Source organism: Phyllobates terribilis, unplaced genomic scaffold (genome assembly GCF_046119375.1).
Source record: "Phyllobates terribilis strain yellow unplaced genomic scaffold, ASM4611937v1 Scaffold_7__3_contigs__length_470593459, whole genome shotgun sequence".
NCBI classification, from domain to species: Eukaryota; Metazoa; Chordata; class Amphibia; order Anura; family Dendrobatidae; genus Phyllobates; species Phyllobates terribilis.
This window is the reverse complement of record NW_027362767.1, coordinates 243,308,838-243,546,268: the sequence shown is the minus strand read 5'-3', so window position 1 is coordinate 243,546,268 and position 237,431 is coordinate 243,308,838. Positions and strand designations below refer to the sequence as shown.

Below are 237,431 nucleotides of genomic sequence, written 5' to 3'. Positions count from 1 at the left end.
TACATTAGGAGTGAGGTCCATTCCCATCTCCAAGATCTTATCTTAATATATAGTAGATGTAATAATAATAATATTAGCAAATACCTCCAATCAGAAATGTGGTATAGTTTTTCTGATTTGCAATGTCTTTTTCCTCATTTGCAGGACCTTAGGTATCCATGGTTATGACCCATTTTGTCAGTTAGTTGCTAGTGGTCGTAAGCATGGATATCTAAGGTCCTGCAAATGAAGAAAAGACATTGCAAATCAGAAAAACTATACCACATTTCTAATTGGAGGTATTTGCTAATATTATTATTATTACTACATATTGGGATAGGATCTTGGAGATGGGCGTCCCCTTCAATTATCAGTCAGGGAAGAGAAAGATTTCTCTGATAACTTTGTAATATATCTTATTTATTTTCACATGTACTATTGAGTCATTTAAAAAAAAAAAAAAAAACAATTAAAATAACAGTTACTCTTTAAGTGGTGAATTCCCCTTCATGACCAGGTCATTTTTTGTTTTGGGGTTTTCATTTTTTTCCTCCACAAATAATGAAATTTGTTGAAAAAAAAAGAAAAAAAAAACGTTTTGATTTATATTGCCAATTTCTTGAATCCATAACTTTTTCTTATTCCTCCCAATGGGAGTTTTGAGGGCTTATTTTTTTTTTAATACTATATTGAAGTACATAGACTTTTTTGATAGCTTTTAATTACATTTTTTAGGGGTGGTGCGGTAACCCCCCCAAAAAAGGTAATTGGGTTTTTATAATTTTGCTTTCTTCTTTACAGTGTTTTATCATTTTTAGAATTGTACATCTTCAAATATTGGACTTGAAGCAACAACAAATATGTTTCATTTATGGGGTTTTTTTTTACAATTCCTTTTTTTTTTTTTTTTTTAACACAGAAGTTTGAATCACACTTTTCCTACCTTTAAAAAGAATAGTAAAAAAAAAATACCTTTAAACATTAACTTTATTTTTCAGTGCCTCTAGGGGAGTTGAACCTGCGTTCATTTGATCGTTCGCACTATAAAAGAAATATCGAAGTTCAGCTTGTGTCTGGGCTTCATTGGAGTATGAAGGTGGCGGTGAAGGCCGTGTTCAAAAGGCCCCAGGCTCCATGGCGTGGTGTTGTTGGAGCGATGGACGCAGAAGTCAGTACACGGGTACATTTTAAACAGCAGCAATAGGAGCCAACTCTGGTTGCTGCTGTTAGAGGCAGATGTTGACTGTTTTACACCCCCAGCACCCAACATGTATGGTGCAGGCTCAGCTGCTAATCTCACTCCTTGCCCCACCTAGCCCAAAATACATATATTTACGTTATATGGTCACAGAGGGGTTAACAAATTATATATATTTATATATACATTTTTTGCAGAATTTCATTTGTGGGATCCACACTGATAAAATCCATATTCTCTTTTTTGTTCTTTGCTTTTGTTTCACGCCTTTTGTAAATCCATTTTCCAAATAACAAGCTACAAACAACTTACATCCCTTCATACAATAAAACAATATCATTCTTTCTTCGCCACTAGGTGGCGCTCACTGAAGAAAAGTGTATGAATTAAACTCTACTTTCAACAAGCTCCCTCTAGTGGTGGCTGCATGCAATTGTAAGTTTATTATTGAACCATCTTTGTGACCATTCAGTCCGGCCGCGTAAATAAAACATTTTATGTAGATTCTGAATCCATATTCTTTCTACAAAGAAAAAAAATAAATCCAAAATGACATACCAATGTGATTCTATAGGTGACTGCAGCATCATTCTTTCTATATGGTGCCAGATGTGGACATAGTCTGTATTTTTTCCTCTATATGGGCAGGTAATTCTTATATATGGGCGTTACTAAAGCAGCTGCATGCACACTTGGTATAATGGACAGAAAAAAAAACCTGCAGGTGGCGTACCCCTATAAATATCAAAATAGTCTAAAATAAAAAAAATGGAAACTTTACCCAAGTTTGGGGGATAAAGGAGAGAGGGTTCATTCTTTATTGTGCAGACTATCGTCCTCCAATGCAGAAGGGATGAATAACGCCCGTACATACAGCATATCACAAACACTATTCCTCAGCGCATCGTCAGACAGCGGCCGCATCCATTATTGATGACGCTCCGATCGGGCCGTCCTCTGGTGAGCTGTTCAATTATATACTGTCTGCTGAAGAAGCTGAGTAAGTGCAGATACATTGGCGTCAATCTAATTGTCACCAAAGAGCTGCTTCAGCATCTGCAGCAGGGCTGTCCGCCTCCTTCACAACCCTGTAGGGACCTCCTGTCAGGACCAATTGTTTCCTATGTGCAAATATGATGGAAACAATCCTTCCCGTGAACAATACAGCACACAGGGAACGGCACATGTATATATCATAGCAGCACATGTGCCAGTACCCTAAAGGACATCCCTTGTTGATGGGTTGGGATACTTGAGCCATGGATCATCTCACAATGTCACTTATTTAGAATCCTATGAAGCAGAGAACTCTATGAGCTTCATGTAAAGTAGCTAAGCTCACTAGATTTTACAATAAAAACTGCTTATATTAAACAAAATAGTGCTTTCGTCCTGATGAGGCTAGTGTACTTACTTTGAAAATCTATTTCATAATATCTGCATTATCCATTATGAAAGTTTAAACTCCCTCGCCTATTTATAGCTCCTCAGTGTCCCTCTTCTCTGCTGAACTCTGAGGAGCCGTCAATAAGACGAGGTGGGCAGAGTTCATTCAATATCGACAGGACTGATGGAGTAAGCCGAGCTGTTCTTGGTCATCTCTGTCAGTCCCATAGACTTTGAATGGAGCGGCTGGGTGAACCCTCCATCCAATGGAGCAGAAAGCTTAAGGACCCGCGTTCTAGTGATCGTGGCGGTCCCAGCAATCACCGAGACCTATATACTGATATACTATTCACATGATCAACGGTAAGATTTTTCGTGCAATAGCCCCTTTAACCCCTTAGTGACATTCCAATTTTAATTCTTGCACTTTCATATATTTTTTTCTTACTCTTTTTGGAGAGCCATGACTTTTTTATCTTCCAGTCCACATGGCAGTACGAGGGCTTGTTTTTTTGCGTGCCGAGCTGTAGTTTTTATTGGTATCATTTCAGGGTACATACAAAGTTTTAATTGCTTTGTATTGCAGTTTTCGGGGGAGATGTGTTGTGCGAAAAATAGCAATTTTTTTTTTTTTCGCATGGGTTATTTAATTTGATATTTTCATAGATCTGACTTTTGAAAACATGGTGTTTTTTTTTACTGTATTGTAAATAATAGAGGTGGGGGTGATTCAATATTATGTTAGAGGCTGGTGTGGGCTGTATAACGCAGCTGGCACCAGCCGTGTAAGGTATGGGCTCCGCTCCCGATCCCGCTCCCCTGTGAAACGCATGGTGAAAGATGGGAAGGGAAAAAGGAAGTGACAGAAGTTGAGCTGCAATACCCGACTCAGCCCACTGACAAGAGTGGCGCTAGCGTGAAGCATAAAACAAGTAGAACTTATAATGGAAAATACTTTCAAAACCCTGTAATGCATTAATGAGTTAAAAAAAAAAAAATCCACACAAAAATTGTTAAAATGTCTCCTGATAAATTAAATAGACTGGTAAAAAATGGGCACCTGCTCAGATCGGTCATACATGAGCCCCCCGGGTGCCATGGTGGTGGTGTACAGTAGCCATGGCCATATAACGGTCCATTTTGGTGATCACCGTTACGGGTGTATTTGAGAATGACAAACTCAGTCTGTGCCCGCAGGAAATTCATGATGGGGTCTGTTGTGTCCTGATGGTTCCTCCTGCCCCGAGTCTTTCCAGGATATACAGCAGAGACAAGGTTCATTGTGCTTGGTAATATGCTGCCACCTTGTGTTACAATTATGGAAACGCTGGTGAAACAGTCCAGCTCACTTCTTTTTCCTGTGCACCACTGTCCAGCCATCGGCCTCCGGTTCCTCTTCCTCCGGTTGCTCGCTGGATGCAGTAGAAGTAGTTGCTGTGGGAGTAGTAGTTACACTCGTCTCGCAATCCATTGCCTGTAACAGAGGATATGATTTATCACGGCCTGTTGCCATCAGTCGCACGTGCCTCACCATTGCCCAGAGACAAAGGCATTCATTACTCGAGAAGCGTGTAGCACCAGCCCTGCAGATGTGAGTCGCTGATACGGTAATGATGATGCTACCACGGCAAGGCATTAGTCACAGCCCGAATTAAAAAAGGGGGCGGTCGGGCTTACAAAATTCATTGCCCCTATTAGGGAATTAAAGAGTTAATAAAGAGACACCCTCCCAAGGAAGCTTGAAAAAAAATAAAATAAAGTCTCTGGAGGACCCAGTATTTCCATACATTGCATGGTCAGCCCACTGTTTCAATAGAAAAAGGTGTAATGGTTCACTTCTCCTGTGGGGGCGCTGAAGGGCAACCAACAACTTGTTACTGGGGTCACCCAGAGGGACGTTCAGAGATTAGATTATTGCAAACGTTCGCTGTGCCGTCACCATTGCAGTCTGTGGCCCTCGTCAGCACATACGTCCGGACCCGATTTTGCGGGGGATTTTGGATGTATGCCCCAACGGCTCTGCCGAAGTAGAACGAACGATCCACGGGGCTGATTGATTGGCTGCAGCAATGTCGACATGACGTCACCGCTGCAACCAAACAATGGAAACCAGGGTAGTAGTGGAGACACAGCACTGTACCTGGGGAAGGTAAGTAAAAAAAAGTTTATTTGTTTGTTTTTACAATGAACTGAGCATATGGGGAAATGTAAATCTAAATAAAAAAAAAACATTTTTAGACTGGCCGCCAGGCCTGTGCTACACACCATGCTTCCTGTATTGTACAGAAGAATTTTCAGCTCTCTCATTATCATCACAGACAGGATTACAAAGACTGATAACACCTCTATATACAGCAGATAAGGGATCCATCATTCACAATAGGTGATGTCACAGCTCACCTCCTCCCCCTCCTGTACAATGACTGATAACACCTCTATATACAGCAGATAACACAGGATCCACCACACACAATAAGTGATGTCACAGCTCACCTCCTCCTGTACAATGACTGATAACACCTCTATATACAGCAGATAACAAAGGATCCACCATTCACTATATGTGATGTCACAGCTCACCTCCTCCTGTACAATGACTGATAACACCTCTATATACAGCAGATAACACAGATCCTCCATTCACAGTAGGTGATGTCACAGCTCACCTCCTCCCCCTCCTGCACAATGACTGATAACACCGCTATATACAGTATATTTATACATGATACTGAATTAAAAAAAAACCTCTTGCTTTGTATTTCAGTTCTTCATTAAGAAAAAATAAAAAGATCTCTGCTTGCTGTCAGTAGAGCACAATATATGTTCTCTCTGGGTTGGTACCTCCTCGTCCTGGTCGGTGCCGCTCCCCTCCTCGCCTCTCACTTCTTGCACGTTCACCTTCACGTTATATGTCTTCAGAGCCAGTTGAGCGATTTTCTCCTTCACGCTGACGGTGTCTCCATGCCGGCACTGGGAGTAGAACATGCAGAGCTGCTGGGCAATCTGGGGAATGACACAGGTCTCAACACAAGCAATATACAATGAAAGTCTCTTAATCCGGCAATACCTGATAGTCTGAAATCTACAGTACATGATGAAGCAGAAGTGTTGGATTAGTGGAAGCTATTTAAAAGGAACACCTCAGGCAAAACTGTAAATGTCAAGTGCAAGGCCTTAGGGCTGGGTCATGATACAAGAACTGTGATATTGGGGGCTCTTTAAAACACAAGTGTCCTTTCACAAAGACAAATTAATACTTTTGGTGCCTATATCATTACAATATGTCCAAAAACTAATCATGACTCATGTTCTGTAACTTGTTCCTGTATTTCATCAAATTCAGTGGGTGCTTCCCCTATCAGCATTCTGTTGACACTATATGTGCAGGAACTACCTTTCCCTTACTTCCTAGTATGTATTGCTCCTGCCATTGCCCAAAGTGTTGCCTGCCCTAACCTGGAAGTGGTCTCTGTATGGCATGTGATAAACAGAAGAGCAGGGGTTTAGCGACAAGGACCACTTCTCCTTCACAGACAAATACCCGTCCACCAATTCCTGCAGAAAGACAAAACTACCTGCACTTCCTGTAGAGACAAAGACCCCCCCACACTTCCTGTAGAGACCATGACCCCCCCCCACACTTCCTGTAGAGACAAAGACCACCCCACACTTCCTGTAGAGACCATGACCCCCCCCCCACACTTCCTGTAGAGACCATGACCCCCCCACACTTCCTGTAGAGACCATGACCCCCCCACACACTTCCTGTAGAGACCATGACTCCCCCACACTTCCTGTAGAGACAAAGACCCCCCACACACTTCCTGTAGAGACAAATACCCCCCCACACTTCCTGTAGAGACAAATACCCCCCCCACACTTCCTGTAGGGACAAAGACCCCTCCCCCCACACTTCCTGTAGAGACCATGACCCCCCGCCACACTTCCTGTAGCGACAAAGACCCCCCGCCACACTTCCTGTAGCGACAAAGACCCCCCCCACACTTCCTGTAGCGACAAAGACCCCCCCCCACACTTCCTGTAGCGACAAAGACCCCCCCACACACTTCCTGTAGCGACAAAGACCCCCACACTTCCTGTAGCGACAAAGGACCCCCCCACTTCCTGTAGAGACAAAGACCCCCCCACTTCCTGTAGAGACAAAGACCCCCCCCACTTCCTGTAGAGACAAAGACCCCCCCCCACTTCCTGTAGAGACAAAGACCCCCCCCACTTCCTGTAGAGACAAAGACCCCGCCCCACACTTCCTGTAGAGACAAAGACACCCCACCACACTTCCTGTAGAGACAAAGACTCCCAAAACTTCCTGTAGAGACAAAGACTCCCCCACCACACTTCCTGTAGAGACAAAGACACCCGACACTTCCTGTAGAGACAGACCCCACACACTTCCTGTAGAGACCATGACCCCCCGCCACACTTCCTGTAGCGACAAAGACCCCCCCACACTTCCTGTAGCAACAAAGACCCCCCCACACTTCCTGTAGAGACAAAGACCCCCCCCACACTTCCTGTAGAGACAAAGACCCCCCCCACACTTCCTGTAGAGACAAAGACCCCCCCACACTTCCTGTAGAGACAAAGAGCCCCCCACACACTTCCTGTAAAGACAAAGACCCCCCCACACACTTCCTGTAAAGACAAAGACCCCCCCACACACTTCCTGTAGAGACAAAGACTCACAAAACTTCCTTCCTGTAGAGACAAAGACCCCCCCACACTTCCTGTAGAGACAAAGACCCCCCCACTTCCTGTAGAGACAAAGACCCCCGCACCACACTTCCTGTAGAGACAAAGACTCCCAAAACTTCCTGTAGAGACAAAGACCCGCCCCCCCTTCCTGTAGAGAGAAAAAGACCCGCCCCCCTTCCTGTAGAGAAAAAGACCAGCCCCACTTCCTGTAGAGAGATAAAGACCCGCCCCCCTTCCTGTAGAGCGAAAAAGACCAGCCCCAATTCCTGTAGAAAGATAAAGACCCGCCCCCCTTCCTGTAGAGCGAAAAAGACCAGCCTCACTTCCTGTAGAGATAAAGACCCACCTCACTTCCTGTAGAGAGATAAAGACCAGCCTCACTTCCTGTAGAGAGATAAAGACCCACCTCACTTCCTGTAGAGAGATAAAGACCCGCCCCCACTTCCTGTAGAGAGATAAAGACCCGCCCCCACTTCCTGTAGAGAGATAAAGACCCGCCCCCACTTCCTGTAGAGAGATAAAGACCCGCCCCCACTTCCTGTAGAGAGATAAAGACCCACCCCCACTTCCTGTAGAGAGATAAAGACCCGCCCCCACTTCCTGTAGAGATAAAGACCCACCCCCACTTCCTGTAGAGAGATAAAGACCCGCCCCCACTTCCTGTAGAGAGATAAAGACCCGCCCCCACTTCCTGTAGAGAGATAAAGACCCGCCCCCACTTCCTGTAGAGAGATAAAGACCCGCCCCCACTTCCTGTAGAGAGATAAAGACCCGCCCCCACTTCCTGTAGAGAGATAAAGACCCGCCCCCACTTCCTGTAGAGAGATAAAGACCCGCCCCCACTTCCTGTAGAGAGATAAAGACCCGCCCCCACACTTCCTGTAGAGACCATGACCCCCCCCACACTTCCTGTAGAGACCATGACCCCCCCCACACTTCCTGTAGAGACCATGACTCCCCCACACTTCCTGTAGAGACCATGACTCCCCCACACTTCCTGTAGAGACAAAGACCCCCCACACACTTCCTGTAGAGACAAATACCCCCCCACACTTCCTGTAGAGACAAATACCCCCCCCACACTTCCTGTAGGGACAAAGACCCCCCCCACACTTCCTGTAGAGACCATGACCCCCCGCCACACTTCCTGTAGCGACAAAGACCCCCCGCCACACTTCCTGTAGCGACAAAGACCCCCCCCCACACTTCCTGTAGCGACAAAGACCCCCCCACACTTCCTGTAGCGACAAAGACCCCCACACTTCCTGTAGCGACAAAGGACCCCCCCCCACTTCCTGTAGAGACAAAGACCCCCCCACTTCCTGTAGAGACAAAGACCCCCCCCCACTTCCTGTAGAGACAAAGACCCCACCCCACACTTCCTGTAGAGACAAAGACCCCACCCCACACTTCCTGTAGAGACAAAGACCCCACCCCACACTTCCTGTAGAGACAAAGACCCCCCCACTTCCTGTAGAGACAAAGACACCCCACCACACTTCCTGTAGAGACAAAGACTCCCAAAACTTCCTGTAGAGACAAAGACTCCCCCACCACACTTCATGTAGAGAAAAAGACCCCCCCACACTTCCTGTAGAGACAAAGACACCCGACACTTCCTGTAGAGACAGACCCCACACACTTCCTGTAGAGACCATGACCCCCCGCCACACTTCCTGTAGCGACAAAGACCCCCCCACACTTCCTGTAGCGACAAAGACCCCCCCACACTTCCTGTAGAGACAAAGACCCCCCCCACACTTCCTGTAGAGACAAAGAGCCCCCCACACACTTCCTGTAAAGACAAAGACCCCCCCACACACTTCCTGTAAAGACAAAGACCCCCCCACACACTTCCTGTAAAGACAAAGAGCCACCCACACACTTCCTGTAGAGACAAAGACTCACAAAACTTCCTTCCTGTAGAGACAAAGACCCCCCCACACTTCCTGTAGAGACAAAGACCCCCCCACTTCCTGTAGAGACAAAGACCCCCGCACCACACTTCCTGTAGAGATAAAGACTCCCAAAACTTCCTGTAGAGACAAAGACCCGCCCCCCCTTCCTGTAGAGAGAAAAAGACCCGCCCCCCTTCCTGTAGAGAAAAAGACCCGCCCCCACTTCCTGTAGAGATATAAAGACCCGCCCCCACTTCCTGTAGAGATATAAAGACCCGCCCCCACTTCCTGTAGAGATATACAGACCCGCCCCCACTTCCTGTAGCGATATAAAGACCCGCCCCCACTTCCTGTAGAGATATAAAGACCCGCCCCCACTTCCTGTAGAGATATAAAGACCCGCCCCCACTTCCTGTAGAGAGATAAAGACCCGCCCCCACTTCCTGTAGAGAGATAAAGACCCGCCCCCACTTCCTGTAGAGAGATAAAGACCCGTCCCACTTCCTGTAGAGAGATAAAGACCCGCCCCACTTCCTGTAAAGAGATAAAGACCCGCCCCCACTTCCTGTAGAGAGATAAAGACCCTCCCCCACTTCCTGTAGAGAGATAAAGACCCGTCCCCACTTCCTGTAGAGAGATAAAGACCCGCCCCCACTTCCTGTAGAGAGATAAAGACCCGTCCCACTTCCTGTAGAGAGATAAAGACCCGCCCCCACTTCCTGTAAAGAGATAAAGACCCGCCCCCACTTCCTGTAGAGAGATAAAGACCCTCCCCCACTTCCTGTAGAGAGATAAAGACCCGTCCCCACTTCCTGTAGAGAGATAAAGACCCGCCCCCACTTCCTGTAATCTGTCTGAGTGTCTCTGCTATTAGACACTGATTACACTTGACTATAGGCATTGGACAAGCTGAACAGAAGGGCTCCCTCTGGTGGCCTAACCTGTGAAGCATTTTTTTCAGGCTATTTAGAACGTTATTTTTGCATTCAGGGGCAAAATGAACAATTTGCAAAAAAAAAAAAATCAGTATAAACGTGTCCTCAGGTTCCCAGCCAAGAAAACATATGGTCACCAACAATAGGTGACGGCTCCTGTAGGGAGAGGCCCCAGATGTTAGCCGAATATAGAAACAGAAAGACTCCCACGCGAACCTTCCCATACCAGTCTGACGGGAGCCTTAGGTAACCCCTTCTGTACCCTGGAGGATTCTGGGGAAGCTAAGGTTGATTATTGTGCAATGGAGTTACACAAGCCTTTACCTTCCTGCTGCGGATCCTCACCGATCACAGATGACGCTGGCTGTCAATGAATGGAACAACAAGGGACTTTATATTCTGGGAAAACGAATGCAATCTGGGGTGGTCTCTCGGCCCCTGGGATATAACAAGCACATTGCCATTCACTGACTACAAACTGCTTTAAAATGATTAACCCAAGAGGCATAACTTTATGTTCCCGTCGCCATATGAGGGCCTGATTTTTTGCAGGACAACTTGTAGTTTTCAATGACGCCATTCACTTTACAATATAATGTACTGAAAATTGGGGGGAAAATTTCAAAGAAGTTTATTTTCTGATGAAAAAAAAGTTTTTAATTTACTACATTTTTTAATTCTACTTAAAAAAAAAAAAAAAAAAAAAGATCCTCGCTGGCGCGCAGAGTTTCCAGCTGGTCTTTATAGGTGTACCAAGATGGCAGAGATGGGGGGGTCTTCAGAAGGCCCCAGGGTAACACATCAGCAACAAGAAATTAAATAACCATTTAAATACTATTGTCAATGATTGACAGAGGCATCTAAATGGTTAAATAGCAGCGATCAGAGAAAGCTCTGAGAGTAATTACAGTCAGGTGCCGGCTGTAAAACACAACCATCACCTACCCTGTATAAAGTAGGATCAGCTCCTGAACCTGCTCCATTATACAGGGTAGTGTGGGGAGCGGCTAAAAGGAAACAGTCAGCAGAATTTAGCTCTATAAACCTCTTTCAACAGCATTTGAGCCCCAAAAAGATCTTCCAAAAATTTTATCCAATTATGTAGTAAAGTGAGCAGGGATGGTCCTTGTGCTCTTGTCCATGGGGCATTCTCCGACCCCTCAGCCTGAACCAGACAATACACAATGTATACGCTTTGTCTGCAGTGTTCCTTTAAGGAAGCCTAAAAATTTATATCCAAGATAAATAAACTGTGATCTCTGTTCCTGAGAGTTGTTGAGACCCCTGACCCCCAAATATCCATACCATAGGTAAACTTCCATCCTCCACCATGGTGTCAAACTCATCATTCAATATGCTTTGCAGGGTGTCCTCCACCTCGTACTGCTCCAAGTCCGCTGCAGAAAGACAATGGCATTATATGAAGGATACTCCATCATAAATGTTGCATATATAACCTTTTTATAGCAAGCTGGAAACAGTCAGCAAGCTGCTGCTGATATTTCTTTAGGGCACATACACACAGTTCTGTTTAGCAATAGGCCTTCCATAAAGGCGCTTTAAACTCAGAGTCCCACAGAGCTTACTTAGTACTCTGAGTGCACAAGGGTGAACTGTTCTGAATGAGCCCATTCACAGCTGCAGCCCTGCTCATCATTTAATGGGGCTGTCCAGGATTACAAAACACCAAGGTTACTTACCAGCAGTCGGTTTTTCCAGAACCCATGACAGCACACCAGAGAGAGGATCCGCCCTTCAATAACAGGAAACCATCTGAAATAAAAGGGTGGCACCTCTCCCCCGCTTCAGTTGGTTACAGAGCATTGAGAGGACCTCCATAAAAAAAGAGTTATATACAAAATACCACATCAAACAACACCCAACAAAAGTACACACCCATATGGTGAGAAAGAAGGGGGGATATACAGGTGCTGTTATGGGTTCTGGAAAAACCAGCTACCAGTAAGTAACCTTGGTGTTTTCCTTTCACTCATGACAGCATACCTGAGAGAATTTTGAAGAAAAACACCTTAGGGAGGGACCACCGCTTGCAGCACCCTCCTACCAAAGGTTAACTCAGATAGGCAGGATCGATCCAAACGGTAGTGTTTGAAAAAGGTAGATGGTGATGACCATGTAGCGGCCTTACAGATCTGATCTATCGATACCTCTGCCTTCTCTGCCCAGGAGGTAGCCATGGCCCTGGTGAAGTGAGCCTTGATGCCATCAGAGATCAGGGTGTTACTAGTCGAGTAGGCTAAGCAAATGGCCTCCCTAATCCATCTGGCTATAGTTGCTTTTGTCACCCCATAACCCTTCCTACTCCCCTGGAAGGCTAAGAACAGGGATTGGCTACGTCTCCACTGGCTAGTTACCTTTATGTATTGTAATAGAGCCCTTCTAACGTCAAGGTTATGAAACTTTTGCTCCCCTAGGGTCTTTGGGCTGCTACAAAAGGAGGGCAGAACAATTTCCTGAGATCTATGAAACTTGAGCGCAACCTTAGGAAGGTAGGCTGGATCAGGCCTCAATACTATTCTTTCCTCAAATATTTGTGTATATGGAGGATTTATGGATAGGGCCTGCAAATCACTTACTCTACAGGCTGATGTTAAAGCTACCAAAATAATTGTTTTGAGAGTTATGTATTTTGCAGACAGCTCCTGAACTGGTTCAAAGGGTTCCATAGTTAAGGCGTCAAGTACTAAATTTAGGTTCCATAGAGGAACTTTGGGTATTGAGACTTGCCTAGATCTACCACAAGATTTAATGAACCTTGTAATCCATTTATTGGCTGCGAGGTTATGGTTATATAGCGCACCCAAGGCAGAAACCTGGACCTTAAGTGTACTGGTAGCCAGACCTAACTCAAACCCTTTCTTTAAGAACTCCAAGATGGAATTAATTGGAGGTTTTTGGCTTAATGGCTTTCCTAGGACATCTAAAAATTTTCTCCATGTTCTATCATAGATTTTGGTGGTTATGGGCTTTCTACTTTTTAATAGAGTAGACACTAAACCTGATGAAAAACCTTTGCCCCTCAATATTGCCCTCTCAAATTCCATGCTGCTAGGTGGAAACCCTTCACTTGAAAGTGGAATATTGGTCCCTGAGCTAGAAAGTCTGGGGTCTCTGGTAGGATCCATGGGTCTGATCGTGACATCATCCTCAAAAGGGAGAACCATGGTCTCTTTGGCCAGAAGGGGGCTATGAGAATTACTCGCGCTTGATCCTTCCTGATCTTCCTCACTACCAGAGGTATCATAGTTATTGGAGGGAAGGCATACGCCAACTTGAAGCTCCAAGGAATCTGGAGAGCATCTATTGCCAATGGGTTTCCCCTTGGGTCTAGTGAGCAGAACTTCTCCACTTTCCTGTTAGATTTGTTCACCGACAAAAACACCTCTGGTAGACCCCACAGCTGTACTATCTGATGGAATATTCTGGGATTCAGGACCCATTCCCCTTGTCTCAACTTGTTGCAGCTTAGGAAGTCTGTTCTCGTGTTTTCGGTGCCTCGTATATGTGGGCTGTAAGGGATAGAAGATTTTGCTCCGCTATTTGAAAAAGCCTGCCTACTGCTTCCAGAAGAGAATGAGATCTTGTTCCCCCCTGGTGGTTTATGTAGGCCACAGTGGTTCTGTTGTCCGACATAACCCGAACATGACGACCCAGGAGTAAAAGGGAGGATGCCTTCTAAAGCATTCCTCATTGCCCATAGCTCTTTTAGATTTGACGACCCCTTTTTCTCTAGGAATGACCAAGAGCCTTGAATTATGTGATTTTCTAGGTGTGCGCCCCACCCTGAGTTGCTTGTGTCGGTCGTGATGATGTTTTGTACTGGTGTGTCCCACTGGACCCCCAAAGATAAATTTGACCTGTCTGTCCACCACAAGAGGGCGTTCCTGGTTCGCAAGGAGAGATGTACCTTTCCTTCTAAATACCCTTTTAACAATCTTTGTGCTGACAAGATTTCCCACTGAAGGTTTCTTGTGTGAAATTGGGCCCACTAGACCGCCGGAATGCATGATGTTAGAGTACCTAGCATGGACATAGCCTTCCTTAAGGACATGTCTGGGGTGTGTATGGCAGCTGACACCAAATTTGTGACTTTGTCTATTTTGCTGTCGGGTAGAAGACAAGTCTGACACTCGGAGTTTAGAGTAAACCCCAGAAAGGCCTGGACCCTTGCGGGTTCTAGCCTCGATTTTTCGGTATTGACCATCCAGCCTAAGTTCTGCAAAACAGCCATGACTTGATTCAGTTGTGAAATACAGTGGATCTCTGAATTCCCCACTATAAGGAAGTCGTCCAGATATGGTATTATGACTGTATTCTGAATGCGGAGAAAGGCTGTCATCTCGGCTATCAGCTTGGTGAATACCCTTGGAGCAATTGACAACCCGAAGGGAAGAGCTTGGAACTGGAAGTGTCTGCAACTCCCTTGGATGTAAAGGGCAACCCCTAGATACTTTTGATGACCTGGGTGAATTGGGACGTGATAATACGCGTCTTTGACATCTATCACTGCCATAAAGCAATTGTGAAAAAGAAGCTTTATTGTTGAATTTATTGATTCCATTTTGAATGTATGGTTGTCTACAAATCGGTTGAGGCCTTTTAGATTTATAATAGTTCTGAATGAACCGTCCTTTTCTTTATTAGAAAGAGAGGGGAATAAAATCCCCTTCCTTTTTGACTGACCGGAACTTCGCATAGCACTCGTTTATTCAGCAGGGTCAAGATCTCCGATTCCAGGGCCAGCTGTTCGTCTGGGGATTTTCTTACAGGAGTGATCACAAACGAGCGGTATGGCTGCTGAAGCAATTGAATCCTTATTCCATCTCTTACTATGTTGAGGACCCAGGGACTGGAGGAAATGTTTTCCCAGGCCTGAACAAAATGAGTAAGTCTCCCTCCAACTTGTGCCCTGGCGTCATTGTGGAGGTTTTTGGGAGGCCGCAGAGGGACCCCCAAACATATATCTGGACTCTTTCTTGTTCTTAAAATCCCACTTTTTTCTCCCGGGGGGCAACCTCTACTAAATTTCCCCCTTCGAAAATAGGTCTTCCTGGCGTACGCCGAAAACCCAGGGAACCTTCCTTTTTTGTCGCTCGCTTTCTCAAGGACATCGTCCAATTTTTGCCAAAGAGAAATTGTCCGTCACAGGGGAAAGAACACAATCTAGACTTTGATTGTAAGTCCCCAGGGCAACCCTTGAGCCACAGAGCTCATCTAGCCGAGTTTGATAGACCAGCCGACCTAGCTGCCAGTCAGCAGAGGTATCTGCTAGGAAGGCAGCTGCACCATGTAACAGGGGGAGGTTGGCTAGAATTTTTTCCCTTGAGGTCTTTTTATCTTTCAGCTGATCTTCCAACTGCTGTAACCATATCATAAGGGAAAGAGCGGTACATGGCTGGCTTTAGACCTCCTGCTGCGGATTCCCAAGTATGCTTTAAAAAGGTATCCGCCTTCTTGTCTAAGGGGTCTCTAAGTACCCCTGAGTCTTCAAGAGGGAGTGACGATCTTTTTGATGATCTAGACACTGCAGCGTCAATTTTTGGCACCTAATCGCAGTTTTCAGAGTCATTTAGGTCAAAGGGATACTTCTTCTTTGAGGATGAAGGCAAGGCTCCTACTTTCTCAGGCTTCCTCCATTGTCTATTGATAAGTGCCTGGACCTTAGCGTTCACCGGGAAGGTGCGTTTTTGCTTTTCTTCTAACCCTGCAAACATGATGTCTTGACTTAACAGATTTATCTTCCTTTAACCCCATAGTGGTTCTGACAGCCTTTACCAATCTATCTGTGTCTTCTATAGGGAAGCATGATCTCCCCCCTCTATCTCTGTCTGAAGAGGATGAGGCCCCACTACGACACTGTCCATCCGATAACACAGAGGAGTCAGAGTCAGAAGGAGGATCAGATAGGATTTTTCTTCTTTTTCTAAAAATTGTTTTAAGGGAACCCTCTACCTCCGATCTGATGACAGACCTGAGGCTAGCTGCAAAATCCGGGGTACCCTCACAAATAGTTTTCTGAATGCAGTCTGAGCAGAGCTCTTTCTGCCAGTCTATCACTAGTGGGCATTTGCATATCGCACATTCCCTGTTCCGCTTCTTGGCGGTAACTTTCCTGGGTTTCCCCTGGTGATTTAAACACACAATAGGAGTCCCATTAGCAAATATATCTAGTGACATTCACCCAGTCACTGCGGATACCGGAATTGAAGACTGTTTCAGGATACGCGACGCATCCCTCCTGGAGACCGTGGAGTCCTGAGAATCTTTACCCTTCTGATTGGGACGACTGCTGCTCCTTCCGCTGGACCCTCTAGACTGGCGAGCAGATGGAGGTGATGATGAAGGTGGTAGAGACTGTGGTCGTGGCGACAGCGGCGCTGCTCCATGTCACACATTATGTCAGGACTTTGAGCAGCGTTCTGACCCCAGGTGCTCCTTAATATAGGGAGATGGGCAGGGTCAGCTGTTTTCCCAGCGCAAACGCCGCTAGCGTTTTGCCATGCCGGCCGGCATTATATACAGGGCGCTGCCATCTTTTCTCCGGCGCCGCACCCGACGTCATCGAAGCACGCCCTACCCAGCGTGCCCCGCACCATGACGTCAGAGGCACATGACCGCGGTCACTTGAGGTCACATAGGCGGCAGGGGGAGGGTGGCGCGGCGGTGTACCAAAGCCCAGGACCTCTGCACCGCCTGCGCAACAGGTCCCCGGGGAACCTGCGGACGGCGCTACCAGCACTTGAAGGCCGGCGCCACGGACAAAAGCCCGCTCTTCCAGCGCCGGGGCAGGCCTGGGTAAGATTCTTCAGCATCACAGCAGCCTCATTACTTCATGAGGATTCCCATCTAGGACAGGAAACCAACTGAGGCAGGGGAGAGGTGCCGCCCTTTTATTTCAGATGGTTTCCTGTCCTTGAAGGGCGGATCCTCTCTCAGGTATGCTGTCATGGGTGAAGGGAAAAACATGGCTGCTTTCTATTAGAGGCAGCGCCGTTCCTGTCCATGGGTTTTGTCTCATATTGCAGCTCAGCCCAATTCAAGTGAAAGGAACGGAGTTGCAAAATCACGCACCACCCATGGTCGGGGGTGAAGCAGTTTCTGAAGAAAATGAAGCCATGTTTTTCAAATCCTAGACAACCCCAGTAATCCGTCGGGTGAAGGTGCAGATGGCTCCGCTCCATATACAGCCGGCATTTGCCTTTAACAACAGCGATTAGAGCTAAGCTCCTATTGCTGCTGTGTAACCACTGCAGAAGACAATTTCTGATAGCGATATTTATGTGGCGCACCAATTCAGGTGCCCATTATACCCCCCCGTGTGTCACAATCGTAGGGTGCCGATGGGATGCCACTGAAGCAAGGGACCCAAAAATACCCCTGTAGTTTGGCGGGTGGTGCCCAAAAGGAAGCGAGCGCTCTGTGGCTTTTTGGAACATAATTTTAGCTTGAAAGATTATAGCTGGCAAAATAGAGGAGCACCTCTAGAAAGGACGCCATTTACAAAAAATACAAACGCAAAATTATAATCTCAAGAAATAATGGGATTATTATGTTGAGCCTAATTTAAAAGGGGCAATCTCAGCATGATAAATGAGTAACTCTATGGAACGCTCCTACATTCATGATCTTTTCATCAGTAACAAACTTTCCTTCCTCGGCATCACAGAAACCTGGCTCGCCCCTTCTGACAGCCTCTCCAGCTGCACTTTTTTATGGTGGATTCCATCTTTATCACACCCCCAGCTCCAGCAGCAAGCATGGTGGAGGAGATGGTTTTCTCCTGTCAGATAACTGCTCCTTCTCCCCAATCTCACTGCCACCCTGCGTTACCCTCCCCTCTTTTAAGTTGCACTGTGTGAGCATCTACTCGACCTCTAACTTCCAACTAGCTGTCGTTTACCGCCCCCCAGGACCAGCCACCACCTTCTTAGACAACTTCACCACCTGGCTGCTTCACTTCCTTTCCACTGACATCCTCACTATCATCAAGGGCGACTTCAACATCCCCATTGACACTTCCCACTCATCTGTCTCTAAGCTTCTATCCCTCACTTCCTCCTTCGGTCTTGCTCAATGGTCTGCCGCAGCCACTCACAAAGATGGCCACATACTAGACCTCATCTTCACCTGCCTCTGTTCCCTATCCAACCTCTCTAGCTCACCTCTCCCTCTATCCAACACCAACTTACTCACATTCTCTTTCCTCTCCTCTCCTCGTGCACAATCTCCACTCCACAAACTGTACACCCTCGCAGAAATCTCAAACACCTTGACCTACACTCACTCCTCAATCTCTGAATCCCTCCTCCCTCTTACAGGCATAAGTTCCTTACACGACGCAGATGCTGCTGCCGCTTTATATAGCACCACAACAGCTGCAGATCTCAATTCGGTCGCCCTTTAATATTGTTACAGCGATCCCAGATTTTACATTTGGCCGTTCCATAGACTATAATAAAGTTTTGCAGCAGCTGACACAAGGCCACATACCCTATACTAGTGAGAATCTCACCTGTCAGAAATGTAGGGACTATCCCTTTAAGAAAAGAGATAAATGGCAACTTTAACAGCACATACTATATGTACAAGGTATACACATGAGCAGACTTACAATTGGTGTGAAAATACTCGTGCACCGCTCCCACCATCCACTGCGCCTTCTCCTGCACATGAAGACCTCCGAATCCATTCTCTACCGCGATCTGTCAACATAAAGGACAGTAATTGCTACACAGTGCACTGCCTCTCCGTATGACACTGGCTTGTTTTGAACCCCCCAATGGACAACAGAAAGAATGAACATATCACACAAAAAGTCATGTGTCTTCAGGATGAACGCCACGTGAACGGACAAGTGTTTTTTCAGTTTCAGCAGTTTCCCATGTGTCAGCGGCAGACAGTGTGAAATTATAGGCCGCAACTTTGCAAGAGATAATGGTGATGACTCACACAAAACCTCATGTACCGGTTTCCAGCGCCATCGAGAACAGTCATATGTCACAATACAAGCCTGCCCGGGCTGTGAAAGCTATTGGTTAGAAGGGGGTCTTCAGCTCTTGTCTGAGCAAAGTTGGCCATATAAATATAAATTTTCCAAGCCTTAAAGGGGTTTCCCATAACCAATTCTTATCAAGTATACACAGCATATAATCTCTGAGGACTGCTGGGACCCCCGCCGATGCACAGATAGGGGGAATTAAAGTCCTATATGTGCATGAAGCGGTACTGAGCATGTGTGACCACTAGTCTTACACACAGTGAATGGAGCAGTGGTCGCACATGCTTACTACTGTTTCATTCACACAGCCAAAACTTTGAAAACAAGTTTTTGGGATCAATGGGGGTCATTTAGGTCGCACCCCCCTCCTACCAGCGATCATAAATTTGTCATCTATCCTGTGGAAAGGTGATATAGGTTGTTAAGAGGACAACCCCTTTAAGTATGTTGACATTTACAGTCATGTATACTGCAGAATATGTATGTACAAAATGGAGCTTTTTTGGGGGCGTTACTTGGCACAGTGCCACCCCCACCGATGTACTGTATCCTAGATTTGGCCTTTAATTGGTGGGGGGGATCCTGATTATATGTGAGTGGAGTAGAAGAGCAATGTGCTTACACTCACTAGTAGTAAGGAACTGAGTAAAGCAAGACCGCAATCTGTCATTAGTATTTTTGGAAATTAGAGGAGTTTTCCAGGATTGGGAAAAGTCATTTTTTCTCCAGAAACAGCGCCACACTTAACTATGGTCAGTGTCTGGTATTGCAGCTCAGTCCCATTCACTGATCTTTACCATATGGGCGACAAGTGGCAGCAACTACACATGTTAAGTGTCCCCCGTCACAGCATATAAAGATATAAAGTGCATTTGTAATGAAACAAGTGCAGCTCAAATTAGGGGCATCCACACAATGCTCTCAGAGAGTGAGCCTATATCTGCTCACCGTCCATGCGATGGAAGATAAGGGGCTGCACATTGCATCCAGAGTTTGGTGGTGCAAGTAACAATCACTTAGATATATGACACCCATGTTCGGGAATGTGTCCCACAGAGGGGCTGCCTTTTTTCTTATATGGCAGTAGAACCAACAAATTTTGATGCCTGGAATTAAAGATGCCACCAAAAAAAAACAATCAGGATCTGCTGCCACATACATAATGTCTACAACCATGTTAAAGGTAAGCAAGTCTGACAATTTAATGGTTTGTTGATAGGTAATTTTTTTTTTCATGCAAAATCAATATTTTATCCTCCATGATAAAGACATTTAAGACCTTCCCTCCCGATAGGTGAAAAATGTTAATCTGGTGGGATCTAACCACAGAGGTGCCCACCCAATGCTACAATAAGAGGAACCTCATCTCTTTTCACAACAATAGAAGCTGGAAAGAACAAGATTCGCAGTCAGACATATCCACTACCAAATACATTATAACTCAGAATTGATGTGAATCACCATGTACTGAGCTTCACAATAAGAGTCAACTGTGTAGTAAGTGCTATATAGAGGTCGGATGGACATGGTTCTTCCAGGATTATCGCACTTACAGTACAGGACAATATCTGGATAGAGCAAATTTCCAATATTATAGTATTTCGGCACATCATTCTCAGGTTTAGCTCACTTTTATCTGAATGAATGGAAAATGCACAGAGATAAGGTACCATGTGTCCAATTCCGCTGCTGTAATGTGGAATTAGCTCAGAATTTACTATTGGATCAAATGAGTTGAGGACTTGGGGCTCAATTAGTGATGAGCACAAGTTATTGTTACTCAAGTTTGCACTGACCAAAGGTGTGCGGAAAATTGTGGAGACATGTCCAATTTTGATCCGAGGATTGGATCAAAATTAGCTAAGCAAGTCAATGGGTCCATGAAAAAAAATCAGACTGCACTTGGATGACATCAGAGTGCGGTCTGATTTTCACAAACAACAGAATAGAGAAATACAGGCCTGTTCACATGCCAAACTAAGGCTGGTCTTCAAATTTATGACATTGATTTGCTTTGTGCAACTACTGAGGATCCATACAAAGGTTAGCCTCAAAGGGGCCGATCTTCTGCTTTCCTGTGAATATGAACGAGGTCAATATTTTACATCAGTATTTGTAAACCAAAACCAGGAGTGGAACAATCAGAGGAAAAGTATAATAGAAACACGTCACCACTTCTGTATTTATCACCCACTCCTGGTTTTGACTTACAAATACTGATGGAAAATACTGACCAAATACTGAACGTGGCCTTGTTTGTAAACTTGGGGACAGTGCAGATAATGTGTCTGAATTGTCAAGTGCTGCGGAATATGTTGGTGCTATATAAAATAAAGATATTATTATTATTATGGCATGATTGTTGCAAACAGTTACACATTCTGCAATGGTCTCATTCATCTGAATGAAGCATCCGCTCGCTCCCTGCAGAATCCACCCCATTCAGATCAATGAGCCTGATCTCCGCACTAGTATATAGACCGCGCTGTCCAATGTATGAACAATCCAAAACTTTACAGGACATATGTTCTCCTATAGTAACAATTCACGGGCGCGAGTAAGAGCTGATTTACCACTAACAGGCAAAAAAAAAAGTATCGTAGAGATGATTAGAGCCGATCTTCACAGTCGTGGGCAGATCAGGTGTATGAGGAGCTCTAGATCCATAGTAATTAGGATAATCATTAGCAATCCGGGTCTTTAGTGTGATCATCCCTAATATACCATGTACTGCACCCTCACTGACATCCTGCTTCTGAACCTGACACCATATATGATCACAGTAAGGGGTTAAAGGCCCAGCAGTGAGTAACTGTATCACCTGTAGCACCGGCCAGCTCCCCAGCACCGCCTGCACGGCTTCATAGAACACACCACGTGAATCCACGCTGCGCGCCGCCATGACACCTCGTCTGCAGTGACCGAGGGAGATGGCCGAGCGCAGGCAGAGGCTGCACAGTACGCTCAATCGAAAGCCGGAAGCATCGATGGCAACAGCGCTGAGTGGACGGGGAACTGCACTGTTTCCATGGAGACACAGTCCCAGTACTAAAATCCGTCCGCACAATCCGCTGTAAACAATGCGACTTCTTTTTTATCTTAAATAGTTCCTAGTTTTTTTTAAATAAAAAGATGTGGTTGGAATGAAGGCTCACTCCATCCCTTGTCATATTCATATATATATATATATATATATATATATATATATATATATATATATATATATATATATATATATATATATATATATATATGTGTGTGTGTGTGTATATATATATTCTCTGAAGAGGCAATTTGTGCATATATATATATGTGTGTGTTGAACCATTATACTATATGGAGGACTAGGAAGGGCCATTATACTGCATGGAGGACTATGTGGGGCCATTATACTGTATGGAGAACTATGTGGGGCCATTATACTGTATGGAGCACTATGTGGGGCCCATTATACTGTATGGAGCACTATGTGGGGCCCATTATACTGTATGGAGCACTATGTGGGGCCCATTATACTGTATGGAGGACTGTGTGGGGCCATTACACTGTATGGTGGACTGTGGGGCCCATTATACTGTATAAAGGACTATGTGGGGCCCATTATACTGTATAAAGGACTATGTGGGGCCATTATACTGTATGGAGGACTATGTGGGGCCCATTATACTGTATAAAGGACTATGTGGGGCCATTATACTGTATGGAGGACTATGTGGGGCCCATTATTCTGTATGGAGGACTATGTGGGGCCCATTATACTGTATGGAGGACTATGTGGGGCCCATTATACTGTATGGAGGACTATGTGGGGCCCATTATACTGTATGGAGGACTATGTGGGGCCCATTATTCTGTATGGAGGACTATGTGGGGCCCATTATTCTGTATGAAGGACTATGTGGGGCCATTATACTGTATGGAGGACTATGTGGGGCCCATTATACTGTATAAAGGACTATGTGGGGCCCATTATTCTGTATGGAGGACTATGTGGGGCCCATTATTCTGTATGGAGGACTATGTGGGGCCCATTATTCTGTATGGAGGACTATGTGGGGCCCATTATACTGTATGGAGGACTATGTGGGGCCCATTATTCTGTATTGAGGACTATGTGGGGTCCATTATACTGCATGGAGGACTATGTGGGGCCCATTATACTGCATGGAGGACTATGTGGGGCCCATTATACTGTATGGAGGACTATATGGGGCCATTATACTGTATGGAGCACTATGTGGGGCCCATTATACTGTATGGAGCACTATGTGGGGCCCATTATACTGTATGGAGGACTATATGGGGCCCATTATACTGTATGGAGGACTATGTGGGGTCCATTATACTGTATGGAGGACTATGTGGGGCCCATTATACTGTATGGAGGACTATGTGGGGCCCATTATACTGTATGGAGGACTATGTGGGGCCCATTATACTGTATGGAGGACTATATGGGGCCATTATACTGTATGTCGGATAATGTGGTGGCCATTATACTGTATGGAGGACTATGTCGTGGCCATTATACTGTACGGAGGGGCTATGTGGGGCCCATTATACTGTACGGAGGGGTTATGTGGGGGCCATTATTCTGTATGGAGGACTGTGGGGGCCATTATACTATATGGAGGACTATGTGGGGCCCATTATTTTGTATGAAGAACTATATGGGGCCCATTATTCTGTATGGAGGACTGTGTGGGGCCATTATTCTGTATGGAGTACTGTGTGGGGCCCATTATACTGTATGGAGGACTATATGGGGCCCATTATACTGTATGGAGGACTATATGGGGCCATTATACTGTATGGAGGACTGTGTGGGGCCATTATACTGTTTGGAGGGGCTATGTGGGACCCATTATACTGTATAGAGGGGCTATGTGGGGCCCATTATACTGTATGGAGGGGCTATGTGGGGCCCATTATTCTGTATGGAGGACTGTGTGGGGCCATTATACTGTATGGAGGAATATGTGGGACCCATTATTCTGTATGAAGGACTATATGGGGCCCATTATACTGTAAGGAGGACTATGTGGGGCCCATTATTCTGTATGGAGGACTATATGGGGCTATTATACAGTATGTAGGACTGTGTGGGGCCATTATACTGTTTGGAGGGGCTATGTGGGGCCCTTTATACTGTATGGAGGGGCTATGTGGGGCCCATTATTCTGCATTGAGGACTATGTTGTTGCCATTATACTGTATGGAGGACTATGTGGTGGCCATTATACTGCATGGAGGGGCTATGTGGGGCCCATTATACTGTATGGAGGGGCTATGTGGGGGCCATTATTCTGTATGGAGGACTGTGGGGGCCATTATACTGTATGGAGGACTGTGGGGGCCATTATACTGTATGGAGGACTATGTGGGGCCCATTATTCTGTATGGAGGACTGTGTGGGGCCATTTTTCTGTATGGAGGTGTCACGCTGTCTCTGTATACTGGAGGTAGGGGGCCTAAGCTGACCCTAAGCTGGGGCCCTGACTAATCCCTCAACCTGGAGGTACTGTTAAAGGTACAGAGGTCCAGGCCGCCAGCGTAACCCCTACCTCCTGAGGATCCCTGCACCTAAGTAATCTAGTCCTGAGAAGGACCCCGATCACAACAAAAGGGGACAAGTAATAATATGCCCACACACAGTACTTAGACGAACGAGACAGTACAAGGGAAAAACCAAAACCACCTTGCATACAAAAACTACACAACTACAACAGAGGGAACACCAACGGGAAAGGAGATAAATGATAAAGCGAGGAAGGGAAAAAACACTCCAAATGCACTTATCTCTGAAACTCCAAATACCACGATCCGCTCTGTTAGTCTGCATGAAATGCTTTCACCGACACTTCCCTAACAGACCGGCAGGCATTTGAAGGAGTCTCACTACAGCAGCATTGATTGCAGCTGGGCGAGGCTGGACCTCTCTAGCACAGAGAGAGAGAGAATTAACTCCCTCACTGCCGAAAAACACAAAGCACCAAAAAGTCAGCTGCGAGAAGTCAGGCTGTGTAATCGTGACGATCTTCGTGGCGACACACCCGTGACAGTACCCCCCCTTCTACGAGGGGCCTCCGGACCCTCAGGGCCAGGTTTATCCGGGTGAGTCGTGTGGAAGGCCCGAACTAATCGGTCTGCGTTAATATCCGACGCAGGAACCCACATCCTCTCCTCAGGACCATACCCTTTCCAATGAACCAGGTACTGAAGGGACCGGCGATTAAAGCGTGAATCGATGACCCTCGATACCTGGAACTCCAAGTTACCCTTGACCACCACTGGAGGGGGAGGTAAAGGTGACGGTACCACCGGCGCCACATACCTCTTAAGCAACGATCTGTGGAACACGTTGTGAATTTTAAACGTAGGGCTGAGGTCAAGACAGAATGCCACCGGATTAATAATAGAACTGATTCTGTACGGCCCGAAGAACCTGGGACCCAGTTTCCAGGAGGGAACCTTAAGTTTTATATTCCTGGTAGACAACCATACCCGATCGTTCACACTTAGGTCCGGACCAGACACTCTCCTCCTATCAGCCATACGTTTGTATCGGTTCCCCATAGTATTCAGATTCTTCAGCACCCCTCTCCATACTGAAGCGAGTGATGAGGAAAATCGTTCCTCCTCAGGAACCCCCGAAGAGCCCCCCCTACTGAAAGTACAAAACTGGGGGTGAAAACCATATGCCCCAAAAAACGGGGACTTACCAGTGGACTCGCTCCGCCTATTATTAAGAGCAAACTCTGCCAGAGGTAAGAAAGAAGCCCAGTCCTCCTGGTTCTCTGACACAAAACACCGGAGATATGTCTCCAAGCTCTGGTTCATACGTTCCGTCTGACCATTGGTCTGAGGATGAAAAGCCGATGAGAACGACAAATGCATCCCCCGCCGTGCACAAAACGCCTTCCAGAACTTGGACACAAACTGAGACCCCCGATCAGACACCACCTCGGAGGGTACCCCGTGAAGCCTCACAATCTCCCCAATGAACACCTGCGCAAGAGTTTTAGCATTAGGGAGAGCCGGAAGAGCGATAAAATGTGCCATCTTGCTGAACCTGTCCACTACAACGAGTATGACCGTTTTACCCGAAGACGGAGGGAGGTCCGTAATAAAGTCCATAGACAGATGAGTCCAAGGACGCTCCGGGATCTTCAAAGGTAAGAGGGCCCCAGACGGACGGGTATGTGAGGTCTTAGAGCGCGCACAAACCCCACAGGACGCGACAAAAGTTACCACCTCCTTATGTAAGTTAGGCCACCAAAACCGACGCGAGAGGAGATCCACAGTTGCTCTACTCCCCGGGTGTCCTGCAAAAACTGAGTTATGGTGTGCCTCGATCACCTTTTGTCGCAACTGATCTGGAACAAACAGTCTCCCCGGAGGTCCAACAGGGGCGTCCCCCTGAGCCTCCAATACCTCCTCCTCCAGCTCAGAGCATACTGCCGAAACCACCACCCCCTCCTGAAGGATAGGAATCGGGTCGTCCGTATTCCCGGCCCCAGGGAAACTACGAGATAAGGCATCCGCCTTTACATTTTTTGTCCCAGGACGATATGTAGCGACAAAATTAAACCTGGTAAAAAACAATGACCACCTAGCTTGTCTGGGATTCAGACGTTTCGCGGACTCCAGATATAGCAGGTTCTTGTGATCGGTGATGACGGTGACCGGATGGACTGCCCCCTCCAAAAAATGGCGCCACTCCTCAAAAGCTAACTTAATGGCCAAGAGTTCCCTATTGCCGACATCGTAATTCCTCTCAGCGGACGACAATTTTTTAGAGAAAAAGGCGCACGGATGCCACTTACCAGGGGACGAACCTTGTGACAATACTGCTCCCACCCCTACCTCGGAAGCGTCTACCTCTACAATGAATGGCTGTGACGCATCAGGTTGAATGAGTATGGGTGCCGAGGCAAAACATTTTTTCAAGGAGGAGAATGCTTGACAAGCCTTGTCAGACCACCTAGAAAAATCCGTCCCCTTTTTAGTCATGTCTGTGAGAGGCTTAACCATGAACGAGAAATTACGAATGAACTTCCGGTAATAATTAGCAAACCCCAGGAAACGTTGTAGTGCCTTAAGATTCTCTGGCCGATCCCACTCAAGAACTGCCCGCACTTTCCCAGGGTCCATACGAAAACCGGACGCTGAAACCAGGAAGCCTAAAAACTGGAGTTCCTGTACGGCGAACACACACTTTTCCCATTTGGCATACAGTTTATTATCCCGCAAGATCTGTAACACCTGCCTAACGTGCTCCTGATGAGACACCAGATCCGGCGAGTAAATTAAGATATCATCCAGATATATGACAACAAACTGTCCCACCAGGCGGCGAAAAATGTCATTAACAAAGTGTTGGAACACCGCCGGGGCATTAGTCAGACCGAATGGCATGACAAGGTTCTCATAATGCCCCTCTGGAGTGTTAAACGCCGTCTTCCACTCATCCCCCTCCTTCATCCTAATCAGATTGTACGCCCCCCTGAGATCCAACTTAGAGAACCATTTGGCGCCCACGATCTGATTAAAGAGATCGGGAATAAGTGGGAGCGGATACGGGTCTCGGACCGTAATCCGATTAAGTTCACGGAAATCCAGCAAGGGCGTAGGCCTCCATCTTTCTTCTTCACAAAGAAGAAACCCGCGGCCACCGGTGAAGATGAAGGTCTAATATGCCCCTTAGCCAGACTTTCAGAAATATAATCCTTCATGGCCTGCCTCTCAGGACCAGAAAGGTTATACAACCTAGCTTTAGGTAACTTGGCCTCAGGGAGCAGTTTTACAGAACAGTCATACTCGCGATGAGGAGGTAGTTCCTGACACCCTTTCTCCGAGAATACATCCTCAAAGTCCGCCAGAAATGGAGGTAAGACCCAAAGAGTAACCGCACCGATGACCATGTTCATGCAGTTTTTATTACAGAATTTACTCCATTGGCTTATCTCTCTGGTTTGCCAATTAATAACCGGGTTATGCTTAGTTAACCAAGGAAGGCCCAACACTATAGGAGTGGGAAGACCCTCCAACACGTAGCAAGACAACAGTTCTTTATGTATCGCCCCCACTTGAAGTTTTACGTCATGCACAGCTTGCAAAAAACTTCCCTGACCCAGAGGCCTGGCATCGATCGAGAATATGGGGATGGGTTTAGCCAACTCACTCAATCGCATACCTTGAACCCGGGCAAACCGAGCATCAACCAGATTAGCCCCGGCCCCACTATCCAGAAGAACAGATATCCTCTCAGTTCTCGTACCCACCACCACCTCCGCCGGTACGAGAAACTGAGACGAACCTAGGGACGAAATACCTACTCCCAGATTGCCGTCCACCACACAACCTGGGATCAACAGTTTTCCGACGACTCTTCACTCTGCAAGGGACGGGATGGACACCCTCCAATAAAATGTCCCTTTCTCCCGCAGAAGAAACACCTTCCTGTCTTATGGCGCACCACCGGTCCCCTCCCCCGAAATGATGTCCCTCCTAATTGCATAGGCTCCTCTGGACTGACCAGGGGAACCACCATATGAGGGGACCTTGTAGGAGGTGGAGTCATCACAGGGGGTAGAGTTATCCCGCACCTCTCCCGAAGCCGTCTGTCAACGCGAATAGCAAGGGCCATAGCGGCTTCCAGTGACGCGGGAGAGTCATACTGTGCCAACACATCCTGTAATTTGTCGGATAAACCTTGACAAAACTGGCTCCTAAGAGCCGGGTCATTCCACTGGGTGTCCGTGGCCCACCTACGGAACTCCGAACAGAATTCCTCCGCCGTACGATCTCCCTGCTGAATCCTACGTAACTTAGACTCAGCAAGGGAGATCCGATCTGGGTCATCATATACGAGTCCCAGAGCAGCGAAAAACCTATCCACTGACTGGAGAGCCGGGGAGCCCGGGGGAAGAGAGAACGCCCAAGATTGTGGGTCCCCTTGTAGGAGCGAGATGACAATTCCCACCCTTTGTTCTTTACTCCCCGATGACCGAGGCCGCAGCCGAAAGTACAACTTGCATGCCTCCCGGAAAACAAAAAACTTGTCCCGCCCCCCAATGAACCTGTCAGGGAGAGCTACTTTAGGTTCTGGTCCGGCTTGCTCCTGAGGATACAAAACCTTGGACCTAACGTCCGCCAGCTCCATGGACAAACTCTGCAACTGCCGAGCTAGACCGGCTACTGGATCCATGGTAGCTGGAGAAAAACAAAGTGGTCGGTGAAAATCTCACGCTGTCTCTGTATACTGGAGGTAGGGGGCCTAAGCTGACCCTAAGCTGGGGCCCTGACTAATCCCTCAACCTGGAGGTACTGTTAAAGGTACAGAGGTCCAGGCCGCCAGCGTAACCCCTACCTCCTGAGGATCCCTGCACCTAAGTAATCTAGTCCTGAGAAGGACCCCAATCACAACAAAAGGGGACAAGTAATAATATGCCCACACACAGTACTTAGACGAACAAGACAGTACAAGGGAAAAACCAAAACCACCTTGCATACAAAAACTACACAACTACAACAGAGGGAACACCAACGGGAAAGGAGATAAATGATAAAGCGAGGAAGGGAAAAAACACTCCAAATGCACTTATCTCTGAAACTCCAAATACCACGATCCGCTCTGTTAGTCTGCATGAAATGCTTTCACCGACACTTCCCTAACAGACAAGCAGGCATTTGAAGGAGTCTCACTACAGCATCATTGATTGCAGCTGGGCGAGGCTGGACCTCGTCTAGCACAGAGAGAGAGAGAATTAACTCCCTCACTGCCGAAAAACACAAAGCACCAAAAAGTCAGCTGCGAGAAGTCAGGCTGTGTAATCGTGACGATCTTCGTGGCGACACACCCGTGACAGGAGGACTATGTGGGGCCAATTATTCTGTAGGGAGGACTGTGTGGGGCCATTATACTGTATAAAGGACTATGTGGGGCCCATTATTCCGTATGAAGGACTATATGGTGTAATGCACACGCCCCGGCTGAGCGGCGTGTGCGTGTGATTGTAGTGATTCCACTGGACCGTGCCGGAGAGTGAATGCCTGGAGGGGCATAACTAGGTATTCACCCGATCCGACCAGGGTCGCACGACGGCATACGACGCCAGTGCACCAAGGAGGAACCGAGCAGAGGGACCAGGTGCTACTCCAGGACAGACCCCGGACACGGCTGTTGACCCACACAGGGGAATACAGGAACAGACTGGTAGGCTGGCACACAGACTGGTGGGTATAGGCAGGCACGACTGGTATGCAGGCAGGGGGGTACAGGCAAGCACAGCTAGAGTGCAGACAGGGAGGCACTAGCAGGTAGGAACACAGGCAGGATAGGACCCAGTAAACACTGGGACTCAGGAACAATACAGGCAGAGGGGTACAGGCAAGCACAGCTAGAGTGCAGACAGGGAGGCACTAGCAGGTAGGGACACTGGCGGGATAGGACCCAGTACACACTGGGACTCAGGAACAGAACCACAGATGTGGCGGACAAACACAGCAGAGTGAGGCCGCCCAGAGAGGTGAGCGAGAACAGGGCAGGACAAAGCCGCCTGGAGCGGTGAGCAAGAGTAGAGCAGGACAAGGCCGCCAGGAGCGGTGAGCAAAGGGTCAGAGCTGAGCGAGACTGCCGGAGCAGTGAGCAAGAGTAAAGCAGGACGAGACCGCCTGGAGCGGTGAGCAAGAGTGGAGCAAGACTGCCGGAGCAGTGAGCAAAAGGATAAGAGCGGAGCGAGACTGCCGGAGCAGTGAGCAAAAGGGTCAGAGCGGAGCAAGGCTGCCGGAGCAGCGAGCAAAAGAGTCAGAGCAGGCTAGAACCGCCGGAGCGGTAAGCAAAGGAGTCAGAGCAGGCTAGAACCGCCGGAGCGGTGAGCAAAGGAGACAGAGCAGGCTAGAACCGCCGGAGCAGTGAGCAAAGGAGTCAGAGCAGGCAAGGCTGAGCAGGGGGGACAGGGCTCTGTTCACACGGAACAGACAGGAAGGGAAAGGCAGAGCCAGATACCCACAGGGTACTTGCAGTGAAGTAGCGAGTGGACCACAAACTCACAAACGGGAGTACAGAGACAACAAGCAGGAGTTAGGTACGAGTTCAGACTCTGCAGAAAAAGGAAGGGAACGGACATAGAGGCAAAACAAGTAAAGGATAGGAGAGAGTTCAGACTGGAACTGAGTGTACGGAGGAGACCGACACTGCAGCGGAATACAGGAGCGGGTCTGGGAATACGGCCCCCAGAGAGGCAGGATGAACAGGCAAGGAGCGTGTTCAGACAGGACAGACAAGATACAGGAGCGGGTCTAGGTAATCGGCCCCTAGAAGGCGGGAGGAACAGGCTAGGAGCGTGTTCAGACAGGACAGACAAGATACAGGAACGGATCTAGGTAATCGGCCCCTAGAAGGCGGAAGAAACAGGCTAGGAGCGTGTTCAGACAGGCCCGGAAATACAGCCTCCAGGATAGGCAGACAAGAGAACACAGACAGGACTCAGTTCAGACACGGGAACTGATACCGCAAGGCAGGAGACATAGACAGGACTCAGTTCAGACACGGGAACTGAAACCGCAAGGCAGGAGACATAAACAGGACTCAGTTCAGACACGGGAACTGAAACCGCAAGGCAGGAGAACACCATGCAAGGACGCCGCCAGGTATGTTACAGTACCCCCCCCCCCCTTACGCCCCCTCTTCTTCAGGCCTGCCAGAATCTTCCGCAGGGAATTCGAGGACCAGTCGTTCACTTCAAGGAGATCACTTCCACTGTCCACAGGAAAAACTGATCTCATCTGGTTAGCTAGGATGCTACCTCCTATCCAGCCATCCTCAGCAACAGACGAAACGGGTGGAGTACCAGGAACAGCACACAAGGAAGTCTCTCTCCACATATTTTCAGGTGGCACCCCAGAGGGTACAGGAGACAACTGGAAGTCCTTCACAAGGTTGGAGGGGGACAGAGACTTGGGGGTAATCTCTGCTTCGAGGTACATCTTGTCAAGCTCACAGGAAGAAATAGACGGGTTATCAGGTACATAATGAGGAAAAGTCACTGTCTCTTTGTTATCTGGTGGTACCCCGGAGGATTCAGGAAACAACTGGAGGTCCTCCGCCGGGTCAGAAGAGTGCAGAGGCTCAGAGAAAACATCTGCTTCAGAGTACACTAGGTCGGACTCACTGGACGAAGCAGGCGAGGTATCGGGTACCGAGTATAGGAAAGTCTCTGTCCATTCACCACCAGGTGGCACCCCGAAGGGTTCTGGAGACAACTGGCGGTCCTCCGCCTGGTCAGAGGGGTGTAGAGACTCACGGGTAACCTCTGCTTCAGAGTACACTAGGTCGGACTCACTGGACGAAGCAAGCGAGGTATCAGATCCAGGATATAGGAAAGTCTCTGTCCATTCACCACCAGGTGGCACCCAGAAGGGTTCTGGAGACAACTGGAGGTCCTCCGCCTGGTCGGAGGGGTGTAGAGACTCGGGAGTAACCACTGCTTCGGAGTACACTAGGTTGGACTCAGTGGACGAAGCGAGCGAGGTATCAGGTACAGAGTATAGGAGAGTCTCTGTCCTTTCGCTACCAGGTAGCACTCCGAAGGGTTCTGGAGACAACTGGAGGTCCTCCGCCTGGTCGGAGGGGTGTAGAGACTCGGGGGTAACTACCACTTTGGGGTACCCATTGTCAGGCTCACAGGACGAAGCGGACAAAGTATCGAGTACCGGGTGTAGAGAAGTCTCTCTCCATTTGTCATCGAGTGGTATCCCGGAGGATTCAGGAGGCAACAGGGGGTCCTCCACCAGGTAGTAGAGGTGCACAGACTGTAACGGGTCCGGGAGGCGGACTGTAACGGGTCCGGGAGGCGGAACCTCTGAGCTACTATACAAGGGGGCGGCCCTTGTAAGGGAGCGGGTGGCAGTCTCTGGGTGAACGGACAGGGAGTTACGGCAAGTGATCAGGGCAGTCTCTGGGTAAGGGGTAGGTACGACCTGTGATGGCAGAGCCTCCGGGTAGGCTAGCAGGCAGGTGGTAGATGTGTGCTCCCAGGTGAGCAAGCGAGAGTCTCTGGAATAGCAGGTGGTCACGGCACGTGACGGCGGAACCTCCGGGCTGGCAGGCAGGTAGGTAACGGAGAAGCGCTCCCAGGTGAGCGGGCAAGAGTCTCTGGAATAGCTGATGGTCACCGCACGTGACAACGGGACCTCCGGGCTGGCAAGCAGGCAGGTAACGGAGATGCGCTCCCAGGTGAGCGGGCAAGAGTCTGGAGTAGCTGGTGGTCACAGCACGTGACAACGGAGCCTCCGGGCTGGCAAGCAGGCAGATAACGGAGAAGCGCTCCCAGGTGAGCGGGCAAGCTGGTCCATAGACAGACTGACCGGAGTAGTAAGGCAGACCGTCGGACCTCAGGCAAGCAGGCAGGTAGCTGATATGCGCTCCCAGGTGAGCGGGCAGGCTGGTCCTTTAGACAGACTGACAGGAGTAGTAAGGCAGACCGTCGGACCTCAGACTGGCAGACAAGTAACAAGTATTCAGGCAGGAATCAGGCAGGTAACTGGCAGGTACTGGCAGGTAACTAGCAGGAAACTGGCAGGAAACTGGCAGGTAACTGGCAACGGGACCTGAGGGCTGAAGCACAGGTGAGACACAGGTGCAAACAACATTGCTCGGGCACCTCCATTTTGGAGGAGGTGCCTTATATATGATGAAGTCCTCCGGCCATTGGCCGGGGACTCTTTAGGGCGGCGCGCGCGGCCCCTTTAAGAGGAGGGGAGCGCGCGCGCGCGCGCCCTAAGCACAGGGGCCGGGAAGGAGCGCGCGCTGAGAGCAGAGCAGGAGGAGGACGCCGGGACGGAGCGCGCGCTGACAGCAGAGCGGGGGGAGGAAGCCGGGCACGGAGCAGAGCGGTGAGAGGAGCAGCATCCCTGCCTAGCAGAGGGCAGGGACGCCGGCACTACAGTACCCCCCCCTTTAGGCCCCCCCTTTTTTAGGCCAGACAGAAATTTAGCTAGGATGAGAGGGGCATGGATGTTCTCCCGGGGCTCCCACGTTCTCTCCTCAGGACCAAACCCCTTCCAATCTACCAGGAAAAAGGTCTTTCCTCTTACCCTTTTGGTGGCAAGAATGTTCTCTACCTCAAACTCGTCCTCAGCAGAAACCGGAGCAGGAGGCGTACCTGTAGACTTGGAAAAAGAGTTAAGTACCACAGGTTTGAGGAGAGACACATGGAAGGAGTTGGGGATCCGTAAGTTGGCCGGGAGTTTCAATTTATAGGCCACCGGGTTGATCTGACTGATGACCTCCAGTGGGCCGATGAACCGAGGCCCTAACTTATAGGAAGGGATCTTGAGCCGGACATATTTGGACGAGAGCCAGACTTTATCCCCAGGGCGGAATTGAGGAGGGTCCAGACGTTTTTTGTCAGCGTGTCTTTTCATACGCTCGGATGACAGAAGGAGTGCGGACCGGGTACTCTCCCATATGGAGGAAAATTTGTTAACAAGAGATTCCGCAGCCGGGTTGTCCGCCGAGGTGGAGACGGGAAACGGGATCCGAGGATGCTGACCGTAGACTACAAAAAACGGGGATTTGGAGGAAGACTCGCTCTCGTGATTGTTGTACGAGAATTCGGCCCATGGCAGGAGATCCACCCAGTCAGAATGGTGGGCATTAACGAAGTGCCGAAGGTAACTGGTCAGGTTCTGATTGATCCGCTCCACTTGACCATTAGACTGTGGGTGGTAAGCGGAGGAGAAGTCCAGGGTGACGTCCAGCAATTTACAAGTGGCTCTCCAGAAACGGGAAGTGAACTGTACCCCACGATCCGACACGATGTGACGGGGCAGGCCATGAAGACGGAAGATGTGGCGGATAAAGTCTTTAGCCAGCTCGGGTGCAGACGGAAGACCTGGCAGTGGAATGAAGTGAGCCATCTTGGAGAAGCGGTCAGCGACCACCCAAATGACCGTACAACCGGCAGAGACGGGCAGATCAGTAATGAAGTCCATCGCTATATGCTGCCAGGGGGCAGCAGGTACTGGCAGAGGTAGGAGGCGGCCGGCCGGCAGGTGTCTCGGAACTTTGTTGCGGGCGCAGGACACACAGGCAGAAACAAAGTCTATTACATCCTTGTGCAGGTTAGGCCACCAGTAGTGCCGGGTAATAAGCTGGAGGGTCTTTTTCTGACCGGCGTGGCCAGCTAGTTTAGACGAATGACCCCAGTGTAGAATCTTCTCCCGATCAGGTACTGGTACGAACGTCTTACCAGGAGGAAGACGATTTAGACTCACGGGAGCCACCTGCATTACTCTGGCGGGATCGATGATATGTTTCGGATCCTCCTCGAGATCAGACACCAGAAAGGATCGAGACAAGGCATCCGCCTTGACGTTTTTGTCAGCCGGGCGAAAATGAAGGACAAAATCAAAACGAGCAAAAAACAAGGACCACCGGGCTTGGCGCGGGTTAAGTCTCTGGGCATGCTGGAGGTAAGCCAAGTTCTTGTGGTCAGTGTAAATTATTACCGGGTGAAGAGCCCCCTCGAGCAGGTAACGCCACTCCTCCAATGCCAGTTTGATGGCCAATAACTCTCGGTCTCCTATGGAATAGTTGCGCTCAGAGGAGGAGAAGAGTTTAGAGAAGAAGCCACAAGGTACCATCCTCCCGGAAGATGATTTTTGAGTAAGTACCGCTCCGGCTCCAGAGGAGGAGGCGTCAACTTCCAGGAAGAACTGCTTGTTGCCATCTGGGCGATGCAGCACCGGGGCGGAAGAGAAGGCCTGTTTAAGGGAAAGAAAGGCCTCCTCTGCTTCGGGTGGCCACTCTTTGGGATTAGTACCTTTACGGGTGAGCGCAGAAATTGGGGCCGTCCGGGAAGAGAAGTGTGGTATGAAGAGGCGGTAGTAGTTGGCGAAGCCCAGGAAACGCTGAATGGCCTTCAACCCCTCCGGTCGGGGCCATTTCTCGATGGCAGACAGTTTCTCAGGATCCATTTGAAGGCCGGTCTGAGAGATAATGTAGCCCAGAAACGGAAGCGAGGTCTGCTCAAAGAGGCACTTCTCAAATTTAGCGTAGAGATGGTTCTGCCTTAGCCTGAGCAGGACCTGACGAACGTCCCTCCGGTGAGTCTCGAGATCCGGAGAGAAGACCAAGATGTCGTCCAGGTACACCACTACGCAGGAGTAGAGAAGGTCCCGGAAGATGTCATTGACCAACTCTTGAAAGACGGCAGGAGCGTTACAGAGACCAAAGGGCATTACCAGGTATTCATAGTGGCCGTCCCGGGTGTTGAATGCCGTCTTCCATTCATCCCTCTGACGAATACGAACCAGGTTGTACGCCCCACGAAGGTCCAGTTTGGTGAAGATCCTAGCCCCCCTCAGACGATCAAATAATTCTGGAATGAGCGGAAGGGGGTACTTATTCTTCACCGTGATCAGGTTTAGGCCTCTATAGTCTATACAGGGACGGAGAGAGCCGTCCTTCTTTTTGACGAAAAAGAAGCCTGCTCCCGCCGGGGAGGTAGATTTCCGGATGAATCCTCTGGCCAGATTCTCCTCAATATATTCGGACATTGACCGGGTCTCAGCAGCGGATAAAGGATAGATACGCCCACAGGGAGGAGTAGTACCGGGTAGCAGATCGATGGGACAGTCGTATGGTCTATGTGGTGGTAATGTCTCTGCCTCCTTTTTATTAAAGACATCTGCATAAGACCAATAAGGAATCGGAAGTCCAGGTAGATTAGCTGGGGTAGGAGAGGGACGGACGGGATGGACGGGAACCAGGCAGGTTTTATGACAGTCTTGTCCCCAGCGAAGGACCTCTCCGGTTTGCCAGTCTAGCACGGGTGCATGTCTCTGGAGCCAGGGCAGACCTAGCAAGAGGGCGTGAGAGAGTCCAGGCAGAACATGAAAGGAGATACTTTCAGAATGCAGCATTCCCACCTGCAGGGTAATGGATTCGGTGATGAGTTGAATGGGGCGAGGTAAGAGGCCCCCATCCACGGCAGCGACAGACAAGGGTACAGCCAGAGGTTTGGTGGGGATGCGGTATTTCTCAACCAGGGACTGTGAAATAAGGTTCCCGGCTGCTCCAGAGTCAAGTTGGGCTAGTTCGAAATAACGGTTCTCCCCGTAGATGATCGAAACTGACAACAGCAGGGATGGAGAGGATTTATTCTTGTCTAGGTGGACCTCTCTGAGCGAACCTAGACACAGGCGTTTCCCGACCTCTCCGGGCAGGCACGGATCCGGTGCTCCTTACTGCCACAGTAGAAGCAGCTCCCCTCGGCACGGCGTGAGTCCTGACGGGTTTTGACCATCTTGGTCTGGTCGACCTGCATAGGCTCAGGAGAGTGTACCTGGGGAGAGATGGAGGGAATGACGGGTTTCTGGAAAGTAGGAGCTAAACGTGGAATCCTTCTCTCACGGGTGACCTCTTTGGCACGCTCCTGAAACCGTAGGTCAATTCGGGTGGCAAGAGTTATTAAGTCATCGAGAGTGGTAGGAATGTCCCGACCGGCAAGTTCATCTTTAATACGGCCGGACAGACCCTCCCAGAAGACGGAAACCAGAGCGTCGTTATCCCAGGCCAGCTCCGAGGCAAGGGTACGGAACCGTATGGCATATTGGCCCACGGTGAGACTCCCCTGACGGAGGCGTAGCAACGATGATGCAGATGAGGTCTTCCGTCCGGGTTCGTCGAAGACTTTCCGGAAAGCCGTGAGAAAAGCAGGCAAGTTGGACACCAGGGGGTCTCCTCTCTCCCATAGAGGATTCAGCCAGGCCAGGGCCTCCCCGGTGAGATGGGACATGATGAAGGCAATTTTGGCCCGGTCGGAGTTAAACTGGTAGGACAAAAGTTCAAAATGCAGGGTGCACTGATTCAAGAAGCCCCGAGCCTGGACGGGGTCGCCTCCGAAGCGAGGAGGTGCAGAAAGCCAGGGTCCGGGGTAGGATACCATAGTATTAGTGAGCAGCGGAGCCGCCGGATTGCAAGATATGGCACTGGTGGAGGTTGTTGGTGGATCAGACAGAGTGTTCAGGCGAGTATTAACATTCCGCAGGTGACCCAGGATGGCCTCCTGTTGGGACCTCTGACGGGACAGTTCAAGACCGAGGTCCGAGAGCGAGGGAGCTTGGGTGCCACCGGGTTCCATGGCCCGAGCAAACTGTAACGGGTCCGGGAGGCGGACTGTAACGGGTCCGGGAGGCGGAACCTCTGAGCTACTATACAAGGGGGCGGCCCTTGTAAGGGAGCAGGCGGCAGTCTCTGGGTGAACGGACAGGGAGTTACGGCAAGTGATCAGGGCAGTCTCTGGGTAAGGGGTAGGTACGACCTGTGATGGCAGAGCCTCCGGGTAGGCTAGCAGGCAGGTGGTAGATGTGTGCTCCCAGGTGAGCAAGCGAGAGTCTCTGGAATAGCAGGTGGTCACGGCACGTGACGGCGGAACCTCCGGGCTGGCAGGCAGGTAGGTAACGGAGAAGCGCTCCCAGGTGAGCGGGCAAGAGTCTCTGGAATAGCTGATGGTCACCGCACGTGACAACGGGACCTCCGGGCTGGCAAGCAGGCAGGTAACGGAGATGCGCTCCCAGGTGAGCGGGCAAGAGTCTGGAGTAGCTGGTGGTCACAGCACGTGACAACGGAGCCTCCGGGCTGGCAAGCAGGCAGATAACGGAGAAGCGCTCCCAGGTGAGCGGGCAAGCTGGTCCATAGACAGACTGACCGGAGTAGTAAGGCAGACCGTCGGACCTCAGGCAAGCAGGCAGGTAGCTGATATGCGCTCCCAGGTGAGCGGGCAGGCTGGTCCTTTAGACAGACTGACAGGAGTAGTAAGGCAGACCGTCGGACCTCAGACTGGCAGACAGGTAACAAGTATTCAGGCAGGAATCAGGCAGGTAACTGGCAGGTACTGGCAGGTAACTAGCAGGAAACTGGCAGGAAACTGGCAGGTAACTGGCAACGGGACCTGAGGGCTGAAGCACAGGTGAGACACAGGTGCAAACAACATTGCTCGGGCACCTCCATTTTGGAGGAGGTGCCTTATATATGATGAAGTCCTCCGGCCATTGGCCGGGGACTCTTTAGGGCGGCGCGCGCGGCCCCTTTAAGAGGAGGGGAGCGCGCGCGCGCGCGCCCTAAGCACAGGGGCCGGGAAGGAGCGCGCGCTGAGAGCAGAGCAGGAGGAGGACGCCGGGACGGAGCGCGCGCTGACAGCAGAGCGGGGGGGAGGAAGCCGGGCACGGAGCAGAGCGGTGAGAGGAGCAGCGTCCCTGCCTAGCAGAGGGCAGGGACGCCGGCACTACACAGACTCTGTGGTAACCACAGTTTTGGAGCATCCTTGGACATGCACACCGGTTAAAGTGGGTGAAGCATCTGATGCCGGGTGCAGGAAGTTCTCCTGTGTGGAGTCTGGATGGGCAGAAGTCTCTTCGGGCAGGAGAACTGGTGCACTACCCACGCACATTACCCGTTGGGGCTTCTCCGGGATACAGGGAGATGAAGCTTCAGTAGGGACTTCAAGGTTGGGGTCAGGAGGTCTCAGGGAGGACAGACCCTGGCGTGACGGCTTGCCTCTACGTCTAGCACGTCTGGACTGCCTCTTGAGGTTGGGAGAAGTATTCCGGAAAGCGTAGTCACCCTGTGAGGATTCTGGGTGGGCAGTAGTCTCATTGGGCTGGAGGACTATTGCGCTACCCACACACATTACCCGTCGGGGCTGCTCCGGGATATTGGGAAGTGAAGCTTCAGCAGGGGCTTCAGGGTTAGGGTCCTCGAAGACCATACGAAAGGCCACCAGGAAGGCCTGCAGGTCAAGGACGACAGGATCCCATGCTTCCCATAGGGGGGTGACCCATTTCAAGGCATCACCCGCTAGGTAGTCAATCATAAAGGCCACTTTAGCCCAATCGGAAGGAAAATAGAGAGGGTAGGCCTTAAAGTGTAGCATGCATTGCTCCACAAATGCACGACACTGTCTTGGATCCCCATAGTAACGTGGCGGATCCGCAGGAACGAGAGCTGATAGATCCATCTGGACGGTGCGTAATTCGCCTGGAACTCAGCTAAGGAAAAAAAAAATTATTTATTTATTTTAATGCATGTATTCGCTGGAAAACTTCTCAGAGAGCGAAGGCCGTGGGGCTCAACGGGAACCATGGCCTGAGCATGCTGTAATGCACACGCCCGGGCTGAGCGGCGTGTGCGTGTGATTGTAGTGATTCCACTGGACCGTGCCGGAGAGTGAATGCCTGGAGGGGCATAACTAGGTATTCACCCGATCCGACCAGGGTCGCACGACAGCATACGACGCCAGTGCACCAAGGAGGAACCGAGCAGAGGGACCAGGTGCTACTCCAGGACAGACCCCGGACACGGCTGTTGACCCACACAGGGGAATACAGGAACAGACTGGTAGGCTGGCACACAGACTGGTGGGTATAGGCAGGCACGACTGGTATGCAGGCAGGGGGGTACAGGCAAGCACAGCTAGAGTGCAGACAGGGAGGCACCAGCAGGTAGGAACACAGGCAGGATAGGACCCAGTACACACTGGGACTCAGGAACAATACAGGCAGAGGGGTACAGGCAAGCACAGCTAGAGTGCAGACAGGGAGGCACTAGCAGGTAGGGACACTGGCGGGATAGGACCCAGTACACACTGGGACTCAGGAACAGAACCACAGATGTGGCGGACAAACACAGCAGAGTGAGGCCGCCCAGAGAGGTGAGCGAGAACAGGGCAGGACAAAGCCGCCTGGAGCAGTGAGCAAGAGTAAAGCAGGACGAGACCGCCTGGAGCGGTGAGCAAGAGTGGAGCAAGACTGCCGGAGCAGTGAGCAAAAGGATAAGAGCGGAGCGAGACTGCCGGAGCAGTGAGCAAAAGGGTCAGAGCGGAGCAAGGCTGCCGGAGCAGCGAGCAAAAGAGTCAGAGCAGGCTAGAACCGCCGGAGCGGTAAGCAAAGGAGTCAGAGCAGGATAGAACCGCCGGAGCGGTGAGCAAAGGAGACAGAGCAGGCTAGAACCGCCGGAGCGGTGAGCAAAGGAGTCAGAGCAGGCAAGGCTGAGCAGGGGGGACAGGGCTCTGTTCACACGGAACAGACAGGAAGGGAAAGGCAGAGCCAGATACCCACAGGGTACTTGCAGTGAAGTAGCGAGTGGACCACAAACTCACAAACGGGAGTACAGAGACAACAAGCAGGAGTTAGGTACGAGTTCAGACTCTGCAGCAAAAGGAAGGGAACGGACATAGAGGCAAAACAGGTAAAGGATAGGAGAGAGTTCAGACTGGAACTGAGTGTACGGAGGAGACCGACACTGCAGCGGAATACAGGAGCGGGTCTGGGAATACGGCCCCCAGAGAGGCAGGATGAACAGGCAAGGAGCGTGTTCAGACAGGACAGACAAGATACAGGAGCGGGTCTAGGTAATCGGCCCCTAGAAGGCGGGAGGAACAGGCTAGGAGCGTGTTCAGACAGGACAGACAAGATACAGGAACGGATCTAGGTAATCGGCCCCTAGAAGGCGGAAGGAACAGGCTAGGAGCGTGTTCAGACAGGCCTGGAAATACAGCCTCCAGGATAGGCAGACAAGAGAACACAGACAGGACTCAGTTCAGACACGGGAACTGATACCGCAAGGCAGGAGACATAGACAGGACTCAGTTCAGACACGGGAACTGAAACCGCAAGGCAGGAGACATAGACAGGACTCAGTTCAGACACGGGAACTGAAACCGCAAGGCAGGAGACATAGACAGGACTCAGTTCAGACACAGGAACTGATACCGCAAGGCAGGAGACATAGACAGGACTCAGCTCAGACACGGGAACTGATACCGCAAGGCAGGAGACATAGACAGGACTCAGTTTAGACACGGGAACGGATACCGCAAAGCAGGAGACAAAGAACAGGACCTGGCACCTTCAGAGTGCAAGCACACACTGAATGAAACACTATGCTCAGGCAGGGATAGATGGGAGCAGCTGAGCTATATACCAGGTGACAGACAGCAATAGGCTGAGGACGCACAAGGGGTGTGACCCACAGCAGGTACAAAAAGCAGGAAGTGATCGGGCGGCGCCCTTAAGCAGCAGAAACAGACACAAACAGACAGCATGGAGGGAAGCCAGAGAGACATTCTGGACTGGAGATCAAGTGCGCGCTCTTGCACAGTGGGAGATGGACCACCATGCAAGGACGCTGCCAGGTATGTTACATATAGGTTCATTATACTGTATGGAGGACTATGTGGGCCCATTATACTGTATGGAGTACTGTGTGGGGCCATTATACTGTATGGAGGGGCTATGTGGGGCCCATTATACTGTATGGAGGGGCTATGTGGGGCCCATTATTCTGTATGGAGGACTGTGTGGGGCCATTATACTGTATGGAGGACTATGTGGGACCCATTATTCTGTATGAAGGACTATATGGGGCCCATTATACTGTATGGAGGACTATGTGGGGCCATTATTCTGTATGGAGGACTATATGTGGCCATTATACTGTATGGAGGACTATGTGGGGCCATTATACTGTAAGGAGGACTGTGTGAGGCTCATTATTCTGTATGGAGGACTATATGGGGCCATTATACTGTATGGAGGACTGTGTGGGGCCATTATACTGTATGGAGGACTATGTAGGGCCATTATACTGTATGGAGGACTATGTGGAGCCATTATTCTGTATGGAGGACTATGTGCGGCCCATTATACTGTATGGAGGAATGTGTGGGGCCCATTACACTGTATGGAGGACTATGTGGGGCCATTATTCTGTATGGAGGACTATATGGGGCCATTATACTGTATGGAGGACTATGTGGTGCCATTATACTGTAAGGAGGACTGTGTGGGGCCCATTATTCTGTATGGAGGACTATATGGGGCCATTATACTGTATGGAGTACTGTGTGGGGCCATTATACTGTATGGAGGGGCTATGTGGGGCCCATTATACTGTATGGAGGACTGTGGGGAAATTATACTGTATGGAGGACTATGTGGGACCATTATACTGTATGGAGGACAGTGTGGGGCCATTATACTGTATGGAGGACTATGCAGAGCCACTATACTGTATAGAGGACTATGTGGGGCCACTATACTGTGTGGAGGACTATGTGGGACCCATTATGCTGTATGGAGGGCTATGTGGGGCCCATTATTCTGTATGGAGGACAGTGTGTGGCCATTATACTGTATGGAGCACTATGTGGGGCCCATTATACTGTATGGAGGACTATGTGGGGCCATTATACTGTATGGAGGACTATGTAGGGCCATTATCCTGTATGGAGGACTCTATGGGGCCATTATACTGTATAGAGGACTATGTGGGGCCATTATACTGTATGGAGGACTATGTGGGGCCACTATACTGTGTGGAGGACTATGTGGGACCCATTATGCTGTATGGAGGGCTATGTGGGGCCCATTATTCTGTATGGAGGACAGTGTGTGGCCATTATACTGTATGGAGCACTATGTGGGGCCCGTTATACTGTATGGAGGACTATGTGGGGCCATTATACTGTATGGAGGACTATTGTCACGGGTGTGTCGCCACAAAGATCGTCACGATTACACAGCCTGACTTCTCGCAGCTGACTTTTTGGTGCTTTGTGTTTTTCGGCAGTGAGGGAGTTAATTCTCTCTCTCTCTGTGCTTGACGAGGTCCAGCCTCGCCCAGCTGCAATCAATGCTGCTGTAGTGAGACTCCTTCAAATGCCTGCTGGTCTGTTAGGGAAGTGTCGGTGAAAGCATTTCATGCAGACTAACAGAGCGGATCGTGGTATTTGGAGTTTCAGAGATAAGTGTATTCGGAGAGTTTTTTCCCTTCCTCGCTTTATCATTTATCTCCTTTCCCGTTGGTGTTCCCTCTGTTGTAGTTGTGTAGTTTTTGTATGCAAGGTGGTTTTGGTTTTTCCCTTGTACTGTCTCGTTCGTCTAAGTACTGTGTGTGGGCATATTATTACTTGTCCCCTTTTGTTGTGATCGGGGTCCTTCTCAGGACTAGATTACTTAGGTGCAGGGATCCTCAGGAGGTAGGGGTTATGCTGGCGGCCTGGACCTCTGTACCTTTAACAGTACCTCCAGGTTGGGGGATTAGTCAGGGCCCCAGCTAAGGGTCAGCTTAGGCCCCCTACCTCCAGTATACAGAGACAGCGTGACATTTTCACCGACCACTTAGTTTTTCTCCAGCTACCATGGATCCAGTAGCCGGTCTAGCTCGGCAGTTGCAGAGTTTGTCCATGGAGCTGGCGGACGTTAGGTCCAAGGTTTTGTATCCTCAGGAGCAAGCCGGACCAGAACCTAAAGTGGCTCTCCCTGACAGGTTCACTGGGGGGCGGGACAAGTTTTTTGTTTTCCGGGAGGCATGCAAGTTGTACTTTCGGCTGCGGCCTCGGTCATCGGGGAGTGAAGAACAAAGGGTGGGAATTGTCATCTCGCTCCTACAAGGGGACCCACAATCTTGGGCGTTCTCTCTTCCCCCGGGCTCCCCGGCTCTCCAGTCAGTGGATAGGTTTTTCGCTGCTCTGGGACTCGTATATGATGACCCAGATCGGATCTCCCTTGCTGAGTCTAAGTTACGTAGGATCCAGCAGGGAGATCGTCCGGCAGAGGAATTCTGTTCGGAGTTCCGTAGGTGGGCCACGGACACCCAGTGGAATGACCCGGCTCTTAGGAGCCAGTTTTGTCAAGGTTTATCCGACAAATTACAGGATGTGTTGGCACAGTATGACTCTCCCGCGTCACTGGAAGCCGCGATGGCCCTTGCTATTCGCGTTGACAGACGGCTTCGGGAGAGGTGCGGGATAACTCTACCCCCTGTGATGACTCCACCTCCTACAAGGTCCCCTCATATGGTGGTTCCCCTGGTCAGTCCAGAGGAGCCTATGCAATTAGGAGGGACATCATTTCGGGGGAGGGGACCGGTGGTGCGCCATAAGACAGGAAGGTGTTTCTTCTGCGGGAGAAAGGGACATTTTATTGGAGGGTGTCCATCCCGTCCCTTGCAGAGTGAAGAGTCGTCGGAAAACTGTTGATCCCAGGTTGTGTGGTGGACGGCAATCTGGGAGTAGGTATTTCGTCCCTAGGTTCGTCTCAGTTTCTCGTACCGGCGGAGGTGGTGGTGGGTACGAGAACTGAGAGGATATCTGTTCTTCTGGATAGTGGGGCCGGGGCTAATCTGGTTGATGCTCGGTTTGCCCGGGTTCAAGGTATGCGATTGAGTGAGTTGGCTAAACCCATCCCCATATTCTCGATCGATGCCAGGCCTCTCGGTCAGGGAAGTTTTTTGCAAGCTGTGCATGACGTAAAACTTCAAGTGGGGGCGATACATAAAGAACTGTTGTCTTGCTACGTGTTGGAGGGTCTTCCCACTCCTATAGTGTTGGGCCTTCCTTGGTTAACTAAGCATAACCCGGTTATTAATTGGCAAACCAGAGAGATAAGCCAATGGAGTAAATTCTGTAATAAAAACTGCATGAACACGGTCATCGGTGCGGTTACTCTTTGGGTCTTACCTCCATTTCTGGCGGACTTTGAGGATGTATTCTCGGAGAAAGGGTGTCAGGAACTACCTCCTCATCGCGAGTATGACTGTTCTGTAAAACTGCTCCCTGAGGCCAAGTTACCTAAAGCTAGGTTGTATAACCTTTCTGGTCCTGAGAGGCAGGCCATGAAGGATTATATTTCTGAAAGTCTGGCTAAGGGGCATATTAGACCTTCATCTTCACCGGTGGCCGCGGGTTTCTTCTTTGTGAAGAAGAAGGATGGAGGCCTACGCCCTTGCCTGGATTTCCGTGAACTTAATCGGATTACGGTCCGAGACCCGTATCCGCTCCCACTTATTCCCGATCTCTTTAATCAGATCGTGGGCGCCAAATGGTTCTCTAAGTTGGATCTCAGGGGGGCGTACAATCTGATTAGGATGAAGGAGGGGGATGAGTGGAAGACGGCGTTTAACACTCCGGAGGGGCATTATGAGAACCTTGTCATGCCATTCGGTCTGACTAATGCCCCGGCGGTGTTCCAACACTTTGTTAATGACATTTTTCGCCGCCTGGTGGGACAGTTTGTTGTCATCTATCTGGATGATATCTTAATTTACTCGCCGGATCTGGTGTCTCATCAGGAGCACGTTAGGCAGGTGTTACAGATCTTGCGGGATAATAAACTGTATGCCAAATGGGAAAAGTGTGTGTTCGCCGTACAGGAACTCCAGTTTTTAGGCTTCCTGGTTTCAGCATCCGGTTTTCGTATGGACCCTGGGAAAGTGCGGGCAGTTCTTGAGTGGGATCGGCCAGAGAATCTTAAGGCACTACAACGTTTCCTGGGGTTTGCTAATTATTACCAGAAGTTCATTCGTAATTTCTCGTCCATGGTTAAGCCTCTCACAGACATGACTAAAAAGGGGACGGATTTTTCTAGGTGGTCTGACAAGGCTTGTCAAGCATTCTCCTCCTTGAAAAAATGTTTTGCCTCGGCACCCATACTCATTTAACCGGATGCGTCACAGCCATTCATTGTAGAGGTAGACGCTTCCGAGGTAGGGGTGGGAGCAGTATTGTCACAAGGTTCGTCCCCTGGTAAGTGGCATCCGTGCGCCTTTTTCTCTAAAAAATTGTCGTCCGCTGAGAGGAATTACGATGTCGGCAATAGGGAACTCTTGGCCATTAAGTTAGCTTTTGAGGAGTGGCGCAATTTTTTGGAGGGGGCAGTCCATCCGGTCACCGTCATCACCGATCACAAGAACCTGCTATATCTGGAGTCCGCGAAACGTCTGAATCCCAGACAAGCTAGGTGGTCATTGTTTTTTACCAGGTTTAATTTTGTCGTTACATATCGTCCTGGGTCAAAAAATGTAAAGGCCGATGCCTTATCTCGTAGTTTCCCTGGGGCCGGGAATACGGACGACCCGATTCCTATTCTTCAGGAGGGGGTGGTGGTTTCGGCAGTATGCTCTGAGCTGGAGGAGGAGGTATTGGAGGCTCAGGGGGACGCCCCTGTTGGACCTCCGGGGAGACTGTTTGTTCCAGATCAGTTGCGACAAAAGGTGATCGAGGCACACCATAACTCAGTTTTTGCAGGACACCCGGGGAGTAGAGCAACTGTGGATCTCCTCTCGCGTCGGTTTTGGTGGCCTAACTTACATAAGGAGGTGGTAACTTTTGTCGCGTCCTGTGGGGTTTGTGCGCGCTCTAAGACCTCACATACCCGTCCGTCTGGGGCCCTCTTACCTTTGAAGATCCCGGAGCGTCCTTGGACTCATCTGTCTATGGACTTTATTACGGACCTCCCTCCGTCTTCGGGTAAAACGGTCATACTCGTTGTAGTGGACAGGTTCAGCAAGATGGCACATTTTATCGCTCTTCCGGCTCTCCCTAATGCTAAAACTCTTGCGCAGGTGTTCATTGGGGAGATTGTGAGGCTTCACGGGGTACCCTCCGAGGTGGTGTCTGATCGGGGGTCTCAGTTTGTGTCCAAGTTCTGGAAGGCGTTTTGTGCACGGCGGGGGATGCATTTGTCGTTCTCATCGGCTTTTCATCCTCAGACCAATGGTCAGACGGAACGTATGAACCAGAGCTTGGAGACATATCTCCGGTGTTTTGTGTCAGAGAACCAGGAGGACTGGGCTTCTTTCTTACCTCTGGCAGAGTTTGCTCTTAATAATAGGCGGAGCGAGTCCACTGGTAAGTCCCCGTTTTTTGGGGCATATGGTTTTCACCCCCAGTTTTGTACTTTCAGTAGGGGGGGCTCTTCGGGGGTTCCTGAGGAGGAACGATTTTCCTCATCACTCGCTTCAGTATGGAGAGGGGTGCTGAAGAATCTGAATACTATGGGGAACCGATACAAACGTATGGCTGATAGGAGGAGAGTGTCTGGTCCGGACCTAAGTGTGAACGATCGGGTATGGTTGTCTACCAGGAATATAAAACTTAAGGTTCCCTCCTGGAAACTGGGTCCCAGGTTCATCGGGCCGTACAGAATCAGTTCTATTATTAATCCGGTGGCATTCTGTCTTGACCTCCCCCCTACGTTTAAAATTCACAACGTGTTCCACAGATCGTTGCTTAAGAGGTATGTGGCGCCGGTGGTACCGTCACCTTTACCTCCCCCTCCAGTGGTGGTCAAGGGTAACTTGGAGTTCCAGGTATCGAGGGTCATCGATTCACGCTTTAATCGCCGGTCCCTTCAGTACCTGGTTCATTGGAAAGGGTATGGTCCTGAGGAGAGGATGTGGGTTCCTGCGTCGGATATTAACGCAGACCGATTAGTTCGGGCCTTCCACACGACTCACCCGGATAAACCTGGCCCTGAGGGTCCGGAGGCCCCTCGTAGAAGGGGGGGTACTGTCACGGGTGTGTCGCCACGAAGATCGTCACGATTACACAGCCTGACTTCTCGCAGCTGACTTTTTGGTGCTTTGTGTTTTTCGGCAGTGAGGGAGTTAATTCTCTCTCTGTGCTAGACGAGGTCCAGCGTCGCCCAGCTGCAATCAATGCTGCTGTAGTGAGACTCCTTCAAATGCCTGCTGGTCTGTTAGGGAAGTGTCGGTGAAAGCATTTCATGCAGACTAACAGAGCGGATCGTGGTATTTGGAGTTTCAGAGATAAGTGTATTCGGAGAGTTTTTTCCCTTCCTCGCTTTATCATTTATCTCCTTTCCCGTTGGTGTTCCCTCTGTTGTAGTTGTGTAGTTTTTGTATGCAAGGTGGTTTTGGTTTTTCCCTTGTACTGTCTCGTTCGTCTAAGTACTGTGTGTGGGCATATTATTACTTGTCCCCTTTTGTTGTGATCGGGGTCCTTCTCAGGACTAGATTACTTAGGTGCAGGGATCCTCAGGAGGTAGGGGTTACGCTGGCGGCCTGGACCTCTGTACCTTTAACAGTACCTCCAGGTTGAGGGATTAGTCAGGGCCCCAGCTTAGGGTCAGCTTAGGCCCCCTACCTCCAGTATACAGAAACAGCGTGACAACTATGTAGGGCCATTATCCTGTATGGAGGACTCTATGGGGCCATTATACTGTATAGAGGACTATGTGGGGCCATTATACTGTATGGAGGACTATGTGGGGCAATTATACTGTATGGAGGACTATATGGGACCATTATACTCTATGGAGGACCATGTAGGGCCATTATACTGTATGGAGGACTATGCGGAGCAATTATACTGTATGGAGGACTATATGGGGACATTATACTCTATGGAGGACTATGTAGGGCCATTATCTTTTATGAAGGACAATATGGCGCTCATTATTCTGTATGGAGGACTCTATGGGGGGCTATTATACTGTATGGAGGACTATGTGGGGCAATTATACTGTATGGAGGACTATATGGGGCCATTATACTGTATGGAGGACTATGTAGTGCCATTAAACTGTATGGAGGACTATGTGGGGCCCATTATACTGTATGGAGGACTATGTGGGGCCATTATACTGTATGGAGGACTATGTGGGGCCCATTATACTGTATGGAGGACTATATGGGGCCATTATACTGTATGGAGGACTATGTAGGGCCATTATACTGTATGTATAACTGTGTGGGGCCATTATTCTGTATGGAGGACTGTGTGGGGCCCATTATACTGTATGGAGGACTGTGTGGGGCCTGTTATACTGTATGGAGGACTGTATGGGGCCATTATACTGTATGGAGGACTATGTGGGGCCCATTATACTGTATGTAAGACTATATGGGGCCATTATACTGTATGGTGGACTCTATGGGGCCATCATACTGAATGGAGGACTATGTGGGGCAATTATACTGTATGGAGGACTATATGGGGCCTTAATACTGTATGGAGGACTATGTAGGGCTATTATATTGTATGAAGGACTTTATGGCGCTCATTATTCTGTATAGAGGACTCTATGGGGCCATTATACTGTATGGAGGACTATATGGGGTAATTATACTGTATGGAGGACTATGTGGGGCCCATTATACCGTATGGAGAACTATATGGGGCCATTATACTGTGTGGAGGACTATATGGGGCCATAATACTGTATGAAGGACTATGTGGGGCCATTATACTGTATGGAGGACTATGTGGGGCCCATTATACTGTATGGAGGACTATATGGGGCCATTATACTGTATGGAGAACTATATGGGGCCATTATACTGTATGGAGGACTATGTGGGGCCATTATTCTGTATGGAGGACTATGTGGGGCCATTATACTGTATGGAGGACTATGTAGGGCCGTTATACTTTATGTGGCACTATGTGGGGCCCATTGTTCTGTATGGAGGACTATGTGGGGCCATTATTCTGTATGGAGAACTATGAGGGGCCCATTATTCTGTATGGAGGACTATGTGGGTCCCATTATTCTGCATGGAGGACTATGTGGGGCCCATTATACTGTATGGAGAACTTTGTGGGGCTCATTATACTGTATGGAGGACTATGTGGGGCCATTATACTGTATGGAGGACTATGTGGGGCCGATTTTACTGTATGGAGGACTGTGTGGGGCCATTACACTGTATGGAGGGCTATGTGTGGCCCATTATTCTGTATGGAGGACTGTGTGGGGCCATTATACTGTATTGAGCACTATGTGGGGCCCATTATACTGTATGGAGGACTATGTGGGGCCCAATATTCTGTATGGAGGACTGTGTGGGGCCATTATACTGTATGGAGCACTATGTGGGGCCCATTATACTGTATGGAGGACTATGTGGGGCCATTATACTGTATGGAGGACTATGTAGGGCCATTATATTGTATGGAGGACTATGTGGGGCCGTTATACTGTATGTAGCACTATGTGGGGCCCATTATTCTGTATGGAGGACTATGTGGGGCCCATTATTCCGTATGGAGGACTATGTGGGGCCATCATTCTGTATGGATAACTATGTGGGGCCCATTATTTTGTATGGAGGACTATGTGGGGCCCATTATTCTGCATGGAGGACTATATGGGGCCCATTATACTGTATGGAGGACTATGTGGGGCCATTATACTGTATGGAGGACTATGTAGGCCCATTATACTGTATGGAGGACTACGTGGGGCCATTATACGGTATGTAGCCATATGTGGGGCCCATTATTCTGTATGGAGGACTATGTGGGGCCATTATTCTGTATGGAGAACTATGTGGGGCCCATTATTCTGTATGGAGGACTGTGTGGGGCCATTGTATTGTATGGGGCACTATGTGGGGCCCATTATACTCTATGGAGGACTATGTGGGGCCATTATACTGTATGGAGGACTATGTGGGGCCCATTATACTGTATTGAGGACTATATGGGGCCATTATACTATATGGAGGACTATATGAGGCGATTATACTGTATGGAGGACTATGTGGGGCCATTATACTGTATAGAGGACTATGTGGGGCCCATTATACTGTATGGAGGACTATATGGGGCCATTATACTGTATGGAGGACTCTATGGGGCCATTATACTGTATGGAGGACTATGTGGGGCAATTATACTGTATGGAGGACTATATGGGGCCATAATACTGTATGGAGGACTATTTAGGGCCATTATATTGTATGAAGGACTTTATTGCGCTCATTATTCTGTATGGAGGACTTTATGGGGCCATTATACTGTATGGAGGACTATATGGGGCAATTATACTGTATGGAGGACTATGTGGGGCCCATTATACTGTATGGAGGACTATATGGGGCCATTATACTGTATAGAGGATTATATGGGGCCATAATACTGTATGAAGGACTATGTGGGGCCATTATACTGTATGGAGGACTATGTGGGGCCCATTATACTGTATTGAGGACTATATGGGCCCATTATACTGTATGGAGAACTATATGGGGCCATTATACTGTATGAAGGACTATGTAGGGCCATTATATTGTATGGAGGACTATGTGGGGCCATTATTCTGTATGGAGGACTATATGGGGCCATTATACTGTATGGAGGACTATGTAGGGCCGTTATACTGTATGTAGCACTATGTGGGGCCCATTGTTCTGTATGGAAGACTATGTGGGGCCATTATTCTGTATGGAGAACTATGAGGGGCCCATTATTCTGTATGGAGGACTATGTGGGTCCCATTATTCTGCATGGAGGACTATGTGGGGCCCATTAAACTGTATGGAGTACTATGTGGGGCCCATTATTTAGCATTGAGGACTATGTGGGGCCCATTATACTGTATGGAGAACTATGTGGGGCTCATTATACTGTATGGAGGACTATGTGGGGCCATTATACTGTATGGAGGACTATGTGGTGCCGATTTTACTGTATGGAGGACTGTGTGGGGCCATTACACTGTATGGAGGGCTATGTGTGGCTCATTATTCTGTATGGAGGACTGTGTGGGGCCATTATACTGTATGGAGCACTATGAGGGGCCCATTATACTGTATGGAGGACTATGTGGGGCCCAATATTCTGTATGGAGGACTGTGTGGGGCCATTATACTGTATGGAGCACTATGTGGGGCCCATTATACTGTATGGAGGACTATGTGGGGCCCATTATACTGTATGGAGGACTATGTGAGGCTCATTATACTGTATGAAGTACTATGTGGGGCCCATTTTTCTGTATGGAGGACTATGTGGGGCCCATTGTACTGTATATAGAACTATGTGGGGCCCATTGTACTGTATATAGAACTATGTGGGGCCCATTATACTGTATGGAGGACTATGTGGGGCCATTATTCTGTATGGAGGACTATATGGGTTCATTATTCTGTATGGAGGACTATTTGGGGGCATTATCCTGTATGGAGGAATATGTGGGGCCAATTATACTGTATGGAGGACTATGTGGGGCCCATTATTCTGTATGGAGGACTATGTGGGGCCAATTATAATGTATGGAGGACTATGTGGGGCCCATCATTCTGTATAGAGGACTATGTGGGGCCCAATATACTGTATGTAGGACTATGTGGGGCTCATTATACTGTATGGAGGACTATGTGGGGCCCATTATTCTGTATGGAGGACAATGGGTGACCGATTATACTTTTTGGAGGACTATGTGGGGCCCATTTTACTGTATGGAGGACTATGTGGGGCTCATTATACTGTATGAAGGACTATGTGGGGCCCATTATTCTGTATGGAGGACTATGGGTGACCCATTATACTGTATGGAGAACTATATGGGGGTCATTATACTGTATGCAGGACTATGTGGTGCCCACTATACTGTATAGAGGACTATGTGAAGCCCATTATACTGTATGGAGGACTATGTGGGGCCCACTATACTGTATGGAGGACTATGTGGGGCCCATTATACTGTATGGAGGACTATGTGTGGGGCCCTTTATTCTGCATGGAGTACTATGTGGGGCCCATTATTTTGCATGGAGAACTATGTGGGCCCATTATTCTGTATGGAGGACTATCTGGGGCCCATTATTCTGTATGGAAGACTATGTGGGGCCCATTATACTGTATGGAGAACTATCTGGGGCCCATTATTCTGTATGGAAGACTATCTGGGGCCCATTATTCTATATGGAGGACTATGTGGGGCCCATTATACTGTATGGATAACTATGTGGGGCCCATTATTCTGTATGGAGGACTATGTGGGGCCATTATACTGTATGGACGACTATGTAGGGCCATTATACTGTATGGAGGACTATGTGGAGCCCTTATACCATATGTAGCACTATGTGGGTCCCATTATTCTGTATGGAGGACTATCTGGGGCCGTTATACTGTATGTAGCACTATGTGGAGCCCATTGTTCTGTATGGAGGTCTATGTGGGGCCATTATTCTTTATGGGGAGCTACGTGGGGCCCATTGTTCTGTATGGAGGACTATGTGGGGCCGTTATACTGTATGTAGCACTATGTGGGGCCCATTGTTCTGTATGGAGGACTATTTGGGGTCATTATTCTGTATGGAGAACTATGTGGGGCCCATTATTCTGTATGGAGGACTATGTGGGTCCCATTATTCTGCATGGAGGACTATATGGGGCCCATTAAACTGTATGGAGAACTATGTGGGGCCCATTATTTAGTATTGAGGACTATGTGGGGCCCTTTATACTGTATGGAGGACTATGTGCGGCCATTATACTGTATGGAGGACTATGTGGGGCCGATTTTACTGTATGGAGGACTGTGTGGGGCCATTACACTGTATGGAGGGCTATGTGGGGCCATTATACTGTATGGAGGACTGTGTGTGGCCCATTATTCTGTATGGACGACTGTGTTGGGCCATTATACTGTATGGAGCACTATGTGGGGCCCATTATACTGTATGGAGGACTATGTGTGGCCCATTATACTGTATGGAGAACTATGTGGGGCCCATTATACTGTATGGAGTACTATGCAGGGCCCATTATTCTGTATGGAGGACTATGTGGGGCCCATTATACTGTATGGAGGACTATGTGATGCCCATTATTCTGTATGGAGGACTATGTGGGGCCCATTATACTGTATGGAGGACTATGTGGGGCCCATTATACTGTATGGAGAACTATGTGGGGCCCATTATACTGTATACTGGTTGGCCAGAGACTTTGTCCAAGTTTTTCATTTTGACCCTGTGTGTTTGAGTCTGACATCCCTTCCTTAACCACACCCATTTGACATTTCCTTTTATTCTGGCAGAAGGAGATGTCAGAGGGGACATGGTGGCAGTGAGAGGGACATTCAGCAAACCCCCTGGGACAGCAGGGCGTAGACCTAAACCAAGACTGTCCAGCTGTATCCAGGACTTTGGGACCTATGGATATATGTTTTGTTTATTCATAGTTGCAGCAGCCATGACTTTTTAATTTTTACATAATGCTTCTCTATATGAGGTTATGCTTTCTTGCTAAGCTAGCTGTCGTTTTTTTTAACCGGCCATTTTGCCAAACGCGTCTGTAAGTCCACGTTCGCACTTTCACAAACTCCAACCAGTTTACATCTAAAGATGCTGTTAATCTGTGCAGGCTTTGGAGCGTTTTTCTCAACAAGCTTCTATGGGGAATCTGAAAAAAACATCTGTAAAAAACACAGTTGCATCTTCAAGTACAGAATCAAAGCTTTTTTGTACTATAAAAATGAATTAAAAACTCTGTTTCAATTCTGCACCCAAAACGCATCAAATAAGGGGGAAATCGTAGCAGAAAAAAAAATAATCAAAGAGAACTTTTATTGTGTAGTTTGGTGCAGAAAACGTGCAGATAAAAAGCAGCAAAAAATATATATAGCATTTACGCTATGTGTGAACATTGCTACAGCATTACATTTTTATTACATTTTTTTATTTTTGTATTACACAGGTGTGAGACTTCAGGCATTATATGGATGACAGAGAGACGTCATCCACTTGCATGCAGTTAGAAGATTCAGCGTTTGAAGGGACCGGGGCGGCGCTGATCACTATTTGGAGACACCGATCGGACCGGTCCGCACAATTTACATGCATTGCGGGAAATGTATAAAACACTTTTTCTGAGGTATGAAGGGGCACGTCTGAGGATATAAAGGGGTTGCAGGGGCCTCATTCTTACAATCTTAAAGGTGATGGACAGAGTTCATAAGCAAAAAAAAACAAAAAACTGGTGACCTGTTTCCTTTAATGTATGGAGAGACGCTTAGAATTTTTTTTTTATTTTTGCACATGAGTAAAACTGATGCCCCACTGATGGTAAAAAATAGAGAGATGAACCAAAGATGGATGAAAATTTGATCCAACACACTGATAAAAAAAAATGGATGTCTGAATGAGGCCTAATAGTGTTGTTACCACAAGCTCATTCCTAGGGTCTCTTCTATGGATGCTCCTTTTAGTTCTGCCGCTGCGATTCTCTATAGAGAAGGTTAACAAAACTGTATTGCAGACATGTTTTCATTCCAAAACAATTATTTGATATGGTCACGGTGCATAGGCACAGTCACGTTAGAGCATACCTACCAACTTTTAAAGAAAGCGACGTGGTTTGTAGTATACATACAGAAATAGTTCCTCTACCCATTTAATGGCTCCATTGGTATAATGGCTTCCCATTCAGTATGACACTCCCTCAGTGAATTCCCCCCACTCACAGTATGATGACCCCCACCAAGCCACCAACATAGTATAATGTCCTCTGACACAGTATTATTCCCTACAACGCCCCTAGATATCATGATGCCCCCACAGTCCCATCTTCACAGTGCCCCTCACATATTTGGGTGCCCCCACAGTTCCCCAAAACACATTATTATACAGTCTCCACAGTAAGTATAATGCCCCTACAGTAGGGTGCCCCCCCAAGCAGAATAAAAGACAAAATATACATATAGCCCCACTCCCATGGTGAGCTGCCCCGTTCCGTGATGTGTGTGGCCCTGCACAGTAGGCACAGTTATGATGTCATCGTGCCTGCTGTGCCCGAGACTCAGATGCAAAGGCTGAATGGTGGAGCTGACAGATCCCTGTTCTACCACTGTTGTCAACTTTATCTGAATCCTGAGTGGGGGTGGCCCTAAACAAATGGCCCCATTTGCCACAAGGCCCCCCCTAACACCCCGGCCCTATAGCAAACACGTGGTCGGCTGCCATCGAAGGCACGGCACTGCAGTCAGCCTGAAAATATAATGTTCCTAGACAACTTACCAAAGACTCAGACAGAAAACCATAAAAATAATCATAAAGATTAAGTGATATGTGTCCACGGCCCAGAATGCTGATATGAAGAAATTAGCAGCATTCACTATGAACTGTAAAATGAAAAGGATTTTGTTAGGATAAATACCCGTGGGGATACGAAATCCCAAGCCATCTCTGACGGATCTTGGCGCATGTGCGGTGCACAGTATAATAAGCCAAGGCTTTATTACAAGGTCCTCAATGCTTCTAGTACTGGCTTGTGATGATGTATCTCGGCCAGAGGGACGTTAATCAGACCAGAAAGGAGTCAATCAGTGTGACATTTCAGGAGTGTGTCTCTTATCAGTCTGATATCTATGGTGGTCATACACATAAAATTACACTGAGCTCAGCGGCTCTGCCCACGTAGATGGCACAAGATGCTGCCTCCAGTAATTGGTTGCAGCGGTCATTTGCGCTGTCGGCATGACATCACTGTTACAGCCAATCAACAAAGGTCGGATCAGCAGAGGAGAGGAAATGCTAGAACCCAGGAGGGTGATTAATTGCTCTGTTTATTATTAAAAATATATCCTAGACAACCCCTTTAGTTCCATTTGTCTGTTCCAAATGCAGGTGTGAACGGAGCCTAAGAGGAATGTTGCTTGAACCCTCCAATTTTGTCGGGAACAGCCCATGTAACGAATGGGTTTGTGCTGACCATGATGGCAGATGTTAGGAGGAAGAAGGATCAAGCATGTTGGATATCATCATGCCCAATCCTTTTGTTCTCATGGTAGATAAGTAACTGCTCGGGTGTCTGGCATCTGCATCAAGGCTGGACCTATCATGAGGCCAGTTGCACATCTGGCCTAGTAATGGACATTACGGCTCTTTTTGGGGAACTGAATCAATTTGCTCAGCTCACCAAGAACAGCTGTCTCTTGGTTCCCAAACTTCTGTCACTTCACATTGCCACAGTCCGTCCGTGGGCAAAAACCCTGCAAACCTGCAATTAGCCAAAGGTTGCTGGATTGTGAAGATTATAAACTGGGTTGCTGGGTGGGCAAGCAGGGCTTCCGTCACATCTCTAACTGGACTACGTAATTGCACCCCCAGTCGAAGCCATTTGGCTCCAAGCCAAGAGTCACTCCCATTGTTCATAAAATAACCAAACTGGCCTGGCCACCCTACTGCATCTCTGAGGGGGCAGCACTACAGCTAAGACCCCCACCACATATTAAAGGTTGCAAAATAAGCTGCCACCTCCACCCACTCTGCTCCTCCCGGCATAATTAAGTGGATCCTGTATTCAGGGAGTTTGAGCTTCCTCCTGCTGTTTTCCACTCAGTAGTCAGAGTCGGGAAGGTGGGGGAGGGGAAGTTGGCTATAGGCAGAGTGCAGGCTGTGAGTACCAGAACCTGAGGAAGCTGGTGGCATCACACACCTTCTAAACTCTCCCTTCCGTGATCCTGCATGAAACGTAAGTGTGCCTGTTTCTAATATACCTACAGTATGTGTGATCTAAATCTATTTGTATCTGTGTCTATGATGTGTGTTATGTGTGCTGTGTACATGTACAGTACATGATGTATGTTTATATGCGAGTATATGATGTGTACGTAATGAGTGTTTGTGGTACAGTATGTGTGTAATGTACATGTATATAATGTATGTATGAGTGTGTACATGTACAGTGGGTGAAATAACTATTGAACACGTCATCCATTTTCTAAGTACATATATTTCTAAAGGTGCTATTGACATGAAATTCTCACCAGATGTCGGTAACCACCAATCCAATCCACACAGGCAAAGAAATCAAACCGTAGATGTCCATAAATTAAGTGTAAGATGTGTATATACTGAGCGTTTGGTGTATAGTATGTGTGTATGCTGTGTACATGTATATAATGTGTGTATAAGTTAGAGTTGGGTGGATCTTTTCACGGGACTCCAGTTCATTGGCCAGGTCAGTAGTCTCTCGCCACCGGACGGGAAGCTGGCAAATCTCATAGCTTCTGGGATCCTTGGCGCGGCCTTTGATTAGCCAGGTTGGCGCCACATTATCATTGCGGTATATCTCACAAATGAAGTTGGGCCAATCTGGCTAATAAAAAGACGTGTCTCAGTTCCCGGTAAGAGATTCACGAGCCTCCTGTCCAACGACCAGAGACTACAGACCTGGAAGATGGTCCAGAATCCTGGGACTCGATCTGCCTATCTCTAATAAGTGTGTGTGTGTATATATATATATATATATTAGACAGACAGACAGACAGATAGATAGATAGATAGATAGATAGATAGATAGATAGATAGATAGATAGATGCAAAGTCTGCAAATGATTGTTAATATCTGGTCAGTTTTTGCTGATTAAATTGCTGTCTTCACAGACAGGGCTTGTCCCTTACAATAAAAAATAATGTCAATAGGTCCAGGATGGGGTACTAAATAAATAAAACTTATATTCATCTCCCAAACCAAAACATCCTAGCAGATGCTGATTGGCTGCAGCCATCACATTCTGTTTGAGATGGCTTCTGTTTGGACAGATTGTGAACGCTGCAGCCCATCACATGATGGGATTTGAGTTGGACCTGTGCCGCCTTTTATTTTCTGGATTGAGGTTGTCTAATAATAAATAATACATACTCCATGATATGATATATATTATATGTGGTAAATTCTTAGGTATGAAGTTTATTCACGGTTGATATATATATATATATATATATATATATATATATATATATATATATATATATATATATATAGTTTTTCACTGCTGGCATTTAGATATGTGTGTTTTATCCACTACTAGCATATATTCATATATTTAAGCTAAAGAAAAACTATTTTAGACCTTATTTTTGTTTGGATTTCTGAAGCGACATTTTATATTTTTTGCTTCAGACAGCAGATAAAACATAGAATTGGCCCTGCATTTGATCATATATGAAAATGTGCAGCACAGTGGCTCAGTGGTTAGGACTGTACGGTGGCTCAGTGGTTAGCACTGCAGCCTTGCAGCACTGGGGTCCTGGGTCCAAATCCCACCAAGAACAACATCTGCAAGGAGTTTGTATGTTCTCCCTGTGTTTGCATGGGTTTCCTCCAGGTTCTCTGGTTTCCTCGCACACTCCAAAGACATACTGATAGGGAATGTAGAATTGGATAGGAATATGCCATCCTCTCTGGGCAATAGGCATTGTATTCTTACTGGATCCGACTGATACATTTCTATATTGAGATGATTTATGTGAAATGTTGCAAATTGCCTAAAATATTCAGGAAATGTGCAACAAGCTGGATATTTTTTTTGCGTGACAAAACCTTGAGATATGAGTGTCCAACAGGTGCCTGGGGCTTCCATGAACATCAATCTCTAGATGTTGTCAGGTCTTTAGTAGAGGTTTTGTTATGTTTCGATGACAAGTCTTCACTTTATCAGCGTTGGATCGGTCATCATTTTATATTTTTTTCAATGGCATTGCAGGAAGGCTTCCTCTGACATTTGCAATGTTGGACAAGTTTTAGGCTGACACAATCACTTCTTGTGTGTACAGAGAAGAGAAACCAGTTTTTGTCTGACATAAGGGGAAATCTTACACATATAAGGAACATGTCACATACAGAAATTATTTAGGGACTGACCTTCTCTGGTCCAGTTCTTCCCAATCTTTTCTTGCAGATCTCTGAAGGTCTTTCAATGGTCCTTATCACAATGGGCAGTATACAACAAGCAAACATACACATTCCTTATTACCAGCTGTCATTACAAGGGGTAAATCACTTACAAAGGGTCCTTGAGGTCACATGCATTGTAGGATATACAGATATAGAAGCTAAGAAATATTTGGATTTACCATTTTGTAATTAGTTCAATGAATGAATAACCACATTGAGTTCTCTACAGTTTCTGTAATCAGTATGGCCAGGGTCAATTGGTAATGTCAAAAGTCTTAAGAAATGTTAATCGAGATGCAAATTGCGAGCAAGACAAAGGTTCTTGAGAGCAAAACTGTAGGACAAATATTGGGGGTGATACCAACTGGTCATTGTATCTCCTCTGCTCTGTGTACTAATAAAGAATAATCAGGATGCCATACAAAATGCTAACCAGGCGGAAGATATGATGTTATAATCCTTTGTATGCATATTGGAAGGAAAGAACATAAGGTGAGACTTAGTGTCTCCAGGTCTGAGGGGGAATGCATAGCTGGAGTCCAAAAAAAGGGGTATCAAAGACTAAAGCATGGCTCAGGAAAGGGTTGGAATTCAGGGAGTAGTCCCTGGAGGAAGCAAAGCATTCAGAGGAGTCTGTCACGGGTATACCGCAACAGAGAGGGGCCAGCAGGCCGCGGTGTCTGGTTTCACTGCTTAAAAGCACTTCATCATCATCATATTAAACTGCAGTTTTTTTCCTTGCTAGCAGTACAAGGGTTAATCTGTTCTATTGAAAGCTCCTGGAGCTTTCCTGCTTAGATGGTCTCAGCTGTTCAGTGTTGGCCACTCCCCTCTGCTATATATACTGGCCTCTGGCACTTAAAGATTGTCAGTGTTAGTTCATACTGCCTGGTTCTGGAGTTGGAGGTGGCATTTGGAGATTTGTTCGGAAGACTGTTGCTTGGAGTTTTTGTGTGCATATCCTCATCCTCTCCTATTTGGTTTTTCCTTCCTTTCATTCCCCGGTGTTCCACTCTGTTTTGTGAATGCATTTTCTATGATTGGTATTTTCATTTATCCCTGTCCGTCTTCCCTTGTTTGTCTGGTTAGTGTATTCCTATACACTTCAGCTTCCCATCTCCCTGGGTGGGGGAGGGGACGGATAATGGTTGCTATAGGAGCATACCAAGGCACATGACCCTGGCGTTTTCACCATAAGAAGTAATCCAGGGGCCAGGGATAGACTAGTGCACCTCCTATCTTGAGGGATAGGGAAGGAGCCCTTTTGCCCTAGATATCCTGCAATAGAGCCATGACAGGGTCCTCGGAGAAAAAATGTCTGGGGAAGGACATTTCTTGGCCAAGGAAATCCCTTTAGGAGTGACATGCTAAGGGGGTATACTAAGGGTACCATAACGTGAGGATATCCCTGGGGGTGTGATAAGGGGCTTGGAGGAATTAGCTAACTATCTGGAGATAGAGAACTGATTGTGTGAGAGGTTTCATTTGGTAACTATGACATAATTTAATTAATTGTCAGCTTGATGAATTATTACTTCTCCAAACACTATTAACCTGCAGATATAGAGTTAATTTACAGGTTAATAAGGTTACAATGTGGTACGGCCACCTTAGTGAAAGCGCAGCTACAGGGAGAAAATGAACATTATTCCTCCCGGCAGCTGCCGACTTTCAGTCATAAGGGTGTGTGCATGGAGCAGCTACAGTCACACACAGCATAGTGAGCTGCAGCTGTAAGGACACCTCTGCACTTTGATTCACAGTTTGCTGCAGAACCGCCTGTCAATCAAAGTGTCAGGGCGTGGTTACAGCCGCCACTCACTATGTGCTCAGAGTTGATTGTAGCCGCTCTGGGCATGCCTCTATGACTGAAAGCTGGTGGCTCATGGGAGCAATAAAATTCATTTTTTCCCATGGCCGGGCAGGATTGTCATGCTATTTATCTGCAGTTTAACCCTATACCTGCAAGTTAATAGCATTTGGGAAAATTACAGGTTCCCTTTAATTCCTCTTATTATAATATTTATTATTTGTTTTATCAATTTTATACTATTAATTTGATTTTGGCTATAAAATTATTAATTCTTTACCTTGTGTAAATGCCGCTGTTCTCGTGAATCTGGAGTTGTTTTTCTTTTGTCCCTGCCCCTCTCCGTTCCTGAGATAATGGCCCTCTATTCCCTGTATATAAATTTAGTCCTGTTAGACAAGTGGGCGTGGTCCCAAACTATCTTCAATTTAATTATTTTGAGGGCCATACCCTGTTGTATATACAGAGATGATGTGGCCATATCTCAGGAATTAAAAATGAACAATGACAGGTTCAGGTGAAAAATTACACATTTATGGCAAGTGACAGGTCCTCTTTAAAGTAAAGGAAGATAGTTTGTAGTAAAATAAAGTGTTAAAACAAACAGTATATATTACACTATATAAAAGGTGTCATCCCTGCTGTTATAAAGGAGGGTCCTCTTCTGCATAGAGTTACCTCTATCTCCATCCAGGAGGCAGTCATTCAAGAGCAGAGAGGAGCAATGGGACAACATTCAATGCCGAGTGCCCAGAACATTTCGAGGGAACACCCACTGGACACTCTACCTGCAGCAAGAAGAATTAAAATTTATTTTAGTGGAAATGCAACTAATATGACTATCCACTTGGGTATCTTTTAACTGCTTTTCACTTCATCTACCTAGCAGTTTTGATGGATCTCTTTAAAGGGGTTTTCACATCATCATAAATGGGTAAAATTGCAAAGTATTTGTAAAAACAAGCAAGTTCGCAACTTATCGCTTAGGAAAATATTTGCCTCCCTGTTCTCAAGAATGGAGGGATTAGTTAAGTCTGTAGTTATCGGCCACCGCTGGAGTCTAACAGAGGTGGCAGGTCTCCAAGGAAAGGAGCATGCGCTGCTCTGGGACTGGCCTGCTTCATTGCCCCCCACAGAGATCAAGCCGAAAGCTCCCCCAGTTTGGGCCAGTGGTGCAACATTGCAGCTGGTCCGAACTGTCGAACATTCGGGAGTGCCTGCCCTCCGGCAAGCTGGGGTGCGGTGCGTTCCTGGATATCAGTCAGGACAACTCTTTAAATACTAATAGGAAGAAACGCTCACCAGAGGAGAAAGACAAGTCATAAACTTTCTATTCAGATCTATGTATGCAGGTCCTGGTCTGTTATATTTAGAGGGTCTGTGGTTATATTTTAGGACTTTGCTTTGGAGGGGTGAGGGTGTTATGTATCTATTCAGGAGGCTAATCTGATGAATACTTATTTCTGGGTATTATTTAGGTCTGGTCTGGGGTCCACATTTATTCTGCAATGTTTTATTCTGCGATCTGTTTTATTCTGGAGTCTGTATTATAGGGTTTGTTTTAAGATATGTATTTATTCTGGGGTCAAATGAATAATAATAATCATCTTTATTTTTATATAGCACCAAGATATTCTGCAGCACTTTACATACATTAACATTGCTGTCCCCATTGGGGCTCACAATCTACATTCCCTATCAGTATGTCTTTGGAGTGTGGGAGGAAACCGGAGAACCTGGAGGAAACCCACGCAAACACGGGGAGAGCATGCAAATGCCTTGCAGATATTGTCCTTGGTGGGATTTGAACCCAGGACCCCAACGCTGCAAAGCAACAGTGCTAACCACTGAGCCACCGTGCAAATAAATGTAGGGTTCCGGTGTAGGATCTGAATGTAAGAATCTGCTATAATAATTAAAAGGATCCTCTACTACTAAAAAGCTCATCTTAAAGGGCTCAGGGCTGTATAATAAAACAGAAAAACATTACTCCCCTCTGCATCGGCATCGCTTGTCCAACATTCTGTATTGTGTCCCCCTACATTAACTTCTGGTGGAAGAAGGCGCCTTCAAAAGGAATGTGATGGCTGCGGCTGCTGATTGGCTGCAGCGGTCACGTAATGTCCTTGGCAGTATGTTGATGCCAGGAGGGCAGCGGAGAACACAGAGTAGGGAGTGCTGAGGACCGATGCCGGTCTGGGAGATGAGGTTTTGTTTTTTTTTTAACTTTATTACACCGCCCTGGACCTATCATGATAAACTTGCTAAGTAGTGGAGAAGCCCTTTAAGGGGTCTGGTCTAAGGTCTGATAATTAAGAAATCTAGTCAACGGTCTAATTATTTAGAGGTCTAATAATGAATTTAGGGATCTGGTCTGGGGTCTGAGTGAATTTAGAAGTCTGGTTTAGGGTTTGGCACTTAATAAATCTAGTCAATGGTCTGATAGCTTGGGGGGGGGGTCTAATAATTTAAAGGTCTGCATCTAATAATGAATGTAGGCTTCTGCTCTGGGGTCTGTATGAATTTATGGGTCTATTAGTCAATGGTCTGATAGCTTAGGGGGTCCAATAATTTAGAGGTCTACAGTCTGATAATGAATTTAGGGGTCTGGTCTGGGGTCTGAATGAATTTAGGGGTCTATATGAATTTTACAGGTCTGGTTTGGTATCTATATAAATTTAGGGGTCTGTTTTTGGGTCTGTATGAGATACGAATGAATTTAGGGGTCTGAAAATGTAGGAGTCTGGTTTAGGGTTTGGTACTTAAGAAATCTACCAATGGTCTGATAGCTTAGGGGGTCTAATAATTTAGAGGTCTACAGTCTAATAATGAATTTAGGGGTCTGCTCTGGGGTGTGTATGAATTTAGGGGTCTGGTCTGGGGTGTGTATGAATTTAGGGGTCTGCTCTGGGGTGTGTATGAATTTAGGGGTCTGGTCTTGGGTATGAATGAATGTAGGCATGTGCTCTGGGGTGTGTATGAATTTAGGGGTCTGGTATGGGGTGTGTATGAATTTAGGGGTCTGGTCTGGGGTGTATGAATTTAGGGGTCTGGTCTGGGGTGTGTATGAATTTAGGGGTCTGGTATGGGGCGTGTATGAATTTAGGGGTCTGGTCTGGGGTGTATGAATTTAGGGGTCTGGTCTGGGGTGTATGAATTTAGGGGTCTGGTCTGGGGTGTATGAATTTAGGGGTCTGGTATGGGGTGTGTATGAATTTAGGGGTCTGGTCTGGGGTGTATGAATTTAGGGGTCTGGTCTGGGGTGTATGAATTTAGGGGTCTGGTATGGGGAGTGTATGAATTTAGGGGTCTGGTCTGGGGTGTATGAATTTAGGGGTCTGGTATGGGGCGTGTATGAATTTAGGGGTCTGGTCTGGGGTGTGTATGAATTTAGGGGTCTGGTATGGGGCGTGTATGAATTTAGGGGTCTGGTATGGGGCGTGTATGAATTTAGGGGTCTTGTATGGGGCGTGTATGAATTTATGGGTCTGGTCTGGGGTAACCTGAGGTTTATGTTGTGCCTATCCTATGACAATGACGACACACATGGCGTCCTAAATCTATTTTTATTTTGTGTGTCCTTTTTAATGTCTTTGTGTTAAAGGGGCTGTCCAGTGCTGCTCACTCCCTCATCGGGAGGTAAGTGCACCCATGACATCCAGTGTGCACTTTTGTGTTTTAAGAAATAGTTACATGGAGCTGAGAAATGTTCATGTATTCTGAAGTTTGCTGTATGGAGCCTTTATTTTTCTAGATATCCTCTACATCTAACAAAAAGCTCTCAAAGTAAATTTTCGAGCCTATGGAAAAAGATTTAGGCCATCTGAATTGTAACCAATTTGGGATAAAAAAAAAAACAACAAATTAGCAAAAAATAAAAAAAAACTGCATCAAATATGCAGCATGTGAACAAGGCCAGCTATTACATAGCGCGGCTCTAAAACTACATCTCCCGACAGAACTTGTGGCAGCGTCTGGCGTCACGTACGTGCGCGCTACCTGGTCCTAACCCTCTCTGCAGCTAGGAGCGCGAAGGAGGCGAGTCGGTAGCGCGCCTGAAGCCGAGAGCGACCTCACGGGTACGCGCCTCACAGCCGCTCGGCTACAGAGATCTTCTCATTGTCTGTTTAATGGCGGGGGGGCCTCGGCGGGCGGAGGAAACAAACAGAGAAAGCCAAACAAACCAAACAGTGAGGAGCCGGGTGTGAGGTGCGGAGAGGAGCCGCTGCGGGGCTGAGCGCTGGTCGTGCGCTCCATTGTGCGGGCTGTGTGCTCCCTCCGCTCATTGTGCCGTGCTCCTCGCACACTGCTTTCCATCACGTAGTATTGTCGTTACTCCCCCTCCGATTTTTTTTTTCCTTGAGGTAAATGACGGGGGCGCGCAGGTGAGGAGTGCGCGCTCCGGCTCGGTCCGTGCTCGGTGTGTGATGAGCGGCGGTGGCGGCGGCGGGGACTCCCTCATGTAACCGGCGCCCCCCTCTCCACACCCCGCTCCGTGTAACGCCGCGGCCCCGTCACGATCCTCCCCCCTGACAGAACAGCAGCCGGTGCCCAGGAGAGGGGGGCGGCGGGAACCGTTAGCAGCAGCCGGTGAGCCGGGAGGAGGAGGGGCGGGAGATGTGTGTGTATATACCTGTGTGTGTATATACCTCTGTGTGTGTATATATACCTGTGTGTATATATACCTGTGTGTGTATATACCTGTGTGTGTGTATATACCTGTGTGTGTATATACCTGTGTGTGTGTGTGTATACCTGTGTGTGTATATATACCTGTGTGTGTGTATATACCTGTGTGTGTGTATATACCTGTGTGTGTGTATATACCTGTGTGTGTGTATATACCTGTGTGTGTATATATACCTGTGTGTGTATATATACCTGTGTGTGTATATATACCTGTGTGTGTATATATACCTGTGTGTGTGTATATACCTGTGTGTGTGTATATACCTGTGTGTGTGTGTGTGTGTATATACCTGTGTGTGTATATATACCTGTCATAGGGCTGTGCTGCATAGATGTAATATATACCCGGGGCTGCTCTCTATATAGGTGTGTATGTATCTGATAAGTCTGTACTGTGTGTGTGTGTATGTATATATACACTTGGTATACATGTAGTGTATATGTATGTATGTGTGTGTGTGTAAAATATATACACCTGTGGTATATGTATGTACTAATATATATATATGTGTGTGTGTCTATTATATATGTCTGTAATATACCTGTGTAACATGTGATTTGTATTATACATGTGTAATGTGCATCACATCAGTGTGTGACATATTTCACATGTGTATTATATATTTGTGTAATGTGTATAGCAGGTCTGTATTGCATATGTATTATATAGGTGTGTAATGTGTATATACCTTTAACAGGTGTATGTGTAATATAGTTGTGTGCATTGTTTGTACATGGTATTACAGATGTGCATGTATATCAGGTGTGTATTTTAAACTTGGTTTGATATATTATAAATGTGTTTTGAATACAGGTACTATGATATATATATATATATGTGTGTGTATGTATGTTTATATATATATATATATATATATATATATATATATCAGGTATACATGGATGTAATGGGTATATTGGATTTACCTGTGTGACAGGTAGTATATATGTGTGTTTGATAAATGTGGTTTGATAGATATGATATAAGTGTGTAATGTGTATGGATGAGTTCTGAATACACTTAGTATAGATGTAATATAAAATAATTGTAAAAAAAAAAAAGCCGTGGATCACACACAACTTGTACATTGATATATTAATCTGTCATATATGTAAGTGTGCTTATTATATGGGTGTGTATTGTATGCATGCAGTGTGACAGGTCCATACACCAATCATACAGATGTATCATGTTTCCAGAGGAGTTGGGGCAGAGGTGTTGCTGGGACTCCTCAGTAATGGATCTAGTGATGATGATGGTGCTTGTCCAGCCATTGGACATCAGTGGATTTACTGATATGATGATTATTTTGCTTGTGTCTAGTAAGGAGCTTGTAGGAGTTAATGCTTCTAGATGTCTACACTACTGCCCATCATGTGTTTTTCAATATATATTCCCCATCCATGTGTGCAATATGTGTTTGTACATATAACATGTTATATAAAGTGTAAGTAATATTTACACCCCCCTACATCTGTATATACATATGATCTGTCTGTATGTAGTCTGATACATGTAAAAACCCTGACCCACGTATCCCTTTTTATCTTATATCTTGGCACAAGATATTCAGAAATGAGCAACAGACAGCGGAGGTAGCATATATTGCAGTCTATACATTAATGTCCTGTCACTCCCACCCACCAAAAGAAAAAAAAAAGTTACTCCCTATGCACAGAATAGGGGATAACTTGCTGTTTGTTGGGGGGCCAACCAGCAATCCTTGGAATTGATTCTGCAGAGCTCTTACTTTTATTGGGGTACATGTGCTCGGCCTTTGCTCCATTCATTGTCAGTTGTACTTTTTCTTTCCCCTGATGTCCCTGTTGTCAGACTCTGCAGCAAATAGGGAATAACTTAAAAATCTTGGGAAAACTCCTTTTAAAGGGGTTTTTAAAATTTAGCAGGCAATGTGATTAAAAAAAACCCCGAACATTAATTGTCTATTCAATGCTAATGCGGTTTTTCTGTTAACTTGTCTTGCAGTGATGATAAGCTGTACATCTGTGTGACCGCTGCAGCCAGTCATTGGCCTCACATTTTGCATTAGACTTCTGAGGTCAGTGATTGGCTTCAGAGGTCACATGGATGTACCGCGTATCATCTCTGTAAGACAAGATTGGACCAATGAAGTGGCCGAGGATATCAGTTAGTGATCACATTCCTTATAATTTTTGCAAGTTCCTTAAAATCCCTTTAATGTACAAGTGAAAAGACCCTGCCGTGGTGGTGTATATATGTGTGAACACAGGATGCCAGAGAAGTCTCTATATTAATCCATACAGGCACACAGCCAGCTGTGGAAATCTATGCATTGATCCTCGCACGCTCCTCTGTAAATACAGACATATAATATGATTCCCAGGGGTCGGTTATAATAGTGTTATGCACTGCTATGTTGTGCTGGGATCACATCCAGTCCAGACGGTGACTTAGGTAACTTTTCATCCCTCGTTCTTTTGATATAGTGCTTATTACATACTCTTATTTGTACATGTACAGTGCCAGCACCACAAGTGTTAAGATCCCCCTGTCGGCGCTGCCCGCTGGCGAGTACCCTGTCAGTCTCGCTCCCCGTTCTTTAGACAGCATTGTATTGCAGGGCAGGCTGGTCGGTTGGTTGGAGCGGCTTTATTCTTTTGCTCCTCCGGCCGTGTTTTTTAATGCGTCCACCTTTTTAGTGTTGTATCTCAGCCTTGTAATGAATAAGTTATGTCATTTGCATTGATTGAGGTTGCCGGGTATACGGTGTGATTAAATGTCATTGGAGTTTAGATGATAACTGGTTTCCGCCGTCTGCCTCTAATTCGCTTTGTGAACTGTTCTCTGGGTGCATATAAGTGTTTTGCTTGTGTGCCAGCTGACAAGCCCTGCCGCCACTGTTCTGAGCTGGAACAAGTTCTTGTTTATTTGTGATTTTTTTCCTATATAATATCAGTGACTATTCCTTTTTTTTTTCCTCTGGTTCTTGTCTGGTTTGTGTACCTGATACAGGAGACACTAATGATTACTGTGCTCATGTGATGTGCCAGCTGCTGTGCCTCCCCCACCTGGCAAACTTTTATTCTGGTTGGTAATTTCCTCATGGCATTCTCTTGGGAAACATCCTGCTTTAGTTTTAATGAACACGTGTACATTGCATCTGTAGCTCACAGTTTTTTTTTTTTTTTTTTTTTTTACCCCTAAGAGATTCTGTAAGTTTTAAAGGAAACACTTTGGACATAAACAATATAATAAACTGATCTATCCAGGGCTGTGGAGTCAGTAAGCCAAACCTCCGACTCCAACTCCTCAATTTCTCGGACTCCACAGCCTGGCCTCACTACTGAGCTGGTACATGAAGTGCAGCACAGATTCATCTCCACTAAAAGCCGAGATGCTTAGATCAGGAACAGAACAGACATTTCATAACTTTCCCAAATTCTTATTAAAAAATGTTCAGCACATCCTGCATTGAACTACTGAACCCAATTTATTATATATTTTAAGAGATGGTCCATTTTATACCGGCTCCACAGCCCTGCTGTAGACGCTCAGTCAATGGGCACAGGTCAATTTTGTCTTTGTTTTGGTGTTATGTTAAAAGGGTTGTCTGGGATCTGTGAAAATCGGGGCGAAAGCAGGTAATTGAGTATTGCTCTCCAATTTTTTTTTTTTTGTGTTTGTGCAGGGCTGCAGCAGCGACATCACAGCGGAGAGCACATGGCCGCTGAATTCAGTCACTAGTCTAAGCGGTCTAGTGCTGCTAACTCCGCATAAGGCCATATTCACACATTCGTGTGTTGCTGTCAGAGCATGGACTGGCCACAGATGTCATGACCCATTTGCCTATGAGATCTGCATCCCGTCCATGCATCACATATATGTGTGAATGCAGCCTTAATGCTGATTACGACCAGTGACCTCACTGCTGCAGCCCTGTAGTGGAGCAGTCCAGGGGCTTTAGCAGGTAAGTAATGCTTATGTTGTCATTTATATACTGTTGCAATTTTGTCTCATCTTGGACAACTCCATTAAACTACCAGTACTTTTTATGCCTATTGCTACAGCGTAGACTTATTGTCAGGAGCATATTTAGGACGCTATCCCAGCAGTATGAGCTTCTGGTGGTTTAGTGTCTGAAATACTAAGGGAACCTATTCTCTGATTGCTGCTGCCCAAACTGCATACAGCATGAATCAGTCAGAGCCAGGTATATTATTCTCTGAAACACCCTGGCGTTTGAGGGAAAATATATTTTGACAATCTGGCTGGAGACCATAGCTGGAGACAAGACTAGTTTAGCGCTATTCCTGCCGACTCTTCCCAGCACCGCTGCAGGTGATTGTCGGGTTTCTCCCTTATGTGTACATAGGGAGAGACCTGTCAATCACCTAGACCTCTGTTCTTCCCTCTCTTCTCTGTGTGAAGTCTCATTCAGATGCCTGTTTTTTTCACAGATAGAACTCATACCCACTATAGTCTGTGGGGGTGTTCTCATGTCCGTGTATTTGCAGACCTACTGGGTGATTGGGCTGCACCAATACACTTGAGACATGACCGATTTTTATCCTGAGTTACAGATCAAGTTCTCCAATGTCCGTTTATGGCCACAGCCACGCTATCAGTATTTGGTCATTTTTTTTTTTCTCAGGAGTGGGTGATAAATACAGAATTGGTGACTTGTTTCAATTATACATTTTCTCTGATTGTTCCTCACATGGTTTTGGCTTCCACTCCTGAGAAAAGATACTGATAGTGGGGCTGTGGCCTATGGGTCCTAGTTGCATCCAAGTGCTGTCTGATTTTCATGTTTTTTTTTTTTTTATAGGAGAGGCTTGAGAAACATTTTCGTACACACAAAAGGAAAAAATATGATGACACACTGATGAAAATCTGATCCAAAACACTGATATAAATCAGTCAGTTTCCTTTTTTTTGCGTCGGAGAAAAATCACTGACGTTTGTATGAGGTCTAGCCAGGTTACCACAGCATAGACAAGGGTTAAACATCTCAGGGAGGACAGAGAAAACAGGTTACAAATAAGAAGGAAAGTTAATGCAGAGGAAATAACTGCTGGTAAATGAGCTAATGAAGACAGCAGCACTCAGGATACACACCGACCTCACTTCCAGCATGTATTACTGGGAGAGCAACTCCCACAAAAAACATTTAAAACTTTCATCAGGCTGCAAACTGCATATCAGGGGGCCTGAAAATGAAGATTGCAGGACAAGTTTTGGTTCAATGTGTAGGACGTTTCACTACTTAAAGGAGTGTTCCCAGCTTGGACATTTATGTCCTATCCTTACGATATGGTATCAGCTTTATCTAGAAAGCAGGCTCCCGTTGCGTGCGTTCCACATATGCAAGGCTGCCCCCCCCCCCCCCCCCCCCCGTTCATTTCAATGAGAACTTTTAAAAATTGCCGAGTGTGCTCCTATGGGACTTTTATGCTATATTCTATCGGTATGACAAACTAACCACAAAGTCTCTTTCTGCCGGACCCCTTGTTATCTGTGGGGAAACCTGGTCATGTTTCGTTTTCATACAGCGCCACCACAGGGGGGTGGTATTAAGTACTACACAGCGCTCATTTACTTCAATGCCTTGTCGGAATAATGGAGGACAGGACTTCAGCCAAGAGATGATGAAGGGGGAGCCATCCCAATATTCAGAATTTTCATAAAGAGTTTATTGATATGGGATTTTTACACCAAACAACCCCTTTAAGAGGGAATTCCCTGCCATCATGGCTTAGCCGGTGTTGATCCATGCGCTCGCCATCACTATGCTTGGACTGTCTATTGTTGAAGTGTGACTAGCTGTGATCTGTCTGTACGGGACGCTTCCATAGGTCTCTGTGATGACGTCTCTTCCATATTACACCATGTGAATAAACACTCTCCTCTCTGAGACCAGCTGTCCAGGGTGCAAAGTTTAGCACATTGCATGGTGTGATCAGCCATGTGCTCCTTTATGCAAGCCCTATTTTTATCTGCACTAGTTGTATTGTCACCTTCTCTATATAATATCAATGGCACATCCCACAGAAATGCCATCCCGACTAAAAATGGGACCACATGGAGTGGCTCTTACTGATTATGAGACCTTGTGAATGGCACGTCTGCTGCCACATTGTGCAAGTGTGCAGGGGAAATGCGGCTTCTGGTTTTCTATATTGTTTCTCTCACAAATGGTAATCGTTTCCTGACAGAATATGCATGCTCTCACAATTGTTTTATCTCTTCCTATTTGCATGAGCCATAACCTGTAGCTGAACTACCTTACATTTTTTTTTTCCTCTCTCTTTGGGTCTGGAGGGCATCAGATGAGCTCATGCAGAATGAGAGAGAACTGGTCTAACTAGTATGTGAACCTCATTGCTTCCTGCGGGCTAGCTGCCTGAATACTTGTGCTTTGCCTTCCGTGCTGAAGTCCTCTCTTGCTGTAAAGACCCGTTCGTTTGTGTCATCTGCCTAGGAGAGGGCTCACGAGACTGTAGACTGCCCCTCGAAGGTGAAACCCATCCTGGTATTTTTTCATGTCTTCAGCCGGCTTGCTCTGTAGTTTGGGGCTTCCACATGAGGCTAAGTATTGGCTTTTTTTTCTTTCTGCTTTTATTTTTAGTGATTGACATGGTTAGAGAATCAATCTCTTTGGTTGTTCCAATTTCTCTGTGATCTTGTGCCGTACGGCAGTGGTCTTCTGCAGCTTTGAAATTGCAATTCCCAGCATGTCCTGACAGCTGTGGTGTCAGAGCAGCTGCATAGCCGCATTTCCCGGCATGCCCTAACAGCTGCACACTTGCAGGGAGTTGTGGCGAGCCACAGGTCCCAGCATGCTCTTAGCTGGCAGAGGGCACATGTTACAGACCTCTGTCCTATATTGTATGTTCTCTTCTATAAGATGGGATGTGCCATGAGCTCCAGACTTAGAGAAGACGTTCAGCGATTCATAAAAATAGATTTGCGGTTGAATGAGCGGCGGTATCTTTAGTATCTGATGTTGTATTATTCTTATCACTGTTGGTTTTGGAACAGGATCGCAGTATCTTTGGGAAGCTGCCCGCTAAGTCCAGCGCTAACTAATTCGCTTAGCCCTGTGCTTTATGCGTGTAGGAGCCGATTTGCTGGTGATGTGGTTCTGGTTTCTGTGGGTCATGTTCAGGGAAAACTTATTTTCTACGTAAATATTTTTATTTATTTATTTTTTTAAATTGGTTTCTCTAAACATTTTTGGATCATGGAGTTCTACATCCTCTATAGATCACAGTACATGTTAGACTGCAGAATGAGTTTGGCACTTAAAGGGGGTCATCTTATTAAAGCAGGCTGAGTCCAAATGCTTTGTTAGGCTATATGGACCTCATTGAAGGGGTCTCTGGGAATAGAGAGCCCGCTCTCCAATTCTGGTGTCTTAAACCATACTTTCAGTACTGTGAAAGCCATTCATTGCCATTTGCGTCTTACCTTGCCAATATGGGCAGTGTGCCAGATGCCAGTGGTTATCACATCCTCCTTTTAAAGATTTGTCTCACTAATATGAGAGACTCTCCTGAAACCACCCCCTTCCACGGTAAATACCGTAGTTGGTTTTGCCAGTTGACTGCTCCTTTCTCCTGGAGCACCCCAACAGGGTATATGTAGTATTACATGTGTCCAACGTAAGAAATGCCACTGCCCTGGCTCATATAGAGGGGGACAGCGCTTCCTCTGAGCTTTGCACTCGCCCCATGTGCTAATTGGCAAATCTTCAATGACTGTGTCTTGAAGTGCTGATACAATATCCACTAAGTGTTATGTGTTTTATGAATATATTTACCTCCAGGTTTTAATTTTTTTTTAATCTTTTCCCTATTCAGGTCTTGATTCTGGAAGGATTATTTACTGTATATTCTGTGAAAACTTGAACTGCAAATCTGAGGAAAATGGCGACTGACTCTGGAGAACCTGCAAGCACGGATGAGTCTGACAAACCAGCTGGGTTTTCTGCAGAAAAGAACCCGGTCCCGCAGGGCTCTTCTCTGGTCCGACACGTCAGCACGGAGGAGAGCGACAAACCTCTGTCTGCTTCAGGGACCAGCGAAAGAAAGCGATTCTTCAGAAAGAGCGTAGACATCACTGAAGATGACAGAATACTGGAGCAACCCCTCAAAGAGGAGAAGGCTGCCGACCACGAGGGCAAGCAGCAACTGGACAGCCACATGCCACACGCCGCCGGTGTAGGCCAGGATGACAAAAATGAACCTAAAATGGTATCTGGTGCCGGTAAGGACTCCCCGAGGGAGAAAACGGAGAAGGAAATGGAGGAGGAGGCGGAAATGAAAGCCGTGGGAACGTCCCCCGGTGGCCGATTTTTGAAATTTGACATTGAGTTAGGCCGGGGGGCTTTTAAGACGGTCTTCAAAGGACTGGATACTGAGACGTGGGTAGAAGTCGCATGGTGTGAGCTGCAGGTTAGTACATTTTTGCTAAAAATCCCCTCTGGTTGCTGGACTGTGGTGGTGCTAAATCCGCTGTTTGCTCTCGAGCTTCCTGGAATGTTATAGACTGAATGTGTCTTTCATTTGCTCTCGGACGTGTCGCTGAGGCACCTATTAACAATTTCTCACAAACTTACTGCTCATCACTGTATGGAAACTGAATTTTTGAACACCCACATGATAGCTCTGTACATATTTGTTTAACCCGAGTGTTTGCCTTGACGGGGGCTGTCTTGCATTCTGTTGTAGTTCATGATGCTACTGAGTTTTTGCAGGACGGCATCTTATTTGGGCAGAATATTGTAGCACAGGAGTATGCATACCATGCTTGGCAACTGTTGCCATCCTGTAACCTTCACGGATTCAAAAAGTGGGGAACACGTTCCCTGAAAAGTACCCAAACCCAATAAATGCTGGTTCTGGGTGACCGCTGAGGAGTGTAGAAAGAGATTGCTCAATATACATGATAACAGGTCTTTATAGGAGGTCGCTTGTGGCTCTGGCTCATGTGGCCATTGTATTAATTTTTATGTAATAAATCAATAGTACACATAAAAATAAGCAACTTCATAATGTCTTAGACAACTCCGCTGCTTTCTCCTCCTGGATTACTCTTTTGCCTTAAATTCAAAGGTAAATTCTGTATTCAGAGAGAGTAAATTTTCTCATTGCTGAGAGAGATGAAAATTGGTGCTTTTAAAATTCTATGGAGAGGGGCGGAGCTACAGCACACATTCTGCTGCAAGTTCTCCTGAAAAGACCGTTACAGCTCTCCATACAATGTTACAAGCACCAACTGCCATCTCTTATGGGAAAATCTGTGCTCACTGAATACAGATTTTTACATGTGAGTTAAGAATTTTTATAAATGAAAAATCAGTCTAGGGGAGAAGGAAGCGGATTTCTCTAATAAGATACATTACAAAGTTTCTTATTTTCACATGTGCTATTTATGGGGGGAAAAGTTAAAACTATGGTTACTCTGTAAGGCTATGTACATATGGAGTATTTTGATGAGTCTTTTAGAGCGGAACTGCTCCAAAAATGCCAAAAAAAGAAAAAAAAAATTGAAAGAATCCTTTTCATGTCTATTGAAACCCAAATTGCTGTTCATGTCTGGGAGTCTTTTTGCTCCTTCTGTAAGCTTTTTGGAGAAGTGTTTTTTAGCCTCATAAAACACATTAAATTCTTAAAGATTTAAAAAAAAAAAAAAAAAACTCAGAAAATCGCCCACAAAAAAAATAATTAAAAACTGTTAAAAATCATTTAGTGAAAATGCTTCAGGGGAACGTTTAAAACTTTTCAGGACATAAAAACACCACATAGACGGAGCGTTTCCTGAAGCACTTTCCCCTTGAAAGATATATATAATGTTTTTTTCCAGATTCTTTTTCTTAAACATTTTTTAAATAATTACAACCACGGAAAGACTTTTTTTTTTTCCCTTTGGACAGCCTCAAAAAAAAAAAAAGTTGTAAACATACCCTAACATATTAAGTGGGTTCCAAAAGAAATCCGGAGTACGACTGTTCACATCCAATGGACCGGTCAGAAACAAGGTGTCGAAATATTTCTGACGTGTGATAAGTTATTGTGGCAAGTTAACCCAGTCAAATAGTCCACTACTTTTATATTGTCACATGACCACTGTGGCCAATCAGTATCCAAAGGATAGGTCATCAGCATCAGATTGATGGGGGTCTGACACCTGGCATCGGTGGAGGCAGCTGTGAACACCTGGATATACAAAGTGTATGCGGCTGTGGCATTCTGGTTCTGTATACTATATCCATCCATCCACCATTGGAGGTGAGAACAGCTGATCCATGGGGACCCCACCAATCTGATATTGAAGACCTATGGAAAGGATAAGTCATTAATGTAAAAGAAGTGTAAAACTTTAAACTTACCCTTTTTATGAAGCATTCATTTTATTACTTGGAGCAGATGGAAATCGACTTCCGTTCAATATTTGCAAGTTTTTTTTTTACATATAATAACCCATAGAACTGGATTATTAAGAGAAACTCCCACAGGAATATATAATCTAATAAATGAGACTTAAACTTTTTTTATGTGCAATTATTACTCTGGGTGAATTGCTTCAGAGCAACGTTAACTAGAAATGACACAATACTCTGCATTATTCACTTTTGGCAGCATTTGTGTTGCCCTCAGGAAAGTTATTATATTTTATTAAATTATAACAGACGTCTTGGTGTAATATTGAGGTGGAGTTGTTTTATTAGCGGATGTTGTATGGCTCACAGTTACATAATCAAATGCCATTAATAAGGAAATCTGGCAACCGAAGTCATTTCAAGTCAAGTGCATGTATGTTTTGACAACTTTTTTTTTCGGATTTGTCAAGTGTTGATTTATCAGGGGTCTGACCATCTTAGGGGGGGGACTTTAACAGTTGACTGAAAATCTTAAAATCCTCAGCAGGTGGTTTTGTTTCTGGAGATCGGTTGATCAGGATTGCCCACAGCCATGGGGACTCCTGCCCTGATCTGTTGCAGCGGTTGATCACTGGATTGGGCTTTTACCATTTAATGTCTAAGGGTATCAAAGCGTGAATGCCTCACTTTCAATACTGCTATTTTTTTCTTTATAGAAAATTTATAGTTAATCCTAATAGTGGACTAAGCCTTGTTTTTAAGACCTCATTCACACTGATCGATTATTTTGATCAGACTCTCAGAAAGCATCGGAGAAACATTTTTTTTTTCCACATACTAGAAAAATTGATGTTCAGAGATCAGCCTGATCATCAGTTTTTCTAGTATGTGGGGAAAAGTAAAAAGTTTTTTCTTCTCCTTTCTGATGGTCTGTAAAAATTGGACTGCACTCTGATGTCACCAGAGTGTGGTCCTATTAATTTTTTTCTATTTTTTTCACGGCCCCGTAGACTTGCATTGCTGATATTGATCCAATCCTCATATCAAAATCTTATATTTTCTGCTGACCATTCAGTCCAAGAAAAAAAAATCTGACATATGCACAGCCCCATAGAATATCATATGCGTGAGTGATATCCGTGAAAACCACAGATGGGACTTGTACAAGAAAATCGAACTTATCAGGAGCTTTACAGTCACAAAACCAATTCCAGCGGGTTGGCTAATAAAAGACGAGCTCACACTTAACCTTCTTGGCTGCAAATTTTTGCATCACTAAGAACATAAACTGAAAAGAGTTATGCGCGTCATTTAACTTTATCACCTATCCGATGTGCAAGCCCCGCTCTATTCTAGAGCCCCATTCTTGGGATAGGCGAACGTCCCAAGTGGTTGGCCCCCACCAATCCTCAAGTTATCTAATATCCTTGGTAAATGTGATAACTTTTAATAATGGGAATAGCCCTTGAGAGGTTAGAGTGCAAGTGCATCAAGGGCGGTCTGAGTACCGGCAGGTACATCCATCCTTCCTTCTAGTCCCACTAAGCTGCTCAACTGATAACCGTAATAAGTTGACGCTGAACCGATATCGGCAGCAATGTACAGATGTCAATCAAAAAGGTGAGTGAAGAAGTTAATCAGCCGGGTGGACGACGTGAAGCCAGACGAGGACAGAAATTTGCAGGCTGTAGTTTCTTGGAAGAGAGAAGTGACCTCTATATGAGACTTCTCATGTAGAACTTCTGGAAAGACATTTCCTGTAAGTAAAATGCCCCATTATTGCACACAAATGGTGGTGGTGGCAGCTGCAGTTTGGTGGATTGTGAAAGAGGAATTTCCAAGTGCTGACCTTAGGAGAAACTGGTGGGCTAAAATAAGACCGAACTGGTATAAGTGAGACGTATGTATGGTTGCATTTCTTTGCTCAATTCCCCTCAGCTTATATATATATGAATACACTTACAGGGGCTCATTCCCCCCCACTGTGTGCTATGTTATTAGCCAGGGGGATACGTCCTTTGCTGTATATTGTGTGCAAGCCTTTATCATTTCTATATGCTGTTGTTTTTTTTCCACTCCTGTGTGTGAGCATAAGAGCTAATGATCTATACTTCAGTCTGCAGCCTCTTGGTTCACTAGATTTTGCAAAACTGCAATATGTCCTCCAAATATGTCCTAACATCAGGTTGTCAGAAGAGAGCTATCTATTTTGTCAAGAGTACAGCTTGTACTAAAAAAAACAGCTTGTACTCGTGTTTTGGAATACCACCATCTTGTGCCCGTCGTTTTGGGTATATTTTATAACGCCCCCTGTTGAAAAGTTTAAATAATGAGGTTCAATTTAAAGGTACAACAAAGGTTCTCCTCATTAAAGTTTACTAAAATCCAGTTAATAAATGGGGTAGATATAGATGCAAAGTCCTGTTTGGACTCTACTCCCAGCAGTTTTGCATTACACTGAAGGCTGGAGTAATCTGAGCCAGACTGGTTGATAGCTTTGTGCATCCTTAGTAACTAGACTGTCAGACATGATTTTGTGCTGGAAATTTCCTTTGCTGACAGCAGAAAAAAAGAGAAAAGCAGATTTGGCAGCAGTCATGCCATTCTTCATCCTAGGCGATGATGCAAGTCATATTTTGTCAAAAAGGGGAGGAATCTCTTATTACTTTTAGACACATTTTTTTCTAATCATTAAAATATTTGGGGCATTTCCATCCAGGGTCGTGGGATCACAGATGTGTATGGAGGTCTGTGCTGGATTTGGATACAGTTTTGTTACAGAATGTACTGTGTGAACACCTGCATACTATATCTTGTGGACATCTTCATGCTTTGTGAAACAATAGCCACATTGTAAGAAGTGCTGCTCCTCAGCAGTCCGGGCTTTGTTAGGCTGTTTCATTGGAGTGGATGGGATTTTCAGTTTATATGTGTTCTTTGATATTCCTCAATTGTAACACCGTATTATAAAAACAACCTGTATCCATTGCTGAGGTTTTCTAATATCTAAGAACAGGTTTTTTTATTTCCCATTATTTGGTTTTATAAACATTTTTTATACATTGAGCAGTAAGTATCCCTGTCATCACACCCCTAAGGTATTTGCTTAAACAGCAATTTCCCAAAGCTGGCTAGGAGTAGCAGTCGGTAAGATATAGCATACCTACGCTAAAGTCGAAAAAGTCAATATACAGTGGATATATAAAGTCCACACAGCCCTGTTAAAATGCCAGGCTTTTGTTATCTAAAAAAAAATCATACCAAGAAGAATGCTTTCAAAACTTCTTCCACCTTTTAATGTAATAATGTGTTCAAATCCATTAAGATACAAACTAAAATCGTTCTTGAGGGGAGAAATAACTATACTAATGTGTTTGCATAAGTGTGAACACACTCATGTAATTGGGGATATGATTGGCTCATTCTGAACACAATCACATTTACACTCATGGTAATTAGTACGCAGTACATGTCAGCCATCATTTACAGGGAATCTGATTGAACCCCCTTTTTCCTGTCATTTTCATAGTTCCATTTTCCAACAAAAGTCATGTTCCATAAACAGCTGGCAACACAGCAAAAGGATCGTATTGTTGAAAATGATCAGGCAGGAGAAGGGTACAATTTTTTTTCCAAGGCATTAGATATCCCATGAAACAGTGTGAAGACGGTGATCATGGAGTGGTTTAAATTTGGCAAATGGTGACATTACGTAGAAAAATGTCCCTCAAAAATGCAGCATAGATCGGAGCCCGGTTGCACTATTGCAGCCAGGTATATTAATGTTTGAAATGCTCTGGCATTAGATTCAGGCATAAGCCTTGGAGATATGGGAAAAGTGTTGAAATCACCGCTATCTGGTCCTTGTGCCGGACACTGACCTCCAGCTTACTTTTTTAGCATTGTCTAAAGTCTCTCGCTGTCCGTGCTGCCTTTCTCGTTACATCATTGGCAGCTCGCAAGCCGCTGAAGCCAAAGTAACCCTTCTATTTATTTAAAAAAAAAATGTTTGTACAGTATGTTGGCACCGATATGTGCCAGCTCGACATCAGCAAAGCTTCTGGTTGACAGCAGAGGTCTACAGTATAATACAGCAGTGTACCCAAGGTTATATAACCAGGACCAGCCATGCAAGGCATAAAAGTTTTCAATGAATCCTGAGATGATTAAACAAATGCCTGAAAGTATATGCAGGCAAAATCAGTCAGTCAGAAGACTGCCATTAACCCTTTAATGGGGGCACCGAGCCTAGAGTGCCATGGCTTAGGGAAACCTTAGTGGCCAGGCCATTAGCTACGCGTTTATACCCCCTCAGTAATGCAAATATCTAATCCACCGATCGTGCCGGCGACTCGCAGCATAAACACACGCAGACGTGGTCGGCAGCTCCACTTGTTGTTCAGACCCTGCAGCAGAAAAAGAGTGAAATTTGATCTGATTGTTGGTGCCAGAGGGGGTGGTATAAGAATCTCTGAAACTGCTGATCTCCTGGGATTTTCATGCCCATCGGTCTGGAAAGTTTACAGAGCATGGTGCACAATAGAGTAGATGTCTAAGTGGACGGAAATAGCTTGTTAACTTGTTTTTTTCCAGGCCCACCCCCTTTATCACCAACGCACAGTATAAATGATAATTTATTGATCGGTTGGGGGTCTGAACGCTAGGACGTGCACCAATCAACGAGAAGAGGAAGTTTGATCCTCGATGTGAGGCTTTTTAGGAGCCGCGGTCGGCGCTATAAGTTGATTTTAGGAGGTCCTGCTCCTGGAACACTACTAATCGATTGTAAACTTTGGATGAACTTGGTCATTTTTCTATATCTCTTCCCCAGGTGAAATGAGTCCCATTGAAATGAGTGGTGTAGGAGATGTTGTAGCTGCTGTCTGCTAAATCTAATGGATTAGGGTCTGTGCATCGGGAAGAGTCAGAAGTCACAAACAATATGTTAAAGGAAACCTGACAGCTGATTCATGCCATCTGAACCACAGGCAGCATGGATCAGAGTCTGGCTGTGGTATTGCTGCCCTGCTGCTTAAGTCAAGCTCTTATGGGGCTGATGCAGGTGGCCAAGTTTTAGCATTTGCCATCTCTTGTCAGTCCCAGACACTTGGAGCTCAGACAACACTCATGTAAGACACTTCTTAGAAACAGAAGTTTATTGCAAAGATGTACAACCAAAGCATGTAGAGCAAATGTGGGGTTTTATCAAGATGACCAAGTGGTCAGTGAGTTTCTGTTTGAGGTTTTCAGTACAGTTGATCTGTATGATAAAGTGGCAATCATATTTATTAGCGGTCGCTCCTATAATATTTTCCTTCAATAAATTGACTGCTGAGGCTAAACACAAGTGTTTCCTGTTTATAGTCGTATTGTAGGCTCATTTCCCATGTATACTCTATGGCTGTGCTAGACCATTCCCAGGAGACTGGTGGCTTCTTAAATAGAAATGGTCCTCTACTCATAAAATTTGGAGTCATGTTTTATTTCTTTGTTTCTGTGGATGTGTGGCTTCCCTTTTAAAGGAATTGCCTGGATTCTCAAACACATCCTAGGTGTCCTTGGTTTAAGACCCTCATGTATTCGTCAGAGCCCACAGTGGCTATAAAGAGCATCTCTTGCTCAGAAAGATCTGACACCAGTCCTATTGATAACAGTAGCCACTTTGTAATGCATTATTTCCCTTGTGCTGGCGCTGTAGGTGAATTGAATGCTTTCCTCTGGGTTCCTACTAATAGAGTGAGATTGTAGAGCTTTTTCTGTCTCGTATAAGAAGTGCTGCGAGTTTAGGGAAAGTTTTTCCACAGATGACAGATTTAGGAACCAAATAAAACCACTTTTGGCACCGCCCCAAGAAATTTACAGCAGAGTCTGGTGCGGGAGCACAAGGATTATATACAGAATTAGAGTATATTAGCATTAGTAAAGGATGCCAGTGATTATCCGTAGCTGCACACTGACCTGTAAGAATGAGGCTATGTGCCCATGATGCAGAAATGAAGCAGAAAATTTCTGCAGCATTTCTGCATCTCCCTGGCAGAAAAAACGCATGCAGATTGTGCATGCGTTTTTCCTGCAGAATACATGCGGATCCACATGCTGATTCACATGCGTTTCCGCATGCAGATTGACAAGCGCTTTCCAGGCGATAGCATCACTTGGAAAGTGCTTGACAACTAGGTCACACTGTATAAATCCATGCAAACGGCATGGATTTATACAGTGTGAACCGTAAAAATTAAAACAAATAAAGCTATACTCACCCCCGAGGCCCCGGTGTGTGCAGCAGCGCTCGTTCCTGTCTGGTTCCCGGCTGCCGGCATATCGCGAGACAGAGCGGTGAAGGGCCTGCGGTCACATGACTGTGACGTCACCGCAGGTCCTCAAGCGATGCCGACATTCAGAGAGAAGACGCCGGACAGGTGAGTATAAACTTTATTTGTTATTTTATTCTTTTTTTACAGGTACAATGGTACCCAGGTCTGGATGAGAGTCTCCTCTCCTCCAGAACTGGGTACCATCCGCACATAGAGACGCATAGAAGCCGCTTGAACAAATGTACAGTCGCGGTTTCTATGCGTCTCAATGCAAGTCAATGGCGGGAGTTCCGCTGCGCTTCCGCAAAATTAAATGACATGCTGCGGATTTTTGTACGCAGCATAAACGCTGCGGAAAAATCCGCAGCATGTGCATAGAACATGCGGAATCCCCTTGGGGACCATGGGGGGCGGATTACCTAGCGTTTCACAAGCGTTTACGCTGCGGAAATTCCGCAGCATAAACGCTTGAAAAACGCTACGTGGGCACACAGCCTGAGGAGTTTACAGTGTGAGATATATATATATATAATGTATGTATGTGTATATATATATGTATACACACACACACACACACACACACACACACACACACACACACACACACACACACACACACACACACACACACACACACACACACACACATATACACGTGGTCAAAATTGTTGGTACCCCTCGGCCCTCGTTTAATGAAAGAATAACCCACAATGGTCACAGAAATAACTTGAATCTGACAAAAGTAATAATAAATTAAAAATCTATGAAAATGAACAAATGAAAGTCAGACATTGCTTTTCTGCTTTCACAGAAATTCTTAAAAAAATTAAACTCATGAAATAGGCCTGGACAGAAATGATGGTTCTTCTTCTTAATATTTTGCTGAACAACCTTTTGAGGCACTCACTGCAATCAAACGATTCCTGTAACTGTCAATGAGACTTCTGCACCTCTCGACAGGTATTTTGTGCCACTCCTCATGAGCAATCTGCTCCAGCTGTCTCGTGTGTGAAGGTTGTCTTTTCCAGGCGGCAGGTTTCAGCTCTTTCCTGAGATGCTCAATAGGATTTAGGTCAGGGCTCATAGAAGCCACTTCAGAATAGTCCAATGTTTTCCTCTTAGCCATTCTTGGGTGTTTTTAGCTGTGTTTTGGGTCATTATCCTGTTGCAACACCCATGACCTGCGACTGAGACCAAGCTTTCTGACACTGGGCAGCACATTTCTCTCTAGAATCCCTTGATAGTCTTGAGATTTCATTGTACCCTGCACAGATTAAAGACACCCTGTGCCAGATGCAGCAAAGCAGCCCCATAACATAGCAGAGCCTCCTCCATGTTTCACAGTAGGGACAGTGTTCTTTTCTTGATATGTTTCATTTTTCCGTCTGTGAACATAGAGCTGATATGCTTTGCCAAAAACTTCCATTTCTGTCTCATCTGTCCATAGGACATTCTCCCAGAAGCTTTGTGGCTTGTCAACATGTAGTTTGTCAAATTCCAGTCTGGCTTTTTTATGTTTTTTTTTTTTTTTTCAACAATGGTGTTCTCCTTGGTCGTCTCGCATCAAGTCCACTTTAGATCAAGCAACGATCGTGAGATCTGACACTGATGTTCCTTGAGCTTGAAGTTCACCTTTAATCTCTTTAGAAGTTTTTCTCGGCTCTTTTGTTGCCATTCGTATTATCCGTCTCTTTGATTTGTCATCAATTTTCCTCCTGCGGCCACGTCCAGGGAGGTTGGCTACAGTCCCATGGATCTTACATTTCTGAATAATATGTGCAACTGTAGTCACAGGAACATCAAGCTGCTTGGAGATGGTCTTATAACTTTTAACATGCTTGTCTATAATTTTCTTTCTAATCTCGTGAGACAACTTTCCTTTGCTTCCTCTGGTCCATGTTGAGTGTGGTATACACCATGTCACCAAACAGCACAGTGAGTATCTGTAGCCCTATATACAGGCCCACTGACTGATTACAAGATTGTAGACACCTGTGATGCTAATTAGTGGACACAACATGTCCCTTTTGTCACATTATTTTCAGGGGTACCATCATTTCTGTACAGGCCGATTTCATGAGTTAATTTTTTTTTTAAATTCTGTGGAAGCAGAAAAGCAATGTCTGACTTTCATTTGTTAATTTTCATAGATTTTTAATTTATTACTTTTGTCAGATTCAAGTTATTTCTGTGACCATTGTGGGTTTTTCTTTCATTAAACGAGGGGTACCAACAATTTTGACTATGTATGTATATTATATGTACAGCTCTGGCAAAAATTAAGAGACCACTGCAAAATTTTCATTTTCTCTGATTTTTCTCTTTCAAGGTATATTTGTGAGTAAAATGTACATTGTTATTTTATTCTATAAACTACTGACAACATGTCTCCAAAATTCAAATCTAAAAGTTTTGTATTTATTTGCAGCAAATAAGATATCGTCAAAATAATAAAGAAACAGAGAAACCGTGCTTTCAGACCTCAAATAATGCAAAGAAAACAAGTTCTTATTCATTTAGAAACAACCATACTCATGTTTTAACTCAGGAAGAGTTCAGAAATCAATATCTGGTGGAATAACCATGATTGTTAATCACAGCTTTCATGCGTCTTGGCTGCTTTCCACCTGTCTTTCTCTCTGCTTTTGGGTAACCTTATGTCACTCCTGGCACAAACATGTAAGCAGTTCTTCTTTGTTTGATGGCTTGTGACTATCCATCTTCCTCTTGATTACATTCCAGAGGTTTTCCATGGGGTTCAGGTCTGGAGATTGGGTTGGCCATGACAGGGTCTTGATGTGGTGTCCTTCATCCACACATTGATTGACCTAGCTGTGTGGCATGGGGCATTGTCCTGCTGGAAAACCAGTTCTCAGAGTGGGGGAACATTGCCTGAGCAGAAGGAAGCAAGTGTTTTTTCAAGAATAACCTTGTATGCGGCTTGATTCATACGTCCTTCGCAAAGATTAACCTGCCCAATTCCAGCCTTGCTGAAGCATCCCCAGATCATCACCGTTCCTCCACCAAATTTCACAGTGGGTGCGAGACAGTGTGGCTTGTATGCCTCTCCAGGTCTCCATCTAACCATTAGATGACCAGGTGTTGGGCAAAGCTGAAAATTAGACTCCTCAGAGAAGATTACCTTACTTCAGTCTTCTATGGTCCAATCCTTATAGTCTTTGGCAAACTTCAGCCTGGCTCTCCTTTGCTTCTCATTGATGAAAGGCTTTTTTCTAGCTTTACATGACTTGAGGCCTGCCTCTAGGAGCCTGGTACCAACTGTTCTTGCCGTGCTCTTCACCCCAGCTGCCATTTGCCGTTCCTTTTGTAGGTCACTTGATGTCATCCTGAGGTTGCTGAGTGACATTCGAGTAAGATGACGGTCATCCCGGTCAGTGGAGAGTCGCTTTTGCCCTCTGCCGGTCTGTAGCTTTGTTGTCCCCAATGTCTGCAGCTTGACCTTGTTGTAATGGACTGCTGTCTTCAAAATTTTAAGGATGGTGGCAACATGACGCTCATTGTATCCCTCTGAGGTGTACTTTGGTTGGAATTCAACTGACACTGTAATGGAATGGCTGTCAGACATGTAGAGATAGTGATTTTTACAAAACTGCAGTGATCTCTTATTTTTTTGCCAGAGCTGTATATATAATAAAAAAATAGCTGTGGACTCTTATTTTGACTCCTACAGTAGATGAAGTTGTGAATTCTGAGTGATTCTGACCCAGAACTCCAAACATATGAGAAGTCACCACAAGTGCCAGAAAGGAGGGGGAAAAGTCATCAAACAGGCCGAATATTACCTAAACTTCTGCATGAGACTGTGATACTGTGGCCGTTCATCAGCCACTTATTTTTCCCCACTCCTTTTGAACGTCTTGCACATTACAAAGTCTCTGGATTTGTTTGTTTGAGTAAATACTTGCATCTCCCATAAAATAACAATTCAGTAGCAGATTTTGCACACTCCATTGTTCTGTTCCTTTGTTCTTCCTGGAAATGTATTAATTGAATACTTGCATGATCGGTCTCCTTGTTAGCCGGACTTTTGCCACTGACTGGACAGCGTGAGGGGAGTATGCAAAGAATGTATGGGCACATCCTGTTGATAAGGGGAATAGTAAGGCTATGTTCACATGCAACATCTTTTTGCAGCCTTTTTTGTGCAAATTTAAAAGCTGCTTTTTACCGTACCAGCAAAACTGTGATTTCTGAAATCTCATGTTCTTGGTTTTAAAATCTTCAGCATTTCAATTTTTTGCGTTTTTTTTTTTTTTTACCCACAGAAAGCAATGAGAAAGTTGAACACATGTTTTTGCAGCGTTTTCGCTGAATAAAACTAACTTTATTAAGCATGTACTCTAGACAAGGAACACATCCCAGAAAAACACAACAAAAATGTCACAAAAAAATGCATTTTGAACTCTGTTATTACTGCCAAGAGAACAGGGATTGGCTGCAGAAAAATGTGTGCGCACATCACCTACAGGTGCATTTACATGTCCATGTACAGAGGGACCCGCCGCAAGACCCAAATTCAACAGCCTCTTTTGCTTATATGAAGCTGTTGAGCTCAGGGTCAGGAGACCTGTGACTGCTCCTGAAATCGTGGTGCGTACACTGGCATGTGAATGCAATGCAGTCTAACACCTAGATATCATTTTATTCATAGGTTTCCAGACTAAGATCCATTTATACTGCCCGATGTGCAGCTCTATACAGGGGGCGACTGGTAACATGTTTGCTGATGAGCGGCTGTTTCAATAGCTTGTTCACACCGGCCGCCCGGCTTCAGATGCGCACAGACTGATCTGTAATGGATCGCTCAGTGCTCATGGGCTGCCATTGTTCTCGGTAGTGCTGGTCCTGGTCACACAAGAATAATCGCTGCCGAGAACGATGATCTTTTTTGCAAACAAAAAGTGTTAGGAAAACTGATAATTATTCTTTCTTCTGTTGCATCTTACAATAAAAGTACAGAGCTTTCACAAGATCCAAAGATGGGTACGTTTTTTTTCCATCTCCAAATTCTGTCTACTATATGGGAGTAGACTCTTTCTTTTGGAGAATATCTGAATTTCCTTAATGAGTCAAAGTTTGATGCATTCTCAATGTAACCACTTGTCTTTCAGACGACAGGTCTTTTTATTTGTGGTCTTCACATTCACACATAGACTTAAGTGTTCCAGGTCCATCTTGGTCTGGAGCTGCGGTTGTGAATGCAGGCTGTCCAGACACCAACCTCTGGAGATCACTCTGCAACCTGAGTAATCGACCTGTTTCCTAAACAAGTCCCCCAGGCCCTTTCTTCATCGATCACTGGTGTGTGCACCTCCTCTGCGTGTACACTGTACTTACAAGTAAATTACATGCTTTTTGTTCAGGATCTGCAGGGAACGGCTGAGAGCGGATGCTCATGACTGCCTGGCTGTGGTTAACCCTGAGTGGAGTAGCACAATCTACTGTGAGAAACATTACCTTTTATGTTTCCAGTAACATACAGCTGACATTGTATATTAAAGAAAAAAAAAAAAACAAGCCCTCCCACCATACCACCATACTTGTGAATGTTTGTGGCCTCTGTTCCATTTCTACCTCGAGGCCCCGAGCGTTGCAGCAGATAATTTTAGGTCTGTTAGATTTATCTGTCAGCAGTGTAGAGAGCGCTTCACTCTGGTTGCTCTTAACGGCTAATTTATTAATGCTCCCATACCTCTCAGGCTGACTTTATCTGGATCCAGTCCCATAGGCTGACATGCACAATCTGAAGGCATTCTTTATTCAGTAGGATTAAATATTGTTTTATGACTTGGTAATTGAAGCATTCTTTATTTAGTAGGATTAAATGTGGTAATGTGTCCACATTCACAAAGATTTTCTCCTGTGGAACAGTCTTGTGTGTTTTTTTTAATTTTTTTTTTAGGAATCACATTTTCCTAACACATTAACACATGCATACTTGAGCATTTACTCTCTCTCGCTTTCTTTTAAGGTGGAGATACACAATAGAATAATTGAGGCAGAACCTGACTCGCGCTTGGACTCTCGCTTGCTTTTGTGCTCTTAGATTCTCCCTCTCTCCTTTGCTCTCTGCAACTCTCTGGCTTTCTCCTTTGCTCTCTGCAACTCTCTGGCTTTCTCCTTTGCTCTCTGCAACTCTCTGGCTTTCTCCTTTGCTCTCTGCAACTCTCTGGCTTTCTCCTTTGCTCTCTGCAACTCTCTGGCTTTCTCCTTTGCTCTCTGCAACTCTCTGGCTTTCTCCTTTGCTCTCTGCAACTCTCTGGCTTTCTCCTTTGCTCTCTGCAACTCTCTGGCTTTCTCCTTTGCTCTCTGCAACTCTCTGGCTTTCTCCTTTGCTCTCTTGGACCCTGGACACGGACACTCACTTGTACTCTTCATATTTTCCTAACACATACATACTTCAGCATTTACTCCCTCTTGCTTCCTTACTTAAGGCAGCGATGCACATTAGAATAATTGAGGCAGAACCTGACGCTTTTGCTCTCTTGGACTTTCGCTTGCTTGTTTACTCTTAGATTCTCTCACTTATTTGATCTCTTGGACTCTCCCTCGCTCTCTTGTACTGTCTTGCTTTTTTTGCACTCTTAAACTCTCTCATTTGCTCGCTTGGACTCTTGCTCGCTTGGACTGTCAGCAGCGTGCTCCTTGCCTGGGTGATCAGCCGCTCTTTTTAGAATGCAAGTTGGTCAGAGCTGTAAACTATAAAATTAAAAGTCCCTCCCTTCTTGACAACAAAAGAGGAATTTTACTAACCAGTAAATAACAAAGTTAATTTTTTTTTCTTTCACAAGTACTTTTCAGTTTTAACCATTTAAGAATGAGCCAGTCTAAATATCATTTTGTTTTATTGGGAAGACTTTGCCTCTATTTTCCATTTTAGATGTGGTAAACCTATAGCTTCTGGCTAATGATTAAACTGTTCCAGGAATGTGTCCGAAGACTCTGACCATAATTGCTTCAGCATGATGAAGACTGTCATTCCTCTACTATCATTAACATCCTTTCTTCGTTTTTAGAAGGAATGCTATAGACAAATTCTTGGATGGGGAGTTGTCTGTACTATGGACTTGGGATTTATACACTGTGTGCAGAATTATTAGGCAAGTTGTATTTTATAGGATTATTTTTATTATTGATCAACTACTATGTTCTCAATCAACCCAAAAGACTCATAAATATTCCAGCTTAATATTTTTGGAAGTTGGAGTGGGGTTTTTTAGATTTGGCTATCTTAGGAGGATATCTGTTTGTGCAGGTAACTATTACTGTGCCGGATTATTAGGCAACTTAATAAAAACCAAATATAATCCCATCTCACTTGTTTATTTTCATCAGGTAAACCAATATCAGTGCACAAAATTTAGAAATAAACATTTCTGACATACAAAAACCCAAAAAATTAGTGATGAATATAGCCACCTTTCTTTATGATGACACTCAGCAGCCTTCCATCCATAGATTGTCAGTTGCTTGATCTGTTTTCGATCAACATTGCGTGCAGCAGCCACCACAGCCTCCCAGACACTGTTCCGAGAGGTGTACTGTTTTCCCTCCCTGTATATCTCACATTTTATGATGGACCACAGGTTCTCTATGGGGTTCAGATCAGGTGAACAAGGGGGCCATGTCATTTATTTTTTCTTCTTTTAGACCTTTACTGGCCAGCCACGCTGTGGAGTAGTTGGATGCATGTGATGGAGCATTGTCCTGCATGAAAATCATGTTTTTCTTGAACGATACCGACTTCTTCCTGTACCACTGCTTGAAGAAGTTGTCTTCCAGAAACTGGCAGTAGGTCTGGGAGTTGAGCTTCACTCCATCCTCAACCCGAAAAGGTCCCACAAGTTCATCTTTGATACCAGCCCATACCAGTAGCCCACCTCCACCTTGCTGGCGTCTGAGTCGGAGTGGAGCTCTCTGCCCTTTACTGATCCAGCCTCTGGCCCATCCATCTGGCCCATCAAGAGTCACTCTCATTTCATCAGTCCATAAAACCTTTGAAAAATCAGTCTAAGGCTATGTGCCCACGATGCAGAAAATTTCTGCAGCATTTCTGCATCTCCCTGGCAGAAAAAACGCATGCAGATTGTGCATGCGTTTTTCCTGCAGAATACATGCGGAATACATGCGGATTCACATTGCTTATCCACATGCGTTAACGCATGTGTTTCCGCATGCGGACTGACAAGCACTTTCCAGGCGATAGCATCACTTGGAAAGTGCTTGACAACTAGGTCACACTATATAAATCCATGCAAACGGCATGGATTTATATAGTGTGACCGTAAAAATAAAAAAATAAAGCTATACTTACCTCCGATGCCGCCGCGTGTGCTGTCGCGCTCGTCCTGGCTTCTTCCTGGTTGCCGGGCTCTCGCGAGACGTCGCGGTCATGTGACCGCAGGCTGTTATCTCTAGTCCTGGAAGATAAGCGCTGCCGGCAAGCAGAGAGAAGCCGCCGGACAGGTGAATATAAACTTTATTTATTATTTTATTCTTTTTTTTACAGGTACAATGGTACCCAGGTCTGGATGAGAGTCTTCTCTCCTCCAGAACTGGGTACCATCCGCACATTGAAACGCATATAATCCGCGTGTACAAATGTACAGACACGGATTCTATGCGTCTCAATGCAAGTCAATGGCGGCAATTCCGCTGCGCTTCCGCAAAATTAATGAACATGCTGCGGATTTATGAGTGCTGCAGAAACGCTGCGGAAAAATCCGCAGCATGTGCATTGACATTGCGGAATGCAATTGGGGATCATGGGGTGCGGATTACCAAGCGTTTTTGATGCTTTTCCGCAGCGGAAACGCATCGTGGGCACGCAGCCTTAAGATATTTCTTGGCCCATTCTTGACGTTTTATCTTATGTTTCTTGTTCAGAGGTGGTGGTTTTTCAGCCTTCCTTACTTTGGCCATGTCCCTGAGTATCGCACACCTTGTGCTTTTTGATACTCCAGTAACGTTGCAGCTCTGAAATATGGTAAAACTGGTGGTGAATGGCATCCTGGCTGCTTCACGCTTGATTTTCCTCAATTCATGGACAGGTATTTTGCGCCTTTTTTGGCCAACACGCTTCTTGCGACCCTGTTGGCTATTTGCCATGAAACGCTTGATTGTTCGGTGATCACGCTTCAAAAGTTTGGAAATTTCAAGACTGCTGCATCCCTCTGCAAGACATCTCACAATTTTGGACTTTTCAGAGCCGTCAAATCTCTCTTCTGACCCATTTTGCCAAAGGAAAGGAAGTTGCCTAATAATTAAGCACACCTTATATAGGGTGTTGATGTCATTAGTCATCACCCCTCCTCATTACAGAGATGCACATCACCAGATTTACTTAATTGGTAGTTGGCTCTCAAGCCTATGCAGCTTGGAGTAGGACAACATGTATAAAAAGTATCATGTGAGCAAAATACGCATTTGCCTGATAATTCTGCACGCGGTGTACATACTTTACTGAAGCTGTTTTTTTTTTTTTTTTTTTTTGCTACAAATGGGGCATTATCGATAACAAAGGGGAGCAGGTGTAAGGAAATCTTATAACATATATATTATACTGTGTGTATATATCAGTATTTTATCGCAATTTCATGCCATTTTGCACAACCTGTGACATGCCACAAACTATTCAAAACAGAGCGAGATCATTTTTTACTTTACCTGTGCGCCATTTTGAAGAATTTGGCGCAAAAAAATTTCAACTAAATCCACAATGCAAAAAAAAGGAAAGTGGCTTAAAAAAAATACAACGCACAAATGTTGAATCATGGCCTAAATTGTCATTGATCTGAATTAATATCATGAGTGATAACCGCAGGGTTAATCCGTAGGGTGCGCCTCTTATTTCTGCAGCTGTAGGGGAGCGGTGCCAATCACATATTGGTTACACATACACCTGCTAATCGTGCCCGCATGTCGGCTGGTACCAGTAGTTGTAAAGTGGGGAAATGAGCGGCACTGGACAAACCATTTAAGGCTACCTAGTGACATTTGGTCAGCCACCAATTGCTGTAAAATTGCAACATTACCACAAAGCGAGTTCCGTATATATGCTGACTGTGTTGCACTTGTTGCCAAGTGGGTCCCCAAATTTATTTTCCATAAGTAAAATAGTTTAGTTCCACGTTACATTGCTGATACTGCTGAAGGTCTATAAAGTCCAACTTCTAATGCTACATGGCTTGTACTACTGACAGGGCCCCACGTGTAATTCCTTAGGATACGTGCACATGGAGCATGTACACAGCAGATTTTCTGGACTGAAAGCTTCCCGTGGGCACCTAACCTCAGGGTTCAGTAAGGAGCCCATGTGTCACATTTTTAATGTTTAGCTGAACAGTTTTGGCCTTAATTACATCTCCAGAAGAGTAAACTTAATGCATATTAGTCAGTGCGGTATCGACACAGCAGCCCCCTAAAGAAGCGCATTAATAAATTATGACTTAATAAGTATGTTCAGCGCACGGATCCAGAACTAAAAATGTGTCCGACTCCTGCGGTAATAAAGGTTATTCATTAGCCTGCTCTCTGCGTTTTATAGCCTTTCCCTGCTTCCTCATTCAGTAGATCAGAAAGATTTCATGATAATGTTACCCGTGTCGGGGATATGGGGGGCAGGCACACCAGTGTGAATGCAGATTTTTATTGCCAGCCTGGGGGGATTGTTTGTTATTGAGATTGTCACATTGAGCGCTGAAACCAGTCACCTTACCTAATGGGCACATTAGCTAGTTGATTATCCCTAACTTTATTATACCCTCACTAATTGAATTTATCAAGTTGCTGTCACCAGTTCTGTTTTTTTTTTTGTTGTTGCTTTTTTTACTTTGTTATTAAGTAATTAATTGTGACAATAAAAATGCTATGTTCTGAGCTAAAAGGCTATCCCAAAATCAAGTCATCCCCTACCAATAGGATAGGACATAACTTATTCATTACTGGGGGGGCCAACCATGCACATTCTGCATCTCCACTCAATTCATCGCCTATGTGACTGCCAGAAATGGGGGAGCGCTGTGCTCTGCCCTCTCCTACAGTCCCATAGACTAACAATGGCGTGGAGGTCAGGCACGCACACATCTGCTCCATTCAAGGCCGGGCTGCAGAACCTGGTTCACATGATCCAGGGCGCTTTTTTTGGGTGGTCACTATGGAAGGACCCAGTAGTCAAACTCCCATTGATTAGTAACCCATCTCCTATATCATGAGGAGTAAAACGTTTTTGGGAGCAATCTTTGATTTTATGATGTATTTCTCAGTACAGTGAGTAAAATATGCAGTGAAATTCCATTACATAAAGTAACATATTGCAGATTGTAAGATTTCATTTTACATTGCCGTTGGCATACATACGACGCCACTGTACAGGTACAAACTGAATAAAACGGAAAAAAGTATCAATATTTACCTGCTAAACAGCCGGGTTCTCCATGACCCAGTGCCTTCCTTTTCCCTGGCTTTACAACTAGAGAAAGTGTGAAAATGCTGGTGAATTACTTCACCACCTGCTGTTCCTTAGAGGAGATTGTGTTTAACCCCCCCCCATATTATAACTAATGCCGGCTGAATCCGCAGATATCGTCTGGTTAAATCGACAGTCTTTGTATGGGGCCCTCGGCAGATCATTGTCACGGGTGATAAGGATCCGGCATGTCAGATTTCACCTATCCTTTCTATCACTAAGATATAAGCCACCGCCAGAGATTTCTGGCAGCGGCCCTCTCCTAGAGAACACAAGAGTTCTTGGCCGAGTGACCATTCTAGTGTATGGGAGAAACAGGGTTTCGCATAGTGTTTGTCACATTTCCGAGGTGCGACTGCTAAGAAGCCATTCCCTAAAAGTTGTGCGAGCCTTCGGCACATCACTAGAAATTAATTGTAAATGGTTTGTTTGCTTATTGTTAATGGCTGTTTGGTTTCTACAAAATCGTGCAGCCTTTTACAATAGGCTTCTTAGCACGTGCTACCCGCGCACCTAATGCTGCCCTTAAATATGGTGTCTGTAGAGCAGATTTCAGGCTATTGCTCTCTCCTCTGTCCCGTAGGATGTAGCCATAATTGTGGCTTTTTGCTGCTATCATATTTACAGAAAAGCCGCTGCTTTGCTTCAGACCTAAAGGACAGTTATAAATGAGCCGAGACCTTTTTAAGATTTTTATCAGGTCATGTTCACATGCTTTGGATTTGCATACTGCAGATCCTACAAGAATTTACTGCAGGATCTATTGCAGAAATCTGAAAAATCATTATAGAAAATCCGTATTTTGCATTTTTCCCCTTTTTATGTTTTCAGTTTGCTTTCTTACAGTTTAGCTTGTCAGGAATGTGCAGACCTATGAGAACTGATGACATATGTTTGGAGGTTTATGCACATTGGCCTCAATTGTAAAAAAATAAATAAATAGAAAATGATGTATTTTGGACACTCATGAATATTTTCCCTTCCTTGAAAAGTTTGCAAAAATTATCATCTACTTTTTTATGCAAACCTTGATATCCTATGGCTTTAAAGGGGTTGATTCTTTAAAAATGTACGGCTTTTCTATCAGAAAAATGAGATGTGTATGATAACTAAGGTCCCCAAACCTTCTGGTTACCGCTAGGAATGAGATGCAGGTGCCATGGACACAGGTTATTCCTGCTGATACAGATACTACAACTAAGTCACCCGGGACAAATGGTCTTTGAGTCCCCTCCATTGTATTAGCTGCTGCTCTCACTATAAGGTTGGAGGGGCGTCCTGCAGATTTCCAGGGCCTGTAAAGTAATCGGATCACACTTAAAGAATATGTGAAATAGAGCGAGGGGAGGGTGGACGGAGACATTTTTCAGCTGTGATGTAACAGGCAGATATTCTATAATACTGGGAAATGTTACCGTTACAAAGACCATGTGGGTCAGAGAAGTGATGAAGTAAGCGAGAAGGAATGTGAGCGATGCCTCCAAGGATCGGAGACGAATTCATGCATAGATAGTGAGAATTGGGAAATAAGTCTGTGTCGACGATTTGTCCCCTTCTACACAAGCACAGCGGGCAAGAACCGGGGATCAATGAGACTGGATCCCATGCAATACATCCTCCTTATGTTCCCAATGAGGATGGGATTCTCCAAATGTTCAACTCTTCTTTGATCCTTCTGCTGTACATTTGGATATTATGGAAAAACAATAATTATATATTTCCCCTGATTTGGGAGAGATTATCCCTTTTAAGCTCACTTAACTTTTACATTCAGCCGCCATTTGGATCTCAGTACCAGGAACCATTGCTGAAATGTGAGAGCAGTCTAGTGTTTTTGGGTTGACCTCATAGTAACATAGGTCTTTATTCAACCTACATTACTATGTCCATCAAGTTCAACCTTCCTCCCCTAATTGTACTCTCTACACTAACACTTCACTAGCTAACTGGGACTAGGCCTCACAAATGTATTATTACCATTTTTATTATTGCTGCACTACTACAATTAAAAATGAACCAGTTTATAATTTTTTTTTTTTTTTTTTTTTAGTTTTATCTTTTGTAAGACTCTTCTGATTTTAATAATGGTGTTACTAAAATCCCTCTGCTTAAATCTGTTGATCTAGAAGAAGGCAAAAACCCCAGGACACATTCAGCCAATTTGCATCACGGGGAAAAATTCCTTCTTGACCCCGAGAAAAGGCGATCAGTCCTAGAACCCTGGATCAAACCTAATTATGATAGTAGTTATGTAGTTACTATTAGCGTACTAATGTACTACTATAGGTGTAACATTTTGTCTAATTTAACTGTAACCCATAATGTTATATGTATCGAGTAAATCATCCAGCCCCTTTTTGAAAGCTGTTAGTGTCGCCATCACTACCCCTTGTGGTCGGCATTCCACAGTCTGACTGCTCTGACTGTAAAGAACCCTTTCCTGTTTAGGTGCCGGAATCGCCTTTCTTCCACCCATAATGAGTGTCCCCTGGTCCTTAGTATGGTCTTTGGAAGGAATAAGTCATGTGCTAGTCCTTTGTACTGACCACACATATATTTATACATGTAAATGAGATCCGCTCTGAGGTGTCGTTTTTCTAAGCTAAACAAGCTGAACTTTTCCAATCTCCCATCATATGAGAGGCCTCCATCCCTTGTAATAATCTAGTTGCCGCCTTTGAACCGACTTTAACTTCTGGTTTTTAGACACCCCAATGTCACCAGCACTGCCAGGACCAGTCTGATCACAAGGTATAACAAATTCTCCCCACTGCTGGTAAAACGGGAAACAGTCGTTCATATGGTTAATTCGCTAATTGTAGCCTACTCCAATCTTACTATATTGGGAGCTGATGAATTTTTCTTTTTTTTTTTTTTGCTGGTCTACACTTCCAGTTTAATTAAAATAAAGTTGCCAAGCTTCTCTGTGAAATACTGCTGACATATACAGTGTTTCTCCTAATTAGGTTTCGCACCCCCACAGTGGATGCAATGGGAACATTAAAGAGGCTTTTTATTTTTCTTTAAATTAGTGTCATCATTTTGTGTGTCAGAAAATATTCCGATACTGTCTCATTTTTTTTCTGCTAGATCACTGCTTGCTATTGGTGAATGGAAGCATTTTTATTTACATTCAAAGACTGAAAAGCCGTCCTGGTCAAGTTCTGCTCGGGCAGTGCAGATCTGCGTTTGATCTGCAAGTGCATCCGATAATAGGATCACGTGCTCCCATAGAAAACTGTGGGTGCATGTGAAACATCGGATGCACTCCGATGTCCTCTGTCTTCGCATCTCTGATGCAATTCTCTCATGCTAGAGAATCTGATCACAGTAAGGTGACACTTGGATCAACCTCTGACGGAGCGTGATCCGAGTGACATTAGCAAAGTCTTTTGCGTAAGAGAATATGCGCTAGTGTGAGCAAGCCCTAATGGTGACATCGCTAGTACAGTTGAAAAAAGATGCATGTCCATAAAGTTCTCCCGAGTTTACATGAAAGTTTGATAGAACAAAATACTAAAAAGAGAGACTGTAAAAAGAAACCTGCTGAGTCCGCAGTGTATAGGGAGTGAGCAGGAACTGCTGAGTCCCAGGAGACCCAATCACCTCTGCTATGCAGCCAAGAGGTTGCATCTTCTACTGTAACTGGGGCTAAGCTACCAGCCCCAGTTACAGTGGAGATCAGATTAAAAAAATATATATATTTAAATGTTGACTTTCCTCCCCCTCCCCCCAGGTCTTTTATGACCCCATGGGGCACAATATGCAAAATAAATGGAAAAAAAAACATTAAAGTACCGCAAGTACAAAAAAAAAAAAAAAAAAAAAAGCCGCCGCCAATCTGTTAGTAATACCATACCCCCAAGTCGATTAAAATGTGTCCCGATTTATACAAAAGTTATCAAAAGGGAAACAAATTTTAAAGTGTATTTTCGTGGTCCTTTATATGGTCATGAAAAAATGTGAAAAACAGACACCCATTTCCTTTATTTTCCCACCAATATCTCTTCATGTTGGCAAAAAACAATTGTATAAAAATTATGCCCAGAGTATTTAAAAAAAGATGCAAAAAATTATTGGAATAGCCAAACAAAAAAACCCAAAACCCTTTACAGCTCCTTAAAGCAAAATGGCCCCCCGAAAGTGTACCAGGTCAGGAAGGTGGGGGACGGTTGTAAACTAGTTAATTATAATGTTACAGTTTTGAGTAATATAGTAATACAAGATCTTGTACGGTTACATTTTGAATTGTACCGAAACCCTTTAAAAAAGAAAAAGAAAGTAAATGTATTGCTCTTAACTGGATTCTGGCTCAGTCTTCTCAGTTGCTGGGGACATTTTTTCATGGACACTTAATTTTAAATACTCTCCATTTCCCCACATGCCCCTATATTTTACATGCACATTATAAGTATATTAGGCCATGCACTGTGTTCTACATGTGACCTTTTCAGTATCGATCACCGATCAGATCACTTCTTGTTCCTCTCCGGCCGCCTTCCTTTCAGTCCTCCGTCGTCTTGCGTCTTGGAGCTTCTTTCTGAACGCTGCATTTTTTCTTCCCTGACTAGCCACTCTTGTTTTCTCTTGTTTTTTACAGCATATATCAAACTAAATCTTACCACTAATCATTCATTTTGGAATTGCCGAGTCGAGATGTTTGCTTTTCATGCCTGGGCAAGATGACAACATTGCTGGGTCCTTTACCGCAATAAACTTGCCATTTTCCTCCTCCAAAATCCAGCAATATACAATTGCTTCCATCCTCGTCTAGTTGGATTTGGTCTTTTCCTCCATTGTTTCCATTTTTTTTTTTGCAAAAATAACCGTGTGTGTGTGTGTGTGTGTGTGTGTGTGTGTGTGTGTGTGTGTGTGTGTCTCAAAATCACCTTTAAATTGCTCACTAGCTGCTTTCCTATTGACATGAGCTGGACCGATATTGGGGCATGAGAAGGCAATGCACCTAAATTGGGGGGTCATTCTCTCATCACTTGCACTGGTCTAGCTGGCTTCTGAAATCCACTAGCATTTTTCTATTCCTGCCCTATGATTAATCGGAAGTCTGTTAAACCTAAAAGCCGACTTTAGGCAAGCACTGGCCGACTTGTGGCATTAAATGATCGCAATTTGTAGTCCTATAGTAGCCTGCTTGCACAGGTCAGTCGCACTTTCAATGTGCATGGAATGATCGGTCTGTCATTTTTCTCGACAGCACATGTCTACACGTGACACTGTGCTGCCAAGAATGAAGGTTTGTAAGGTGTCTTATGAATGATTTCACCCGCTGAACAAGCCTTTTGCTCATTCGTCGGGTGACTGCGTTCCTAGCAATGCTCATTTGCGGTAATTGGCCAGTATAAATGCTTCCTTGCATCCTGCCAATTTTGTCATGATGCGATGTAATCTGGTATAATCTCTTTGCGGTGAAGAGCTTCTTACACTGGGCAATAATTTGCTGAAACGTTCATTCCTGACCATTGCCCAGTGTAACCCTGTCCAACAAGGAACAATAACTCCTTCCTTTTTGTCATTGATTGCATCTTTTAAGATGACCTAAAAATGATGGTTCCTCACCAGCACATCCCCTCTTGTGAATGTGCTGCCAACAATTATGTAAAGTGTGTGAGAGTGGGGAAACACAGAACCACCACACAAGGCCTAGACGGACCCGGAAAAGATGAGGCTGGATGAAGCGGACATGCTCCTGCAGCCAGGGTTCACTGCAATTCATTGGCCAGAAGTACTCGTCTGATTATCTGTAGGACACAGATTTTTATGGGTCGCGTCACTCCACAATCCAAATGTTACAGTAAACATTTATCTGACAGCTATGGGTCGATGCTGACACTTGAGCAGAGCGCTGTGTGACAGGAATATTGTACAGCGTGATGATACAAATGTGACTGAATCAGATAATACCGGGCTGTTATTCCTGTGCTCACGGATATGTCCATCCTGTGACTGCTCTAGCATACTGGGAGTTGTGGTCCCACAACAAATCTGTAATCAAGAGGTTGCAAAGCTCGGCTAGAAAAAATAAAACACATGAGCAGTTTTCGTCCAATTTTACAAGTTTCTTACGAACTTTTTTTGAGCTTTTACATTAGAGAATATTATTTCGTTATTTTCTTATTTTTTAGGACCGAAAACTAACCAAAGCGGAGCAGCAACGATTCAAAGAAGAAGCCGAGATGTTAAAGGGGCTCCAGCATCCGAACATCGTGCGTTTTTACGATTCCTGGGAATCTTCACTGAAGGGAAAGAAATGCATTGTCCTAGTGACAGAACTGATGACGTCTGGCACTTTAAAAACGTAATTATATACATTTCACCGTCCACAGATGTTTTCATAATGATTTATTTGACGTGCCGTCTACATCTGAACCGCAGAGCTGTGATTGTGCTCCTGCGTCACCACGAGTTTTCTCTACAGATGGCAGCGGCTTTCTACCCATTGTAGACACCTGAACGCTCGGCCGTTCAGAAGAGAACTGTCAGATAAACAAATGTTCTTCTGACAATTGTCTCGCGTGTGTGGCCAGATTTAGCATAGCCTTAGTGTTATGTCGGCTTATGGTGTCTCTTCCTTTCTATTTAGCTGATCATTGGTATTCACTTCAATAGTTGGCAGCGCTGTTAGGAGCCCCGTGCTTTTTCCTTTCTTCAGTTACTCCTTTTCACAGGCGTGGAAATTGCAGACTCAGGAGTTCCTGATCAAGGAAAGCTATTCCATATACTTCACATGCTTCCTCTCTAGGTTTTCAGTTTAGGACACTGACCAAAGCCTGGCATTAAGGGAAGTACGGTGGGTAATAATTGGTGGAAATTTCCAGCAAAATATACCTGGCGCCATAAATGAGCAGAAATCCATCTCATAACTCCAGCATACAGAGCAGGGAAGCTTTTCATCCTTCTTATAGAGCAGATAAGCGCTGGACAATGTTCTTTTGGGCTTCTGTTCAGGTGGAAGGGGCTGAGAAAAGCAACATATTGCTTCACATGTACAGGCTAAGCATGTGTACACGTTACAATACAAGCAGTTTCCTCTAAAATCGTTTTTAATGGAAGTGCATCCTTAGCCTGCCCATGCATTAGTTTAAATGGTCATTGTATCCCAACCTTTGGCTCTTGGATATTAGAGCAATACAGCTATCAGCTTGTCCTGGAAGCCGCAGGTCCTCCATGCATGGTTGGAGATGTGAATCAGGTTAGAGAACACAGCTCTACCTTCTCATTGCACCAGCACACCAAGAGGATGACTTTTTAGAGTAATATATAGGGATAATGGCAAATAATTTTATATATACAGTAAAGACCAAAAATTTGGACACACCTCATTTAAAGATTTTTCTGTATTTTCATGACTATGAAAATTGTACATTCACACTGAAGGCATCAGAACTATGAATGAACACATGTGGAATTATATACTTAACAAAAAAGTGTGAAACTACTGAAAATATGTCTTATATTCTAGGTTCTTCAAAGTAGCCACCTTTTGCTTTGATGACTGCTTTGCACTCTCTTGGCATTCTCTTGATGATCTTCAAGAGGTAGTCACTGGAAATGGTTTTCACTTCAGAGGTGTGCCCTGTCAGGTTTAATAAGTGGGATTTCTTGCCTTATAAATGGGGTTGGGACCATTAGTTGTGTTGTGCAGAAGTCTGGTGGATACACAGCTGATAATCCTACTGAATAGACTGTTAGAATTTGTATTATGGCAAGAAAAAAGCAGCTAAGTAAAGAAAAACGAGTGGCCATCATTACTTTAAGAAATGAAGGTCAGTCAGTCCGAAAAATTGGGCAAACTTTGAAAGTGTCCCCAAGTGCAGTTGTAAAAACCATCAAGCGCTACAAAGAAACTGGCTCACATGAGGACCGCCCCAGGAAAGGAAGACCAAGAGTCACCTCTGCTTCTGAGGATAAGTTTATCCGAGTCACCAGCCTCAGAAATCGCAGTTTAACAGCAGCTCAGATTAGAGACCAGGTCAATGCCACACAGAGTTCTAGCAGCAGACACATCTCTACAACAACTGTTAAGAGGAGACTTTGTGCAGCAGGCCTTCATGGTAAAATAGCTGCTAGGAAACCACTGCTAAGGACAGGCAACAAGCAGAAGAGACTTGTTTGGGCTAAAGAACACAAGGAATGGACATTAGACCAGTGGAAATCTGTGCTTTGGTCTGATGAGTCCAAATTTGAGATCTCTGATTCCAACCACCGTGTCTTTGTGCGACGCAGAAAAGGTGAACGGATGGACTCTACATCCTGGTTCCCACCGTGAAGCATGGAGGAGGAGGTGTGATGGTGTGGGGGTGCTTTGCTGGTGACACTGTTGGGGATTTATTCAAAATTGAAGGCATACTGAACCAGCATGGCTACCACAGCATCTTGCAGCGGCATGCTATTCCATCCGGTTTGCGTTTAGTTGGACCATCATTTATTTTTCAACAGGACAATGACCCCAAACACACCTCCAGGCTGTGTAAGGGCTATTTGACCAAGAAGGAGAGTGATGGGGTGCTACGCCAGATGACCTGGCCTCCACAGTCACCAGACCTGAACCCAATCGAGATGGTTTGGGGTGAGCTGGACCGCAGAGTGAAGGCAAAAGGGCCAACAAGTGCTAAGCATCTCTGGGAACTCCTTCAAGATTGTTGGAAGAACATTTCCAGTGACTACCTCTTGAAGCTCATCAAGAGAATGCCAAGAGTGTGCAAAGCAGTCATCAAAGCAAAAGGTGGCTACTTTGAAGAACCTAGAATATAAGACATTTTCAGTTGTTTCACACTTTTTTGTTAAGTATATAATTCCACATGTGTTAATTCATAGTTTTGATGCCTTCAGTGTGAATGTACAATTTTCATAGTCATGAAAATACAGAAAAATCTTTAAATGAGAAGGTGTGTCCAAACTTTTGGTCTGTACTGTATGTGTATGTGTGTGTGTGTGTGTATATATATATATATATATATATATATATATATATATATATATATATATATATATATATATATATAATCTCTATTCTTCAATAAATCGGTGGTACACCTGAAAATTAAAAACAATATAATGTATCTTATTAAATATAACTGCTTCTTTCTTCTCCTTTCTCGAAATTCTCAATTCACGGGTAAAATATGTCTTCCATGATGAATCTTACAGATTTTCCTATTAATTAGATGGGGTTTAGCAGTTGGAGTTCATTATATTCTATGGAGAACTGTAACGAACGTTTCAGGACAACTTGTAGCATCATGTTTTTCTCGGCCTCTAGCTCCTCTTTTTCCATAGGATTTTAAAAGCATCAACTGTCATCTCCTATCTCAGTAATGAGAAAATTTGTCTTCACTGAATACCGATTTTACCCCTGAATTGAGAGTGAAGGATCAGTCCAGGAGGAGAAAGAAGTGTATTTTTCTGATTAAGATATATTACAAAGTTGCTTATTTTCATGTGTATGATTGATTGATTTCTGAAATAAAAATTAATATGACGATTATTCTTTACAGACTTTAGGTCCATCTTCAGCTTTGGAGGAGAGCAGCACTTAGCTGAGTGCTTTTGCACCTTCATTTTAGTAACCTGCATGGGTCTCAGCACCTGGACCAGTACTTATCCAGAACTTCTGTCCTGTCAAATGTCTTCTGAGAGTGCAGTTACATTTTAAAGAGCGCCTCTAAACATTAGGATCAGTAATATCTAATATTTCTCTTTTTTATAGCATTTGGTAACATGTAGAGTTGCATTATGTGTTATAAGGGTACTAGACACTATAAAAGCACAATATACCTGCACCTTTCCTGGGCTCTGATTGCAGAAATTAACACAATGTTTTTTCTTTATTTATTTATTTATTTTTTATATATATATTCAGTTACTTGAAACGATTCAAAGTAATGAAGCCCAAAGTGTTAAGAAGTTGGTGTAGACAGATCTTGAAAGGGCTGCAATTCCTCCACACCCGGACACCTCCTATAATCCACCGCGACCTGAAATGTGACAACATCTTTATTACGGGGCCCACCGGTTCTGTGAAGATCGGAGACCTCGGGCTGGCCACGTTGATGCGGACGTCCTTCGCAAAAAGTGTGATTGGTGAGCTGATGTCACGAATGACCCAGATAGATGTGATCATGTCGTGCTAAGGAGAACACCCGACCACGGCCGCCAGCTTTGAGCTGGTGTCTCCCTCCTTTCCATGAAGAAACCATTTAATGCCGACTAATGTGTAAATGTCTAGTAGTCTCTTTGATCTGGCATACTGCACTGCAGAGATGCAGGCACCGGATGCCTTCTGTGGAAAGCAGACTCTTTTCTACATTTTTTTTTTTTTTTTTATAGAACAAACCATTTAATAATTTGCATACCGTCACCCCCCCTGTTATTAGTGTGTTTGTGTTTTATAGATTAATATATTTAACTGCTGCTCTTTAGATGCCCAAATTTTAGTAATCCTTATTTTTGTCTCATTTTATTCACCTATTTTAGCTCCTGAAGCGCTGACTCACTTTTCTGTCTGTCTTCTGCATGAAATGTTGCATTTTTCCTACCGCAAAGTGTTTTGTTTTGTTTTTTTTTTAATTACTTTCTTTTCAAAAGGTCTTAGAGGTCTTTGATCATTTTTTCTTCAGGAACCCCAGAATTCATGGCCCCAGAAATGTACGAGGAGCATTACGACGAATCTGTGGATGTCTATGCATTTGGCATGTGCATGCTGGAAATGGCTACCTCAGAATATCCGTACTCTGAATGCCAGAACGCAGCTCAGATCTACCGCAAAGTAACCAGTGTACGTCCGCCTCTTAACACGGTTGTGCTGGATTATTCCTTTTCTAAAGCAATCGGATCCGATCTGTTTCCCTTCCCTCTTCTTTTGGCTGTGGCATATTATAACATGAAATGTGCTGCTTTTCGCCTGTAACTTATTCTGTTTTTCCTTCCAAGTCCCCGACGATTCCACATTTATTTCCTTTCCCATCTGTTGTAGTTTAGGTATAGCACCCCACCCGTGCAGCAATTCTCTTCATCTCGTCATCGTTTTATTTTTGGGTCGATTACTCCGTAAAGCCGCAGATAATGGGATACATTATGTTAAGTACATCGGCACTGCTAATTGTCTTTTCTGACACCACACAGGGCATTAAGCCTGCGAGCTTTAACAAAGTGTCTGACCCAGAGGTAAAGGAAATCATAGAGAGCTGCATACGGCAGAACAAGACTGAAAGGTAAGAAAATACGAGGGATTGTCCATAATATAATATTAAGAATAATATTCAGCTCCCAGACCACAATACTGCTAAAATAAGAAATGATGCACTTGCCCATTGTTCCAGTGCTGTATCCATAGCCTGTATAATCTCCACGTGACCCCTGCAGTCAATCAGTGACCTCAGCAGTCCCGTGCTGCAGTGATCACATGGGTTATACCATCTATGAAATCTGCAGCCAATGTAAATAGCAGACCAGCCGTGAGAAACGGGGATGCAGCACTGGAACGTTGGAGACAAAATGGGTGAGTATATATTATTTTAGCAGTATTGTTGCCTGCGGCTGACTTAATTCATTTTCAGACAATCCCTTTAAATAGTCAGCATGTAATGCATCTTTCATGCTCCTCCAAAATGGGTGCTGATGTCAGTCGGTGATCAGATGAATGCTGTTTTTGTAGATCCTTATAGGCTACCACCTTGAGAGCTATGTTTGTGTTTGCATTCTACAAGAATGTTTTTTTCCATTTGCACAGATGCAGCCCTGTATTATACAGATGTGAACTTAGCCTAACAGGCAGCAGGAGTCAGCTGGATACTATCTCTCTGACACCCTGCCACATTAGACTTGTTATTTAACCCCTAAATGCGGCATGTAGATAGTTAACAAGCGGGAGCTGGGACTTTTTTTTTTTCTTTTTTAAATCCCCATTCGCAACCCCAGATCGTGATTGCGTTGCCCCAATAGTTGTTTTGGCAATCTGAGGTCTGCCATCTATGGTGTCCTGTTAAGATATTATCACCATTTTAGTGGAAGAAATATATAATTTTTTTTCTTTTATTCAACTTTTTTAGTTAAGCACTTGAAGAGAGAGCAAACTTCCTGACAGCATATTTTGAGGGGTGCTGTTTTTCTGTTTTTAAAGTATCAATTTTGAGGGCTGTCCATTATATTTGCACATCCAAAGTCACTTTAAAATGGAGTAGGTCTGTAAAAAAAAAAAAAAAAAAAAAAGTGTGTATATGTATATATATATATATATATATATATATATATATATATATATATATATATATATATATATATATATATATATATATATATATATATATATATATATATTCCGATTCTAACGCATCGGGTATTCTAGAATATGTATGCAGCCGACTGGGCTCGACTAATCAGCGAAGCAGTATTTAAATGGGTTGTGCACTACTTTAAATTAACCCCCCAATGTATCCCCTCCGGGGCCCCTAATGAATTTTGGAGGACCGGGGAGCGAGGCCGCCGGTCAGGGTACTTCTGCTGCGAGCAGCCGGGAGATGACCGGCTAGCACAGGGTGAGTGTGGGAGCGTGTGAGGGTCATCTACCGGCTGCATCGCTACTGACCTCCGTGCGGCAGATGAGCCGCTAACGGCCGCCATCTTGTTCTGAACTCCCGCGTCGCTGATTGGCCGCGGCCGGACCAATCAGCGACGTGGGATTTCCTAGACAGACGGGATAAGACAATTTTATATATATGTATATGTGTGTGTGTATATATATATATTAGTGTGTATATATAAAATTTTTGAAAATTAAAAACACACAATACTGAGCCTCATTTTGACTTGTTTTAAGGACATTACATCAAAGTTGGATCAGCATGTAGTGTTTTTCCACTTTAATTTTGGGGGTGACTCCAAATCCAGGCCTCCATTGGTTAATAAATGTGCTTTCCATTGATGATTTTTGTGTGATTTTGTTGTCAGCACATTCAACTTTGTACAGAACAAAGTATTCAATGAGAATATTTCATTCATTCAGATCTAGGATGTGTTATTTGAGTGTTCCCTTTATTTTTTTGAGCAGTGTGTATACACAGCTCAGAGTTCATCCTCTATTAACATATCTGCAGCAAAGGAAAGCCGTGGGTTACTGTAATGCCTGGTGATAAATCAGCTGTAATTTCTCCATCCAGAAACATGACAGCAATGTCCATTAAATAAAACAATCAGTAGTAGCAAAAGGAAAAGAGAGATCAGCAGTAATTTCATTGTCTATATTTATGCCGGTAGCTCAGTAACGTGCAATAGTAAACCACTGGGAGTAGGGATGTGCGGTATTACATGGCCACCTTTCTCCATGATGGGGGCCTTTCAATTTGTGAGTTTTGGAACTCTCACTCAGGGAAACTTTCAGTTTCTGTGCCCTCTGGTTTGTAAACTCTGCAGAGTAAGTTGACGCTATATAAATATAGATGAGTGTAATTTAATATTTCTTTTCATTCCCCAGGTTATCCATTAAGGACCTTTTGAACCATGCCTTCTTTGCTGAAGATACTGGGCTACGAGTCGAATTAGCAGAGGATGATGATGGCGTTAACGCCTCACTAGCTTTAAGACTTTGGGTAGAAGATCCCAAAAAGCTCAAAGGAAAACACAAAGACAATGAAGCTATAGAATTCAGCTTTAACTTGGATTTGGACAATCCCGAAGAAGTTGCTTATGAAATGGTGACGGTTTTATCTATCTTCATCTATGCTTCCATCTGTGTGTGTCTCTCTCTGTTTCTCCCTCTCGGTCTGTGTCTTCCTCTGTGTCTCTCTCTCAGATTTGAATGGGCTTTATTGGCAGGACTAAGTACATGTTGGCATTGCCAAAACAAGTGGTAAAATATTGGGGTGATGGGGATAGGGACACATCCAGGGTGGGGTATCTAGGTCCATGACATATCAGGCTCCTCTTAGTCTGTGGCAGCCACTGTCCTATTGCGGTGCTATGGCTGCTGCACTTTCCTCTTCCCCAGTAGTATAGGCAGTTTCCCGTGCTGTGGAGTCGGTAAGCCTAACATCCGACTCCCTCATACACGGCTCATGTTTAAGTGATAAATTTACTGTAGCACAGATTCATCTCAGCTAAAAGTCTAGACCCTTAGATCAGGAATAGGACAGACATTTATAGGACATTTCATATCTTTCCCAAATTCTTCTGAAAAAATATTCCCCACAAACTGCTTTGAGCTACTCTACCCAATTTATTATATATTTTACAGCCTGCTCCGATGGACTTGGAGGAGGTCTCTGTCTGTGTGTCTCTTTCTGTGTGTGTGTGGCGCTCTGTCTGTCTGTGTCTATGCATTTGTTCATTTGTGCCTGCATCAAGGCGTTCGCATTAAATAATGTAATCTTTGCCAGCAGTTGTTACCTTTTTTTGCGTACAGGTAAAATCTGGGTTTTTCCATGAAAGTGACAGCAAGGCGGTGGCGAAGTCTATACGTGATAGAGTGTGCCTAATCAAGAAGACGAGAGAAAGGAAGATGGAGGCCGGTCACATAGAGGAGCGGCGGGATTCACAGAGCAGAGCTGTTGGGGCGCCGGTACACCAGACCAGCGCCCCTGTTCCTGCAGGAGCCTCTCAGGCAGGAGTGAACGAGAGCGAGGAGACAGAGGTGGACCAGCACGTGCGCCAGCAGCTCCAGCAGCAGCAGCAGTGTCAGCAGTGCTCTTCTGTTACGGGTTTGTACTCCCCACTGGATGTTTCCTTGCAGTCACCACAGTTAGTCATTCATTTTAACCCAATATTTTTTTTTACACTCCACATTTTTATATGCACATGTTGAGTGGCATATGGACCACAACCCAAGCACACCACTCTATAAAACCCTGTAAGATCTTTATATTATCGATCAGAATTGCTTTTAAGTGTATTTTGCTTACATAGGAGACAGTGTAATGTGATAGTCTTGGAAGCCGGCAATTTATTTTAGTGCGTCCTCAAGAGCAAATAAGTGATCGCAGTTTCCCAACCAGAGATCCATCAAACGCTGTGGTCCCTTTAAACCAATTTACGGCCCCCAAAAAGCTAACCGCATGATATATCTCCAATACAGTACAGATGGGGTAGTTGTCAGGGTCTGGGGGTTCTTCCCTGGTATAAATCCTGGTTTAGTCTATATTACAATCAGTTGAACACTACTGCAAACATATCCATTTGTATTCTTCTATATATTATACCGAAAATATATATATTTTTTTATTTTGTCATTATTTCTTTTCTAGTTGATGGCTTGTCTGATCTAGGAGGAGGCTCCATCACGCTGTCAGACGCTTCGAGTCAGCACAGCGCCATGTATGCTACGTCCCATGATGCGGTCTCTGTACAGCACGTCCCGGGCATGCCACAAACGGAGCCCAATCACATGGGGCAGTTCTACCCTCAGCAGCACGTCATGGGACACTATCAGCCGACACAAGCCGTGAGTGCACGCTCCTGCTATAAAAGGAATAGTGTTCTCCAAGCCACCAGCGAAATATACCTGCCAAATATGCAGCGGTGCTGCTCTTGTTATCTAACACTTGACATATATAAATGCTGGCCATAGAGGCCCTTTTCTTTAAATAATGCGTCACATCTGCCTGAGCTACCCAAATTAGAGTCTGTAGGTAGACCCCTTACAAACTGTCTGGACACTTTTCACATGATGCCTCGTCTAGTTCTGAACGTTAAAGAAAATACTGTATTTGTCTATCCAGCTGCTGTAAATACATTTGTTTCTTTAAGGCTAGTCCCATCACAGACAGTTCTGGCTTGTATCCACTGCATATGGCATAAATGTCTGATAGGTGCAGGTACCACCTCTGGGATTCACACCAATCTCAAGAGCTGAGAGGGAATATGTCCTTAAAGTATGTCCTGCACCACTCCACTCCTCTAGCTCTTAAAAGGGGTTTATTTTACCAAGACTACCCTTTTCCATGTGAACTTCATAGAAGTAGGGTCCATCACTTCTGTCCTTTTCTGTTAGCTACAATGGAGGGTTATTAAAGAAGTTTTCGCATTAAATGGAGAGTTTCTGCAGTGACTTAAAAAATTGTAGTGGTCCGCTCTGTCATAATAGGGCACCAATCTGATATTGCTGACTTTGAGAACAGGTCTTCAAAATCATGAAAAACCTCTTTAACAAAAGGTGGTGCACCCGACTTGTCAATGTAAACATACATTTTCCCAGCAGGGGTTCGTTGATATCAGAGACAATCTCCTTAGAGCATGACCAGGTTCCTCTGCTGCACAACTCCACGCCTCCTATTGGTTTTATTTAGGTGCATAAACTTCACTGGGGAAGAGTGATTCTGCTTTCCATTAGTGAATTGCGTCTGGTGTGATCAGGCGCAAGCGAAACTGTAAATTTCCAGCGTGTCCTACTGACGTTCATCTTTCTCCTTCATTCAGATGGCCATGCCGCAGATGTTATCTGTGCAGTGCATGGCCCAGCCTGGCTCCCCATTTCAGCAGCTGCCAGTGATGGACGGACAGCTCACTGTTCAGGTAATAGAGAACTTTTGGGTTAATGACTGTAATGTTAACGTTTTTGTTATGAAATTAACCCCCCCCCCCCTCTCCATTATTTTCAGGCTATGGACGCCCAAATGGCATTTTCAACAGATGGGAAAGAAGCTCTTCCCCAATCGAACAACTTGGACACGTCAATGATACCAGTATTGCAACCAGCAGTGTCTGCATTGTCCCCCCAAATAATGTCTTCACCAATGGCTACTCCCCAAACCAGGGCTGGGGTTCATCTAGATGCTTGTGGCCTGACAGGTGTACAAGCTCTTGGTGCGACAGCCGCCGATAATCACGTTCCAGCGCTCCTTCCCGTATGTCATCCGAGCAGGTTAAATCAGTATGGCATACAGAATGTGGTGCACCAGACCCAAAATGTAATGGCGGGCCAGGGTTTTGTTCAGCAACATCAGGGGGCTGCGATTCCTTCCCAGGACCATATGGCGTATTCCTCAAATTTACAACAAGGACAGAACTTCCACATGCAGCCGCCTCACCTGGAGCAGGTGCAGGGCTCAAACCCTCAGATGTCTTCTTACCAAAGTCCATTGATGCAACAGACAATTGTGGAACAGGCCCCTAAAATCATGCACGCTGCTGCCACCGCCACACAGGAGGCCGTTTTGCAGCAAGTGCGTACCGATCATCCCCATGAGATGGAACATTTGCCGTTCACCGCTCCTGTATCCGCTGTCCCTGAAGCCTCCAGACCCGCACAGCAAATTTTGACATCTGCGCTTGTAAACCAGCAGAACCCATTGTCACACATCCCTGGCCAGCAGGCGCTGCACATGGCCAAGCAAGCAGCGGAGCAGCCTGTGTTTTCTCAGCACGCAGGAGCGGCTTCAGAGCATTTTCCTAATGCCATGCAAAATCCTGCGGAGCAGCCTCTTTACATCCAGATTCCTCCAATGGAAGTGTATGGACAGCAACATGTTGTGGGCGCCGACCAGACTCAGAAAGCCGTTGCACCATCTGATAAGGCCTCTTTTGTGCATCAAACAGGAGTCTTGCCTGAACAGCTGATTTACAACCAGCAAATTCTGCAATCTGCTGACCAGATGCGTTACATGCAGCAAAATCTGCCTCTACCCGACCAGTACACTCATGTCCAGCCACCAGTTTATCCACCACAGTCTTTGGTACCTGAAAAAGCCGCTTATCACCAACAAGCTACATCCGCTGAACAGATTATGTATGTACAGCAGACCACATCTGTGGAGAATCCAATCTATTTTCAGCAGACGTCAGCAGAGCAGCCACTATATTCTCAGCCATCGGTGCCGTCATCTGACGCGAATATGTACGCTCAGCAGACTGTACCTGCAGCTGAAAAGCTTGGGTATGTCCATCAAGTGGTTCATCCAGCTGACCAACCTGTGCACTCACAACAAAACGTACCTCCACCAGAGCTCAACACGTATTCTCAGAAAATCATCCCGCCGACCGAGAAACCATTGTATGCCCAGCATCCTTTTTATGCCCAGAAAAACTTGCCACAAAATGTTGAACATAAGCCAGTGTGTTCTCAGCAAAGTGTGCCCCAACCTGAACTGCAAACTGCATATACCCAGCAAGGTGTACCCCCGACCCTAGAGCATCAGCAGCCTGTATACCCCCAACAAGTCATACCACCAGCTGAAAAACAGTCTGTTTATGTCCAGCATGCTGCGCCACCAACTGAACAGCTAGTGTATGCTCATCATTTAATACCGACAGCTGACCAACCCGTCTATGTTCAGCCTGTGTGCACACAGCTCGGGATGCCTCAAGTGGAGCAGCCTGCGAGTACACAACATATGGCGCCACCAATAGAGCTGCCCCTATGTGGTCAGCATCCAGGACCACCAACTGAGCATCCTGTTCATGCCCCGCATGTGGTCCCATCATCTGAGCAATCTGTTCCTGTCAGGCATGTGATGCCACCGCCTGAGCAGCCTGTGTATATTCAGCATGCCATGGCACCGTCTGATCAACCTGTGCATGTACAGCATGCGGTGGCACCATCTGAGCAACCTGTGTATGTGCACCATACAGCAGCACCGTCTGAGCAGTCTGTGTATGTACAGCATGTGGCGGCACCGTCTGAGCAGTCTGTGTATGTGCAGCATGCCATGGCACCGTCTGAGCAGCCTGTGTATGTGCAGCATGCCATGGCACCGTCTGAGCAACCTGTATATATGCAGCATGCCGTGGCACAGTCTGAGCAGCCTGTATATATACAGCATGCGGTGGCACCGTCTGAGCAGCCTGTGTACATACAGCAAGCGTTGGCACCGTCTGAGCAGCCTCTGTATGTGCAGCATGCGGTGGCACCGTCTGAGCAGCCTGTGTACATACAGCAAGCGTTGGCACCGTCTGAGCAGCCTCTGTATGTGCAGCATGCGGTGGCACCGTCTGAGCAGCCTGTGTATATGCAGCATGCGGTGGCTCCGTCTGAGCAAAACGTATATGCTCCACAAGATTTATATGCGGACCGATCAATCCTCACACGGCAACCTCCCAATGATCAGCTGCTATATAAATCGGAAACTCCTTTAGTTAATCAGCAAGGATATGCTCAGCCGCCTCCTCAACCTACACATAATAAACACGCAATCCCCGCTGCAGACCAGCTTGCATACACCCAACATACAGCATCAGGGGCCGAGCAGCATATGCATAGACCAGTGTCTCCAGCAGCCCCAGTCTATGCGTCCCAACAAGTCCCGTTGGTCGCCCCTGTATATGTCCAGCAGACGGCTACTCCTGCCGATCAGCAGCAGTATACCCAGCAGACGGTCACACAGTCTAATCCAGTCATGTACAGTTCTCAGCCCATGCAGCCCTCTCATCAGCCGGTCTATACAATGCAGCACGCCCCTCCTGTTTCTGAAAATCCAGTGTTGTACAGCCACACAACCCCTCCAGTGCATGGACTTTTGCCGTCTTCTACGCATGCACTGCCTTCTGATCTTCCATCAAACCTTCAGCTGCAGAAAACTATGACCCCACCACAAGACCACAGACCAGAAGGACAGGCTGAAAGTGCTGTGTATGCACAGCAGTCTGTTCAGTCTCCAGATAGCGGCCGGCCCTTAATGGTCCAACCTCAGCTGAATGGCCATCAAAATAACATGCATGTAAATGCTTCCTTGCCCACCCAGGAGTCTTATCTGCAGTCCCAACATCCTCCTGCACACGCCTATGAGCCACAGGCGATGGAGAATCTGCGGGTGATGCCCGGATTGCTCCCTGCATCTCACAACAGGGACGCTATGAATCAGATCTCTGCACAAAATCAAGTTCATTCTGCTTCAGAGCAGCCGGCACCACTTCTACATCAGCAGCTTCCTCTCCTCCAGCCTGACAACCATGAATCATCTCCGCAGCCTGGATACCTTAATCCGATGTCCCAGCCATCCTCCTCAACTCCTGCCACAATGGAGAATGTCACTCCTCAGGATGCGTACCAGCTTCCCGCTCAGCCCCATCAGCCAGATACGAAATTCCAGCAGGTACGACCTTGTCCCCATCAAGTTTTCTCCTTAGTCTTGATAAATGTGGCCCATCTATGACTGTTGCTCATATTTTGGGGTTATCTACACCACAGCGTACGTCAGATGCATACATCAGGACTTTCCCTGCGTATACATCCGAAAGGACGCTACCGTATAGGCAGCCATGTGCCATGGTCAGCAACAAAAAGGCTGCAGTGTGTGAGCTCGGCCTGTAGATGTGGACAACATCTTTTCCGGTGTCAGTCAGTAAATTGTTAGTAAAAGATCTTAGAAATATCTATTCATTGCCAGACAGGTATGGGAATGTTTCTGGGATTTCTCATTACCGAGGTATCTGAGACTTACAGGAGTAAGTAAATCGATTTCTTACTTTCTTATAATGTTAAAGAACTGCTTCCCATCCGATATGACTGATAACAGAGAGCAATAGGTTATTCCACCTTCATAGCACCTGTAGATGATGTATGTGCAACATATATGGAGCCACTTCAGCTAAAGTTGTTCTGTGAAGCTGAGCACTTGAGGGTGACATCTCTGGTCCCCATGTGTTGTCTTCCCTACGTCGTCTTCTCTCTGGCACGTTGCGATCATCACTCCTAATAGTTACTGATGTGTTTGCATTTTCAGGCGCATCCGGCAGAACTATCTGGTGTTCAGAAAGTCGACCCGTTTCAGAGGTAAATTATTAAGCCTTATTCCCCTCTACTGTGCATGTGTGGGTTACATATATATATATAATCTGCATCTAAAAAAATGTTACAGTCCAGTGATCAGCTGTTCTCTATATACTTTCGTGTCTAGGACATTCGCACCGTAGTAAATTTACTGAGCTGCTATAAATCCGACAGGGCAGCATCGTGCGTTTGTTTTCCTGTCAGATCCAGACACCCCAGAGATTTCTCTATTTTTGATCTTTGTAAAAATAGATCTTGGTGAAGATTGAAGATGGTCTTTAACCCTTTAAGTAAAGAAGCGGTCTATAACATCCACTTAGGGTTGAGCGAGTATGTTCTGTTCCGAGTATGCTCGGGCGAGCTCCGAGTATTTACAGCTGCTCGGTGATGAGGTTGAATCACTCCCGTGTGCATGATTTGCAACTGTTTGACAGCTTTATTACATGTGAGGAATGTGTAAGAAATGGACATTCCTCCCATGTAATAAAGCTGTCAAACAGTTGCAAATCATGCACACGGGAGCGATTTAACCTTATCACTGAGCAGCTGTAACTACTCGGAGCTCGGCCAGAGCATACTCGCCGAAAGGGTTAATAGAACATACTCGCTCAACACTGCATCCACTGCTTTAGCCTGTTAACACCTGAACACAGTCATGAAATGCCTCCCGCGTACATAAATGCTGTACGTGCACATCATGGTGATTCTGTATCTGTGCAATCGCCGTGAGATTGGCTGATTCTGCTTGTTTATTCCCTATGATGACACGGTACTAATGACCTTGTGGTATTGCCCCCACAACCCCAAAAAAAGACAAAATGACATTGGGCCCAATTAATCAAAGCTTTTATGCCAGCATTCAGGTAGAAAAAGCTTTGAAAAGTCGCTTACTTTTTGGCAAAACTGGCGACCTTGGATGATCTAACACCATTTTCACACAGCTCTGACAAGGAGGGCAGAGCTGGGGCGTAGAGACTGCCGATTGTCATGCGATGGACAGCAGGGGCTAGAGTAAGATTTGTGGCGAGCGCACACCACTTGTCCCAGCGCTACGGATTCATGAAGAGGCAAAATCACTGGATTGGTCCTTTCAACTCTAAAATAGCAATGTACTAAAGGAGTTACTGTTCCTAAATGCGTTATGGGTTTCTTACCTTTTTGGCAATGAAATGTTGCATTACAGCACGCAGACTGACAGTACCAGAGACGGCAGCAGCGTATCCGATGGGCCCCTTGGAAATGGAAAGCATGAAAAGATGAAGCAACGTAGAGCATCTTGCCCCAGGCCAGATAAAATGATTCGATTCAACCTGTGCTTCCTCGGGGTAGGTATCTCTGTATAGAGTTTATATCCTAGTATAATATAGGTAAAAACTCCTGACGTGTTCTTCCTTCCCGTCCCTGCAGGTTTCAAACTTTGGCGATAACATGGTGGAGTGCCAACTGGAGACCCACAACAACAAGATGGTCACCTTTAAGTTTGATGCAGATGGGGACGCTCCAGAGGACATTGCCCTTTATATGGTTAGTGCTTTTTCAGGTGATTTTTGCCTTCTCGGAGCTGCAGTTTTTGCAGCAATAATCTGATGTGTTACAGTCTACATTATGGCAGATGGCTGGTATTCCTCTGTATATAGCCTGCTTTACTTAGGACAATAAACCGCCAGGTTGAAACTCAGGATCTGTCCAAGATAAATCACTTATTTACAAAATTACTCCTCACTGGATTTTCATTATGTCTGAACGTAAACCTGTAAGATGGTGTCCAAAGGTGAACATGCCCTTTAAACCAAACCATTAGCTCTTTTCTAATGACTTGACCTTTGTAAGGTGCCATAAATATAATTTACCTTGCGGTTACAGTGCCAATGCAAACAGCAGTCACTGAGCATGTTAAAGGGACCTGGTGCACGCAGTCCTATCATGTACCATCGTCTGGTCTGCCCCGCGGAGTCTCTGTTTGCAACCATTTCCTAATGCATATATGAAACAACAATTTGTAAAATCTGGGCTCTTTCTTTGGTTTGATTATCCAGTGCTGCTCATAGACTTCTTCTGATTATGTATTTATTTATTTTGCAACAGAAAATCACTCAGAAAATAAGCTTTTGCTCTTCTTAATCTTGTTAGGTTGAAGATGATTTTGTCCTGGAGGCTGAAAAGGAGAAGTTTGTAGAAGAGCTGAAGCTGATTGTGACCCAAGCGCAGGAGATACTAAGCACTATTCCAGTGGAGGAGCGAGCCGAACTTGCCCCATCAGAGTCTAGTAGCCATGTGAGTCAATATAATGATGAAACCAGCCACATCTTAGTATCTTATCTGCCATGTTAAATTTGTAAATTCCTCTTATAGACGGGATCTTCTGAGCTTGTGCAAGTGGCAGCCCCAGCATCTGCCCCAGTTGGAGGTGAGTGGTAGTAAATAGCAGTCAACCTAAATGAGGGTGCTTGAGATGTTCTGCACTGGAAGTTTTATATTACTTCCTAGGTTACTTCGGGAGCCTTAACTTTGGTTTTCTGAGATCTGGATACATTTGGTGCTTTGCAGAACATCAGAAAAACCAAAGTATTTTCCACTCAGGCTTGAAAATTACTCTTTCCAGTACCCACTGCCGGGTCTCTGGGCAGTATGGTCCATGAACATTAAGATGGCATTAGGGTTTTTGTTTGTTATTTCTAAGACACTGGGTGTATTAAAAAAAAGATATATAAAAAGGGGTGGATTTTCGATTGATTTTATTTTTATCAGCTCCCATTAATGATTTCCAATTAATTCACTTTGTAATTTTTACTTGATTTACCAAGATGTGTTGTCTTTCTAGGGGAAGCAGCGCCACAGTCATCACCCGTGGGTCGATGGAGGTTTTTTATCAACCAGACAATTAGAAACCGTGAAGCGCAATCATTTGTCACCCAGACTGCAGTCACTAGAGTTCCTCAGCAAGCGACAGGTCAGGAAATTGAAGTTGTAATTAATGATGCACTAGAATAAGTCTGTTAACTTTTCTAATCTATGTTCCTCAAGTGCATGTGGAAGTGCACCTGATCTACATGTCAATGTGCATATAGATTTAGTAGCCAAACCTAAATTACATGGACAAATGTATTGGTCTCTACATCCTAATCATTGCATTTAGGTTTTTCATTCAGTCCCAATGCCCCTGGTGTATAACATCCGGGTCCCTCGCGCAATCCTGACCCACCGGTGTAACAAGTCCGTTTATGACATTACTTCCCTCCTAAATTTTCCCCACATCACCTGTGAGTGGTATTATTGAGAAGTGGAAGGAACCGCAGAAACTCAACCACGAAGCGGAGACCCCATAATGTTACAGAGCGGGGGGCCGAGTGCTGAGGAGCAGAGGGCAAAAAAGTCACCAATGCTCTGCTGACCCCATAACTGCAGAGTCCAGACCTCCTCTGGTATCAGCACAAACACAGCGCCCCCTCCGGGAGCTTCATGGCCGAGCAGCTGCATGCAGCCGTACATCACCAAGCACAATAACTATCATCGGATGGAGTGGTGTAAAGCCGCCACCACTGGACTCTGGAGGAGACGTGTTCTGTGCAGTGACGGATCACACTTCTCTATCTGCGTCTGATGGAGGAGTCTGGGTTTGGTGATACCAGGAGAACGTTACCCCCTGACTGCATTGTACCTGCTGTACAATTTGGTGGAGGAGGGGTGATACTATGGGGTTGTTATGAGGGGGTTGGCCTCGACCGCTTAGTTCTAGTGAAGGGAAATCTTAATGTAGCTTCCAGATTTATGAGAATAGATTGGGGAACACCCTTTTCTGATCCATGCAGACATGGTTTGGGGAGTTTGGCGTGGAGATTGTGATCCCCCCAACATCAGGGTCTGATCTCACAAATGCTCTTCTGGGTGAAGGGGAAAAATTCCCACAGACGCCTCCAAAAACTTGTAGAAAACCTTCCCAGAAGAGCGGGAGTCGTTATATCTGCAGAGGGGCGACTCCATATTATGTCTATGGATGTAGGAGGGGAGTCAGAAAATCTCTTAGATGGGATGTGTAGTGCCCATATACTTTTGTCCATATAGTTGACGACACATTTGAAATATGATTTATAATTAAGTTAAAATAGTGACACTTCTCACTGCCTGCATGACAGGATCTATACAGACGCCCTCATTCATACACTTAGACCATGTGGTGAGACACATCCCCTTGGTGCTGGCAGAAAACAGGGAATATGCTTGTGACGCAGGAAAAATCTGAGAAACTGAGCTTCTTTCATTTTCCCTGGATCTTAGACTGGTAGTGGATCTTTCCCTATTATGTTGTCTGATAATGGCCTGGTGTTGCATCAGCTTGTAATTTACTCCTAGTGTCACATGTAGCCTTTTAAGGCCTATGTAATGGCATTGTGACCTCGCTATAACCTGTCCTGGCAGTGTGGAGCTGGCAGGCCTTGGTGCTCATCTCCGTGTGCTTTCCTGATTGTAGCGATGTGTTACATGCTGCTCTGCTTGCTGTAATTTTGATACAATCCGTTGTCTCATTAGGGGACACAGAACCATGCAATAGTCTGCTGCCACCTGGAGGCTGACACTATTATTGCATTTAAATAAAATTGGCTCCTCCCCAGCAGACTATACCTCGTTTGCTGGAGTCAGGCCTCCTCAGTTTTTTGTAGTGTCAGTTGGAGGCAATCTGTCTTTGATTAGGCGTTAACCATTTTTCTCTTTTTGTGTTTCAGAGGTATGTCTCAGGGCAAGGCTCGTTTCACACGACCGGATATTTCCCGTACCGTAAAAATCCGTACCGGAGATGTCAGTGTGCACCTGGGTGGCACACGGGCCGAATATTTGTGCCGCCCATGTACTGCATCAGGCGTACACACACCAGCGCTTGGGAATCAGTGTACAGTTAGCGCTGTTTCCAAGCGCTGGGTGCTGAACGTTGCCCTCATCATTGTCCCTTGCACGGGCTGTGATCAGAACTAGCAAGGGACAATGTTGGGAGTAGTAGTGTGCTCCCGCTGTGTCCAACTGTAAAAATAAGAATAAAATAAAAAAAAAATCCTTATACTCACCTGTCCGGAGATATCCTCCTCTGTAATCCCCTGACCGCTCACACCAGGGAGAATAAGCCGCTCCAGCGACCGAGCCCCGGAGCTGCGCTGAGCTCAGGAGCGGTGTCCTGTCACTCAGTGAGCTCCGCTCAGTGCAGAGCCCCGGTTGCTGGAGCGGCTCATTTTCCCCCAGCTCCTCGGCGTCAGCAGTCACATGGAGTTCAGCGGGGGACATCTTCGGACAGGTGAGTATAAGGATTTTATTCTTATTATTACACCATGATACAGCGGACGCAGACTACTACTCTCAACATTGTCTCTTGCTCGTGCTGAGCAGTGTTCAGCACCCGGCGCTTGGGAACAGCGCTAACTGTATCGCTGATTCCCAGGCGCCGGTACGTGTTACATGGATATCATCCGTGTGTGTTCAGCATGAGACCTTTTGCGGACCGTGCAGCGTGTACAAAATGGACATGTCTACGTGTGGCGCACACGGTCCGTGGAAACACACTGACATGTGCGCAGACCAATAGATTTGAATGGGTCTACATGTGTCAGTGTCTTCAGTATGTGTGGAAACTGTCACCACACGTACCGGACACACTGACATGTGAAAGAGCCTTAACAGTGTGTAATTGTGCATTCTGTTTCACTCACGTGATGATGGAGAGTACAGGCTGTAATTGTTCAGTCCGTATCCTTTTGCGTCCGTTTGGCTGGGCCAACGTACCTTGACACAGTCGGTTGTAAAGCACTGGATTGGTGATTCGTAAGCCAACTAACTCTTGCCCTCTGCCTCACATAGCCGTGTGTGCGTGGAGCAGATAGAGGGATCCGGGTCTTCGGGACAGGTAAGTATAACACTGTTTGGAGCGCCCCACCTACCTCGATCCCTTTTCCCAGGGTGGTTGCTTCTGGAGAGTGCACAGCTCCGGAATAGAGAGGAGGGCAGTCCTTGGTGCAGAGGCCGGGTGCTGCTGCTAGCCCATCAGAACTCCCCTTGGCTTAATCGGGTAGGAGTTGGTAGGCTGGAGAGGGACCTGGCCGTGTGGCTACTGGTGTGTCTGCGGCATCCCTCTCTCTGAGGGCCGGGCTGTAGGAGCCTAGGCGCTGTTTCTGTTGGTCCGGTATCAGTGTGCAGGGTGGCGTGTTGCTGTAGGAGCACTCGGCCAATCAACAGGCAGAATGTTTCCAGCCAATCGGTGGGTGGGACATATGAACTGGTAAGGAAAACACCGGAGAGATCACGCAGATCCCACTGCTGCCACCAGTTTGTCAGGGATAACAGCAAGGGGAATCGTGGCAGATCCCCACCGCTGCCACCAGTTTGTCAGGGGACGCAACTCTGCCTTCTCCAATCATCAGGACAATTACGTAATTGACTGAAAAGTGATGGACAAGGCCTCAGCTGCTTCCACTTCCTGGCTGGTTATGGGGTGGGGTGGGGGGAGACTCACAGTGAGCGTATGGTATATACACCTCAGATTCCAATGCATCGAATATACGTATATATAGCATGTACAGCTCCGATTTCAATGTATCGAATATACATATGCATGGTATATACACCTCCAATTCCAATGCATAGAATATACGTATATATGGTATATACACGGGTAGCGTATGGGTGTAGTGTACTGAGCTAAAACAGCAGAGCTGTTAAATGGGAGCAAAAGAAAATGATATATACAGTTACATACAATAAAAAGGAATAAAAGAGAAATGCTAAACCTGATGTTTCAATAATGGCTCTTATCTTTATGGAGGGAAGCTCTCCGATTAGGAAAATGGGACACTCTCAGAGAATTATGTCTTCCAGAAATGAACAATGACAAACCCAAACTCTGATTTTTATTAGATCAAGGCTAAACCCACATACCTCCCCTTGGGGAGCTCCTATGGGGGCTGGTTGTGGGATGTTCTAGGTATTTTAGAAGTTTATGAGATCCCTAACTTTCAAGCTATCTTCGCTCCTGGAAGTCCTAGGCGGTTGATATTGTCGTCATGTTTCCTGTCATGATTTTACCTTTCTATAGAGATGAAGCATGGATAGCATCATCCATCTGACCTATATTATGTTGGAGGCATTAGAATGGCCTTATGGTGATGTGACTGAATGCAAGAATCAGATTTGCAGGTTAAACCCAAGGTCTCCCGGGAGATTAGGAGAGCTCACTTTAGACAGAAGCCCTTCTGGATTAGGGGCTAGGCCTTCTGGGTCCAGAAGCAACAGTCAATGCTTGACGGGCGACCTCCACTCAGAAATCTTTCCGGTTGGGTCGCCACCCCCTCTTCTTCCAGGAGTCATGGCTGGGGGCAAACCGCCATCTTTGGGTTACGGAGATCGTCTCTTTGGGTTACATAATAGAATTCACCTCTCTACCTCAGGATAGTTTCTTTTGCTCCCATCCTCCCAGCTATCGAATAATTAGTCATTTTTGACCAGGAGATAGCTTCTCTGCTTCAGGCAGGAGTGATTGAAACTTTTCCCAGTTCTGAGCGCTTCAGGGGGTTCTATTCAAACCTATTCGTCATCCCCAAGGAAGATGGCTCGGTGCGGCCTATTTTAGATTCAAGGCGCCTGAACATATGGGTTCGGCTTCAAGATGGAGTGGCTTGTGGTCATTCCAGATTACTTTTAATTCAGGGCTCTCCCATTCATGTTGGTCACAACACCCAGAGTGTTCACAAAGATTCACGCCATCCTTTGTCAAGAATCTAAACAGCCTGCAAATTGTTCTACAGGCTCTGAGCGATTTGGATGGGTTGTCAACAGGACAAAGTTTTGCTTACGACGCAGCGGCTACGGTTTCTGGGAATGGTGTTCGATACTGTTCAAGCATCAGTATTAGTGATGAGCGAGCACTAAAATGCTTGGGTGCTCGTAGCTCGGGTCAAGCACATTGGAATACTCGGGTGCTCGACCCGAGCAACGAGCCCAATGTAAGTCTATGGGAAACTCGAGCATTTTTGTGGCGGTCCCCCCTGGCAGTCTGCAGAAGGTCAAAAATTGCCCAAATCGATGGGAACAGTGCTCAATTAAACGTCAGGCAGGCAGGGTATATAGGAGGGTGCATGAAAAACATAGCAGGGCACTTGGAACACACTAGTGCCCTCCGATTTTCATGCACCCGTCTCTTTAAAAAAGCCGGCCGGCAATTCAGCAGCGGCATACACCGGTACCCGACAATTTAGAACCGAAAGAATAGAGCATCACACATTGATTGGATAGATAGAAACATGTCAGTCACATATATAAGAAGTAGAGTGACAGTGTTGATTACTGTACTTGTCATTTAGTGTTAAAATAAAGGATTTATTAAATAAAAAAATTGGCGTGGGGTTCCCCATAATTTTAGTCTCTAGCGGAGGTTAAGCAGACGGCTGGGGCAGATGTTTGAAGCCTGGGAAGGGGGTAATACCCACGGAGCTTCCCAGGCTACTAATATCAGCCCCCAGCTGAATACCTAGCCTTTACTAGCTATTAAAATGGGGGACACAAAAAAAAAGACGTGGGGTCCCCCTTATTTTAATAGCTAGCAAAGGCTAGGCAGACAGCTGGGGGCTGATATTAATAGCCCAGGAAGGGTGCCATGAATATTGGCCCCCTCCCAGGCTAGAAACACCAGCCGTCAGCCGCCCCAGAAATGGCGCATCCATAGGATGTGCCAATTCTGGCACTTAGCCTCGCTCTTCCCACTGCCCTGTAGCGGTGGCAGTGGGGTAATAGGGCTGGGGTTGATGTCCGCTTATAATGCCAGCTGACATCAAGCCCAGGTTAGTAATGGAGAGGCGTCACAGTGACAGTGTTGGTTACTGTACTTGTCATTTACTGTTAAAGGATTTCTTTAAAAAAAAGAAGTGTTTTCATGCACCGTCTCTTTAAAAAAGCCGGCCAGCAATTCAGCATCGTTACCCGACAATTTAGAACAGAAAGAATAGAGCATCACACATAGATTAGATAGATAGAAACATGTCAGTCACGTATATATCTAATCTATGTGTGATGCTCTATTCTTTCTGTTCTAAATTGTCGGGTACCGGTGTATGCCGCTGCTGAATTGCCGACTTTTCATGTTTCACTGTGAGCACTGTTCCCATCGATTTGGGCAACCACTGTAATTCCACAACCACCATGGCTGCGGCATTACAGTGAGTGGCAGACAATCCCTGCATGATTGGTGCTCTAAATAGCGCCAAACATGCAGGACGGGGACCCGAGCTCCCACCCGAGCATCTCGAGTACTGCGATGCTCGGGCGAGTACCGAGCAGTGGCGAGCATGCTCGCTCATCACTAATCAGTATTCCTTCCGGAAGATAAGAGATTAACTCTTCAGTCTTCCATCAGAACATTGAAACATCTGGGCTGGCATTCGCTCTGGTTTTGTATGAGAATCGTGGGAAAGATGGTGGTAGTGTTCGAGGTAGTGTCGTTTGCTCAATTTCATTCAAGAGCTCCACAACACACACTACTAGCCTTTTGGGACAGGTCAATACAGTCCCTAGATCTACCTATTTGTCTTCCCCCTTCACTGTCGCCAGTCTTTCTGATGCTGGTCAGTGTCACCCCCGGTAACTCGGGGTCGCTGTTTTCGTCCCATTTAGTGGCTCACCACAGATGCCAGCCTTTCCGGCAGGGGGCAATGTTCTGTCACTTGAGGGTCCAAGGGGTGTGGAGCTGTCGGGAGAAACTTCTCTCAATCAATGTGCTGGAGCTCAGAGCTGTCCTTCTGGCTCTTCTACATTGGCAGCACTTAGTCCTAGGATTGCCGATCAGGTTCAATCAAAGAACGCTACGACAGTGGCCTATATCAATCGCAAAGGGGCCCACAAAGCCCATCCGCCATGTCAGAGGTCACAGTAATTTTTGAGTGGGCAGAGGGCAATGTTCCTCTAATCTCTGCAGTTCATATTCCAGGGGTAAATAAAGTGGAGGCTGCACCAACAGCTACCAAATGGAGAGTGGGCTCTTCACCCGGAGGTGTTCAGGCAGATATCTCAGCAGTAGAGCATGCTGGATGTCTATCTGTTGGCATCTAGACTAAACCACAGGGTGCCAAAACTTGTATCAAGGTGTCGTGACCCTCAGGTGGTCGCAACCAATGCCCTGGCAATTTCTTGTCCCTCTCTGCCTTACCTCTTTCCACCTCTTCCCAGACTTCTCAAGACGATCATGGCAAAGGGCATTCCAGTTGTTCTCATTGCTCCAGACTGGCCTCGGAGGGCCTGTTGTTCAGATGTTAACGGTTTTCTCGCGATGTTCCATGGATTCTTCCTGACCGCCCAAACCTTCTGTCACAGGGTCTGTTCATCCATCCAAATTAACAGCCTCTTAATTTAACAGTGTTGCTGTTGAAGTCATGAATTTGAGGGCGTCAGGTCTGTCTGAGTCAGTCAGCCAGACTATGATTATGATTACAGCCCGGAAGCGGTTTGAGGTAGGGCTGGCGCCCTGGCTTATACTATTTAAGAGGGATTTGGCATATAAATCCCAGGTTAAGACTTTTCTCTCCAGGTGGTGGCGCACATTAGGCGTTTTTCATAGTTTTCATTGAGGGACACAGCTCCCTCCCTTAGTTGCCCGGTTGGACGTTCAGTTATGTTTTCTTCTTGCCTTAATTCTTTTCTCCTCCTACTGCTTTCTTACAACACTGAGGAGGTGTGCTCCAGCAGGTGAGGTATAGTCTGCTGGAGAGGAGACCATTTTATTTAAATACAGTAATAATGGCAGCGGACTATCTCTTGGCTCTGTGTTCCCCAATGAAGACTACAGGAAACAGATTTTATGGGGAGTACCAAAAATATACTTTTCTCTGCTGCAGATCTTGCAGTGCTCAAATGCCGAGCCCTGTAAAACCGTGCCCACACCACTGATTGGCTGCTCTGGCAATGTACACAGAAATCTGCCAATCAGTGGTGGGGGCGAGGTTACGCAGAGCAGGAGGACTAGGAGGCACGAGACAACCTGTCCTGTAGTGATAATCTCCTGCTGATAAAACACTGATTGTTTTGAAACAACAACACACAGCCCAGTAAGTGACACATCTCTGGAATCCGGCTCTCTGCCTCTACATTATTCTGCAATTATCTGATGACAGATTTCCTAGGATTTGATATTGGTGGCCTATCCAATATCCGATCAGTGTGACCCGACCTCCACCACCAATCAGCAGGCATAGCCACTACAAAATGTACAGACCTGTGCCAAATAAACGATGCCGTGGCCACAGGACTTCTTTAATCGGCTAGTCGCCATGTGCTTGGAGTTGGACACTCGCCTATTTGATGTTGACTGCATATCCTAAGAATACGTAATCAATTTTCAAGTCCTCCTTTAATAGAGCGACTTATAGCCTTATTTGTGTGGCCAGTCTTGGTATGATATTAATATTTTTTCTTTCTTTTTTTTTTTTCTTCTCTCCCCAGGACCCCATAATGAAACACGGCGTAGTCTTCCTGATGACCTCTCTAGTGCTAAGCAAAGCTGCTCCTTTCAGACAGGGCACCCCATTCTCTCCACATCCTCCGATGGCCATGTTTCTTCCAAGGAAACTGAGCCTTTAGTGGTGACCACCCGTGTGGTAAATGGTAATCAGATCCTGTCCTCCACTGTCAATAACAATAGCTCAGCCGCTGTGCCGATACAGAAAGAGGCCGAGGTGTATAGCAACAATATAGCGGTGGTGACCGAAGCTCAGCGTCCCGCCGCTCACGTTAGTAGTGACCAGGAGGCGCATGTGGCAAATAGTGGCGTTTACACAGCAGAGTCCACTGTCCAACCCTCATCTGGACAGAACACCACTGCCATGTCTCTCAGTCTTACAAAATCAGACAGTATGGGACCTTCAGAAGCCCCTTACTATCCCCAGACCCCCGTCTCTGAAGCATCACTTGTGCATTCTGCTTCAGTCCAGGAGTCTGACAACGAAGGTCCCCCCAAAATAGAATATTCTGATAACTGCATCAAAACCCTTGATGAAAAATTGAGAAACCTGCTATACCAAGACAGCTCTGCCAGCTCGTATGCCGACAGCCAAAAGGAGACCCAGAGTACAGAATCCCCCCTTTCATCTTCCGCTGAGGATACCCTGTCCTGTCCCGCCCCTGAAGCCGCGAATCCCGGCAGTACTCAGGCCACTCCGGAGCAGACAGATCCTGTCGATCCCCTGCAAGTCCAAGCTGCTGAAGCCGTCATTGCGTTTCCCGGTGAATTAACACCATCTGTAAGTAATTCATGTCACCAAGTCATTTATCGGAAGTGCAAGTTTGAAGGTGTCATTCTCTCTTAGCCTCTTATACCTTCCTTTATTTGACTTGATACCATTGTCACTTTGATTAGTCCAGTTTTTATGTTCTGGAAAGTTCCCCCCCCCCCCCCCCCCCTCCCCCTTGAGCATATGCTGCAGCCGCCACTAGAGTGAGCTGTGGAGTTTATTGTATACCGTATGCAGTTAGCACCACAGCTCCCTCTAGTGGCAGCTGCAGGCAACCGGCATGTTCTATTTCTACTGGTTCTTGTTCTGGGTACCTTAAGTTTTCAGGACCAGACACAGTTTAGACTTTTGCTGTAAATTTATTTTTTGGGGCTTTTTAGCATTTCTATACACATTCTTTATTATTTTTAAATCGTGTAGTGTTACTATATGATAGATTTGTGGATGTCCTCATCTATTGCTCTTTATGATATATTACACTTTGCCTTTTAGGGTAATTGGGTCAGTGCAAATGCTACAGTAATGATTGGGGGGGGTGTGTGTGGTCATTCTGTTTTTGCGGGGTATTGTATATGAAAGTTGTTTATCTTATTATTTTCATTTATATTTTTCAGTTTTTTTTTATAAAATGAGACCCTAAACCCCCTCCCTGCGTCCACTATATACGTGTGGGCTCAGGAAGTGCTCGCTTTGTGTTATTCAAGTGGCACCTGCCTTTAACATGGGCTTCATAGTATTGCGGCATATAGTGCAAGCAATGAAATGATCGCAGGATCAAGTCTCCCAGGTGACGACGAAAAGAAGAAAAAAAAAAGTAATAAATAGGTTTTAATAGCATTTTATAACAAACAATTGTATCACTCCCTTTTCCCATTACAGAAATTAATAAAATTAATCATATTTTGTATCTCCAGATCCACCAAAGTCCGATCTTACAAAATCTAAAATTACCAATATGGTAAATAGAGAAAAACAATCTTCATAGCCAGAATCGTCCTTTTTTGGTTGCCGCACTTCCCCCTAAAACCTTAGTAAAGAGAGATGAAAACATTTTATGTACCCCAAACTGATACTAACGAAAACTATGGCTCTCCATGCAAAATATAAGCCCTCCCATAAGCTCCAATGGTGGAAAAAGAATAAAAACTTACAGGTCTCAGAAAATGTTGACATAAACCAAATAATTTTATTTTTAATACAAATGTCTACATTTTTGTTAACTACTAAAATGATAAAAAAAAATATATATATATATATATATATATATATATATATATATATATATATATATATATATATATATATATATATATATATATATATATATATATAATATATATATATATATACACATACATACATACATACAAGTTTGATATCACCATATTCGTACCAACCTAGAGAATCATATTATCAGTAGAGATGTGCGAACCCGAGAGAGAGATTCCAGCTCCACAGTTTGGGTCCATATTGATTTCTATGGGGCTCAGGTTCAAGTTCTGGTACCCTTACCGAACTTTGGAGTAAAGTTTGGTTGAACCCAGACATCCACGGGTTATCAGGTCAATTTTAGTACACAATGAACTCTGTGTGAAAACAAAACCCATAAAATGCCAGAATTGTGTTTTTTTTTTCACCATTTCACCAAACTTGGATTTTTTTTTTGCCCCGTCGTTCAGTTCATTTAGCTTGGTAAAATGAATGGTGTCAATCGAAGCTTCAACTCATCCCTCAAAAAACATGCCCTCATAGGGTCATGTAGACTTTAAAAATAATGGGTCTTAGAAGAAGGGGAGGAAAGAGAAAAAATTAACATGGTCTGTGGCAGGATGGGGGGGATATAGGTAAAATAGACCATTGACCACTGTGTATGTGAGAACACCTTCTCTCCAGGGTCCTTGCAACCTTTACCTGCTGGACAGCCGGCCTAAACCTGTGCTGTGTATACAGTGGGTACGGAAAGTATTCAGACCCCTTTACATTTTTCACTCTTTGTTTCATTGCAGCTATTTGGTAAATTCTAAAAAGTTCATTTTTTTTCTTAAAGTACACTCTGCACCCCATCTTGACTGAAAAAAAAACAAATGTAGAAATGTTTGCAAATTTATTAAAAAAAGAAAAAGTGAAATCTCACATGGTTATAAGTATTCAGACCCTTGCTCAGACACTCATATTTAAGTCACATGCTGTCCATTTCCTTGTGATCCTCCTTGAGATGGTTCTACTCCTTCATTGGAGTCCAGATGTGTTTAATTAAACTGATAGGACTTGATTTGTAAAGGCACACACCTGTCTATATAAGACCTCACAGCTCACAGTGCATGTCAGACCAAATGAGAATCATGAGCTCAAATGAACTGCCCAAGGAGCTCAGAGACAGACTTGTGGCAAGGCACAGATCTGGCCAAGAATACAAAAGAATTTCTGCATTACTCAAAGTTCCTAAGACCACAATGGCCTCCATAATCCTTAAATGGAAGAAGTTTGGGACCACCAGAAGTCTTCCTAGACCTGGCCGTCCAGCCAAACTGAGAAATCTTGGGAGAACAGCCTTGGTGAGAGAGGTAAAGAAGAACCCCAAGATCACTGAGGCTGAGCTCCAGAGATGCAGTAGGGAGATGGGAGAAAGTTCCACAAAGTCAGCTATCACTGCCGCCCTCCACCAGTCGGGCCTTTATGGCAGAGTGGACCGACGGAAGCCTCTCCTCAGTGCAAAACATGTGAAAGCCCGCATAGAGTTTGCTCAAAAACACATGAAGGACTCCCAGACTATGAGAAATAAGATTCTCTGGTCTGATGAGATGAAGATAGAACTTTTTGGTGATAATTCTAAGCAGTATGTGTGGAGAAAACCAGGCACTGCTCATCACCTGCCCAATACAATCCCAACAGTGAAACATGGTGGTGGCAGCATCATGCTATGGGGGTGTTTTTCAGCTGCAGGGACAGGACGACTGGTTGCAATTGAAGGAAACGTGAATGCGACCAAGTACAGAGATATCCTGGATGAAAACCTCTTCCAGAGTGCTTTGGGCCTCAGACTTGGCAGAAGGTTCACCTTCTAACAAGACACTGACCCTAAGCACACAGCTAAAATAACAAAGGAGTGGCTTCAGAACAACTCTGTGACCATTCTTGACTGGCCCAGCCAGAGCCCTGACCTAAACCCAATTGAGCATCTCTGGAGAGACCTGAAAATGGCTGTCCACCAACGTTCACCATCCAACCTCACGGAACTGGAGAGGATCTGCAAGGAAGAATGGCAGAGGATCCCCAAATCCAGGTGTGAGAAAACTTGTGGCATCATTCCCAAGAAGACTCATGGCTGTACTAGCTCAAAAGGGGCTTCTACTCAATACTGAGCAAAGGGTCTGAATACCTATGGCCATGTGATATTTCAGTTTTTCTTTTTTAATAAATTAGGAAAAATCTCTACATTTCTGAGGGTTTTTTCAGTCAAGATGGGGTGCAGAGTGGACTTTAATGAGAGAAAAATGAACTTTTTAGAATTTACCAAATGGCTGCAATGAAACAAAGAGTGAAAAATTGAAAGGGGTCTGAATTCTTTCCGTACCCACTGTATTCACGTGTGTGTGTGTGTGTGTGTGTTTGTGTGTGTAATTAGGCTTTTTTAGGGTCTTACCTTTATTTCCAGTATTATTCATATTTTCGCCTTTTCTTTTCCCCTTTTTAATGTCGTCCTCTCCAGGAAAGCTCTGAAGATGCCTGGCACCCTGCAAGTTCTTCTCATGCCTGCACCAAACGCTCTATAGGCCCTGGAGCTGCGCATCTACAGACAGGAGGTGGATATTTTGGCCTAAGCTTTACTTGTCCTAGTCTCAAAAACCCCATTAGCAAGAAACCGTGGGCTCGCAAATTAAAAAGCTGGGCATGCAGGTTGCGGCATTCCAACAGCTTATTCAAGAGGTCAAGAGTCCGCCAAGGTAGTGTTGCTTACAGTTAGGCCCGTACCATAGGAACATCCCTTTTGGTTATTTCCGTACGTATATATTTCTTTTTAGTGAGTTAAATTTTTTATTTTTTATTTTATTTTTTTGTTTTTTTTTTCATCCTCAGAATTGTTCCCTCACGTTTCTTGCACCTTCACTTTTTTTTTTCTTTTTGTGTTTTGTCTAGCGGTGTCTGTACTGACACATTGTAAGAGCATCGGACTATCATCGCTTTATGTCTTTCATGTGAACCACTGGTATTTTGCCTGAGCATGGCAATATGTATTTTAGCTGGAGCCCGCACGTACTGTTGTATTCCTTTTTGCCCCACTCCTTCACTATGGTAGTAGGATATCCGGCCTTCACATCTCGTACATTTGGCAAATTTTCTGAGCTTTGTTGTTTTCTTTTTTTTTTCTTTTCTTTTTTTTTGCTCTTTTCTTTAGCTGATGATGACGGTGTGAGGCGAGAAGTATCGGATGCTACGCAAAGGGTAGTGGAAGCACTGGCTGAATGTGCCTTGTCTGAGGGAACCTCAACTGGAACCAGTGCCTTCAAACGTGGACGTTTTCAGGTGCGTGCGTCAAATTTAGAGCTTTGTATGGGTTGTGTTCCTATATCACCTTGGGGCTTTATCCTTTTTCTTATCTGCAGGTGGTCACAGTTCCACAACAAGAGCAAACCATCACTGCCGAATCTCCCAGTATTCCTTCCACCTCCCTGCAATCCGAGAAAACCATCTCGGCAGAAGAAACCGAATCTGCTGCCACTCTAGCCGAGGAAACTCCACAGTCTGCCAGCACGGCTTGTGAGACAGACGCCTCTTCTCTCACCCCCGATCGGGAACTAGAAGAAACCTCCGCCACAGGCAGTAGCGCCCCTTCAGGTTCAGCACCTTGGATAAAAGATATCCAGAAGCAAAGCAGCTTTACAAAGCAGCCTAGTAGTGACTCGGAAATGTCTGCAGCCCCCGGTAAAGAAAAGGATTTCAGAGCTCGGGAGTCCGGACACAACTGTCTGGGAGAAAAATCCTTCACCCAAAAGCAAAACTCCCTTCTTTACTCTCTGTCTTCTCCAATGAGCAGCGACGACGAATCAGAACTAGAGGATGAGGACTTAAAGGTGGAACTGCAGAAACTTCGGGAAAAGTTAGTGTATTCTGATTTTCTCCACATTCGGCTTTTAACATTTGTGGAAGATTGCATGTTTTGTTTTTATGTAGAGACACTTAGAAACAAACAATTATTATTTTTTTTTACCATAGAATATTAAATGCTTTATTTCATTGCACAGGCACATTCAGGAGGTGGTGAGCTTACAGGCCCAGCAGAACCGAGAACTACAAGACGTATATGCCCGCTTACGCTCTCTGAGGGAGAGCAAAGCACAGTCCTCTGACAACTCTTCCCAACAAATGTCCCCACGTCGTCCCAGGTCTCTGAAAAGTAAGCAGCGTAGCAGACCACAGTCCCTGACCCACATGGATAACGGGATCGGACATTCAGGTAAAATGTCATTCATTAAGAATGAGGACTGAGTATCTTTCTCTGGATGCCACCACAAGTATTAAAGCTTTGTCATTTACATTAGCACCCACTAATGAACATGGCTGCCCTGTATCCATATACTGTATCTATAAATTTTAGGTATTTGATCTAAGTAAAGCTGGGTATTGGGATACAGTTCATGATACGTCTTCTCACCCTGTGTATTTTTGCGTTTTTTTTGTTTGTTTTTTTTTTATTCAGATCAGCAATGCAGTGAGAGTAACTCGGATGCCTGCCAGCATTCGGTCTCTGAGAAGAAGAGCCTGTTCACTGATGATCTGCATAAACTGGTGGATGACTGGGCAAAGGAGAACGCAGGCAGCTTACATCAGAAACCCAGCCTAAATCAGATCAAACTGAACCAGAACCGCCCAGAGACAGACTGCTGGAATCGGGTTCATGAGGTGAGAAGACAAAATCTCTAAATGACGATATTAAGGCTTTGTCCATTTATTATTTTTCCATGGAAAGTTGGGATTTCCCTATGTATTTCTCCAATGGAAGGCTACGACTACAAAAGCTGTAGAGAAAAAAAAATACATAAAAATGGCAATTCTGGAGTTTCAGTTTTAAGTCACCTCATCACCCCCCAAAACAATGACATATAAAGAAATAAAACTTTGTATGTAACCCCATGCAAAAAAAACAAAACCTTACATGATTGAAAAATAAAATAAAGTATAGTTACATGTCTTTGGAAATAGTGACAAACATACAATTTATTTTTTTTAAAAGTTAAATTTTTTTTTGTAATCACTAAAATGTATGGCCATGATCGCACTAACTGGGAGAATTATGTTTCCAGGTCATTCATCTAATGCCATAAATGCAGAACCCAGAAAAAAAAACAGTTGCTCTTTTTTCACTATTTCACATGGAATTGTCTTTCACTCTTTTTTTCAGTACATTATATGGTAAAATGAAAGGTGTCTTGTAAAACTACAACTTGTCCCCCAATAAAACAATGTAAATGCAAAACTTAACTTTTTTTTTTTTTGTTATGACTTTTGGAAAAAGGGGAGATAAAACTAATTAAAAGTGGTCCCGCTGGGAAAAGGTTAAAGTGGTTGTACCAAGTTTGGAAGCTATTCCCTATCCATAGGTTACTTCCCAACTGCTGTTGGGGTCTGACCAGTGAGACCCCCTGAGAACCATGGCTCTGGAGAGCTCCATGAATGGAGTGAGTGGTGGTCAATCATGCACACCTCCGTTCCATTATTTCTTAATGGGAGTGCCAATGAGCCGAATTCTGCGCTCGGCTTACACTGGCGGTCCCATAGAGAATAGAGGGGACGTGCACATGATCAACCACCAGCTTCATTCATGGAGCCCAGGATTGGTGAGGGTCCCTGCTTTCAGACCTCCAACAATCAGGAGACTATCCTCTATCCACTGGAAACCCTTTTAAGAAAGCCGTGGGCGTTGTCAAGTGACAGGAGCCACGTCTTGCTGATGGCCGTATGCCTTTACGACTTGGAGTCATTAATTTTTGTTTTTATTTCTCTTTCAGCCTTCGCCGGTCACATCAAGCTTCCCATCTACCTGGGTCCCGACTTTGTCTCAGATTCATGGGACTGTTCCAGCTGCTATCTCTCAATCACTTGTACTCCCCAATTTTGCACCCGGAGGCATTCCATCATACCCAGTAACACATGCTTGCCAGCTCAATGCAATGGGTACCCCTGGCTACCCCGTACAGTGGTCTAACCAGACGCCGGGCATCCCCGCACCGCACCTTGCAACCTACCAGCCTGGAATTGGAATGCAAGCGTTTCCCTCCGCTCCAGCTCAGAAAGCTGCTACAATCCCATCCTCCCCAAAATGATCCCTTTAAATGACTCTTAAGACTTCTCTGGGATTTCCCTGCCTTCCCGCACAGACTACATCAGACACCCGCTCGCCGTTTCTTTGGTTGTTTTACCTCTTTGGTTATAGTTGTGATACAAAGGGTGTTCTGTTATCTCTTCCCCAGTTACCGGGGATTTTTTTTTTTATAATTTTTTTCCTACGTGCTGTGTCGTGTGAATTGGGGTTGAACGTACCCTCGTTGCTACACATCGTCATTCTGCAATGTGATTTCACCTTTTTTTTTTTTTTTTTACCTTGGAGAAACAAATAACTATCCTGGTGCCATACAGGTGAATGAATGTGTCCCAGCCTTCACAAGTAACTGCAGCCGAGCAAAGTACTGAACGAGAGGTACTGGGAACGTCTCCTGCCGCCTCCCGAGCCTTTGTACAGGGTTACACAGCACAACAATGTCTCCTTTTTTTTTTGTGGCTTCTTCACCTTTCCCCAATGTTTGGAGGGTGATGAAAACACTTCTCCACAAATCTTGTCTTTTTCCTTACTGTAGTTACAATCCGGTGATCCCACTTCAGAATATCCTAAAGCAGAAGCTCCTTACACCAGTGCTAGAAAAATGTGAATTTATATGCTGTTGTGCAAAACATTACCATATATATATATTTTTTTTGGATGCTTTCTACCCAAGCTTTTATAATGGGTTGCTTGTTTGTAGTGCCCACCTCTTGTTTGGGCCCCGCTCTGGGGGGCAATGTCTATGGCGTCACCACCACCTGCATGCGTTTACCCTCCGCCCAGCACCTTCTTCTAACAGAGCGGCCTTTTAGCTTCTGTCTTTCGCACAACTGCTGCTTCTGCTTTGCCTGCAGACTCTTGCTGTGCCTTGGGGGATATCGTACATTCTGACATCTGTCAATCTGACAACTGGCCATTTTTGACAATTTTGCTGTACTTAGAACGTTTTGGCTGCAGGTTTTATTTTTTAGTCGAGCTTGTCGTAGACGTAAGTTTTTATACTGCTTTTTTTTTTTTTTTTTTTTTTTTCCTCTCCCCCATTTCTATTATTTTAAACGAGATTTGACAGTGCTGCAGAAATAGTGTATGAATCCAGCCTCTGACACTGGATCCCCCCTTTTTTTAGCTCTAGAGTGCCCCTTAAAGTGCACACTCCCTGCTGAAGATGCCCTCTATAGCTTATAGTAAGGCTTTACTGCTCTGAGCAACAATCGTAAGGACAGGGGAGACCAACACTAATTCCTGCATTACTCCTAAACCTCAGGTTTTTCTTGTTTTTTTTTCCCCCAAAAATATGAACATTAGTGCAATGTAAACTATTTTCTTGAAGTTTTGGAAGCCGGTCCCCACATCCTCGAGGACGCCGCTCTCCGTTAGTTTTTGTACAATGTTATCTGGTCCGATGCTCGGTGTGAATGAACACTGCTTGGTAGAATGTATCATTTCAACTACGTTTTGCTTTTATTACTTTTTTTTTTTCTTTATCTACCTCGTTTTGTAGTGGCCATCCCCAGGAAGCGCACATTGCTGGTTCATCAGAGAGTGTCTTCCCTTATCTCTTGCCTTCCTCTCTGTTCTCTCCCCGCCACCCCCCAATTTAGTAAACTAAGGAACACAAAGTCTCTACCAGAAAGCGAATCCCTGTAAATTACGGATAACCCTTTTATACACGGTGTTTCCTTTCACAAGTTTTTCTACAGGCTGCGTTGTGAACGGAGCCTCGCCTTCGATAACCCGATTTTAGTGTTGACAGGCGAAAATCTTTCTTTTTTTTTTTGTTAGTTTGTACTTTTGACGTTTGCATTCACACAAATAGGGCTATGTAGCGTTTACTGGAATTTGGGTGGGAGGTGGGGGTCCATCACATTCCCGTGGCATGGTCCTGTCTCCCTAGGCATCATGGGATGTGTGTCTTGAAAATGTTTCCCTTTTTAAAAACTTGAAGACATACTTTTTTTTTATATATATATATTTCAAGCTTTGCCTTTCTGTAGTTAGGCAACTGCAGCCCAAAAGAAAGTAAAAGCACTTGGCTGTGAAAATAGATTTTATTTTGGTTTTTATTTTATTAAAGATTTTCCAGAAGTTTTTTTTTTTTTTTTTTTTTTTTTTCTCCCCCCCCCTTTTACACTTTTCCATGCTCCATGTTCGGTGTTGCAGTTTAACCCTATTAAATGAATAGGACTTTTTACTGGACACCACCCATGGACAGGAATGGAGCAGTTTGGGGGGGAAGCAATGTAGGACATTATTTTTTTTTGTCTTCTACGACCTGGTCCGTCTCAGAGCTATCATCCCTTTCCCAATAGGGAGTGTGACGACATAAGTAGAGCGTTCATTAGGTTGGACGCATCCTGGAAGACCAGCTAGAGGAAGGCGGATGACCCCCAGCGTTCTGCAGTGTCACGACTGCCCTCGATCCCATTGGAAACCGGCAGTCAGGGTGGGCACTAACGGTTACTTTTAGCTATGTTGTACTGTACATATTTTTTTTATTCTAGTTTGGAGGTCGCCATCTGAAAGCCTCTGTTCAGCTTTAAATATTCCTTTGGACGCACCGTGATATCGATATGTGGGATCTCTTGTTAATATGTGAATGTGCCATAATGCTCCCGTCACCGGGTTGTATGTGCGATTTATAAATGTGTTCTCGACATCTGATCCGGTTATTTAACGACCTTGGAACAAAAGAGTCCAAAATAGGGTGCTAAGTAAGAGAAGGTAAGGGGAGGCGGTGATGACAACAACTTCCTCAACTTTCGGAAAGTTCCTTGTGCCCCCTTTTAAAGTGTGTTGCATGTGAGATGGTGTAGAACTGCAACTCCCAGCATAGCTCGACACACTGGGGCATGTTGGGAGAGCCACCGGTTAGCAATTGCTGGCGTAGAACAAGTCTCAATATGAAAATGTGATTGCACCTGAATCTACAGTACTGCATCTTACTGACTGCGAGGAGTGATCATGGTGGCCCCAAAACGATAGATCCCCTGTCAGATCTGACATTACTTTTCCTCCGTCTATAGAATTGGCATGGAGGTAAGCACTTTGCAGGTCTGACCTAACAGACGGTGGCTTTGGCTATACAATGCAGCATCATCCTAATATGCAACAAGCTAAAACTTCTGCTTTTGTGTCATTAGGTTCAAAACTCTGTGCTGAATAATTTCTCAATATACCTGTACAGACATCAGAGCTTTGTTTTTCGGATATAGTGGTCCAAATCCTCGGCAGAGATGTTTGATTAGATGCTTTGCCTGCAGCCTCCACTAGAGGGGGCATTATTGAGTTCAGTGGATGACAGTAGGCTCCCTCTAGTGGTGGCTGCAGGCACTTGACATGCAATGTTCTAAGTCTAAACGCCTGCAGCCACCACTAGAGGGAGCATTGTTGAGGTCAGTCGGTGGCTGCAGACGTTTATATTCAGAACATTGCATGCTAAATCCCTGCAGCCACCACTAGAGGGAGCATTGTTGAGTTCAGTCGATGACAGTAAGCTCCCTCTAGTGGTGGCTGCTGGGATTTAGCATGGAATGTTCTTAATCTAAGCGCCTACAGCCACCACTAGCGGGAGCATAGTCATCCACTGAACTCAACAATGCTCCCTCTAGTGGTGGCTGCAGGCAAAACATCTACACAATAACCAAGCATCTGTGCAGACGATTTGGAGCTCTGTATGTGAAAAACTTCACTCCGACCAATTTAAAGACATATTAGCAAATCATTTTGCACAGAATTTTGAACCTATTTAGATTAAAAAAAAAAAAAAAAAAAAGCATTAATAATTTAATTACAGCTAAGAGGTACAACCAGATTGGAACCTGCATTGTAAATGACTGTCAAATACAGCAGCTTTGGCCAGAACGGGTTTGGTATGTTGTAGTGCTGAGGTTTTGGTCCAGGTGTCTTTCCACTTGGTTCTTCATAGTCAGAGACCCGGTGGGATGTGATCCAGGTAATTACAGGATTGGAGTTGTAGCAATTACTTAACTGTGAATAAGATTTAATGCGCCGGATATAATGGAGCCACATAATAAATAATTCCGTTTTCTCCTCTGCGTGCAGTGTCCTGCCACCCCGGCCCCCTGTACTGTGATGCGTTAGCGTGCAGGTAGCAGCGACACAAGGGAGGATTTACTGTTACACAGCTGGTAGTGTCCCCTGTTATAATTTCTGCGTTTCTTACACTCGGCCATTGGTTTGTCTTAAGGTGAATGTATCTTTATGGAATGTAATCCCAATCTGTCCCCGTGTGAGCAGACGGCACTGCCGGCATCCTCCGTACTGCAGATATATGACCCACCTCAGTAGTGGGGACTGGTGACCGGAGGACATCGGTGCTTTGCGGCTGTTTTTTTTTTTTCTTCCTGTAAGCTGTAGGATGTGGCAGATAGGTTTCGAGGCTGATAACGCAAAAGACCATCAATCACTAGTAAGTACACATCCTTGCGACGTGTTGCATGCACACATCCGCCTTTTTTCGAGCTTCTACACGACAGGCGTACGAATACTGCAGTAAGCTAGCGGGGCCGAGTGATAAACCCAGTGGCCGCCACTACAGCTGCTCACTCATATACCTGAATTCCCCATCTGTTCTTAGAACTCCTGCCGCTACCCTTTTGTTCTTCCTGGAAATGTATGAATGATTAACGAGAGGAACATCACCGGTCTGAGTCATGAATATTCTCATCACTGATTGGCCCGGGATAAGAAAATGTAGAGACATTACTGGTTTCAAGTCTGGTTCATACATTTCCGGCAGGCAGTAGAGGAATGACAAAACCCATGGTTCATCGTGCAGAATACAAGAGATGTCAACAGAGAACGGACAGGTCCTTTCTTAGAGACCCTTTTGTAACTGTAGTGTGAAATGCGTCAGGTGAGAATTCTAGAAGTGTAATGTCGGCCTGCACCCGCACAAAAGCTTTATTTTACTATTTGGTAGAAATACAATTTCTGTTCCTTTAAGACGCACCACTTTACGCCACGATTGTCATTTTCTGTTCCCCTTCTTGCGTGGATCTGACACATAAGAGGAGTCAGATCTCAAAGCCTCACACTTCTCGATTTAACCTGTTGAATTTGGAACAACTTTCACTTACACGATTTTTTTTTCCCCAACATTTCTAAGCTGTGAATATTTTTTTTTCCTTTCGGTCACCCCAGGGATTTGTTCAGAATGTCTGTCCCTTTTAAGCTCTCCCCTCCTTTCCTTTTTACTGCTGGATACCAAATAGCAGTGAACATTGCAACGATGTAAAGAGCCGAAGCTAAAAAAAACAAACCAACAGCGTTTCAGTTCTGTCGAAGCGGCCGCTGCGGCTCTGCCTCTTGTCTCACTCTTTCTCTTTTGGCCTTTTTTATATATTATTTCTTACGAGTCTGAACAGATCCCTGCTCTTTAATCTACCGGTGGTTTGTGTTTTATACATAATATATATATATTCTTATTACAAGTACTGTGTTTATTTTTGAAAGTTGGTCTTTTACTGCAATATACTTAAGTTTAGAAACGCAGCATGCACTTTTTTGGGGGTAATTTAGAATACTAACATTCCATCACTGGAATTGTAATTGTTTAACTACAGGAGGGTCTTGTAAAGTTTGCATAAAAAAAATCATTAAACTGTCATTATTAAATGTTTCTATGTTTTATTTCTTGCGCATACGCACACACGTCTAGAAACTTTTCACATTTACAGGTTTTCTATAGGTTATCTGACCACACCGATGCAGCTGCGCATGCACAGACCCCTCTCGGGCAATATGGCTGCACATGCACAAACCCCTCTCGGTCCACGGTGGCTGCGCAATACGCGAGCCCCTCTCTATCCATGGTGGCTGTTCATGCGCGAGTCCCTCTCGATCTACGGTGGTTGCGTATGGGCAAGCCCCACTCGATCCACGACTGAGCATGCGCAAGCCCCTTTCAATCTATGGTAGCTGCGCATGAGTGAGCCGTTCTCGATCCACGGTGGCTGTGCATGCGCAAGCCCCTTTCAATCTATGGTAGCTGCGCATGCGTGAGCCCCTCTCAATCCACAGTGGCTGTGCAAGCCCCTTTTAATCTATGGTGGCTGAGCATGCGCGAGCCCTTCTCGATCCACGGTGGCTGCGCACACATGCACGAGCCCTTCTCGATCCACGGTGGCTGCACACGCATGCACGAGCCCTTCTCGATCCACGGTGGCTGCACACGCATGCACGAGCCCTTCTCGATCCACGGTGGCTTCGTGCGCATGGCCTCCTCTCGATCCACTTCTTGTAGCTGGTTCTCTCTCTGGAATTTCATCACCCTACCTACCAGCATTGTTCCACCATCGTCCCACAAGGCTATATCAGTGTCCAGGCTGTGACTGCTATAATAAGGGTGGGAGAAAAGTATGGAGATGTGATCTGACGCAAACATTACTACTAGAGGGGTAAGATGCTATATAGGATGCTGGGACTTGTAGTAGAGAGGTTCTGTAACATTTTGAAAATACTGATGAAAATTACACCTAGTAATATCAAAAATTGCTGGTAAAACATGGCAGGAAAGATAAGAACTGTGCTCCATTTATCATCTATGGACTGATGGCGAAGGCCAAGTGCAGTACATGATTGGAGCAGAAGGGTGAATTCTGGTCTGCTGTAACGGAGGGTCATAGGGCCACCAGTCTTATGATCAATGAGCCCCACAGCAATCAAATTGTCATCTGTCCTGTAGAACAACCCCCAATTAGCTAGTATGGTGCCTATAGACAGGATAGGGCACCCTCAGGATCTATTCACATAGTGCAGATTTCTAAATGGCGGTTGTTGAAATCCATGCAAATATTTTTACAACTTCTGCCACGTGTGACTATGCGATTATGCCGTTTCCTAGAGATGAAGGTGACCCTTGGCAGGTGGTATTTCTCCATGGCAGCTGCGGTGGTGCCCCTATGGTAAAGAACGGAAACATAACTACTATGGTTATTGCTGCTCCTCGTACAGGGGCTTGTAATAGACTAGAAAGGGACTGGCGAGAGAAAGTATCTAAGCCGCTGCTGCCAGTGACAGCGCTGAGGATCCGGCCTCGCCGTCTGTCGTTATGTGTGGGAACAATGATTTGGCACAAAATGAGGCAGCTGACATCGCGTGAAGCTTCATGGGAACGTGATATCGTCTTGGCTGGCGATGCCAACGATCACATTTACAGAAATAGCATTAACATTCATATGCCAAGCACATCATAGCATGAATATAGCGACTACTGCTCTGCAATCACATCCTTCAAGGGATTGTCCACTTACAGGGGGATATTCCCATACTGCATACTGGCTGCAGAAGGTTTTGGACGCGCTAATCTATTCCATTGATTTCAGTGTGTATTTATCTGCAGCACATATGTGGATTTCAGCAAGTCCCACGGGACTATTACAATGGTTGAATAAAAACCTAGGTTCATCAAGTTCAACCTTCCTCCGCCGATTATACACTTTGTCTTTGAATTATTTATAACCCACAATGTTATGTGTATCGAGGAAATCGTCCAGCCCCTTTTTGAACGCTGTTATAGTGTCGGCCATCACTACCTCTTGTGGTCGGTATTCCACAGTCTGACTGTAAAGAACCCTTTCCTGTTTAGCTGCCGGAATCTCCTTTCTTCCACCCATAATGAGTGGTCCTTAGTATGGTCTTTGGAAGGAATAAGTCATGTGCAGTGCCCAAAACTGGATCCCATATTCTAGATGTGGCCTCACCAGTGATTTATAAAGGGGTAACTACATTGGGATCGCGGGATTTTATCTTTTTTTTAATTTTTTTTATTCATCCTAAAATCTTGTTTGCTTTTGCGGCTGCTGCTTGACATTGAGTACTGCTGCTCATCTTACTTGTAACCAGAATACCCAAGTCCTTCTGTTCTGTAGTCCCGAGTATACTCCCATTTAATGTATATGCAGCAATAGGAATACTCCGTCCTAGGTGCATTACTCTACATTAAGCCTCATCTGACGAGTGTTTGCCCAGTCAGTCATCTCATCCAGATTGTTTTGCAATATTGTAATGTCAAGGTCAGATTTTATTATCCTACATAGTTTGGTGTCGTCAGCAAAGACTGACACTTTACTTTCATTTACTATCATTTATTAGATTATTCTCTGTGATATAACTCTGCAGGTCATCTCTTATGCCTTCAAAAACTTTGCACACTATTGATGTCAGGTAGTTGCCTGCAGCCACCTTCTCGGTACCACATCAGCCATCCTCCAAGCCTGTGGTACCGACTCTGTTACAAGAGTCTAAGAAGATGAGATACAGCAGTCTGTCAAGTACCGACCTCAACTCCCTCAGTATCCGTGGATGAATGCAGTCATGTTCCACCAGTGCAATAAATGCCCCATTACAGGATCAGTACCTTTGACCCATTATAATAGAATTTTTTTTTCAAAGCATCTGACCTGCCTATCACGAAAGCGGGGCCTAATCTACTGGCTGACTAGATATTAAGTCAGACAAGAGCAGTAATGCCATGTTAGCGATTATGGGCATAATACCAAATATTGTATTTAGAACACAATGGAAGGGATGCCGGCAGTGATGGCTGTTAAAATATTAAGGGCATGATAAAGAGAATATCCCAGTAGCTTCATTGTGGATGAGATTTTAAAGGGGTAATTTGGAACCACTCATTTCTGCATCAAAAGTGAGCGGTGGATGATCGCACATGTCCTCCTCATTAGATAATGTGCAGGTCGTAAAGTAATCACTGCTCCCTTCCAATGAGAAAACGAGGGGCATCAGGCAACCCCTTTAAGAAATTATCAATTGACCCGCACTGTGAATTTTCACCCCTTGCAATGCACAGAGGGGAAGAGCCAAAAATCTCCTACATATGTTTCCAATGGTCCCAAACGAAACCCAGAAATACCACCCAAATAAAGAACTTTTCCATCTTTCTACTTCCAGGTAAAAGCTGATCATCTCCAGAGAGTGGGGTGAATAGTTCAAAAAAGAAGACGCCATAAAGGATACATGGCCATTTCTCCAGTTCACCTATGCGCTTTATTCTGAGGTTTCGTAACAAACAATGGTGCAGAATGGAAAATCCAGGGGAAGAATCAGAAAAATATGCACCAAATTGTGCAAATATGTGGATTAGTCTAAAATTAAAAAAAAACGCCAAATGATACTAAAGCCAAATATACATGAGATTTCTGACGTTCATTTGGTAGACTGTTATCACTCCTCACTATTATCAGCAGCAATTCCGGCACTTGTACCCTTAAGCCCCCCATACATATTAGACTAATGTTGGCTGAACCCGCCAATATCAACAGATTGGGCCAACAGTCTAATGTGAATGGGGCCCCTGGACAATTGATTGTCTGGGGAGCTAAGAATCCAGCATGTTATTTCCAATCCTTTTGGTGTCCCACAAATAAGCCACCACCAGTGATGTCTGATGGAGGCTCTCATAAAGAACAGAGAAACGCTCCGCCAGGCAAGTTCTCCTGTGTATGGGAGGGATGACTGAGAGCTGGCGGACAAACGATTGTTCGGTGGACAGCCATCTAATGTGTATGTCGGGATTTCTTTTGCATGACTATTTTAGTCTTACGAGTCAACTGTAGAAAAAAAAAAAACGGATGGGTGACATGCGATTCACCAGTCAATTACATTGAAGTCGCTTGTGACCTACAGCCAAAATTCTGACACAGTGGCCAACGTGACTCAATTGTCAATCATTAGATGCGACATTGTGATCATCACCGAGTGAGCAGAGTTCTCCGTATAGTCCAGAACAAATCCTGGTGTTAAGAATCCACATAACCCCTGGGCCTTGTTCACACGACCACAAAAATAGACTGTTTATCCATTTTTGATCTGTGTGTCCGACACCTGTTTTCCTTGTATGCAAAAAAAAAAAAAATGTTGGCAATTTCTCAGGCTTCTCCTAGTGACCGGTTAGTGAAATTTGTATGAAACGTGGGTGCTTTCCATTTTTTATTTTATTTTTTATTTGGGATCAATTTACTTGAATGGACAGGTTTGGTCCAAAAATATGACAAAAAGAAAAAAAAAAAAAAGTTTCCATTTTTTTTTTTGTAAATTATTTTGTAAAAATAAAAAACAGACGTGTAACGACCCATTGGTTTTAATGTATTCATGCGATAAACTAAAATAAAAAGGACGACAAGAAAGGACGTGTGAACGAAGCCTCATGCAAAGTTGTTGTTTCAAGCTATTGGGCCCCACTGCAAATGCTGTAAGGGCGCCACCTAATGGCAAGGCATGGGATACCAGCGCCTGGGCCAAAGCAACTATTGACCCCCTTAATTTTTCACTGAATGCCATATGCCAAATACCCGCAATCCAGTGCCCTTGACTGTTGAGCACAGTGCCCCTTCCTTACATGGGCAGCAAATGCCATTACTGATATCATTAGTCAGCAATCACTGGTTCATAGCAGTTGCCCAGGTAACACAATGATTACTGTGACTGTCACTGTTGGCGCTGTGGCTGACACACTGTTGGGACACTGGCTGTCACTGTTGGCACTATGCCCGATACTGTTGGCGCTGTGGCTGACACACTGTTGGGACACTGGCTGTCACTGTGCCCGATACTGTTGGCAGTATGGATGCCGCTGTGGCTGTCACTGTTGGCAGTATGGATGCCGCTGTGGCTGTCACTGTTGGCAGTATGGATGCCGCTGTGGCTGTCACTTGGCACCATGAATGCCGCTGTGGCTGTCACTGTTGGCAGTATGGATGCCGCTGTGGCTGTCACTATTGGCACCATGAATGCCGCTGTGGCTGTCACTGTTGGCACTATGGATGCTGCTGTTGGCACTGTGGCAGTCACTATTGGAACTATGGATGCTACTGTTGGCGCTGTGCTCAATACTATTGGCGCTGTGGCTGGCACTCTTGGCACTATGGATGCCGCTGTTGGAACTGTGCCCAATACTGTTGGCGCTGTGGCTGACACTGTTGGCACTATGCCACTGTAGCTGTCACTATTGGCACTGTGGCTGATGGCACAATAGATGCCGCTGTTGGCGCTGTGGCTGGCACTATTGGCACTTTGAATGCTGCAGTTGGCACTGTAGCTGGCACTATTGGCCCTGTGGCTGGCACTATTGCCCTGTGACTGGCACTATTGGCACTGACTGGCACTATTGGTGCTATGACTGGCACTATTGGCACTGTGGCTGGCACTATTGGCACTTTGGATGCTTCTGTTGGCACTGTGGCTGGCACTATTGGCACTTTGGATGCTGCTGTTGGCACTGTGGCTGGCACTATTGGTGCTGTGGCTGGCACTTTTGATGCTGTTGGCACTGTTGCTGGCACTATTGGTGCTGTGGCTGGCACTATTGGCACTTTGGATGCTGTTGGCACTGTGGCTGGCACTATTGGCATCATGGATGCTGCTGTTGGCGCTGTGGCTGGCACTATTGGCCCTGTGACTGGCACTACTGGTGCTATGACTTGCACTATTGGCGCTGTGCCTGATACTGTTGGCACTGTGACTGGCACTATTGGCACTTTGGATGCTGCTATTGACACTGTGGCTGTGACTGTTGGCCCCATGGATGCTGCTGTTGGAGCTGTGGCTGTCACTATACTCAAAGAATAATTTGGCATAGACGGCGACAACCCTGGCACACGCCTCAAACACGTCTTCTCCAGCGGTGCTCCAGGTGCGCTGAAAGGCTGTGGAGAAAATCTAATCTGCACAAAGATTTCCCCCATTATACATTTATGCTAAAAACATATAACTCTGCGCTTCACCTCTCCAAACAAAAAACCAGACAATGTGAACTGAGGTCTAAGATGGCAGACATACAAGAAACAGAGGCATGTTCACACTAGCAAAAAAGAAGCAAGACAAAAATATATCTCATACCCTACCATAATTATATATAAATGTAAAGCAAAGTTGCATAATAAATATAGGGTACTTAGTGAACTATTTTTGATCAAAAAAAGTATACAAGCCGTCCCACCAGCGGCAAGGTGACCCTAAATTGGGACGGTACCTATACTGCCTATATTAAAAACCTTACTGTATATCAAAGTTGAAGTAATGCATATAAAAGGGTAGACAAATAGGACCGGGTCCCAACTCCAGACCACCTAGGCCCGTGGTAAGCTACATATATACCAATCAGCTCAACAAAGGGCATGCCACACTAGCAAAAAAAGAAGCAAGACAAAAATATATCTCATACCCTATATTTATTATGCAACTTTGCTTTACATTTATATATAATTATGGTAGGGTATGAGATATATTTTTGTCTTACCTCTCCAAACAAACCTACTTTAACAATCTCATCATCTCACTTTCCAATAATCCTAAACGACTCTTTGACACGCTTCATTCTCTCCTCAATCAAACAGCACAGGCCCTGACCACCGACCTCAGCGCTGACGATCTGGCCAATTATTTCAAAGAAAAAATTAACCATATCCGACAGGAAATTTTCTCCCAATCCCCAAACATTATGCATGCTCTCCCCCGCCACATTGTATCTTGCTCACTTTCTGATTTCGAACCAGTCACAGAAGATGAAGTGATCAGGCTCCTTGCATCTTCCCGCCCTACTACCTGCACCAGTGACCCTATTCCCTCACATCTCCTTCAGTCCCTTTCTCCAGCTGTCACCACTCACCTAACTAAAAATTTCAACCTCTCCCTCTCATCTGGTATCTTTCCCTCTTCTTTTAAACATGCCAGCTTACATCCATTACTTAAAAAACCATCCCTTGACCAGAACTGCACGGCCAACAACAGATCTGTTTCCAATCTTCCCTTTATCTCTAAACTCCTGGAACGCCTGGTCCATTCCCATCTAATCCGCTATCTCTGACAACTCTCTTCTTGACCCTTTACAATCTGGTTTCTGCTCTTTACATTCTACTGAAACTGCCCTCACCAAAGTCTCTAATGATCTACTAACAGCTAAATCTAATAGTCACTACTCCCTGCTGATTCTCCTGGATCTCTGCAGCATTCGACACTGTGGATCACCAGCTCCTCCTCACTATGCTCCGCACTATTGGCCTCAAGGACACTGTTCTTCTCCTCTCTCCTTCCCCTTACTGTCGGGGTTCCTCAAGGATCAGTCCTAGGCCCCCTTCTTTTCTCCTTATACACCGCTCCTATTGGACAAACAATCAGTAGATTCGGTTTTCAGTACAATCTCTATGCTGATGACACCCAATTATACACCTCTGCTCCGGACATCACCCCTGCATTACTACAAAAGACCAGTGATTGTCTTTCTGCTGTGTCTAACATTATGTCCTCCCTCTGTCTAAAACTGAATCTGTCAAAAACTGAACTACTCGTCTTTCCTCCCTCCACTAACCTACCTGTGCCCGATATTGCCATTCCTGTTTGTGGCTCAACCATTACTCCCCAGCAACAAGCCCGCTGTCTTGGGGTAATTTTTGATTCAGATCTTTCCTTCACTCCTCACATCAAATCACTCGCTCGTTCATGTCATCTACACCTCAAAAACATCTCAAGAATCAGGACTTTTCTCACCTTTGACTCGGCAAAAACTCTTACTGTAGCTCTTATTCATTCTCGTCTCGATTATTGCAACTCTCTACTAATCGGTCTCCCTCTTACTAAACCCTCCCCTCTCCAATCCGTCCTTAACGCAGCAGCCAGGATCATATTCCTAGCTAACCCCTACAACGATGCCTCTTCCCTGTGCCAGTCATTGCATTGGTTGCCCATCCAATATAGAGTTCAATTTAAACTTATCACGCTTACCCACAAAGCGCTCCATGCTTCAGTACCCCCCTACATCTCCTCCCTTGTCTCAGTCTAACACCCTACATGTGCCCTCCGTTCTGCCAATGACTTAAAGCTGAAATCCTCCATAATCCGAACTTCCCACTCCCGTCTCCAAGATTTCTCACGTGCTGCGCCAATTCTTTGGAATGCACTACCCAGAACAGTTCGATTAATTCCCAATATCCACAGTTTCAAGCGGACCCTAAAAAAACATTTCTTTAGACTGGCATATTGTCTCAACACACTTATCTATCGGTCCCAGTTTTGGCTCATATTAAAATCTTCTTCAATTTCAGATTCATACCAACCATGCACTTAATAGCCTCGGTCAGGACTGTACACATACTGGCAGGCGACCAGTCCATGTATTATTATTTATCCTATATAGTATATCAAGGCTGCATTATACAATATATGTACATTCTACCTTTTGTGTCTCCCCCATTTCCTCATAGACTGTAAGCTTGCGAGCAGGGCCCTCACGCCTTTCGACATGAGATATGCTTATTCTGTATTGTCTGTATAAGTTCCCCCTAAAATTGTAAAGTGCTGCGGAATATGTTGGCGCTATAAAAATAAAAAAATTATTATTATTATTGCCACTTTGGATGCCGCTGTTGGCACTGTGCCCAATACTGTTGGCGCTGTGGCTGTGACTGTTGGTGTGCTGGCTGGCACTGTTGGCACTATGAATGCCACTGTGGCTCTCACTATTGGTCCTGTGACTGTTGGCACAATGGATGCCGCTGGTGGCGCTGTGACTGGCACTATTGGCACTGTGGCTGTCACTATTGGCACTTTGGATGCTGCTGTTGGCCCTGTGGCTGGCACTATTGGCACTGTGACTGGCACTATTGGTGCTGTGACTGGCACTATTGGTACTGTGGCTGTCACTATTGGCACTTTGGATGCTGCTGTTGGCCCTGTGGCTGGCACTATTGGCACTGTGACTGGCACTATTGGTGCTGTGACTGGCACTATTGGCACTGTGACTGGCACTATGGCTGTCACTATTGGCACTTTGGATGCTACTGTTGGCCCTGTGGCTGTCACTATTGGCACTTTGGATGCTGCTGTTGGCCCTGTGGCTGGCACTATTGGCACTGTGACTGGCACTATTGGAGCTGTGACTGGCACTATTGGTACTGTGGCTGTCACTATTGGCACTTTGGATGCTACTGTTGGCCCTGTGGCTGTCACTATTGGCACTTTGGATGCTACTGTTGGCCCTGTGGCTGTCACTATTGGCACTTTGGATGCTGCTGTTGGCGCTGTGGCTGGCACTATTAGCACTTTGGATGCTGCTGTTGGCCCTGTGACTGGCACTATTGGTGCTGTGACTGGCAATATTGGTACTGTGGCTGTCACTATTGGCACTTTGGATGCTGCTGTTGGCCCTGTGGCTGGCACTATTGGTGTTGTGACTGACACTATTGGTACTGTGGCTGTCACTATTGGCACTTTGGATGCTACTGTTGGCCCTGTGGCTGGCACTATTGGCCCTGTGGCTGGCACTATTGGCCCTGTGGCTGGCACTATTGGCCCTGTGGCTGGCATTATTGGCACTGTGACTGGCACTATTGGTGCTGTGACTGGCACTATTAGTACTGTGACTGGCACTATTGGCACTTTGGATGCTGCTGTTGGCCCTGTGGCTGGCACTATTGGCCTGTGGCTGGCACTACTGGTGCTATGACTGGCACTATTGCCGCAGTGCCTGATACTGTTGGCACTGTGACTGGCACTATTGGCATCATGGATGCTGCTGTTGGCGCTGTGGCTAGCTCTATAGGCCCTGTGCCTGACACTGTTCCCTTTAAGGCCAGTTTTAAACTTAGTGCCCATCAGATGTAGCAGTATGGTCTATGAAATGAATTCGGTGCCAGGAAGGAGCTTCACCCTGTCCCTTTTTATTACATGAAGGATTATGAGCACATAAAACCTTTGTAAGGGCAAAACTTTATTCTTTTTTTTTCTCTCAGAACTGATCTCCAGAATGGCAGAATCCAGTTGCAAGTGCTGTCGGGAAATGTAGTCCTAGGATTTTATCAGCGCCTTCCAGCATGCTTGCCGTCAGCCACGTACAAACTACATCTCCCAGAATGCCTCGAGGTCCCCCACAATGCTACTTAGGTTTCTATTCTTCTTCTCTATTAGCAGAAGGTAATGACTTTCTCTTGGTATGGGCGGACACTGTGTCTCTTACTGGAAAAATATAAACGTTTTTGTCTGAAAGCTTATTAGCAAAAAAAAAATCCGTGAGGCCGCGGATGCTCTCGGGTATAGAAGTTCGCTTCTTTAATTCAGCCGTCGCCGATAACTAGGCGAGGACTACATTTCCCAGTAACTAAAGCCAACGTCGCCTCCCGCAGTGGCTGACGGGATTTGTAGTTGGCAATCTAATAGACGTCAGTTATAAATAATGAGGCGGGGAACTACATGTCCCAGATAACACCGCTGAGTGGCTGGAGGGAAAGTGGGGCGTAGTGGTAAGAGCTGCCGAAGAAGAAGGCGATTAAGATGGCGGCGCGTGCCGCGCAGGGACTGTGCCCCCGCACCCAGCTCCTGTGAGGCCGCACCGGTCTCCGCTCTCGGTGTCCCCGGGCTCCTCTCGTCCTTCGTGTTCTCGCTCCTCGTATAATCCGGGTTTCCTCCCCGTGGTCCGGCACTATGGGGGTGCAGGGCTTCCAGGAGTTCCTGGAGAAGCGCTGCCCGGGGGCGGTGGTGCCCGTCGACCTGCTGAAGTTAGCGCGGACGGTGGCCCGGCAGCAGCACCGTGCGGGCCTGTCCCCCGGGGGTTACCCGCCTCCTCCGCCAGCACAGGCTCCGTCCCCGGCGGCGCCGCCTCCTCCGCCGCCTCCCTGCCGGGTCCTGGTGGATGCGGACTCCGCTCTCCAGCGCCTCTATGGCGGCTACCAGACGGACTGGGTGTGCGGGGGCCAGTGGAACGCCATGCTGGGCTACCTGGCGGCGCTGTCCCAGGCCTGTCTGTACCAGGGCGGCCTGGAGCTGGTGGCCATGTTCAACGGCACGCTGGCCAAGGAGCGGCTGCCCGAGTGGGCCCGGCGGGCACAGGGCGAGCGGCAGACGGCGCAGCTCATTGTCAGCCACGTTGGAAACAAGGGCACCCCGCCCCCCCGGGCCTGGTTCCTGCCGCCCGCCTGCCTGGCACACTGCATCCGCCTGGCCATGATCCGCTTCAGAGTGAAGGTAACAGGACTGTGCCCACCTGGACCCCCTGCTGGGCAGGACCCCCTGTGCTTCCCCTAATGCATGCCCTCCTCATGGGCCGGTGCCAGACTAGGTGGCAAGTGGCATCCGGCTCCAGGCTTGCCCATTGGGCCACACCAGTTCAGTTGGTGTGACGACAGGTTTGCCTATTATGCCACCGATGCGCCATGCCAGAACGGTGGCGGCATCCTAAAAAGCTGCAACAGATAACGCAAGGCTCTGCTCACATGCCCAGCACACGAGATCAACAGCCGTTTATAAAGGGCAACCAGCGGGTTCATTCCCCACCTCCCCCCATATTAGACCTGAAAATAATCAACTTTGTAATCAGATCGTTCATTGGACGGATCTTTTATTGTCAGTTAAGGGATTAAATCTGTGTTCGGTGAGGACCAATACCCCCATTACTGAGAGAGGAGACGGCAGTTGGTGACTTTTAAAGGGGTATTCCCATCGCCTAGATCCTATCCCAAAATGTAGTAGGTGTAATAATATTAGCCAATACCTCCATTTAGAAATGTAGTATAGTTCTTCTGATAACCTATGTCGCTTTCTCCCATGTGCTGGGCGTTACAGTAGCTTGGGTATCCATGGTTATGACCACCCATATAGTGACAGTTTCTAGTAGTCGTAACCATGGATGCCTAAGCTACTATAATGCCCTGCACATGGGGGGGAAAGGTGACGTAGGTTATCAGGAGAACAATATATTTCTAATTGGAGATGTTTGCTAATATTATTACACCTACTAAAAATTAGGATCTTGGAGATGGGAATATCTCTTTAAATTTCATAGTGGGAGGAGCTAGAGGAACAGACATTCCGTGAGTTCTGAGACAGTTTGAATGCATTCATTGAAAAATTCAAACTCTGGTTTCCGTTGGTAACCGATCCGTTTCTAATAGAATGTATGATCCCCTCTAGTTTTCTGGGCATGTGCAGAGCTTAAAAAAAACGCACCCAATCAGCGGCTGTGGTGACCATCCTATATGATTCATGTCCCGTCATGTTCTCCAAACGGATTAAAAAAAAAATATGGACTTGTGAATAGAGCCTTATATCTCAACATAAATTGCAGGGATTTTACAGGAAGTTTTCAGAAATGGGCTAAAATTAAAGGGAATCTGTCAGCAGGTTTTTGCTACCTCGTCTGAGAGCAGCATAATGTAGGGGCGGAGACCCTGATTCCAGCGATACATCACTTAGTTTACTGGGTGCAGCAGTTGTGCTAAAATCCCTGTTTTCTCTGCGGTATGTCTACCAGAGCTCAAATGCAGATCTGTGTATAACTCAGCCCACACCTCGGATTGGCAGCTTTCTGTCATTGCAATCAGGGGCGGGTACGTGGCTGGACCAGGAGAGCACGACACCTAGTCCTCTAGTGATAATCTCCTGCTGATAAAACACTGATTTTATTGAAACCGCAACACACAGCATAATAAATCAGATATTCCTGGAATCAGGGTCTTTGGCCTTATATTATGCTGCTCTCAGATTACATAGCAAAATATGATAATTCCATACCTCTTGAATACTCCTGGTTGCTCATCTAGAAGTGACGTGACCACTGCAGCCAATAGAGAGCCACAGCTCACATGTAACATGATGGGGAAATCATCACTTCTGGCACTGGTGGATATAACTGATCAATAATGCTATTTCTTCACTTTATAACATTTTATACTCTCTGCCCACCTCTTTTAAACTTCCAGAAAATTCTTAAATGGGTCGGGGTGAACATTTCTAACCAGCTGGGAACACCCACTGATTGGCAGAAGACGGTACAAGCACATGCACTACTGTTTCCATTCATTCTCTATGGGGCTGCCGGATAAACCTGAGCACAGCTCTCAGCAGTCCCATAGAGAATGCGATGGTTGAGTGCGCACTGCTGACTCGTTCTAGCAGGGATTAAAGTACCATGTTCCGCTAATTGGTGCAGGTGTCTGTGGAAAGTTAACTTCTTCCCACTGGTCTCCTTTGGGGACAATTTATTTTTTTCCACGTATTTGGAGCATAACACTTTTAAATTGTTTCATTGAATATTTTGCACCGTTTGTCTTTTACAGGCTTTATTTTTCTGCACATTCAATTTTGATGTGGTCATAAAGCTGAGAGGAACTCTGTTAAACGTTACAAACTCTCATCAGAATGAGTTCTCTGATGGATTCTCGGTTACACAAAAGCTGCGGAAGGGAAATGTGCAATTTTTTTGTTTTAATGACTCCCAATTGCAAAAAAAAAAAAAAATTCTATTCACCCAAATTACATGCAATTAAAAAGAAAAGGCTCCCCATTTTTAGGATTTCCTTTTTATACTTAAGGGCTTTTGGAATAATAAGAAAAATAGACAGTGTATATGTTGTAAAGTGAATAAGCATTACTCACCCCTCTAGTCCACCAGTACCGGAAGTGATGATGTCCCGTCCATCAGTCAGGTGGCTGCTGCAGCCAATCACTAGCTTTAATGACATACATGCAGTAGTCACTGCTGAGGCCAATGATTGGCTGGAGTGGTCACATGAATGATGCACGGGATGTCTACACTGTAGTGCTATGGGAAGAGGTTACTTCTTAAGCCAACCTGAGAATGTCTGTACAAGGTGTCTATCCATCCTGCAGCAGCTCTGACTCGGGCCTAGTCTATTGGTGATAAGATTGCTTATTTCCCATAGCGGGTCCATTGTGTGGCCTAACAGACTTATGTCTGCGAGACCTGGACCCTGCACTTGGATCACCAGAAGGGTCTTAGGCTATCATAAGTTGTATTTTCTATAAAGCACCACTCCAGTGTTTTTTTTTTTTTTACTGCTTTAGTGGTGCTTTAAGCGTAAGCCCTCAGTCATTTACTCACCCTCCGTTATCTTCACCGTTTTTCGGCTCTTGACCAGTCCCACGGCGCTATCTTGTGAGCACAGCTTCTGAGTGGCCGGAACTCGGGAGCTACGTCACATGCTCTCAATGCAAGTCTATGAGAGCCAGACCGAGGCTGTCTGACTTGTGTGCCCACGATGCAGAAATGCTCCGGATTTTTTCCTGAGATTTTCTGCATCTCCCTGGCTGAAAAAATGCATGCGGATTGTACATGCGGATTGTACATGCGTTTTTCCTGCCAGGGACATGCGGATGTGAAGCGTTCTTCACTTGCATTTCCGCATGCGGGTTGTCAAGTTCTTTCCAAGCGATTTTAGCATCACTTGGAAAGTGCTTGTCAACTCGGTCACACTATATAAATCCATTCAAACGGCATGGATTTATATAGTGTGACCGAAAGAATGGTAAAAAAATAAATCTATACTTACCTTCTGATGGCCCGCGCTGTCTTGCTTCCCTCTGTTCTCCTTGCCGGCAGCGGTACACTGAAGGACCTGCCGACGTCAGCGTCGTGTGACCCGTCACATGACTATGACGTCAGCACAGGTCCTTCTGTCCATCGCTAGCTGCCGGCATGAAAGGATGAGTGCAGCGGGGGCCACCAGAAGGTAAGTATAATCTTTGTTTTTTATTTTATTTTTTTCCCAGTTTTCTATGGTACCCGGGTCCGGAGGAGAGTCTCCTGTCCTCCACACCCGGGTACCATCCGCACATTGAACGTATGTATTCCGCATGTGCTTATCTAGTGAAGCGGAGTGCATGTGGTCTAATGCAAGTCAATGGCAGAGAAAACGCAGCACTTCCACAAAATAATTGGTAGTGCTGTGTTTTTTTCCACAATGATAATCCGCAGCGGAAATTTCTGCAGCATGTGCACAGCACATGCGGATTATCATTGGGGGACATGGCAGGCCTTCTACCATGCGTTTCTGCAGCGTTTTTGCCGCTGCGGAAACGCTTAAAAAACTCATCGTGGGCACACAGCCTAGCATTGATTAGTGACCTCCGTGCAACTCCATGAAACAATGGAGCTGCCGGCAGGTCACAAACTGCAGGCGACAGAGCGGTGAAAACGGATGAGAACGCCGGAAGGTGGGTATCTGACGGGCCAGGAGAATTGGGATTTTAAGCACCACTCCAGGGGTAAACTAAAACAAACGCTGGAGTGGTGCTTTAACTGTAGGGGGTCATGGTCTGACAGCTCTCCATGGAAGACATTAGGGGATATTTCTCCAAACTGCTGCAAGATGGCTATGGAGCTTACTGAGAACTGTAATCTATGGACCATCACGGCTCCTTGATAAATCTGCCCCCACATGAATGGGCATTGGCGGTGGCATAATAGAAGCCATGGTGTCCTGATTATGTTGTTGTGCATGCACCAGTAACGAAACAAGGCACCACACAGATGTGATCCACACAAATAGTAAGCGTATCAAATGATGACCAGGTATGTTAAATGGGTTACTCCATGAACAAAATGTGTAATATACAGGTGCATCTCACTAAATTAGAATATCATCAAAAAGTTAATTTATTTCAGTTCTTCAATACAAAAAGTGAAACTCCTATATTATATAGTCATTACAAACAGTGATCTATTTCAAGTGTTTATTTCTGTTAATGTTGATGATTATGGCTTACAGCCAATGAACACACAAGTCATTATCTCAGTAAATTAGAATAATTAACAAAAAACACCTACAAAGCCTTCCTAAGCGTTTAAAAAGGTCCCTTAGTCTGTTTCAGTAGGCTCCACAATCATGGGGAAGACGGCTGACTTGACAGATGTCCAGAAGGCAGTCATTGACACACTCCACAAGGTCCCAGAGTCTGGAGGAAGAGTGGAGAGGCCACAATCCAAGCTGCTGGAGGTCTAGTGTGAAGTTTCCACAATCAGTGATGGTTTGGGGAGCCATGTCATCTGCTGGTGTAGGTCCACTGTGTTTTATCAAGACCAAAGTCAGCGCAGCCGTCTACCAGGACATTTTAGAGCACTTCATGCTTCCCTCTGCCGACAAGCTTTTGGAGATGGAAATGTCATTCTCCAGCAGGACTTGGCCCCTGTTCACACTGCCAAAAGTACCAATACCAGGTTTACACACAACAGTATCACTGTGCTTGATTGGCAGCAAACTCGCCTGACCTTAACCCCATAGAGGATCTATTATACAGAATCTATGGGGTATTGTCAAGAGGAAGATGAGAGACCCCAGACACAACAATGCAGACGAGCTGAAGGCTGCTATCAAAGCCACCTGGGCTTCCATAACACCTCAGCAGTGCCACAGGCTGATCGCCTCCATGCCACATTGCCGCATTGATGCAGTAATTGATGCACAAGGAGCCCCGACCAAGTATTGAGGGCATTTACTGATCATACATTTCAGTAGGACAACATTTTGGATTTTAAAAACATTTTTCAGGCTGTTGTTATAAAGTATTCTAATTTACTGAGAAAATGACTTGTGTGTTTTCATTGGCTATAAGCCATAATCATCAACATTAACAGAAATAAACACGTGAAATAGATCACTCTTGTCTGTAATGACTCTATATAATGAGTTTCATTTTCTGTATTGAAGAACTGAAAGAAATTAAACTTTTTGATGATATTCTAATTTTAGTGAGAAGCACCTGTATGTATGGCCTCTGGGAGCCTTGCAGATAAGGTCCTATAAAGGGAGCACTGGTGCGTATGCTTGATCACGATCTAAGGGAGTGGTGGCCCTGCATGCCCACTGCTGCTCCTAGAGAAGTGAACGGTCGAGCATGCCCACTACTGCTCCCCTGTTCTAGTCATCGGTGGGGTCCCAGTGATAATACATTTATCACAAATCTTGTAGATGGCATTTAAGTTGCCGAAAGTAAAAACTATCAGTTTATCACGTTACAAGCAAGTTCCAAAATATTTAGATTTGAGAGTCCTCAGTGGTTGATACCTTTTAATGGCTAACTGAAAAGATGGTAACAGATTGCAAGCTTTCGAGGCTACTCGAAACATACTATGCCTGATGAAGAGGCCTGAGTAGCCTCGAAAGCTTGCAATCTGTTACCATCTTTTCAGTTAGCCATTAAAAGGTATCAACCACTGAGGACTCTCAAATCTAAATATTTTTATATATATATTTATATTCCCTGAAGCAAGTTCTACAATGAATGAGGTTAGGGTGGGTGATACTGGGTCAGGAGGATGCAGTAAACATACAAATTTATGCTGGTAAAGTGCCATGTGCCAGAATGCGTAGTCCCACATACAGTGAGTGATGCCTGAATGAATCACGAAAACATGAGCCATGCTATTTATGAGCTACATCGGTACGGCTCCAGCCGCGGTGGGTAATCATCCGGGGCAGGGTGCATTATTTCTAGCATGTTGTTTCTTTGGCATGTATTGGCGTCATTGTATGCTGTTCTGAGGTTTGTGGCACATTTACTGTATCCTGATGTCCTGTCCCGCAGAAGTACCTAAAACTGTCCAGTCCCATGTAAATAAGCCCCGAAAGGGTTAACTTGTGGAGGCCAACACTGGAGGGGTATACAGGTGTCATGGGCAGAGTTCCCCCACTCAGGACCCCTCTCTGAGCTCAGTGGCGATGGAACAATCGCTTTAACAAGCACTGAGTGACGTACAGTATTTAGCTGGTGGCGGTGCCAAGGTGGCATTTAGAGGGCATTTATTTGCAGCAACATTTTTGATAAGGTGACAAGCCGGCAGTGGTTAATTCCTGATCAGTACAGGACAACAAAACGGGAGGAGAGGGTCAGCCCAAATTGGCATAATCAGAATGGCAGAGACTACGTACAGTACCAACTATCCCGGCGGCGCCAGCGGAGGGAGGCTAGAACACGTCATTCGAGAAATGCCGGATTATCTTACAGACCAGTGGATGCTAGCAGCGGCTTGTCAGCTGTAGCGACACTACAACTCTCAGCATGCTACGGCAGCAGTTAGCCTGGCAGCCTCAGGAGGCACGGCACTAATTATTGTGGCTTGGCCGGCAGCTCACTTTTTGTATTAGGTCGGTTTTGTACATACTTTAGCAGCAGTGAGCTGTAAAATGTCTTTTTTTTTTCAGTGCCAAGAGGAAGAAGGCTTCAGTTCTGCCTGGGTATGAAGTCATATCAATACATAATGGGGGAGTAGTCATCAAAAATTTACTCGTACAGCTTTTATTAGAGGAAATGTGTCGGCAGGTTTTGCTACTTAATCTGAGAGCAGCAGGATATAGAGCAAGTGAGTCTGATTCCAGCGATGTGTCACTTACTTGGCTGTTTGTTGCAGTTTCAATACAATCAGTGTTTTATCAGCAGGAGATTATCACTGCCGGACTAGGACTCATATGCACAGCAGTTAGGCTAATCTATGTAACCCCGCCTCCACCACTGATTGGCAGGTACCTGTGTGCAGTCAGCAAGCTGCCAATCAGTGGTGTGGGTGGAGTTATACACAGCTCAGCATTCTGACAACTGCCACAGCTATAACAGAGAAAACAGGGATTCTATCAAAACTACAGCAAGCAGCCCAGTAAGTGATACATCGCTGGAATCAGGGTCTCTGACTACATAGCAAAAATCTGCTGACAGATTCCCTTTAATACATAAACACCTATAACCCTTACTGTTAGCAACCAGGATCCCGGTAGTGCCAAACAGGACATCCATGCAAGATTTTTTATTTTTACACTAGATGGCTGACAACTATTCCACCTTACACCCCCATACACATACATGCTGGGTTTGGCCAAATGTGCATGTATTCTCGATATGCCATGGTCAGCAAGAAACCTCTGCCGCCGGCTTTACTCTGAGAACAGAAGGAATGGGCATGCTGAAATCCAACATGCCCAATCGTGCTTAGAAAGTGCCAGCATCGGGGAGGGTGGGGGGTGATATAATTATATTAACTTGCACTAAACTCCCATGACCCAATCCTAGTACAAATATGAATGTTTTTCTTTTAAATGTCCTAACTTTTTTCTTCCTTAATAAAGTTTTTTTCTTTAAACTGCTAATAGTTTTGCTTGGGAAACTTTACTTATTTTTTTAATTGAATACTTCTGTGTAGTTGTGCCCTCTGTGTTTCGCATTCGCTATCTCCCTTTCCTTGCTTGCTGGTGTCCGGCCGGGGAGTAATGTCTCCGCAGACTCCCCTGTCCTGTCATTCAGCTTTTCCTGCCTCCTTTTATCCATTGCTTTGGCTGCTGAATGTGATGTGACAAAAGCAATAATCACAAACATGGTGACCCTTCCTGCATTTCAGGTGTTTCAGAGTTTGGAGGATCATCACCTGGAAGTGGTATCCTTCTTTCGGGAGAACGGATTTCACGGCCTCATTGCCCATGACTCTGAATACGCCTTGTGTAACATCCCTTCTTACTACAGCTCTCACGCCCTGAAGCTCAGCTGGAATGGGAAGAATCTCACTACCAACCAGTTTCTAATGCAAGAGGTAGCCAAACAGCTGGGCCTCAAGATGAGCAACTTCCCCATCTTCGCTGCCCTTTTGGGTAAGGCGGCAACCAAGGATGCAGATTTAAAGGGCACAGTCATACAGCTGCATTTAATGTCCATGTTCTTTTTTGTGTGCAATACAGCTTTCTCTTTATCGGGGCAGCAGCCTGCAGCACTTCCAACAGGCGGAGTGCTGCAGGTCGCCGGCCCCTGCTGCATATGGCGGTAATGCATTCATTGCCGAGAAATACACTCCAACTAGAGCGGTCATTCCTACAAAACGCTTGAGTCTTTACACATGTACATTTCTGGTGAGAAAAGGGAGCAAAATATAGTTGTGTGCATGCAACCATATAATGATTGGGAATAAAGGAAGCCTGACAGCAGAAAGTGTCTGTTCAAACCAAGCACAGCTTCTCCGTGCACCCTGGGGGTGCATCTTGTTTTCCATCTATCTCTACCCCCCCCCTAATACTTGATTGACATCTCTGGCTTTATAAAGAGCCAGGGGCGAGCAGAGATGTACAAAAAAACAAGCAGGTGAGAAGATGCACCTGTGCTTGGTTTGAACAGTCATTTTGTGCTGAAAGACTCCCTTTAAAAGGAATATGTCATCAGAATGACTGTTCAAACTAATCAAAGACAACTGCCCCCACCTTTGAGTGTGAAACGTGTTTCATTGCGTCCAAAACAGAGCAATTTTTCAAATAATGATTAGGGAGAAAAACTCTGTAGTCTACAGCGCCTACCCAGACCAGAAGTGTCTCCATGGTAACAGACTCCAAACAAACCCTGCTGTGTTGTCAGATGCATCAATCCGCTGCTTTTTTTTTTTTTTTTTTTTAACTTGCTGCCAGTTTGGCAGGTTAGCAAAAAGTAAGGAGGCGCATGGCTATAAGGGGTCTTTCAGGGTTTGCATTTGAGCTGTAGACCCAAAGACTTGAAGTTGTTAACAAAATTGATAACCCCTTAAAGATTTGATGGAACAATAAAAAACGGTGAATGTGTACATAACCTTTAAAAGGATATTTCCATCTCGTACATTTTGGCATAACCCTCCAATGGGACCACCGATTTCCACTCTCTCAGCACACGATGGATCCTCTTGGTGGGATCCGCATCCTGCGAATTTACTATAAGTATATGAGATGTAAAGTCAGAGGGGAGCTGGGATCTTACCAAACCTATTGGAAAGGAATGACTAGTCAGGGGGCGGCTTTAAAGGCTTTTATCCCGCAAACATCAGGAGAGGTGAAAACAAAGCAAGTTTTAAAATAATGGTAATTAAAAAATAAAATCTGACATTTCAACATTGTGGTGCTTTGTACTTTGGTAATGGGTTGTGCTTCAGTGTTGATATAAAAGTACTTAAAAAACATCAGGCTAGGTGAAGCAAATTTAAGACCCTAACCTATCACAAGTGCGGGGGTCCCATGTTCCCCCATGTAAATGGAGCAGCAGTGCACATGTTTCATGACTTTCACCAAAAGGCAGCGGCTGCACAGAGACTTTGGCCGGAATACAGGTGACGTGGCCAGAGATCCCTCTGCATTATGCTTCAATGTAACAGCAGCACAGAGGAATGGTAAGGGGTCTCCTGCTGATGTTAAGTCCTTCCAGACAATTATCCAGTCCATGCCGCACCACTACACGATTTACATCCTGCCGAGTCCACGACATCTGCTCTTCACTGGCTTAATAGGAGTTGGCACAGTTTGTAAGTGCATACAGAATTTGAGGGCTTTTATCCACAGGGTAAGTGATAAATGTATGATGATCGTTCAGGGTCCAATTGCTGGCGCCACCAAAAATCCTGAGAATGGGAGTCCCAAAGTCCCTTGTGTGAATGCAGGACTAGTCCATCCGCTTCTATAGAACAGCCGTCTGTCAGTCCCACAGAAGTGGACGGAGAAGTAGTTGTGCGTGTGCACTACCACTCTTCACATTGGGATCTTTCTTTCTCGGGTGGGGAGATTAGTGATCCAGTATCCAGTTCTGAAGGGGTCATATCACCTATATCTTTTAGGTAGGTAAAAAAAATACTGCAGACGAGAGTTCTGACAGCGGAAACCCCTTTAAATGCATTGCTGACCGACAACCCCTCCTCCCTTTGCGACTCCACGACAAGCACTTTCCATAGAGAAATATGGCAAATGCTCAGTAGAGTATTCTGGCTTCTGAGTACGGCCATATGGCCAAATTCAGAACTGTCTGATCATGAGGCTTTTAGTCTTCGTCCACACTTAGCGTAAATGTTGCTGATTTTCAGCAGATCTCAATTGTAGGAATGTGGATGACTCCTTCACGTGGCGCAGAAAAATATCTGCTGTTTGGGTTCTAAATAAATCTGCAGCGCGTCATTTATTTCTGCGGATATTCACCATGGAGTGACTCTTGGCAATGCACCTTTATATGCCGGGAGGGAGTGGGGGAACTGCAGAATTTGCATTGAAGTACGCAATAGCTTTCTGTCCGTCCTACGTGGATGTGCCCATACAGTCGTGAGATACCCTTGTGTCTGCCTCCTCTATACTTAGTGCTCTGCATTATATTTTTACTGATTTGCAAACATATTAATATATATGCAGTGCGGTCCCAGACTTGGTGTCTACGACCTGTGGCTCGGCTGTAGCCCCCCCCCCGACGTTGCATGGGATGATTATTAGATGATGCTGACCGTCCATCCTAGATGTCTTGGGTTAAACCGCCCGTGTCTTTTTATCGATGTAGGTAATCACATTCTTCCCGATGAGGACTTGGCTGCATTTCATTGGAGTCTGCTGGGACCAGATCATCCTCTGGCTTCACTCAAGGTGATTTAGAGATTGCTTTCCACACTTTATATGAATTGTTTTTCTACCTTCCTGCATCCTGTAGTTCCCCTTTTCCCATTCGAGATCCCTTAAAGGACTTTTACCAGGATATTTAATCCTTCCTATGTAAGCGATTTTGGAAACATTAAAACTTTTCCAATCGGATTCATTTTCAAAAATATATATTTTATATATTTATGTCAGGCTCGCATATCCTGGGAAAACCCCTTTAAGGTAAAACCGTTATGGCAGTGGCCGTTAATCGCCGATCCAGCGTCTTGAAAGACCATATTAAGTCCGTGCTCCTTGTGTGATCTACTCGCAGGTCCGCGCTCACCAGCTTGTCCTGCCACCTTGTGATGTGGTTATAAAAGCCGTCTCCGAGTATGTGGCTACTATTAAAGACTCCTCTAATCTCGATGCTGTGGGGAAGGAGATATTCAGACACTCGCAGGTGAGTAGGAAATCAGATGGCAAAAGATTTTAGGAAATTTCATTTGCAAACATAAAGGTAACTCACCCGCAGTTTTCTAACTGTGGTATTTTTCATGTTGGCTCAGTTGCAGCAGAATTTTTTTCCCCCTTTTATTATAAGCACTTGTGTGGTATGATGCCCACTCTGACCACCTGTCCAGGACACGCTCTCCTGAGTAGCCATCTTCTCCTTGTCTCAGACTGCTCCTCTCCCCACCAGCTCCAGCCTCCTTGTTTCTTTAGATGTTCCCCAATGCAGCTGAAGATATCATTTATGCTGTATATAAGACATACTTGCCAACTATTATGGGATTCCTGGAGTGGACGTCGCCTTTTAGCCCAGAAATCCCAAGACGGTTGGCAAGTATGATAGGTCTTTCCATACAATTGCAAGTTACGATTATACATTTCCACTGACTTACACAGATTGCTGTCTGCTTTATCAGGATTATTTTATGTGGTGTAGATTCAGCCTGTCTCCCCTGCCTCCTGCTTGCAAGAGCTGAAAGGAAAGAACCATCACAAGTAGGGGAGACACCAGCCATAGCTGTATCGCATAGGATACACTGAGACTGGTGTATACACCACATAGGACAAACTGAGACTGCTGTATATACATCTCTTAGGACACACTGAGACAGTATATACATCACATAAGAACTGAGACCGCTATACATACATCACATAGGAGACACTGAGACCGCTATACATACATCACATAGGAGACACTGAGACTGCTGCATATATCACATAGGAGACACTGAGACTGCTGCATATATCACATAGGAGACACTGAGACTGCTGTATATACATAACAGGATACAGTGACACTGCTATATATACACACTGAGACTGCTGTATATACATCACATAAGATACACTGAGACCGCTGTATATACATCACATAAGATACACTGAGACCGCTGTATATACATCACATAATTGACACTGAGACTGTTGCATATATCACATTGGATACACTGAGACTACTGTATATACAGAACAGGATACAGTGACACTTCTATATATACATGACTTAGGACACACTGAGACTGCTGTATATACATCACATAAGATACACTGAGACCGCTGTATATACATCACATAATTGACACAGACTGCTGCATATATCACATTGGATACACTGAGACTGCTGTATATACATAACAGGATACAGTGACACTGCTATATATACATCACTTAGGACACACTGAGACTGCTGTATATACATCACATAAGATACACTGATACCGCTGTATATACATCACATAATTGACACTGAGACTGCTGCATATATCACATTGGATACACTGAGACTGCTGTATATACATAACATGATACACTGAGACTGCTGTATATAAATCACATAGGATACACTGAGACTTCTATATATATCACATAAGATACACTGAGACTGCAGTATATACATCTTATAAGATACACTGACACTTCTGTATATACATCACAAAGGACACACTGAGACTGCTATATATACATCACAGGAAACACTGAGACTGCTGTATATACATCACATAAGACACACGGAGACTGCTGTGTATATATATTACATAGGATACACAGACTGCTGTCTATACATCACATAGGAAACACTGAGACTGCTGTATATACATCACATAGGTTACACAGACGTCTATACATTACATAAGATACACTGAGACTGCTACATATATATACATCACATAGGAAACACTGAGACTGCTGTGTGTATATCTCTGTCATATAGTATACACTGAGACTGATGTATATAAATCACATAGGATACACTGAGACTTCTATTTACATCACAAAAGATACACTGAGACTGCTCTGTGTGTATATATTATATATATCTATCACATAGGAAACACTGAGACTGCTGTATATAAATCACATAGGATACACTGAGACTTCTATTTACATCACAAAAGATACACTGAGACTGCTGTGTGTGTATATATTATATATATATCACATAGGAAACACTGAGACTGCTGTATATAAATCACATAGGATACACTGAGACTGCTGTATATAAATCACATAGGATACACTGAGACTGCTGCTGTAACGTCACATAGGATACACTGAGACTGCTGTGTATACGTCACATAGGATACACAGAGACTTCTATATACATGACAAAAAAAATACATTGAGACTGCTGTGTGTGTGTGTGTGTGTGTGTATATATATATATATATGTGTGTGTGTATATATATATATATATATATATATATATATATATATATATATATATATATATATATATATATATATATATATATATATATATATATATATATATATATATATATATATATACAAACGTCACATAGGAAACACTGAATCTGCTGTGTATATATATCCATCACATTGGATAAACTGAGACATATACGTCTCATAAGCGGTGCTGAAACTGCAAAGACTTGATGGGAAATGTAGCATTTATTAGAGGGGAACAAGCAATGTCACACAACCCAGAAATGTTAGCTGCACTCTTGGACAGATATTTATTTTGCATTTTAGTCCCGGACAGAAGATAAGATCGACCGATTTAAAAAAGCCGTGGAATATTATTCGGTCGCCACCAAGCAGCGCCCCCCTCAGCTCAGTCCTTCTCCTTTCATCGGTGAGTATGTCAGGAGTGAAGGGTGTGTGCAGTACTTCCCGCAGGGTCAGACTGCTGAGCTCCTGCTTTCCTTAGTTGCAGGATATGGACCTAATCAGTTTGGAGTTCCCCCTCTACCACACAGCCAAATGGGCGGAGTACATGTGGGCAAACCTATGGTGAGCGTTCCCTCCCTGCACTTCATCTGCTTGTGTTTTATACAACGTACTGTGATTTGTTGTTAAAGGGGTTGTCCAGGATTTGAGCCGGCGCTCTTTAATGTATGCCAAATGCCCTTTATTACAGCGACAATTTGTGGATATTTGTGAAAAATATCATTTATAGCTGATTTCTGCCAACCTGAAGAATTATAATTTACTAGATTAGGACCGAGCCATTTTGCCCCATTCCTGACTAGTCTCATTTTTGTATTTTTTTCGTACTTGCGGTTATAAGAGCTCTAAACATTTTTCTTTTTCAGATACTCAAATAATTTTTGGCTTTTTTTGGGGATACATGAGGCCTTTTTTTTAATTTTGTATCCGGGGAAAATATATAGAAAAAAAGGAAACTTGTTTCTGTTTTTTACATTATTAAAAAAAAGTCTTTTTAAATTGTGTTCCCATGTGCCTAACAATTGTTTTATTATTTATTGGACATGTTTGGCTTTTTTTCCTCTTTTTATTTTTTCATTTATTTCACACATTGTGCCCCACCACCACCCTCCTCCCCATAAGGTCATAAAAGACCTTTAAGAGGGCATTTCAACATTTAGATCAATTTATTTTTATCACTGATTACCCTTGTAACTGGTATATTACCCCAAGTTACAGGCCAAATTCATCCTCCTGCTTGAACATCAAAGCTGATGTGGGTCTGCTAGGACCCTGCAGCTCCTGCTCTCTCTCGGCACCCAATGATCACATGATCTCTGGGTCCGGAGGATGAAACACTTTCAGCTTTTGTAAAATGCATTTGTTTAGTGCTGTGTGTAAGCAATCGTAAAGACAGACATTATTATAAACCATCTCTACCTTCTCTATGGGGAGTCCGGCTGTGCCTGGCAGCGGCTCCTCCAGCTGCTTACTCTGCAGTGACATTTTAGAACGTCACTGCAGAGTAAAATGTGGACCACCAGTCTATGGGCGATCTAAGTAGTTAATAGTAGACAATAAATAAAACGTGTCTTCTTTTGTAGTTTGGACACCACCAGATGCACCCAAAGCTGCAGTATCAGCACCACCCATTTCCTCCAGGCCCCAATTCTGGGTTTGTGTTTCCTCCTCACCACATGGGCGACTTGTCTCACTTCCATGATGACAAGCTGCTAAAAAGTGGCCCGTTTTCTGGCTGGTCCCTGCCGTACGACACGACCGCTTCTAAGTTCCCCAATTCCTTATCTTTGAAGCCTTGCACTTCATCAGGCCAGGAATCATCACCCTCCTCTTCTTCTGATGAAGACCAAAACGGCGCCGCATCCAAGTAAGTCACCCCTGTCGGGGGACGGGAGGCATTTTGGTTTGGGTGTAGCATTCATGGTCAACCTCACGTATGGGAATTTTGCGTGAAGCTTTTTATTTTTCCTTTGCGCAGTCATGTGACAGATACTCGTCAGCATAAGACGAACTGGGAGGAATCCTCCGGTGACAAGCTCTCCCAGAACTGGGGCCATCAGACAGGAGGTGGAGAGACTGGCCAGAACATGGGACACAACGAGATTCCATCATTGCTGTCCATGGCTACAAGGAATCACATGGACATTACTACCCCACCTCTACCTCCAGTGGCCCCCGAAGTCTTACGGGTGGCCGAACATAGACATCGCCGTGGTCTTATGTATCCATACATTTACCATGTGCTTACCAAGGTAAGACATACAAAAGTGGTGTTCCCACACTCGTCCGTTCCTACTCCCATTGGCCCCCACAACATTATTGTGGGCTGCAGCTGGAGACCAACTCCCATCGCTGCCATATTTGTGCTTAGCTTGTGATTTACTGAAATATTGAAATATATAGTGCAAGCGATGAAACAATCATAGGCTCAAGTCCCCTAAGAGGACTAAAAAGCTTTGTCAGGGGGTCAGGCTACAGTAATATCCTTCATATGATGTCGTTTTTTCCCCCATAGGGCGAGATAAAACTGCCTGTTTGCATAGAGGATGAGTGCAATCCTGACCTTCCACCGGCGGCCATCCTCTTCCGCCCAGCTCGCCAGTACGTATATGGAGTCCTTTTCAGCCTCGCTGAGATCCAGAGGCGCCTGGAGCGACTCGCCATGCGCCGTCGCCTGCCTGTGGACGGTGAGCCATTAACCTGCCCATCTTTTATGGCAGTCTTCTCGTCTGTATTCTGGCTTTGTGGATGGGGTTACTCAACATGTCAGTCTTGGCAAGGAGAAACGTTACCCCTTGGATCCCGGTCAGATGCCTCTCACTCAGCCAAACCAGATCTCACACTTTGCACTGATGAGGGGCAGTACCCCGAAACACCATTTCTGCAAATTGAGATCCTGGTTCTGGCTTTTATCCTAAGTCATGTGACAAGGCTCGTTAGAGTCGATATTGACTTTTTAGGACCCTTAATAGGCTAATGAAATGAGTAAACCAGCGGCGCGGTACGACACTTGTTTACTTCCGGCCTCTGATCATTTTTCGCTCGCTTACACAAATCCTTTGTCCTGCTAAGCTGCCTTATCTAATCTTCCTAAGGATATTTCTGCGTGCTGTCTGTGCCGTCACCCTGCACTGGATATTCATTCAGGGCTGACTGTAGTTTATAGGATTGCGATGATCATAAAAGCATCCGGGCCTCTGTGGTGTAAGGTCAGGTTTGCAGCAGATTTGTTTTTTTGTCCTCATTCTTCAGCATTTCGGATCATCTCATCGACATTCTGCCTCGAAAATCAAAAGCATAAGTTGTCCGGCGCTGCAGATTGTGACTGTGGGTTTCACCTTTTGCAATGCAGTCTGCAGCCGATTAGTCCCGTGCATCCGCAGAAGTGACAGTATAAGGAACCCAGCGTATTTGGGATCTATAGGTGCCGCCTACAGGAGGTGCTTAGTACACATATTGATTGAGTTCATTTTCCACCCCGAAGCATTTATCTGCTGGATAGGTAATAAAGTGCTATATTATTGGGGGTCTTCAATGCCCCCCAGCCTCAGGGTCACGCCCAGTAGTTTGAATGGAGTGCTAGTCTAGCAATGGCATTAACTGAAACAGCCAAACATGCAGCAGTGTATAGGTGATACCCCTATAAAGGGTTATTCCCCATCTTCATTAATGGATTTTATCCGCTTGAGCTTGTAAATACAATCACTTTTGTGATTTGCTGCTTATTAAAATTTTCATCCGTTTTTTAGGTATTAACACTTTTCTTTTGTCAATGTCTTGGAGACCGACCACCGCTGCCAGACAGCAGAAAGTCTGCCGTGCTTACAGGTTCTTTTCTATTGAGCTTGTAAGCAGTGCTTTGAATCTGGAGCGCAATGTTTACCTCCTAATCCCCGTGCATTTCTTTACAAGATAGCAGCGGTGGTCGGTTTCCTAGACAACGAGCTGTAAACAACAGAAAAGTGTTAATATCTCAAGAACGGCTGCATATTTTAGTAATCAGTAAATTGCAAAATTGCTTGTTTCTACAAGCGCTATTCAACAATATATCTATCTATGAAGGTGGGAATAACCCTTTAAGTGCAGGACTGCAAAACAAACAGCAACGCCGCAACAGAGGACAGGGACCTACAAAAGGTGCAACTGAACCGGTCCCCTGGATTGTGTGCTGCATTTCGAAGCTATGAGCTTTGTAATAAGACCTGTATGCTGTGAAAGCAAATCATCCACGTGAGTGGAGGGCCGATACACAGGCGGGAAATGGCAGGGTGTACGTACATGTTGTGAATTATATGCTGTTTTATTTTTTTTCTCCTTAGTTCCACCAGTGATCATCAAGGAATGGTCCGCCTATAAAGGAAAGTCTCCTCAAACGCCAGAGCTGGTGTCAGCGTTGACCTTTAGAGAATGGACCTGTCCTAATTTGAAGAAACTATGGCTGGGCAAAGCCGTAGAAGACAAGAACCGCAGGATGAGAGCTTTCTTGGCGTGCATGAAGTCGGACACCCCCAGCATGCTAAATCCAGCCAACGTGCCCACCCATCTCCTCCTGATGTGCTGCGTGCTGCGGTGAGGAGCGGGGGGCTTCTGATTGCACAGTGTCAGAGGAGTCGGTGGGCTCCCAGACATGCAGGTGTCACAGCCTCTTCTTCCTCTCAGGTACATGATGCAGTGGCCCGGAGGACGGATATTACTGAGGCACGAGCTGGACTCCTTCCTAGCCCAAGCCGTATCTTCTCAGCTCTACGAACCCGACCAACTCCAAGAGCTGAAGGTAAGAGATGGATGACAAATCCTAAGAAAAGTGCACGTCTTTAGGGTTAGAAGTAATTAGCTGGTGTTGATTCACCGAGCAGATTGAAAAGTTGGATGCCCGTGGAGTGCAGCTGGCGGCTCTTTTCATGAGTGGGGTGGACACTGCACTATTTGCCAATGACGCCTGCGGCCAGCCCGTACCCTGGGAGCATTGCTGCCCGTGGATCTACTTTGACGGGAAGCTTTTCCAGAGCAAGCTAATCCGAGCCGGCCGTGAGAAAGTCCCGTTGATTGAACTGTGCGACGGACAGGTAAGTAGTCAGATTTGCTCACGTCTTGGATTGGCACAGTAAGGTGGCGTCATCATGGCAGTGATCCCATAATTGCCTTCCGCAGGCAGAGCAGGCAGCCAAAGTGGAGAAGATGAGACAGAGCATCTTAGAGGGGATCAACCTTAACCGCCAACCTCCTCCACCACTTCTTCCACCGCCACCATTCATGCCCCCTATGATGCCACCCTTTTACCCAGTGCCGCTGTATCCCAGAGCCATGGGATCCATGCCTCCACCTCCGCCTGGAAGAAATAGAGGCTTTTCAGGTGAGTATTTGATGTCTTTTAGCACAAGGTCCCCTGTATTTTTTTTGTTCGTAACTTTTTTTTTCTCCAATGCAGGAGTTCATCCTATTCCTCCACAAGGAGGCAAACTGGAGATCGCGGGCATGGTGGTAGGTCAGTGGGCCGGCAGCAAACCTTCGCGAGGCCGGGGAGCTTTCGGCATGCAAGTGGTCTCTGTTGGAGGTCCAGGAAAAGGGTGAGTACAATCACTTTTCACTTGTGAGAATCCATAGTTTCCACTTTCACAGTCACTTTCTTTTTTGTGTGTGTTTCCAGACGTGGAAGAGATAACAACTCTGTTAATAAAGTGACAAAAACCAACAAAAAAGTGAACAAACAGGTAAGAATTTGGACAGCAGGGATGATCTATAGAGGACGCACAGTGTGACGACAGATCATTTAATCTTAATTATGCCGGACGTATATTTTCAGTAGGCCAGGAGGCAGAGTCTGAACATTGACTCTTGAATTTGTGTGTTTGTTCAGTGGGTTAAGAGACTTAGACTATTGTTCATGTGAGTCTGAACGTTGACTCTTGAATTGATGGGTCAAGAGACATAAGCCAGAGGACGCATAGCTACTGTTATATCGTATCAGGTGTGGGGTATACATTCAGTGCAGAATGTCAGCTTGCAGATATATTCTGCTTATTCTTCAGAATTAAAGGAGTTTTCCCTTTTCGGAAAACTCCTCTTTTCCCTGGCTGCCGTCTGTTTAAAAAGTGCTTTACCCCCCTTCCCCAGGTCCAGCCTATGTTCCCGGTGTCTTTCATCGTTTACAGCACTGACATCACAGCAGCCAATCACTAAGCTCATCGGCGCTGCAGATGATAACAGACACCATTAGCAGTGTCGAAGACTCAATTTGGACCCGGGGAGGGTGATAAAGCGCAGTTTGTTTGGCAGTGGGGGGCAGGTTTTTTTTAAACCAGAAAACCCCTTTAATATCTTTAAATGCTATTTTCAGAGATCCTCTACCCATCTATAACAAGAGGCATGAACGCCATAGAATAGGTGATGGGTGGCTCCCCTCGATGTTAAGGACTTCTCTTAGGGGGGTCTCAGCTATTGTATATTATGATGGATGCCAGTGAGCACAGACCACGTTATATTCATGTCCGAGGAGGAAACTTCTCTTCCCTTCTTTAGGATCACCCCGTTTTTATTTTACCCTAGGGATCGACCGACAGCCGTAGCCCGTCCCACGTGAATGGGACCAGCGGAAACACAGTCACCGAGGAAGAATCCAGCCCTCAAACTGTAGCATGTGCCTTACCCCGGGAATGCAGCGAGCCTTGCAGCAATGGCAACACCTCTCACTACACAGGAATGAGCAGCGACGGCGGCGACAACTGCCGCGACGAAAAATTGGGCCCAACAGCCCTCCAGAAGGAGGAGTGAGCAGTGCAGGAACGTACAGGGCAACACCGGAGGAGGAGAGTGTCTTAGGGAGGTACAGAGACACCAACACCCCCCCCAAAAAAAAAAAAAAAATGCTGCAACATATTTGCAAGTGATCCCTCTGCACACATCGTTAACCAAAATCTTCTATGGTGCTCTGATTGTCACGTGCTGCCCACATACATTATCCTCACGTCTCCGAAAAAATGCTGATTCGGTGCCATCCCGGTTCCTGACGCAAGTAATCGGACTTGTGTCTTAAAAAAAAGCCCAAATTAGTACAGAAGCAATGACGGATATTGCAATGCTGCTAGTTGTTCCTGGCCATAGGGGGAATAAGTTGCAATATAGAAATTAAAAAATAAATAAATGAGGCAGAAACGGCACAGATTACTACTCTGATGAAGCAGAGCTGAGTTTACTGAAAGAAAAAATAAAAATCTGTACTGAGCTATTCTCAGTATTAAGCAGGGAAACCCGGGAGCTGCACCTCCCTCCGGACACTCGCCTCCTCCCCAATCCTCCTGCCAGACCACCCAATCCTGTAGATAAACGTGGGACTTTTTGTCAGAATTTTATTAATATTATTTTTTATATGTACATATATATATAAAAATAATTATATATATATATATAAATATGGCCTTTGTACAAAGGGGACATTCAGGAAAGAGGACTGTCATGGGCAGATTTTTCCTGCCTTCTAATAAGGTCAAGCCTGTGTTTTCTGCTGGAGTGGTTTCCTCGCGCCGCCTCCTCCCATTTCTTTCGTACGTTCGGAGCGATATCCGCTGTACACGACGCTGCGGAGATTCGGCGCCCGCTTCTCCGCCGGAGCCTCGTTGCATTTGGCTATTCACCGTCATTTCTTAGCCGGCCCTATAGAGCGATACGCCGAGGAATACTCCCAACCGCGGGCGTGTTCTGTGCTCCAACGTTAGAAGGAAACCGGGTAGAGGTGACCCCTGACAATTTACTGGTGGCAAATGGTCTAACCCCCGGCCAGCAGAGACGCTCGCACACATCGCTTGACATCTCACACACAAAAAAGAAAAAAAGGTTAAACCTCAAGTTTTTGGCGAAGATGTACTGTGAATGATTGTATGTGCATAACGTGGTCCGCGGGGGCCGCGCCGAGTACGCATCTAGGACTTGTCTGACAAGGCTCACTGTGTATATTGTGAATATGCATACGTTTGTGCACAGACTTTATGTACAGAGAGAGGCAGAGACAGATCTATTTATGTAACCTATAAATATATATTTAGTTAAAGAAAAAAAAAAGCCACATTTGCATCCTAAGCAGAACCGGTATTCCTCGAGAAGCTGCCGCTGCTGGGGGGAAGGTTTGTGGCCATCCTGACCTGTACTCCGGACGTGTAACTCACAAGAACGGGAGAGGGCAGATCTCGCCCTTGTGCCCAGCGTTGGCGCCCACCTCTCCAAAACGTAACCGAAAATTTGATAGTTTTTTCCCCCCTTTTACAAAAGAAACGCCCTAAACCCCCATCGGCTTTTCCTCTTGTTGAGGGGGATTGCAGCCTTTTGCTCTGCACCCCTCACCTGAAACCCAATTTTTTTTTTTTTTAACTCTTTCATCATCATCATCATCTTCTTCTTCCCATCTTTTCAGTTGTCTCTGTGGTTTCTCTTGCGAGAGAGGACTGTCTAATGAGAGCGCAGTCCACTCGTCTAGAGATGTGGTTTTCTTTCTCCCCTCTTCCTCACCCCTCTTCCATTTGGTTTTCATGTATCTATCCATTCTCGGAGGATTATGATGGAATAAGCCTCTGCTCCATCCTTAGGGGTTGGATCTTTAGCGCTCGATTGCTTCTTAAATCCTTGATCAGCTTCTACTGTAAACCCCCCCCGCTCCCTATTAAATAAGGGGGGTACCACCTCGTTTTTTTTTTGCCATCTTGCTGAATTTCAATGACGTCCTATCTCTTACCCGCGCGTCGGGGAGAGGTAGTTACTTTACACTTTGTGACTATACCATATTTATATCCACTGTAGTTAGGGATATTTTTTTAAAAGATCTCCGTGCCCAGTTGCGCCCAAAAAAACAGCTTCTCAAAGTAAGGAAATGGGGGGCTTTGTTAGCCTCCACCGTGATTAATCAGCAATGAGAACCTGTTAATCAAGACAGGGTCAGGTGTTGACATTTTGACCCGACAAGTAATATCCGAATGCCCCAAAACACATTCAATGGTCGGCCCGATCCCTCCAAAATCGGCAGGTTTGGCCAACTTTTAATAGGGCTTTAGTGTAACTATCATTTTATAAATCTGTGGATACGTTTGTGGGGATCCGAGTGCTGAGACCGCCACAAAAACAAGGGGGGGACGAATTGATCAGCTGAGTACTTTGTTCGTTAAACTGTCTTTGGAAATCCAAGTTTCCTTCCACCGCTCCCTCGGCTCTCCAAGGAGCACCGCCATCAGCCGACCTATTGTTTTAGCGCTCAGTAGGGATCTCAGCACCCAGATCTCCACCAACAGAAAGTTTTTAACATGTCAAAGTTTTCTAAAACTTTTATGTACTCTTTCCAAAGAATTTGTTGCTGTCACATGGATTCTTAACTGTGGCCATATTATGATCCCGGTTATGGGGAACTAATTACCATAAATGCCCCAATTGCCACTTCCAAGGGGGCTAATGTTGTGGGTGCCGTTTGCTTCACTTTTTAAGCCATCGTGAAACACTGTACAAATATCTCACTAGAATCTGTCCTGGTGATAAGTGATGAAATGATCTGTATTTTATGTCTTTTATGACGCTCTGTAGAGCAAAGCATTGTATTCATCCACCCACCCAGAACATCTGGTGATTGGCGGAGTGAACCCAATGGTTATGATACAGATACCTGTCCGTGCCCCTTTACAAAAGTACTTTTCTTTTTCCCTTCCGTCGACTAGAAGGGAATTTCCGTGTGTACTCGGCAGAGCTGAGCCGATTTCTCCAATGTACAGCTGGTAGAAAGGTTTTGCAGTGTTGCGGTGCTGTAACAGGCCCTTTACATTGCATGTGTTTATGTTTTTTTATTTTTTTTTTTAAATATTTTAAAACTCCAAACTTTTGACAAAAGAAGGGAGGTAACGTTACAATGGTTTCTTCAAACTTCAAAAAAAAAAAAATACCATTTTGCGGCTGCGTTAACAGGCTTGGGGCATTCACTTTCCCATTCTGCACCGCGCTGATGATAATACCGGGAGTCATGCCAAGCCTTTGTCTGACGTTGGCGTCCACTGATGCCCCGCTGCTCAGATCTCTTGTGTTATTTTAGGCATTGTTATCAAATACATTGTCCTGGGAGCGCTCAACCCAGGAGTCGTGACGAAAACTCTCCTCTGATTACTTACTATGGCCGCCTGGATGGACTTAAGGATCATGCCCATGACCACAGGGTATCAGAGGGCAAAAACTGTTTTATTCATAGAGGGGGGAACCTGTCCTGATATTTCACAAGGAAGGAAAAAAAAGAACAGCTAGTTCCCACCCAGGGGTGTCAACTTGTGAAATTTTTTTTTTTTTTTTTTTTAAGCCGTTAAACTTTATTTTTTTTTTTTATCGTATTTTTCTTTTTTACTGCATTTCACAATGTAAAACTAATTTTAATCACACGTAAACATCCACTATTAATTTGCCGTATTTGATTTTTATCAATTTTTTTATCATGTGTTGTACGCACATAACGTAGCCGGTGAGCGGCGATTTAGGCGATTTAAACCGTTTTTTTTTGTTCCCTTCTCACCGGGAGTTTTGTTGAAATGTTTCTCACTAACCGTAATCTCTCTTGATGTTGAATTAAAGTAACCGCTAATCTCGTTTTATTAGATCACAAAATTGTTTAAAGCTGCACTTTTTCCTGATACCTTTCTGTTGTTAAACCCATATGTCTTCCTCCACTGGCGTTTTTTTCTTCTTTCTCTTGCGTTCTGCCTGCATCCAGGACGTGCGCAAGGACAACTAGGCATATAAGGAAGATTTTTTTTTTATTATTATTTTTTCAATTTTTTCAATTTTTTTTTTTTTTTTTTTTATTAGTATTTTTTTATTATTATTAGTATTTTTCTTTATTATTTTATTTTTTTATTATTTTATTAGTATTTTTTTATTATTATTAGTATTTTTCTTTATTATTTTATTTTTTTATTATTTTATTAGTATTTTTTTATTATTATTATTATTAGTCTTTTTCTTTATTATTTTATTAGTATTTTTTTATTTTCTTTATTTTTTTTATTTATTTATTTTTATTTTTATTTTACTTTTTTGGGCCGTTTAACTTCAGAAAAGTCATTGTGAGCAATTGCTGGCTTCAACCAATTAAGCGCACGTAACGTAGAAGGGGTTAGTAGCAGGTATTCATTCTGTTTTGCAATGTTCGGTTACCCGGCTAGGATATATATATATATTTAATTTTTTTTTTTTTTTTTTTTTTGGTGTTAAAAGGGGGTAGGGTGGGCGGGCAGTTATTATTGATGTAACACTGTTCTTTATTATATACATATTGCTCGAATTGACTTATGGTAGAAACCCCTCTGTAATCTGTGTAAACGGGTGACGGCTTTTGACCCGGAGCCCACCGAACCGGTAGGACGTTTTGGGAACGGTAGCTGTGAGTCTTGTATCATGCACAGTCTGACATGGGAAAAACAAGGCACATTGATGATACTTTACCTTACGCTACACAAACAACCACTCCCAGTATTCTGGGGCCTTCCCCACTTTTACATCACAACACGCCGTAAATGAAGACTATACGCTTTTTTCTCACTGCAGCACTTATTTAACATAAACCCTCGCGGTAGTTTTCATAGTCCGAACATCCAAAAGTTTTGATCGTGTTGCGTGGGGGAAAGACTGCGGAGTGCGATTCTGCCCGGCACCGAAGACTTTTTTTTTTCTTGTTTTACATCCTGGTCATTTCCATTGTTGAGAATGTCTCAAGAAGGGGCAGCCGGTAAAACCCATTCGTCTTTTATTTACTCATATATTTCTGACATATATATATATATATATATATATATATATATATATATATATATATATATATATATATATATATATATATATATATATATATATTTTATGGCTCTGATCACATCCTCGGAGGTGATTCTCACACCTACCGCTGAATTAATGGTGTCTTTTTCAGGAGTTTTTCATTTTTAGATGTTCTTGAAACAACAACAACAAAATAAAAAAACAACCTACAAGCAAACTAACATTTTCTTCTTGACACTTGTAAGACGTGACAATTAAGAAAAAGAAAAAAATACATACATAAAAAAAAAAAATACAAAAAAATAAATAAAAATATATCGTCCTCGCACCCGATTCCTTTTGGGTGTAGACTTTTGACCCATCTGTATCTGCCGCACATGTATTTGTGATAGTACGCTTCTTTTTTTAATTCCTGGTTTAGTGGTAACTTAATTGCGAATTTTAATTTTATTTTATTTATCAAGAAGAAACAGAACCTTTTGAAAGCAAATCTTGCTGACTTTCAAAGTGTAAGTATATCTATTTTGTAAGCCCCGCTCCCTGTTAAACCCGATTTTAATATAAACTTCCCGCTTTCTCTTCAGTTTTATTTTTTATTATTTTTTTTGGAGGTTTTTATTTTTTAGCTAGGTGAATCTTTCACTGCAATGAATCTTTGTTAGTAATTTCATGTTTTAACTGAATACTGTCTGTGTTTTAATTACAGTCACACAAAAAAAAAATATCTAAAAAAAACAACAAAAAAAAACCAAAAAAAAAAAACCATGGCTTCTGGATTATATTTTCTCCCCCCCCCCACCTGTTAATAAACGACCCACCCCCCCTTTTATGCTAGTCACCTGTTTAGTGGATGGGTAATGTGTAACTATCTCCCACCTCCCAAAAATCTTCCTGTCCTGTAATCCCTCGCCCCCCCAGCATCTCCATAGTTTATCAATGTAAGTTAGAGCGGCAAAACTCTTGAGAATGTCTGCTGTTGTTGAGAAGGTGGTGAACTTATGATGCAGAATGTTTAGGAACGCTTCATGGAGGAGCTTGGTTTCCAGTTAGAAAGACTTACAATGCTTAATAAAGTCTATTCTTTTAGTAAAAATCTGTGTCTCGCTTTTTTTATTCCACCAAAAAGGTGTTTTTTTTTTTTTGCAGCTTTCTCCTATGCCCATCAATCAGCACAAAAAAAAATAAGCACACTAGAATTTTCTGAAATGCTTTCATCCGCCCCTGATCGAACTGCAATGTAAACCACGCCGGAAAAAAAAGAGGATTTTAGGTACTAACCGTAAAAGCTCTTACTCTGTTGGCAGCGCAGCTTGGCTGTGGAGGAGTAAGGTCGAACGATCCGATGCTCCCGTCCCTGGGCCGGCTCCACATCCTTCCTAGCCCTTAATTTGCCTCTCAAAGTACCGCTAATGCCGGTGAAGAGGAAGAACACTCTACCAGCCAATACTTAACCTCTCTCCAGCGAGAGCGGCCTCCTCACGGCTCGCGCCGGAAGCTTGCAAAATTATGTTAGTTCAGCGTTCCTACTCTCCAGCGTCCGATAAGATGACTCCCCTCCTTGCCTGCAGAAAGGATGCCATCCTTGCTGGTGGACTCCGCTTCGATGCCGGGGCCCTTCATTCCGCAAGGACTTATCTCACCGCAAACAATAACTTGCACGCTCTCAAGATGACGACCGGAGGACTTGCAGCTTCCACACAGGTGCATCACACATGATCAGAATGGCCCTCAGCCCCCTTTTGTCTCGGCTCAGGTGTCTTCCTCTCTGCCCCCTGATATGTACGGAATCTGTCCCATCCACAGTTACTATCGGTTATAATGGTGGGGGCCCTCTGCACGTCTTGGTCCTTCCTCTCCTGGGTATATGGAAGGAGACCCACATGAAACACCTTCACAACATGAAAGGGGAAGGGAAGATCTTCAAGCACGTATAAGAGCCATTCCAACTAGGGAGGACGTTTCCAGACTGGAGTCTTCCTATAAAGCAGAGACTGCTTCCACAAGAGGGGAGATGCAACAGTTAACAAAGAGGGTGATATCCACAGAAATACAAATGGCTTCTGCTACTCAACAACTGAATGTGCATGAACAAGACGTAAACAGGGGAAGACGTAACAACGTAAGGATTAGGGGGCTTCCTGAAACTGTAGAACAATATGACCTGGATGAGATCCTACATCATTGAAGTCTCCCTCCTGATACTGCATTAGGCCCACAGATCCTTAGGTCCCAGGCCTACCGACGCCACAAAACCACGTGATGTTTTATGCAGGGTTCATAGATAACAGCTGAAAGAGGACATATTAATCAAAGCTGGGAAGATGGACTCTTTTCTATACCTGTTCAACTTATGCCGAACCTTTCACATCACACGCTGCTGAAGCAGAGGGCTCTGAAACCACTACTAGAGGCCTTAAGACAACTTAACATTCTATATTCTTTTCGCCTTCAAGTACATCATTCCGGCTCCATTCGAGTTTTTTGATGCCCTGGTGACGTCCTTACTTCCATCCCAGGCCTAGGGATTCCTCCCATCTCCTCTATGGATTGGCCGGGTTTACCTGAAGCTCCCAGGATAGATAATTTCCCACCGCCACAGAGGGAACCACGACGTAAACCCAGAGGAGACTTCAGAAGACTTGGCAATAGAGATCCTGCCCTTCCTCCTCCAGACTGATCTCTTTCTCTCCTGTAGTTCTCTCAGTTTCTTTTATCAGTCTGAAAAACTGACCCATTCACATAAGAATGTTGTTTTTCTTTTCCTCCGATATGCAGGATTTGTATTTCATTGTTGTACATGTTGGCAATATTGTTGGTAGTACTTTTATATACATAATATACAAATATGCCTTTTCTATCTAAAAGGACAAGGAAGTGGTTCTTGGTCTGGAGGGGAGGGGTTCTCTATAGAAAGTCCTCCTCCTTATAGGGGATCTACACTCTGCAGTGCAGGTGTAGAATGTATCTTTCCTCCCTCTTTTTCCTTCTCTTTATTTTCTTACTCTGTGATAAAGAACGCTCTTTGATCCCTGAAAATTTGGGGAGGAGAGCTAACCTCTGATTATACTCGGGTTTAAATTTTAACTCCTATGTGTGATCTATCCTGAAAACTGCCTTGTTCCTCCATGCAATGCTCTGCAGCCTTTCACTGGTATATATTTCTCACTCCTCTGCATTGTTTAATCCATGATACTTTAAGGTCATCACACTTACTTTAAAATTTTATGATCCATGTTGAGTTGCCAGTCTGTTTTTTTTTTCCTGCAGTTTATGGTCTCCTGTTGTCTTAAGCTAGTGATTGATTGCTAACGAGTTAAATCTGTGTAGATCTAAGCAGATACGTCTCTATATATTGAGACATCGTCAAGGGGCAGCATTTATGCGGGGGCATTTATGCATACTTTATCGAAGTGCCATAATTTATCAAAGTGCCACGGCAGTTAGTTATGGCAGTTGGACAGGGCAGGAGACAGGTAAGACATGCAAGACAATTAAACAAACTTGCTTCCAGGTCATCTTTTTGGCAAACAGTATTCACCACTTGTATCTGTGCCATTTATATGCTGGCTGCTACAATCATCCACATTCACCGTTCTCCCACAAATTTGGCACACTTCATCCATATTAACCCCTCTCTTCTCCTATGTACAGTTGTCATGCTCTCTTCACAATGTTATACCACGCAGATCCATTCATTTCCACCATACAACACAGGAAACGCTCTCACAAATCACTCAACCATCTGCTCACTCTCTGTATCTTCCTTCTCTTAGTCGCAGGTGATATTTCTTCTAATCCAGGACCCTCCAGTAATAACACTAACTCTTTCCCTGTTACATTCAGAAACCCTGCTAATCTCATTAATATTCCCTGCATATCTTCTGTCTCATTCAACTGTGCCCTTTGGAATGCACGCTCAGCATGTAATAAACTCTCTTACATCCATGACTTTTTCCTCTCTAATTCCCTCAACCTTCTGGCTCTCACTGAAACCTGGATCCAGCAGTCGGACACCACCGCCGCTGCAGCTCTCTCCTATGGTGGCCTACAATTCTCTCATACTCCGAGACCTGACAACAGATCAGGGGGAGGTGTTGGTCTGCTTCTTTCAACAAAATGTACTTTTCAGGTTATCCCCCCTGTACCCGCCATTCCCGTCTTTTGAGGCCCACACAGTCAGACTCTACCGGCCCTTCTCCCTGCGAGTGGAGGTTGTCTATCGCCCTCCAGGTCCCCGTCCCCCCCGTCAATTCCTGGATCACTTTGCTGCCTGGCTCCCAAATTTTCTATCCTGCGACATCCCCACGACAATCATGGGAAATTTTAACATCCCAATTGGCGATTCTCTCTCCCCATCTGCCGCTCATCTTTTATCGCTAACCTCCTCCTTCGGCCTTTCACAGCTTGCTAATTCTCCTACACATGAACACGGGAACACATTGGACCTGATCTTCTCCTGGCTTTGCCCAGTACATGACTTTACTAACTCTCCCCTTCCACTCTCTGACCATAATCTTCTTTCATTCTCTGTCAAGAACTGTGACTCTACTCAAGACACTCCCACCATCCACACTTATAGAAATATACGTGCCATTAACACCCAGAAGTTTATAAAAAGGTTGCAATCATCATTGGCCCCAATCTCCTCCCTCTCATGTCCCGACTCTGCATTGAAGCATTATAACGAAATAATGCTATGTGCCCTGGATGAAGCCGCACCTCCTACACAAAGAACAATTCAGCATAGACTGCGACAACCCTGGCACACGCCTCAAACACGTCTTCTCCAGCGGTGCTCCAGGTGCGCTGAACGGCTGTGGAGAAAATCTAATCTGCACAAAGATTTCCTCCATTATAAATTTATGCTGAAAACATATAACTCTGCCCTTCACCTCTCCAAACAAACCTACTTTAACAACCTCATAATCTCACTTTCCAATAATCCTAAACGACTCTTTGACACGTTTCATTCTCCTCAATCAAACAGCACAGGCCCTGACCACCGACCTCAGCGCTGACGATCTGGCCAATTATTTCAAAGAAAAAATTGACCATATCCGACAGGAAATTTTCTCCCAATCCCCAAATGTTATGCATGCTCTCCCCCCGCCACATTGTATCTTGCTCGCTTTCTGACTTCGAACCAGTCACGGAAGATGAAGTGATCAGGCTCCTTGCATCTTCCCGCCCTACCACCTGCACCAGTGACCCTATTCCCTCACATCTCCTTCAGTCCCTTTCTCCAGCTGTCACCACTCACCTAACTAAAATTTTCAACCTCTCCCTCTCATCTGGTATCTTTCCCTCTTCTTTTAAACATGCCAGCATACATTCATTACTTAACCCTTTCGCAACCTTGGGTTTTGTCGTTTTTGCTTTTTCGTTTTTTGCTCCCCTTGTTCCCAGAGCCATAGCGTTTTTATTTTTTGGTCAATATGGCCATGTGAGGGCTTAGTTTTTGCGGGATGAGTTGTAGTTTTCAACGCCATTACTAGTTTTACCATATCATGTACGGGAAAACGGGAAAAAAATTCCAAGTGCGGTAAAATTGCAAAAAAAGTGCAATACTACAGTTGTTTTTTATTTATTTTTTTTTACCACGTTCACTGAATGCTAAAACTGACCTTCCATTCTTATTCTCCAGGTCATTACGAGTTCATAGACGCCAAACATGTATAGGTTCTTTTATATTTAAGTGGTGAAAAAAAAATTCCAAAATTTGGTAAAAAAAATAATAAAAAAATAGCGCCATTTTCCGTGCCTGTAGCGTCTACATTTTTCGTGATCTGGGGCTGGATGAGGGCTTATTTTTTGCGCGCCGGGCTGACGTTTTTATTGATAACATTTTGGGGTATATCCGATGTTTTGATCGCCCGTTATTGCATTTTATTGCAATTTTGTGGCGACCAAAAAACGTAATTCTGGCGTTTAGAATTTTTTTCTCGTTACGCCGTTTACCGATCGGATTAATTCTTTTTTTATATTGATAGATCTGGCGATTCTCAACGCGGCGATACCAAATATGTCTATGTAGGTTTTTTTTTTATATATATATATATTTTATTTTGAATGGGGCGAAAGGGGGGTGATTTAAACTTTTATATTTTTTTAATTTTTTTTATATTTTTAAAAACTTTTTTTTTTTTTTACTTTTTGCATGCTTCAATAGTCTCCATAGGAGACTAGAAGCAGCAACTGTCCGATCGGCTCTGCTACATACAGGGGACCAGCAGATCCCCTGCATGCAGCAGAAATGGTCCTGTGCTATGCGCGCCGACCACTAGGTGGCGCTCATAGCGACCAGATCATGACAACCACAAGCGTCTGCTGCAGACCCTGGGTTGTCATGCCCACCCATCGGTGACCCGCGATCACGTGACGGGGTCGCCAATGGGCGGGGCTTATGACGCGCTACCCGGAAGCGCGTGTTAAATGCCGCTGTCGGAGATGGACAGCGGAATTTAACATGTTAACAGCCGCGGGTGGATCGCGATTCCACCCGCGGCTGTTGTGGGCACATGTCAGCTGTAAGAATCAGCTGACATGTGCCCGGTTCAGTGTGGGCTCAGCGCAGCAGCCCTCACTGAATGGGGGGTACGCAAATGTGCGTACTAAGACGTCATGGGTTGTAAAGGGGTTAAAAAACCATCCCTTGACCAGAACTACAGACCTGTTTCCAATCTTCCCTTTATCTCTAAACTCCTGGAACGCCTGGTCCATTCCCGTCTCATCCGCTATCTCTGACAACTCTCTCCTCGACCCTTTACAATCTGGTTTCTGCTCTTTACATTCTGCTGAAACTGCCCTCACTAAAGTCTCTAATGATCTACTAACAGCTAAATCTAATGGTCACTACTCCCTGCTGATTCTCCTGGATCTCTCTGCAGCATTCAACACTGTGGATCACCAGCTCCTCCTCACTATGCTCCGCACTATTGGCCTCAAGGACACTGTTCTCTCCTGGTTCTCCTCCTATCTCTCTGACCGCTCCTTCTCTGTGTCTTTTGCCGGCTCCTCCTCCTCTCTCCTTCCTCTTACTGTCGGGGTTCCTCAAGGATCAGTCCTAGGCCCCCTTCTTTTCTCCTTATACACCGCTCCTATTGGACAAACAATCAGCAGATTCGGTTTTCAGTACAATCTCTATGCTGATGACACCCAATTATACACCTCTGCTCCGGACATCACCCCTGCATTACTACAAAAGACCAGTGATTGTCTTTCTGCTGTGTCTAACATTATGTCCTCCCTCTACCTAAAACTGAATCTGTCAAAAACTGAACTACTCGTCTTTCCTCCCTCCACTAACCTACCTGTGCCCGATATTGCCATTCCTGTTTGTGGCTCAACCATCACTCCCCAGCAACAAGCCCGCTGTCTTGGGGTAATTTTTGATTCAGATCTTTCCTTCACTCCTCACATCAAATCACTCGCTCGTTCATGTCATCTACACCTCAAAAACATCTCAAGAATCAGGACGTTTCTCACCTTTGACTCGGCAAAAACTCTTACTGTAGCTCTTATTCATTCTCGTCTCGATTATTGCAACTCTCTACTAATCGGTCTCCCTCTTACTAAACTCTCCCCTCTGCAATCCGTCCTTAACGCAGCAGCCAGGATCATATTCCTCGCCAACTGCTACACCCATGCCTCTTCCCTGTGCCAGTCATTGCATTGGTTGCCCATCCAATATAGAGTTCAATTTAAGCTTATCATGCTTACCCACAAAGCGCTCCATGCTTCAGTACCCCCCTATATCTCCTCCCTTGTCTCAGTCTAACACCCTACATGTGCCCTCCGTTCTGCCAATGACTTCAAACTAAAATCCTCTATAATCCGAACTTCCCACTCCCGTCTCCAAGATTTCTCGCGTGCTGCGCCAATTCTTTGGAATGCACTACCCAGAACAGTTCGATTAATTCCCAATATCCACAGTTTCAAGCGAACCCTAAAAACACATTTCTTTAGACTGGCGTATCGCCTAAACACACTCTGTCCGTCCCAGTTTTCCCCCATATTAAAATCTTCTTCAACTTCAGATTCATACCAACCATGCACTTAATAGCCTCGGTCAGGACTGTACACATACTGGCAGGCGACCAGTCCATGTATTATTTATCCTATATAGTATATCAAGGCTGCATTATACAATATATGTACATTCTACCTTTTGTGTCTCCCCCATTTCCTCATAGACTGTAAGCTTGCGAGCAGGGCCCTCACTCCTTTCGATATGAGATATGCTTATTCTGTATTGTCTGTATATGTCCCCCCTAAAATTTGTAAAGTGCTGCGGAATATGTTGGCGCTATAAAAATAAAAACTATTATTATTATATTATTCTTCCTTATGTCCCCTCTTTTTTAATTTTTCTTTTGCCTATCCAACATTTCCATCCCCTCCCCCCTTTTCCCATCCCTTCACCTTCCTCCCCCTTTTCCCATCCCTTCACCTTCCTCCCCCTTTTCTTTATTTTGGCTTCAATTAAGTTCAGCTCACTAAACACGAGATGTTTCAACACACCACAGAAACGTTCACAAATTCTTTATTCCATACATAAAGAGTTCATATACTACTATTGCAAGAAACACATTTCAAAACAGATCATGTTCCTACTCTAAGAGGCAGATATTTTACTCATTGGTTTCACAGCATCAGCCGAGAGTCGAGATCCAGGGGTGTATCCATAGCACTTTGTAAATCACTGGCTCATACCTTTCTGGACTCCCTTATTGATGACCAGGGCAGATTTAACTTTCTGAAACTGAGAATGCCTAATACAGTTTGTACAATAAATAATTGGTACCTCAACAATAAAGATCAGGTCCCCTCATGTCGCTCTTTTCCAATTTCTCTGTCTGACTTTGCAGAAGGGGCTCTGATTGCAGGCGGAGACTTTAACTTCACATTGAATCCTTTAATGGACGCTTCGTCTAGACGAGGTACTGTTTCATTGAGACAACTTAGTTCTTTGAAAAGGGTCCTCCATGCTCTTCACCTGACCGCTGTTTGGCGAATATTGAATCCACAAGATAAAGGCTTCTTCCTTCTGAGCCACCATGCTCTCTCGTGGCAGCCTATTGGATTGGCATTTCCACACTTTGACTAAACAATGGGTTAGACTTGAACATTAAGGTTTAGCTATTTTCTTGAAACATTTCCCCTGGCTGTCTCCAGGGGACTTTCATTCGTTGGGTTCCCAGGTAGACCTAACTAGGGAAACACTCAAACTATGGCACACACTTCTGAAAAAAATTGTCTTTCTAGAACTCTTAGCCCTCTCACCCCACTTTTATCCACTCGTTCTTTTCAATCTGGATTTCTATTCAAGTCTTTAGTCGACTGGAGATATATGGAGAACACCCGTCCACATCATGTTCTCAATGACTGTAAGTTACCCTCGTTTAGCTCTCTACAGGCTCGGTTTCCGAACAAGAAACTTAAATGACTTGAATATTTACAATTCCAATCATTTGTAGCCTCTCAAGGAGCGGATTGCTCATGTCAGTCCTCACCTATTTTCGAAAATTTGTTTTTGCAGGATTCTTCACTTGGGCATGCAACCTCTCTGCTCTACCACTGTCTGATTAGAGAAGGGAAGCTGGATTTTCGAAAGGCATGGAAACGGGAATTGGGTGCGATAATTTCCTCCTCAGATTGGGAGAAAAGTTTTTTATTCACTCACAAACTATCCGCCACCTTTAACGCTCAGAAAAAAAATTACAAAATCCTCTCGAGGTGCTACCAATACCCATCAAAGCTACATGCTATTTTCCCTTCCGTCCCAGATACATGCTGGCGTTGTAAACAAGAAAAAGGCACTATGCTCCACATTTGGTGGGAATGCAGTAAGATTAAACTTTTTTGGGGGAAGGTATTCTCGGCATACCAGCTAATGACAGGGGTAGGGTAGTAAACACTCAAATAGCGCTTCTTTTCATCTTAACCTTTTCAATAAGCTACCAAAAGAAAGATATTCTCCGATTTTGCTTACCGGCGGCCCGTTCTATGATCCCACGATACTGGTGGGCGTTCCAAGTTCCCTCCATGGCCAAATGTTACTCAGAAATGGTTGATATTTGATGAATGGAAGAATTGTCTGCTGAATGCTCTGGGCATTTAAATGAATTTAGGAAACTCTGGAGCGCTAGAATTTTGTTTCATGACTCATCAGATTTTCATAAGATATTTCAGTAGGAACTGTCTCTAGCCTTGGCCAGACCTGGGTTGTTGCTGTGAGAGTAGCTCTCTGTGGTATGCTCTCTGTATCCTCCTCTTGCCTCCCTCCCTTTTTCCTCCCCCTTCTCTAACTTTTTTTCCTTGGTCCTCCCTCCCTCCCCCCTTTTTTTCTTCGTTTTTTTATATCGTCTTTATAGAAGCATAATGTATCCAGTGAATGTTTTTCTTAGGATTGATTCTTTAACTTTAAGAAACATTACCCTTGCCTATTTTGTCCGTTCTAAGGCATTTGCTTCTTCGTCTTATGATGGTCCAGCGCGACCATTTTGTTTATGCTAACGTAAGAAGTTTTCATTCCTATCTCATATTTTTATTATTTGTATTATCTGCAAATTTTGTCCTTTAATATAAACAGATTGAACATAAAATCTCTTACTAATTGCCTTTATGATCTTCCTGTTTCCCCCATGAAGCGAGAGAGAAATATTATTGCAATCTCATTATATTAAGTCCATCAACAAAAACAAAAAAAAGTAATGGGGGCAAAAAAAAATAAGCATCTAATAGGGTCAAGTACTTTGAGTCTGATTTAGTAATACTATAAATGGTGGATTATAAAGTCTTATCTATCGCGCTAATTTACAACTCATCAGGGATAAATGAAGCTGATGCCTAAATCCCTCTGCAATCGGTGCCAAGCCTCACCAGGAAAAGGAAAGCCTCACCAGGAAAAGGATATATTGCTTTATACCCATGGTATATCTTGGATGATAAGATCTGGTTCGGAATTAGGAGATACAATTTATCCCAAAAGTGTTCAGCGAGGTTGGAACTAGACCTTTGTTCAGCTATTCCAGTTCCTCAGCAGGAAACTCATCACATTAATTCACAGGTGCACAGTCATTGGAACAGAAAAAAATCTTCACCCCAAATTGTTTGAGAAAAACCCTAGAAAAGTGTGACACAATTGCGCATCGCACACTAATCTCCCTGTCTGATGTCTGCTCCTATGACAAGTATCTGACAATTGGGAACCCTACCAAGGCATAGATATATACACTGCTCAAAAAAATAAAGGGTACACTAAAATACCACATCCTAGATATCAATGAATTAAATATTCCAGTTCTAAATTGATATTCATTACATAGTGGAATGTGTTGAGAACAATAAAACATAAAAATTATCAATGTAAATCAAAATTAATATCCCATGGAGTTCTGGATTTGGAATGATACTCAAAATCAAAAGTGTAAAATCAAATTACAGGCTGATCCAACTTCAGTGGAAATGCCTCAAGACAAAGAAATGATGCTCAGTAGTGTTTGTGGCCTCCACATGCCTGTGTGACCTCCCTACAATACCTGGGCATCACCCTGCAAGGTGTTGGGCTGTAAGCCAACACCCACTTGTGGACTTTGGGCCCTCATACCACCCTAATGGAGTCTGTTTTTGACAGTTTGAGCAGACGGATGTTAGTGGCCTGCTGGAGGTCATTTTGCAGGGCTCTGGCACTGTTCCTCCGTGCACAAAGGAGGATGTAGCGGTCCTGCTGCTGGGTTGTTGCCCTCATACGGCCGGCCCCCTCTACGTCTCCTAGTGTACTGGCCTGTCTCCTGGTACATTATCTGCTCTATGCTCTGCACACTGTGCTGACAGACACAGCTGCCCTTCTTGCCACAGCGCTCATTGATGTGCCATCCTGGATGAGCTGCACTACCTAAGCAACTTCTGTAGGTTGTAGACACTGCCTCATGCTACTGTACCTCTAGGGGTGAAAGCAATGGCAAAATGCAAAAGTGACCAAAACAACAGCCAGAAAGGATGAGAACAGAGAAATGGTCTGTGTTCACCACCTGCAGAGTCACTCCGTTATAGGGGGTAACTTGTTAATTGCCGATCATTTCTACCTGTTGTATGTTCCATTTGTAAAATCACAATCAGTGTTGCTTCATAACCGAATAGGTTGATTTCACAGAAGTGTGATTGACTTGGAGTTACATTGTGTTAAGTGTTCCCTTTATTTTTTTGAGCAGTGTGTCTATATATAATGTCACGGGTGTGTCAGATCTGATAGACAGTCGCCCTGCAGTTGGTTGCAGGAGATCTCTTCCTTTGGCATTACAGACAACTTCTTGAAGCTGTCTCTCTCAGACCCAGCGGCTACCTTCCCCTGGGTATATAAATACCTGTTGTGTGCCAGAGATATTCACATTATCCCTTGTGGAGGCTTGAGCAAGGGCAGTACTTCTACCTCTCTGGTGCTAGAGGACGTGTGCACATTTGTCTGGAGTCATCTAAAGCTAAAGATTTTCCCTTGTTTGCCCCCCCTTGTCTGTAGTGGTCAGTGGGGATCGACTAGTGCTCATCTCCCTTCCCTAGCCAGGGCCCAACGCCAGGGAAAGACAAGGCGAGGTACGCGTGCGGATATTGGTGAAGAACCAATTTAGGGACTTTAGTGGAGACAGGGTGAGATTAGATCTACCTAGGAGGTCTCCACTCTCCCCTTTCCCTATAATCTGGCCTCCCCTTTGCCCTTTGTGTTGCACTTAGTCTTTCCTTCACCTTGCGTGACAATATATATATATATATATACATATATATACAGTACAGACCAAAGATCCTTAGCACTTGTTGGCCCTTTTGCCTTCACTGTGCGGTCCAGCTCACCCCAAACCATCTCGATTGGGTTCAGGTCTGGTGACTGTGGAGGCCAGGTCATCTGGCGTAGCACCCCATCACTCTCCTTCTTGGTCAAATAGCCCTTACACAGCCTGGAGGTGTGTTTGGGGTCATTGTCCTGTTGAAAAGTAAGTGATGGTCCAACTAAACGCAAACCGGATGGAATAGCATGCTGCTGCAAGATGCTGTGGTAGCCATGCTGGTTCAGTATACCTTCAATTTTGAATAAATCCCCAACAGTGTCACCAGCAAAGCACCCACACACCATCACACCTCCTCCTCCATGCTTCACGGTGGGAACCAGGCATGTAGAGTCCATCCGTTCACCTTTTCTGCATTGCACAAAGACACGGTGGTTGGAACCAAAGATCTCAAATTTGGACTCATCAGACCAAAGCACAGATTTCCACTGGTCTGATGTCCATTCCTTGCGTTCTTTAGCCCAAACAAGTCTCTTCTGCTTGTTGCCTGTCCTTAGCAGTGGTTTCCTAGAAGCTATTTTACCATGAAGGCCTGCTGCACAAAGTCTCCTCTTAACAGTTGTTGAAGAGATGTGTCTGCTGCTAGAACTGTGTGGCATTGACCTGGTCTCTAATCTGAGCTGCTGTTAACCTGCGATTTCTGAGGATGGTGACTCGGATAAACTTATCCTCAGAAGCAGAGGTGACTCTTGGTCTTCCTTTCCTGGGGCGGTTCTCATGTGAGCCAGTTTCTTTGTAGTGCTTGGTGGTTTTTGCAACCTTCACTTGGGGACACTTTCAAAGTTTGCCCAATTTTTCGGATTGACTGACCTTCATTTCTTAAAGTAATGATGGCCACTTGTTTTTCTTTACTTAGCTGCTTTTTTCTTGCCATAATACAAATTCTAACAGTCTATTCAGTAGGACTATCAGCTGTGTATCCACCAGACTTCTGCACAACACAACTGATGGTCCCAACCCCATTTATAAGGCAAGAAATCCCACTTATTAAACCTGACAGGGCACACCTGTGAAGTGAAAACCATTTCCGGTGACTACCTCTTGAAGCTCATCAAGAGAATGCCAAGTGTGTGCAAAGCAGTCATCAAAGCAAAAGGTGGCTACTTTGAAGAACCTAGAATATAAGACATATTTTCAGTTGTTTCACACTTTTTTGTTAAGTATATAATTCCACATGTGTTAATTCATAGTTTTGATGCCTTCAGTGTGAATGTACAATTTTCATAGTCATGAAAATACAGAAAAATCTTTAAATGAGAAGGTGTGTCCAAACTTTTGGTCTGTACTGTATATATAATTTTTTTTTTTTACTATAAGTGAGGCTGACCATTATGTGGGCATGGGGAATGTATTAAGTGGACCTGGGGTGGAGTCAAGGGCCACTCCTAAGCCACATTTTCCACTGTTGAGTTTTGAAAAGATCCAAAAAGAGCTTCAAATATTCTACTACTACAAATACACACTGACTGTTAATTTCATTCAAGGTGTCAATTGCAGATCTGAGCTTTAGATGTCGGGGCACAATAGTCTTGAATGTGGCTCTAATGATTGGCCTTTTACTTGTATAGAGGTACTGTAGGATGAAGGAGCCGGAAATACACTTGTTCGGCGAGTAGTGCGGCAAATGACATGTCCCAAGTTTGAAAAGAAGAGACCAAGTCCAGAAATTGCCTCTTGATGTAACAGGAAACTCTATTTTTTCTTGAGTACATCTGACTGTGGAAAGTCCAGTAAATATAACGTCCATTAGGGAGGCCGAGACTGAATCTGCCTCTTCTTGTTGATCTCCGACACTGGAAAGTCATCCTGCCGAAGCAATAAGTGTAACTGATGATGAATGAACATGAAGCAGCAGAGTATTGCATGTAAGTGACACAATTAAAAGGATTATTCAGGACTATTTTTTTTTACTATGAACCTAAAAACTAACAGGCAGGAAGTTGATAACTACGTGCCTGTTCTACTCAATGCCGACTCAGTGGTCACCAAAACCTCCTGCGGTGATTCAGCCACTCCACATCAATACAGCACCACCAACAGGCTGATCTACCGACAGAACGTGACCGCTGACATCATGCTGATTGACAGCCAGCTCCCTTCAGTTACGGCCCGACAACAGAGCAGAAGAGAAGCAGAAGCCTCTGTCACTGGCAGTAGCGGTCTGTGCCGGCAGAGATCGGTGCTGGGCATAATAGGCAAGTAGTTAGCTGCCTGTTAGTTCTTAGCCCAATAGTAAAAAAAAATTAAATAGTCCTATATAACCCTATTAACGCCCCATAGCTATTGATCTATAGAGTTTCGTAGCTAAAGAATCAGGATAACCTATAATTGCTTCATTCTAGGGTGAGGAGTGCAGTGGGGGGTCCTAATCAATGATTGATTGTTAACTCTCATACAGTAGCATGTAAAAGTTTGGGCACCCCCGATCAAAATGACTTATTGTGAGCAGTTAAGCAAGATGAAGATGAAATGATCTCTAAAAGGCCTTTAGTTAAAGATGACACCTTTCCTTTGTATTTTAGGTAAAAAAAATATTGTCATTTTTTAAATTTTAAAAATTACAAAAAGGAAAATGGGCCAATGCAAAAGTTTGGGCACCCTTGGAGATTTATGTGCTCAGATAACTTTGACCAAGGTTTCAGACCTTAATTAGCCTGTTAGAGTTATGGCTTGTTCACTATCATCGGTAGAAAAGGCCAGTTGTGCACATTTTCCAGCTTTATAAAAACCCTGCCTCCTCTAACCTTGTCCCAAAAAAAACAGCAGTCATGGATTCTTCTAAGCAGCTGCCGAGCACTATGAAAATTAAAATGAAAATTGTGGAGGCCCAGAAAGCAGGAGAAGGCTATAAGAAGATAGCAAAGCGTTTTCAAGTTGCCCTTTCCTCAGTTCGAAATGTAATTAAGAAATGGCAGATACTAGGAACAGTGGAGGTCAAGATAAGGTCTGGAAGACCAAGCAAAATTTCAGTGAGAGCTGACAGAGGATTGCTAGAGAGGCAAATCAGAACCCTCGCTTGACTGCAAAAGACCTTCAGAAAGATTTAGCAGACTCTAGAGTTGTGGTACATTGTTCTACTGTTCAGACACGTGCACAAATATGGCCTTCATGGGAGAGTCATCAGAAGAAAACCTCTCCTGCATCCTCACCATAAAATTCAGTATTAAAAAGTATGCAAAAGAACATCTAAGCAAACCTAATACATTTTGGAAACAAGTCCTGTGGACCGATGAGGTAAAAATAGAACTCTCTGGCCACAATGATCAAAGGTATATGTGGAGAAAAAAAGGGCACATAATTTCAGGAAAAGAACATCTCGCCAACCATTAAGCATGGCGGTGGATCAAGCATGCTTTGGGGTTGTGTTAACAGCCAATGATGAAGGGAACATTTCACGGGTAGAGGGAAAAATGAATTCTATGAAATTTCAACAAATTCTTGATGCGAACATAACACCCTCTGTAAATGCTCTACTAGTAAGATGGGCTGAGATAATGCCCTAGTGAGATTGGCCGAGATGACAAATGCTCTAGTAAGATGGGCAAAGATGATGAATGTTCTACTAGTGAGATGACGAATGATCTAGTGAGATTGGCCGAGATGACAAATGCTCAAGTGAGATGAGCTGAGATGATGAATGCTCTCCTAGTGAGATGGGCCAAGATGAGGAATGCTCTACTAGTGAGATGGGCCAAGAAGACATATGCTCTAGTGAGATGGGTGGAGATGATGAGTGCACTACTAGTGAGATGGGACTGAGATTATAAATGCTCTACTAGTGAGATGAGCTGAGATGATGAATGCTCTACTAGTAAGATGAGCTGAGATAATAAATGCTCTACTAATAAGATGGGCTGAGATGGTGAATGCTCTACTAGTGAGATGGGCCAAGATGATGAATGCTCTACTAGTGAGATGACGAATGATCTAGTGAGATTGGCTGAGATGACAAATGCTCAAGTGAGATGGGTTGATATGATGAATGCCCTCCTAGTGAGATGGGACTGAGATGATGAACGCTCTACTAGTGAGATGGGTGGAGATGATGCTTTGATTTGTTTCTCTCTGCTCTGACTTGCCCACCGCTCCAGCGGCTTCTCTCTGCTCTGACTTGCCCACCGCTCCAGTGGTTTCTCTATGCTCTGACTTACCCAGCAGTCCGGCGGCTTCTCTCTGCTCTGACTTGCCCACCGCTCCGACAGCTTCTCTCTGCTCTGCCTTGCTCACCGCACCAGCGGTTTCTCTCTGCTCTGACTTGCCCACCGCTCCGGCGGCTTCTCTCTGCTCTGACTTGCTCACCGCACCAGCGGTTTCTCTCTGCTCTGACTTGCCCACCGCACCGGCGGCTTCTCTCTGCTCTGCCTTGCCCACTCCTCTGGCGGCTTCTCTCTGCTCTGCCTTGCCCACCGCTCCGGCGGTTTCGCTCTGCTCTGCCTTGTCCACCGCACCTGCTGTTTCTCTCTGCTCTGCCTTGTCCACCACTCCGGCGGTTCCGCTCTGCTCTGCCTTGCCCACCGCACCTGCGGTTTTCGCTCCGCTCTGCTTGCTCACCGCACCAGCAGTTCCTCTCTGCTCTGCCTTGTCCTCCGCTCCGGCGGTTTCGCTTTACTCTGCTTGTCTACTGCATCTGCGGCTCTGTACCTGTCTCCCAGTCTGTACTGGACCCTATCCAGCCTGCGCTCCAACCTGCTAGTACCTCCCTTTCTGCACTCCTGCTCAAGTGAGATGGGTTGATATGATGAATGCCCTCCTAGTGAGATGGGACTGAGATGATGAACGCTCTACTAGTGAGATGGGTGGAGATGATGGGCCAAGATGATGAATGCTCTACTAGTGAGATGAGCTGAGATGATGAATGCTCTCCTAGTGAGATGGGCCAAGATGAGGAATGCTCTACTAGTGAGATGGGCCAAGATGACGTATGCTCTAGTGAGATGGGCGGAGATGATGAATGCACTACTAGTGAGATGGGACTGAGATTATAAGTGCTCTACTAGTGAGATGAGCTGAGATGATGAATGCTCTACTAGTGAGATGAGCTGAGAGGATAAATGCTCTACTAGTAAGATGGGCCAAGATGATGAATGCTCTACTAGTGAGATGAGCTGAGATGATGCTCTAGTGAGATGGTCTGAAATGATGAATGCTCTACTAGTGAGATTTGCGGCCGAGATGACAAATGCTCTAGTGAGATGGGCTGAGATTATGAATGCACTACTAGTGAAATGGGCCAAGATCATGAATGTTCTACTAGTAAGATGGGCTGAGATGCACTAGTGAGTGTAACATCCCTGGCGGCGTGCTTGCATAGTGCACCACCTCCCACTATGCAAGACCGCAATCTTACCTGTCAGTCCAGCCTGCAAATCTTGCTCCAGTTCATGCTGTGTGCTTGTCTCTTGACTGACTGCTTAGGGCGGCGGCCCGGTTACTTCCTGATTCTTATAGCTGCTGTGGGCGCACCCCTAATGTGTCTCCAGCCTATTGCTGTGAGTCTCTGGATATTTAAATCCCCTCCACCCAGTAGGAGGTGCCTGAGCAACACTAACATTCAGTGTGCTCCTTGACTCTGAAGTTGCCAGGTCCAGTTCTGCTTCTTGTCTGTTTCCGCCATCTCTGGGGGCTGCATACCCAGACCTGTTATCTGTTACTTCTGTCCGTTTCCGCCATCTCTTGGGGCTGTATACCCAGGCTCGTTCTTGTATCTCTTTGCAGTAGCAGTTCCTGTCTGAACTGTATCCTAGCCTGTTACCTGTTTGTCTCTATGTCCGTACCTTCCCTTTTCCTGCAGTATCTGAACCTGCACCTAACTCCAACTCGTTGTCTCTGTACTTCTGTTTGTGAGTTTTGTGTCCACTTGCTACTTCATAGGAAGTACCTTGTGTGTATCTGGTTCTGCTTGTCCCTTTTCCCTTCCTCCGTATGTTCCTGTATTTTCCAGTCTGTTCCATGTGAACAGAGCCCTGTCCTCTCTGCCTTGTCCACCGCACCTGCGGTTTCGTTCCGCTCTGTCTTGCCCACCGCTCCGACGGTTTCCCACTGCTCTACCTTACCCACCGCTCCAGCGGTTTCTCTCTGCTCTGACTTGCCCACCGCTCCAGCAGCTTCTCTCTGCTCTGACTTGCCCACCGCTCCAGCGGTTTCTCTCTGCTCTGGCTTACCCACCACTCCGGCGGTTTCTCTCTGCTCTGACTTGCCCACCGCTCCGGTGGCTTCCCTCTGCTCTGCCTTACCCACCGCTCCGGCGGCTTCTCTCTGCTCTGACTTACCCACCGCTCCGGCGGCTTCTCTCTGCTCTGACTTACCCATCGCTCCGGCGGCTTCTCTGCTCTGACTTGCCCACCCCTCCGGCGGCTTCTCTCTGCTCTGCCTTGCTCACCGCACCAGCGGTTTCTCTCTGCTCTGCCTTGCCCACCGCTCCGGCGGCTTCTCTCTGCTCTGCCTTGCCCACCGCTCCGGTGGCTTCTCTCTGCTCTGACTTGCTCACTGCACCAGCGGTTTCTCTCTGCTCTGACTTGCCCACCGCTCCAGCGGTTTCTCTCTGCTCTGGCTTACCCACCACTCCGGCGGTTTCTCTCTGCTCTGACTTGCCCACCGCTCCGGTGGCTTCCCTCTGCTCTGCCTTACCCACCGCTCCGGCGGCTTCTCTCTGCTCTGACTTACCCATCGCTCCGGCGGCTTCTCTCTGCTCTGACTTGCCCACCGCTCCGGCGGCTTCTCTCTGCTCTGCCTTGCTCACCGCACCAGCGGTTTCTCTCTGCTCTGCCTTGCTCACCGCACCAGCGGTTTCTCTCTGCTCTGCCTTGCCCACCGCTCCGGCGGCTTCTCTCTGCTCTGCCTTGCCCACCGCTCCGGTGGCTTTTCTCTGCTCTGACTTGCTCACTGCACCAGCGGCTTCTCTCTGCTCTGACTTGCCCGCCGCTCCGGCGGCTTCTCTCTGCTCTGCCTTGCCCACCGCTCCGGCGGCTTCTCTCTGCTCTGCCTTGCCCACCGCTTCGGCGGTTTCGCTCTGCTCTGCCTTGTCCACCGCACCTGCGGTTTCTCTCTGCTCTGCCTTGTCCACCGCTCCGGCGGTTCCGCTCTGCTCTGCCTTGCCCACCGCACCTGCGGTTTTCGCTCCGCTCTGCTTGCTCACTGCACCAGCAGTTTCTCTCTGCTCTGCCTTGTCCTCCGCTCCAGCAGTTTCGCTTTACTCTGCTTGTCTACTGCATCTGTGGCTCTGTACCTGTCTCCCAGTCTGTACTGGACCCTATCCAGCCTGCGCTCCAACCTGCTAGTACCTCCCTTTCTGCACTCCAGCTGTGCTTGCCAGTATCTCCCTGTCTGCATACCAGCCGTGCTTGCCAGTGCCCACCTGTCTGCATACCAGCCGTGCTTGCCAGTGCCCACCTGTCTGCATACCAGCCGTGCTTGCCAGTGCCCACCTGTCTGCATACCAGCCGTACTTGCCAGTACCCACCTGTCTGCATACCAGCGGTACTTGCCAATACCCACCTGCCTGTATGCCAGTCTAACCTGCCTGTTCCTGCATTCCCCAGTGTGGGTCAACAACTGTGACCAGGGTCTGACCTGGAGTCGCACCTGGTCCCTCTGCTCGGTTCCTCCTTGGTCCACGGAGTCGACTAAGCCGCCGTGCGACCTTGGTCGGATCGGGTTGATACTTAGTTACGCCCCTCCAGGCACTCCTCGGTTCATGGTACAGTGGGATCACTAATCACGCTCACGCCAGTCAGTCCGGGCGCGAGCGTAACAGTGAGATTGGCCGAGATGACAAATGCTCTAGTTAGATGGGCCAATGTGAGGATCTGAGGTTGTGGTTTGTAAATAATCACCTAGGCAGGTTAACGATGCAACAATATTTTATTCCTCACATCCATGGTAATACAACAACTCCAGGTAAATGGCCAAAATACAGTTCTCAAGTTCCCAACCTGGGATCAGTAGTTCCACTGACTTTGTATCAGGCGGTAATCACGGTCTCCCAACTTTTGGTTGGCCCACAGATTTCATATCTTCAGCCAGTATAGTCTGTAGCCACAGTCCACGATCCTCTAGACGACAGATAAAACGATGGAAGCACAGTCCTTTAAGAAAGTTTAAATCCCACCGACATATCCCACGACTGTTGCACGTTCATCTAGCCCAGTCGGTACTGATCTCCAAGACTCCATATGCCATCGATCCATCCACGGTCCAGGTCCTCAGACTAGATCCCACCCCTTCAGTATCATTCCACCAACTCCTCACTAAATATGTGGCTTCCTTTCTCCTTCACTGGGATCAGCTCCCTGAATGGGCAGAACTGCTCTCACCCTTCCCACCCCCTCCCTCCTCCCCCCAAAGCTAAGTGTGCATTAGTGGAGGTATTTTTCTCAGGTCAAACCCATCACCTGGGTCTGCATGTGAGACTCCCTGTGGTGACGGCTCCGCTGGATATATTATCAACACTCACACAATGGGCCTAGTCGCTGTTTGAACAATGGTTATAGGCTCCTGAGATACTAATGAGATTACTGGAATGCTGGACACTTTACAAGTGAAATTAGTGCACATACTGACGAGCAAGCAGTACAATAAAACACAGCAAGAAATCACTAATAAAACACAACAGTAAGATTGATGGCACCGGTGCTCCGTGCTGGAAAAAGTCTGATAGTCTTTAGAACAAGGCCAGATCCTCACAGCCAAGATGATGAATGCTCTACTAGTGAGATGGGCCAAGATGATGAATGCACTACTAGTGAGATGGGATTGAGATTATAAGGGCTCTACTAGTGAGATGAGCTGAGATAATGAATGCTCTACTAGTGAGATGATGAATGCTCTACTAATGATATGAGCTAAGAGGATGAATGCTCTACTAGTAGGATGGGCCGAGATGATGAATGCTCTAGTGAGATGGACCGAGATGATGAATGCTCTAGTGAGATGGGCCAAGATGGTGAATGCTCTACAAGTGAGATGGGCCGAGATGACATATGCTCTAGTGAGATGGGTTGAGATGATAAATGCACTGCTAGTGAGATGGGCTGATATGATGAATGCTCTCCTAGTGAGATGGGACTGAGATGATGAGTGCTCTACTAGTGAGATGGGTGGAGATGTTGAATGCAATACTGGTGAGATGGGACTGAAATTATGAATTCTCTACTAGTGAGATTGGTGGAGATGATGAATGCAATACTGGTGAGATGGGCTGCTGTGATTATGAATGTTTTACTAGTGAGATTAGCTGAGAGGATGAGTGCTCTACTAGTGAGATTGGCCGAGATGATGAATGCTCTACTAGTGAGATGGGCCGAGATGATGAATGCTCTACTAGTGAGATGGGCCGAGAGGATGAGTGCACTGCTGGTGAGATGGGCTGAGATGATGAATGTTCTACTAGTGAAATGGGCCAAGAGGATAAATGCTTTACTAGTGATATGGGCTGACAGGATGAACGCTCTACTAGTGAGATGGGCCGAGAGGATGAATGCACTACTAGTGCGATGGGCTGATATGATGAATGCTCTACTAGTGAGATGGGACTGAGATGATGAGTGCTCTACTAGTGAGATTGGTGGAGATGATGAATGCAATGCTGGTGAGATTGGCTGCTGTGATGATGAATGCTGTACTAGTGAGATTGGTGGAGATGATGAATGCAATGCTGGTGAGATTGGCTGCTGTGATGATGAATGCTGTACTAGTGAGATGGGCCGAGATGATGAATGCTCTATTAGGAAGATGGTCCATGATGATAAATGCTCTATTAGTGAGATTGGCTGAGATGACAAATGCTCTAGTGAGATGGGCTGTGATGATGAATGCTCTACTAGTGAGATGGGCTGTGATGATGAATGCTCTACTAGTGAGATGGGCTGTGATGATGAATGCTCTACTAGTGAGATGGGCTGTGATGATGAATGCTCTACTAGTGAGATGGGCTGTGATGATGAATGCTCTACCAGTGAGATGGGCTGTGATGATGAATGCTCTACCAATGAGATGGGCCGAGATGATGAATGCTCTACCAGTGAGATGGGCCGAAATGATGAATGCTCTACTAGTGACTACTTACCATGCTAACCTGACAAGCAGAAAGGCAAAGGGATTCGACAGAAGGATGCAACGCCTGGCGCTGAAGCCCGGATAGGTAACACTAGATGACATCTTCTGGATGAGCGCTGGTCATTGAAGATCCCAACCACTGTGTAAGTTTATTATCTAATGCTAATGAGACCGGAGCTTTATTACTGTCTAGGGGGCATTATAGTTTAGAAAGGGGCACAAAAGGGGTATTACTATAATGTAAGCCAACTAACCCTTTGTAAACCCAATCACTTATGCAAATCACTAAGCAGGGGCCGTCTGCCGACTTTGATTCCAGTTTTTGTGCCCTGGAATGTTTTGAGCCAGCCTGTCCTTGATGTATTTTGACGTGGAGCATCACTTTCTGTTTGCAATATGAGATTTGTGGCCCGATATTATTTTACCCTTCACATCGCGCTCTTAGATGCCCATGAGACCAGTTCTCATTAATAAACCAGTGGGGAAAAATGTATTTTCTGTGAATCATTCTCTCCAGGACTGTAGATTACACTTGTTGCTATCACTTATTAAGTGACATGTGCGAACAGGGCAGGAGCCTGCACAGCCAGCATGTAGGAATAATGCTCTGCCACCACCAATATGGCGCCGAGCGGACGATGGAGTTTTGACAAAACTTTATTGATGTGCACAGGTCGCTGAGCTCTGATGCTTACACTGGGCGGAGCTAGCAAGTTAATGGCGTCGCGAAGGCCCAAGTCCCCTCCGTCACAAATGCCGCGGTCCCCGTGGTCCCTGACTGGGTTTTACCGCTGTCAGCTCAGCCCCTGACCGGCTGCAGCCCTCCCGCTCCTCCGGCCGCTCCTCTCCGCAGCGCACGGCTCTGACCTCCGCTGGAGCAGGGGCGCCGCACAGGCCTCGGCCTCAGGTAAACCCGCGGCCGGGCCCGACACAGCACACAGCGGCCGGGAAAAGAGCGACTGCTGGGGAGTCCTGACCCTCCATAGCGCACCGTGTGCACTGCCCCTGTAGTAACACGTCACAGCCGGCGGGGAGACTACCACCCCCATCATTGTCATCACTGTTATCATAATCACAGACAGCAGAGAGACTACCACCTCCACCATTGTTATCACTCTCATCATCACCCCATCATTACATGCTCCACCAGCCTCCCCTACATGACCCCCTGTAGTGATGCAGCCGGAGTGCCCCTGCTACTGCCCCTACTAATCGTCTGATGACCCTCTGCCAGCTGCAGTGCCTTTATATTAATCTGCCATATTGCCCCTGGTGCCATAGTAATGATTGTCTGTGGGCTCATATGATTTCACCCGTCGTGCCTGTGTTTTATCGTCTGTCATAAATTACCATGCTCTGCCAGTGTCCCTTTATTAGTCGTATTGCCCGTTTTGTGCTAGTGCCCGCTTATAGCTCTCTGCTCCCTTATAGTAGTTTCTGTCACAGTTCTACCTCCTGCCATCCAGTGTCCTTATAATAGTGTGAATATAGTTCCAGTGCAGTGCTTTTGTCTTTAGTGCCGAACCGATAAACAGCGCCAACCATGGTGCCCCTATACCAGTGCCTGCCATGTGTGATGCCAACCATGGTGCCCCTATATTAGTGCCTGCCATATGTGATGTAAACCTTGGTGCCCCTATCACAGTGCCTGCTTTGTGATGTCAACCTTGAGTCCGCTATACTAGTGCCTACAATATGTGATGCCAACCATGATGCCTCTGTACCAGTGCCTGCCATATGTGATGCTTACCATATGTGATGCCAATCGTGGTGCCCCTATATTAGTGCCTGCTATGTGGTGCCAATGACAGTGCCACTATAAAAGTGCCTGCCATGTGTGATGCCAACCATAGTGCCCCTATACCAATTCCTGCCATGTGTGATGCCAACCATGGTGCCCCTATACCAGTGCCTGCCATGTGTGATGCCAACCATGGTGCTCCTATACCAGTACCTGCCATGTGTGATGCCAACCGTGGTGCCCCCTCCAGGAGATGGTGGCTGGTAGTGTTTTATCCTTTATGTTATGAATACAGTAGTGAGTGGCTGAAGAGTGGGCCGGTCACTTTTAACCTCTTTCCTGAACCTGTGCCCAGCGAGTGCTTTTTCCATTCGTGAGCTTTTCTTGGGGTTTTGCGCTGTTTCCAGGTGGGCTTCGGAGCAAACCTGAAATAGTTGTTGTCTGCACATACCTGTATAGTGTCTGCAGGAGCAGCTGTTATAGTGCTGATATTTTGCCAGCCAAGATCCTCTATAATAGTGTCCTTATGATGCCAGTCCAGTGCTGTACCCGTCACATACCCTATAATAGAGCTTGTCCAGCTGCCCCCATAACATGCTGTGATCTCCCACGTTGCATCCTTTGAAGATCCAGTGTTCATTATGACTGGCGGTGCCACAATACAGATGGGCCATCATTAGGTCAGCCCTGGAGGACCCCCTTAATGGCCATGGACGTAGAGTAACGCATCCTCTGCCTTCTCTCTGCAGGTTCCTCCACAATCCTCCTTTCATGAGAAGCGTTTACTGATAGCGGCAGATTACAGCATCACTCGGATCGTCCATGTGTCAATCACCGAGTGAGGGGAGATTAAGAGGAAGCTCCTAACCCCTGTGTGCAGTGACCCCCGCAGGATGGCGTCTGTGCCCGTCTACTGCTTGTGCCGTCTGCCCTATGATGTGACCCGCTTCATGATCGAATGCGATGTCTGTCAAGACTGGTTCCACGGCAGGTAGGTTGTGCTTTGCCTTCTTAAAGGGACATGACATGTTTGGTTGACAATGCCATTGTTGGAAACCCTCTTGATAGCAGTGGTGGTCTCCTCACAATCTGCAGAGGGCTGGGGGGAATTTTACATATTATTCAGACCCTTTGGTAAAGTCGGGGATTCCTATATTGAAGCTGCCCCCTCTCTATGTGGCTGACATGCACTGTGGGAGTCACACTATGGCTTACACCCTCCTCTCTTATTCACAGCTGTGTTGGTGTCGAGGAGGAAAACGCGTCCGAGATCGACCTGTATCATTGCCCAAACTGCCAGATCACTCATGGGCCGTCAGTCAGTAAGTACTTTCCCTCACCTGGGGAGGTGGCCGCCTGCCAGCTTTTGGCACATTGCAGGGAAGGACGCTTTTAATACTAGTGCCAGGGAAGGGGCTGTTACCTTTGTGGCCAATAACGAGCTCTGAGAAGTGACAAATTGTACTTTTATCCTATGTGCCAGCGCTCAGACTTTCCTTGGTAAACCCTGCACCATCCTTGGTTTGGGTTGGCTGCTCCATTGTTCATCAATCTCTGAAGTGCTAAAATCTTAGGCATGTGGGATGTTACCCTGGGTCAGCACATGCAAAAGCCTGAGCACTTTTTGGGTTGGCCCGCCCACTAGGCACTTGTGACTTCATTAGCATATGGGATAAAAGTTTGATTTCTCAGACCTCTCTAAGGCCACATAGGCACGTGCACACTTCTTCTGTGTAAGTCCCCCACCAGGCACGAGCATTGGTGTAATGGCCAGAAAGAAGCGGATTCATGCACTTTAGTTCCCAGAATGCACGGCGGCAGATTTGTGCCGTCTTTCGCTCTCATGCTAATTCTGCAATCTTCCGTTAATTCAGTGAAGAAAAGACGAGGAACCTCAAAGCAAGATCCTTGTGTGAGCAAGGAAGTGGGGAAGCTCGTGCAGACCGGAAGCGCCAGCTTCATCAAGGAGTTGAGAAGTAGGAACTTTCCAAGGTAAGCCGGACTTGTGGATGAGGATGTGAGGGGTTAATGCAGGACGCAGAAGGTCTCATCCATTGTATGGGGGGCAATGCTTTCTATTACTCCAGTCGCTCCTTTCTGCACTGCAGTCATATGAGAAATAATACTGTTGTCATTCAGAACGTCTCCTGCTCTGAACCTTCCATATGCTGAAGATGTAGATCAGATCTGGGCAAACTGTGGCCCTTTGGCTATTCCTGCTGGGCCCGTATTCCCGGGAAAGCCAAATAGCTGGGGACAGTGGCGTCCTGCACCATGCTGGATCCCTCCCTGCATCTGTATTCCAGTGGTGTCTGCATTCTCAGGCATCGTACTGTGTGGGAGGCTGTAGGGTTTTCATATCTTGTGGGGCCTGCGGGAGCAATCATACTACATGTGGTGTTCAATCATGCTGTGTAAGGGGGCGGTGGGGGAATCATATTGTGGGTGTGGCAGTGAGGGCATTTTATGCTGTGGGGGCATCATATGCTCTGCAGGGCTGTGTTGCATTATACGATGGTGGGGGGAGCTGAGTGGGCATCATACTGTGTGGAGGGGCTATGTGGACATTGTAATGTGGGTGGGGGCTGTTGCTCAAGGTAGATATATCCTTAAAGCGCACCTGTCAGCAGGATTGTGCTCAGTAAACTACATACACTGTCAGGTGGGTGACATTACGCGGATTAACATGATGCCTTTGTTGATGAAATCCGTCCTGTGGTTCTAGTATAATCTTTATTCTCATTTCATGTGCAATTGGGTATGTGAAATTCTGACATCTACATGCATTAAAATGGCGCCTACTCTCTCACATGCGCAGTAACGTCTCTCATTTGCCGATAGATGCTACTGCACACACGCGGGTGCCATATTGCCAAAGGCAAATCCCTTTAGCAATATGGCACATACCCAATTGCACATGCAATATTTAAAATAGGGGGCAGGTCACTGAACGCACAGTGACCTGTCAGAAAGCAGACAGATGAATACACAAGCAGAGCACCAAGATAGAGCGCCCCCCACAGGCCACCCAGAGCATGAGCATCTCATTATCTCAGAAATGAGAATAAAGATTATACAAGAACCACAGGACGGATTTCATCAACAAAGGTATCATGTTAATCCGCGTAATGTCACCCACCTGACAGTGTATGTAGTTTACTGAGCACAATCCTGCTGACAGGTGCGCTTTAAGGCTGACTTACAGGAGCATGATTTACTTCTGATTCATAAACTTTATAACAAGCTGTGAATTATTTGGTGTTGAGGATACTGGATACAATGATAGCAGAAGTGGAGTCGGCAGACTTAATTTTGCTCAATAGTAGATAATTTTGTTCAATATTAAGCAATAAAAAAAAATGTAAGTTCGGCCCTTCACCAAAATCACGGTCTTATGTGGCCACTTGGGGAAATGATTTGCCCACCCCTGATATAGATAACTAGATGGTGGCCCGATTCTAACGCATCGGGTATTCTAGAATATGTATGCGGCAGACCGGGCGCAATAAGCAGAGCGGTGTTTAAATTTGGCGCCAAAATCGCTGATTAGTCGTGTGGCGCCCCTGAGGGTTCAGTCGCCACAGGGGTACTGCACCTCAGCTTGAGGTGTGGTATCTCCTCTTCCAGGTAAGGATGGAGCATCTCTCAGGACCCCACTTCACCACTCAACACTACACCACTCCTGTCCTGAAGGGGGCCTAAATGCACCAGGGTGCTGCCCCGTCCCGGGATATAGGAGATGGGGGGAACCAAAGATAGGGGGAACCATGTAGTGGGTGAGGGTGGAGGACACACTTTTAGGGTACACTTACTAATTCATATTTAATCACGGCCATCTTAGGTTCAAGGTCTTTGATTGTGATCTTCATTAGTGATTGTGGTCTTCGTCTCTGATTGTGGTGATCGACCAGAGTTCAGTAATAGGCCTCATCTGACTGAAGATACACGGTCCTCGTTCTCTGGCCTTGAGGCGAGGAGCGGGTTAGCGTTAACCACTGTCTCTACCCGGTCAAGGTCCCTACCTAAGAAGGCCTGGAGGGGAGCAGAGGAGACAAGCTCCACAGGCAAAAGGATCCCAGGGGGATACGGATGGAGCGGCATACGCCACCTGTATTTCTTACTCTGGCCCAGTCATAACCCCGCCTCAGCCTGTTATTTCCTACACGGCCCTGCACCCACCATTCCTCATCTCACTGCCCTGAGGCCTGCTCCGCCTGCGGGGAGCCGTCCCATCTAAGCTGCCTGTAACACCGGCCTCAGTGGACTGAAGCAGCGCTGGTGCTCATCACCGGAAACCGTAGGTGGCGTAGTTGGAAAAACCACTCAACCCTGAAAGCCCATTAAATCTTTTATGTGACCGCCCTGGGCACGGACTGGGTCCGGGCCACGGCTGCAACCCCGAGACACCTACACTGACCCGGCTCAGAGTACCCCATTTCCCAGGGAGGGCTGTGAGCGTCACAGTCGCGGCCGGCGACCTCGACCAATCAGCAAAGCGGTGTTTAAATTTGGCGGCAATATCGCTGACTGGTCGTGGCTGCGACCAATCAGCTAATCGTATTAGTGAGGACCGGGGAGCGGCGCTGCCTGTGCGGGTGCTTCCGCTGCGAGCAGCCTGGAGATGACCGGCTGCTCGCAGCATAAGTACCCCGACCGGCGGCGCTGCTCCCCCCTTCACACTTGCCGTCGGGAGATCAGCGGCCCTAGCCGCTGATCTCCCGACGGTAGCCTCATGGAGGTCAGCGGCGCCGCTGGTCGGGGTACTTCTGCTGCGAGCAGCCGGTCATCTTCCGGCTGCATCGCCGCTGACCTCTGTGCGGCAGATGAGCTGCTAACGGCCGCCATCTTTTCCTGAAATCCTGCGTCGCTGATTGGCCGCTGCCGGACCAATCAGCGACGCAGGATTTTCTGGACAGAAGGACAGACAGACGGGATAAGACGATTATATATGTTACTGTAAAAGTCAGAAGGCCGGTAAAACCTAGGATTTACTGGTCAATCTGGACATTTACCGAGGCAGTCGGTAAAAGCTCAAAATGAAAAATAAAATTGGACTTTTACTGGTGAAGTCTTGGTAAATGTTAACATTTACCGTCGAGCGTGGTAAAAGTCAGAAATATCAGGTGTGAAGATGGAACATCTGACTTTAACCAAGCGCAGTCGGTAAATGTGCACATTAAAATGTAGCTGAGAAGGGTGTAATAAAAAGTGTAAGCCAACGCGGGAAAGGTGTCTGATTAGGCAGATACGGCGAGGAAATGGAGGACACAGTGTTCAAAGTTTTTATAAATGTAATAAGAGTAAATGGGGAAAATATGGTAATAACAATGAACAAAATCTGCTACCCTGTAAGGTATCTGCTACCCTGTAACGTATGTACGTTCTATATATACAGATGTCAATCCTGACTTACATAAATGTTTTCTATTTGCATTTGTTCATTTGCATTTTGAAAAATAAAAATATTTCTAACGATTAAGGCCTTCATCAGAGTCGGAAATTGCGTTTAGTTAACTTTTACCACCATCATCTGCTGGTAAGAGTCAGAATTCTGTGACTCAAAGTTACTTTTACCAACACATGCTGGTAAATGTAAATATTTACCAATTCGCCCAGGTAAAAGTCCAAAATCGTTAGTTTATATGGAATACATCTGACTTTTACCAATGCTGTTGAGAAATGTTAAGATTTACCAAGACTTCACCGGTAAAAGTCCAATTTTACTTTTCATTTTGAGCTTTTACCGACGGCCTCGGTAAATGTCCAGATTGACCGGTAAATCCTAGGTTTTACCGGCCTTCTGACTTTTACAGTAACATATATATTACATAGGGCGGCTACAGCCTATATCCACCACTAGGGGGAACTGCACATGATTCATACCTTTAACTGTGTGCAAGACGCTCCCCCTAGTGGTGGATGCTGGGATGAGATCTATTAGTTTATTATTGATGCCTGTGGTCCCTTTTGTTACTTTGGTATTTACTTATATGCACTGTGAATCATTTTAATAACTTTTTCAGTAATATCCATTGATGTTTTGGACTGTATTTTTTTCTTTTTTTACTATATATCCAGTGCAGACGATGTGATCCTGAAGCCACAGGGAGCTCAGCTAACCGTGGAGTACTTGGAGGAAAACAGCTTCAGCGTCCCTATCCTGGTTCAGAAAAAAGATGGTCTTGGGATGACCCTTCCCCCTCTGTCCTTCGCAGTGAATGATGTGGAGTATTATGTAGGTGAGTTAGCGCCTTAGAGCCTTAGGGGGTGTTACACATCTGACATTCATGGTACATGGACAGACTGCGGTGTCCGGACCGGCCACTGGTCTCCTGATCTGAGTGGCTGTTAATTTGGGGGTCAGGAGATCTAAGGACGGTCTGATCATACTCCGATAATGTCGAATGTGTGACCCTGGTCTTTTTCATATTATAGCCTTAGCAGACTGAATTGTATTGAACGGGTTTGTTTGATGTGGAGAACAGGGGCCCCATGTCCCCCCATTAGCAGTGATGGGGGCCCTAATACTAGGCTGTCTCTGTATCCCCCCATAGGTTATACTAGAGACCGCTGCTCATGAACAGGATGCTCTCCAGACCTCTCCTGCTGACTGATCAGAATACCTCTTGTAAATCCGCTTTAACCTCTGCATTTCTGTATTTTCAGGGGGGGAGAAGGAGATAGATGTCATCGACGTGACAAGACAAGCCGACATGAAGATGAAGCTGAAGGATTTTGTAAAATATTACAATAGCCCCAAAAGGGAGAAGGTGCTGAACGTTATCAGCTTGGAGTTTTCTGAGACAAGGTGACTACTGTGACTGACATTAAAAGGGAGTGGGGTCCGAGCGGTGGAGCATGACCCCCGCATTCCCACTTTGGTGGTCTCTCACTCAGTGTCCTGCTTCGCCACCTCCGCCTCTAGTGGCTTTGCACTAGGCATAACACAGTCTATCCCCTTCTTCTCTCCATCAGTGGTATTTCTTGGTCTTATCATTTGCATCTTTTCAATAGGTTATCGAACCTTGTGGAAACTCCAAAAATTGTCCGCAAACTTTCCTGGGTTGAAAACTTGTGGCCCGAGCAAAGTATATTTGAGAGACCGAATGTTCAGAAATACTGCCTGATGGGCGTCAAGGACAGTTATACAGACTTCCACATAGACTTTGGGGGTACCTCTGTCTGGTACCACGTGTTAAAGGTAAGCTTACACCCTTGCTGTGCCAAGAATGCCAGTGGTGCCAGGCATCTAAGTGACCCCTGGGCATGGACAAGCGCTTTGAATTGTCAGAAGCATTTTTTTTCATCTCCCTGTATCAGACCATGTGTCCTAATTTAAAGGGTTTCTCCTTTTTTTTTTTTTTTTTTTTTTGTTTCTTAACCCCTTCCCGACCCGTGTCACACCGTTTGTGACATGGAAAACAGTTCGTTCCCGACCCATGTCACAGCGTCTGTGACATGGAGGGAAAGACCCCCTGCAGCGCCTGCGAGCGGGGTCGCTCAGGTGTCACAGTTGCTACTGCAACTGGACATCCTGAAGTCGACCCCCCGGGGGGTGGATTAACCCCCCCGTGCCTGGGACCCCTCCGATTGGCTGTTTCATTTTCACTTTTAATGAAACTGCCAATCGGTATGAATTAAATATTTCACCAATGAAAATTGGTGTAATATTTAAATCTGGGCATGGCCTGATGCTTACAGCATCAGCCATTGGCTGGGGGGAGTGTCACCTCTGTCCCCCCCTCCCCCCAGATCTGATTGGGGGGCTAGCGTCACATGGATACTAGCCCCAATCAGATGTGGAGGGAGTTTTTAATGATGGCCGCAACTGCCCGTCCATGGATCGGGTGCCGGCCGTTGTGGACCCTCTGCTGCTGCCTCCTGTGGACCCTCTGCTGCTGCCCCCTCGTGGACCCTCTGCAGCTGCCCCCCCGTGGATCGCCTGCTGCCGCCGCTGATCGCCTGCTGCCGCCGCTGATCTGCATCAGGTAGTATTGCCCCCGCTCCCCCCCGACCCCCCCTCCACTCCACCCTGCCCCCCCCTCCACCCCCGACCCCCCCTCCACTTTCATACCTGCACCCCGACCTCCGCTCCCTCTGCTCCCTCTCCCACGTCTTCATCCACCGGCTGCTGCTCTCCTTCTGACAGCCGGTGGACTGTGATCACAGCAGCAGCAGGCTCAGTGTAAATGCCCTGCTCCTGTGATCAAACCCACCATCCCCCAGTCCCAGTGATATCACCCCCCACCTCCCAATAATCACCCCTCCCCCAGTGTTCACCCCCCCTGTCCCCAGTGTTCACCCCCCCTGTCCCCAGTGTTCACCCCCCCTGACCCCAGTGTTCACCCCCCCAGTGTTCACCCCCCCTGTCTCCAGTGTTCACTCCCCATCCCCAGTGTGCACCCCCCCATCCCAGTAATCATCCCCCCCCCCCGCAAACCCAGTGATCACCCCCCTTGCTGCTGCCGGCTCCTGCCCCAGTGATCACCCCCCTTGCTGCTGCCGGCTCCTGCCCCAGTGATCACCCCCCTTGCTGCTGCCGGCTCCTGCCCCAGTGATCACCCCCCTTGCTACTGCCGGCTCCTGCCCCAGTGATCACCCCCCTTGCTGCAGCTGCTGGCTCCTCCATCTCTTCAGCCCCCCCCCTACGCCTGACAGCCCCCGTACGCCTGACAGCCCCCGTACACCTGACAGCCCCCCTACACCTGACAGCCCCCCTACGCCTGACAGCCCCCCTACGCCTGACAGCCCCCCTACGCCTGACAGCCCCCCTACGCCTGACAGCCCCCACACGTGACTGCAGAAGGTTACACCAAGCACACACACACACACACACGTACACTCACACTATAATAAAGTTTCGATTTTTTTTTTTTTTTTTTTTTTACACACGCACACAGCACACAAAATGTCCCGCCCGTCCCACTCATCCCAGTCTAGGGCGTACTCAGCTTAGTAGGCTATGTCAGGTTGGTGTGTGTGTTGTAGTGTGTGTGTGTGTGTGTGGTGTATACACTACAATATACCACACCGCACACCAACCTGACATACACTACACAATGGTGTCCACTAACAAATTGGAACCATGTTGCGTTTGGAGAGTCCCTGTGTGCCCAAACATTGGAGCTCCCCAACAAGTGACCCCATTTTGGAAACTAGACCCCCCAAGGCACCTATCTAGATGCATAGTGAGCACTTGAAACCCCCAGGTGCTTCACAAATTGATTCATAAAAATGAAAAAGTGGAAAAAAAAACACTTTTTTATTTTTACGGATTAATTTGTGAAGGACCTGGGGGTTCCAAGTGCTCACTATGCATCTAGATAGGTGCCTTGGGGGGTCTAGTTTCCAAAATGGGGTCACTTGTGGGGGAGCTCCAATGTTTGGCCACACAGCGGCTCTCCAAACGCAACATGGTGTCTTCTAACAATTTGAGCCGACAATTTGTTAGCGGACACCATGTTGCTTTTGGAGAGCCGCTGTGTGCCCAAACATTGGAGCTCCCCAACAAGTGACCCCATTTTGGAAACTAGACCCCCCCAAGGCACCTATCTAGATGCATAGTGAGCACTTGGAACCCCCAGGTGCTTCACAAATTGATTCATAAAAATGAAAAAGTGGAAAAAAAAACACTTTTTTATTTTTACGGATTAATTTGTGAAGGACCTGGGGGTTCCAAGTGCTCACTATGCATCTAGATAGGTGCCTTGGGGGGTCTAGTTTCCAAAATGGGGTCACTTGTGGGGGAGCTCCAATGTTTGGCCACACAGCGGCTCTCCAAACGCGACATGGTGTCCGCTAACAAATTGAATGGAAAATCGGCTCAAATTGTTAGCGGACACCATGTTGCGTTTGGAGAGCCCCTAATGTGCCTAAACAGTGGAGCTCCCCCACAAGTGACCCCACTTTGGAAACTAGACCCCCCAAGGCACCTATCTAGATGCATAGTGAGCACTTGGAACCCCCAGGTGCTTCACAAAATGATCTGTGAAAACAAAAAAGTACTTTTTTTTTCACAAAAATTTTCTTTTAGCCTAAATTTTTTAATTTTCACATGGGTAACAGGATAAAATGCATCCTAAAATGTATTGGTCAATTTCTCCTGAGTACACTGATACCTCATATGTGGTCATAAACCACTGTTTGGGCACATGACAGGGCTCAGAAGAGAAGGAGCGCAATTTGACTTTTGGAGCTAATTTTCCATTCAAAAAGTAAAATGGCGCTCCTTCCCTTCTGAGCCCTGCCGTGTGCCCAAACAGTGGTTTATGACCACATATGAGGTATCAGTGTACTAAGGAGAAATTGACCAACAAATTTTAGGATGCATTTTATCCTGTTACCCATGTGAAAATTAAAAAATTTAGGCTAAAAGAAAATTTTTGTTAGAAAAATAAAAATGTTCATTTTTTTCTTCCATGTGGCTTTAGTTCCTGTGATGCACCTGAAGGGTTAATAATCTTCTTGAATGTAGTTTTGAGTAGCTTGAGGGGTGCAGTTTTTGGAATGGTGTCACTTTTGGGTGTTTTCTGTCATGTACACCCCTCAAAGGGACTTCAAATGTGATGTGGTCACTAAAAAAAATGGCTTTGCAAATTTTGCTGGAAAAAAGAAAATTTGCTGATGAACTTTGAACCCTTCTAACTTCCTACCAAAAATTTTTTTTTTTTCAAAAATTGTGCTGATGTAAAGTAGACATGTGGGAAATGTTATTTATTAACTATTTTGTGTCACATCACTCTCTAGTTTAGCAGAATAAAAATTCAAAATTTGAAAATTGCAAAATTTTCAAAATTTTTCCCATATTTTTGATTTTTTCACAAATAAACGCAAATATTATCGACCTAAATTTAATACTAACATGAAGCCCAATATGTCACGAAAAAACAATCTCAGAATCGCTAGGATCCGTTGAAGTGTTCCAGAGTTTTTACTTCGTAAAGGGACACTGGTCAGAATTGACAAAAATGCCAAGGTCTTTAGGGTCAAAATAGGCTGGGTCCTGAAGGAGTTAAGGGTTCTTTAATGACAATTGAGCAGAACTAATCTGTGTCAGATCCCAGTAGCGGCACCATAGTAAAAAATAGAGAATTGCATTGCATCCATTGAAATCAATGGACTGTCTGGGGAATGTGTGGACGCACCAGGCTCTCCACAGCACGCACAGTATGCTAGGAGTAGTAGATTTGCAGCAGCTGGAAAGCATTAGTCCTGGGATTGGCGTATTGTGCAGATGTACTTGCTGAAGCATTTGCATAAAGTCATTCAGTGAGGACAGTCGCTAATGTGGCCCTGCGCTCCCTTGTGCTGTGGATTGCGGCCATAATGTTCGTTTTTTTTTTCTTCTGTAGGGAGAAAAGATTTTCTACTTGATACAACCCACAAAGACTAACCTGGCCTTGTTTGAGTGTTGGAGCAGCTCCTCAAACCAGAATGAAATGTTCTTTGGTGATCAAGTGGATAAGTGTTACCGGTGTCCAGTGAAGCAAGGGCAGACGCTCTTCATCCCCACAGGTGACCATGTTGTTACAGAAGTATTAGATACTACACCCAGATACCATGTCTGTACTTCAGATTATTATGTATTCTCCTCACAGGGTGGATCCATGCTGTGCTCACTCCCGTGGACTGTTTAGCTTTTGGAGGAAACTTTCTGCATAGTCTGAACATTGCCATGCAGCTCAGGTAGGAGAACAGGAACATCGCTGTTCCATACAGACTTATGTCCACTTAAAGGGGTTGTCCATAGGATAGGTGATAACTCGCTGATTGGTGGGTGTTTGACCGGTGGGTCCCATACTGATCGGCAGATTGTGGAACTTATTTTCCCAGATACAGAATAAAACAGCAGGTCGGATGGCTAACAGTCGCTGCCAAAGCTGAGCTCAGGGCCAACAGCCCCATTATGAGTGAATGCAGCGTTGGTTGAGCGGCACACTGGGGAATAAAGGTGCCCCATTCTGCCAATCTAGAAGGTTCCTACTGTAGTGGATGGACCCCCACTGATCCTGTGGATAGGGGTAACTTTTTTTTCATCGGAGAACCCCTTTAAATAGGTAGTCCAGCTGAACTCACCTCCACATCGGGTCATGTGACATCACGTCTACAGAGATTGGCCCCTTGGGACTCACCTGTCATAAGCCTTACAGCCGGCAGGTAGCTATTAGATGTGACCACTCCCGGTCATCTCCTGATCTGGGGGTGAGCAGAACCGGGTTACCCTTTTTAAGGTCAATGTATTTAGGGGTCTTCCCTTTCAGTCCAGTGTCTGACACATTGTGCCCTTTGCCAGTTTTCTTTAATTTTAAATACAATTTGATGATGTAGCCATAATTTAATAGTTTGTTTTATAGCTAAAAAATCTATTTTTTCCCCCTAATTCCACAGAGCGTATGAAATTGAGAAGAGGCTGAGTACAGCTGACCTTTTTAAGTTTCCAAATTTTGAGTCTATCTGTTGGTACGTGGGGAAGCATTTATTGGATACCTTTAAAGGCAAGTACTTGACCCCATTGTTTCCCTTCATCCTTCCTTTTTGGCGTTCTATTGGAAGTCTCCATTCTAGTATTGAAATGCGCTGCTACTCATCAGATAGGACTGATGCGGGGCCCCTATCTAACACTCAGCAGGTATTGTGTGTCCTGGAATGGGTGAAGGACACCTGCCCGGAAGCCTCAGCCACCGTCGTACCTGGCGTGCAGCAGCCTTTCTCAGCTCTCGGTGTGGATATGACAGGCGCTGCACAACACTTTTAATTGAGGCATTAAAGAATGAGATATTTGTGAAGCTTGCGTTTTTCATCCTTACCATATCTTTATGTATTCAGGGCTAAGAGAGAATAGAAGACACCCAGCATCTTATTTACTGCATGGAGCCAAGGCGCTGAACACGGCATTCAAAGTTTGGACCAAGAAGGAGGTGCTTTTTATTTATATAGCTGTTAAAGGGATTAGCCAAGATTTGCAAACAGCGCCACCTCTCCTATAGGCTACGTTTGGTACTGCAGCTCAGAACCATTCATTTGAATACTGGAATAGATGGCGCAGACCTTGGAAATGAATAGCCCGTTTTCTAATTGAAAAAAATCAAGACCCTTCTTATCCCAGACCCTAAATCTACTAATGAAAGCTTCCAAGTGTCTGGGGTTTCTGTCTCAATGTAATTTGGGTTTATTTTTCAGGCAATTATGGATCACGAGGAGGAGATTCCGGAGACCATCATTACTGTGCAGCTCATAAAGGATTTGGATCGTGAAGTCAAACTAATGGAGGTGAAGTTCATCTGTTTGCATCTGTGTCCTATGTGCATTACTTCATACCTTGCACAAGTCGGGTGAAACGTTGTCCTTTCCCCTGTAGGACATCTTCCACCAAAACATTGAGAAAACTGGCAATCTGCTGGGCATGACCCGGAGTCCGATCACTGGCACGTCCTCTTCTGTCATGTCACTGCTGGCCAAGAATTCCAAGAAAAAAGGTCTTAAAGCCAAGGAACTGTTGAGAAAAGTAGGAAGGGGTCATCCAGAAGATGAAATGAGCCCTGAGCTTTCTGACCTCCACGGGATGACCTTGATCCCCAAGGAAGAAATAGTAAGCTTTTTATTCCAATATATCTATGATTAAAAAAAAATCCAAAAATTTGTACCCCTTTTGCAAGATTTCATACATGTAAAACAGATGTGCTGTGGATTTGACATGTAGACATACCATGAAAGAGGACCTTATTTTTCCTTGTTTTTTTATTTCACCTCTCCATTGCGAAGATATTGGCTATCAGATAGTTTGCACCTAATGAGTTAACTTTAGTTATGTCCCAAGTGGGTGTTCAAGTTAATTTTCGCTGGGGGTCTGTACTTTTGCCTCCTGTATGACACTGACCAATCATAAGCAGACAGCAACATAGAAGTGCAGAAGGATCTGTGATAATGTCATCAGGGTCACATGACCAGAGTCCATAGGTGCTGCCAGCCGGAGTGTGCAGCCTAAATAAGTACTGGAGATATATTACACAGTGCAAATTTGTAAATATTAGCAGGAGTTAATGGCTCCACACTTCTGTGCTGTTTAATATACTGTCTGTGCTTATTTGGGTTGCACACTCCGGCTGGCAGCACCTGTGCACTCAGATCTTTTACACTCTATTTTCTGGCTGGAGAAGTGTACTGTCAGGGGAGAAAGCTTTACTATTAAGGGGGCATATGTTGCACTTAAGCGCTGCTTTTCACAGAAAATGTGTAAAAGCCGACCAGGGACCGTGACGTTCAGATCACTAGTCAGAGGCCGGACCCCGCGCCCCTTGAGTGACAGGTGTCTCCCTGTACACACACATGTAGGGAGAAATCAGTCAATCAAGCGGAGTGTGACGTGGAGAAGCCGCTGAGGAACCTGCCTTGGATTAGTCGCATAGGCCACTGTCAGATTTAGTATATTTTCTCTGAAACCCTGCAGTATTTCCATGTAAAACTTATCTGCCTGAACTGACTGCACCAGACCCTGATTTCTGAAGCCTGTAGTTTGAGCTGCATGAATCGGTTGTCAGGTTCCCTTTAATTTTTCATTAGTGTGACTCTAGGTTATAAGAGGGGTCTCTATTTGCCGTCTGCCACTTCTGCCTTGGTTCGTCCTCCAGCTGTTGAACGGATGAGTACGAGTGTTCTCCACTAATATCCCAAGAAAGAAATGGAAGCCTATTGTTACAAATTCCCTCATGTTTGATGGGAGAATAGTGCAGCATGCCATGACAGACCCCTTTATAAATCAATAGAGTCCATTATGTAATGGATCTGCTCCTACAAGAAGCCACAGCCTAAATGTGTTTCATTCCAATCTTTTAGGAAGACGACGACGACGACGAAGACCTCATGGACGACATTGATGAAAAGCCTGATGGCTGCTTACTGGATTCAGAATTGACCGAGAGTAAACTGCTTCTGGTCCTGGCCAATGGTACAAATGTGAGGTTGGTGAATTTCACTTTTGCTGATAATGCTATGAAGTTTCAATGTAAAAGGACTGGAGAGATATAGGAGTCACTTATAGCAGCCACTTTCTGTGTAGACAAAGCAGCTCCATCTGCTGAGAGGCCATGATGGGAGCTGTAGTTACTGGATAGTCCCTGATCTAATATTGCAAGGTGTTTTGTCGTCCTGCTCACTGTAATTTGTAATTATTTTTTTATTCTAGTGGTAAAAAGATCCGCGTAGGAGCAGGCAGCAGGCGTCAGGGGGCTGCCCTAAAAACCCCTAAAAGTGAATCTCTGGATCCAGAACTTTCTCCCAGTGACCCTTTCTTCATGGACTCTGAAGATGACCTTCAAATTGATGAGACACCTCGTAAAGAGAGGAAGTTGGCACCTCCGAAAAGAAAGCTTCATAGTGTGTACCCAGCGTCTGCCTCAGACTGCTAGATGTGCTCGCTGCTTATGTAGTGATGTCATGGGAATTAGCATTAGTAGCTTCTTGTACAGAAATTGGTTCCCACCATCCCAGAAACTGTGCCAGCCTCGTCCATGGACAGTATCTGCTATTACAGCTCAGCCAGCATACCACATTATCTAGAAAGGAGATCCTTTAATCTAAGCCTGTGCAAATCCTTTATTTTTTTTTTTACAGAATTCCCTCGAAAACTACCAAGAGCAAAACCATGTTCAGACCCCAATCGGGTGCGAGAGCCCGGGGAGCTAGAGTTTGACGTGGAGGTAAGTGATCTACTGCTTTGAATTAGAAACGTGTTGTAATATTCTTAGTCTGAAAATGTGATCATGTACCAGGAGGATTACACCACAGACGAGGAGATGGGAGAAGCTGACGGAGACCAACTTGGCGCCAGCAGCGGAGGAATATTGGACCTTCTAAAGGCCAGTCGACAAGTCGGAGGCCCAGACTACGCTGAGATCGAGTAAGGCGAATGTATCCAGCTGCTATTTAATTCTAGTTACCCATTGTTACCTGCTGCCTTTTATGCCTATTTTCTAATGTTAGGAATATGCCGTAACATTGTGATTAGGGGTTTGGGACCCTCTCTTCGACCTTTAACCTGCTCAATAGTGTCACCTACTGTGCATGGAAATGTGACACAACTACATTCAATTGAATAGGGCCATGCTGCTGACTCCTACAAAGCTGAAAGGTGACAGGCTATGCTGTCCATACAAAGGTGGAATGTTCTAGTATTATGCGGTCACTTTTCATGGTGAGAAAACCCCCTTTAAAGCTGGCGGATATGTTCTGATTTGGGCTAAAAAAACCATACACTTTGCAAATGATCTACGTCTGATGTCATGTAATCCCCTCCCTATAATAACCGGTAGTGACCTTGTTTTTTTTTTTTCACTCCTTTAATATACAGTGAAGCTCCTGCATCTCCCAGCACTCAAGAAGCAATCCAGGGCATGCTGTGCATGGCAAATTTGCAAGCCTCCTCCTCCTGTACACCCTCCAGTCTGCAGGCTTGGTGGGCCGCGGGACAGGAGGGTGGTGCTTCAGGAAGTATACCTCAAGGCTGCGGAAAAGCTGTAGGGAGTAACAAGGCGGGAAGCAATGGTACCAGCGGAGGAACGGGAAACGGTAAAGTTATACTCCGGCCGGGGAAAAGGCCAGTAAGACGACCAGCACATCGCAGCATGGACAGCGAGGATGACGACGACAGTACGGATGAGCAGGAAACCTTGGGGGCATGTTTCAAAGACTCTGAATATAGTGAGTGCACATTTGTTATACACGCAAGTTATGTAATGTATTATCAGTGCTGTACGCGGTCACATACATTACATTTATACTGCTGTGCTTCCTACAGTTTATCCTTCTCTGGAGTCAGATGATGACGACCCAGCCCTGAGGTCACGTCCCAAGAAAAAGAAACAGACGGACGATGCTCCATGGAACCCAAAAGGTATTTGTGTGATTGTGACAGGTCTGGTTATTCTTTCTTATGTGCAGCAGTTTTCTTGCAGTCGGGCGATATACAGGAATCGAAGGCAAAAAAAATTATGCAAAAAGGAGCTTGTACATGGTAACAGACAGTTCATACTCCTTACATCTGACTCTGTACTGCTAACATTTATTTTGTAGGATTTCGACAAATAAGGCATAATAAAGACTGCAGTGATTTTTCTTGTAGTCAAAAAACTGACCTATTTCCATTAGTGTTTTAGATCAGATTGTCAGGGGTTTTTTTTATATCTGTTTCAATTTTTTTTTCTTTTTTTTTTACGTGAAAGAAGTTTTTTTAAGATAGGCAGCAAGTGCTGTCCCGTTTTTTTTTTCACACATATATGTATTGGCCAACTAGATCCTTGGCGGATCAAATCGGACAAGTCTCCTTGTTTTCCTGCGGACCACTTGGTCCACAAAAATACACGGACATGTGAACAGCTCTATAGGTACAAGTTCTATCCTGAAAAAAAAAACTGATGTCTGATTGAGGCCTAATGGACAGATGGAAGGGAGTATGAACTACAGTAGGGAAAGTATTTGATACACTGCCGATTTTGCAAGTTTTCCCACCTGCAAAGAATGGAGAGGTCTGTCATTTTTATCGTAAGTACGCTTCACCTGTGAGAGACGGAATCTAAAAAAATATACAGAAAATCACATTATATGATTTTTAATTCATTTCCATTTTATTGCATGAAATATGTAAATATTTGATCACCTACCAACCAGCAAGAATTCTGGCTCTCACAGACCTGTTAGTTTTTCTTGAAGAAGCCCCCCTACTCTGCGCTCATTACCTGTATTAATTGCACCTGTTTGAACTTCTTGCCTGTATAAAAGACACCTGTCCACACACTCAATCAATCACACTCCAACCTCTCCACCATGGCCAAGACCAAAGAGCTGTCTAAGGACATCAGGGACAAACTTGTAGACCTGCACAAGGCTGGGATGGGCTACGGGACAATAGGCAAGCAGCTTGGTGAGAAGGCAACAAATGTTGCCACAATTATTAGAAATTGGAAGAAACACAAGATGACTGTCAATCTTTTTTGGTCTGGGGCTCCATGCAAGATCTCACCTCGTGGAGATAAGGAAGATCCTGAGAAAGGTCAGGAATCAGCCCAGAACTACACGGGAGGACCTGGTCACTGACCTAAAGAGAGCTGGGACCACAGACTCAAACATTATTGTTAGTAGCACACTACGCCGCCATGAATTAAAATCCCACAGGGCACGCAATGTGCCCCTGCTCACGCCAGCACATGTCCAGGCCCTTTTGAAGTTCATCAGAGACCATCTGGATGATCCAGAGGAGGCATGGGAGAAGGTCATGTGGTCAGATGAGACCAAAATAGAACTTTTTAGTATCAACTCCACTCACCGTGTTTGGAGGAAGAAGGATGAGTACAACCCCAAGAACACCGTCCCAACCGTGAAGCATGGTGGGGGAAACATATTTTGGGGGTTCTTTTCTGCAAAGGCGACAGGACGACTGCACCGTATTGAAGGAAGGATGGATGGGGTCATGTATACCGAGATTTTGGCCAACAACCTCCTTCCCTCGGTAAGAGCATTGAAAATGGGTCGTGGCTGGGTCTTCCAGCATAACAATGACCCGAAACACACAACCAGGGCGACTAAGGAGTGGCTCCATAAGAAGCATTTCAAGGTCCTGGAGTGGCCTAGCCAGTCTCCAGACCTGAACCCAATAAAAAAAATCTTTGGAGGGAGCTGAAACTCAATGTTGCCCAGTGACAGCCCCGAAACCTGAAAGATCTGGAGGAGATCTGTATGGAGGAGTGGGCCAAAATCCCTGCTGCAGTGTGTGCAAACCTGGTCAAGAACTACAGGAAACGTCTGATCTCTATAATTGCAAACAAAGGTTTCTGGACCAAATATTAAGTTCTGTTTTTCTATTGTATCAAATAATTAGCATTTTATTGCATGAAATAAGTATGTAAAAATCATACATTGTGATTTTATAGATTTTTTTTTTAGATTCCGTCTCTTGCAGGTGAAGTGTACCTATGATAAAAATTACAGACCTCTCCATTCTTTGTAGGTGGAAAAATGTGCAAAATCGGCAGTGTATCAAATACTTATTCTCCCAACTGTAGCTATTTCTGCAGATTACATGTATAAATACTATCTGATCCAGGGGACATTAATTATTTTTTCAGCGCGGGTCACTCCAACACTTCCTAAACAGGCCCGGCCTATTCGGGAGGGGACGCGCGTGGCCTCGGTGGAGACTGGGTTAGCGGTGGCTGCAGCAAGGCTTTCTCAGCAGGTAAATGAACAAAAAAGTCAGACATGCTATAACTTGGGCATGGTCAGAGGCAACGATTATTATATTACTTACCCCTTCCTCTATGAAATAGGAGCAACAGAAATCCCAGAAGAAAAAAATGCCGAGTAAGAAGAAACTGCCAAGTGAACCTGAATCGCCAGCTCTCCCATCTGAACCAGAGCCCCCTCCACCAGAACCACAGATTGAGGTCTTCTCTGGCAGCCTTGTGGATCATGAATACACAGCAGGACCCAATATATTTGGCATGGCTCAGGTGAACCGAGGCACTACCCCTATGGCACCAGGTGTCTTCCTCTCGCACCGGCGGCTTTCTGCTACCTCTCCATCAAGTCAAGTTGTTCAAGGTAAGGAGTCTGGTTTCTCTTCTAGAACATCAGTTAAGATGATGATGAGGATTCAGTGCAAGTTACACTTATTTCTATTTTCAGGGAAGAGACCCAAGAAAGGCTTGGCAACCGCAAAGCAGCGTTTGGGAAAGATCTTGAAAATCCACAGGAATGGAAAGCTGCTCCTGCTGTGACCTTCCTTCCTATGCTCTTGCTTGACCCCCCCTTCCTTCCTTGGTGGATTAGACTTCTTGTAGGGCCATGGGACAAAGCCCTCAGAGAATGCAGTACTGCCTCCCCTTTGGCTGTCTTTAACAGTTATTTTTTTAAAAACTGCATATAAACATGACATGTTTTACACAGAAACAAACCAAAAAGGCAGGCTGGACAAAGACCCCCCGAGAGCTAGATCCTTACATGACAAAACGGCTGGATGCAGCCTCATCCTTGGCCCTTGCTTGGGCTTTCTCCTTCCATGTGGGTCATGTTGGGACATTTAAACATGGAGTGGAGATCATCTAGTGTGTGCTGATCCTTCCTCAGTTTGCTCCATGGCCTTTGCGTTGTTTTTATTTTCCCCAAGTTTCTTACAAAGGACATGGAGACGTCGATCTTAACCAAGGGGGTAGACTATGAACTCTCTCTACTAGCCTCCCACCACCCTCGAAAGCACTAAAATCATGTTTTTAATCTAATATTGTACTGAGCACTTGGACTGGCGGTTGTAAGAATGAAGATTGGAGCGTTGCTGCTTCTTACCTGGCAGCTCTGGACGACATTAGACCCTGGGCTTCTCCAAGCAGTTCTGATCTCTCCTTGTCCATCCTGCCTTCCCTATACATAGATTTTTTTTCTCCCTTTTATATAGAAGCTGTATTGATGAACTGTCAGACAGGACATTAGTTTTGTTACCACACTCCGACCCTTAAGCCCCCGTCACACTAAGCGAGATCGCTAGCGAGATGGCTGCTGAGTCACTAGTTTTATGACGCAATAGCGATCTCGCTACGTTTGACACGTAGCAGCGACCAGGCCCCTGCTGTGAGATCGCTGGTCGTATCGAAATGGCCTGGACCATTTTTTGATCGTTGAAGCCCCGCTGGGTAGCATGCATCGGTGTGTTTGACACCTTACCAACGACCTCTTTGGCGACTCAGAACCGAGACACATAGGCGTGCATTTGCGTTGCATCGTTATATAGGTCGCTACGGGTCGCCGTATCGTTGCTGCATCGTCGGGAAGATCTGACTGTTTGACTTCTCATCAGTAACCACACAACGACGCAGCAACGATCCCTGCCAGGTCGTATCGTTAGCGACGCTACAGCGATCCCGATAAGTGTGACGGTACCTTTAGGGATTCACACAGATTTCTGGTTCTTTTGTTCCTCTGCAGAAAGGCGAGTGAGAATACATGTACACAAGCTCAGAAAGTTGTTTTGGCTTTTTTGTCCGCGGCATTGATATTTTTTTCTCCATTTGCAACTTATGGTGATGTTTGCAGTGCGGTAACATAGGTTAGGTTGGTTAGTGCAGCACGTCTGCACCGGCCCAGAAAGTCTCTAGTGATTTTTGCAGCGGGTGAAGCACACTCAGTACAGCAGCTCTGGCGCCTTTCATTACATGGGGCAGTGTCTGGTATGGCAGGTGATCCCCCACTTAAATCAGTGGGGCTGAGCGGTATGGACAGGTTGCTGTACTGATTGCACTTTTCCTATCTGCCAGATAGATATAAGGGGTATTCCCATCTCATGTGGACAGGCCAGCGGTGTATGAGATGTCAATCACCCTTTAACGCTAGAGCCTCCATCATTTTTCCATATGAACGGCTCAGGACGATTACACAATAATAGCAAGACTTTACCAGCCACGTGGTAAAAAAAAGGTTTTAGCACTTTGTACAATTGTGTTTTTTTTTTTTAGCAGTACATAATGATAAAAAAAAAAAACACAAAACTCCCATAGCACCCTTGCAGATGTGTGAAGAAACACGTCACCGTGTTTGCACGTCGGCTTCATATTGTCAGGCAGCTGTGTAAGAAGCTTTTCCTATGTTCAGGTTTCTGTTTACTACTTGTAATTTATATATTTTTTTAGACTGTCTGGTTTCCCTCTTCAGTAGCTATAAATGGATACGGCTGCCAGAAGATCACATCTTTCTGTCTTGTGTTTTATCTTTCTTCTCTACAAGGCTAATTTGGATTTGCATAAGGAGTTATGCTAAGCGCACGTTCACACATCAGTTTTTCATGCTTTGTGTAGTCAGACCACAGTTTACAGCTGATTGTGGATTTTGGGAGACAAACTAACCGCCCTCACATTACTATGTGGCTGATAGTTTGTGTCAGGACACCCGCGGCCGGGCCGGGTATTGTGGTTCGGGTGCAGACCATGAAAAACTGATGCAGGCTTGTCCCTGTAATGCATTATTCAGATGGTCACGTTACACAAAGACAAATTAGCCATCGGTTTTTCACGCTTCATACTTGGGACCACAATCCCCAGCCAGACCTCTAGTCTCCTGCCCCAAACTATCAGCCACATAGGCATATATGAAGGCTGTTTGTCTCATAAGACCTGCGATCAGCTGGGGATTGTGCTCCCGCGTACAGAGCTTGAAAAACTTGTGTGAATGTGAACTAATAGTCACATTATTACAGGCCACTTAAATATGCAAATTGTCTCTTCAGAGAGGAAGTCGTTATCGACCCTCTAACGAGCCTTGGGATAAAAGCCAAATCAGAATCTCAATTTGTAGACATGTGTTTCAGGGTGTCGCCCCTCGTCAGAGCAAAGTATGAGATCTGATTTGGCTAGGTGAGAGGCTAAGACTGGGATCTAAGGGGTAAAGTTTCTCTCTGAAGAGACAATTTGCATATTTAATTTCCCAGAGGAGCATGCTAAGCGTTGTAAGTCTCCTCATACTGGCGTGCCAGACCTGGCATGTCACTCTCCACGAGGAGAAACCTTACCCCTTAGATTACAGGCCGCTTACAATTAAGGCCGTAAAGGGATATTCTCACCTTAAGCATTCTTGGTTATGATGGGAATTTCTACCTCTATGGAGAAGTATGGAAATGGCTGGGTGGGCTGTAATATTCTATTTCCTTAACTCCCCATTCAGTCTTATCGGATTTAGGAAAGGCTATTACTCAGCCTTCCCTACAGTCTCCAGTCCCAAGTGCTTGTGGCCGCAGCATAGAGGACATAGCTTTAAAGGATGGGCTGACTACAATGGGAACGTGCCCAGCCAGAATACCCCCTTTAATACTTTTTCCACCTTCACAATCAGTGTTTCAGATAGTTTTGATAACTTATTTGATGTATACAGCGGATAAAGCAGAACAATGTGTCTCCATGGCTACAGCCAACACTTCAGTCATGTTCTTTTCTATTTGGCCTCTTCAACATTCTAAAGGCCCCGTCACACTAAGCGATATCGCTAGCGAGATCGCTGCTGTGTCACGGTTTTGGTGACTCACCAGCGACCTCACCAGCGATGTCGCTATGTGTGACACTTTGCAACGATCAGGCCCCTGCTGTGAGGTCGCTGATCGTTGCAAAGTGTCCTGGACCATTTTTTGGTCGTTGGCCTCCCGCTGGCCAGCACACATCGCTGTGTGTGACCAGCGGGACCAACGATCTGGCTGGTAACCATGGTAAACATCGGGTTACTAGGGGCACGCGCGCACTTAGTAACCCGCTGTTTACCATAGATACCACTCTGCTACTGTGAGCGGAGGCTCCAGCGCACGGTAGCAGAGTGGTATCCATGGTAAACAGCGGGTTACTAGGGGCACACGCGCACTTAGTAACCCGATGTTTACCATAGTTACCAGCCTGCTCCTGCTTGCAGCAGGCTGGTAACGGGAGCAGGACATCGTGGAACGATTCTTTCCACGATATCGTTGCTCCCCTGATCGCTGGTGAGCCTGCCTGTTTGACAGCTCACCAGCGATGTATTAGCGATGCAGCAACGATCCCTGACAGGTCGTATCGTTGTCGGGATCGCTGCTGCATCGCTTAGTGTGACGGGGCCTTTACTTACCAGTTATGTAAATTGTCTCTTCAGAGAGGAAGAGGACTAGAACTCTAGCGCCACCTACATTTCACCAAGTAGAGAGGAGTAAAAAGTTTCTCAGGACCCTGGTGAAGCAGCTATGACATGGCTGCTGCTCAGACCCCGCTGTCCCCACTACCTCTTCTGATTCGTAGGCTGGCACAATGTCACGCTGGACCTACCCATCAGAAGAGGTGCTGCCGAGGACAGCAGGTAGGGAAGGTGCGCAGGGGCAGGGTCCAATCTTTTTGATAATCTCTATTACTAAATATTGGGGGACAGTTGGAATGTGGCAGGGGGTGTAGTTGTTTCTAATGAATGAGGGTTTCTTGGTCATCACGGATACACATAGATCTGCACAGGCGCTGTATACACAATAATATAGGAATTTTCATTTGCAAAGTTGCTTCATTTTAGATATTTTTGGAATATAAGGCTGACGCAAATGCAACAGATTTTACGGACAGAAAATCCGCAGCCTTTTTCAATACCGGCCTCGTGTGTGACAATTTATAATGTCTCATGTACATGTCGCAGAGAATAACTGCTTCCCCCGTAGTGGTAGTCACTGCCAGCCTAAATGGTATCAATTTATCCTGATAAATGTCTTAACTGCTTGAGCTCTAATTTTATTTTTATGGGTATCAGGCTGTAATACCATAGCCAGCCTATAGACATTGGTGGCACTGTTCCAGCATTTTAAAAAAATATATATATTTTTATTTATTTTCACGGAAGATGGTAAACTCAAGCAGCGAGGAGGCTTAACAGGAAAAAAATATTTCTCTATCACTTCATCAGAGGATACAGGAGACAATGGGTGTAGGCTGACACTAGGCAAAAAAAGTTGGCTACTCAGCAGGGTACACCGACCAACTGGCACAAGGCTAATCCGTTTTAGCTCAGTGTCAGTAGGAGACAACTCGTGACTACGGGCAGCAGAATCTTAACAGCTCACTCTGTGTTTCCCACCCAAAGACCGAGAGAACAGTGTGGTCTGATCCAAATCATACACTCTCGGATCTACGCAGCAGGACCATACCCCACTAACACATTGAGTGTCTTGGGGCGGCCAGGAGGATGGTCTGTGCCACCATAGCGAGAAGGTGCCTCTGGGGATTATAGACAAACCAATTCTACCAGGGGTGGGGAACTTTTTTTCTGCCATAGGCCATTTGGAAATTCCTACCATCATCCCGAGGCTGCACAAAATTATCAGTTTGAAAATTACCCTACTATATTTAGTCAAACAATTAATTAACTCACCACTACTGTGATGGCTGGAGCAGCTTGTCTTTGACGGCTTTGATGTTGGGTAATATTGAGCATGTTGCTTCTCAACTGCTTTTCCAGGTTTGCGTCAGTCTCCAGAATAGTCAACTCTTTGCTATAATAAGTTTTATAAAGCATATACAGTTATATGAAAAGGTTTGGGCACCCCTATTAATCTTAAGCTTAATGTTTTCTTAAAATTGGTGTTTTTGCAACAGCTATTTCAGTTTGATATATGTAATAATTGTTGGACACAGTAATGTTTCTGCCTTGAAATGAGGTTTATTGTACTAACAGAAAATGTGCAGTCTGCATTCAAACAAAATTTGACAGGTGCATAAGTATGGGCACCCTTATCATTTTCTTGTTTTAAATACTCCTACCTACTTTTTACAGACTTACTAAAGCACTTTTTTTGGTTTTGTCACCTCATTGAGCTTTGAACTTCATAGCCAAGTGTATGCAATCATGAGAAAAGCTACTTAAAGTGGCCACTTGCAAGTTGTTCTCCTGTTTGAATCTCCTCTGAAGAGTGGCATCATGGGCTCCTCAAAACAACTGTCAAATGATCTGAAAACAAAGATTATTCAACATAGTTGTTTAGGGGAAGGATACAAAAAGCTGTCTCAGAGATTTAACCTGTCAGTTTCCACTGTGAGGAACATAGTAAGGAAATGGAAGAACACATGGACAGTTCTTGTTAAGGCCAGAAGTGGCAGGCCAAGAAAAACATCAGAAAGGCAGAGAAGAAGAATGGTGAGATCAGTCAAGGACAATCCTCAACTAACCTCCAGAGAGCTGCAGCATCAACTTGCTGCAGATGGTGTCACTGTGCATCGGTCAACTATACAATGCACTTTGCACAAGGAGAAGCTGTATGGGAGAGTGATGTGAAAGAAGCCATTTCTGCAAGCACGCCACAAACAGAGTCGGCTGAGGTATGCAAAAGCACATTTGGAGAAGCCAATTTCTTTTTGGAAGAAGGTCCTATGGACTGATGAAACCAAGATTGAGTTGTTTGGTCATACAAAAAGGCGTTATGCATGGAGGCAAAACAACACAGCATTCCAAGAAAAACACTTGCTACCCACAGTAAAATTTGGTGGAGGTTCCATCATGCTTTGGGGCTGTGTGGCCAATGCCGGCACCGGGAATCTTGTTAAAGTTGAGGGACGCATGGATTCCACTCAGTATCAGCAGATTCTTGACAATAATGTTCAAGAATCAGTGACAAAGTTGAAGTTACGCAGGGGATGGATCTTTCAGCAAGACAATGATCCAAAACATCGCTCCAAATCTACTCAGGCATTCATGCAGAGGAACAATTACAATGTTCTGGAATGGCCATCCCAGTCCCCAGACCTGAATATCATTGAACATCTGTGGGATCATTTGAAGAGGGCTGTCCATGCTTGGCGACCATCAAACTTAACTGAACTGGAATTGTTTTGTAAAGAGGAATGGTCAAAAATACCTTCATCCAGGATCCAGGAACTCATTAAAAGCTACAGGAAGCGACTAGAGGCTGTTATTTTTGCAAAAGGAGGATCTACTAAATATTAATGTCACTTTTCTGGTGAGGTGCCCATACTTATGCACCTGTCAAATTTTGTTTGAATGCAGATTGCACATTTTCTGTTAGTACAATAAACCTCATTTCAAGGCAGAAACATATGTAATAACTGTTGGACACAGTAATATCAAACTGAAATAGCTGTTGTAAAAACACCAATTTTTATAAAACATTAAGCTTAAGATTAATAGGGGTGCCCAAACTTTTTCATATAACTGTACCATATTTTTTGGACTATAAGACACACCTAGTAGAGGAGGAAAATAGAAAAAAAAGATTAAGACCCACCTTCCTGGTCTACATGGTCCCCATCCCCATCCTGGTATGTTTGGCCCCCTCATCCCCATCACCGTGCATACAAAAAAAAAAAAAAAAAAAACAGTTCTACTCACCTTCCTTCCCTCTGCTCCAGCGCTGTTTCCTGTTCTGCTGCCAGCAGCTGATCTCCCCGTGTGAGCCGCGCATGACATCTCTGCCAAGTGCCATCGGACGCTGAGATCAGCTGCCAGAATAGTCACTGCTCCCCACGCCGGGACTATGGACTCTCCTTAATAGCACACACAGTGTCAGCCCAGCCACAGCTTTCTGCAGCGGTTGGGCGATCATGTGTGCCTGCTACTAAAGGGAATGAATATTCACTATTCCCCACGCCCATGGGAGTGGGAAGTAGTGAATATTCACGCTCTTTAATAGCAGTAACACGTAATCATTGGGCCGCTGCAGTAAGCTGTGGCTGGGCCGACACTGTGTGTGCTATTAAGGAAAAATAAAATATTCAGTACTCCACACGCCCATGGGCTTGGGGAGCAGAGAATATTTTCTTTTTCCTTTTTAACAGCGGGCACAGTGTTGGCTGCAACAGGTGGCTCCTGTCTCCTGTGCCCCGCTCCTCTGCCACTGCCCCCACATCCCCCACCATACACAGCTACATTTGGACTATTAAGTGGGGGGGGGGGTGCGTCTCAACTTCAAAATTTTGGAGGAAAAAAGTGCGTGTTTGTAGTCTGAAAAATACAGTACATCACATAGGAGATGCTGAGGGCATAGACGTCATTGGAGAGGGCTGGGAGGAATACAGTGGCATGTAAAAGTTTGGGCACCCCTGGTCAAAGTTACTGATATAGTGAACAGTTAGGCCTTTTAGAGATCATTTAATCTTCAACCTGCTTAACGTTAAAAATAACACATTTCCTTTGTATTTTAAGCAAAAATATATATATTTGTCACGGTTTACATTTTAAAAATTACAAAAAGGAACTTCACTGGTACCTCCTCTGTGTCAGTCTGTAGGGAGACTCACTCCCACCCATCCCACCTATTATTCTTCACTTTGTTCTTGCAAGAGGAACAGGCAAATTGCCCTCAGGTCAGCAATCGGCCCTCTGCCCCTGACTGCAGCCCTCCCATGGTGCAGACCTCCCAAGAGCCACCCACTGCCCGGGAAGAGTGCACCACTTCGCCCCCGAGCGAGCTACCGCATTATCTAAGGCAGTCTTCACATGTTTGTATAATACTGGTACCGGTGTTATTAGTGTTTTGGATCACTGTGCCATCAGTGAGCCATCCGTTTTTTTCCAGAATGGCTTAAGGAAAATCAATTCCAAAGCTTCTTCTATACTTTACAATGTTAAACACGAACAGTACACAGATATTAGTGTACTATCATCCGTGTGCTGTTCGTGTTTTACACAGACCCATAGATTTGTTTTGGCCCTGGTCATCCATGTGGCTGGGAAAAAACAGACATGTGAAGATCACCATAGGTTTTAATAAGTACGTGTGGATACATGTTTCCGGTACGTGTGGTATCAGTTTTCACACGTACCGGAAACATGTACATATGAAGGATGACCAAATCTGTTGCCGACCTAACCAAAGTTTTCCAGACCTTGGTCTTGGTCATTGAGCGTCTGTGTAACAGCATCAAATGCTGGTGCTCCGAATGTTCCCTGGGACGGACTGGAATCACCCTCTAATTCACTCCATCATGGCTGATCGCACCTGAGATACAAGAAGCACTCTCATTCCACCTCCTTTGGGTCTCCCTCACACTCCACATCCATCCGCAAGGATGTCCTCTGTCTCCTGCTCCTCCTCCCTGGGCCCCATACTGCCCTGGGGTCTGCGTCAGACTCGGACCTGGTTTATGATCAAGCGTCCAAGCTGCAGGGCATGATGCACAGTCTGATTCTCGCCATCAGACCTTCAACGTCAAGAAACGGGATTCCTCAACCGTAGAGCCGACTATATCCTTCAAGAAGGTGAAACGCCTTCCCCGGATATTTTCAAACCATAAGGAGTTTGAAAATGTTCTTCCGGATGCTCTGACAACTGGGACAAAATCTTGTCAAAGAAAGACGTATGGATATCTTGTGTATCACTTTCCTCCCAATCTGCTCAAACCTTGGGCTGAGTCTCCCATTGTTGACCCTCAGGTTTCCCTGCTGACCTCAAATACAATCCTTCCCCTCTCGGATGGCGCCTCTCGCAAGGACCCTAGGGCATGATGGGGGGGCCATATACAAGGAGGAAGAGGATGGTGATGATGATGGGGCCATTTATCAGTATGAGGAGGAAGATGGGGGCCATATATAAGGAGGAGTAGGATGGGAACCATATATAAGGAGGAGGATGATGGAGCCATATATATGGAGGAGGAGGAGGATGATGGGGGGCATATATAAGGAGGAGGAGGAGGATAATGATGATGATGATGATGATGATGATGGGGGCCATATACAAGAAGGAGGAGGATGGGGGGCCATATATAAGGAGGAGGAGGATAATGATGATGGAGCCATATATAAGGAGGAGGAGGATGATGATTATGGGGGCCATATATAAGGAGGAGGAAGAGGATGGGGCCATATATAAGGAGAAGGAAGAGGCTGGGGTCCATATATAAGGAGGAGGTTGATGATGATGGGTCCATATATAAGCAGGAGAATGACGATGATGGGGTCATATATATGGCCCCATCCTCCTCCTTCTTGTATATGGCCCCAATCATCCTCCTCCTTTTATAAGGATAAGGAGGATGGGGGGCCATATATAAGGAGGAGGAGGATCATGATGGGGGGCCATGTTCAAGGAGGAAGAGGGGGATTATGATGGGGGGCCATATACAAGGAGGAAGAGGGGATCATGATGGGGGGCCATATACAAGGAGAAAGAGGAGGATCATGATGGGGGGCCATATACAAGGAGGAAGAGGGGGATTATGATGGGGGGCCATATACAAAGAGGAAGAGGGGGATTATGATGGGGGGCCATATACAAGGAGGAAGAGGGGGATCATGATGGGGGGCCATATACAAGGAGGAAGAGAGGGATAATGATGGGGGGCCATATACAAGGAGGAAGAGGATGGTGATGATGATGGGGCCATTTATCAGGAGGAGGAGGAGGATGGGGCCATATATAAGGAGGAGGAGGATGATTGAGCCATATATATGGAGGATGATGATGATGGGGGGTCATATATAAGGAGGAGGAGGATGATGATAAAGATGGGGGCCATATTTAAGGAGGATGACGATGATGATGGGGCCATATATATAAGGAGGATGATGATGGCGGCCATATATGAGGAGGAGGACAATGATGATGATGGGGGTCATATATAAGGAGGAGGAGGACAATGACGATGATGATGATGATGGGGGCCATATATAAGGAGTAGGAGGAAAAGAAGGAGGCCATATATCAGGAGGAGGAGGAAAAGCAGGAGGATGACGATGATGACGGGGGCCATATATAAGGAGGAGGAGGAAAAGGAGGAGGATGACAATGATGATGGGGGCCATATATAAGGAGGAGGAGGATGACAATGATGATGGGGTCCATATATAAGGAGCAGGAGGATGATGAAGATGGGGTCATATATAAGGAGGAGGATGATGATGATGGGGTTCATATATAAGGAGGAGAAGGAGGATGATGATGGGGGCCATATATAAGGAGGAGAAGGAGGATGATGATGGGGGCCATATATAAGGAGGAGGATGACTATGATGATGATGGGGTCCATATATAAGGAGGAGTAGGATTATGGGGGCCATATAAAAGGAGGAGGATGACGATGAAGATGGTGGGGGCCATATGTAAGGAGGAGGAGGATGATGATGGGGGCCATATATAAGGAGGAGGAGGACTGTGATGATGATGGGGGCCATATATAAGGAAGAGGAGGAAAAGGAGGAGGATGACGATGATGATTATGAGGTTCATATATAAGGAGGAGGATGATGATGATGGTGGCCATATATAAGGAGGAGGAGGATGACGATGAAGATGATGGGGGCCATATATAAGGAGGAAGATGACGATGATGATGAGGTTGGGGCTTATATATAAGGAGGAGGAGGAAAAGGAGGAGGATGACGATGATGATGGGGGCCATATAAAAGGAGGAGGATGACGATAAAGATGATGGGGGCCATAGATAAGGAGGAGGAGGACGATGATGGGGGGCCATGTTCAAGGAGGAAGAGGGGGATTATGATGGGGGGCCATATACAAGGAGGAAGAGGGGATCATGATGGGGGGCCATATACAAGGAGAAAGAGGAGGATCATGATGGGGGGCCATATACAAGGAGGAAGAGGGGGATTATGATGGGGGCCATATACAAAGAGGAAGAGGGGGATTATGATGGGGGGCCATATACAAGGAGGAAGAGGGGGATCATGATGGGGGCCATATACAAGGAGGAAGAGAGGGATAATGATGGGGGGCCATATACAAGGAGGAAGAGGATGGTGATGATGATGGGGCCATTTATCAGGAGGAGGAGGAGGATGGGGCCATATATAAGGAAGGAGGAGGATGATGGAGCCATATATATGGAGGATGATGATGATGGGGGGTCATATATAAGGAGGAGGAGGATGATGATAAAGATGGGGGCCATATTTAAGGAGGATGACGATGATGATGGGGCCATATATATAAGGAGGATGATGATGGTGGCCATATATGAGGAGGAGGACAATGATGATGATGGGGGTCATATATAAGGAGGAGGAGGACAATGACGATGATGATGATGATGGGGGCCATATATAAGGAGTAGGAGGAAAAGAAGGAGGCCATATATCAGGAGGAGGAGGAAAAGCAGGAGGATGACGATGATGACGGGGGCCATATATAAGGAGGAGGAGGAAAAGGAGGAGGATGACAATGATGATGGGGGCCATATATAAGGAGGAGGAGGATGACAATGATGATGGGGTCCATATATAAGGAGCAGGAGGATGATGAAGATGGGGTCATATATAAGGAGGAGGATGATGATGATGGGGTTCATATATAAGGAGGAGAAGGAGGATGATGATGGGGGCCATATATAAGGAGGAGGATGACTATGATGATGATGGGGTCCATATATAAGGAGGAGTAAGATTATGGGGGCCATATAAAAGGAGGAGGATGACGATGAAGATGGTGGGGGCCATATGTAAGGAGGAGGAGGATGATGATGGGGGCCATATATAAGGAGGAGGAGGACTGTGATGATGATGGGGGCCATATATAAGGAAGAGGAGGAAAAGGAGGAGGATGACGATGATGATTATGAGGTTCATATATAAGGAGGAGGATGATGATGATGGTGGCCATATATAAGGAGGAGGAGGATGACGATGAAGATGATGGGGGCCATATATAAGGAGGAAGATGACGATGATGATGAGGTTGGGGCTTATATATAAGGAGGAGGAGGAAAAGGAGGAGGATGACGATGATGATGGGGGCCATATAAAAGGAGGAGGATGACGATAAAGATGATGGGGGCCATAGATAAGGAGGAGGAGGACGATGATGGGGTCCATATATGAGGAGGAGGAGGATGATGGGAGCCATATATAAGGAGGAGGAGGAGGATGATGGTGGCTATATATAAGGAGGAGGAGGATGGCTATGATGGGGGCCATATATAAGGAGGAGGAGGAAAAGGAGGAGGAGGATGACGATGATGATGATGGGGCTCATATATAAGGGAGAAGGAGGAAAAGGAGGAGGATGACGATGATGATTATGGGGTTCATATATAAGGAGGAGGAGGACTGTGATGATGATGGGGGCCATATATAAGGAGGAGGAGGATGACGATGATGATGGGGGCCATATATAAGGAGGAGGAGGATGACGATGATGATGGGGGCCATATAAAAGGAGGAGGATGACGATGAAGATGAAGATGATGGGGGCCATATATAAGGAGGAGGATGACGATGATGATGAGGTTGGGGCTTATATATAAGGAGGAGGAGGATGACGATGATGATGGGGGCCATATAAAAGGAGGAGGATGACGATAAAGATGATGGGGGCCATAGATAAGGAGGAGGAGGATGATGATGGGGTCCATATATAAGGAGGAGGAGGATGATGATGATGGCAGCCATATATAAGAAGGAGGAGGATGACGATGAGGGCCATATATAAGGAGGACGATGATGATGATGATGGGGGCCATATATAAGGAGGAGGAGGAAAAGAAAGAGGATGATGATGATGATGGGGGCCATATATATGGAGGAAGAGGAAAAGGAGGAGGATCGCGATGATGAATTTGGCCATATATAAGGAGGAGGAGGATGATGATGATGGGAGCCATATATAAGGAGGAGGAGCATGACGATGATGGGGGACATATATAAGGAGGAGGATGATGATGATGGGGGCCATATATAAGGAGGAGGATGATGATGATGGGGGCCATATATAAGGAGGAGGACGATGATGGGGTCATATATAAGGAAGAGGAGGAAAAGGAGGAGGATGACGATGATGATGATGGGGGTCACATATAAGGAGGAGGATGACGATGATGGGATCCATATATAAGGAGGAGCAGGATGACGATGATGATGATGGGGGCCATGTTTAAGGAGGAGGAGGATAACAACGATGATGATGGGGGCCATATATAAGGAGGAGGAGGATGACGACGATGATGATTGGGCCATATATAAAGAGGAGGAGGATGATGATGATGAAGGGGGCGATGATGATGATGGGGTCCATATATAAGGAGGAAGAGGATGATGATGGAAGCCATAAACAAGGAGGAGGAGGACGATGATCATGATGGGGTCCATATATAAGGAGGAGGATGACAATGACGATGATGATGGGGGCCATATATAAGGAGGAGGAGGATGTCTATGATGATGATGGGGGCCATATAAAAGGAGGAGGATGAACGATGAAGATCATGGGGGCCATATATAAGGAAGAGGATGAGGATGATGATGGGGGCCATATATAAGGAGGAGGAGGAAAAGGAGGAGGATGACGATGATTATGGGAGTCATATGTAAGGAGGGAAGGATGACGGTGATGAGGGCCATATATAAGGAGGAGGAGGATGACGATGATGATAATGGGGTCCATATATAAGGAGTAGGAGGATGACAATAATGGGGCCATATATAAGGAGTATGACGATTATGATGACGCAGTCCATATATAAGGAGGGGGAGGATGATGATGATGTGCGCCATATATAAGGAGGAGGAAAAGGAGGAGAATGACGATGATGGTGATGGGGGCCAAATATAAGGAGAAGGAGGAAAAGGATGGCGATAATGATGATGATGGGGGCCATATATAAGACGGAGGAGGAAAAGGAGGAGGATGACGATGATGATGAGGGTCATATACAAGGAGGAAGAGGAAAAGGAGAAGGATGACGATGATGATAGGGGCCATATATAAGGAGGAGGAGGAGGAGGAGGAGAAGGATGGGGTCCAAATATAAGGAGGAGGAGGATGACGATGATGATGATGGGGGCCATAAAAAAGGAGGAGGATGACGATGATGATGATGGGGGCCATAAAAAAGGAGGAGGATGACGATGATGATGATGGGGGCCATATATAAGAAGGAGGAGGATGATGATGATGGGGGCCATAAAAAAGGAGGAGGATGACTATGATGATGATGGGGGCCATATATAAGGAGGAGGATGACTATGATGATGATTGGGGCCATATATAAGGAGGAGGATGACTATGATGATGATGGGGGCCATATATAAGGAGGAGGATGACTATGATGATGATTGGGGGCCATATATAAGGAGGAGGAGGAAAAGGAGGAGGAGGATGACGATGATGGGGCTCATATATAAGGGAGAAGGAGGAAAAGGAGGAGGATGACGATGATGATTATGGGGTTCATATATAAGGAGGAGGATGACGATGATGATGATGGGGGCCATATATAAGAAGGAGGAGGATGACGATGATGATGATGGGGGCCATAAAAAAGGAGGAGGATGACGATGATGATGATGGGGGCCATATATAAGGAGGAGGATGAC

General features: G+C 45.5%; 4 protein-coding genes across 8 annotated transcripts; 3 read left to right on the top strand and 1 right to left on the bottom strand.

The window, feature by feature from the left end:
* Positions 1 to 3,485: 3,485 nt before the first annotated feature.
* TSR2 (TSR2 ribosome maturation factor) lies at positions 3,486 to 22,104 on the bottom strand. The gene is made up of 5 exons (XM_073640041.1): positions 21,950 to 22,104; positions 18,742 to 18,832; positions 11,415 to 11,506; positions 5,405 to 5,566; positions 3,486 to 4,037 (listed from the first exon to the last, which is right to left on the bottom strand). The coding sequence occupies exons 1-5, from the start codon at positions 22,028 to 22,030 to the stop codon at positions 3,909 to 3,911; spliced, it is 555 nt and encodes a 184-aa protein (XP_073496142.1). The 5' UTR covers positions 22,031 to 22,104; the 3' UTR covers positions 3,486 to 3,908.
* A 44,095-nt stretch (positions 22,105 to 66,199) lies between these two features.
* WNK3 (WNK lysine deficient protein kinase 3) lies at positions 66,200 to 140,982 on the top strand. 3 transcript variants are annotated; one of them, XM_073640040.1, is made up of 24 exons: positions 66,200 to 66,302; positions 74,758 to 75,351; positions 101,222 to 101,394; positions 104,959 to 105,179; positions 105,716 to 105,873; positions 106,221 to 106,309; positions 108,568 to 108,787; positions 109,495 to 109,789; positions 110,333 to 110,529; positions 111,504 to 111,599; positions 111,686 to 115,114; positions 115,745 to 115,794; positions 116,975 to 117,116; positions 117,199 to 117,315; positions 117,922 to 118,065; positions 118,144 to 118,198; positions 118,613 to 118,741; positions 127,255 to 128,051; positions 131,752 to 131,845; positions 132,439 to 132,566; positions 132,647 to 133,140; positions 133,286 to 133,497; positions 133,741 to 133,943; positions 135,050 to 140,982. In XM_073640040.1, the coding sequence occupies exons 2-24, from the start codon at positions 74,824 to 74,826 to the stop codon at positions 135,362 to 135,364; spliced, it is 8,286 nt and encodes a 2,761-aa protein (XP_073496141.1). In that variant the 5' UTR covers positions 66,200 to 66,302; positions 74,758 to 74,823; the 3' UTR covers positions 135,365 to 140,982. The 3 variants fall into 3 exon arrangements, with proteins under 3 accessions (XP_073496141.1, XP_073496138.1, XP_073496140.1); XM_073640037.1 differs by having other exon boundaries at positions 131,752 to 131,986; XM_073640039.1 differs by lacking the exon at positions 66,200 to 66,302 and adding an exon at positions 66,320 to 66,813 and having other exon boundaries at positions 131,752 to 131,986.
* Positions 140,983 to 151,614: 10,632 nt separating this feature from the next.
* Positions 151,615 to 174,465, top strand: FAM120C (family with sequence similarity 120 member C). Of its 3 annotated transcripts, none has more exons than XM_073640035.1 (17): positions 151,615 to 152,352; positions 159,327 to 159,359; positions 160,511 to 160,757; positions 163,432 to 163,514; positions 163,840 to 163,968; positions 166,515 to 166,617; positions 166,693 to 166,775; positions 167,795 to 168,078; positions 168,190 to 168,463; positions 168,727 to 168,898; positions 170,531 to 170,780; positions 170,871 to 170,985; positions 171,068 to 171,277; positions 171,363 to 171,564; positions 171,664 to 171,778; positions 171,859 to 171,922; positions 172,758 to 174,465. In XM_073640035.1, exons 1-17 carry the CDS (start codon positions 151,813 to 151,815, stop codon positions 172,980 to 172,982), a joined length of 3,129 nt encoding a protein of 1,042 aa, XP_073496136.1. In that variant the 5' UTR covers positions 151,615 to 151,812; the 3' UTR covers positions 172,983 to 174,465. The 3 variants fall into 3 exon arrangements, with proteins under 3 accessions (XP_073496136.1, XP_073496135.1, XP_073496137.1); XM_073640034.1 differs by having other exon boundaries at positions 171,640 to 171,778; XM_073640036.1 differs by lacking the exon at positions 159,327 to 159,359 and having other exon boundaries at positions 151,616 to 152,352; positions 171,640 to 171,778.
* Positions 174,466 to 201,559: 27,094 nt separating this feature from the next.
* PHF8 (PHD finger protein 8) lies at positions 201,560 to 224,350 on the top strand. Its single transcript, XM_073640033.1, has 22 exons — positions 201,560 to 201,791; positions 203,375 to 203,616; positions 203,862 to 203,947; positions 204,500 to 204,617; positions 208,704 to 208,864; positions 209,292 to 209,433; positions 209,640 to 209,826; positions 213,977 to 214,139; positions 214,223 to 214,310; positions 215,013 to 215,119; positions 215,451 to 215,542; positions 215,805 to 215,894; positions 215,983 to 216,213; positions 217,458 to 217,582; positions 217,807 to 217,997; positions 218,235 to 218,320; positions 218,393 to 218,520; positions 218,971 to 219,320; positions 219,418 to 219,513; positions 221,741 to 221,850; positions 221,942 to 222,215; positions 222,300 to 224,350. The coding sequence occupies exons 2-22, from the start codon at positions 203,519 to 203,521 to the stop codon at positions 222,389 to 222,391; spliced, it is 3,015 nt and encodes a 1,004-aa protein (XP_073496134.1). The 5' UTR covers positions 201,560 to 201,791; positions 203,375 to 203,518; the 3' UTR covers positions 222,392 to 224,350.
* Positions 224,351 to 237,431: the final 13,081 nt, after the last annotated feature.

What these genes read in the sequence shown, in the direction of transcription:
- WNK3 (XM_073640037.1), top strand. Translation starts at nt 74,824, where the DNA reads ATGGCGACTGACTCTGGAGAACCTGCAAGCACGGATGAGTCTGACAAA. An exon ending in TCGCATGGTGTGAGCTGCAG is followed by an intron (nt 75,352 to 101,221) that starts GTTAGTACATTT and finishes CTTATTTTTTAG; the next exon opens with GACCGAAAACTAACCAAAGC. An exon ending in TCAACCTGTGCTTCCTCGGG is followed by an intron (nt 117,117 to 117,198) that starts GTAGGTATCTCT and finishes CCGTCCCTGCAG; the next exon opens with GTTTCAAACTTTGGCGATAA.
- FAM120C (XM_073640034.1), top strand. Translation starts at nt 151,813, where the DNA reads ATGGGGGTGCAGGGCTTCCAGGAGTTCCTGGAGAAGCGCTGCCCGGGG. An exon ending in CATCTTCGCTGCCCTTTTGG is followed by an intron (nt 160,758 to 163,431) that starts GTAAGGCGGCAA and finishes TTATCGATGTAG; the next exon opens with GTAATCACATTCTTCCCGAT. An exon ending in TACATGTGGGCAAACCTATG is followed by an intron (nt 166,776 to 167,794) that starts GTGAGCGTTCCC and finishes CTTCTTTTGTAG; the next exon opens with TTTGGACACCACCAGATGCA.
- PHF8 (XM_073640033.1), top strand. Translation starts at nt 203,519, where the DNA reads ATGGCGTCTGTGCCCGTCTACTGCTTGTGCCGTCTGCCCTATGATGTG. An exon ending in AAGTTTGGACCAAGAAGGAG is followed by an intron (nt 215,543 to 215,804) that starts GTGCTTTTTATT and finishes TTTATTTTTCAG; the next exon opens with GCAATTATGGATCACGAGGA. An exon ending in TGATCCCCAAGGAAGAAATA is followed by an intron (nt 216,214 to 217,457) that starts GTAAGCTTTTTA and finishes CCAATCTTTTAG; the next exon opens with GAAGACGACGACGACGACGA.
- TSR2 (XM_073640041.1), bottom strand. Translation starts at nt 22,030, where the DNA reads ATGGCGGCGCGCAGCGTGGATTCACGTGGTGTGTTCTATGAAGCCGTG. An exon ending in CGAGTATTTTCACACCAATT is followed by an intron (nt 11,507 to 18,741) that starts GTAAGTCTGCTC and finishes GTCTTTCTGCAG; the next exon opens with CGGACTTGGAGCAGTACGAG. An exon ending in AGGATGGAAGTTTACCTATG is followed by an intron (nt 5,567 to 11,414) that starts GTATGGATATTT and finishes GTCATTCCCCAG; the next exon opens with ATTGCCCAGCAGCTCTGCAT.